Genomic DNA, 288,358 nt, shown 5'->3' on the forward strand with positions numbered 1-288,358 from the left:
GGGAGCGCCGCACTGTGGGAGGGGCAGTACTGAGGGAGTGCCGCACTGTCGGAGGGGCAGTACTGAGGGAGTGCCGCACTGTCGGAGGGGCAGTACTGAGGGAGTGCCGCACTGTCGGAGGGGCAGTACTGAGGGAGTGCCGCACTGTCGGAGGGGCAGTACTGAGGGAGCGCCGCACTGTCGGAGGGGCAGTACTGAGGGAGCGCCGCACTGTGGGAGGGGCAGTACTGAGGGAGCGCCGCACTGTGGGAGGGGCAGTACTGAGGGAGTGCCGCACTGTAGGAGGGACAGTACTGAGGGAGCGCCGCACTGTCGGAGGGGCAGTACTGAGGGAGCGCCGCACTGTGGGAGGGGCAGTACTGAGGGAGCGCCGCACTGTGGGAGGGGCAGTACTGAGGGAGTGCCGCACTGTCGGAGGGGCAGTACTGAGGGAGTGCCGCACTGTTGGAGGTGCCGTCTTTCGAATGAGCCGTTAAACCGAGGCCCTCCTCTGCTCTCTCAGGTGGACATAAAAGATCCCACGGAGCTATTCGAAGAACAACAGGGGAGTTCTCCCCGGTGTCCTGGGGCCAATATTTATCCCTCAACCAACATAACAAAAACAGATGATCTGGTCATTATCACATTGCTGTTTGTGGGATCTTGCTGTGCGCAGATTGGCTGCTGTGTTTCCCACATTTCAACAGTGACTACACTCCAAAAAGTACTTCATTGGCTGTAAAGCGCTTTGGGACGTCCGGTGGTTGTGAAAGGCGCTATAGAAATGCAGGTCTGTCTTTTTCTTTCAGACAATGGTGACCCTTACTCTTACCAGGCAGATGAGCATCTCGCGCAGCGGAAGATTTCCCCAGCCAGCCTCTGTGCGGCTTGCGCTCATCGTAGCACGCTGCTGAAGTTAGCCTTGACATGAGGAACGTGTTGTGCTGCTCCCTTCTGTTGTGTGTTGTGATGGGTATGATCATGAGCGAGAGTGAGGACTGTTTCCACGAGTCAATCATCGACCTGAAGAATCTCCGGAATATGGTGGTAAGATCCGTCGGAGGTTCCCGATCAGTTGTGTTTTGAAACGGTATCGGTTCATTTTATTCATCGGCAGTACAGCAATTCTCTGTGGAAATTCATGCTAACACTCAGACAGCAGATCTTGGGCTGTAAGCACTATATTGTATGGATTGCCTTGTAACTTAGCACCAGTAGTAATTTAACTCATTGAATTGTCACTGAATAAAATTAATCAGCCGTGGCTCAGTGGGCAGCACCCTCACCTCTGAGTCAGAAGGTCGTGGGTTCAAGTCCCGCTCCAGAGACTTGAGCAAAAAAATGCAGGCTGACACTCACAGTGCGGTACTGAGGGAGCGCCGCACTGTCAGAGGGGCAGTACTGAGGGAGCGCCACGCCGTTGATGGGGCAGTACTGAGGGAGCGCCATGCTGTCAGAGGGGCAGTACTGAGGGAATGCTGCACTGTCGGAGGGGCAGTACTGAGGGAGCGCCGCACTGTCGGAGCGGCAGTACTGAGGGAGCGCCGCACTGTCGGAGGGGCAGTACTGAGGGAGCGCCGCACTGTCGGAGCGGCAGTACTGAGGGAGCGCCGCACTGTCGGAGGGGCAGTACTGAGGGAGCGCCGCACTGTCGGAGCGGCAGTACTGAGGGAGCGCCGCACTGTCGGAGGGGCAGTACTGAGGGAGCGCCGCACTGTCGGAGGTGTGGTACTGAGGGAGTGCCGCACTGTCGGAAGGGCAATACTGAGAGAGCCCTGCACTGTCGGAGGAGAAACGGAGTTAACGTTTCAGGTCGATGACCTTTCGTCAGAACTGGAAAAAGTTAGAGATGTAACGGATTTTAAGCAAGTGCAGGGACAGAGTGATAGGGCGGAAGGCAGGAGTGATTAATTGACAAAAGGGATGATGGTGCAAGGCAAAAGGAGATGGTAATGGGAAAAGTAAAGAAACAAAAGATGAGTCTAGAAAAGATGTAAATGGGGATGGCAGAATCATCAACAGCTGCCTTGTGAAAAAATAGGGGCCAAAGTTAGGGTCTGAAATAGTTGAACTCGATGTTGAGTCCGGCAGGCTGCAAAGTGCCTAATCGAAAGATGAGGTGCTGTTCCTTGAGCTTCATTGGATCAGTGTAAGAGGACGAGGAAAGAGAGGTCAGAGTGGGAGTGGAGCGGAGAATTAAAGTGACAGGCGACCGGAAGCTCGGGGTCACCCTTACGGACTGAACGGAGGTGTTCCGCAAAGCGGTCACCCAACCTACGTTTGGTCTCCCCAATGTAGAGGAGACCGCATAGTGAGCTGTGAATACAGTATACTAGATTGCAAGAGGTACAAGTAAATCGCTGTTTCACCTGGAAGGGGTGTTTGGGACCCTGGACGGTGGGAAGGGGGGAGGTAAAAGGGCATGTGTTGCATCTCCTGCGCTTGCACGGGAAGGGGTGTTGGGGGTGATAGATGAGTGGACCAGGGTGTCGCGGAGGGAGCGGTCCCTACGGAATGCTGAAAGGGGAGGCGAGGGGAAGATGCGTTTGGTGATGGGATCACGCTGGAGGTGGTGGAAATGGCGGAGGCTGGTGGGGTGAAAGGTGAGGACAAGGGGAACTCTATCGTGGTTCCGGGAGGGAGGAGAAGGGGTGAGGGCTGAAGTGCAGGAAATGGAACGGACACAGTCGAGGGTCTTGTCAACCACAGTAGAGGTGAATCCTCGGTTGAGGAAAAAGGCAGACATATCGACAGCACTGGTATGGAAGGTGGCATCATCAGAGCAGATGCGGCGGAGACTGAACAACTGGGAGAATGGAATAGAGTCCTTACAGGAGATGGGGTGGGAGGAGTGTAGTCCGGGTAGCTGTGGGAATCAGTGGGCTTGTAGTGAATGTTTGTCAATAGCTTATCCCCAGAGATGGAGACAGAGAATCCGAGGAAGGGAAGGGAAGAGTCGGAGATGGACCATGTGAAGGCGAGGGAAGGGTGGAAATTAGAAGCAACGTGAATTAAATTTTCTACTTCAAGGCAAGAGCAGGAAACAGCACCGATACAGTCATCAATGTACCGGAAAAAGAGGTGAGGGAGGGGACCCGAGTAGGACTGCAACAAAGAATATTCCACATATCCCACGAAAAGGCAGGCATAGCTAGGACCCATGCGGGTTCCCATAGCAACACCTTTAATTTGGAGGAAGTGAGTGGAGTCAAAGGAGAAGTTGTTCAATGTGAGAACAGGTTCAGCCAGGCGGAGGAGGGAGGTGGTGGATGGGGACTGGTTGGGCCTCTGTTCAAGGAAGAAGCGGAACGCCCTCAGGCCATCCTGGTGGGGGATGGAGGTGTAGAGGGATTGTACGTCCATGGTGAAAAAGAGACGGTTGGAGCCATTTTAGTGGTGTTGGTTGAGGGATAAATATTGGACAAGACATCTGGGACAATTCCCCTGCTCTTCTTCAGAATAGTGGACCTTTTATGTCGCATCTGACAGATGGCACCTCCGACAGTACAGCGCTCCCTCAGTACTGCCCCTCCGACAGTGCGGCGCTCCCTCAGTACTGCCCCTCCGACAGTACAGCGCTCCCTCAGTACTGCCCCTCCGACAGCGCTCCCTCAGTACTGCCCCTCTGACAGTACAGCGCTCCCTCAGTACTGCCCCTCCGACAGTACGGCGCTCCCTCAGTACTGCCCCTCCGACAGTGCGGCGCTCCCTCAGTACTGCCCCTCCGACAGTGCGGCCAGATTCCCACCGTCTGATTGCACTTTGGAGCTGACTGGATGCTATTGAACCTTGGTTGAGGGTAGGACCAGATCTAGCTCTAATTGAATGGCCTGCCAACACTCACTTCATAGGCTCATATCTGAGGACTGGTCACGGCAGCAAGCTCCTCGAGGGCACTTTGTGTTCACCTTCCGTGCGAACCCAGCCCAGGTGTAAATACTTCCCCTGCCCGTGTAGACCATCACCTCCCCCCGTCCCACCTCCAGTGTAAACCCTTCCACCCCCTTCCCCCTTCCCCGGTGTAAGTCACCCACTTTGGATCAATGGGAGCTTAATTTTTTTTCTCCGATTAGTTCACATTTGCTGCCCTGAAACACAGCCAATCAGATAAGAGAGAGAAATTATTCTGCCCAATTTAACGAATCATTCAGCTCTGAGAGTTCCTTAGTTGTTTCAGCATTCACCACTTTTGGCATTACCTATCTAAGTGATGGCCAATCTAGCGAAAGTAATGAGCCTATATTTCATATCAACACATTAATTTGTCATTAAGATTGCATGATATCATTTGAATGAGTTGATACCTAGCCAGCAGCCTTTCATCTCCATGTACTGAAGGATTGCAAGAGATCAACGGATATTTCAGAAATTAAACAACTACCACCCTCCATAAACTTGAGCACATCCAAAACTCTGTCGCCCCGTGTCCTAACTCGCACCAAGTCCCGTTCACCCATCACCCCCTGTGCTCACTGCCCCGTGTCGTAACTCACACCCAGTCCCGTTCACCCATCACCCCCTGTGCTCACTGCCCCGTGTCCTAACTCGCACCGAGTCCCGTTCACCTGTCACCCCCTGTGCTCACTGACCTACATTGGCTCCCGGTCTGTCAACGCCTCAAGTTTAAAATTCTCATCCTTCTTTTCAAATCCCTCCATGGCCTTGCCCCTTCCTATCTCTGTAACCTCCTCCAGCCCCACAACCCGCCGAGATCTCTGAGCTCCTCCAATTCTGGCTTCTTGACCATCCCCCGATTCCCATCGCTCCACCATTGGCGGCCGTGCCTTCAGCTGCCTGGGCCCTGAGCTCTGGAATTCCCTCCCTAAACCTCTCCGCCTCTCTCTCCTCCTTTAAGACGCTTTCTATAATCTACCTCTCTGACCAAGCTTTTGGTCACCTGCCTTAATATCTCCTTATGTGGCTCGGTGTCAAATTTTGTTTGATAATCGCTCCTGTGAAGCGCCTTTTCAAACAACGTTTAAATGTTGCTGGCTCTTTTCAGAATGTTACTGTTGAGATGGAATTTCCATCATGGAATGCTGTCCTGCAGGTTCTACAGAGTCCAGTGGTTTTCCTTCTCGTTTACATATTTGCAATATGAATGGTGATGATACTTGGGGAACTGATTCGTAGTTAGTGGGAACAACCGTGGAAGGGAACTGAATTAGCACCACTATTCCAATCCCATCAGTTTGGCGAAGAGTCACCCATGAGAGGGGTTGGTTTCACCCTGGCGTACCTCCAGGCAGCTGGATTTCCTGCCTGTCCACTTTGACAGGCTTGGGAGTGCTGAGATAGTGCCAAGGTGCTCGATTTTCCAAGCCCGAGGAGGCGGGCATGGAGACGGGACAGCACGTAAAATCGGAGAAAGTGGGGGCGGATGGCAAACCCGCCTCCAGGCCCTTTTTTACAATGTTTTTTCAGTCCTCACCACAAAAACCAATCAAACTAAAGAGAATGTCAGTGTTTGACAGCTTCACAGAGCTGTCAAACGCTGTCATTTCTTCTTTCAAGAAGTCTTGACAGATAGCACGTCTGACGTTGACATGATCTGTCAGTGACTTCTTCCCTAATTGGCCTGCTGAGCCCGCCGGGCGGGCTTCACAAGCTCAATCAGGGGAAAATCCCTCTGAATGGTCAGGTGAGGATGGAGGCAGGACATTGACACGACAAGCAGCAGTCTCCAAATCGCCTCCATTGACAAATTCCAGCCCATAGAGTTATACAGCACAGAAAGAGGCCCTTCGGCCCATCATGTCCGCACCGGCCATCAGGCCCTGTCTATTCTAATCCCATTTTCCAGCACTTGGTCCGTAGCCTTGTATGCTATGGCGTTTCAAGTGCTCATCTAAATACTTCTTGAATGTTGTGAGGGTTCCTGCCTCTACCACCCTTTCAGGCAGTGAGTTCCAGATTCCAACCACCCTCTGGGTGAAAAGGTTTTTCCCCAAATCCCCTCTAAACCTCCTGCTACTTACCTTGAAACTATGCCTCCTGGTTATTGACCCCTCTACTAAGGGGTAAAGTTCCTTTCTATCTACCCTATCTATGCCCCTCATAATTTTGTACACCTCAATCAGGTCCCCCCTCAGCCTTCTCTGCTCTAAGGAAAACAACCCCAGCCTGTCCAGTCTCTCTTCATAGCTGAAGTGCTCCAGCCCAGGTAACATCCTGGTGAATCTCCTCTGCACCCTCTCCAATGCAATCACATCCTTCCTATAGTGTGGCGACCAGAACTGCACACAGTATTCCAGCTGTGGCCTAGCTAGCGTTTTGTACAGCTCCATCATAACCTCCCTGCTCTTATATTCTATGCCTCAGCTAATGAAGGCAAGTATCCCATATACCTTTTTAACCACCTTATCTACCTGTCCTGCTGCCTTCTGGGATCTATGTACATGCACACCAAGGTCCCTCTGATCCTCTGTCCTTCCTAGAATCCTACCATTCATTGTGTATTCCCTTGCCTTGTTAGTCCTCCCAAAATGCATCACCTCACACTTTTCAGGGTTAAATTCCATTTGCCACTGTTCTGACCATCTGACCAACCCGTTTATATCGTCCTGTAGCCTGAGGCTTCCCTCCTCGCTATTTACCACTCCACCAATTTTCGTGTCATCTGCGAACTTAATGATCATACCTCCTACATTCATTTCTAAATCATTAATGTGCACTACAAACAGCAAGGGATCCAGCACCGATCCCTGCGGTACCCCACTGGACACAGGCTTCCAGTCACAAAAACAGCCTTCGACCGAGATCATAGGGTCATAGAGTTATACAGCACAGAAAGAGGCCCTTCGGCCCATCGTGTCTGCGCCGTCCATCAAGCCCTGTCTAATCTAATCCCATTTTCCAGCATTTGGTCCATAGCCTTGTATGCAATGGCATTTCAAGTGCTCATCCAAATGCTTCTTGAATGTTGTGAGGGTTCCTGCCTCTACCACCCTTTCAGGCAGTGAGTTCCAGACTCCAACCACCCTCTGGGTGAAAAAGTTCCTCCTCAAATCCCCTCTAAACCTCCTGCCCCTTACCTTGAATCTATGCCCCCTTGTTATTGACCCCCCTACTAAGGGGAAAAGTTCCTCTTTATCTACCCTATCTATGCCCCTCATCATTTTGTACACCTCAATCAGGTCCCCCCTCAGCCTTCTTTGCTCCAAGGAAAACAACCCCAGCCTGTTTAGTCTTTCTTCATAGCTGAGGCGCTCCATCCCAGGTAACATCCTGGTGAATCTTCTCTGCACCCTCTCCAAAGCAATCACATCCTTCCTATAGTGAGGCGACCAGAACTGCACACAGTACTCCAGCTGTGGCCTTACCAACATTTTGTACAGCTCCATCATAACCTCCCTGCTCTTATATTCTATGCCTCGGCTAATGAAGGCAAGTATCCCATATGCCTTTTTAACCACCTTATCTACCTGATCTGCTGCCTTCAGGGAGCTATGTACATGCACACCAAGGTCCCTCTGTGCTTCCTAGGGCCCTACCACTCATTGTGTATTCCCTTGCCTTATTTGTCCGTCCAAAATGCATCACCTCGCACTTTTCAGGGTTAAATTCCATTTGCCACTTTTCCGCCCATCTGACCAACCCGTTTATATCGTCCTGTAGCCTGAGGCTTTCCTCCTCGCAATTTACCACCCCACCAATTTTCGTGTCATCTGCGAACTTGGCAGAGCACAGCGAAAGTAAAGATTACAAGAAAGAAATAATGATTTTTTTTAAATATTCATGTCTTTTAGGGAAATGGAGGTGACATCAAGCTGTACTGTCCTGATCCAGTTGTCACTGAAGTAAGTTGAATGTGTTTGGTAATGAACTTGTATATAATCTAACTATTCTTCCTCTGATCTAGTACATGCTGCTTGCTGGTTTCAGTGTGATCTTCTCTGCATTGGGAAGACCAATGATCTAACTCCTCGCTCCTATCATCAAGTGTGATCGTGACCGTTCCTCTGGATCACCGCCTCCAACTCCCCCCTCCCATTCCCACACCAAGCTTCCCATCTTCATCCTGCCACGCGATTCCACTTTAACAAGCTTTAGGAACAATGGGGGCAAGATTCACCAATCCTGCACTGGCAGTGGGGGAGCTGTGTTCGAGGGGAGCACAGGCCAGAGAATTGGAACTTCAGTGTCATCGACCCAAGCGCTATTGAACACCGGGACAGGAGGAGGCCATTTTGCCCCTCAAGCCTTTTCCGCCATTCAATGAGATCGTGGCTGATCTGTGACCTAACTCCATTTACCCGCCTTTGGCTCATATCCCTTAATACCTTTGGTTAACAGAAATCTATCAATCTCAGGTTTAAAATTAACAATTGATCTAGCATCAGTTGCAGAAGAGAATTCCAAACTTCGACCACCATTTGTGTGTAGAAATGTTTCCTAATTTCACTCCTGAAAGGTCTGGCTCTAATTTTTAGATTATGCCCCCTAGTCCTAGACTCCCCAACCAGCGGAAATAGTTTCGCTCTCTCTACCCTATCAGTTCCCCTTAATATCTACCTTCCATTTGACTTCATTTGCCTGGACTTTGGTTAGATTTTTTGTGCTTCTTTCCCATGCCGTTGTGTAGCTATTTTTTCCCTCTTTAAAAAAAAAAGCAAAGCACTGCGGAAGCTGGAAATCTGAAATAACAGCAGAAAAGTGCTAAAAACACTCAGCAGGTCGGGCAGCATCCGTGGAGAGAGAGAGAAACAGAGTTAACGTTTCAGGTCGAAGACCCTTCGTCAGAACTGAGAAAATGTTAGAGATTTTTAAGCAAGTGTACAGGCAGGGAGTGGGGGGAGGGGAGGAAAGAACAAAAGGGACGGTCTGTGATAGGGTGGAAGGTAGGAGAGATTAAAAGGTAAAAGAGATGATGGTGCGAGGCGAAAGGAGATGGTAATAGGACAAGTCAAGAAACAAAAGATGATTTCTGCCATTGCCATTTACACCTCATCTAGAGTCATCTAAGTTGTGTCGCAGCGAGTACATGTGGACTTCGCCACTTTGTTGTGTCGGTACCTTTCTACCTAGACACAGTTCGAACTCAGAACCCAGAGATTCAAACATGAAGTGCTTTATTCAGGAAGGAAAGGGAAGTTCTGGAGAGTTCCGAACAAAGAGAGCTAAACTTAACCAAGAGAACACCCAACCATGTATCTGCTGTGACAGCGCCACCACAGGTGGGAGGAGAACACACAATACATAACAATCTATTGTTTCTTAACTTGTCTCATTACTATCTCCTTTTGCCTCACACCATCATCCCTTAAAAACCTGCTCCATCTCTAACTTTTTCCCAGTTCTGACGAAGGGTCATCGACCTGAAACATTAACTCTGTTTCTCTCTCCGCAGATGCTGCTGGACCCGCTGAGTGTTTCCAGCATTTTCTGTTTTAATTTTTTTCCTCTTTTTGTTCTTTTAATACCTTTTTCTATTTCACATCTTTCGCCAAATTTTGTCGCTTTAACCAAGTTTTCACAAAACAATTAGCAGCCCATCCCTGCCCCTCTGTGACATGAGTCAGCTGGTCCGACCCAGGCTCGAGATACAGACAGACCACCTTGTGTATTTCCAACATTTTCTGCTGCTTCAGATTTCCAGTTTTCTCTCTTTTTAAAAAAAAGTAAACTTAATTTTCCTAAATTCTAAGTAAAGCTTGTTAAGTCCGTGAATAATTGAGACACGGACCAGCAGGAGTGAAAACAAACAAGTCTTTACTGGTGGAAGTCAATTAGTGAAAACTAACAAACAGAGGCTCTCTAGCGCCTTTTATACAGGGGTGGTCACTGCCGGTACTGCAGTCTGAGACCAGTTATTCTCTTAAAGGTACATACACAACAATTCCTCCCCTTTTAGATAAACAGTATATAACATTCATTTAACAACTAAATGATAACGAATTACAATCACAATTACTGTTGCTAGATACATTGGTTAAGTTTAAGCAATTATAAGTTCAGTCTTTGAGGAGGCTTCCTGATTCTGTCTGGATAACGCCTCTTTGGGGTATCAGGTTCTTCTGGCAATGTTGCGTCGGGATCAATGTCTTTGTTTGGTTCATCTGCTTCCCATATTACCGGTTCTGCGGTAGCTGCAATTGGAACGTCAATTTCATTACCAGGTGTATCAGATCGTGGTGTGGAGTTGACGTTTTCCAGTGACTCTAGAATCTGGTCAGCATGGCGTCTTACAATGCTCTCCCCAACGTCCACGGTATACATGAGAGGTCCTTGTCGTGTACAAATCGTTCCTGGCTGCCATTTCTCAGTGCGGTAGTCCCGGGCCAAAACTGGTTGACCTATCTTAAAACTCCTGGTCGGCCTTTCATTCATATTCTGAAACTGCCTGTTCTCCACATCTCTTCGGACGTTTGGCTTAACCAAATCCAAGCGGCATCGTAGTCTTTGATTGAAGAACATCATGGCTGGAGTTTGGTTGGTAACCGCATGTGTCGCATTCCGGTAGGCAAACAAGAAGTTGTCCACCTTGTGTTGTAGGGGTATATCTTCATTACACATTGCCTTGATAGCCTTCTTGAAAGTTTGGACAAACCTCTCGGCCAATCCATTAGTGGCTGGATGATATGGGGCAGATGTGTAATGCTTAACGCCATTGTTCTTTAAGAACCTCCGGAACTCTTCAGACACAAACTGTGGTCCATTGTCAGAGCAAATCTGTTCAGGCAGCCCATTCCTGGCGAATATGGTTCGCAAAACTGTGATAGTTTTTTCCGTGGTGGTTGAGGACATTTTCATTACCTCTGGCCACTTTGTGCATCCACCGCAATTAAAAACATCGAGTCCATGATTTGTTGGGGTGAAAATAAATTCACATCTAAATCATGTAAAAGTAAAAAGATGCAGTTTATTATCAGAGCTCTGGGAGAAGCGCCTTAGACCCCGCGGTCTGTGCGAGCACCTTCTCGTTCTCTCTTGGTTGGTACAGCTTTTTATTCTATTTTCATCCAATCACATTGTATTACAATAATCACCTGATCACATTGTATTACAATAATCACCTGATCATATATGGATTCTTTTCAGTATTAATAAAGGTTAGTTACATCTTGCTATGCCTTTGGTCACAGGTCAAATTCCCATGACCCCTATATTCTGCTGTGTCTACAATTTTTAGCTAAAGCAGCATATTCCTTATCACTTACGCAAAACACACATATTCTGTCTGGTCCCACAACTGCGTCTTATCTTGGTTTTTCGAAGCTTCTCACATTGTTCTTTGTTTAGTTTCGCCTCTTTACGTAAGTCAATTTTTATTGTGATATTTCTTATCTTATTCACTTTCACATGACCCCACTCCTTTGTTCTGAGTTTAATTTTGCTGGCATCACTTAATTAGTGGTCACCTCGGCTGTCCGAATTCTGAGGGGGTTCAATTTAACCCCTTCAATACAATAGCTAATTAATCCTCCCCTGCAATGATTCTGGCGGTTAGGCCATCGTGACCCTTCTTGGTCTGCAATACTGGGCTGCAGGTCATAGGCTACAGTATCAACAACTCGTTTGTAACTGAGCCCATTCTTTCTGTTCTGTTCCTTATCTCTGCCACCTGTGTTATGACGTCTGGTTCTACAGTTGCTAGGCTGAGGTTTCTTTAATAATCTACGCAAGCCATTTTGTTTCTTTATGTTACTACTTTAAGTTTAGCTGATTTTATTAAATCTTTCTCACAGTTCAGCATTAGCTGTGTGTAGCTTGGTGGCTATGCCTTATCTTATTCTTGTAAGGCTCCATTTTTTAAAGTCCTTGAGCTGGGCAGACATTTTATCTAGCCACCTGGCTTCTCCTCAGCTCTTAGTGATTTTGCACATAATCCCTTTCTCTTTCCTTTGTAATTTGTTTGCTTTGCATTTTAAACACTTTCAAGTCCATGAAGGGACCAGCAAAATCAATGTGCACCCGTTGCCATGGAGATGAGGGCCATTCCCATGGATGCAGAGGAGCTTGTGGTGGGGCGTTTTGGACCTTCTGGCATCCTGCACAGCTCTTGGTCATCTCTTCGATTTCTCTATCGATTCCCGGCCACCACACAAACGCTCTGGCTAAGTTCTTCATTTTTACCCCACCCAGATGACCCTCATGAAGCTCATTGAGTACTCTATCCGTCAACTTAGGTGGAATTACTACTCTGGATCCACACATCAAGGTCCCTCTGCACATCTGTTCTCTTCTCGGCGAGAATGCTGGCAGCAGTGGTTCGCCATGTGCTGGCCATCCCTTCACCGTTAAATCATAGACCCGTGATAGTGTCGGGTCATTCCGTGTTTCGTTTTCTATGTTTGCATTCGTCACAGGGGGACATTCGACTATGGTCGAGTGGAATAACTCCATTGGATCCACTGCAAGGTCTTCTTCTTCCACCGTCGGTAACGGTAGGCGTGACAATCCATCAGCATTTCCATGCTGTTTAGTTCCTTTGTACTCGATGTCATATTGGTGTGCCCCTAGGAAAAGGGACCATCTCTGCAGCCGTTGTGCCGTCATTATCGGTACGCCCTTCTGAGGGTTGAAAATGGAGACAAGAGGTTGATGATCGGTTAGTAGAGTAAACTTTTGACCGTGCAGGTAGTGATTGAACTTCTTCACCCCCCACACTAGGCTGAGGGCCTCTCTGTCAATCTGAGCGTAGTTACGCTCGGCAGAAGTTACGAGCGTGACGCAAAAGCTATCGGCCTCTCTAACCCATCAAGGAACTTATGTGACAGTACCGCCCCAATGCCGTAGGGAGACGCATCACACGCCAGTCTGATCGGCAGTGCTGGGTTGTAGTGAGCCAATACTTCCCTTGAAGTGATTAAGTCCTTACTCTTCTGAAAAGCACGCTTACAATCATCGCTCCATTTCCATGCTACCCCCGTTCGTAGCAGGGCGTTCAGTGGGTGCAAAATTGTCGACAAATTCGGCAAAAACTTATGATAGTAATTCACCAATCCGAGGAATGACCTCAGTTGCGACACATATGTAACCCCTCTTCATCAATCACGTGGCCACAATACGATATCTGTTTCTTAAAAAATTTGCACTTGGGGCGGTTGGCTCGCAGCCCATGTTCCCGTAGTCTAGTGAGCACCTGTTCTAGGTTGTTAAGGTGTTCACTGTCATCTTCACCTGTCACAAGGATGTCGTCCAAGTAACACTGAGTCCCCGGAATCCCTTGCAGGACTTGTTCCATCGCTCTTTGCCATATCGCCGGAGCCGATGATACTGGTAAAGACCTTTGTGAGTGTTTATCGTGAGATACTTCCTAGAGGACTCTTCAACCTCCAGCTGCAAATATGCTTGTGCTAGGTCAATTTTTGTAAAACGCTTCCCTCCAGACAGTGAGGCGAAGATGTCTTCTATCCTTGGAAGAGGATATTGTACTGTGTGAAGGACAGGGTTCACCGTCACCTTGAAATCCCCACAGATGCGAATCTTCCTTGGCTCTCCGGACTTATTGCTTAACGTTTTCTTCATGACAGGAACGATGGGTGTCGCCCACTCGCTCCAGTCGACCTTAGACAACACGCCCGCCTTCTCCAGATTCTCCAGCTCTGCTTCGACGGCTGGGCGAATTGCATATGGTACCGGTCTTGCTTTGAAAAACTTGGGAACTGCATTCTCTTCTATTTTTATCGAGGCGGTTACGCCTTTAAGCGTGCCCAGTTCTTGTTGAAATACCTCTTTGGCGTTAGCTAAGATTGTTGACAATCGCCCAGGAGTGACGTCTTCATCTTTTTTACCGTCCACCGTCATTGCATGAATGGAATGCCAATCCAAGTTTATCTTCCTGATCCATTCCCGTCCCAATAACGGTGGTCCACCATTTGGCAGTATGTAGAGATACAATTTCCGTATTTTCTTGCCATTGTATTCGACAGGCACCCTTATTTTTCCTCTGGGGTATACTTTTTGCCCCATATACGTCGTCAAGACGATGGATGTCTCTCTCAAGGGTATGTGTGAAAATAGCCGCTCGTAGTCTCGTCGATTCATGACGGTTAGCGCTGATCCTGTATCCAATTCCATTTTAACTTGGGACCCTGCTATCGTGAGGGTGACCCAAATGGTTCGGTGATCCTCTTTTGCGATTACATTGTGAAGTTTGAGACAGCTTAGTCTCCTGTTCTCGGATTCACTATCGCTCATCTGGTCTTCGGGACTACTGTCCGTCATCTTTTGTACTTTCTTGTACGGTTCCTTAGTAGCCTTTTTGTTGTCGCTGGTCTTCTTCCCAGACCTGCAAACTCGTGCAATGTGTCCAATCTTCCCTCATTGTCTGCATATTTTGTCTTTGGACCAGCAGCCCTTCTGGTCATGGTTAGTTCTGCCGCAGCGATAACATTTTGCAAATCCCCGTGTCATTTCGTGGGTGCCGTATTCCTGTGGTTTTTGTTGAATTTCTGCAGCTCCCCTGGCTGCTGCTTCATACGATACTGCCACGCTGAAAGCCTTATCTAGCGTCAGCTCTTTCACTGAGAGTAACTTCTTCTGTGTTCCTTCACTCAGGAGTCCACAGACAAATTTGTCCCGTAGGGTATCTGCCAGTCCTGCTCCGAACTGGCAGTGCTTTGATAGCTTGCGTAGTTCTGTAAGATACTCAGCATTGCTCTCATCTTTGTGCTGAGTTCTCCTGTGGAATTTAAATCTTTCTGCTATCAACAGCGGTGCAGGGTTTAAGTGTTCCTGTAGGACAGCAACAATTTCGTTAAAACTCTTCGCCTTCGGTTTGGCTGGAGTAATCAGGTCCCGCAATAGGCCGTACGTTCTAGCGCCCATTAAGTTTAGCAATATCGATGCCTTTTTCCCCTCCGCTATTTCGTTTGCCTCGAAATATACCTCGACTCTTTCCACATACGTGGTCCAGTCCTCTAATGTATTATCAAAAGCAGTGATACAGCCAGTCTTCGGCATCTTGCAAATCTAAAATGGCGCCTCCCGCGCTTTGCCTTCTTCCCCGATTTAACAAAATGGCACCTCCCGCGCTTTGCCTTCTTCCCTGCTGTTGTTAGCGCTGCTTTCCACGGTTTCTTGCGCGTTAAATATTGATTCTTTTTCTTTTATTATTTTCCCGTCGTGGAGCGGACCCTCTGGGACACTTCCCTCCCTCTTCTTAGGTCCGAACGCTGCCCGGCTTCGAAGCACCGGCCGCGCCCTGTGTGCTCCACCCTCTCTCTCTCTCTTTGCCTCCCGACTCGCTGCCCGGCCCCGTTGAAAAGCCACCCGATCGAGCTTCAGCCCGCCGCAGCCCAGGAAGGATCAGAGCACCACCTGCCACCAGCTCGACTAGCTGGGAAACCACAGACTGGTGAACCGAACCTGGCTCTTGACAGTCTCTCCTGCAAGTTTTCAAACCGATGATTGACGGTTGACGCCCGTTTCTCGAGTTCCTTTGGACTCAATTTTTTTTTTTTTTTCTTCTGGCTCCGACCTTCAACAACGTCGTCTGAGGTGCTGCCGAGTTGCAGGTAAGTTTGTTTCTTACTCGTCGCCAGTGTTAAGTCCGTGAATAATTGAGACACGGACCAGCAGGAGTGAAAACAAACAAGTTTTTACTGGTGGAAGTCAATAGTGAAAACTAACAAACAGAGGCTCTATAGCGCCTTTTATACAGGGGTGGTCACTGCCAGTACTGCAGTCTGAGACCAGTTATTCTCTTAAAGGTACATACACAACAAAGCTGAGAGTGCTTACTCCCCACCCACAGGGTCTATCCCCAGTAACCAATGTTTAACCAGACTTGTCTTGTAGTAGCCTTTCCCATTCACCCTTCCCCTAACCCGCCCTTTTCCCCTCCCAAATATAAACTCTCTGATATTTATTTTGTCACAGAACTGTCAGAAAGAGACACTGGAATGTTTTAAGACCGAACTGTGTGTCTTGGAGTTTGAATATGACGGGACTAGGAAGAAGGATGTGACTCGTCTCATCTACAAACTAAATTATACTTTTAATTACTTTCTCTCTTATTTGGTAAGTTCTCCATTTTGTCTATGTAAACATTTGTTGAGATGTTGAAATCATCACAGCAGAGGCTGATTGCAATTTTAGTACTTTCTTCTATGGAAAGAAAACAAACATGGTGGCCTATCACCAAATGAGACGTGAGTCATAACGGCACAGAAGGAGGCCATTCAGCCCATCGAGTCCGTGCCGGCTCTCTGTAGAGCAATCCAGTCAGTCCCATTCCCCCGCTCTATCCCCGTAGCCCTGCAAGTTTATTTCCCTCAAGTGCCTATCCAGTCTCCCCTTGAAAACATCGAGTGTCTCCGCTTCCACCACTTCCGTCGGCAGCGAGTTCCAGGTCTTCGCTACTCGCTGCGTAAAAAAGTTTTCCCTCACGTCCCCCCCCTGTATCTCTTGCCCAAAACCTTAAATCTGTGTCCCCTAGTCCTTGTACCATCAACTAGTGGGAACAGCCGTTCCCCGTCTAGCCTATCCAAACCCGTCATAATCTTGTACACCTCTATCAAATCACCCCTCAACCTCCTTTGCTCTAATGAAAACAAATCCAGCTTCTCCAAGCTGTTCTTGTAGCTAAGTTCCCCCCATCCCCGGAACCATTCTGGTAAATCTCCTCTGCACCCTCTCAAGGGCCTTCACATCCTTCCTAAAGTGTGGTGACCAGAACTGGACGCAATTATCCAGTTGTGGCCTAACCAGTGCTTTATAAAGGTTCAGCATATCTTCTCTACTTTTGTACTCAATACCTCTATTTATGAAGCCCAAGATCCCATATGCTTTGCTAACCACTCTCTCAATATGTCCTGCCACCTTCAGGGACTGATGCACATTAACTCTCAGGTCCCTCTGTCCCTGCACACTCTTTAAAACTGTGCCATTAAGTGTATATTGTCTCTCCCTGTTCCTCCCTCCAAAATGCATCACCTCACACTTCTCTGTATTAAATTCCATCTGCCACTTGTCTGCCCATTCGACTAGCCTTTCTATGTCCATTCGATTGGTATCATCTTTACTGTTTGCCACACCCCCAAGTTTGGTGTCATCGGCAAATTTCGAAATTCTGTATTCCAATATCCAGGTCATTTATATATATCAAAAAAAGCAGTGGCCCCAGCACTGACCCTTGGGGAACACCACTGTCTACCATCCTCCAGTCTGAAAAACAGCCATTTACCACAACTCGCTGTTTTCTGTCCTTAAGCCAATTCCTCATCTAAGCTGCCACTGACCCACCTATTCCATGAGCCTCAATTTTGTTAACCAGCCTTCTATGTGGTACTTTGTCAAACGCCTTCCTAAAATCCATGTAGACAACATCCATTGCATTCCCTTCATCAATCCTCTCTGTTACTTCATCAGAAAATTCAATTAGATTAGTCAAACACGATCTGCCTTTTATAAATCCGTATTGGCTCTCCTTAATTAGCTTAAACCTCTCCAAGTGCCCGTTAATTTTTTCCTTGATTATTGTTTCCAAAACTTTACCCACCACTGATGTTAAACTGACCGGCCTGCAGTTACTAGGATTGTCCTTACACCCTTTCTTGAACAATGAGGAAAACATATTTTACGCAGTGAGTGGTTAGGATCTGGAATGCGCTGCCTGAAAGGGTGGTGGAGGCAGATTCAATCACAGCTTTCAAAAGGGAGTTGGATAAGTATCTGAAGGGGAAAAATGTTGTGGGCTACGGGGAAAGGGCGGGGGAGTGGGACTAGTTGAAGTGCTCTTGCAGAGAGCCGGGATGGGCTGAATGGCCTCCTTCTGTGCTGTAACCATTCTATGATTCTATGATCTTTAACTTTTTAAAAACGTTATTTTAATGGAGATATTAAGGATTTAACACTGCCATTAAAATAGCAAAGGAACTTCATGTTGAGCATTGTTTCATTATATTGGCTGATCACAACTTCATTCAGTATCTTCAGCAAGTTCCTCCCCTCTCTAGAATCCAATATCAAGTTCCAAGGCATTGTTCTATTTCCCCGATAGTTAATAAATGTTCAGTTTCAGTATCCGTTTCACTGCCCCCATCCTCTCCTTCACTGCTGAAGATGATCTTATAGAGATGTGCACGATTCATAAGAACATAAGAAATAGGATCAGGAATAGGCCACTTGGCCCCTCGAGCCTGCTCCGCCATTCAATAAGATCACGGCTGATCTTGGGCTCAAAGCCACTTCCCCGCCCGCTCCCCATAACCCTTCACTCCCTTATCTTGCAAAAATCTGCCTATCTCCACCTTAAATGTATTTAATGACCCAGCCTCCACGGCTCTCTGGGGCAGAGAATTCCACAGATTTACGACCCTCTGAGAGAAGAAATTCCTCCTCATCTCAGTTTTAAATGGGTGCCCCCTTTATTCTGAAACTGTGCCCCTGAGTTCTAGATTTCCCCACGAGGGGAAACATCCTCTCTGCATCTACCTTGTCGAGCCCCCTCAGTATCTTATATGTTTCAATAAGATCCCCTCTCATTCTTCTAAATTCCAATGAGTATAGGCCCAACCTGCTCAACCTTTCTTCATAAGACAACCCCTTCATCTCAGGAATCAACCTCGTGAACCTTCTCTGAACTGCCTCCAATGCAAGTATATCCTTCCTTAAATAAGGAGACCAAAACTGTACGCAGTACTCCAGGTGTGGTCTCACCAATAACCTGTACAGTTGGAGCAGGACTTCCCTGTTTTTATACTCTAACCCTCTTGCAATAAAGGCCAACATTCCATTTGCCTTTTTGATTACTTGCTGAACCTGCATGCTAACTTTTTGTGTTTCATGCACAAGGTCCCTCTGAACTGTAGCATTTTGTAATTCAATAGAATAACGTGCAGAAAAAAAAGTACTTCAGAATATCGAGCAATCCAAATTACAGGCTCACTTCACTATCATAGAGTCATAGAGTTATACAGCACAGAAAGAGGCCCTTCGGCCTATCGTGTCCGCGCCAGCCATCAAGCCCTGTCTATTCTAATCCCATTTTCCTGCACTCGGAATCTGAAGGTGCAGGTTTGGTCCGAACATAACTAATGAAGACACAATAGTTAAGGGTTATAGAAAAAGTCCATCTAGAATAGTACTTTAAATTGAGATAAGTTCACAGGTTGAAGCTAGTAAGAGACAAATTTAGGACTGATATCCAGAGATGATTCTTCACAGAGACTGATCTGCACTTGGATTGGACACCCCAAGTACAGCAGTGGAGGTGAAAGCCCTGGAATCATTTAAGGAACAATTGGACCCTGTAATAACAACAACAACAACTTGTATTTATAGAGCGCCTTTAACGTAGTAAAACGTCCCAAGGTGCTGCACAGGAGTAGTAAAAGACAAAAAATGTTGACCCCGAGCCACATAAGGAGAAATTAGGACAGGTGACCAAAAGCTGGGTTTTAAGGAGCGTCTTAAAGGAGGAAAGAGAGGTAGTGAGGCGGAGAGGTTTAGGCAGGGAATTCCAGAGCTTAGGGCCCAGGCAACAGAAGGCACGGCCACCAATGGTGGAGCGATTATAATCATGGATGTTCAAGAGGGCAGAATTTGAGGAGCGCAGATATCTGGGGGGGGGGGGGGGGGAGGTTGTGGGGCTGGAGGAGATTACAGAGATGGGGAGGGGCGAGGCCATGGAGGGATTTGAAAACAAGGATGAGAAATTTGAAATCGAGGCGCTGCTTAACCGGGAGCCAATGTAGGTCAGTGAGCACAGGGGTGATGGGCGAACGGGACTTGGTGCGAGTTAGGACACGGGCAGCCGAGTTTTGGATGACCTCAGGTTTACGTAGGGAATGAGAGGTCTTTCTGAATGGATGAATTAAGACGGGCTGAATGGCCTTACTGGTCTGTAATTATCTTGTGCATTCCGCCTTCAATGTCTGCTGGCTGTTGATTTCTAAATTCTGGGAGCAGCGATGTGGGCACTAATGGAGGAAAGAAAACTGAAGGAGGGAGGGGAGATCTGATCCAGGGGCTGAAAGGTGGTGGGCGGGATTCTGTACATATGAGCAACTTTCTTTGACTTGGAATGGGATGCTCAGATCTAGAGGGCACGGAATGAAAATAAATAAGGTTCAAGCGAGACTAGAGGTTAAACGACAGACTAGACTTGCCCTCCCTCATAATGGAGAGGTACAACAGAACCCGTACTGAGCAGAACTGGGTAAAATCCTAAAATTAAAAAAACCCAAAATGACCTGAGCTACTAAGTTGAACATTAATAAATCCAATAGGGAATGTCGGAGAAATCTCTACCAGAGAATGGTAAGAATGTGGAGCTTGCTACCACAGGGAGTGGTTGAGGCGATTAGTACAGAGGCATTTAAGGGGAAACTGGATAAACACAGGAGGGGGAAAGGAATAGAGGGTTATGCTGATGGGGTGAGATGAAGAGGGGGTGGGAGGAGGCTCATGTGGAACATAAACACCGGCACGGACCAGTTGGGCCGAATGGCCTGTGATGTAAGAAAACTACTAGGCACTTGGTCTAAGCGTTAAACAAAGCTTTAATCAACTGTTTTACAACATGGAGGTCTAGTTGTGTCCTTCACTAGTTCCTGTTAAGAATGTCCTGCGCAAGCTGGGCCCGTGCCTGAGTATTTATACTCTCCCTGGACAGCGCCACCCGCAGGCCGCTCAGCATCACTTCACAAGTCTTTCTTTTATGAATGACTGAGTCATGTCTGCCTGTTTCTGTGCTGTACGCTCGATGTAACCATAGACACTTCTGAATGAACAAGACCAACTAATGGACTCTGGGAGAGGGCATGGGATTCAATGTAAGACCACACCTGGAGTACTATGTGCAGTTTTGGTCTCCTTACCTAAGAAAGGATATACTTGCCATAGAGGGAGTGCAGCGAAGGTTCACCAGACTGATTCCTGGGCTGGCAGGACTGTCGTATGAGGAGAGATTGGGTCGACTAGGCCTGTATTCACTAGAGTTTAGAAGAATGAGAGGGGATCTCATTGAAACGTACAAAATTCTGACAGGGCTAGACAGACTGGATGCAGGGAGGATGTTTCCCTTGGCTGGGGGGTCCAGAACGAGGGGTCACAGTCTCAGGATACGGGGTAGGACATTTAGGACTGAGATGAGGAGAAATTTCTTCACTCAGAGGGTGGGGAACCTGTGGAATTCTCTACCACAGAAGGCTGTGGAGGCCAAGTCACTGAATATATTTAAGAAGGAGATAGATAGATTTCTAGACACAAAAGGCATCAAGGGGTGTGGGGAGAGAGCGGGAATATGGTATTGAGATAGAGGATCAGCCATGAGCATATTGAATGGCCAAGCAGGCTCGAGGGGCCGAATGGCCGACTCCTGCTCCTATTTTTCTCTGTTTCTAAGACCAACTAATGGACTCTGGGAGAGGGCACGGGATTCAATGTAATTAGCGTTTGACTGTGTCTTCTCACAGAATGCGTCCAAAGGCTGCCAACATTGTGAGATCTATGAAGAGGAGCCTGCGAAGGATTTTCTAACAAACCTGGACACATTTCTGCAGTATCACAACCGTAATATATGTCCTTGAATACAACAGTGACTGACATTTCAAAAAGTACTTCATTGGCTGCAAAGAGCTTTGAGACGTCCGGTGGTCATGAACGGTGCTGGAGAAACGCCAATTCGTTCTTTCTATAATATGTGAATGGATTTAAGCAAGAGGATGGATTCTCCGGCGGACTGGGTGTCCAATAAAGAGAAGAACCGTTCTGGAAAGGAGAGGTTGTTATGGACTGCGACCCCTGCACATGTGTGCTGAGTAAGTGTGGACTTTCTCCAGTATTCGCATGAAAAATTAAGAGTTACTAATTCTAGAATCAAATGCCACTCCCCTGTGCGTTGGGGTATCCGCTTACACTGTGGATGTAACATTTGCTGCCCATTTCTGTATAGAACTTATCAAGGATATAAGAACATAAGAATTAGGAACAGGAGTAGGCCATTCGGCCCCTCGAGCCTGCTCCGCCATTCAATGAGATCATGGCTGCTCTTCAACCTCAACTCCACGTTCCCACCCCATCCCCATATCCCTCGATTCCCCTAGAGTTCAAAAATCTATCAGTCTCGGCCTTGAATATACTCAATGATTAATTTTACAGACCTCTATTAGGTCACTCCATAGCCTTTTCAAGAGAAAAGAGACCCAGCCTGTTCATGCTAAGTGAGACCGGAGGAGGTACAGCCATGGGATTGGGATGAGATGGAGACATAAGACCATAAGAATTAGGAGCAGGAGTCGGCCATACGGCCCCTCGAGCCTGCTCTGCCATTCAATAAAATCTTGGCTGATCTTCGACCTCAACTCCACTTTCCCGCCCGATCCCCATATCCCTTGATTCCCTTACAAACCGCACAGTATGTGGCGGCCTATTTAACCCTCATTGGGAGTCGGCTGAGGCTGGTCTCCGAGTAAAGAACAGTTGGCGAGTCCTATGGCAGGAACCTGTGTGGAAGCAGCTTGTTTTGACTGTACTAGCGGGCGCGCCCTGCGCTCGCGTTGTCAGCAGATCCTTGCGGTGTGTGGCGTGAGCTGTTTCGTGCTGAGGAAAGGTTTAATATTTCGGGGCCTGATGCGATTGAAGTGGATAACTAACTACCCATTGTACCTCGGGTGTTGCTGCCAAGCCACTAGTAGGCAGCCTGTGGCTTGGCCCACGGTCAGTTACTGAATACAAGATGGGAATGGAGTTGGGAGAGAGACATTGGAAAGTCTGTCGCAGAGTCATACCGGCACAGAAGGCGGCCATTCGGCCCATCGAGTCCGTGCCAGCTCTCTGTAGAGCAATCCAGTCAGTCCCATTCCCCCGCTCTCTCCCCGTAGCCCTGCAAGTTTATTTCCCTCAAGTGCCTATCCAGTCTCCCCTTGAAAACACTGAGTGTCTCCGCTTCCACCACTTCCGTCGGCAGCGAGTTCCAGGTCCTCACCACTCGCTGCGTAAAAAAGTTTTTCCTCACGTCCCCCCTGTATCTCTTGCCCAAAATCTTAAATCTATGTCCCCTAGTCCTTGTATCATCAACTGGTGGGAACAGCCTTTCCCCGTCTAGCCTATCCAAACCCGTCATAATCTTGTACACCTCTATCAAATCACCCCGCAACCTCCTTTGCTCTAATGAAAACAAATCCAGCTTCTCCAACCTGTCCTTGTAGCTAAGATCCCCCATCCCCAGAACCATTCTGGTAAATCTCCTCGGCACCCTCTCCAGGGCCTTCACATCCTTCCTAAAGTGTGGTGACCAGAACTGGACGCAATACTCCAGTTGTGGCCTAACCAGCGCTTTATAAAGGTTCAGCATAACTTCACTACCTTTGTACTCAATACCTCTATTTATGAAGCCCAAGATCCCATATGCTTTGCTAACCACTCTCTCAATATGTCCCGCCACCTTCACGGACCGATGCACATTAACTCCCAGGTCCCTCTGTCCCTGCACACTCCTCAGAGCATGCACCCACATTGTGATAGTTGACCTAAAATTGGATAGGAAATGTTGACATAGTAATTTACAATGGGAAATATTGACATAAAAGCACGATTAAAAATCGTGACAACAGGAGGTAAGATTTTTCGGAACAGGAGGAGGTCATTCAGCCCCTCGAGCCTGTTCCGCCATTCAATGAGATCACGGCTGATCTGTGTCCTAACTCCATCCACCCACCTTGGTTCCATATCCCTTAATACTCTTGGCTAGCAAAAATCTATCGATCTCAGATTTAAAGTGATTAATCGAGCTGGCGTCTACTGCTTTGTGCGAGAGAGAGTTCCACACTTCTACCACCCTTTGCCTGAAGAAGCGTTTCCCAACTTCTCTCCTGAACGGCCTGGCTCTGATTTTAAGGTCATGTCCCACTTGTCCTAGACTCGCCCCACCGTCAGAAAAAAAAGTTTCTCTCTCTCTACCTGATCAAAATCTTAAAAACCTCAATCAAATCGCCCCTTTAACTTTCTATATTATGCAGCAGGATATGCAAGATTTTTAAGAATTCATATAAATCTAAGTATGCGCTTCAAGTGTGCAAAGACACCAAGTACAGTTGGGAGGTTGCATAGTCCGTCCACCTAAACAAGGGTTGTATTTGAAAAGGTGAGATTGTGTCTTGCTGGTCACAAGCCAGTCACTGGTGCATATATAGGCTTTGTATTTGACGTGTATTGGCTCAAGTATATACTTGCCCTCTAACATTGGGCCTAACCAGTGCTTTATAAAGGTTCAGCATATCTTCTCTACTTTTGTACTCAATACCTCTATTTATGAAGCCCAAGATCCCATATGCTTTGCTAACCACTCTCTCAATATGTCCCGCCACCTTCAGGGACTGATGCACATTAACCCCCAGGTCCCTCTGTCCCTGCACACTCTTTAAAACTGTGCCATTAAGTGTATATTGTCTCTCCCTATTCCTCCCTCCAAAATGCATCACCTCACACTTCTCTGTATTAAATTCCATCTGCCACTTGTCTGCCCATTCGACTAGCCTTTCTATGTCCATTCGATTGGTATCATCTTTACTGTTTGCCACACCCCCAAGTTTGGTGTCATCGGCAAATTTAGAAATTCTGTATTCCAATATCCAGGTCATTTATATATATCAAAAAAAGCAGTGGCCCCAGCACTGACCCTTGGGGAACACCACTGTCTACCATCCTCCAGTCTGAAAAACAGCCATTTACCACAACTCGCTGTTTTCTGTCCTTAAGCCAATTCCTCATCTAAGCTGCCACTGACCCACCTATTCCATGAGCCTCAATTTTGTTAACCAGCCTTCTATGTGGTACTTTGTCAAACGCCTTCCTAAAATCCATGTAGACAACATCCATTGCATTCCCTTCATCAATCCTCTCTGTTACTTCATCAGAAAATTCAATTAGATTAGTCAAACACGATCTGCCTTTATAAATCCGTATTGGCTCTCCTTAATTAGCTTAAACCTCTCCAAGTGCCCGTTAATTTTTTCCTTGATTATTGTTTCCAAAACTTTACCCACCACTGATGTTAAACTGACCGGCCTGCAGTTACTAGGATTGTCCTTACACCCTTTCTTGAACAATGAGGAAAACATATTTTACGCAGTGAGTGGTTAGGATCTGGAATGCGCTGCCTGAAAGGGTGGTGGAGGCAGATTCAATCACAGCTTTCAAAAGGGAGTTGGATAAGTATCTGAAGGGGAAAAATGTTGTGGGCTACGGGGAAAGGGCGGGGGAGTGGGACTAGTTGAAGTGCTCTTGCAGAGAGCCGGGATGGGCTGAATGGCCTCCTTCTGTGCTGTAACCATTCTATGATTCTATGATCTTTAACTTTTTAAAAACGTTATTTTAATGGAGATATTAAGGATTTAACACTGCCATTAAAATAGCAAAGGAACTTCATGTTGAGCATTGTTTCATTATATTGGCTGATCACAACTTCATTCAGTATCTTCAGCAAGTTCCTCCCCTCTCTAGAATCCAATATCAAGTTCCAAGGCATTGTTCTATTTCCCCGATAGTTAATAAATGTTCAGTTTCAGTATCCGTTTCACTGCCCCCATCCTCTCCTTCACTGCTGAAGATGATCTTATAGAGATGTGCACGATTCATAAGAACATAAGAAATAGGATCAGGAATAGGCCACTTGGCCCCTCGAGCCTGCTCCGCCATTCAATAAGATCACGGCTGATCTTGGGCTCAAAGCCACTTCCCCGCCCGCTCCCCATAACCCTTCACTCCCTTATCTTGCAAAAATCTGCCTATCTCCACCTTAAATGTATTTAATGACCCAGCCTCCACGGCTCTCTGGGGCAGAGAATTCCACAGATTTACGACCCTCTGAGAGAAGAAATTCCTCCTCATCTCAGTTTTAAATGGGTGCCCCCTTTATTCTGAAACTGTGCCCCTGAGTTCTAGATTTCCCCACGAGGGGAAACATCCTCTCTGCATCTACCTTGTCGAGCCCCCTCAGTATCTTATATGTTTCAATAAGATCCCCTCTCATTCTTCTAAATTCCAATGAGTATAGGCCCAACCTGCTCAACCTTTCTTCATAAGACAACCCCTTCATCTCAGGAATCAACCTCGTGAACCTTCTCTGAACTGCCTCCAATGCAAGTATATCCTTCCTTAAATAAGGAGACCAAAACTGTACGCAGTACTCCAGGTGTGGTCTCACCAATAACCTGTACAGTTGGAGCAGGACTTCCCTGTTTTTATACTCTAACCCTCTTGCAATAAAGGCCAACATTCCATTTGCCTTTTTGATTACTTGCTGAACCTGCATGCTAACTTTTTGTGTTTCATGCACAAGGTCCCTCTGAACTGTAGCATTTTGTAATTCAATAGAATAACGTGCAGGAAAAAAAAGTACTTCAGAATATCGAGCAATCCAAATTACAGGCTCACTTCACTATCATAGAGTCATAGAGTTATACAGCACAGAAAGAGGCCCTTCGGCCTATCGTGTCCGCGCCAGCCATCAAGCCCTGTCTATTCTAATCCCATTTTCCTGCACTCGGAATCTGAAGGTGCAGGTTTGGTCCGAACATAACTAATGAAGACACAATAGTTAAGGGTTATAGAAAAAGTCCATCTAGAATAGTACTTTAAATTGAGATAAGTTCACAGGTTGAAGCTAGTAAGAGACAAATTTAGGACTGATATCCAGAGATGATTCTTCACAGAGACTGATCTGCACTTGGATTGGACACCCCAAGTACAGCAGTGGAGGTGAAAGCCCTGGAATCATTTAAGGAACAATTGGACCCTGTAATAACAACAACAACAACTTGTATTTATAGAGCGCCTTTAACGTAGTAAAACGTCCCAAGGTGCTGCACAGGAGTAGTAAAAGACAAAAAATGTTGACCCCGAGCCACATAAGGAGAAATTAGGACAGGTGACCAAAAGCTGGGTTTTAAGGAGCGTCTTAAAGGAGGAAAGAGAGGTAGTGAGGCGGAGAGGTTTAGGCAGGGAATTCCAGAGCTTAGGGCCCAGGCAACAGAAGGCACGGCCACCAATGGTGGAGCGATTATAATCATGGATGTTCAAGAGGGCAGAATTTGAGGAGCGCAGATATCTGGGGGAGGGGGGGGGGGGAGGTTGTGGGGCTGGAGGAGATTACAGAGATGGGGAGGGGCGAGGCCATGGAGGGATTTGAAAACAAGGATGAGAAATTTGAAATCGAGGCGCTGCTTAACCGGGAGCCAATGTAGGTCAGTGAGCACAGGGGTGATGGGCGAACGGGACTTGGTGCGAGTTAGGACACGGGCAGCCGAGTTTTGGATGACCTCAGGTTTACGTAGGGAATGAGAGGTCTTTCTGAATGGATGAATTAAGACGGGCTGAATGGCCTTACTGGTCTGTAATTATCTTGTGCATTCCGCCTTCAATGTCTGCTGGCTGTTGATTTCTAAATTCTGGGAGCAGCGATGTGGGCACTAATGGAGGAAAGAAAACTGAAGGAGGGAGGGGAGATCTGATCCAGGGGCTGAAAGGTGGTGGGCGGGATTCTGTACATATGAGCAACTTTCTTTGACTTGGAATGGGATGCTCAGATCTAGAGGGCACGGAATGAAAATAAATAAGGTTCAAGCGAGACTAGAGGTTAAACGACAGACTAGACTTGCCCTCCCTCATAATGGAGAGGTACAACAGAACCCGTACTGAGCAGAACTGGGTAAAATCCTAAAATTAAAAAAACCCAAAATGACCTGAGCTACTAAGTTGAACATTAATAAATCCAATAGGGAATGTCGGAGAAATCTCTACCAGAGAATGGTAAGAATGTGGAGCTTGCTACCACAGGGAGTGGTTGAGGCGATTAGTACAGAGGCATTTAAGGGGAAACTGGATAAACACAGGAGGGGGAAAGGAATAGAGGGTTATGCTGATGGGGTGAGATGAAGAGGGGGTGGGAGGAGGCTCATGTGGAACATAAACACCGGCACGGACCAGTTGGGCCGAATGGCCTGTGATGTAAGAAAACTACTAGGCACTTGGTCTAAGCGTTAAACAAAGCTTTAATCAACTGTTTTACAACATGGAGGTCTAGTTGTGTCCTTCACTAGTTCCTGTTAAGAATGTCCTGCGCAAGCTGGGCCCGTGCCTGAGTATTTATACTCTCCCTGGACAGCGCCACCCGCAGGCCGCTCAGCATCACTTCACAAGTCTTTCTTTTATGAATGACTGAGTCATGTCTGCCTGTTTCTGTGCTGTACGCTCGATGTAACCATAGACACTTCTGAATGAACAAGACCAACTAATGGACTCTGGGAGAGGGCATGGGATTCAATGTAAGACCACACCTGGAGTACTATGTGCAGTTTTGGTCTCCTTACCTAAGAAAGGATATACTTGCCATAGAGGGAGTGCAGCGAAGGTTCACCAGACTGATTCCTGGGCTGGCAGGACTGTCGTATGAGGAGAGATTGGGTCGACTAGGCCTGTATTCACTAGAGTTTAGAAGAATGAGAGGGGATCTCATTGAAACGTACAAAATTCTGACAGGGCTAGACAGACTGGATGCAGGGAGGATGTTTCCCTTGGCTGGGGGGTCCAGAACGAGGGGTCACAGTCTCAGGATACGGGGTAGGACATTTAGGACTGAGATGAGGAGAAATTTCTTCACTCAGAGGGTGGGGAACCTGTGGAATTCTCTACCACAGAAGGCTGTGGAGGCCAAGTCACTGAATATATTTAAGAAGGAGATAGATAGATTTCTAGACACAAAAGGCATCAAGGGGTGTGGGGAGAGAGCGGGAATATGGTATTGAGATAGAGGATCAGCCATGAGCATATTGAATGGCCAAGCAGGCTCGAGGGGCCGAATGGCCGACTCCTGCTCCTATTTTTCTCTGTTTCTAAGACCAACTAATGGACTCTGGGAGAGGGCACGGGATTCAATGTAATTAGCGTTTGACTGTGTCTTCTCACAGAATGCGTCCAAAGGCTGCCAACATTGTGAGATCTATGAAGAGGAGCCTGCGAAGGATTTTCTAACAAACCTGGACACATTTCTGCAGTATCACAACCGTAATATATGTCCTTGAATACAACAGTGACTGACATTTCAAAAAGTACTTCATTGGCTGCAAAGAGCTTTGAGACGTCCGGTGGTCATGAACGGTGCTGGAGAAATGCCAATTCGTTCTTTCTATAATATGTGAATGGATTTAAGCAAGAGGATGGATTCTCCGGCGGACTGGGTGTCCAATAAAGAGAAGAACCGTTCTGGAAAGGAGAGGTTGTTATGGACTGCGACCCCTGCACATGTGTGCTGAGTAAGTGTGGACTTTCTCCAGTATTCGCATGAAAAATTAAGAGTTACTAATTCTAGAATCAAATGCCACTCCCCTGTGCGTTGGGGTATCCGCTTACACTGTGGATGTAACATTTGCTGCCCATTTCTGTATAGAACTTATCAAGGATATAAGAACATAAGAATTAGGAACAGGAGTAGGCCATTCGGCCCCTCGAGCCTGCTCCGCCATTCAATGAGATCATGGCTGCTCTTCAACCTCAACTCCACGTTCCCACCCCATCCCCATATCCCTCGATTCCCCTAGAGTTCAAAAATCTATCAGTCTCGGCCTTGAATATACTCAATGATTAATTTTACAGACCTCTATTAGGTCACTCCATAGCCTTTTCAAGAGAAAAGAGACCCAGCCTGTTCATGCTAAGTGAGACCGGAGGAGGTACAGCCATGGGATTGGGATGAGATGGAGACATAAGACCATAAGAATTAGGAGCAGGAGTCGGCCATACGGCCCCTCGAGCCTGCTCTGCCATTCAATAAAATCTTGGCTGATCTTCGACCTCAACTCCACTTTCCCGCCCGATCCCCATATCCCTTGATTCCCTTACAAACCGCACAGTATGTGGCGGCCTATTTAACCCTCATTGGGAGTCGGCTGAGGCTGGTCTCCGAGTAAAGAACAGTTGGCGAGTCCTATGGCAGGAACCTGTGTGGAAGCAGCTTGTTTTGACTGTACTAGCGGGCGCGCCCTGCGCTCGCGTTGTCAGCAGATCCTTGCGGTGTGTGGCGTGAGCTGTTTCGTGCTGAGGAAAGGTTTAATATTTCGGGGCCTGATGCGATTGAAGTGGATAACTAACTACCCATTGTACCTCGGGTGTTGCTGCCAAGCCACTAGTAGGCAGCCTGTGGCTTGGCCCACGGTCAGTTACTGAATACAAGATGGGAATGGAGTTGGGAGAGAGACATTGGAAAGTCTGTCGCAGAGTCATACCGGCACAGAAGGCGGCCATTCGGCCCATCGAGTCCGTGCCAGCTCTCTGTAGAGCAATCCAGTCAGTCCCATTCCCCCGCTCTCTCCCCGTAGCCCTGCAAGTTTATTTCCCTCAAGTGCCTATCCAGTCTCCCCTTGAAAACACTGAGTGTCTCCGCTTCCACCACTTCCGTCGGCAGCGAGTTCCAGGTCCTCACCACTCGCTGCGTAAAAAAGTTTTTCCTCACGTCCCCCCTGTATCTCTTGCCCAAAATCTTAAATCTATGTCCCCTAGTCCTTGTATCATCAACTGGTGGGAACAGCCTTTCCCCGTCTAGCCTATCCAAACCCGTCATAATCTTGTACACCTCTATCAAATCACCCCGCAACCTCCTTTGCTCTAATGAAAACAAATCCAGCTTCTCCAACCTGTCCTTGTAGCTAAGATCCCCCATCCCCAGAACCATTCTGGTAAATCTCCTCGGCACCCTCTCCAGGGCCTTCACATCCTTCCTAAAGTGTGGTGACCAGAACTGGACGCAATACTCCAGTTGTGGCCTAACCAGCGCTTTATAAAGGTTCAGCATAACTTCACTACCTTTGTACTCAATACCTCTATTTATGAAGCCCAAGATCCCATATGCTTTGCTAACCACTCTCTCAATATGTCCCGCCACCTTCACGGACCGATGCACATTAACTCCCAGGTCCCTCTGTCCCTGCACACTCCTCAGAGCATGCACCCACATTGTGATAGTTGACCTAAAATTGGATAGGAAATGTTGACATAGTAATTTACAATGGGAAATATTGACATAAAAGCACGATTAAAAATCGTGACAACAGGAGGTAAGATTTTTCGGAACAGGAGGAGGTCATTCAGCCCCTCGAGCCTGTTCCGCCATTCAATGAGATCACGGCTGATCTGTGTCCTAACTCCATCCACCCGCCTTGGTTCCATATCCCTTAATACTCTTGGCTAGCAAAAATCTATCGATCTCAGATTTAAAGTGATTAATCGAGCTGGCGTCTACTGCTTTGTGCGAGAGAGAGTTCCACACTTCTACCACCCTTTGCCTGAAGAAGCGTTTCCCAACTTCTCTCCTGAACGGCCTGGCTCTGATTTTAAGGTCATGTCCCACTTATCCTAGACTCGCCCCACCGTCAGAAAAAAAAGTTTCTCTCTCTCTACCTGATCAAAATCTTAAAAACCTCAATCAAATCGCCCCTTTAACTTTCTATATTATGCAGCAGGATATGCAAGATTTTTAAGAATTCATATAAATCTAAGTATGCGCTTCAAGTGTGCAAAGACACCAAGTACAGTTGGGAGGTTGCATAGTCCGTCCACCTAAACAAGGGTTGTATTTGAAAAGGTGAGATTGTGTCTTGCTGGTCACAAGCCAGTCACTGGTGCATATATAGGCTTTGTATTTGACGTGTATTGGCTCAAGTATATACTTGCCCTCTAACATTGGGCAAATAAAATGCCACCAACTGGCCATACTGCGGCAAGAGTTTCTCTGGTTATATAACGATGTTGCGACAGGGATCAAAGTAATTCCTCTTGCTGAGTGACTGTGAGGGCGATTTTGTTAATGGGGCACGTTGGAAGCAGGACTGCTGCTTGTCGGGTCGATGTCCCGCCTCCATCGATTTGTGGCCAACCCACGCTATTTTCCCTTGATTGACCAGCGGCCTCAGCGGGCCAATTAAGGGAAAGCCGGTTGCAGAGAACATCAACGTACGATGTTTCATCTGTCGAAGATGTTTGACAGATGGATTGTCATCGTTTGACAGCTCTGTGAAGCTGTCAAACACTGACATTCTCTGTAGTTTGATGAGGTCTTGAATTCAAGACCTCATCAAACTTCTTTCTTTTACAGAAATGAGATGGTTGTTGCATCTGAGAACGCAACGGCCATCTTGTCATCTGCAACACGGAGATCGGAGGCTCTCCGCATACCCACCGACTGAAGCCTGCAGGAAGAAACAAAGGTAAGTACACTTTTACTAACACTTTGCACTTACCTCAGATACTCACCTCGCCACTCTTACACCCATCACTTACCTTCACAGTGCACTTTTGCACCGACCCCCGCAGACTCAGTACTCGCCTCGCTGACCTGGCGGGTTTTGGAGCCTTCGGGAAGCCCGCACTTGTGAGGGCAAAAAGGGGATAATCCTAGTTTCTGCCTGTTAACTACCTGTGAACAGGCGGTTAATGGGCTTTAATCCCTTCCCGCCTCCAAGGAGACGGGACCCGGCGCGGGACGGCTACCCACCTCCTGGCAAGATGGCATGGAGGTGAGTTGGGCACCCGCCCCCAAATTCTACCATTTTCCCGGCAGTCCCGCCTCCAGTCCCGCCTCCAAACCCGCCTCCCCAGGGCTGGCCAGATTGCCCCCTGTGACTTTCACATCAAGCTGCTGCTGTTGAAGATCGAGACCAGTTAATGAGTAGAAAATTGGCTGTTTGGGTTTGGACTGTGCCTTGGAAACCAGCGAGTAATCAGGTCAGCAGATTAATTTGTGGTTAACGGCGGTTGATCGATTTTTCTGGTTTATTTCCCCCTATTTTTGTTGTTTTTTGCCTGGCGTGTGTGGTCCTCCGTGAGTGTTTAGTCTGTAATTCTTGGAAGGATAAGTGGATGGCGCTGCGACTGGTCAGAGGTGAGTGGGGAGGGGTCGTAGGGTTGGGTTAGCAGCCTGGAGTTCGGTTTGATTACCTGTGGGTCGTGCAGGTTATGCCGCGGTTTATCAATTACACATGGAGGGAAATAACTTGATCTCCTTTTACTCATTAAATACTTCACATTTAGTTGTAACTTCCCCAATGTTATCCACCTGGTTTGGTGTTTCCATTGCCAATGCGAGGGGATGAGGGCGTGCGGCCCGTTCCCAAAGCATCACCAACATCCCCTTGCTGTGAGCAGGAACGAGTGGCAGGCCAAGCAGGGCCTCCCTCTCGCTATTATTTCTGCTGCCATAGGTTAGGAGGTGCTACAGTCTCCTTGGAGACCAACCGTTCAGTGCGGTACAGAGAAACTGAGTAAAGTCGGGGGATTTATCTTGTGTCTTGCCATTACTGCTCCACACTCCCGGTATTCCTCATGCTGTATCACATGAGTGGAAACCTCCCTTTTTTTTAACCTGCTCCCAAGATTCTGCTTGTAATGCAACAATGACTAGCTTTTATTGAGGTACCTTCAATGCAGAGGAACACCCCAAGGGACTTGATAGAGGTGTAGCTTCTAGGCTCTGAGTTAGAAGGTTCTGGGTTCAAGCCCACCTTCTGGGACTTGAGCCTACAATCTCGGCCAACACTCCAGTGCAGGCATTGCATTGGCTGAGGTGCTGACTTTCAGATAAGAGGCCAAACTGCGGTCCTGTCTGCCTATTCCACTGGGTTCCAAACATCCCCTGGTGGCTGTTTGTAGGAGGGCAGGGGGGTGGGGTGGTTCTCCTGGTGCTGTGACCAACATTCCACCTCCCCTCAACACCCAAAGCAGATGAACGAGACACTGATCTCCTTGCCGTTTGTGGGAGCGTGCTGTGCATAAATGGCTGCCGTGTTGGCCTAACCAACGACAGCCACCGCATTTCTCGGTAAGGAATGGGGGATGTGATCAGCTGCTGCAGAAATGCAAGTCTCGTTCTTTCTGGGAGCTTTTTTGTTGACCTCCAATGCAATGCATGACCTTCAACCCAAAAGGCTTGAAAGTTGACCCTCGTATGACCATCAGCAGGCGGTTGTTGAGTCAGAGATGTAGAGGTGGTTAACCGAATATTCTGTGCGAGTGTGCGCGTGTACACGTACAGAGAGGCTCAAAGGAGAAGTGGCTGACCAGATATCGGGTCAGAACTTTCTGCAGCAGGACATCTCACAGCGTACCTATCGACTTTTTTGCATCCTTCAGCCCAAAGTTTTGCCCGTAACTTGCTGGAGGTGCGTGCAGATAACGGCAATGGGGCATCTGGGACCTTTAGTGAACGAAGGCACCGTCAGTCCATCCCCTTAACTAACGCGATTTAAGGATTAAGAAATAAGCAGAGGAATGACTGAGAAGGACGGTGAATGAGAGTCAAATTGGTTACATTAAAGAGAGAGAAAGAAAGATTGGATTAAGAGAGAGAAAAAAGAGACAGAGGACAAGTAAGAAAAATAAAATTTTAATTTGACATTTCTTTTAAATCTCCACCAACTATTCAGTACCTGAAGGAATGAGACTCCACAATTTAAATTGTTTACTTTCTAGGCCAGAGAGTTTGATTGGCCGTCATGAACAATTATCCTGTCATTAAAAGGCTACTTACGCTCTTAATTCAAAAGGCAAAATACTGCGGATGCTGGAAATCTGAGATATAAGCAGAAAATCTTCTAAACTCAAGAACAGATGGAAATCAAGCTGGCTGTAACATGCATAGGAAGGAAATGCCATTTGCACTTTATTTTAGTAGTTTGGGGCAAATCTACCATCCTTGACCTCACCTTTTGAAGACGTTGACTTGCATATAATGGAGATACAGTCCGTCTAGTAGGAACTTGCTACTCTGTAATATGATGCCAAGTCCAATTCCCATGTCACTTGATTCCTAATTATATCATTCCTAAGGTGTGATGCCCAGAACTGCTCACAGTACTCCAGGTGTGGTATAACCAGGTGTGGTCTAACCAGAGTTTTATACAGCTGTAGCATGTCTTCTACTCCTTTGTATTCTAGTCCTCTAGCTATAAAGACCAGCATCCCATTAGCCTTTTTTGATTATTTTCCGTACCTGTCCATGACATGTTGACGATCTATGTACTGCATTCTATAATCAGACTTCTGCATAGTTCACTTTCTCTCTCTCTCTCTCTCTCTCCACCCTTTCCACTAACTGAATATTCCTACAGATGAGCAGTTTCTAGCCCTTGGTAATTATTTTATCTGCCCCACACTTAATCAGCGTCGACTTTAATGAGCAAACATCAGGGGCTGGATTTTGTCAATGGGGACGTGATGGAGGCGGGACTCCCACTTTTTGGGTTGTAGTCCTGCCTCCATCGATTTGTGGCCAACCCATGCTATTTTCCCTTGATTGACCTTGTTAAGCCTGCCCAGCGGACTCAGCAGGCCAATTAAGGGACACTCGGTTACAGGTGATGTCAGGGATTGACATTTCATCTGTCAAGAGCTTTTGACAGATGAAATATCAGCGTTTGACAGCTCTGTGAAGCTGTCAAACACTGACAATCTGACTTCTAACTTGAGTCCTTCTCCACAGACTCAGTTAGAAATCTCTCCAGAACAGAAAGCAGAGGCTGCAACTTTTGACAGCTTGCGGCCATTCTGCTTTCTGTGCCGGTGAGATGAGGGACTCCGAGACCTGAAGGAAGGAAGCCTGCATTAGTAAGTAAAGGTAAGTAAAACTTCTTTAAATACTTTACACACACCAAACACACTTACCTCTGCATTCATGCACCCATCACTCACCTGAACACCAGACATCTCGAGCCCTTCAGCCCGACGGTCCGCCACGCTAACTTGATGTGGTTTGGAGCCGTCGGGAATCCCACACTTCAGGGCTAAAAATAGGGATTAGGCCAAAAACAATTAACAGGCAGTTAATTGGCACTAATCCCCTTCCTGCCTCGGGGAGGCGGCTCCCAGCACAGGTCGGGTACCCGCCTCCTGGGAAACGGGCATGGAGGCGGGTTGGGGGCGGGAAGGGTTCCTGCCCCCCGATTCTGCAATTTTCCCCCCACACGCCTCCAAACCCGCCTCCACAGGGCTTGGCAATTCGAGCCCCAGGTCTCTCATAGTCTTACTTACAGTGATCAGAGGGTATACCGTTTGAGAACAATAGTGGTGTTATTGACAAGGATGTGACGGGCAAGTGTGACAGGAACCAGGTATGACAGGGGCAGGAAGTGCGTGTTATACCCAGACTTTGAATGTATTAGCCGGATGTGATGGTTTAAGCGTGCACGTCCGACACAGCTGCTCTCTTCCTCCACCTCCCACTTCTCCAGTATTTCTCCTGCTTGAGTGACATGTTCTGGGGATCTACTGGATGTTAAAAGCTGGACCACGATCGTTCAAAGGCTTTGACCAGATTAGGGCAAACTTGCACACAAAGGAACAGGAGGCGTTGGACATTCAGCCCACTGTACCTGTTAACCCTGGTAGTTTTAGCTCTTTAATCCCCACCCTTAATATCCTAACTTCCCAAGTAATTAACTGTCCCCGCCCACCCCCACCCATGCACACTTTTAAACACCTCAGTTGATGCTCCATAGTTCTGCACCCACTGATTCTGTATATGAGCCTTTCCACCATCTACAAGGCACAAGTCAGGAGTGTGATGGAATACTCTCCACTTGCCTGGATGAGTTGCAGCTCCAACAACACTCGAGAAGCTCGACACCATCCAGGACAAAGCGGCCCGCTTGACTGGCACCCCATCCACCATCTTAAACATTCACTCCCTCCGCCACTGGCGCACCGTGGCTGCAGTGTGTACCATCTACAAGATGCACTGCAGCAACTCGCCAAGGCTTCATCGGCAGAACCTCCGAAACCCGCGACCTCTTCCACCTAGAAGGACAAGGGCAGCAGGCACATGGGAACACCGCCACCTCCAAGTTCTCCTCCGAGTCACACACCATCCCGACTTGGAAATATATCAGACGTTCCTTCATCGTCACTGGGTCAAAATCCTGGAACTCCCTCCCTAACAGCACTGTGGGAGCACCTTCACCGCACGGACTGCAGCGGTTCAAGAAGGCGGCTCACCACCACCTTCTCAGGGGTAATTAGGGATGGGCAATAAATGCCGGCCTTGCCAGCGACGCCCACATCCCATAAGGCTGGGAATTTCCTTGGAGATGCTCTCACTCCACCAGTGTAACTTCAAGAGAGCACAAGCGGAGGGGGGGGAAGGGGCGGGGGGGGGGCGTCCGCCATATTTCCAGCGCAGTCACGGCAGCAGCTGCGGGGGAATTTCCAGCCCTGGTCAGGGGTTCCCCGGTGCTTCCTTGCTTCTTTGATTTGAGGAGGAATTTTCCAGAATCTTGGCTGAAATCCCTGTGGGTTTTTTAAAATGTATTTGACCTTCCTGTGGTTTGTGATGCTAATTGTTGGCCTTAGTGTTCACCTGGTGGCCTTGTCTTGCTCTTTCTTGCTGGCTGTGCTTTCTGGCCTTAACTCACTCTTGAGTTGTAATACCGCATGTGGCAACTCGAGACATGTTGTCAAAGCCTCAAAGATAAGCAATTACGTGGAAAGAAGTGAAGTGGGTTTTGGCGCAGGCGACTAAAGCTGCAGATGTAAAAGCTCTGGACTCATTTGTGGAAACACAGATGTCCCAATTTTTTGGAATTGCTTGTGGAAATTGCTCGGTCTGCGTTGTTGTTCCGAGTCGCTGTTTACATTTACTCGGCGCTTCCTGTGATTAGTGGAACGATCAGGAAATTTTTTTTGCAAAACACAACTGTTTTAAAAAAACAAAACAGTTTTTGAGAAGAGGGGATTTAGTCGAGGCGTTCAAAATCCTGAGGGGTTTTGATCGAGTAAATACGGAGAAACTGTTTCCAGTGGCAGGAGGGTCGGTAACCAGAGGACACAGATTGAAGGTAATTGGCAAAAGAACCGGAGTGGGGAGATGAGGAGACATTTTACGCGGCGAGTTGTTGTGATCTGGAACGCCCTGCCTGAAAGGGCGGTGGGAGCAGATTCAATAGTAACTTTCAAAAGGGGAATTGGGTAAATACTTGAAGGGGAAAAATTCACAGGGCTGTGGGGAAAGAGCGAGGGGGGAGTGGGACTAATTGGAGAGCTCTTTCAAAGAGCTGGCACAGGCACGATGGGCCGGATGGCCTCCCTCTGTGCTGTGATGCTATAAGAACGGGAGCAAAAAATATGGGAAACTGTATTTTTGGCCAACACTTGCGGCGGTGTGTGGGAGATAAATAAAGACGTAACTCAAGCTAGGATTGAATTTCTGCCAAAATGAGACTAAAATTCAACAGAACAAACCTGTAATTCCCCTTGCTGGAGATTTGTCCCGTGTCCAACGCAATATGGCAGAACAGTCGTTGGCTCATGCGGATCTCTTACAAAGCCAAGGCAGTGATTTATAAGGACACGAAGGTCTCGGGCCAGCTACAGAGGCAGCGTTTCCTGGATCTCCCCCGGGCCGGGTCTGGAGTGGCTCTGGCATCGGTCCAATGTAATGACTGTCCATCCCACACCCCTCCATCTGTTTCCTATTGGACTTGCCCTGGGAGATGCAGGGGAGGGGGGCAGCTGTATACCCTGCTGTCACCATAGGGCGGCTCCCCAGAGACCGTCGGCCTGGCCACTGGCACTTTCCTACAACTCCGAGGATTGATATTGTATACAACACCCATCAAACTTCCCCGAGTTCTATTTTTCTCTACAAAACAAAAATGATTTATTTTCCCCTCCCCTTTTTAATGTCTTCCATCATGTCTCACTCAAACTGTGAGCAGTGATCTCTCACAGGAACTATTAATTTGCAGGCATTTCTCTGTTTTCACCAGTAAATCACGGAGTAAATGACCGATGGGCGATTCCAGGAAAGGTCCTGGATCACAGGGCGGGGCGAGCTGCATCTCCTTTCATCATTCCTATCTTATCTTTCTAATGCAATAAATGCAAGTCTTTCTACAGCGCCTTTCACGACCACCGGACGTCTCAAAGCGCTTTACAGCCAATGAAGTACTTTTTGAAGTGGAGTCACTGTTGTAATATAAAAAAAAGGCGGCAGGCAATCTGCGCATAGCAAGCTCCCACAAACAGCAATGTGATAATGACCAGATCATCTGCTTTAGTCATTTTGGTTGAGGGATAACTATTGGCCCCAGGACACCGGGGAGAACTCCCCCCTGCTCTTCTTCGAAATACTGGCCATGGAATTTTTTACCCCCACCTGAGAGGGCAGACGGGGCCTCGGTTTAACGTCTCATCTGAAAGACGGCACCTCTGACAGTGCAGCACTCCCTCAGTACTAGCTTTATGTGCTCAAGTCCCTGGAGTGGGACTATGAACCCACAACCTTCTGACTCCGAGGCGAGAGTGCTGCCCACTAAGCCACAGCCGACACTGACACGTTTCTGCGTTTTTAGCGAGACAGAACTCCTTCCTGGCCCAGTGACATTTTGGTTTATTAATGTCATTCTTGAAATGATTATTTGCGCGATTCAGATATCGAGATGAATCCAATAGGCATGTGCTGGGTTGGTGGCTCCATGAGTGACTGCCCGGCCCAATGTGATGCCGAGCCACATTGAGCGGGAAGATCCCAGGTTCCATCCTCCGTCTGACCAGCGAGAGATGATCTCGGCCAAGGTGGTGTTCGGGCGGCCTAGGCATCCTTGGGGGAAACTTCAGCCAGGGCTCCTGCTCCTGCTCACTACGAGTGACCCCTGCGGGGAAGGGTGGGGTGGGGCGGGGGGGGGGGGGTGGTGAGGACATTGGGGTGTGGACAGGAAACGAGTTATACATGATGGAGAAGCAAAATGCACAGCAAGGCTTTTGCAAGAGTCTGTCACAATAGGGCAGGAGAGAGAAAGAGACTCGGCTGTCGAAGTGTTTAAAATCACAAAGGATTTAGATCGAGTAAATAAAGAGAAACTGTTTCCAATGGCTGAAGGGTCGATAACCAGAGGACACAGATTTAAGGTGATTGGCAAAAGAACCAGAGGCGACATGAGGACAAACTTTTTTACACAACGAGGTTAGGATTTGGAATGCGCTGCCTGATAGGGCGGTGGAAACAGATTCAATAGTCGCCTTCAAAAGGGAATTGGATAAATACTTGAAGAAGAAAATATTGCAGGGATATGGGGCTTGCTCTTCGAAAGGGCCGGCGCAGACGCGATGGACCGAATGGCCTCATTCTGTGCTGCACTATTCTAGGATTCTATGAACCTTGAACTGCTTTGTGGTGCTCAATGTGAGCTACATTTATCTGAGATGGTTTTTTTCCCCTCCTTTATTGCAGCCCCTTCGTTATTACCGGCACAGTTGACGGGGATTTGGTGCATTCTGCAGGGAGCTGGAGAGGAACGTTCAGTGGACAAGGTGAGGAACCAACGTCACAAAATAATTAAGAAGAATAAGGGGTCGGCCATTTAGGACTGAGGTGAGGAGAAATGTCTTCACTCAGAGGGTTGTGAATCTTTGGAATTCTCTACCCCAGAGGGCTGTGGAGGCTCAGTCGTTGAGTATATTCAAGGCCGAGATCGATAGATTTTTGGATATTAAGGGAATCAAGGGATATGGGGATCGTGCAGGAAAGTGGAGATGAGGTAGAAAATCAGCCATGATCTTACTGAATGACGGAGCAGGTTCGAGGGGCCGAATGGCCAACTCCCGCTCCTATTTCTTATGTAGAAGCTCGACACCATCCAGGACAAAGCAACCCGTTTGATCGGCTCCCCATCCACCACCTTAAACATTCACTCCCTCCACCACCGGCACACCGTGACTGCAGTGTGTACCATCTACAGGATGCACTGCAGCAACTCGCCAAGGCTTCTTCGGCAGCACCTCCCAAACCCGTGACCTCCTCCACCTAGAAGGACAAGGGCAGCAGGCGCATTGGGCCTAGCCTCGCGCATGAAGTATTGCCACTCGGACAAAGTTAAAAGGGCTGGAACATCAGCCAAGTCCGAGTCAACTCCTTCAGGAGGGGACGGAGTGAGTGACCCGAGTCTGACTGTTGGGTCGAGTACTTTAACATCAGGGGCCTTCTGAGTCGGTTCAAACCTTTTGGAAAAAGCCTTAAAAGTAATTAAAATTGGCCTTTTGTTGATTATCTTCACAGCTTGTGACTCGAGCTCATTCACTTCTTGTGGGGAAAAAATTGGTCCAGTGAGTTTTGATTCTGTGAAAAGTGTCGGGCTCCACGAATCCACCGGGAAAAACCAATCGTTGATGTCTTGTCGCCAACGGGAATCTTCACTTCGATTCACTCCTGTCCCAGTGAGCAGGAATAGCGCCCGACCCACTTCAGCCACTGTGATATCGGGAATGATTCAAGACAACGTCAGACTGAAGTCTTAAACCTTTTCCATCCGTTGGGTCAAGAAAATCCCGTCTGGGATCAGCTCAAACCTTCCCGTCGACCCGGAGGATCCGCACTGCCTGAGCAGGAAGGGTTTTATTCATCACTACATCGGTTTAGTGAGAATCCTGGCTTAATTTCTTCAAAGTTGCACTTTCGGATTTAAAGAGGAATTAATATGACCAATAGAGGTTTGCATGTTCAAAATCGTGAAGGGTTTTGCTCGAGTAAAATAAAGAGAAACTGTTTCCAGTAAGGCAGGAGGACCAGTAACCAGAGGACACAGATTTAAGGTGATTGGGAAAAGAACCAGAGGCAACATGAAGAAAATCTTTTTTCTTTACGCAGCGAGTTGTTGTGATCTGGAATGCGCTGCCTGAAAGGGCGGTGGAAGCAGATTCAATAGCAACTTTCACAAAGGGAATTGGAGAAATACTTGAAAATTTGCAGGGCTGTGGGGAAAGAGCAGGGGGGAGTGGGACTAATTGGAGAGCTCGTTTAAAGAGCCGGCACAGGCACGATGGGCCGAATGGCCTCCTACTGTGCTGTATCATCCAGAATCATAAACTGTTCCATCGCAGAAACAGACGTTTGATCAACTCTATACTGATGTTTCTCTGTCCACGTGTCACCGTCACTCTCTCCTGCTCTCTGCCTATACATTACAATACTCCCCTAGTTCAAGCAAATTGCCCAACTCTCTTTTTAAAATTATTTCCCTCTCATCTATTGATGGGGTTTATTGGCAAAAGGAGAAAATATCACAGCACTCACTGACCAGGGATTGTGAGATAGTTCAGCGCAGAGGGCCTCACAGTTTCTCCAGCCATCAGTTGATTTCCGTTCACCTCATTTGAGAAATTAAGCTGGTCACACGGAGGGAGAAATTCTGTCTGGTGGTAACTTTATCGAAAAAGTGTGAGGGAAAATAATGACGTCTACCGTAGGTCTGACTGTTTGCTGAAATGATCAACGGGAGGAATTTCAGCCCCCTCCACTCGAGGGGGGAGGGGGTGCAGTGGGTGACGGTGGGTGCGGGGAGAGATTACACAGACACATCCCCATCTCTAACTCTGAGCCATGGCAAGCCACGCCAGTTGGAGAAGCGAGCACAGAATGCTTTCCTCTTGTGCTGTTGAGGATTTGGTGCGTTGCGCTGCTTAATTGGTTTGAGTTTTACAATCTGACCCAGGGCAGTCGGCTGATTCTGTGATGGGCCTGAAGTCGATTGATGGATTTGTTCAAGTTACGGGTGAGTCCTTGTACACTATACCAATTGCTGTTAAAGGCACCTGTGCTAAATATTCAAGAAGGAGTTAGATATATTTCTTAAGGCTAAAGGGATCAAGGGATATGGGGAGAAGGCAGGGACAGGGTACTGAGTTTGGATGATCAGCCATGATCGCATTGAATGGCGGAGCGGGCTTGAGGGGCCGAATGGCCAACTCCTGCTCCTATCTTCTATGTTCTATGTTACTAAAGCACTGCTTTCATAAGTCATTGCGTAAGCGAGGCACGGGGGGGGAATCCTGTTGTATAGAATGGGATTGGATAGACCTGTGTGTAACTGCAAAGCCTATAGTGGTACTGACTCTGTCTCAGGAATAAACTCAGACTGTAAAGGGAACATAACAAATAGGAGCAGGAGAAAGTAAGAACATAATAATAAGGAGGAGCAGGAGTAGGCCATACGGCCCGTCGGGCCTGCTCCGCCATGCAATAGGATCATGGCTGATCCGAACCTAGACTCACGTCCACTTCCCTGCCCGCTCCCCGTAACCCCTAATTCCCTTATCAGCTAGGAAACTGTCTATCTCCGTTTTAAATTTATTTAATGTCGCAGCTTCCACAGCTCTCTCAGGTAGCAAATTCCATAGATTTACTACCCACTGAGTGAAGAAGTTTCTCCTCATCTCAGTTTTGAAAGGGCAGCCCCTTATTCTAAGATTATGCCCCCTAGTTCTAGTCTCACCCATCAGTGGAAACATCCTCCCTGCATCCACCCGCCATAGGAGTCGGCCATACGGCCCCTCGAGCCTGCTCCGCCATTCAATAGGATCAGGGCTGATCTTCAACCTCAGCTTTGGTCTCCTTACCTAAGAAAGGATATACTTGCCATAGAGGGAGTGCAGCGAAGGTTCACCAGACTGATTCCTGGGATGGCAGGACTGTCGTATGAGGAGAGATTGGGTCGACTAGGCCTGTATTCACTAGAGTTTAGAAGAATGAGAGGGGATCTCATTGAAACGTATAAAATTCTGACAGGGCTAGACAGACTGGATGCAGGGAGGATGTTTCCCCTGGCTGGGGGGGGGGTCTAGAACGAGGGGTCACAGTCTCAGGATACGGGGTAGGACATTTAGGACAGAGATGAGGAGAAATTTCTTCACTCAGAGGGTGGGGAACCTGTGGAATTCTCTACCACAGAAGGCTGTGGAGGCCAAGTCACTGAATATATTTAAGAAGGAGATCAATAGATTTCTAGATGCAAAAGGCATCAAGGGGTTTGGGGAGAGAGCGGGAATATAGTATTGAGATGGAGGATCAGCCATGATCATATTGAATGGCGGAGCAGGCTCGAAGTGCCGAATGGCCGACTCCTGCTCCTGTTTTTCTATGTTTCAACTCCACTTTCCCGCCCGATCCCCATATCCATTGATTCCCCTAGAGACCAAAAATCTATCGATCTCAGCCTTGAATATACTCAACGACTGAGCATCCACAGCCCTCTGGGGTAGAGAATTCCAAAGATTCACCACCCTCTGAGTGAAGAAATTCCTCCTCATCTCAGTCCTAAATAGCCGACCCCTTATTCTGAGACTGAGGTTCAATTATGTTAACAATTTGCTTGTATTTGATTTTTAAGAGTCGGTCTAATTGTAACTTTGTTTAAAAATAGTTTTGTATTCCTAATAAAGACATTTTTTAAATTTAAAAAAAAAGTGTTTGTTTTATTGCCCGTGAAGGTCACGGCCGTCCAAAAGTGACTGATTTTGTTAGTATGAGTTGAGGCGTTTTTAGTGACATGTTCATGCTGTATGTAAACATGTTTCCCGTCCTTTCCGAGGCAGGAGAGCAATGGAATAATACGAAGAGATGGTACAGCTGTGGGCTCTAACTGGGGAGATGAGTCCTCACTGTACGAGGCAGCTGCAGGAATGGGGGAGGATCGTAGGCCAAACAAAGTGCTTGAGAAGGCAGAAGAAACGGTTATCCATCCACGCACAATATGGCCTTGCACAAATCTGTAACAGACCAGAATGGTCCTGGGATTAAGGCACTTTACAGCCTTCCGGACTCAATATCGAGTTCAACAATTTCAGATCATAACCTCGGCCCCTATCAAATTTTTATATACTTTTTATCCACACTTTTAGTTTGTGCCTTTTCCTTTTTTCTCTCTCTCCCACATGGCAGCTGTCTCTCACTCTGCCAGTGCATTTCACACTTCATCTAGAGCCGTCTTTTGTCTCTTTACCTGTCCTATTACCATCTCGTCTCACCTTGAATATCTCTTAATGTCTCCTCACCCCTCACAGCCCTTCCATAGAAACATAGAAGATAGGAGCAGGAGTAGGCCATTCGGCCCCTCGAGCCTGCTCCGCCATTTAATGAGATCATGGCTGATCATCCAAACTCAGTACCCTGTCCCTGCCTTCTCCCCATATCCCTTGATCCCTTTAGCCTTAAGAAATATATCTAACTCCTTCTTGAATATATTTAATAAGTTGGCCTCAACTGCCTTCTGTGGTAGAGAATTCCACAGGTTCACCACTCTCTGGGTGAAGAAATTCCTCATCTCAGTCCTAAATGGCTTACCCCTTATCTTTAGACTGTGACCCCTGGTTCTGGATTCCCCCGCCATCGGGAACATCCTTCCTGCATCTAGTCTGTCTAGTCCTGTTAGAATTTTATAAGTTTCAATGAGATCCTCTCTCATTCTTCTAAACTCTAGCGAATGTAAGCCTAGTCGACTCAATCTCTCTTCATACGTCATTCCTGCCATCCCAGGTATCAGCCTGGTGAATCTTCGCTGCACTCCCTCCATGGCAAGAACGTCCTTCCTCAGATAAGGCGACCACAACTGCACCCTTTTGTTCTTTCATCCCCTCCCCCATTTCCCAGCCCCCAAACTTGCCTTTTAATCTGTTTCATTTCCTGCCTTTTTTTCTCAGTCCTGACGAAGGGTCTTTGACCCGAAACGTTGACTCTGTTTCTCTCTCCACGGATGTTGCCGGGCCTGCTGAGTATTTCCAGCGTTTTCTGTTGTTATCTGGGATTAAGTCAGCTTATTTCAGCTACGGATGCTGATGGCGCACTATCGATGGGAAGGAAAATTGGCCAGGGCTCGCACTGCTGAACCTGCGACCCCCCTCCTCCCTTTTTTGCGCAAGTGTGTGTGTGTGACGCACTCCATGGTCGAATGGCCCGCCAGCGCTCACTCCACCTCCTCTGACCCGTGCGTGAAGAACGTGAATAAATCAAAGCTGGGAATAAACTTGGAAGCAACGCTGGAAGAGGCTTCTTCGGGCAAAGGGCCACAAACTGCCTGGAACAAGGGAAGAGCCGGGGTGAATTTCCGCGGAGTTACTCCCGCCCCGTCCGACAAAGTTACGGAGCGGGAGCATCTCCGAGAAAAAAACCGCCCAGCTAGAGAGGCAGGCTTCGGGTCTGCCTCTGGCACACCATTTTGTTCCGACCATCCGAAATGTGCAGTTGATGTCGTTTGGTCTTTCTGGGCCTCCTGCCTTTATCGGGGAAGGTCCATGCGAGAATGTTCTGCTGTGGGGTGCCTCGCCAGCACTAATAAATAGGGGCAGGAGCAAAACACTGCGGACGCTGGAGATCTGAAATAGAAACAGAAAATGCAGGAAACGCTCAGCGGGTCAGGCAGCGTCTGTGGAGAGAGAGAAACAGAGTTAACGTTTCAGGGCGATGACCCTTCGTCAGAACTGGAAAAAGTTGGAGATGTAACAGGTGACGTAAGAAAACTACTAGGCACTTGGTGTGAGTGTTAAACAAGGCTTTAATCAACTGTTTTACAACATGGAGATCTAGTTGTGCCCTTCACTAGTTCCTGTTAAAGAATGTCCTGAGCAAGATGGGCCTGTGCCCGAGTAGTTATACTCTCCCTGGACAGTGCCACCAGCAGGCCACCCAGTATTATTTCATAAGTTATTTCCACATGACTGACAAGATTCATGTCAACAGGTTTTTAAGCAAGTGCAAGGGGAGGGAAAGGAGGGAGGGGAGGAAAGAACAAAAGGGAAGGTCTGTGATAGGCTGGAAGGCAGGAGCGATTAAATGACAAAAGGGGTGATGGTAATGGGACAAGTTAGGAAACAAAGAATGGGTCCAGAGGAGGTGTAAATGGCAACGACAGAATCATCAGCAGCAGCTCCCGTCTGAAAAAATGGGGGCAGAGGTTATGATCTGAGGTTCTGATAAATAGGCAACACCGCAGCTACTTCTGGAGGCTTGCACGGCACAGATCCTCACTGCCTCCCGATAGCAAAACCCCCTCCCAGGAGGACCAGCATAGCAACCGTTACACGCCCACAGAGCGGCAAGGACATAAGAAGATAAGAAATAGGAGCAGGAGTCGGCCATTCGGCCCCTCGAGCCTGCTCCGCCATTCAATAAGATCTTGGCTGATCTGATCTTAGCCTCAACTCCACTTTTCTGCCTGTTCCCCATAACCCTTACTCCTCTACCTGTCTATCTCCACCTTAAATATATTCACTGACTCCGCCTCCACAGCTCTCTGGGGAAGAGAATTCCAAAGATTCACAACCCTCTGAGAGAAGAAATTCCTCCTCATCTCCGTCTTAAATGGGCGACTCCTTATTCTGAAATTATGCCCCCTAGTTCTAGATTCCCCCACAAGGGGAAACATCCTCTCTGCATCTACCCTGTCAATCCCCCTCAGAATCTTATATGTTTCAATAAGATCACCTCTCATTCTTCTAAACTCCAATGAGTATAGGCCCAACCTGCTCAACCTTACCTCATAAGACAACCTCTTCATCCCAGGAATCAACCTCGTGAACCTTCTCTGAACTGCCTCCAATGCAAGTATATCCTTCCTTAAATATGGAGACCAGAACTGTACGCAGTACTCCAGGTGTGGTCTCACCAGCGCCCTGTACAGTTGTAGCAGGACTTCCCTACTTTTATACTCCATCCCCCGTGCAATAAAGACCAACATTCCATTTGCCTTCCTAATTACTTGCTGTGCCTGCATACTAACTGTTTGTGTTTCATGTACGAGGACCCTCAGATCCCTCTGGACCGCCGCATTCTGTAGTCTCTCTCCATTTAAATAATAATTTGCTTTTTTATTCTTCCTACCAAAGTGGATAACCTCACATTTTCCCACATTATACTCCGTCTGCCAAATTTTTGCCCATCCACTTAGTCTGTCGATATCCCTTTGCAGATTCTTTGTGTCCAGTTCACAACTTGCTTTCCCACCTATCTTTGTATCATCAGCAAATGTGGCTACATTACACTCCGTCCCTTCATCCAAGTCATTAATATAGATTGTAAATAGTTGAGGCCCCAGCACTGATCCCTGCAGCACCCCACTAGTTACAGTTTGCCAACCTGAAAATGACCCATTTATCCCGACTCTTTGTTTTCTGTTAGTTAGCCAATCCTCTATCCATGCTAATATATTACCCCCAACCCTGTGAACTCTTATCTTGTGCAATAACCTTTTATGTGGCACCTTATCAAATGCTTCCTGGACATCCAAATACACTACCTCTACTGGTTCCCCTTTATCCACCCTGCTCATTACATCCTCAAAGAACTCTAGCAAATTTGTCAAACATGATTTTCCTTTCATAAAACCAAGCTGACAGCAACCCCCAACCAACAGAAGCACTGGTAGGCAGAACCCCTTTGCTCCCCTCACTCATCTAAACACCAGGAACGTAGAACAAACTGTTTCAACGCTCGTATTGACATGACTGCAAGTGCAAGGGCAATGGCAAGAGATCTAAAGGTTCAAAAGGGAGCTGGAGACATTGCTGGAGAAGGCAAATGCAAAAGGTATGCGGGATGTTGGCTGATGTGCCTCGTGATCACTGTTCCTGGAACTCATCCAGTTCTGGTCACCACACTTTAGGAAGGATGTGAAGGCCCTTGAGAGGGTGCAGAGATTTACCAGAATGGTTCCGGGGATGGGGGATCTTAGCTACAAGGACAGGTTGGAGAAACTGGATTTGCTTTCAATAGAACAAAGGAGGTTGAGGGGAGATTTGATAGAGGTGTACAAGATTATGACGGGTTTGGATAGGCTAGACGGGGAAAGGCTGTTCCCACTAGTTGATGGTACAAGGACTAGGGGACACAGATTTAAGATTTTGGGCAAGAGATACAGGGGGGGATGTGAGGAAAAACTTTTTACGCAGCGAGTGGTGAGGACCTGGAACTCGCTGCCGATGGAAGTGGTGGAAGCGGAGACACTCAGTGTTTTCAAGGGGAGACTGGATAGGCACTTGAGGGAAATAAACTTGCAGGGCTACAGGGATAGAGCGGGGGAATGGGACTGACTGGATTGCTCTACAGAGAGAGCCGGCACGGACTCGATGGGCCGAATGGCCTCCTGTGCCGTTATGACTCTAAGGGGGAAACATTCGGTTGCTTTGCACCTCCCGTTGGGCGCAAAGCAACTCGCGCCCGGTCGCGGCGCTGCCAATGCCTCCCACGAAATTCAACCGTTGGCGCCCCACGACGCTGCGCCGGCGGCGATCACGTCATCGCCGTGTGCCGCGCCCCAGCCGCAATCTTCAATAACGCCCCCTGACGTACCGCTGGACGCTATGTCCGACAGGGTCAGGGGGGTCTGCCTGCGGCCAGGGCGGCGCTATCTAAAGGCGAAGTGCTGGGCGGCCATTTTTGTTGCTGACCACCTGCCAGCACCTGCTTTCACTCCCGTCCCCGGCCTCCTGACCCGCCCCGCCACCCCCGCGGAGTGCCGGCTGCACTCCATGCGCCCAGCACTTCTCTTGAGTGCCGGGCTCTTTTGCCGGTACTCCCGATCCCCGGGGGCCCAGCTGGGCCCCGGGTCGCGCTGCGCAACGCCCCTCCCCTTTAAGAAGGGGAGGAAGGCCTGCAATACCGCGGCACGTAGCGCCACGATATTCCCTCGCAGTGCCCCAAGAGGGAGGCGGGGCGCTTCTAGTAGCACCCCGCTTCCCTCTTGGGGCGCTACCACTCAATTTTTGGTCGCGGGGTCACTATTCAATTTTTCGCCCTAAGCCTCTATGACTCATTCTTGATCGCCTTCTGGATTCGGAGAGTAAACCCCAGAATTATTTTTTCTCCCAGGAGATTAGGGGTGGGTGGGGAGTGATTGAGGGCCACATTGCCGAGGGGTAACACGGATGACTCAATGAACAAGCTGGTCTTTATCTGTCCATCTTTCTGGTGTGTCCCAAGACGGATGTGGTAAAGAAGACCCTTTGGCCCATTTGCTTGGTCTCGCCACACTCTGCCACCTTCCCATTGTAGCATCCAGATGTTTCTTAAAACGTCCAGCGTCCTGTCCTGTGACATTCACCGGCTTCTGCAATATAAATAGTGATTTATTTGTGCTCGCCAAGGCATCTTCGGCAGCACCTCCCAAACCCGCGACCTCTTCCACCTCAAAGGACAAGGGCAACAGGCGCATGGGAACACCACCACCTCCAAGTCCCCCTCCAAGTCACACACCATCCTGACTTGGGAAATATATCGGCCGATCCTTCATCGTCGCTGGGTCAAACTCCTGGAACTCCCTCCCTAACAGCACTGTGGGCGCACCTTCACCACACGGACTGCAGCGGTTCAAGAAGGCAGCTCACCACCACCTTCTCAAGGGCAACTAGGGATGGGCAATAAATGCCGGCCTTGCCAGCGACGCCAGGAACGAATAAAAATAAACAATTCCGTCAGAATTTAATGTGAAGTGTATTTCTGCAAAAGGGTGTATGAAGGGTTAAATCTGCCCACATCAATGGATAAATTGTTTGAAGAACTCATTTGAAATGTCGGGACAAGTGAAAATCCATTTGCTAATGACTGCCCCAGTGAGTTTAGTGCTGGATGAATGGAACCTCAGCTGACGAAAGCACTCAGCAGTCTCCTGATTTAATCTGTTCCCTTATCTCCATACCAGCATATAACAAGCGACAGCATTCACTCGAGTCCTATTACTTACTATAGGTTAAAGCAACAAATCAATCTGATTATCCAGTAGGGTGTGAACCATACGCCTCTAGGAACCTGAAATCTTAGAACCAGTTTCGTCAATCGGAAGCGGGTGGCCTTATCATCGCTGAGCACCTGTGGAGCGACGTGTTCCACGCTGCAGATTATAAAACGTTCTTTGTTTTGACGTATTTTATTAGTAAGCACTCGCATTTCTACAGCGCCTTTCATGACCTCAGGACGTCCTTCACAGGCGACGAAGTACTAGAAACATAGAAACATAGAAGATAGGAGCAGGAGTAGGCCATTCGGCCCTTCGAGCCTGCTCCGCCATTCAACGAGATCATGGCTGATCATCCAAACCCTAGCACCCGGTCCCTACACCGACAGCCATCCCACCCAAGCCCTATCCCCGTAACCCCATGTATTTAATCCCCCCTAACACTAAGGGTCAATTTTTATCATGGCCAATCAACCTAACCCGCACATCTTTGGACTGTGGGAGGAAACCGGAGCACCTGGAGGAAACCCACGCAAACACAGGGAGAATGTGCAAACTCCACACAGACAGTCGCCCGAGGCCGGATTTGAACCCGGGTCCCTGGCGCTGTGAGGCAACAGTGCTAACCACTATGCCACCGTGCTGCCCTTGAAGTGGAGTCGCTGCTGTAATGTAGGAAAGGCGGCAGCCAATTTGCGCACAGCAAGCTCCCACAAACAGCGATGTGATGATGACCAGATCATCTGTTTTTAGTGATGTTGATTGAGGGATAAATATTGGGCCCCAGGACACCGGGGAGAACTCCCCCCCCCTCTGTTCTTCCTCAAAATAGTGGCCGCGGGATCTTTTACCCCCACCTGAGAGGGCAGACGGGGCCTCAGTTTGACGTCTCTCACGTCAATATTTCAGGCTTTTGGGAGTCAGGAGGGGAGACACTCGCCGCAGAATAGCCAGCCTCTGACCTGCTCTTGTAGCCCCGGTATTTAAGCAGCTGGTCCAGTTAAGTTTCCGGTCAATTATCCAATAAAAAGCTAACCACAATAGAGAGCCTGTACAATGCCCAAAACGGGGGGTGGATCGCGGCCTTGTCTGAGGGGACAATCTTTGACTTCTTCCCGTACGATGGACTCGATTCCCGCCGCCTGCAGACATTTCTCCTCCTCATTTACAGGGTCCTTCTTTATACCCTGGCTGTGGGCAAAACCAAACGTCTCGGTAACTTTCCCTCCCCTTCTCTCTCTCTCTCTCTCTGAGGCAAAAGCGGTTTTCTAATGTAAAATAAAAACAGAGACTGCTGGAAACACTCAGCAGGTCGGGCAGCCTCTGTGGAGTGAGAGGAAACAGTCAACGTTTCAGGTCGTTAGCCCGTCGGCAGAACAATATATTCTGCAAATTAAAATGAGGACCCGTCGGAGGTGCCGTCTTTCGGATGAGACGTTAAACCGAGGCCCCCTTCTGCCCTCCGAGGTGCAGGTAAAAGATCCCACGGCCACTAATCCGAAGAAGAGCAGAGGAGATCTCTCCCCGGTGTCCAACAGGTGTAACCTCCAACTCGTTGCTCGTCCCGATTCGAATGGTCATCGACATGAAACGTTAACTCTGTTTCTCTCTCCACAGACGCTGCCTGACCCGCTGAGTGTTTCCAGCATTCTCTGCTTTTATTTCAGATTTCCAGCCTCCGCAGTATTTTGCTTTTATATCAGTTTTCTAATGTTTTCTCTCTCAAGGTTAAGCTGGGCAGCTGTCGTCTTCAACCTCATCCCTTTATCTCCGCAGAAGTCCATCTTCTCGGTTAGCATTCTAAGCCGCCAGGTTAACAATTCCGTGTTCTACCTGTTTTTTGAGCAATCCAGGGTTCCTTTTTAGGTTCCTTAAAACTGGTATTTAGAAAGTCCATAATCCTTCTAGTGTCAGCTATGGCTCAGTGGGCAGCACTCTCTCTCGCCTCTGAGTCAGAAGTTTGTGGGTTCAAGTCCCCACTCCAGAGACTTGAGCAGATAAATCTAGGCCGACGCTCCCAGTGCAGTGCTGAGGGGGTGCCGCACTGTTGGAGGGGCAGTACTGAGGGAGCGCCGCACTGTCGGAAGGGCAGTACTGAGGGAGCGCCGCACTGTCGGAGGGGCAGTACTGAGGGAGCGCCGCACTGTCGGAGGGGCAGTACTGAGGGAGCGCCGCACTGTCGGAGGGGCAGTACTGAGGGAGCGCCGCACTGTATCGGAGGGGCAGTATTGAGGGAGCGCCGCACTGTCGGAAGGGCAGTACTGAGGGAGCACCGCTCTGTCAGAGGGGCAGTACTGAGGGAGCGCCGCACTGTCGGAAGGGCAGTACTGAGGGAGCGCCGCACTGTCGGAGGGGCAGTACTGAGGGAGTGCCGCACTGTCGGAAGGGCAGTACTGAGGGAGTGCCGCACTGTCGGAGGGGCAGTACTGAGGGAGCGCCGCTCTGTCGGAGGGGCAGTACTGAGGGAGCGCTGCACTGTCGGAGGGGCAGTACTGAGGGAGCACTGCACTGTCGGAGGGGCAGTACTGAGGGAGCGCTGCACTGTCGGAGGGGCAGTACTGAGGGATCGCTGCACTGTCGGAGCGAGATGTTAAAACCGAGGCCCAGTCTGCTCTCTCAGATGGACGTAAAAGATCCCACTGCACTATTCCGAAGAAGAGCAAGGGAGCTATTCCCAGTGTTCTGGCCAATATTTATCCCTCAACTAACATCACAAAAACAGATGATCCGGTCATTATCACATTGCTGTTTGTGGGAGCTTGCTGTGCGCAAACTGACTGCCGCGTTTCCTACATTACAACAGTGACTACACTTCAAAAAGTACTTCATTGGCTGTAAAGCGCTTTGGGACGTCCGGTGGTCGTGAAAGGCGCTTTTTAAATACATAAATATTATTGTTGCCTATTATAGTTTAACATAATTTTTCTTAGTTCTATCTGAGGCACACTTTACAAAACTGTGTGCCTAACTTTAACTGTTCCAAATTTTAGAAAGCGTTACAAAATATAGTTCACAAAAATTAAACAAAGGCAGATTTTCAGAGTGCAAAGTTTAATTTGTTGTAAAAACAAATGTATTTGCTAAATAAGCAATCCCTGGAGTGTAGTAACGCACATTGTTCCCCCCCCCCACCGCCCCCAGAAAGTTATCTCAAAAAGAAAGATTCAAAAGTTTATATTCTAATATTCTGATTACGTTCACTGCTCCTGAAAATGCTTTCTCTGGTTATTTGTGCTGTCAGTTATTCTGCACTTGTAGCAGTGATACCCGCCCTGCTGTATGCCTCAGAGACATGGACCATGAACAGCAGGCACCTCAAAGCACTGGAGAGGTACCACCAACGCTGCCTCCGCAAGATCCTGCAAATCCATTGGCAGGGGAGGCGCACCAACGTCAGTGTACTTGCTCAGGCCAACATCCCCAGCATCGAAGCTTTGACCACGCTCAATCAGCTCCGATGGACGGGTCACATTGTCCGCATGCCCGATACGAGGCTCCCAAAACAAGCGCTCTACTCGGAGCTCCGACACGGCAAGAGAGCCCCAGGTGGGCGGAGGAAACGCTTCAAGGACACCCTCAAAGCCTCCTTGAAAAAGTGCAACATCCCCATCGACACCTGGGAATCCCTGGCCCAAGACCGGACAAAGTGGAGGAGAAGCATCCGGGAAGGCGCCGAACACCTCGAGTCTCTTCGCCGGGAGCAAGCGGAAGCCAAGCGCACGTCAAACCAAGCACCCCACCCACCCGCCCCTTCAACCACCGTCTGCCCCATCTGTGACAGAGACTGTAGGTCCCGCATTGGACTCATCAGTCACCTGAGAACTCATTTTTAATGTGGAAGCAAGTCATCCTCGGTTCCGAGGGACTGCCTAAGAAGCACTTGGGGGGGGGGGGGGGGAATACGAGGGAGAACAGAAAGCGCAAACTCTGCTAAACATCCCTTGGGGGTCCTACTGGTCCTCAGTTCCCTGTCAGCGTGGGCCGACCCATTCACCGCATGCTCAACATCTCAAGGATTCTGGACTCCACTTTAGTTTAGTATTGGTCAGAAACTCCTGCTAATTATCACGATGCTTTCTCGCACGGTAGCAGCACAGCTTTTCACGCAACAGTGCAACAGTGACTCCACTTCAAAAAACACTTCTTTGGCTGCAAAGCGCTTTTGAGACGTCCGGCGGGTCGTGAAAGGCGCCGTAGAAATAGCAAGAGCTTTCTTCCTTTTCTACCTGGTGCTCGATGTTGGGGAAACTCCACAATCAATCCTCGCTTAAGGGTTTGGAACGGGGATTTTTCCACGCTGGCTCATTTGGCATCAATCCAGCGAGCTTCGTGGGTCGAAAATCAGGCTGGCTGCCAATCCGCCGGCTCCTGCAGGCTCCGCCACTTCCAGAACCTTCTGCAAGGAAACATACTACATCGGACACGATACAGGTGGGCATGTACAAACGGCGTGCAAATGATAAGGGTGTGGCGCAGGACATGTTTTACCTTCAGCGGTGACTGCTGGAAATACAAGATCCTGCATCCTGGGGTTGCGGAAATGGCGGAGGATGATCCGTTGAATGTGGAGGCTGGTGGGGTGATAGGTGAGGACAAGGGGAACCCTATCGTGGTTCCGGGAGGGAGGGCGAAGGGGTGATAGCAGAAGTGCAGGAAATAGAACGGACACGGTCAAGGGCCGTGTCAACCACGGCAGGGGGGAATCCTCGGTTGAGGAAAAAGGAAGACATATCGGAAGCACTGGTGTAGAAGGTGGCATCGACAGAACAGATGCGACAGAGATGGAGAAACTGGGAGAATGGAACAGAGTCCTTACAGGAAGGGGGTGGGAGGAAATGTAGTCCAGGTAGCTGTGGGAGTCAGTGGGCTTATCGTAGACTGTATAGTCGATTTAATCTTCCCATTAGTTATGGTGGTGTGTGTGGCCCTCTTGTGGAGCACAGATGAATAGCAACACACGCATTTATTTTCCACCTGCATTGACCAGCTGGAGAATATCGGAACAGGAGGAGGCCGTTCAGCCCCTCGAGCCTGTTCCGCCATTCCATTGCATCATGGCTGATCTGCGGCCTAACTCCATCTACCTGCCTTGGCTCTATAATCCCTTAATACCTTTGGCGAGCAAAAATCTATCGATCGCAGATTCAAAATTATTAACTGCTTCTTGTGGGAGAGAGTGCCGACCTTTGCATGAAGAATTCCATCCGTGATTCCAAGGGTTTCCTAACTTCTCTCCTGAATGGCCTGGCTATGCCTTTAAGGTAATTGTCCCCTTGTCCCAGACAGCCCCACCAGCGGAAAAAGTATGGGGGAGAAATTCGGTGTCGCCCTGTTCGGGGCACTAAAACTTTGAAAGTTGAAAAAAATCAACGCCAGGCATTAATCGGTCCGGCCTCCCGCGAGATTCAGTTATCGCGCTCCAAGAGGGAAGTGGAGCGCTAACCGCTTCTCTTAGGGCGCAAAAGTCCAAGAGCGGGGCGATACGCTGAACAATTTTGAGCGTTTTGTAAACGGCGCTTTTTCATCACAGAAGCTGCTTCCCTCGCTTAAAGGGGAGGACCATTGATGCTGCACAAGCCGGTTGTCGTCAGTTCTGTTTTGCAAGGCGACCCGGGCGACTGCCGTTACAGCCCCAAACACTCCCACAAAGTGGAGAGCTTGGACATCCCGCACCAATGAAACATTACAAACTTTGCGCAGGCACCAGACCGGTGCAAATAATAAAGGTTGCACGAGCTGGAAAAGCATTTCCTTTGATTAGCGCTCCCGAAGCGGCCCAGCTGAGTTCGCAACGCCTCCTCTTGCTGGCGATGTCGGCGCGAGGCGATGAAGCTGGGGGCGCGCGAGTCAATTTTCCATCCGGGGCGGTAACGGGGCGCCACGCGCTTTATGACATCACGATCGGCGAGGCGGGAGAGGCCCAGGCGCCGCATTCAACGGATCATCCGCCGCCATATCCGCCACCCCCAGCGTGATCCCACCACCAAACACATCCATCCCCTCCCCTTCCAGCATTCCGAAGGGACCGCTCCCTCCGCGACACCCTGGTCCACTCCTCGATCACCCCCTTCTGTTGCCTGGGCCCTAAGCTCTGGAATTCCCTCCCTAAACCTCTCCGCCTCTCTCTCCTATTTTAAGACACTCCTAAAAACCTGCCTCTTTGACCAAGCTTTTAGTCACCTGCCCTAATTTCTCCTTATGTGGCTCAGGGTCAAATTTTTTTTAGAATCATAGGGCTAAAAACTGAGTAGCGCCCCTTTTGGGACGCTAACTTCGCTGGGGTGCTACTTTTAGCGCCCCAGAGAGATTAGCGTCCCCGCGACGGAAGTTGAGTGGTAGCGCCCCAAGAGGGAAGCGGGGTGCTACTGGAAGTGCCCCGCCTCCCTCTTGGGGCGCTGCGAGGGAATATCGTGGCGCTACGTGCCGCAGTACTGCAGGCCTTCCTCCCCTTCTTAAAGGGGAGGGGCGTTGCGCAGCACGACCTGGGGCCCAGCTGGGCCCCCAGGGATCGGGAGTACCGGCAAAAGCGCCCGGCACCCAAGAGAAGTGTCTGGCACTCCGTGGCGGGGGGGGGGGGGGGGCGGTCAGGAGGCCGGTGGCCAGCAACAAAAATGGCCTCCCCGCACCTCGCCTTTAAATAGCGCCGCCCCGGCCGCAGGTACGCCCCCCTGACCCCGTCGGACATAGCGTCCGGCGGTAAGTCAGGAGGCGCTCCCGAAGATCGCGGCCGGGGCGCTGCACACGGCGATGACGACATCGCTGGCAGCGCAGCGACACGTGGCGCTACCGGTTACTGTCGTCACTAACCTCATGCTGAATTTCGCGGGAGGCGTTGGTGGCGCTGCGCCCGGACGCCAGTTGCTTTGCGCCCCGTTAGTGCCCCCATAGAGCCATAACGGCACAGAAGGAGGCCATTCGGCCCATCGAGTCCGTGCCGGCTCCCTGCAGAGCAATCCAGTCAGTCCCATTCCCCCGCTCTATCCCCGTAGCCCTGCAAGTTTATTTCCCTCAAGTGCCTATCCAGTCTCTCCTTGAAAACATTGAGTGTCTCCGCTTCCACCACTTCCGTCGGCAGCAAGTTCCAGGTCCTCGCCACTCGCTGCGTAAAAGTTTCCCCTCACATCCCCCCTGTATCTCTTGCCCAAAACCTTAAATCTGTGTCCGCTAGTCCTTGTACCATCAACTAGTAGGAACAGCCTTTCCCCGTCTAGCCTATCCAAACCCGTCATAATCTTGTACACCTCTATCGAATCACCCCTCAACCTCCTTTGCTCTAATGAAAACAAATCCAGCTTCTCCAACCTGTCCTTGTAGCTAAGATCCCCCATCTCCGGAACCATTCTGGTAAATCTCCTCTGCACCCTCTCAAGGGCCTTCACATCCTTCCTAAAGTGTGGTGACCAGAACTGGATACAATACTCCAGTTGTGGCCTAACCAGCGCTTTATAAAGGTTCAGCATAACTTCTCTACTTTTGTACTCAATACCTCTATTTATGAAGCCCAAGATCCCATTTGCTTTGCTAACCACTCTCTCAATATGTCCCGCCACCTTCAGGGACCGATGCACATTAACTCCCAGGTCCCTCCGGCCCTGTCTTTTAATGCTCCTGTGAAGGGCCTTGGGACGTTTTACTACTTTAAAGCACTATATAAATGCAAGTAGTTGTTGTTGTCCTTCAGCCACGTGATCAGGGCCGCCTACTCCCTGTCTGGCTTCAGGTGGGAGCACGTGATGGGTTCCGGAGCCGGCCGTGTGGTGACGTCATCGCGTCGGGAGCCAGTCGTGTCGTGACGTCATCGCGTCGTGAGCGCAGGTTGTGTCGACGTCAGCGGCGGAGTGCGGAGCGGGCGACGGTGCCATGGTGGAGAAGGAGGAGGCAGTGATCAGCGAGGAGGAGGCGGCTCAGTACGACCGGCAGATCCGCCTGTGGGGGCTGGAGGCCCAGAAACGGTAAGTACAGAGCCGGGGGTGGGGTGTGAGTCTGGCTCAGGTCGCCGGGGTAGCGCCGCCAGGCCGCTCGCTGAAGGCCCACTTAAAGGGGCAGGCCCCGCGACCTCCCGTTAAAAGAGAACGCTATAAAAGTAGACACTGTTAAGTAGGTCAGCAGATGTCTACATGGAGAGGGAAGATTTTACTCAGTATTTACAGCACAGAAACAGGCCATTCGGCCCAACTGGTCCGGTGTTTCTGCTCCACACGAGCCTCCTCCCACCCCTCTTCATCTCACCCCATCAGCATATCCTTCTATTCCTTTCTCCCTCATGTGTTTATCGAGCTTCCCCTTAAATGCATCGATACTATTCACCTCAACCACTCCCTGTGGTAGCGAGTTCCACATTCTCAGCACTCTCTGGGTAAAGAAGTTTCTCCTGAATTCCCAATTGGGTTTATTAGTGACTGTCTTATATTTATGGCCGCTAGTTCTGTTCTCCCCACAAGTGGAAACATCATCTCTATCGAATCTTTTCATAACGTTATTCTATCAGGTCACCCCTCAGTCCTCTCTTTTCTTGATAAAGGAGCCCCAGCCTGTTCAATCTTTCCTGATGGGTATAAACTCTCAGTCCTGGTATTATTTTAGTTAAAACTTTTTTTTGCACCTTTTCCAGTGCCCCGATATCCTCTTTATTTCTTACATTACAACAGCGACTACACTTCAAAAAGTGCTTCATTGGCTGTAAAGCGCTTTGAGACGTCCTGAGGTCTAAGGATAAGGGGTAAGCCATTTAGGACTGAGATGAGGAATTTCTTCACCCAGAGAGTGGTGAACCTGTGGAATTCTCTACCACAGAAGGCGGTTGAGGCCAAGTCTTTAAATATATTCAAGAAGGAGTTAGATATATTTCTTAGAGCTAAAGGTATCAAGGGATATGGGGAAAAGGCAGGGACAGGGTACTGAATTTTGATGATCAGCCATGATCTCATTGAATGGCGGAGCAGGCTCGAGGGGCCGAATGGCCTACTCCTGCTCCTATCTTCTATGCTTCTAAATGCAAGTCTTTTCTTCTAATATGGAGAACTGTGCACAGTGCTCGAAGTGTGGGCTAAGCATTTTGACAGATATGGTGAACAAGAGCACAAGTGGTGATGATCTCTGAAAAGACGATTAGCCTCGTGGACCTTCGCGTAAGACGTGCTTTGTTGCAGCCGCATGTAGTTGATGAGCTGTTGCTGTTTTTCAGGTTGCGTGGCTCCCGTGTGCTGCTGGTGGGGTTGAAGGGCCTTGGAGCGGAAGTGGCCAAAAATCTTATTCTGTCAGGTGTCAAAGCACTGACTCTACTGGATCATCAGCAGGTATTCCAGTGACCCTCTGGGGCTTAACGTTTCGTTTCTGTCCAGCATCACACACTGATTTTAAGACATTGAAGTTTTGTGACTGTTGTGTTGGTTTTGCCAAATTTCCACATTAATTCTTCTTAAATAACTTGATGTCTTGGACTGTTGCAGATTTTTAAAAATTTATTCGTTTATGGGATGTGGGCGTCGCCAGCAAGGCCAGCATTTATTGCCCATCCCTAATTGCCCTCGAGAAGGTGGTGGTGATGAGCCGCCTTCTTGAACCACTGCAGTCCGTATTGCGTTTCGTAGCGGTTTTGTTACAACTGTGGGGCTTGCTGGGCCATTTCAGAGGGGCAGTTAAGAGTCAACCACATTGCTGTGGGCCCAGATTCACATATCGGCCAGACCGGGTAAGGGTGGCAGATTTCCTTCCCTAACAGGCATTAGTGAACCAGATGGGTTTTTACGACAATCCCATAGTTTAATGGTTTTATTCCAGATTTATTTAACTAACTGAATTCAAATCTCCCAGCTGCCGTGGTGGGATTTGAACTTGGGCCCCTGGATCATTAGTCCCAGGCCCCAGTAACATTACCACGCTGCTACCGTTTCTGTTTGCAGTAATGTCTAGCATTTTTCCAACATTTTGGTTACGTTCTTATTATAGCTTTGATTCTGATTAGTTTTTGTTAGTAATATTTCCAACAACAATAACGTGCATTTACACAGCACATTTAACGTAGTAAGATGTACCAAGGCGCTTCACAGGAACGTAATCGGACAACATTTGACACTGAGCCACAGCAGAAAGGAAAAGAAAGACTTGCATTTCTATAGCGCCTTTCACCACCTCAGGACGTCTCAAAGCGCTTTACAGCCAACAAAGTACTTCTTGAAGTGTAGTCACTATTGTCATGTGGGAAACGCGGCAGCCAATTTGCGCACAGCAAGCTCCCACAAACAGCAATGTGATAATGATCAGATCATCTGTTTTATTTATTGACGTAATAAAACTCACTACACACTTGGTTTGAGTATAAAGCAAGGCTTTAATCAACTTGTTTCAGAACATGGAGGTCTAGTTGTACTTCACTAGTTCCTGTCTTACAAAATGTCCCTGGCAAGCTGGGCCCACGCCCGAGTATTTATACTCCTTGGACGGCGCCACCAGCTGGCCGTCCAGCGTTATTTCATCATGAGTAGTTTCTTTGAGGATGAGATTTATGACAGTTATGTTGATTGAGGGATAAATATTGGCCCCAGGACACCTCCCCCTGCTCTTCTTCGGAATAGTGGCCATGGGATCTTTTATGTCCACTTGAGAGAGCAGGCTTGGTTTAACATCTCATCTGAAAGACGGCACCTCCGACAGCGCAGCACCCCCTCAGCACTGCACTGGGAGTGTCAGCCTAGCTTCATGTGCTCAAGTCTCTGGAGTGGCACTTGACCCCACAACCTTCTGACTCAGAGGCGAGTGTGCTACCCACTGAGCCACGACTGACACAGCAGGAGATATTAGGACAGGTGACCAAAAGCTTGGTCAAAGAGGTCGGTTTTAAGGAGCGTCTTAAAGGAGGAGAGAGAGGTGGAGAGGTTTAGGGAGGGAATTCCAGATCTCAGGGTCCAGGCAGCTGAAGGTGGGGGTGAAGGATGTGGGGTTGCACAAGAGGCCAGAGTGGAGAAACGGAGAGTTCTCGGAGGGTCATAGGGCTGGAGAAGGTTGCAGCAATAGGGAGGGGTGAGGCCATGTTGGATTTGAAATGTAGGAATACAGTTTATTTTCATTATTGTATCTTAGAATGATACAGCACAGAAGGAGGCCATTCGGCTCATCGTGCCTGGGTTTTATAGACCACAAGAGTGTTGTAAATTTCCTGCCGTGGTTCATTGAACATCAAGTGTATTTTAGAACTTGTATTCCGTTAGTTGTGTGTCTGTTTGTGCAGTGTGGTTTCACAGAAATTGCAAATTGTACGGTTGCTCCAAGTTTATTGGCGATGACCGAGTCTGTCGCCTGTACTGTCACAATGACCATGATGAGGTCTCCTTCAGGAGAAAATCTACACTGAACTCTTAATGTCTCTAACGTGGAGTGACCAGATGCAAATAGGTATCTGAAGTACCATGCACTGTTGGTAGACCAGAGTTATACTGCTGTGCGTGCACAAAGAGGCTCTTTGCATGTTCGGGTGGATGTGTGAGTAAAGGCTCTACCAACCTGTGCCGAAACGCTCTGGATTTAAGTGGGTTGTGTCCCGATGGGAAGAGTGTGTGCATGTCTTGCTGGAAAAGAAGGACTATCTGGATTGCACTTTGAAAGAGCCGGTGCAGACTCGATGGGCCGAATGGCCTCCTTCAGCGCTGGACTATTCTATGATTCTATCTACCCGAAGGACGGGCAGATAGAGAGAAACTATTTCCGCTGGTTGGGGAGTCTGGGACTAGGGGGCATAGTCTAAAAATTAGAGCCAGACCTTTCAGGAGTGGAGTTAGGAAACACTTCTACACACAAAGGGTGATAAAAGAAAGAAAGACTTGCATTTCTATAGCGCCTTTCACGACCACCGGACGTCCCAAAGCGTTTTACAGTCAATGAAGTACTTTTGAAGTGTAGTCACTGTTGTAATGTGGGAAACGCGGCAGCCAATTTGCGCACAGCAAGCTCCCACAAACAGCAATGTGATAATGACCAGATCATCTGTTTTCGTTATGTTGATTGAGGGATAAATATTGGCCCCAGGACATCGGGGAGAACTCCCCCAATCTTATTCGAAATAGTGCCTTGGGATCTTTTACGTCCACCTGAGAGAGCAGACGGGGCCTCGGTTTAACGTCTGTTCTGAAAGACGGCCCCTCCGACAGTGCAGCACTCCCTCAGCACTGCACTGGAGTGTCCGCCTAGCTTTATGTGCTCAAGTCCCTGGAGTGGGACTCGAACCCACAACCTCCTGACTCCGAGGCGAGGGTGCTACCCACTGAGACACAGCTGACATTCCAAAGGTTTGGAACTCTCTTCCGCAAACAACAATTGATGAAGGGACAGTTGTTAATTTTAAAGCTGAGATTAATGGGGTTGTGTTAACCGACAGTATTAAGGGATATGGGGCAAAGGTGGGTTATATGGAGTTAGGGCACAGATCAGCCATGATCTCATTGAATGGCAGAACAGGTTCGAGGGGCTGAATGGCCTCCTCCTGTTCCTGTGTTGAGTGAGGATTTCCGAGTAGTTTTGTTCACTGACTCTGAAACACGGTGCTAGGTTCTCGCACATGTCAGGTGCCCCGCTGACCAAACATGATGCCAAGAATAAAAACATTTGTAATCCTCTGATATGGTCTACCTGAGCTTAATGATTTCCTGCATTTCTAACCTTGTGTTTTTAAATTCTCTCTCTCTCTCTCTCTCTCAATAAATCTGGTGGTGACTTCAGACTGCACCAGAGGATGCAAGATCTCAGTTCCTCATCCCCACCGGCGCTCTGGGAAGAAATCGGGCTGAAGCGTCTCTGGAGCGCGCACAGAACCTGAACCCAATGGTCGAAGTGAAGTTCGACACTGAGAACATCAAAGACAAGTCGCACGAGTTCCTCGCCCAGTTTGATGCAGTGAGTAACCTTTAATCTCCTTATTTAAGGAAGGATATACTTGCATTGGAGGCAGTTCAGAGAAGGTTCACTGGGTTGATTCCGGAGATGAAGGGGTTGACGTATGACAAAAGGTTGAGCAGGTTGGGCCTATACTCATTGGAGTTTAGAAGAATGAGAGGTGATCTTATTGAAGCATATAAGATTCTGAGGGGGATTGACAGGGTCGATGCTGAGAGGATGTTTCCCCTTGTGGGGGAATCTAGAACTAGTGGGTATAGTTTCAGAATAAGGGGAAACCCTTTTAAAACGGAGATGAGAAGGAATTTCTTCTCTCAAAGGGTCGTGAATCTTTGGAATTCTCTTCCCCAGAGAGCTGTGGAGGCGGAGTCATTGAATATATTCAAGGCGGAGATAGACAGGCATTTGAAAGGTAAGGGAGTTGAGGGTTATGGGGAGTGGGCAGGGAAGTGGAGTTGAGGCCAAGATCAGATCAGCCATGATCTCATTGAATGGTGGAGCAGGCTTGAGGGGCCGAATGGCCGACTCCTGCTCCTAGTTCGTATGTTCTTATGCTGCGTGTGGCGGCCATTTTACCTCAATCTGTCCTGTTGTAGCGTTCTAATTTAACTCTGCCTTGTTTTGCAATTCAGGTGTGTGGTCAGAACATTAGCTGCAAAGCCACTAGCCATCCCGAATTTAGTTCCCAACTTGGCATTGTATTCCTTAAAGGAGGAGGTCATTTAAACTTTTTCTCACCCCCCCCCCCCCTGCCCCCACCAATCTTATCCCCCACCCCTCCTTTCCTGAACCCATTAAGGTTTTGTTGGAATAGGGCTTCATGGTGCAGCTCCCACTCTCGTATCGTACCCAAGCGGCCTTTCTTCCTGTGCGAGTGGTGGCGTGCAATTCCTCTGCAGTGGCATCGCGCACAAACCTGACCCTATCCTCACCGGATGTCCACACAAGCACACATGCCTCGGGGGGTGGGGGGGTGGTCACTGTATCAGATGTAGATGAGGTTTTAAATGAATATTTTGCATCTGTGTTCACTATGGAGATGGACGATGTAGGCATAGAAATCAGGCAGGGGGATTGTGATATACTTGAACAAATTAGTATTGAGAGGGAGGAGGTACTAGCGGATTTAGCAGTCTTAAAAGTGGATAAATCCCCAAACCCAGACAAGATGTATCCCAGGCTGCTGTGTGAGGCAAGGGAGGAGATTGCAGGGGCTCTGACACAAATTTTCAGAACCTCTCTGGCCACAGGGGAGGTGCCAGAGGACTGGAGAACAGCTAATGTAGTACCATTATTCAAGAAGGGTAGTAGGGATAAACCAGGGAATTACAGGCCAGTGAGCCTAACATCAGTGGTAGGGAAATTATTGGAAAAAATTCTGAGGGACAGAATTAGCCTCCACTTGGAGAGGCAAGGATTAATCAAGGATAGTCAGCATGGCTTTTGTCAGGGGGAGATCATGTCTAACCAATTTGATTGAATTTTTCGAGGGGGTGACTAGGTGTGTGGATGAGGGTAGTGCAGTTGATGTAGTCTACATGGACTTCAGTAAGGCTTTTGACAAAGTCCCGCATGGGAGACTGGTCAAGAAGGTGAGAGCCCATGGGATCCAGGGCAATTTGGCACATTGGATCCAAAATTGGCTTAGTGGCAGGAGGCAGAGGGTCGAAGGTTGTTTTTGTGACTGGAAGCCTGTGTCCAGCGGTGTACCGCAGGGATCGGTGCTGGGTCCTTTGCTGTTTGTAGTGTACATTAATGATTTAGAAATGAATGTAGGAGGTATGATCAGTAAGTTCACAGACACGAAAATTGGTGGAGTGGTAAATAGCGAGGAGGGAAGCCTCAGGCTACAGGATGATATAGACAGGTTGGTCAGATGGGCAGAACAGTGGCAAATGGAATTTAACCCTGGAAAGTGTGAGGTGATGCATTTTGGGAGGACTAACAAGGCAAGGGAATACACAATGAATGGTAGGACCCTAGGAAGGACAGAGGATCAGAGGGACCTTGGTGTGCAGGTACATAGATCCCTGAAGGCAGCAGGACAGGTAGATAAGGTTGTTAAAAAGGCATATGGGATACTTGCCTTCATTAGCCGAGGCATAGAATATAAGAGCAGGGAGGTTATGATGGAGCTGTACAAAACGCTAGTTAGGCCACAGCTGGAATACTGTGTGCAGTTCTGGTCGCCACACTATAGGAAGGATGTGATTGCATTGGAGAGGGTGCAGAGGAGATTCACCAGGATGTTACCTGGGCTGGAGCGCTTCAGCTATGAAGAGAGACTGGACAGGCTGGGGTTGTTTTCCTTCGAGCAGAGAAGGCTGAGGGGGGACCTGATTGAGGTGTACAAAATTATGAGGGGCATAAATAGGGTAGATAGAAAGGAACTTTTCCCCTTAGTAGAGGGGTCAATAACCAGGGGGCATAGATTCAAGGTAAGGGGCAGGAGGTTTAGAGGGGATTTGAGGAAAAACTTTTTCCACCCAGAGGGTGGTTGGAGTCTGGAACTCACTGCCTGAAAGGGTGGTAGAGGCAGGAACCCTCACAACATTCAAGAAGCATTTAGATGAGCACTTGAAACGCCATAGCATACAAGGCTACGGACCAAGTGCTGGAAAATGGGATTAGAATAGACAGGGCTTGATGGCCGGTGAGGACACGGTGGGCCGAAGGGCCTCTTTCTGTGTTGTATAACTCTATGACTCTTATCAGTCAGGACTGGCTTGGGGTGGGGGGTGGAAACTGGCTGATTTTCTTTAACTAGAGCAGGGGAAGTGAGACTAATTGGAGAGCTCTTTCAAAGAGATAGCACAGGCATGATGGGCCAAATGGCGGCCTCCTGTGCTGTGCCATTCTAGGCCATGGGGCTCTGAGGCCAATTGTAGAGCCTTCCTACCGCTCACAGTGAAATCAGCAGACTGGGGTACAAAGATTGGGACCTTGCTGATCCATCCATTAACCAGCTGAGCTATTGGGTGTGCACAGAAGAAAATACTGAATTGGAGTGGATTGTGCAAAGAACAGTATATGTGCTCGGTGTCTCGTCGGTCTTTACTTGTTCCCATGTGCTTTTCTTGTGTAAAGCATGCAAAACTGCAGTGTTGCTGTGAATGAAAAATGCTGAATGATCATTCCAAATGTTTGCATTTTACGTACTCCGTGCCTGAGGATCCCAGGTGGTATGTATTGAGTGTCTGGAGCACCTCAGGTACTTGGCTAACAATCAGATAGTTTATTCATATGGAGCAACATGTCTCTGAAATGACAGCGCTCTCTCCAGCGCTCTCACCGCCGAGATTCTGCAAACGCAAACATGTTTGATTTACCTGCTGCTTTTCGATGGGTGTGACTGGAATATAGGATGAGGAGTACATAGGAACAGGAGGAGGCCATTCAATCCGGTCAGGGCTGATCTATATCTTAATTAACTCCCTCCACCTGCCTTGGCTCCATATCCTTTTATACCCTTGTCTAGCGAAAATCTATCGGTCTGAGATTTAAAATGATGAACTGCTTTTTGTGGGTGAGAGTTCCGCTCTTCTACAACCCTTTGCGAGAAGAAGTGTTTCCTAACGCCTTTCCTCAATGGCCTGGCTCTGATTTTAAGGTTCTGCCCCCTTGTTCTGGACTCCCCCCCCCCCCCCCCCCCCCCCCCCCCAACCAGCGGAACAAGTTTCTCTCGAGCTACCCCATCGATTCCTTTCAATATCCTAAAAACCTCACTTAAATCGCCCCTTAACCTTCTATAATCCAGGGAATACAAGCCTGGTTTATGTAATCTCGCCTCACAATTTAACCCTTGGAGCCCTGGTAACATTCTGGTGAATCTGCGCTGCACTCCTTCCAAGGACAGTAGATCGTTCCTACAGTGCGGGGCCCAGAACTGTACACAGTGCTCCAGCTGTGGTCCAACCAGGGCTTCGTACAGCTGTGGCAAATCTTCCTCCCCTTTATATTCTAGCTCTCTAGTTAGAACATTTCATTAGCCTTTTTGATTATTTTTCGTACACAAAGCGCAGACGTTGTATTCTGGCTGTTGAAGCCTGTTTATTATAGCGGGTCGCTCCTGCAAGTTCTTACTAAGCGTAGAAGCAGAGTTCCCGCACGTGCGGCCGCGCGATGGTTTGAGAGGTTCCCGCGCAGGCCGCTCGCCGGCTTTTACATTGCAGATACCCCCCGCACGTGCAAAAATTTGAATGGGCAGTGCATCGGGGGAGACGGGCAGCGCATCGGGGGAGTCGGGCAGCGCATCGGGGGAGTCGGGCAGCGCATCGGGGGAGTCGGGCAGCGCATCGGGGGAGTCGGGCAGCGCATCGGGGGAGTCGGGCAGCGCATCGGGGGAGTCGGGGCAGCGCATCGGGGGAGTCGGGCAGCGCATCGGGGGAGGGGGCAGCGCATCGGGGGAGTCGGGCAGCGCATCGGGGGAGTCGGGCAGCGCATCGGGGGAGTCGGGCAGCGCATCGGGGGAGTCGGGCAGCGCATCGGGGGAGTCGGGCAGCGCATCGGGGGAGTCGGGCAGCGCATCGGGGCAGTCGGGCAGCGCATCGGGGCAGTCGGGCAGCGCATCGGGGCAGTCGGGCAGCGCATCGGGGCAGTCGGGCAGCGCATCGGGGCAGTCGGGCAGCGCATCGGGGCAGTCGGGCAGCGCATCGGGGCAGTCGGGCAGCGCATCGGGGCAGTCGGGCAGCGCATCGGGGGAGTCGGGCAGCGCATCGGGGGAGTCGGGCAGCGCATCGGGGGAGTCGGGCAGCGCATCGGGGGAGGGGGCAGCGCATCGGGGGAGGGGGCAGCGCATCGGGGGAGGGGGGCAGCGCATCGGGGGAGGGGGCATCGCACATCGGGGGAGGCGGGCATCGCACATCGGGGGAGGGGGGCATCGCACATCGGGGGAGGGGGGCATCGCACATCGGGGGAGGGGGGCATCGCACATCGGGGGAGGGGGGGCATCGCACATCGGGGGAGGGGGGGCATCGCACATCGGGGGAGGGGGCATCGCACATCGGGGGAGGGGGCATCGCACATCGGGGGAGGGGGGCATCGCACCGGGGGAGGGGGCATCGCACAGCGGGGGAGGGGGGCATCGCACATCGGGGGAGGGGGCATCGCACAGCGGGGGAGGGGGCATCGCACAGCGGGGGAGGGGGGCATCGCACATCGGGGGAGGGGGGGCATCGCACATCGGGGGAGGGGGGCATCGCACATCGGGGAGGGGGGCATCGCACATCGGGGGAGGGGGGCATCGCACATCGGGGGAGGCGGGCATCGCATGGGGGAGGCGGGCATCGCAGTGGGGGAGGCGGACATCGCAGCTTATGGAGGACATTGCGTAGAAGTTAACATTTATTCTTACGGTATCCAAGCGAAGTGCATCAGTAATTGTCGCTAGGATTTCAGTAAGATGTAATGGCGGGCATACTCAGTCACTGCGGTTCAAAGCACTTCACGCTAATGCCGATTTTCTTTGCTCCACCATTGCCAGCCGTGCCTTCAGCTGTCTAGACCCTAAGAACATAAGAAATAGGAGCAGGAGTCGGCCATATGGCCCCTCGAGCCTGCTCCGCCATTCAGTAATCATCGACCTCAACTCCACTTTCCCACCCGCTCCCCATGTCCTCTTGACTCCCTCAGGGCCCTGAATGGATTTCTACTGCACTCAAGCTGTTGATGCAGGGCTCGAGTCTGGCCACTAGATGCTGCAATTGCTCCACAACACTCCCGTGACATTAAGTGGCAGACTGTGCGCTACTTACACATAACAACACTGGTCCTTTAGATTGCAGAGTTGTTGTCTAGTACAAACCAGCAGCGTAGATTGTAGACGCTGGAATATAACGTGTATGTTTCCGTCTGATTTATTGCACAGAGAAATAAAAGCTAAATACACTTTAAGTTAATGCCATTCTGAAATCCTATTCGAGGCTGTGGATGGGTTTATGAAAGTGTGCAGAAAGACCATTAGCAGGGTCACACATTTCTGGTAACATTGAGGTATTCAGTTAAAGGATAAATCTAGCTTTACAGTAATGTTCCATTAAATCAGAAGCATGTTGCACGCTTTCCGTTCCATCTAAGTTTCAGTAATCGGGTTACAGATTCTAAACAGGGCCCTACTGTATATATATTTTTTAAGGACCACGTGTACTTGTTGGATTAGCAGTAATTTTCTAACTGACGGAACCCGTGCGCTTTCACTCTGTGCCCTGTTGTGGTTCTATTTTTGACAATCCGCTCCGCGGCAGGCGTTCCTTTTGCCGGCGGCTCTCGTCGGATCTTATGGCCCGAGTGGTTGATACGGCTTCCATCCTGCAGCACGCTTGAGCTGACTGCGCCCCTGAAAATTCCACTTATGGCATGTTTTCAGGGGCAGTTGCGGCGCTCTGCTGTTGCAAACTTGTGCTCACATCAGAGTTTTAGACATGGGATTTCTGGAGACGTGTTAACATTTTGGTTGTCAAGTTGGCAATGCAAGGATTAAAGAAATGTTTTAGTTGTGCTGGAGTCTGAAAGAATTGGGGTACACAGTGTTGAAGGCGAGTGATTTTTCTAATTGTTAAAACAGTTGGTATCGGAAACAGTGATTGAGAAAGCATTGAGAAGGAATTCTCTACCACAGAAGGCAGTTGAGGCCAATTCATTAAATATATTCAAGAAGGAGTTAGATATATTTCTTAAGGCTAAAGGGATCAAGGGATATGGGGAGAAAGCAGGGACAGGGTACTGAATTTGGATGATCAGCCATGATCTCATTGAATGACGGAGCAGGCTGGAGGGGCCGAATGGGCTCCTATCTTCTATGTTTCTATGCAAGTAGACAGATTTAATTAACACACAGATCTCCTTGCCCGTCCCTCTAAATTCTAATCGTACTGGTGCCTGAGCCAGCCTGCACTGCATCTGGCGGAGAAGGATTGACTCATGTCACGGAATAATTATTCAGTTTGGCATTTTGTCAGCGAGACAGGAGGATTCCGTGCTGGGTTTATCCAGTTAGCTACTCCCGAGTCAGATTATACCACAGCCAGACACCGAGCGAAGCTTTCCTCCTGAAGCTGGGTCCCGACTAACGGTTATAAACCCCAAACCCTCAGTTCATGGCAATTTTGAATTTCAGGGGCCCGGCTGTGGCGGCGGAAGATTTGCAAGCGCTCGTGCTGAGGGTTGTTTTCCACCTTGCAGTGCAAAGTGTTGGCAGTCTTCCCGTTGTGTGTTCTTTGAGATTTCGGCCATTGTGTAAACAGTGCAGCCAGAGGAACAAAGCATCTTGTCCCAGAAGTGATCGGAGACTGTCAAATTTTCATTAGCAAGATTTTTTAAAATGTTAACCCATTGAGCGCTGATTTTATTTTTTGCGTATGTTTTTGCGCCTTTCAAATGGCACTAATCTTTCTGCTGCTGTCTTGGGTCACCACCTTGATACCTACTGCTGGGCAATGCTCCCTGTAATTTTGTTTGGCGTCGCGCGGCCCCTTTAAGGGGCTGTGGGGCCCATTCAAAATACTGCCCATGTGCGGTTTTTGCATTGAAAAGCTGTCTGCGCGGGGTCCCTGGAGCGCTGAGCGGCTAACGGGGAACATTGCTGCTGGGTGTCAATCCAAGGAAGAAACCAATTTGTTCTCGTCCGCCTTTAGTTTGAGACAGAGACCATTACACCCTGGTAAGGGAAGAGTAGATAGACTTTTGAAACCGAGGAAAGTACAGAGCTATGGGGAGCGAGTAGGGCAGTGGGAAGAGTTTGGGATTGCTTTCGCAAACGGGTGGCTCATTCGCAATGTTGAATGCCCTCCTCCCGTGCTGCCAATGTTCAGGGTCTCTCCTGATTGAATGTGGGAGATTGGCATTGTGCTTTGTGGGGGGTGCGATATGGGGCACCGTGCATCAATGACAGTCGGGCAAGAGTTTGCCAAAATGGTATTCGACCTGGAATCCTGCATGTTTCACAACGTGCCACAGGACAGCAGCACACCTCGAGATGATGTCATTGCAACCCATCGGCCTCACTCCCTTGTACCAGGAATATTTTAGTGAAAAATGCTGTCAAATTGCACCGCGTAAATAAGTATCATTTAAAAAAAAATGAAATTAAAACTGCTCCTGATTAAATATTGTGTGATTACATCTCTAAGTGCGCTAAATATCTCCAACTGTTGCCATATGCTTCACTGATGGATCAATAGGTCTAAACCCGGGGTGCCTGAGCTGTGAACCCTGGCTGTCCGGCTGTATGGCCGGTGATGCCCTGGTGAAATGGTTCCTATTTTGTGTTTGTTTCTTACTCCGCTGGTTTTGTGGCCACGGCATTTTGGAAAGGTCTGTTCTCGCTCAAAGGCTGGGTATTCTGCGGCGAGTGTCTCGCCTCCCGACTCCCCAAAGCCTTTCCACCATCTACAAGGCACGTCAGGAGTGTGATGGAATACTCTCCACTTGTCTGGATGAGTGCAGCTCCAACAACACTCAAAGCTCGACACCATCCAGGACAAAGCAGCCCGCTTGATTGGCACCCCATCCACCACCTTAAACATTCACTCCCTCCACCACCGGCGCACCGTGGCTGCAGTGTGTACCATCTACAAGATGCACTGCAGCAACTCGCCAAGGCTTCTTCAGCAGCACCTCCCAAACCCGCGACCTCGTCCACCTAAAAGGACAAGGGCAGCAGGCGCATGGGAACACCACCACCTCCAAGTCACACATCACCCTGACTTAGAAATATATCGGCCGTTCCTTCATCGTTGCTGGGTCAAAATCCTGGAACTCCCTCCCTAACAGCACTGTGGGAGCCCCTTCACCACACGGACTGCAGCGGTTCAAGAAGGCGGCTCACCACCTCCTTCTCAAGGGCAACTAGGGATGGGCAATAAATGCCACTGATATAAAACCCGAATCCATCTGCAACTTAACTTGGGGGGCCAGCGCTTTCCACATGGACTTAATTGCATTCCTGATCTAAACTAAAATGAAATAGAATTTTGTTAAATTAAAAGTAGAATTTCTGGGGAACAGATATAGAAGTTATAATTCAACCGTGAGACCAAAGCCGCTCTCGGCTTGTAAAACGCTGCACAGCTTTAAGTGTGCATGTGTAATCACCAGTGCCGTGACCAACTGTTTACTGTTTTGACATTGTTTGTCAGCCGCTGTGTTATAATCAGCCGCGCACGACTGCTTCCTTCGAGCAAATTGCGTGACTTGAGGTTGTATCATTTTAAAAATAATACCCTGGAGCAATGGCAAGACTGCAATGTTACGCTTCAGTTGACTATTTAGAAACTACACGATTTACTCTTGGGGGTTGCCATTATCTGAACACCTTGATGAGAATGCTGTTTGTAATTGCTCACGTTTATGAAATATATTCTTTCTCTAAGATGGTGATTTTTCCCCTTCTCGACCATGTGATAACTTTCTGATCTCGAGTCGGCTACAGGGAGAGATCAGGCTGGGCTGCGTTGCCCTCCGAGGTTGAATAGCCCATTCCATTCATTCCGGACACCCGCATGAACAGCGGCCAGTTGGGTGAGGTGCTCTAAGAGTGTCTGCCTGTGGTGCTGTGCCCCTGCTGGAGTGATTGTCTTCACTGGCCCTTCCCATCACATAGGATGGTTTGCCTGATCTTACCACCGCTGCTATTGTACCCATATATATCCTGTTCTGTGGTGTCAGCCATGGCTCAGTGGGCAGCACCCTCTCTCCCCTCTTGAGTCAGAAGGTTGTGGGTTCAAGTCCCACTCCAGAGACTTGAGCACTAATTCCAGGCCGACACTCCCAGTGCAGTGCTGAGGGAGTGCTGCACTGTCGGAGGAACAGTACTGAGGGAGTGCTACACTGTCGGAGGGGCAGTGCTGAGGGAGCGCCACACTGTCGGAGGGACAGTGCTGAGGGAGCGCCGCACTGTCGGAGGAGCTGTACTGAGGGAGCGCCGCACTGTCGGAGGGGCAGTACTAAGGGAGCGCTGCACTGTCGGAGGGGCAGTACTGAGGGAGTGCTGCACTGTCGGAGGAACAGTACTGAGGGAGTGCTACACTGTCGGAGGGGCAGTACTGAGGGAGCGCTGCACTGTCGGAGGGGCAGTACTAAGGGAGCGCTGCACTGTCGGAGGGGCAAGTCGGAGGGTGTGCTGCACTGTCGGAGGGGCAGTACTGAGGGAGCGCTGCACTGTCGGAGGGGCAGTGCTGAGGGAGCGCCGCACTGTCGGAGGGGCAGTACTAAGGGAGCGCTGCACTGTCGGAGGGGCAGTGCTGAGGGAGTGCTGCACTGTCGGAGGGGCAGTGCTGAGGGAGCGCTGCACCGTCGGTGGTGCCATGCTCAAGTTAAACCGAGGCCCCAACTGCTCCCTCAGGTGGACGTGAAAGACCCCATGGCACTATTTCGAAGAAGAGCAGGGGAGTTCTCCCTGGTGTCCTGGCCAATATTTATCCCTCAATCAGTGTCACAGATGAACTGCTCATTATCACATTGCTGTTTGTGGGAGCTTGCTGTGCGCAAATTGGCTACCGCGTTTCCTACATTACAACAGTGACCACGCTTCAAAAAGTACTTCATTGTCTGTAAAGCGCTTTGGGACGTCTGATGGTTGTGAAAGGCGCTATAGAAATGCAAGTCTGTCTTTCTATAAATGTGAATCTTTTTGCAATGGGTGGCTACTTCAGCTACACAAATTGGGACTTTTTTAATATAAAGTACAATGTAAAAAAAAAAAAGCACTAGAGTTTTATAAACCAGGGATTGGATCGAGTTACACTTGTAACATATCTGGGTTCGGATTGCTGGGGTAAAGCAGGTCCCCCAGAAGAAAAGTGAGAAGTAATCCACGGGCTAATTGTTCCATTTTAATAGGTGGCCTTTCACCTGCAGTGTGGAAGCTGCGATAACCCACCCTTCCAGTAACAGTTCCTCACTGCCAATTACTGGAGAGCGAGGAGTAAAAACTTAATCTCAGCATTGCAGTCAGGCAAGCGTAGAATTTGGAGCCAAAGGTACACGGAGCTACAAGTCTGAGAGCCACGGGTGGACTAGAAGCCCTGGCGTAGGACGCTATCTTATCCTTTGACCTGTGTTGCTTTTTGTACTGTACTGCAGTGCCGCGGTTATATAATTAGTCTATTCACGTCTGCCTTTGAGAGGTGTAATTATTGTAATGTGGTGATCTGTGCTCTAGCTGCACTGTGAAGACAGTCTGCTTCAAGCCCTCCAGGCAATCATTTAACAGTAAAAGCTACATTTTAATGATACTCCATTAGTTACGGCAAGTGGCGAGGTATAAATCTCGGTTTATTAGTCTTGCACTAAAGTAGGGTTGTTATGCAGTGCGTATTTCTCCTCCGCCCGTCTCCCCCAAGGCTCTGTAATTGATTTACAAGTCCACTTTTAAACTGCCAGTTGTTTAAGTCAGATTGTGGGCAACTTGCTTTTTGTGGTATATTATCAGTGATTTAGACTTGAATGTAGGGGGTATGATTTAGAAGTTTGCAGATGATACTAAAATCGGCTGTGTGGTCGATACTGAAGAAGAAAGCTGCAGACTGCAGGAAGATATCAATGAACTGGTCAGGTGGGCAGAACAGCGGCAAATGGAATTCAATCCGGAGAAGTGTGAGGTAATGCATTTGGGGAGGGCTAACAAGGCAAGGGAATACACAATAGTAGGACACTGAGAAGTGTAGAGGAACAAAGGGACCTTGGAGTGCATGTCCACAGATCCCTGAAGGTAGCAGGCCAAGTAGATAAGGTGGTTAAGAAGGCATACGGGATACTTGCCTTTATTAGCCGAGGCATAGAATACAAGAGCAGGGAGGTTATGCTTGAACTGTATAAAACACTAGTTAGGCCGCAGCTAGAATACTGCGTGCAGTTCTGGTCACCACATTACAGGAAAGATGTGATTGCACTAGAGAGGGTGCAGAGGAGATTTACCAGGATGTTGCCTGGACTGGGGAATTTTAGCTACGAGGAAAGATTGGAGAGGCTGGGGTTGTTTTCTTTGGAACAGAGGAGGCTGAGAGGAGACCTTATTGAGGTGTATAAAATTATGAGGGGCCTAGATAGAGTGGCGAGGAAGGACCTATTTCTCTTAGCAGAGGGGTCAACAACCAGGGGGCAGAGATTTAAAGTAATTGGTCAGAGGTTTAGAGGAGATTTTGAGGGAAAATTTCTTCACCCAGAGGGTGGTGGGGGTCTGGAACTCACTGCCTGAAAGGGTGGTCGAGGCAGAAACCCTCATCACATTTAAAAAGTGCTTGGGTGTGCACTTGAAGTGCTGTAACCCACAGGGCTATGGACCAAGAGCTGGAAAGTGGGATTAGGCTGGAGAGCTCTTTGTCGGCCGGCACGGACACGATGGGCCGAAATGGCCTCCTTCCGTGCTGTAAATTTCTGTGATTCTATAAATGTGGCCCGTGTGTTGTCTCCCAGCCTTTACACTGCGCCGTTCCTGCAGGAGGAGGATTATAGACCCGTGAAAACCTGGGTCTGCGGTTCTGCCGCGGGGACAAGGGAGTCAGATGTATTAGTCTGAATGCCTGTCTCCCAGAATTCAGCCTGAATTAGCATTGGTAGCAATGCAGCTTCTGTGAGCGGGCAGGGGGAGCGTTCCCCCTGCTGAAGAAATCTGATTCCTGCGACCTTTCGGTGCCAACCCGCTGCACGCTTTGAAGGATCGGTGAATATTGAGCATGTTTTTGCACATGTACAGGATGGGGCCACAAAGGGCAGCGACAGCTATCTGTGGCCTGGGAGACGCTTTGAAAAGGGACAGCTTGCAGTTTCCTGTTTATTTAGACTTTTTATGAAGCTAACAATACTGGGAAAAAGTGGAGTGAAGTTGAACTGGCTCGGGAACCAGCTTGTGTGGGGGGCCGAGGAGAAGTTATGGGGTTGGTAAGAAGGCTTGGGAAATGGGTTAAGGGGAAAGCTGGCATGTCGTCCTTGACCAGTTCAGGCCTGCGAGGGGGGGGGGGGGGGGGGGGGGGTGCGCATGAGATTAAAGACTATGGGGTCGATTTTCAGTGTGCCGTGAGGCGTGCGGGGGGCTAAAATCCCGAATTCGGGGGTCCTGACACCATCCCGCCCAAAACCCGCCTCCACGTAAGTTTCAAAGGAGGCCCCGCACTGGGACCCGCCAACCCAAGGCGGGAAGGGATTAGAGCCAATTAACTGCCTGTTAACAGGTAGTCAACAGGCAGTTTTTAGCCTAATCCCTATTTTGAGGGGTGTCGTGTGGGATTTCCGACGGCTCCAAACCACGCCAGGTTAGAGCAGGCGGGTTGAAGGGCTTGGAGGGGTCGCGATGTCGGTGTTCAGGTGAGTGATGGGTGCATGAGTGCAAAGGTAAGTGTGTTTGGTGTGTCTAAAGTGTGGAAAGAAGTTTAAATTACCTGTACTTACCTTTACAGCCTTTCTTCCTCTCGGTTTTGGGAGTCCGTCACTCAGCCGGCACTGAAAGCAAAATGGCTGCGAGCTGTCAAAAGTGACAGCCTTCAGCTTTCAGTACCGGTGAGACTTCTAACTGAGTCTGTGTAGAAGGACTCAGGTTAGAAGTAAGACTGTCAGTGTTTGACAGCTTCAAAGAGCTGTGAAACGCTTCAAGACATCTTGACAGATGAAATTTCAGTCTGTGACGTCACCTGTTGCCAGGTGGCCCTTAATTGGCCTGCTGAGCCTGATGGGCGGGCTCAACAAGGTCAATCAAGGGAAAATCGCATGGATTGGCCGAACGTCAATGTAGGCGGGACTAAAACCCGAAAGTTGTAGTCCCGCCTCCTTCCCGACTGCTGAATGAAAATCGACCCCTACGTGTCTACAAATTCTGTAAGTCATTCTTTCTAGCTGTATTGTTGTACAGTATAACCAATTTCTATCACTAGATATGATGATTTTTGTTTTTTAAGTGTCTTGTAAGCCAGTTCCTCCCATGAATTGAAATTTCCTGTCAAGGATTGAACATCTTTATGATTTTATTTTTTTTCAAAACCAGAGTAAGTTCCTAGCCACTTATTTTTGTTCTAGTTGAGCACTTTCAACAAATGGGGTTCGAATTGGGAGGTATCGGGCAAGCCCTGCCAGAGTGATTGGTAGGCTACGGTAGACATGATAACGGAGACCTGGCTCAAAAAAGGGCAGGATTGGGTACTAAATGTTCCTGGATATAAGGTCATAGAGTCATAACGGCACAGAAGGAGGCCATTCGGCCCATCGAGTCCGTGCCGGCTCTCTGTAGAGCAATCCAGTCAGTCCCATTCCCCCGCTCTATCCCCGTAGCCCTGCAAGTTTATTTCCCTCAAGTGCCTATCCAGTCTCCCCTTGAAAACACTGAGTGTCTCCGCTTCCACCACTTCCGTCGGCAGCGAGTTCCAGGTCCTCGCCACTCGCTGCGTAAAAAAGTTTTTCCTCACTTCCCCCCTGTATCTCTTGCCCAAAACCTTAATCTGTGTCCCCGAGTCCTTGTACCATCAACTAGTGGGAACAGCCTTTCCCCGTCTAGCCTATCCAAACCCGTCATAACCTTGTACACCTCTATCAAATCACCCCTCAACCTCCTTTGCTCTAATGAAAACAAATCCAGCTTCTCCAACCTGTCCTTATAGCTAAGATCCCCCATCCCCGGAACCATTCTGGTAAATCTCCTCTGCACCCTCTCCAGGGCCTTCACATCCTTCCAAAAGTGTGGTGACCAGAACTGGATGCAGTACACCAGTTGAGGCCTAACCAGCGCTTTATATTTGCCACTTTCCAATCCTCAGGCACCTCCCCCACATCTAAGGAAGATTGGAAAATTATGGCAAGCCCTTCCGCTATCTCCTCCCCCAATTCCCTTAGCAACCTGGGATGCAAGCCATCTGGACCAGGCGACTTATCCACTCTAAGCATACCCAGTCTTTCTAGTACATCCTGTCAATCAATTTTCACCCCTTCCATTGCTTCTACCTTTTCCACTTCTACCGATATTTTGTGAGCATCCACCTCCTTCGTAAACACCGATACAAAGTACTCATTGAATATTCTAGCCTTGCCCTGCACCTCTAAACATATATCACCTTCTTTGTCCCTAATAGGCCCCACCCCGCCTCTTACGACCCGCTTACTGTTTACATGCCGGTAGAAGATTTTTGGGTTCCCTTTTATGTTAACTGCCATTCTACTCTCATATTCTCTCTTTGCCAATCTTATTTTCATCTTCACTTCCCCACTCAACTTACTGTATTTGGTCTGGTTCTCCCTTGAAGAATTCACCTGACATGCATCATACACCCTCTTTTTTTGTTTCATCATCTTCTCTATCTCCCTCGTCATCCAAGGAGCCCTTGCTTTGGTTCCCTTACCCTTCCCTGGAGTTCAGGAAAGATGGGGAAGGAAAGAAAGGAGGTGGGGTGGCAGTATTGATTAAGGAGAATATTACTTTGCTGGAGAGAGAGAGGATGTCCCGGAAGGGTCAAGGACAGAATCTATTTGGATAGAGTTGAGAAACAATAGAGATGCCATTACACTACTAGGTGTATTCTATAGGCCGCCAACTAGTGGGAAGGATATAGAGGAGCAAATTTGCAGGGAAATTACAGAGATGCAAGGACTAAATTACAGGAGGATAGTGATAGACTTTAAGAAGACATAGACAGGCTGGTGAAATGGGCGGACACGTGGCAGATGAAATTTAACGCAGAAAAGTGCGAAGTGATACATTTTGATAGTAAGAATGAGGAGAGGCAATATAAACTAAAGGGTACAATCCTAAAGGGGGTGCAGGAACAGAGCGACCTGGGGGTATATGTGCACAAATTGTTGAAGGTGACAGGGCAGGTTGAGATAGCAGTCAAAAAAGCTTACGGGATCCTGGGCTTCATGAATAGAGGCATAGAGTACAAAAGCGTGGAAATTATGATGAACCTGTATAAAACACTGGTTCGGCTTCAACTGGAGTATTGTGTCCAATTCTGGACACTGTACTTTAGGAAGGATGTGAAGGCCTTAGAGAGGGTGTAAAAAAGATTTACGAGAATGATTCCAGGGGTGAGGGACTTCAGTTATGTGGATAGACTGGAGAAGCTGGGGTTGTTCTCCTTGGAGCAGAGAAGATTGAGAGGAGATTTGATCGAGGTGCTCAAAATCATGAGGGGTCTGGACAGAGTAGATAAAGAGAAACTGTTCCCATTGGCGGAAGGGTCGGGAACCAGAGGACACAGATTTAAGGTGATTGGCAGAAGAACCAAAGGCGACATGAGGAAAACTTTTTTACACAGCGAGTGGTTAGGATCGGGAATTCACTGCCTGAGAGGGTGGTGGAGGCAGACTCAATCACGGCTTTCAAAAGGGAATTGGATAAGTACCTGAAGGAGAAAAATTTGCAGGGCTACGGTGAAAGGGCGGGGGAGTGGGACTAGCTGAAGTGCTCTTGCAGAGAGCCAGCACGGGCTCGATGGGCCGAACGGCCTCCTTCTGTGCTGTAACCATTCTATGATTCTATGTCGCCTCTGGTTCTTTTGCCAATCACCTGAAATCTGTGTCCTCTGGTTACCGACCCTTCTGCCACTGGAAACAGTTTCTCCTTATTTACTCGATCAAAACCCTTCATGATTTTGAACACCTCAAATCGCCTCTTAACCTTCTCTGCTCTACGGAGAACAACCCCAGCATCTCCAGTCTCTAAACATAACTGAAGTCCCTCATGCCTGGTACCATTCTAGTAAATCTCCTCCGCACCCTCTCCAAGGCCTTGACATCCTTCCTACCATCATGTACGAGAACTGGTTGTTTTTTCCTGTGTAAGCTTGGACAGTCAATGTTGATGGGCTATTTAATTGCAGGGGTGTCACAGCTGAGCACAGTTCGGTTCTTGCCCAACATCCGTACAGTTATTGCGGTTTCCATCAGCAGGAACCAGGCTGGTTTTCTCATCCCTGGCATGGCAGCCATTTTGCGCAAGAGCTCACAAACAGCAACGAGAAAAATGACCCGTTAATCTGTTTTTGGTGGTTCATTTTTTTTCATTCTCGGGATGAGGGCGTCGCTGGCAAGGCCAGCATTTATTGCCCATCCCTAATTGCCCTCGAGAAGGTGGCGGTGAGCCGCCGCCTTGAACTGTTGCAGTCCGTGTGGTGAAGGTGCTCCCATTCTTCTTCTTGGGCAGTCCCTCGGAACCGAGGATGACTTGCTTCCACGTTAAAAATGAGTTCTCAGGTGACTGATGAGTCCAATGCGGGACCTACAGTCTCTGTCACAGGTGGGCAGACGGTGGTTGAAGGGGCGGGTGGGTGGGGTGCTTGGGTTGACGTGCGCTGCTTGCGCTTGGCTTCCGCTTGCTCCCGGTGAAGAGACTCAAGGTGTTCGGCGCCTTCTTTGTGTGGTCTTGGGCCAGGGATTCCCAGGTGTCGGTGGGGATGTTGCATTTTTTCAAGGAGGCTTTGAGGATGTCCTTGAAGCGTTTCCTCTGCCCACCTGGGGGGCTCTTGCCGTGCCGGAGCTCCGAGTAGAGCGCTTGTCTTGGGAGTCTCGTATCGGGCATGCGGACAATGTGACCCGTCCATCGGAGCTGATCGAGCGTGGTCAATGCTTCAGTGCTGGGGATGTTGGCCTGAGCGAAACACTGATGTTGGTGCGCCTATCCTGCCAATGGATTTGCAGGATCTTGCAGAGGCAGTGTTGGTACCTCTCCAGTGCTTTGAGGTGCCTGCTGTACATGGCCCATGTCTCTGAGGCATACAGGAGGGCGGGTATAGCTACGGTCCTGGTCTTCAAACACTCTCTTCCTCAGGCAACCAAAGGCTGCACTGGCACACTGAAGGCAGTGTTGGATTTTGTCATCGACGTCTGCCCTTGTTGACAGTAGGCTCCCGAGGTATGGAAAGTGGTCCACGTTGTCCAAGGCCTTGTCGTGGATTTTGATAATCGAGGGGCAGTACTGTGTGGCGGGGGCAGGTTGGTAGAGGACCTTTGTCTTACGGATGTTTAGTGTAAGGCCCATGCTCTCGTACGCTTCGGTGAAGCTGGTAGAGGTCGCGTGTTTGGGAGGTGCTGTCAAAGAAGCCTTGGCGAGTTGCTGCAGTGCATCTTGTAGATGGTGCAGTACTCCCCACCTGTCTACTGGGGCGCTGAAATAGATTGCACTCAAACTCCTGTTATGGGACCTCAACCCGCACAACCTTCAGACCCAGAGGTGAAACTCCTACTAAATGTATTGGCCAACGAGGGAACAATCCTGTGATCTCCAATACTGAGAGGGGGCAAACTTGTGACGACTCTCTCACCCACCCAAAGGGAAAGTCTTACTCATGAGAAGAGATTGAGTAAACTAGGCCTGTATTCTCTTGAATTCAGAAGAATGAGAGGGGATCTCATTGAAGCATACAAAATTATTATAGGGTGGATGCTGGGAGAATGTTTCCCTTGGCTGGGGAGTCTAGAACCAGGGGCCACAGCCTCAGGATAAAGGGTAGGCCATTCAGGACTGAGATGAGGAGAAATTTCTTCACACAGAGGGTGGTGAATCTTTGGAATTCTCTGCCCCAGAGGGCTGTGGAGGCTCAGTCATTGGGTATATTCAAAACAGAAGTCGATAGATTTCTGATTAGTAAAGGCATCAAGGGATATGGCAATAGGGCCGGCGAATGGAGTTGAGGCAGAAGATCAGCCGTGATCTCATTGAATGGCGGAGCAGGCTCGAAGGGCCGAATGGCCGACTCCTGCTCCTATTTCTTATGTTCTTGTTCAAGCTTGACGTCAGCAGGTGCCAGGAGCTATAAAGAATGGATACAGGTCATAGAATTGCTTTCCCAAGGATCCGTCAGAGACTTTACTGTTTTAGTTCTTGTATTGTGGCACTCCACTGCCTGAAGTAACTGTCTGCTTCCACATGTTTCTGTCTGGCAGGAAGTCTTTTTTGCTCATAACAGGAACTTTCAAATCCATTCACTAAAGATCCACTGGGCTTTCGTTTGAGGAAAGGAGAAAGGACTGCGAGACGGAGGCATCTCTCGTCCAAGAACAATGCAGCTGAGGTGCTGGGCATAAACACGCGACTAAATAACAGGATTATTAACTGTCTGGGTGCATTGTCTCCGTGTGAATGGAGGGTCACGGTCCCATCACCCCTGCAGGTTGTGGAGAGCGCAGATAAGAGTTCAGTGGATCAAAGGAGAAAAAATAACAGCAGCAGTTCCACGCCGGTGAGCTGGGGGCATTTGTTCAGATTAGAAATAACACGGCGGCTCCCGAACTGCTGAGCTAGCTGATCTCAGTCGGGGCGATTTTACACTCTGCGCCTGGGTTAGGGAGGAGGAGAATACCGGCAGCGAATCCGCACCTGGTCGCTGGCCGCGATCTCTTTCTGTTTGTGCTCAGGATGTGGGCATCGCTGGCAGGCCTGCATTCATTGCCCGTGGCTACTGACCCTGAGCCGGTGATGGTGGATCTTCCCCTTGAACCACTGCAGCTCTTGTGTTAGGTAGGGAATTCCAGGATTTTAACCCAGGGACCGTGAAAGAACAGTAATAGACGTCCAAGTCGGAATGGTGCAGGACTTGAAGATGCTCATTCCCATGATTTTTGCGGCCGTCCTTCTCAGTGGTAGAGGTCACGGGGCTGTCGACATAAGCTTGGCTAGTTGTTCCAGTGCATGTTGTAGATGGTACATACTCCAGCCACGGTGCGGCGGTGGTTGAGGGGGTATTTATTGAGTTCGGTGACGGGTAAGTATCCCATCATGCTCCTGACTTAAACTTTGTAGATGGTGGAGAGCTAACTGGAGAGAAGCAACCTGCTCCATGGTACCCAGCCCCTGCCCTGCTGTTGCAGCCACCGTGTTGATGTGGTTAGTCCAGTTAAGATTCTGGTGATTGGTGACTCCCCCAGGTTGTTGATGGCGGAGGAGACGGTGATGGTGGTGCCGGTGAAGATCGGAGAGAGTTGTTTGGGTCTCCTCCTGTTGGAGACTGTCCATTGCTGGCACTTGGGTGGCGTCAATGTTTCCTGCCCAAGCCCAGATGCCGGGGCTCAGTGGGTAGCACCCTCGCCTCTGAGTCAGAAGGTTGTGGGTTCAAGTCCCACTTGAGCAGAAAAGTCTCGGATGACACTCCCAGTGCAGTGCTGAGGGAGTGCTGCACTGTCGGAGGTGCCGTCTTTCGGATGAGACGTTAAACCGAGGCCCCGTCTGCCCTCTCAGGTGGACGTAAAAGATCCCATGGCCACTATTTCGATGAAGAGGAGCAGGGGAGATGTGTCCTGGGCCAATATTTATCCCTCAATCAACATCATGAAAACAGATGATCTGGTCGTTATCACATTGCTGTTTGTGGGAGCTTGCTGTGCGCAAATTGGTTGCCGCATTTCTTACGTTACAACAGTGACCACACTTCAAAAAGTACTTCGTTGGCTGTAAAGTGCTTTGGGATGTCCAGTGGTCGTGAAAGGCGCTGTAGAAATGCAAGTCTTCCTTTGTAGGTTAGCATGGGTTGCTTCATTATCAGTGGATCTATGAATGGAGTTGCACCCTTCAGAATCATTAGTAAATAGCCCCACTCCTGACCTTTGACAGAAGGTTATTGATGAAGCAGCTGAAGATGGTTGGGCCCTGGATGCTGTCCTGATGAACTCTCGACAGCTGTGCCCTGGAGCTGCGATGATTGTCCTCCGACAACCTGTGTGACTCCAACCCCTGGGGTGTTTTCCCCTTGACACCACATTCGCCTCGGTTTTGCTAGAACCCCTTGGTGCCACACTCGGCCAAATGAAGCTCCTCTCGCTGCTTCTGTGGCATTCAGCTCTTGCCCCCGTGCCTGGAGCCGAGTGGTTCTGGCAGAACCCAAACACGTAGGTTGTTCGTGAGTAGATGTTGTTTGGTGGCACTATTGATGACTTCCTCCACTGCTGTACTGATGACTAGGAGGAGGGTGATAGGGCAGTACAGGAAACTTTTTTTTTTATCCGGGACCGGCTTATCAAAAAGTCCGGATTACAGAGAGTTATTGTAAAAGGTACGAGAGCCACAGATCCAGGCGTCCCTGTTGCTATGCAACAGGTGCAGGAACCCCGGCCACAAGATCCAGGCGTCCCTGTTGCTATGCAACAGGTGCAGGAACCCCGGCCACAGACTAAGCGTCCCTGTTGCTTAGCAACATGAGCAGGAACCCCGATTGCACAGCCACAGATCCAGGAATGGCCACTGATATGAAGTAAAACTTACCTGAACCTACTCCTGAATTTTGCCGGTTAACAGAGATTTCCGGTTATTTAGGTGCCGGTAAATCGAGAGTTTCCTGTAATTGTCCTAGTTTTTGTGGATGTGACATACCTGAGCAATTTTCGTCATTGCCGCTCTGGAATAACTCGGCTAGGAGGCCGGCTAGTCCTGGTATGAAGCTCTTCAGCTCTACCACCAGGATTTAATCGGGGCTCGTAGCTTTTGCTGTGTCTGCTGTATTCAGCTACTGCATAATGTAACTTGGAGTGAACCCAATCGGCTGGGCAATAGCCTCTATACTGTTGGGGACCTCGGGAGGAGGCTCAGCAGGCGTGTCGTCTCATCGAACACTGCAGTATCTCCCCACACCACAGCACCTAACTACCTCTTAAAGGACGCCAGAGATTTTACTGCCTCGTTCTGTTTGCTTTGGTCTTAGCTGACCATTATATGGAAGAGAAACCTTATAGTCTCTGCAAAGCTAACCCTGAGAATCTGCCCGTATGGTGGTCACGTCAAAGCTGACGAGGCTCCATCTCAATTCAATTCAATTCAATTTTATTTGTCATATATGCAGCAGACGTGTGTACTGCACAATGAAATGTTGATTTTTACGAGTCCTCCCAACATTGGAATAAATATGGCATAACAATGATAAAAGTACTAATAGAAATACAGTAATAATAAATAAAACAACAGTAATAAATTACTCGTTCATGAGTCTTATGGCCTGGGGGTAGAAGCTGTTTTGAAACCTGTTGGTACGAGACCGTATGCTTCGGTATCTCTTACCGGACGGGAGCAGGGCGAAGAGGTTGTGGCTGGGGTGACTCGCGTCTTTGATGATTCTCAGGGCATTCCCCCGGCACCTCTCGGGGTAGATATCCTGCACAGCAGGTAGTTTAATTCCAATAGTGTGTTGTGCAGCTTTCACCACCATCTGTAGAGCCTTGCGGTCTGTGGCGGTTTGTGCGGTCTCCCGTTTGTATTGATGGCAGGGCCAGCTAGTTCACTTCACCACACGGACTGCAGCGGTTCAAGAAGGCGGCTCACCGGCTCAAGGGCAGCTCGGGATGGGCAATCAATGCCGGCCTTGCCAGCGACGCCCACATCACAGGAACCTATTTTTTAAAATATAGAGCCTGTTGATCCCTTCGCAGTCACTTACATCTGTGTACACTGCTTTTCGAGCATTCTTGTTGCTTTTGGGTGTGGGAAGCACTCTCGACTCCGAGTCAGAAAGTTGTGGGTTCAAGCCTCATGGCAGGATTTGAGCATATAATCCCGGTTGGCACCTAAGTGTGATCTTGACAGAGTGCTACACTGTTGGAAGTGCCATCTATTAGATCAGACGTTAAACCCGAGATGCCTGCTCTTTCCCCCCCCCCCCCCCCCCAGTGCAATTAAAAGATCCCATCACACTATTCGAAGACGAGCAGGGGAGTGCTCCCAATGTCCAGGCCTGGCATTTATCTCACAAACAACACAAGAAAAATATTGACTGGTGCCTTCTCTCATTTGCTGTTTGTGGGAGCTTGCTGTGCACAAATTGGCTGCCGCATTTCCTACATTACAACAGTGACTGCTTTTGAAAAGTAATTAATTGAGATGTCCTGAAGATCTTGAGGGTGCTATATAACTACACGTTCTTTCTTTACTCCACCGACTGAGCATTTGGGATCTGTAGGTTCAAACTACCGACTCCTGGGAGCTGCGATCTCTTTAGCCCGTTCACACCAGAGGTTATTCTCAGTCAATTTGATCCAAGTCTTAAAAGTTAATCCCTGAAAAGAATACTAGAGAAGCTAGGGTTGTTCTCCTTAGAGCAGAGAAGGCTAAGAGGAGATTTGACAGAGGTATTTAAAATCATGAAGGGCTTAGATAGTTTCTCTTTATTTACTCTTTCCAATGACTGATGAGTCAATAACCAGAGGGCACAGATTTAAGATTTTATCTCTGTGATCTCCTCCAGCACTATCCTCTCCCAAGATCTCTGCGCTTTGCAGATTCTGGCCTCTTGAACATCCCCGATTTTAATCGCTCCACCATTGGCGGCCGTGCCTTCAGCTGCCTGGGCCCCAAGCTCCGGAATTACCTCCCTAAACCTCTCCGCCTCGCTCTCCTCCTTTAAGACGCTCCTTAATAAATAATAATAATAATTAACTTTATTGTCATTGTTAGTGCACAAGTGCAGTACAACGAAATGTAAGCTTGCGGCTCCCGAGAGTGTACATTTTGATTAAGACATTTAACATACATTTGGCTTGTAACATAAACATAAACATCATAAAGTGCATGACAGATGTGCAGGCTTTAGAGTTTATTAGCAGAGTTCAGTAGGATGACAGCCCTGGGAAAGAAGCTGTTCCTAAATCTGGTCGTGCGGGTGCGAATGCATCTGTAGCGTCTCCCAGATGGCAGGGGGGCGACCTCTTTGACCGGGCATTTGGTCACCTGTCCTAATATCTCCTTATGTGGCTCGGTGTTAAAATTTTGTTTGATAATCGCTCCTGCGAAGCGCCTTGGGACGTTTTACCGCGCTAAAGGTGCTATATAAATACAAGTTGTTGTTGTGATTGGCAAAAGAACCAGAGGCGACATGAGGGAAAAAAATTTACACAATGAGTGGTTAGGATTTGGAACGCGCTGCCTGATAGGGCGGTTGATACAGATTCAATAGTAGCCTCCAAAAGGAAATTGGATAAATACTTGAAGGAGAAAAAATTGCAGGGATCTGGGGGAAGAGCGGGGGAGTGGGACTAACTGGATTGCTCTTCCAAAGAGCCGGTGCAGACTGGATGGGCCGAATGGCCTCCTTCTGTGCTGCGCGATTCTCTGATTCTGTGTTGTGGCAAAAAACATTGTGGTATTAGGATCGTTCACCTGGTCTGTCCAGGTGTTGGTCGGAATCCACCAGTCTCCAGTATTGCAAGAGAAATCTTGTTCAGGGCTTTATTGCAACTGTCTTTTCAACAAGGATCCTGTGCCGCTCTCTGTGAACGCAGTCTAAATGTGACGGGTCTGATCCTTATCTGCAGTGTCGTGAAATTTGGAGTAGAGCTCAAACCGCCGGTTAATCCATTGACTTGCTGAGCTCATAAGAAGTTGGATGGTTTCCTACGTGCTATCCTGTCAGCGTGCTCCATCTGTTTCCTCAAAGCTCTAAAATGTGCTCATTTCTCTCGGCGAGTTGCAGGCTCCTTCAGATGTTGTTTTCCCCCCCTCCACCCCCCCCCCTCCCCCCACAAGTGTGCGCATTTGAACTAAAAATAAAACATGCCCCCAGAATGCGGTCAGAGACATAACACAACAATTCTGGTGAATTCTAATGTAAGACAAAGTTGTAATTTACTTATTTCCAACGGTCTCTCAAAGTTCCTTTGTTTGAGATTCTTAATTTTGGCCGAACGGCGACAAAAAGAAACTGTGGACGAAATGCAGACAAAAAATTCGAATGAAGTATGGGAAGGGAGAAAAAGTGATGGACCAAAAATTTCAGTCAGAAAAATCGGTAAAACACAGGACAAAATCAACTAACTTAAAAGGGGTCAAACTGTCAAGATAAAAATGTTGAGGACGCTTTGGAAAGTCCCTGAATTCTTCTGCTCTTGTTATCAGAGTGCTCATTCATGTATGTGATGACTTTTATGCTGTGTATATACCAGGGAGAAGAGAGAGAGAGAGAAATAATGTACATTGAGCAATCAAGACCACTGGGTTGTGGATGGAATCGGAAAATATATTCACCGAAACGCTGGTTTAAATCCCCGAATCTCACGTAATAAAAACCAAGTGGTCACTGCAATGATGCAGCCTTGCGCAGTTTCTGTTCTCTGTTGCCCTTCTCCTCCTTCCCTCCCCCACTGCCCCACAAGGAACAACTTTCAAAGTTTCTGGTTGACTGAATCCTAGAGGTCTGAAGCAATATTTCACACTGTGACACTTCCTTTGTTCCTGAAGGTCCTGCGTGGTTCAGTTTGGAAATCCCCCTCGCTCAAATAGTTGGAGCTTTACACTAGAACAGATGTTGGGCAAAATAAACTGGTTGAATTTCAGGCAGCCGGACCCCCAGGTGTTAATGTCATCCGGGTGTTGATGTATGGCTCTGGGATGCTTGCTGTATTGTGCCAGGCCCGACCGAAGGCAAGAATGGGCTGCCTGGGACAAGAGCAAGAACACCGGTCCTTCACGTACTGAAATCCCTTTTTCAATTGCCCAGTTATACTGCTTCAAACTCAACTGGTCTCCCACAGCAGTGAACAAAGCCACACGTGCAATGTGCAAGGAGGTGCGCCTCCCAAAGTCGCCCTTCTTTCCACCCCCCCCCCCCCCCCCCCCATGTAGTAAATTTCGTAATCCTTTGTCTAGAAAAGATCCACCTAAAGCAGATTGCTTGCCGTTGCGAATGTTCCTACTTTTTATAAGAACATAAGAAATAGGAGCAGGAGGAGGCCATTCGGCCCCTCGAGCCATTCAGTGCGATCATGGCTGATCTTCTACCTCATCTCCACTTTCCTGCACTATCCCCATATCCTTTGATTCCCGTAATATTCAAAAATCTATCGATCTCTGTCTTGAATATACTGAACGACTGAGCCTCCACAGCCCTCTGGGGCAGAGAATTCCAAAGATTCACCACCCTCTGAGTGAAGAAATTTCTCCTCATCTCAGTCCTAAATGGCCGACCCCTTATTCTGAGACTGTGACCCCTTGTTCTAGACTCCCCAGCCAGGGGAAACAACCTCCCTGCATCTACCCTGTCAAGCCCTGTAAGAATTTTGGATGTTCCAATGAGATCACCTCTCATTCTAAACTCTAGAGAGTATAGGCCTAGTCTACTCAATCTCTCCTCATAGGACAATCCCCCCATCCCAGGAACCAGTCTAGTGAACCTTCGTTGCACTCCCTCTATGGCAAGTATATCCTTCCTTAGGTAAGGAGACCAAAACTCTACACAATACTCCAGGTGTGGTCTGACCAGGGCCCTATATAATTACAAGTAAGACGTCTTTACTCTTATACTCAAATCCTCTTGTAATAAAGGCCAACATACCATTTGCTTTCCTAATTGCTTACTGTACCTGCATGTTAACTTTCAGTGATTCGTGTACAAGGACACCCAGGTCCCTCTGAACACCAACATTTCCCAATCTCTCACCATTTAAAAAACACTCTGCTTTTCTATTTTTCCTACCAAAGTGGATAACTTCACATTGTTCCACATTATATTCCATTTGCCATGTTCTTGCCCACTCACTTAACCTGTCTGTATCCCCTTGAAGCCTCCTTGCATCCTCCTCACAACTCACATTCCCACCCAGCTTTGTATCAGTAGCAAACTTGGATATATTACATTTGGTCCCCTCTTCAACCGCATGAAGAGGTTTTTGATGATATTAAACATGAGTTTCTGATAATGTGTATTATTAAAGTCTAAAAATGTGTTCACTTGCCAAATGTTGAAGTGGATGTTGTTTGGTTCTTTCTGTGCCCCTTTTTTTGTGAGGGGTTCCGAGCTTGAAACTCTGACGCTGCTGGCGTTTCTACAATCCCCGCCATTTTGTCTGGGGGAGCTCCGTACGTTATTTTTTTCTGTTGCCGTTGCCTCAATTGTCAGATGTGTCGGTAGGCGTGACGTATCCAAGAGCCAGGTAGGAAAGTGCCTGTTCCAAGCATCCAGTTTGTTGCAAGGAAAAACTGGAGGAGAGAGAGCAGAAGATAATCAGCAACTAACTCACAATGCTGAGCCTGGGTGGAGGGAGAAGATGGGGCCGGAAGAGATCCAGTGTAGGCCAAGAGTCCCAGTTTCCAGAATGCTGGAATTACACAGCAAGTCAGTTATCACTCGCAGTGCGAGCTTGTAACGCTGGGGGCGCGTCCCCTCATCAGAATCCCGATGGCGGGCACGGGGCTGAGGTATTTTCTCTTTACAGCTGCTTGACTGGCTGTGTGTTTCCAGCATTACCTGATTTTATTTGAGACTTCTAGCATTTCCTCTTTGACTTTGGAAGCTAAAATATTCACATTCTGGATTTTGTGGCCCTAAGTTAGTGCGGTGAGGGCCGAAAGATGCCCTATTTGGAAGAAGCTCGTGTTTCTTCTGTGATGGGGAGGATACAGGGTCGGGAGCTCCGCTCAGGAGCTGTATTTTTCGCGGGCTCCTGCACCGTGACCAATGCTCCCCGTAAGATGTGCGGCCGCGCGGTAATCTCCACGGTCCCGAGCGGGGCGCTCGGCGGCTTTTACAGTGTAAATATCGCACAAGTGCAGAAATTCAAAGAAAACATGCCGCAAGGAGCAAAACGCAGCTTCCAGAGGACGTTGGTCATGACTTTTGGTCACGCGCTATTGCATGGCTACCATCTATGTAGGACGATCTCTACTTGCTGTAATCTGCTTTTTTAAAATCATTTGCCCTTTCACCCCTACCCCCCCCGCCCGCCCCCAAGCACAAATTCCCAGTTTTATCTTCTAAACACTAGACTAGGCTCAGTGACATCAGCCTGGACTAATATATTTAGGATGGTGTCTGACGTAAGAGAACTACTAGGCACTTGGTCTAAGTGTTAAACAAAGCTTTAATCAACTGTTTTACAACATGGAGGTCTAGTCGTGTCCTTCACTAGTCCCTGTTAAGAATGTCCTGCGCAAGCTGGGCCCGTGCCCGAGTATTTATACTCTCCCTGGACAGCGCCACCCGCGTGCCGCTCAGTATTAGTTCATAAGTCTTTCTTTCATGAATGACTGATTCATGTCAATGTCCATCGCTAATTAATAATTATGATGTGTTCACTCTTCCAGGTCTGCCTGACTTGCTGCCCGCGTGATGTGATGGTCCGGATTGATCAGTTCTGCCGAACACGCGGCATAAAGTTTTTTGCTGGTGATGTCTTCGGTTACCACGGTTATATGTTTGCCGATTTGGGAGAGCACGAGTTTGTGGAGTAAGTTTAAATGATTAAAATGCTTCTTCCACAAATGTATCTCGAACGTGGTCGCGACTGATTTTTCCCGGGTACAAAGAATTACCGGTGAAGTACTTTCTTTCCCCCCTTCCCCATTGCAAGTACGACTTGTAGCTAAAGTCACAGTGACATCCCCCCTGCGACTGTTGTATGTTACCCTGGGCTTCCTCCTCCACCTCTCTGCAGCCACTGACATGGCGGACCGCGCCATCGACCACTGCCGTTCACAATTTACACTAATGATTTAGACTTTGGAATCAAAAACACAATTTCTAAATTTGCGGATGACACCAAATTGTGCGGGGGAGGATAATCAATACTGAGGAGGGCTGCAACAAATTACAGGAGGACATTAATAAACTTGCAGAATAGGCATATAATTTGCAAATGAAGATTAACACAGATTAATGTGAGGTATTACATTTTGGTAGGAAGAATCGGGAGGTCACTTATCACTTGGAAGGTGCGAGTCTGGGTGGGGTAGAGGAACAAAGGGATCTCGGAGTACAAATACACAAATCACTAAAAGTTGCGACACAGGTTAGCAAGGCCATAAAAAAAAGCAAACCAAGCACTAGGGTTTATTTCTAGAGGGATAGAATTGAAAAGTAGGGAAGTTATGCTAAACCTGTATCGAACCTTGGTTAGACCACACTTGGAGTACTACGTACAGTTCTGGTCTCCATATTATAAAAAGGATATAGAGGCACTGGAGAGAGTGCAGAGAAGATTTACAAGGATGATACCAGAAATGCGAGGGTATAAATATCGGGAAAGGATGAACAGGCTGGGTCTCTTTCACTTGAAAAAATAAGGCTGAGGGGTGACCTAATAGAGGTCTTTAAAATTATGAAAGGTTTTGATAGAGTGGATACAGAGAGAGTGTTTCCAGTTGTGGGGAAGAGCATAACTAGAGGCCGTCAATATAAGATCGTCACCAAGAAATTCAATAGGGAATTCAGAAGAAACCTCTTTACCCAGAGAGTGGTGAGAATGTGGAACTCGCTACCACAGGGAGTGGTTGATGCATTTAAGGAGAGGCTAGACAAGCATATGAGGGAGAAGGGAATAGAGGGTTATGCTGATAGATTTAGATGAGGAAAGACGGGAGGAGGCTCGAGTGGAGCATGGACTGGGTGGGCCGAATGGCCTCTTTTTCTGTGCCGTATGTCCTGTGTAATCCTAAGTCCTCCAAAGCCTCTCCTCCATCGTCCAGCTCAATGCGATTGCCCGCTCTTGGTTCCACTCTTGCCTATCTGATCGTAGCCAGAGTATGTCCAGCAATGGGGTCTCTCCCTGCCCCCCCCCCCCCCCAGGACGAGGTTCAGTTGTTTTGTAATAGCTTTTAACCAGGACCATTCACAAGAGGACGGCCAGTCGGAGACATAAACCAGTATTCCCCGGGCAATATCCAATCGGTTTTGTACAATGAAGCGATGAGTGTCTTGTAGAAGATGGAAATACGTTATTGCAGCAGCACATGGAAAATGTAACCAGCAGCCGATTTAAATCTCCATTGAAATCTTCTGCAGAGAGAAGCAAAAGGTGGTTAAAGTTGGACTGAATGATGAAGATGGGCCTAAAGCTAAAAAAGTGAAGATTGATCCGAATGAAACAACCATGATCAAAAAGGTACGTAAATCGCACGATTGTATCTGTTTCCGCCCCCCCCCCCTTTCAGGCCGTGACTTCCAGATCGTAATTTGCTGTGTGAAACAAATTCCTTTCATCTTTCCCCCCCCACCCCGGGTTTTTTTTTGCCAATTAACTTAAATCTGCGTCAAATGCAAACCACTGGAAATCTGACGTAATAACAGAAAGCGCTGGAAACACTCCGCAGGTCAGGCGGCGTCTGTGGAGCGAGGAACAGAGTTCACGTTTCAGGTCGATGGCCTTTCCTCAGAAGGTCCGTCGCTTAAAGCATTGCTGCAATTTTGACTCCTGGGAATAATTAATGGTGGGCGAGGCACCCAATTATTTAGCCAGATTTGGAAGGAGTAGAGTTAAGACGCTTCTGATTATTTTGTTTGATGTATTGATTCGTACAGCAGTCTGGAGATTCATCCATCACTTCAGGCATCGCATGTCAAAAAAAATCTGTGCTGCGCTTTTTTTAAAGTATATTTAAAAAATAATTTCCAACCTACAGGGCAACTTTCCTGAAGTCGGACTTCTTTTTTTAAAGTAAGGAGAAAATCGGTCATTTCCTCTGACCTCTAGTTGACTTCAGGATCAACTGAAGAGCAGTTAACTTCGAATTGACCGCGAGAAGGCACAGCGGTGAGACCGTTGCACCCTTAACTGGACTCCCGAGGTTGCACACAGCTGCACTTTACCGACAGAATAACTCATTGTGCCTGGTGGCGTGCTCCTGTCCTGAAATAGTGCGCCCCTCACTTGCCATGAGCAAAGCCGCGAGCGATCAGCTAGAATAGATGAGAAAGACTTGCATTTCTCCAGCGCCTTTCACCACCTCGGGACGTCCCAAAGCGCTTCACGGCCAATGAAGTACTTTTTGAAGTGTAGTCGCTGCTGTAATGTAGGAAACGGCAATTTGCGCACAGCAAGCTCCCACAATGTGATAATGACCAAGATCATCTGTTTTTAGTGATGTTGATTGAGGGATAAATATTGGCCCCAGGACACCGGGGAGAACTCCCCTGGGCTGCTCTTCGAAATAGTGGCCACGAGATCTTTTACGTCCACCCGAGAGAGCAGACGGGGCCTCGGTTTAACGTCTCATCCGAAAGACAGCACCTCTGACAGTGCAGCACTCCCTCAGCACTGCGCTGGAGTACCAGCCTGGATTTTTGTGCTCAAGTCTCTGGAGTGGGACTTGAACCCACGACCTTCTGACTCAGGCGAGGGTGCTGAGCCACGGCCGACACGCAGAATATATAAATTTGTAAAAAATGCTATTCCATTGTAACGTGGGTGAAACACTCGTTTTCCCACTGTCTAATTTGCCCCTAATCTACGCACGGCAATTTGACACGGACAGTAGTTGACTCAAGATTTGTAATATAAAAGCAGCGTAAATCTTTGAAAGCGGGCTTAGTTCACGGAGGTGCTTGAGATAATTAATAAACATCTCTCGTCGACCTTTTATCTGTTACTGCCTTGTCACAACATGCTGCACACTGCAGTACTTGGCTGAAGCTGCCGATCTGCAAGCTGCTGATCTCTCGATCAGCATCCAGGACAGGAAAGGCTGCTGATGCACATTATTTCCTATGAGGCAGCTTGCTGTGGCCAGAGCTGTCACTGGTCCAACCTGACAAGAGGCTCCCTGTTGCGTTTTGAAGACTGAAACGGTGGGAGAGTATTACAGTACCTCCTGCAAGCGAGGAGTTTGTGATACACCTTCCGAAATACCGGAAACATTGTACATTTAAAGTGCTCTCCTCCTCCCCCTCCCAGACACACAAATAGACACACCTCCTTATCTTCAACTTTAACAGCACAAAGTGTTCACCAGAAAGGTGACGTTTGGACCCTTCAGATCCCTTCACAAAACATTCTGATTTAAGTGCAGTGCAAATGGATTTCTCTGTCCTGGAGATCATTACATTTTCATTTAAAACAGCCATAGCTCAGTGGGTAGCACTCTCGCCTCGGAGTCAGAAGGTTGTGGGTTCAAGTCCCACTCCAGAGTCTTGAGTTCTCCCTGGTGTCCTGGGGCCAATATTTATCCCTCAACCAACATCACTAAAAAAACACATGATCTGACCATTATCACATTGCTCTTTGTGGGAGCTTGCTGTGCGCAAATTGGCTGCTGCCTTTCCTACATTACAACAATGACTACACTTCAGAAAGTACTTCATTGGCTGTAAAGCGCTTTGGGACGTCCGGTGGTTGTGAAAGGCGCTATAGAAAGGCAAGTCTGTTTTTATATAAATTTAAGTCCTTTCCTTTAATGTTAAAGTGTCACACCTGTACCACTGTACTTTTTTCTCTCTCTTGTTTGTTTCCTGTATCTGTTTAAAACCACCAGTGTGCTGTTTTTCTGTCCATAAAATAATTGCCTGTTTTTGCCTCACTGGCACCACTAATAAGCTGAATGAAGGGAGGTAACCGCTTTCTATGGCTGGTCACTGAAACTTGCGCGCACAGTATTGCCATTCCTTCCGGGATTTAGAGATTGATGCAACATTTATCGGTTGCAAATATTAAAATGCAAAACTTTATTTCGAAGAAATTAATTTTGGCCCGGTATCTCTTAAATTTATTCCGTCAGTATACGGAGTATGTCGTACTCTTTAAACAGCAATGACGTTTTTTTTTGTGAAATGTATATCAACGGTTGTGGTAAATTATTAGGCTGGTTTCTAATCCAGGTCCGCTCTTTACATAAGAGGACCGTGTTGCTTCATTACTGGTCAAGATCATCACAGTGCGCTGTGGTCCTTGAATTTCGAAACCCTTCTTTGATTATAACAACAGTTCAAGCTGTAAAGATGGCCAGAATCGCTGCTGTTTGTACTGCAGTAGGTTTCCAGAAAAGTACAAGTACGGCACAGTTGTTTCAAAAGCACAGTGAAGAGAGATTTGGGCACTTGGGGGAATCGAGGGATATGGGGATCGGACGGGAAAAGTGTTGAGGTAGAAGATCGACCATGAGCAGGCTCGAGGGGCCGAATGGACAACTCCTGCTCCTCGTTCTTACGTCCTTATATTAGAATTGAGGGGTTGGCGTTGAACCAAACCAACAGAGGACAGCTTTGCTTTAAAATCCTGTCTGTCGGCCTGCAGAAGCTGGGCCTTGACAATTGAATTATTAGAGGTAGCGTTCCCCAGAACGTGACCCTGAAAAGTTGAAAATTTTAATGCCTATTTAATAAGTGCTTACTGTAATCTCGCAATGCACGGTGATTAGATTTGTATTTGACTGGCGGGATTGAGAGCAGCGGAGATAAAGAGCGATTGTGTTCAACTTAATTATTTGTCTGAAGATCAAGTCTGTGTTGCTTCTGATCTCTGTAGGTGCAGTTGCTCAAAAGCAGCGACTGTGACTTTGCTTCTGGCTGTAGGCTATCCTCTCCTCACAAACCGAGCTCGGATAAATTGTTAGCTGGAGACTTCCCTGCACGTTTGGCAGTCAGAGGCACTTCCACAGTAGAAAGAGGGAATACTCACTCTGTGACGGCTGTGCAGAGGTTTCTGATTCTTTGTCTCTTTGATGCTGAGAGGTTGTTTTCCCCCCTGGCTAGAGAGTCTAGAACTCGGGGCCACAACCTCAGGATAAGGGGCCGGCCATTTAGGACTGAGACGAGGAATTTCTTCACTCAGCGGGTTGTGAATCTTTAGAATTCTCTACCCCAGAGGGCTGTGGATGCTGAATCGTCGAGTATATTCGAGGCTGAGAGTGATAGATTTTTGGGCTCTAGGGGAATCAAGGGAATGGGGATCGGGCGGGAAAGTGGAGTTGAGGTCGAAGATCAGCCATGATCTTATTGAATGGCACAGCAGGCTCGAGGGGCCGAATGGCCGACTCCTGCTCCTAATTCTTATGTTCTTTGGCTTGGATGTTTTTAAGTAAATGTGAATTAAAAGGTGACTGTAGACTCCAGGCATTTTCATATTGTGCCAGTGTCTCCCAAGTAGCCAACTGTAAACTAAATATCAAACCGCTGGCACTGTCTGGCTGTTGGTTTTTCGAGGGACTTGGACCACGGATCTTGATGAGTTCCAGAAATTCTGTATTTGGCTTGTGGCTGGTTATAAGACACTTGCTTGTGGGGAGACCAGTGCGGCATAACAGCGCCTTAAGTTGCAAAACTTGATTCAAAACTTCTCCAGGTTGTCGGGGAGAGGGGCAGTGTAGAAATTTCGGATGAAAGGCAGTGTTCTCTCTTAAAGTAACTGCTGTTAATGAGGGCTGATGGGATAAGTGCCGGCATCATAAAGGACCGCTGTGCAACGGCATTCAACAGTAACGAGCACTTGGGGGAAATCCCATCTCTTTGTGCGCTGTGTGAGATTAATAGGATCTCGGGGACCTGGCGTCTTTTGTCAAGGAATTCTGAATGCACTCTGGAATTCCCCTACTGACCGCCCCCTGCTCTCGTGATTAACACCAGCTGAATGCAGATTTTGTTACAACTGCAGTCCAAGTTAAGGATGCATAAATCTTGCAAGCACTGAGAATTCCCAAATTTTGTAAAACAGGATTCTTCAAATTTCACATCTTTTGCCCTGCATAATTGTGTGCAAAATCTTTCACTGCAGCTCCTCCCCCAAGTCTACAACAAATATTAATTGGTTTTTTTTGGGGGGGGGGGGGGGGTGGTGGTTTATGCTCCCGCAACTGTGAGTGTTGATTCACGCACAGGTCGCTTGCCAAACCCCACGTGGCCTCCTTTTCTGAACTCAGTATTTTAGTATTTAACTTTATTGTCTGAAGAAAATTGAACTTTTTTGTAAAAAAGTGTCTGTGTGAGCTGTTTGCACTTTCACATCATCGCATCATTGCTTCACACAGAGATGGTGCTGCACAATTGCCCAGTAACTGGGTAAGCGGTTGAATGCCAACCTATAGATCACAAGTGAGTGAGTGTGGGGCCGAGCTTATTGCACTCGCTTCGTGTCAACGTGGCCAATTATCTGATGCTCAGTGGAGCACGGTATGAAAGCAAGGATCCCTTTCTCTTCGGGGCTGATGAATAGGAGGCTAATGCCAATGATTTAGTTAATAAGAACATACGAAATAGGAAGAGGAGTAGGCCATACGACCCCTCGAGCCTGCTCCGCCATTCAATAAGATCATGGCTGATCTTCGACCTCAACTCCACTTCCCTGCCCAATCTCCATATCCCTCGATGAGTCCAAAAATCTATCGATCTCAGCCTTGAATATACTCAAAGACTCGGCCTCCACAGCCCTCTGGGGCAGAGAATTCCAAAGATTCACAACCCTCTGAGTGAAGAAATTCCTCCTCATCTCAGTCTTAAATGGCCGACCCCTTATCCTGAACCCCTAGGTCTAGACTCTCCAGCCAGGGGGGAAACAGCCTCTCAGCATCGACCCTGTCAATCCCCCTCAGAATCTTTCATGTCTCAATGAGATCACCTCTCATTCTTCTAAACTCCAGAGAGTTTAGGCCCATTCTGCTCAATCTCTACTGATAGGACAGCCCTCTCATCCCAGGGATCAATCTAGTGAACCTTCGTTGCACCGCCTCCAAGGCCAGTAGATCCTTCCTCAGATAAGGAGACCAAAACTGTGCCCAGTACTCCAGGTGTGGCCTCACCAAGGCCCTGTACAATTGCAGCAAGTTGTCCCTGCTTTTCGCGTCCTTATCTCTGCCGTGCCGAGTTCCTCTGTCGGCGGGGTTTCTCCGCTATCAAAGGCTGTCCACTCGATCCCGATACCCTCTTGTTTTGTGAACTATTTATTGACTTCCCTTTTTGAAAGCTATTATGGATTCTGCTTCTAACGCTATTTCTGATGGGGCATTCCATGGCCTATCAACCCTCTGCCTAAATGCCTCCAATCGTTCCCCTTTTTCACGGTGTGCTCCAGCCAAGAGGCGAGCTGTGACATTGCCTTCCTTCCCATTAGTGATTTCCCCTGTCAGGAAAACCAGTGACCTCTCCTCCCCATTTGAGCTGTGGGATTTGCTGTTGCAATAAATTGGAGCCATCCTGGCTAATAGCCCCGAGACTTGGGCAATTGGACATGCACTTGAAGAGGACGCGTTTGCAGGGCTATGGGGAAAAGGCTGGGGAGTGGGACTAATTGGCGAGCGCTTTCAAAGAGCCGGCACAGGGTTTCATTCTGTGCTGTAAGATTGTATGACTGGACAACTGACCTTCATTGAAATTAGTTTGGAATAGATTGGTTTGCGACATACTGGCTCAGACGGCTTCTCTACGCATTTATTCAATCCCTGCAGCTTGAGGCATTTCTTTGCGAACCAGCACAAATTCACTTTGTTTTACAAAAGCATAACTCAATTTGAAAACCCTTTCAGTGGTTGACCTGCCCAGTCCTGACCTGTAGCTCCACTTAACCTCGAGGTTTGATGATGTCCTGCTTTGTCTGAACTAATGTCTTCAATTCAGCACCCTGGAATGACTCCTCAATAAACCTTTTTTTAAACACGCTCTCCACCTTTCCTGAAGGCATTGACTCCTTGTGGGTCACAGGTCCAAGGTCAGCAAGGCCGCCGGTGACTGAATTAAGTCAAATTCTGCTGTTAGTGCACGGGACCTCAGAATTTGTACTGGTGTTTTGTGGATAGCTTTAAAATGGGATGCTGTAATGTACAAAGGGAGCCTCCTGGTTTACGGTGACTGAATAAGTCAAATCTGTTTGTATTGCGTGGGGTTCCCGAACATTCCTGCCTTGTTTTGGGAATTGTATTCCACCTGTGGAAAAAACACTGGGCTCGCCAGCGCCTCGCTTGAGCGAGCCATATAAAAGCGGGCATTCGGCCATGGGGGGGGCATCACAGTTGAGCCCGAGCCTGTAGCCGCCTGCAGAATCTGAAGCCAGAAAGCTGGCTGTATCTTCCCTCCGCCACCCTGTCTCCTCAAAGAAAGGGGTGTTGAAACCAGTCGTGCTGCCCCGGCTGAGGTAAGCTAAAACAGTAGGGATTGTGAATCCAACCTGGGGCCTTCCTTGTCTGTGTGGCTCAGCTACTCGCTGGACAGACCAGAGGGAGCTGAATTTCATTATTTTAACACTGAACCACTGGCCGTGTTAGCACTAGGATGTCAGTGGAGTGTAATAGAGGCAGAATCACATTTTCATGCCATGTTCCAGTGGTTATGTTACTGAGCTAGTAATCCAGAGGCCTGGGCTAATAATTCCGAGACCGTGAGTTCAAATCCTGCCATGGCCATGAGAATTTAAATGCAGGGAATGAAACCGGATGTCCTATCCCAGTCTGGGTCATATGTGACTTCAGTCCCACACAATGACCCCTCTAATTTTTTTTTGGGTGTGCAGCCCCTTTAAGGGGCCACGTGGCCCATTCAAACTTCCGCGCATGTGCGGTTTCTCCATTTAAAAGCCGATGAGCCGGCTGCGCGGGTGCTCCAGAGATCTGCGCGGCCGCGCAGCTTAAAGGGGCTTTAACCACACAAACATGGTTCAATCTTAAATAACAACAGAAAATGCTGGAAGCACTCAGCAGGCCAGGCAGCATCCGTGGAGAGAGAAACAGAGTTAACGTTTCAGGTCTGGGACCCTTCATCAGAACTGGAAAAGGTTAGAGATGTAACAGGTTTTAAGCCGGTGCAGAGGCAGCGAAAGGGGGAGCAATTCACTGCCACCTCTCTTCTAGGAATGCCCACCTTGAAGAAGTTCTGCCCTTCTCTCCGACGGGATTTCCGTTTGTCTCTTCAACCTTGTTCACCTTCATTGCTTCCCCCTTTCGCTGCCTCTGCCCCTGCTTAAAACCTGTTACATCTCTAACCTTTTCCAGTTCTGACGAAGGGTCCCAGACCTGAAACGTTAACTCTGTTTCTCTCTCCACGGATGCTGCCTGACCTGCTTGAGTGTTTCCAGCGTTTCTGTTGTTATTTCAGATTTCCAGCACCCGCAGTATTTTGCTGCTGTATTAGTGCATGGTTCATGCTTACCCGCCCTCTGACGTGGCCTAGTAAGCCACTCAAATGTATCAAACCTCTTAACAGCGGTGTTGGTGCAAATTCACCACACGGACTGCAGCAATTTAAGAAGGTGGTCCACCGCCTTCTCAGGGCAGCTAGGGATGGGCAATAAATACTGACCGTACCGGCGGTGCCCACATCCCGAGGATGAATTTGTAAAAAAAAACTATGATGAAAGATGAGTAATAAATGTTGTCCTTTCAAATCTAAAGAAAGAACTTGAGTTTATATCACACGTTTCACATTTTCAGCATCTCAAAGCATTCTACAGCTAATTAATTACTTTTGACATGTGGTTGTTGTATAGGCAAATGCAGCGGCCAGTTTGTACAAGAGCAAAGCCCCACAAACAGCAATGAGATAAACTCACCCCCCCCCCCCCGCTCCTCTTCAAATAGTGGCCGTGGGATCTGCCTGGGGGGAGGGGGGGGCGCGGTTTAACGTCTCATCCAAAAGTCGGCACCTCCGACAGTGCCGCACTCCCTCAGCGCTGCACCGAGAGTGTCAGCCTAGATTGCAAGGCTGTTTTGAGCTTTTGAACTCCAGGGTGAAATACTGGTAGTTACAAGTCTGCCGCTGAATGTGGTAATAATTCAGGATGATGCTCACCGTGTTGCACAAGAAGTCGATTTGCCCAGATTGATTTTTCCTGGTGGTTTATTACTCCCAACGTTCTAAACAAGCCGTGGCAGCGTTATGACCATTCTCCATTTATTCTGCCGCGACCGGCGGCGGCATTGAAGTTTTTTGTTCTGTATCTGCCTTGACTGCAGACTGGGGCGTGCGTCAAGTCTGCTGCCCCCACAAGATCTCGTTAACGCATCAGACCTGCTCAGTGCTGCCGGGTGAGAGGAACTGGGTATCTTGAATAACAACAGAAAATGCTGGTACCACTCAGCAGGCCAGCTTTTTCCAGTTCTGATGGAGGGTCCCAGAGCCGAAACGTTAACTCTGTTTCTCTCTCCGCCGGTGCTGCCTGGCCTGCTGAGTGTTGCCAGCATTTTCTGTTGTTTCAGATTTCCAGCATCCGCAGTATTTTGCGATTGTATGTGGGTATCTTGGAGCTGATTCAGAGTCCTCCTGGCTGGAAATAAACAAACGGACAACAACAAAAAAATCTAAAGTTTACTCGTTTTCACCTCCCCCCACCCCCCCCATGTTCCCTGTAAGCTGCACATTGTTCTGCGTGACCTGTTCTTTTTACTGCGCGGTCCCTTTAAATTTCTGCACCTGCGGGGTATTTACAGCCGGTGAGCGGCTGCGTGGGACGTTTCCCATTGCTGCGCTGCCGGGCAGCTTCGTGGGAACATTTCCCCCACTCCCTTGTTCACTCTCAGGTAGAGGTTGATACGATAGTGCAGCAGAATCCTCTTCTGCTCCGGCAGTGGTAATGATACCTGACGCAGCCCACACACAGGAAATGACTTCAATTAACTTGAACTACGGGCTGCTATTGATGTTGCTGGTCTCTGACTTGCAGAACACAGCAAGTAAAAGCTGACCTTGCACTCGCATCAGGGTCTGGGTTTAATATTTCAGAACACGTGATCCACTGATAAAAGACGACTGAGCTATTTCCTTCCACAGAGCAGATGATGTGCGAGCTGAGGTGAATTTTACCATTTACCCGACCTGCCTCTGCACCCCAAACAAGTAACTCCAGTAAGACTTGAGGATCAATAGCTTTTACCCCAGCAGCAAAGTGATGAAGCTACCGCCCAGTGTAGTGCTAAGCCAGACAGACCATAATGTCCCAGATCCCAACCCTACTACTGTCTGTCAGCTGTGGTTCAGTGGGCAGCACCCTCGCCTCTGAGTCAGAAGGTCGTGGGTTCACAGTCCCACTCCAGGGAATTGAGCACAAAAATCTAGGCTGACTCTCCCAGTGCCGGTACTGAGGGAGTGCTGCACTGTCGGAGGTGCCGTCTTTCAGATGAGATGTTAAACTGAGGCCCCGTCTGCTCTCTCAGGTGGATCGTAAAAGATTCCATGGCACCATTTCGAAGAAGAGCAGGGGAGTTTTCCCCGGTGTCCTGGGGCCAATATTTATCCCTCAATCAACATCACTAAAAACAGATGATCTGGTCATTATCGCATTGCTGTTTGTGGGAGCTTGCTGTGCACAAATTGGCTGCTGCGTTTCCTACATTACAACAGTGACCACACTTCAAAAAGTACTTCACTGGCTGTGAAGTGCTTTGGGACGTCCGGTGGTCGTGAAAGGCGCTACAGAAATGCAAGTCAGTCTGTCTTCCTTTCTTTCCGCTCTGTGCTGCGTTAGGAGGCCACCGCAAGGAGAAACAACTCTGCTTCGCTCCGGTTCTCTGGCCCGATCCCCTGCTGGGAAATGTGTATATGACCAGGTTCGGCAGTGACGCTCTTCACAGTCGGAATGATAAAAGAGGAGAGAAAATGGTGGGCGAGTGGACGGAACTTGAAAATAACTCTTTAATCTCACATCTTAAACTATGTGCACCCTGACTAGCTGCCTCCCTTCAACATGGCCTTTTATATTCAAATTGAATATTGAACACTGCAGAAGGAGTATTTATTGATGAGCTGAAGTGGGGAATCGGCAGAAACGCTTGGTAATTATATGTTAAGGATGCCGTGGCCCCTTTACCCAAATCGTAACCGGGACATAAGAGTCAGAGATGAGGCAAGGCCATTGATGCTCATACTTCTAGTACTTTAACTTTTCCTGCAAGTTAATCAGTCTACTGCCTTGCCCCAGTTTAGCGCTGTTTGCTAATTTTGATGCGTCGCCAATATATTTCACAATCCAGGTGATTTGTCTCGGGGAGGATAATGAAGATGAGTCAAAAAGGACCCTGCAAAAACTGGCGATTGTTTTTCTTGAATTTGTTCACAGTTCTCTGAACTCGAGTCCGTGGCTGGTTTCTGCAGTGTTATTGTCTCACCTGACTTGCCTTTCAGAGTGAAGTGATGAGGCTCAGCAAGCTAAGAAAAGTTCTGTGTGGTTTAGATTATTTTTGTAATTCTGTAATCTAGCCTTGACAGACCAATCACAGCAATGCTGAAGCATGGAGTGGAATATCTTGTGGTGTTGGTGTAAAGACCATTATTAGGTGTGTCCGCAAGTGGGTACATTTTCCAGGAAATGTGTTTTTTGTGGATCATTCTCCTTTCAGAGAAGGCTATGCTGCTTATCTGAGGATCTGGAGAACTATATCCTCTCCAGCAATCTTCATTTCATGTCACTTTATGTATTCTTAAGTAAGCCTTGTCAACCTTGTTTACTTGGACTGATTTAGTAATATTAAATATGTTGAAGTAATGATGCCTATAAGTAGAGCTCCCCGGTAATACTGTGGGTAAATACGCCACCGAGCCTGGTACTGAATGGTATAGGCTGGAGGGCCCCTGCTCGAATGCTGCACTTGCGGCAAGATTCCTGGGGTAAGGAGCAAGGGAATCTGCTCTGGCCGTGGCCTTAATTCACTATCTACTGATTTCCGCTCGATGAAGTGCCTGTGTGGCGATTTACTTGTACTTCTTGCAATCTAGTATACTGTATTCGCTGCTCACGATGTGGTCTCCTCTACGCTGGGGAGACCAAACGCAGATTGGGCGACCGCTTTGCGGAACACCTCCGTTCAGTCCGTAAGGGTGACCCCCGAGCTTCCGGTCGCCTGTCACTTTAATTCTCCGCTCCACTCCCACTCTGACCTCTCTGTCCTCGGCCTCTTACACTGTTCCAACAAAGCTCAACGTAAGCTCGAGGAACAGCACCTCCTTTCGATTAGGCACTTTACAGCCTTCTGGACTCAACATAGAGTTCAACAATTTCAGACTATAATCTCGGCCCCTATATTTTTTTTCCTCTCACATAGCAGCTGTTGATGATTCTGCCATCGCCATTCACACCTCATCTAGAGTAGTCTTTTGTTTCTTAACCTGTCCCAGTACCATCTCCTTTTGCCTTGCACCATCATCCCTTTTGTCTTTTAATCTCTCCTGCCTTCCACCCTATCACAGACCTTCCCTTTTGTTCTTTCCTCCCCTCCTCCCTTTCCCTGCCCCCACACTTGCTTAAAAATCTGTTACTTCTCCAACCTTTTCCAGTTCTGACGAAGGGTCATCGACCTGAAACGGTAACTCTGTTTCTCGCTCCACGGATGCTGCCTGACCTGCTGAGTGTTTCCAGCATTTTCCGTTGTTATTTCTGATTTCCAGCCGCCGCAGTATTTTGCCATTGTCTGTGTGGATGTTTGCTAAGACTGCCGTAACCATCCCACAATCGAATAAAGGCTTGCACTTGGGAGGGCTATGGTTTTGGAAGAAAGCCCACTTGGCTGATATACATGGAGAAATTCTGGCTCTTTTGGAACCGTACCACATCAGTAGTTGATACTTTCACAGAATCATAGAACAGTACAGCACAGAAGGAGGCCATTTGGCCCATCGAGTCTGCGCCGGCTCTTTCGAAGACCAATCCAGTTAGTCCCACTCTCCCGCTCTTCCCCCATATCTCTGCAATTTTTTCTCCTTCAAGTATTTCTTCAATTCCCTTTCGAAGGCTACTATTGAATCTGTGTCCACCACCCTTCCAGGCAGCGCATTCCAAATCCCAACCACTCGCTGCATAAAAAAGTTTTTCCTCATGTCGCCTCTGGTTCTTTTGCTAATCACCTTAAATCTGTGCCCTCTGATTATCGACCCCTCATAAAAGGGGTAATTGAGTTTGGGGTGGGTGAGGAACACTTTAAATAACATCTGTATAATAAAACATCTGTATAATTTGTCACATAAAGCTAGGCTGACACTCCAGTGCAGTGCTGAGGGAGTGCTGCACTGTCGGAGGTGCCGTCTTAAACCGAGGCCCCGTCTGCTCTCTCAGGTGGATGTAAAAGATCCCAGGGCACTATTTTGAAGAAGAGCAGGGGGAGTTCTCACCGGTGTCCTGGGGCCAATATTTATCCCTCAACCAACATAACAAAAACAGATTATCTGGTCATTTTCACATTGCTGTTTGTGGGAGCTTGCTGTGTGCAAATTGGCGGTCGTGTTTCCCACATTACAACAGTGACTACACGTCAAAAAGTACTTCATTGGCTGTAAAGGGGCTTTGAGACGTCCGGTGGTCGTGAAAGGCGCTGTAGAAATGCAAGTCTTTCTTCTGTATATAAATATACACTAACTATAGAATTCCTGGTAATCAGCTGAAGGTTGTGGGTATTATTATTTTTTGTTACCCCTGCGGCCGTGTCCATGCCACCTTAACTCCAGGGATCACAGAAGAATCACAGAAACCCCACAGTGCAGATAGAGGCCATTTCGGCCCATCGAGCCTGCACCGACACATATCCCACCCGATCCCCGTAACCCCACGTATTTAATCCCCCTAACACTAAGGGTCAATTTATCATAGCCAATCAACCTAACCCGCACATCTTTGGACTGTGGGAGGAAACCGGAACACCCGGAGGAAACCCAAGCAAACACGGGGAGAATGTGCAAACTCCACACAGACAGTCGCCCGAGGCCGGATTCGAACCCGGGTCCCTGGCGCTGTGAGGCAACAGTGCTAACCACTATGCCACCGTGCTATGTGGGGTAGACGGACCGTCCGTGGCAACGCACCACCGCTGATGTTAGAAACCGACCCAAGTGGAAGGAAAGCTGACATGGGATGTTTATAAGCCACTGTCTTTGCTGTTGTGCTGCATGACAGCCATTTGGACCACTTAGTTGAATTAAATTGCCTTGTGGATACTATTACCGGCCCCTCCTTTTATCCCTATTTTTCTTTCACAAAGAGAACAGCGAGCAATTTGTTATTGAATAGATTTTGAAATAAAGCGAGGACAGGCGATTCTGCTGCTTCAAGTGCAGGACACTAATATTTTAAGAAGTAGGAACTTAAGTCAAAGTGTCCAAATACTTTGAAACTAAACTCTGGATATCTGCCCACTTGTGAAATCATGAGTGGAGAAGCGCACTTGAATACAAATGCTCATTTTATCCCTGTTCAGCACTGTTGCTGCTCGCTTGACATGAGCGTCGATCAATGTCTGTTTTGAAGGACTCAAATTAGATGGGTTTTACTGCAGTGTATGTAAATTCGCATTTTAAATGCTGCAGTGGTGAATTGTCTCCAAATTGACTGCCACAAGCTGGATGGTCACCACACTTTAGGAAGGATGTGAAGGCCCTGGAGAGGGTGCCGAGGAGATTTACCAGAATGGTTCCGGGGATGGGGGATCTTAGCTACAAGGACAGGTTGGAGAAGCTGGATTTGGTTTCATTAGAACAAAGGAGGTTGAGGGGTGATTTGATAGAGGTGTACAAGATTATGACGGGTTTGGATAGGCTAGACGGGGCAAGGCTGTTCCCACTAGTTGATGGTACAAGGACTAGGGGACACAGATTTAAGGTTTTGAGCAAGAGATACAGGGGGGATGTGAGGGAAAACTTTTTTACGCAGCGAGTGGCGAGGACCTGGAACTCGCTGCCGACGGAAGTGGTGGAGGCGGAGACACTCAATGTTTTCAAGGGGAGACTGGATAGGCACTTGAGGGAAATAAACTTGCGGGGCTACGGGGATAGAGCGGGGGAATGGGACTGACTGGATTGCTCTACAGAGAGCCGGCACGGACTCGATGGGCCGAATGGCCTCCTTCTGTGCCGTTGTGACTCTCTGACACTATTGTGGCTCTTGCCGAGTTCAGTGAATCTTTTCACTTGTGCACAGGCTGGAAACGGATGTGTAAATGAGTGAACTCTGATCAGTCGGATACGCACACATGCTGCCTCTGTGGTGACGGAAGGTGAGGGCTACTGTGGAAAATAATGGGTTCAGTCGTGGGAGGTATGGTTTCGGAGTGACCAGTCTGAATGGCCGCCACACTGGGTCTCATGTTAGATAGTGGCTTGTTTGATGTGGCCATTTCAAACTGAATGCTGGCGGCATAGACTCTCTTCTTGTGCAGGGCAAGTTTGCATTAGTAATAATGTTGCACTAGTGGAAAGATGCTGGTTAATCGTGGACTGCTTTCTTACCATTTTTTCTTCACATCATAGAACGATACAGCACAGGAGGAGGTCATTTGGTCCATCGTGTCTGTGCCGGCTCTTTGAACGAGCTCTCCAATTAGTCCCACTCCCCCCTGCTCTTTCCCCACAGCCCTGCAGATTTTGCCCTTTCAAATATTTATCCAATTCCCTTTTGAAAGTTAAAACTGAATCTGCTTCCACCGCCCTTTCAGGCAGTGCATTCCCGATCACAACAATTCGCTGTGTAAAAATTATTCTCATCTCGCCTCTTTTATTTTGTTGCCAAATATCTTAAATCTGTGCCCTCTGGTTACCGACCCACCCTCCTGCCACTGGAAACAGTTTCTCCTTATTTACTCTAACAAAACCCCTCATGATTTTGAACACCTCTATTAAATCTCCCCTTAACCTTCTCTGCTCTAAGGAGAACGATCCCAGCTTCTCCAGTCTCTCCACATCACTGAAGTTTCTCGTCCCTGGTAAATCTAAGCCGCTCCTCTCCCACAAGATGTTGATTTGTGCTGGGATACGATTCCATAGATAAAGAAAGAAAGACTTGCATTTATATAGCGCCTTTTGGGACATGCTTTACAGCCAATGAAGTACTTTTGAAGTGTAGTCACTGTTGCAGCGTAGATGCTGGCAGCCCTCCAGTAGCTCGCCCAAGCCGCCATTTCTCATGTCTGGCCTCCGACATTGAATGTTGGCGAGCTATTCGACTAGGGAGGCCATCGCCACTGAGCCCGACCCTGACCTCACCTGACCTCGTACGCTTGCAGCTTCCAGCAGCAGTCCCTAGTGAGCAGCCTGGCCAATTGCAGCACCCTCGTTGCTGGCTTAACGAGGAGCAGTTACCTCAGCGCAGACCGGGATCCGCCGCGGGGCCTTCTGCTCTTGTTTGCGAGCGGCTGCTGCGTATGTGTCAGTAGCGCAGCATGTAGTACATTTATCCAGCGAAGACTGCTTGTTTCTCAGTTTTAATGTGGGAAATCTGGGCTGATGGTTGTGGCGTTCCAGTTAAATGTGAATGTTAAATAAAGATCCACTGTTTCCCAGTATGAGAGAATCTCCTTTTAATGGAGATTTATGAACTCGTGATTTTTCTTTCTTGTACCAACCCCAAATTTAACACTTAATTTACAAGCCGACACTCTGCGGAGCAGGGTTGTTTCCAGTCCTGTTTGGGACATACAAAACGACAGAATTGAAATGTGCGTGCGATGAATGCGAGTCTTGTTCCTCCTTCGTGCCGTGTATTCTGGAAAGGATAACCTAGTTACCATCCAGTGCCCTGTTCTATTTATCTAACTGCTGTGGAAAGTTTTTTTTAATTAAGTGGAAGTGCACTTGTCGAGCAGAACCCCTCCCGAGGTATGGGAGGAGCTCCCACACACAATTCACTGCAGGATTATGAAGGGTTTCGCACCTCCCCGAGTTGGTGCAGTGTTGCACATTCTAGCTTCAGAACACAGCACATATTTCAGAACAAAAACAGTGTGGTGTAAATGCAACAAGTCAGTCAGCATTAACACTCTCTCTCACCCCCTCTCTCTCTCTCTCTCTCTCTCTCTCTCTCTCATAAGAAATAGGAGCAGGAGTCAGCCATTCGGCCCCTTGAGCCTGCTCCGCCATTCAATAAGATCATGGCTGATCTTCTTCATCGACTCCACTTTCTCGCCCGATTCCTTTAGTGCCCAAAAATCTATCGATCTCCGCCTTGAATATACTCAACGACTGAGCATCCACAGCCCTCAGGGGTCGAGAATTCCAAAGATTCACAACCCTCTGAGTGAAGAAATTCCTCCTCATCTCAGTCCTAAATGGCCGACCCCTTATTCTGAGACTGTGACCCTTGGTTCTAGACTCCCCAGCCAGGGGGAAACAGCCTCAGCATCTACCCTGTCAAGCCCTGTAAGAATGTTATTTGTTTTTCTTCCTTTTCTTGTTCTCTTTTTACAGTACCTCCCTTATAGTTGAACAAAGGCAGTGAGACTTGTTTTGGGGCCAAGATAATTACAGTACTTCCATTTAAAAATTTTTTTTTAAATATACAGTCCCACTGGGAGAAGCTTTCTGCGTGGGTCTGTAGTTTGGATTTTGGAAGCGTTTCAGAACTGGCCACATTGTTTCTTTTTCTGATTCTGCCACTAGTCGGTGCTGTTGTTTGGGACCTGGTTTTGCTGTTTGTAGTTAGTCAAACGAAGCTCTTTCCTTAACCAACTGTTTCAACATTTTAATGAAAAGTAAGTAATTATATTGTGAAAGACACAGTTGATGTCTTGAATACTTCCAGATTGATTTTTTTATTTTTATTTTGGTTCATAGTTGAAGGAGAAAAAATTGCAGGGATGTGGGGAAAGAGCGGGGGAGTGCGACTAACTGGATTGGTCTTCGAAAGAGGCGGTTCAGACTCGATGGGCCGAATGGCCTCCTTCTATGCTGCACGATTCTCTGATTCTATGATAATGCATTTATTTCTGAGTTGAGATCTCCACTTCATTGCATAGTGCACGTAAAAAAGAAAGGATTTGCCTTTCTATAGCGCCTTTCGTGACCTCGGAACATCCCAAAGCGTTTCACAGTCAATGAAGTACTTTTGAAGTGTGATCACTGTAACGTTACATATCCAGATACTGCTCCAGAATGCGTTTAATCGCTGCAGTTACTAAGCGGAATACAGGGTCTGTGACACCCTTAAGTCATTGGCCTCCACTACTATATAGCGGATGGCAGCCGTCTATCTCGAAAGCCGATGGTGGAAGCGCCAAAGTTGCCTTGCTGCAACAGTGAGCAGCTGATGGGTCCGGTTCTCGAGTGACGGTACTTGATGCAGGCGTAACTCACAGGGCCAAGGGATGAAGCCCGCGCCGTATTAACGCTAGGAAGCCTGACACACGTTCCCCTTTGCTCTCTTCTCTTTCCTCTCTCTCGGCCACCTCTCTTCAGCCTCTTCGGCTGTCCAATGCAGGCCAGCCCCCTCCAGTGTGGCCTATTGTTAGCCACGTCGCCCCAGCTTGTGGTATTGATGTTAAAAGATTTTCAACTCCCTCTTGCAAACCTGAGCCTAGGTCTACCCAGCCGCCTTGAAGCATCGGCAAGCTCTTCATACAAAAGACCCTTTGGATTCCGCCCATATTCCACCCATCACTCCGTGTTCGCTGACCTACATTGGCTCCCGATCCTGCAGCAACTCTATTTTTAAATTCTCATCCTTATTTTCAAATCCCTCCACGGCCTCGCCCCCTCTCTATCCCTGTAACCTCCACCAGCCCCCCACAGCCCTCTGAGATCTCTGCGCTCCTCCAATTCTGGCCTCTTGCTCATCCCTGGGATTTCCATCGCCCCATCATTGATGGCTGCGCCTTCAGCTGCCTGGGCCCCAAGCTCTGGAATTCCCTCCCTGAACACCTCCACCTCTCTCCTCCTTTAAGACGCTCCTTAAAACTTAACTCTATGACCAAGCTTTTGGTCACCTGTCCTAATATCTCCTTAACTGGCTCAGTGTCAAATGTCTGATAACACTCCTGTGAAGCACCTTGGGATGTTTACTACATTAAAGGCGCTATATAAATGCAAATTGTTGTTGTTGACATAGATAACCAATCCACAGGAGGCATCCGTTTGAGAAAAGTTATTAAACTTGGCAACTTGGCTTCCTGGTACCAGGAGCTTTGTTTTCCCACTTGATATATAGAATATGGACCATATGGAATATATAGACCAAGCTTTGACTACGCTCGATCAGCTCCGATGGACGGGTCACACGTCTGCTTGCCCAATACGAAACTCCCAAAAACAAGCGCTCTACTCGGAGCTCCGACACGGCGAGAGAGCCCCAGGTGGGCAGAGGAAACGCTTCAAGGACACCCTCAAAGCCTCCTTGGAAAAAGTGCAACATCCCCCGCCGACACCTGGGAATCCCTGGCCTAAGACCGCACAAAGTGGAGGAGAAGCATCCGGGAAGGCGCTGAACACCTCGAGTCTTTTCGCCGGGAGCAAGCAGAAGCCAAGCGCAGGCAGCACAAGGAGCGCACTTAAACCCAAGCACCCCACCCACCGCCCCTTCAACCACCGTCTGCCCCACCTGTGACCGAGACTGTAGGTCCCGCATTGGACTCATCAGTCACCTGAGAACTCATTTTTAGTGTGGAAGCAAGTCATCCTCGGTCCCGAGGGACTGCCTAAGAAGAAGAATGTGGAGAAGGCAGTGGGTGGCAAGCATTTACTCTTCCCTCAGGCCTGCTGTAGGTGCTCCAGGTCTCACTGCCGTACAGCAGTGTGCTTGGAACGCACGTTTGGCAGACCCGTATCTTGCTGGTCAATGTAAATTCCCTATTGTTCCGCTCGCACTTAGTCAGTTAACCGGATGTGGTTGCAGCCTTATTCCGCTGCAAGACCTTAGCCCATCATCTGGAGAATATTAGCTCTATAATAAAAGCATTCAGTATCTTGCGTTGCACTTGACCAATGCGCCAGCGTCAACCTAGTGATGAAGAGAAACGGCCTGTGCTGGAATTCTGGAATAAGAGAAAGTTCTGCAAATGGACATCAGGGCCGTCGGCATCGGAAACCAAAGGTAGGTAGCAGCCGCCATCAGAATTCAACGACATTGCGCTTTTGTACCTCTAAGTGTTAGTGGTTAAATATTGTGTATAATGTAAAACTCTATGTGACTGCTGTAGAGTGTCCATCGGGTACGGTAGCATAGTGGTAAAGTCACTGGACGAGTAGTCCAGTGGCCTGGACTAATGATCCGGAGACACAAGTTCAAATCCCACCACGGCAGCTGGGGAATTTAAATTCCGTTAATTAAATAAATCTGAAACAAAAAGCTAGCATCAGTAATGGAGGAGACCATGAAACTAAATGGATTGTCGTGGAAACCCATCTGGTTCACTGATGTCCTTCAGGGAAGGAAATCTGCCGCCCCTGCCCGGTCTGGCCAATATGTGACTCCAGACCCACAGCAATGTGGTTGACTCGTAACTGCTCCTCTGTTGTGTAAGGCGGCTCACCTCCACCTTCTCGAGGGCAATTAGGAATGGGCAATAAATGCTGGCCTTGCCGGCGACGCCCATATCCAATAAATAAAAAAAACACGAGGAGCTTTTCTGAATGCTCTCTCTACTAGAGTTGCACAGGTATAAATGGTGCCCGTATTTAAAGGTTTGACAATTCCATTTATTTTGTGTTAATCTATGCTGAGCAATAAGACTCATTCAAGCATCCATGTGCATGGACGATAGTCAGCCTTGAATGAGCTTCCTCCACTGTGGGCCAACTTGTGTACGATAATTGGGGCAATTTGCACATGGAAATTGGTATTAAATGATTTTTAAAAGCGGTGTTCGGGAGAAAATAACTCCCAAAATTCAAACTGAAGGCGAAAGGGCTGCGGAGTTGAATGATACACAACAATGGTTACGACACAACATCTGATTGAGGGATTAAGACGTTGACCTAAATAGCAAACAGCAAAGCTCATAACAGCCATGTGAGCTCAGATTAGGTTACGGGCTGGTAGCCACACCCTGGTGTTCTATTTACCACAGATGCTGACTTTAAATTTGAGAGAGGGAATTCAGTCCCTAGTCTGTGTTTGTACTGGCAGTGGCTGTTAGTGCAGGTGTTCACTACCTGTGTTCTCCATATCTTTAGTACGTAACCATTTTCACAGAAAGATCGACAATCATTGCCGTAAATTTCGGCTGCAGTCGATCTGGATGTTTTCCCAACTTCTAAGTTGTGCAGTGAATAAGGAATCTCATTGAGGGGTTCAGGTAATGTCCTAAACACGAGAGAAGCTCAGGGCTCAGATGAGATTATAGGCCTAAAATTAATCCCGTGCATTTTATTTTTATTTTGGTGTTTGTTTTTTGCTGATAGTCATAGAATCCATAGAATTTTACGGCACAGAGGCAGGCCATTCGGTCCATCGTGTCTGTGCCGGCAGTGTTGTGGGAGATGCCAATAGCCAGTGCTCTAGAGTTAATTACCAAAACCAAGAGCGGTCGGGTAACTAATGTATTCGTAGTGCATGCAGGTTGGTGGAAAAATTGATTTTAGGAGGTCAAGGACCTGTCTAAGGATGTCTGGTGAGGTTTCTGTTTTCTTCTTGCCTCCCGGTGCCATCTGACAAGTGCTGACCCCTGCAGCAGCCTGCTTCCATGGGTCGTGGCCACCTTCCAGTACGATTCATCATGCGTGAGCCAAGATAGTATTGGTAACCAGGAGTAGGAACCCAGGCGCTCCCTCGTACAGCTCCCGCCACCACCCCCAATTGTAACAGCCTGACTGTCCCTCGTCTCTGTGCAGATCCGTTAACTCAGCAGAAGGCTGGGATGTTCCTAGTCTCTGTGGTTCAGTTACCCACTGGGCAGGATTTTCATTGGGCCGTGGAGGCGGGATTGGAGACGTGTGGGGGGTTAAAATTCCGAAATCGGGGGGGCACGGACCCATCCCGCCCCAACCCGCCTCCATGCCAGTTTCAAAGGAGGCGGGTACCCGCCCCGCACTGGGACCCGCCTCCCCGAGGCGGGAAGGGGATTAGTGAGTTTTTAGCCTAATCCCTATTTTTAATGTTGAAGTGTGGGATTCCCGACGGCTCCAAACCACGCCAGGTTAGAGAAGGCGGACCGTCGGGATGAAGGGCTTGGAGGGGTCGAGATGTCCAGTGTTCAGCTGAGTGATGAGTGCAAAGGTAAGTGTGTTTGGTGTGTGTAATGTGTTTAAAGAAGTTCTACATACCTTTACTTACCTTTACAGCCTTCCTTCCTTCAGCTCTCGGGAGTCCCTCATCTCACCGGCACAGAAAGCAGAATGGCCGCGAGCTGTCGAAAATTGCAGTGTTCAGCTTTCTGTTCCGGGGAGATCTCTAAATCATCCTGAGAGGAAGGAATTAACTTAGAATAGATTCAGTGTTTGACAGCTTCAAACAGCTGTGAAACGCTGATATTTCATCTGTCAAAAACTCTTGACAGATGAAATTTCAGTCTGTGATGTCACCTGTTGCCGGGTGGCCCTTAATTGGCCTGCTGAGCCCGCTGGGTGGGCTCAACAAGGTCAATCAAGTCAAAATCGCGTGGGTTGGCTAGAACTCGATGGAGGCGGGACTACAACCCCGAAAGTTGTAGTCCCGCCTCCTACCCGACTCCTCACTGAAAATCCAGCCCACTGTCTCTACCAGCTGAGCTTCTGAATCGTTTCCTTTTGGGATGTTACATAGAAACATAGAAGATAGGAGCAGGAGTAGGCTTTTCGGCCCATCGAGCCTGCTCCGCCATTCATTGAGATTTTTTTTTTATTCATTGATGGGATGTGGGCGTCACTGGCTAGGCCTGCATTTAGTGCCCATCCCTAATTGCCCTTGAGAAGATGGTGGTGAGCTGCCTTCTTGAACCGCTGCAGTCCATATGGTGTAGGTACACTCACAATGCTGTTAGGAAGGGAGTTCCAGGATTTTGGCCCAGCGACAGTGAAGGAATGGCGATACAGGTCCAAGTCAGGATGGTGTGTGGCTTGGAGGGGAACTTGTAGGTGGTGATGTTCCCATGCGTCTGCTGCCCTTGTCCTTCTAAGTGGTAGAGGTCGCGGGTTTGGAAGGTGCTGTTGGAGCTTTGGCGAGTTGCTGCAGTGCATCTTGTAGATGGTACACACTGCAGCCACAGTGCGCCGGTGGTGGAGGGAGTGAATGTTGAAGGTGGTGGATGGAGTGCCAATCAAGCGGGCTGCTTTATCCTGAATGGTGTCGAGCTTCTTGAGTGTTGTTGGAGCTGCACTCATCCAGGCAAGTGGAGAGTATTCCATCACACTCCTGACTTGTGCCTTGTAGATGGTGGAAAGGCTTTGGGGAGTCAGGAGGTGAGACACTCGCCGCAGAATTCCCAGCCTCTGGCCTGCTCTTGTAGCCACAGTATTTATATGGCTGGTTCAGTTCAGTTTCTGATCAATGGTAACCCCCCAGGATGTTGATAGTGGGGGATTCAGCGATGGTAATGCCATTGAATGTCAAGGGGAGGTGGTTAGAGTCTCGCTTGTTGGAGATAGTCATTGCCTGGCACTTGTGTGGTGCGAATGTTACTTGCCACTTGTCAGCCCAAGTCTGAATGTTGCCCAGGTCTTGCTGCATATCGACACGGACTGATCATCCAAATTCAGTACCCTGTCCCTGCTTTCTCCCCATATCCCTTGATCCCTTTAGCCTTAAGAAATATATCCAACTCCTTCTTGAATATATTTAATGAATTGGCCTCTACTGCCTTCTATGGTAGAGAATTCCACAGGTTCACCACTCTCTGGGTGAAGAAATTCCTCCTCATTTCTGTCCTAAATTGCATACCCTTTATCCTTAGACTGTGACCCCTGGTTCTGAACTCCCCGACCATCGGGAACATCCTTCCTGCATCTAGTCTGTCCAGTCCTGTCAGAATTTTATAAGTTTCAATGAGATCCCCTTTCATTCTTCTAAACTCCAGCGAGTATAAGCCCAATCGACCCAATCTCTCCTCATATGTCATTCCTGCCATCCCAGGTATCAGCCTGGTGAATCTTCGCTGCACTCCCTCCATGGCAAGAACATCCTTCCTCAGATAAGGTGACCAAAACTGCACACAATACTCAAGGTGTGGTCTCACCAAGGCCCTGTACAACTGCAGCAAGACACCCTTGTTCCTGTACTCGAATCCTCTCGCTACGAAGGCCAACATACCATTTGCCTTCTTAACCGCCTGCTGCACCTGCATGCTTACCTTCACCGACTGGTGCACAAGAACACCCAGGTCTCGTTGCACTTCCCCTTCTCCCAATCTATTGCCATTCAGATAATAATCTGCCTTCCTGTTTTTGACACCAAAGTGGATAACCTTGCATTTATCCATGTTATATTGCATCTGTCATGCATCTGCCCAATCGCCCAACCTGCCCATGTATTGAGATTGCAGGACGATGCGGGTGCTGGCTGAGCTATCACATTGTGACGTCTGGATTGATGGGAGGTGTAGGTTTAACCCTGGGTGGGAATATTGCCTCTTCACTTGTGGGACCTTGGTTTCCGTGCACTGCACACTGATGAGAGGAAATCAAAACATGAAAACACTCAGCAGGTCAGGCAGCATCTGTGGCGAGAGAAACAAGAGTTAACGTTTCAGCTCGATGACCTTTCATCAGGACTGAAAAAAGTTAGAGATGTAACAGGTTTTAAGCACGTGCGGGGGCAGGGAAAGCGAAGAGGGAAGGAAAGAACAAAAGAGAAGGTATGTGATAGGGTGGAAGGCAGGAGAGATTAAATAACAAAAGGGATGATGATGCAAGGCAAAAGGAGATAGTAATGGGACAAGTAAAAAAGCAAAGGATGGGGCTAGAAGAGGTGTAAATGGGGATGGCAGAATCATCAACAGCTGCCATCCGAAAAAATGGGGGCCGAGGTTATGATCTGAAATTGTTGAATTCGATGTCGAGTCCAGAAGGCTGTAAAGTGCCCAATCGAAAGATGAGGTGCTGTTCCTCGAGCTTACGTTGAGCTTCATTGGAACAGTGTAGGAGGCCGAGAACAGAGAGGTTAGAGTGGGAGTGGGGCGGAGAATTAAAGTGACAGGCGACCGGAAGCTCGGGGTCACGCTTCCGGACTGAACAAAGGTGTTCCACAAAGCGGTCACCCAATCTGCGTTTGGTCTCTCCAATGTAGAAATGATGAAAGTGTCTCCTGAAGTGCAGGAGTTTGGGTTGTCTGATGTCAGTTCCTGCTGGGTGCAAATGCACAGTGCAAAAACTGCTCAGAATTCATTACCATTTAGCAACATATAAATAGATTAGATAAAATGATTGCAAAATGTTAGCCATGCAGAAAAGGTCGAACTTTCTTCTGCTTAAGCTGCTTCTAGAGAAGAGAGCCGAACTGTCTGAATGATCACGATAGTAAGGACCACAAAACAATTAAAATTTGCTATCGCGCCGTTAATGTAATAAAAACATCCCAAGGCGCTTCCCTGGAGCATTATCAAACAATGTTTGACACCGTGCCACATGAGAAGATATTAGGACAGGTAACCAAAAGCTTGGTCAAGAAGAGTCTTAAAGGAGGAGAGAGAGGCGGACAGGTTTAGGCAGGGAATTCCAGAGCTTAGGGCCCAGGCAGCTGAAGGCACGGCCGCCAATGGTGGAGCGATTAAAATCGGGGGATGCGCAAGAGCCCATAATTGGAGGAGCGCAGAGATCTTGGAGGGTTGTGGGGCTGCAGGAAGTTACAGAGAATAGATGGGGCGAGGCCATGGAGGGATTTGAAAACAAGGATGAGCATTTTAAAATCGAGGTGTTGGTGAACCGGGACCCAATGTAGGTCACTTTTCCCAAGTGTCGATGGGAACTTCTCCAGTCCTGTATTGGCAGTGCAAGTGTTTCCTCTTTGTCTCATCATTATCGTCATCCTGATTTTCTGGGCTGGATTTTGCAGGGCGGTGGGGGGGGGCGGTCAGCGGGCGCGATCGGTGGCGGATCGGGTGGGAAAGTGTTTTTTTCCCCAGCGGGTCGGGACCCCGCTGTGAACCTGCCACCATGCATCTTTACTAAATGTTGGGTCTGTCAGTGCTGAGCAGACCCGACCGGCAGCGGTCGGGATGCAATTAAAATCATTAGTGGCTTGTTTACAGCCAATTATCAATGTTTTTTCCCAGCTTTTTGGATTTGACAGGTCGCCCACCAGTTTCCCGCTGTGCCTAGACCTCGTCTGTGAAGCTGAGGCAGGAGGTCATTGAGTCAGCTGATGAATTGACAGCTTCAAATGTCAAGTCAAAGTTCTCAGCTGATTGAGAAATGTTCCCTTAACCACTAGCTTCTCTAAACTGCATTTCCACTATCGATTCAGGATAATTACACAACTCTCCATCCAGTCTGACCTTGTTACCTCTCCCACCATTGACGGATCGCTTCTGTCATCTCTACTTCACCTGACATCTATTCCATCAGCATGGGTGCCCTTAAAACTCTCTCACCTTGGACCTCAGAATCCCACTACGATCAGCCCCAACACCAGCATCACCAACAACACCAACCTTCTCCGCAATCAACTGATGCTGCAGAGGGCATCAGCACCCGACCACATTGCTGTCTGGGAGGCCTGGGATGGCCAGATTGGCTTCACTTGATGCTGTACACCCTGGCTGCCACATGATGCGCCAGGTTAACACCACCCCACACCAACACCATAAAGCATCCCTACAATGCCCAAGCCATTCCTTTCAGACTCATCACCATTGTGGGGGGTACCGTTATGTCTCACCATTCACTGCAACTCACTAAGCCACTTCCAAAGGTGCACACACATCTGTCCAAGAACGCAAAGTGTTGAAAATAAAGGTTTCAATGCTTAACACCACATTAACAGAAACTTTACATGAACATTGCATGAAACACCCAAGTGCCTACCCTTGTGTGTTGTTGGTATGATTGCACGAGGATGAGTGTGAATGTGAAGGGTGGCTAATGAGATGGAGATGTGATAATGTAGATAGAGAGGGGTGGGTGGAGCTGCAAGGTATGTTGGTGTGAGTAAGGATGTGCAGGAGCAGGGTAGGGAAATCAGAGTGATGGGGATGTGATGAGAGGCACAGCAGGATGAGGTTGAGTGTTGCTTTGTGCTAACGTTTTCTGATCAACTGAGAGCATTGCAACTTTTGCAGCACTGCACCCAGGTCCTCCTGACCGCGTCCCTGCTCGTACCCTCCTCTGCAATGTGCAACCAGGCTGTGTTGATCTCCTGGAGAGGTCTCTTCTGTCCATGGGAAGGGAAGAGAACCTCCTTGCGTGCTGTGACTCCGGGAGTCATGGGAGAGCCTGGGTGTAGCCCTGTGCCTCTGCGCAGTGTTCGTCAGTGTTTGCAGCACCTCAATGCTGTAGAACACTGACAGCACAAATGTCAAAAGAAAGTTGGCCGTGGTCCCTTTAAGGAAACCGGCAGATGATGTGTCATCAAATGACCTCACCAGACCTGCTTCCTCTAATTGGCCGGGAAACCCACTGGGCGGGTTTAACAAATCAGGGTAAATTTATTTCAGAGGCAGGGATGGAGCCGGCAGCAGGGTCAGGGCCTTCCACCGACGTCGCCCGCCTCAGACCCGCTGACGTTCCTAAAACCCAGCCCGTTGTCTTTTCATTAATGTTTGAGTCCAGAAATTGACACGTAATGCTGTGCGGGGCGTGTTGTTCAAGTTCAATGTAAAAGACACTCCACACACATTCGCTAGGCTGATTTTCTTCACTAAGCAGATTAATCCAGATCTAATTGGCATTCTCGTGGACTGTAAAAATCCTGCCGGTGAAAAATCAATGGAAATCCGTTGCAAAATTTGATCCCTACAACCAAATGCCTGCTCATCATCGCAAGTAAGAGAAAAGACACCAGAAAACTATCGGAGAAGATTTGAGCTTTGCAGACGAATGATTATTGAAATGGAATAAAACAAATTGTACACTTTTATGCCAAAGAAGCCTGTCCCCCAACCCTTTACTCATAGAAAACCCTGCTGCCTATATCCTAATCAGCACTAAGTCCTGCTCCCTCCTCTTGCCCCCCACGCCCTGCTCTTGCTGACCTGCTTTGGATCCTGGTCCCCATAAATTAAAAATTCGTGTCCTTGTCTTTGAATCCCTCTGACGCCTTGCCCCTCTCCATCTCTCTAACCTCCTTTAGCCGTACAACTCCCCAAACTCTCTGTTCCTCTGACTTTAGCCTCTCGTGGATCGCCCCTCCCTGCACCCTATCACTGGAAGTCATGCCTTCAGCCGCCTCGGACCCACTCTCTGGAATATCCTCCCTAATCACCTCTGCCTCTCCACCTCCCTCTCCTTGTTTAAAGACCTCCTTAAAACCCACCTCACCGCTCCTCATCTTTCCTTGCTCGGTGTCCATTTTCCTCATGACTCGGTGAGGCGCCTTGGGACATTTTTCTGTGTTTAAGTTTCTATATATGGTGGTGCCAGAGGACTGGAGAATTGCAAATGTTACACCCTTATTCAAAAAAGGGTGTAAAGATAAACTCAGCAACTATAGGCCGCTCAGTTTAACCTCGGCAGTGGGGTAGCATTTAGAAACAATATTCAGGGACAAAATTAACAGTCACTTGGACAAGTGTGGATTAATTAAGGAAAGCCAGCACAGATTTGTTAAAGGCAAATCGTGTTTAACCAACTTGATCGAGTTTTTTGATGAGGTAACAGAGAGGGTTGATAAGGGCAATGCGGTTGATGTAGTGTACATGGATTTCCAAAAGGTGTTTGACAAAGTGCCACATAATAGGCTTACCAGCAAAGTTGAAGCCCATGGAATAAAGGGGACAGTGGCAGCAGGGATATGAAATTGGCTAAGTGACAGGAAACAGAGAGTAGTGGTGAATGGTTGTTTTTCGGACTGGAGGAAGGTGTACAGTGTTCCCCAGGGGTCGGTTCTAGGACCACTGCTTTTCTTGATATATATTAATGACTTGGATGTGGGTGTACAAACCACAATTTCAAAATTTGCAGATGACACAAAACTTGGAAGTATAGTGAACAGTGAGGAGGAGAGTGATAGACTTCAAGAGGACATAGACAGGCTGGTGAAATGGGCGGACACGTGGCAGCTGAAATTTAACGCAGAAAAATGTGAAGTGAGACATTTTGGTAGAAAGAATGAGGAGGCAATATAAACTAACGGGTACAATCCTGAAGGGGGTGCATGAACAGAGAGACCTGGGGGTATATGTGCACAAATCGTTGAAGGTGGCAGGGCAGGTTGAGAAAGCGGTTAAAAAAGCATACGGGATCCTGGGCTTCATGAATAGAGGCATAGAGTACAAAAGCAAGGAAGTTATGATGAACCTTTATAAAACACTGGTTCGGCCTCAACTGAAGTAGTGTTTGTCCAGCTTTTATATATTTTTTTCTTCCAACAAAGTTAAGATTTTCACTGTGGAAACACTGCCATTATCTTGCAATTAAATCCCCTCCCTGAATTGTTAAAGCATTTGAACAGCCTACTCTGATCAGATAATCGTGAGTTCCTGATAACTATAGAGATGTTAGATAATGGTTTGCCATTTCAGCTTCTCGTTACTGAAGGTCCCAGCCAGAGATAATATCGAATACCCAATCCGGTGACACAAATGTGACGCTTATTGTAGATGTTGGTCGATACTGTGGTAATTAGGCTGCGATAAGAATATTCGAGTTCGTTCAAAGGAGGTTAACCAGTGATCAAGTGGCTCAATTGTTAAAGGTGGAATGTCGCCACGTGGACCATTTACAATCGACTGATTCTTGCTGTGTTAGCTCATCTCATCCTGCATTTGGTTTCAATGTGAGGGGGCTTGATCGGGTGGATGCGGGGAGGATGTTTCCACTGATGGGCAAGACTAGAACTAGGGGGCACAATCTAAGAATAAGGGGCTGCGCTTTCAAAACTGAGATGAGGAGAAACTTCTTCACTCAGAGGGTAGTAAATCTATGGAATTTGCTACCCCAGAGAGCTGTGGAAGCTGCAACATTAAATAAATTTAAAATGGAGATAGACAGTTTCCTAGCAGATAAGGGAATTAGGGGTTACGGGGAGAGGGCAGGGAAGTGGACGTGAGTCTAGATTCGGATCAGCCAAGATCCTATTGAATGGCGGAGCAGGCCCAAGGGGCCGTATGGCCTACTCCTGCTCCTACTTCTTATGTTCTTATGTCCCCGGGGTAGGAAGGTCACACCAGTGACAGTTCCCACTTGTCTTTGGATATTGGGCGAGGAGATTGAGTAGATTGGGCCGCTACTCTGTGGAGTTTAGAAGAATGAGAGGTGATCTCATTGAAACATGTAAGATTCTGAGGGGGATTGACAGGGTAGATGCTGAGAGGTTGTTTCCCCTGGCTGGGGAGTCTAGAACTAGGGGGCACAGTCTCAGGATAAGGGGTTGGCTTTTTAAGACTGAGAAGAGGAGGAATTTCTTCACTGTTGTGAATCTTTGGAATTCTCTACCTGTGGATGCTGAATCGTTGAGTATATTCAAGGCTGAGATCGATAGATTTTTGGACTCTCGGGGAATCGAGGGATATGGAGATTGGGCGGGAAAGTGGAGTTGAGGTTGAAGATCAGCCATAATCTTGTTGATTGGCGGAGCAGGCTCGAGGGGCCGTACGGCCTACTCCTGCCCCTATTTCTTATGTTCTTAGATTCGATCAGACGAAACCCGGAATAGCAACAAAAAAAAAGCAACCCGTCACAGTCAGATTAAAGACGCCATTGATTTCTTGAGGGATTTATCCGGACAGTTTAGGCATGAAGATGAAGATATGGCCGGTGAGCTAAATAGATACTTGGCATCAATTATTACTTCTGAAGATGCTTGATATGAGCATTATGGTACCAGCCTTGAGTTCGTGCTGCCTTCAGCTTCACTCCCCCTCCCGCCCCAAGCCTGTGACTTCCAGGGTGAGCTCCCTGAAAGGGGATTTGAAACGTTTGAGTCCGGTCCTGCCAATTGTACACCATCTTGTCATGCAAGCAGAAGAATAGCGCAGAGATATTGAAGCATTTGGAGAACTGCTGCCCTACAGCATCACAGGCATATACTGCATGCTTGGACATTAAGATGTGTATTTCTTGTGTGAAGCCCCTTTATGAATTGTAGCGACTTAAACAACAGCAACTTGTATTTATATAGCGCCTTTAATGTAGTAAAACGTCCCAAGGCGCTGCACAGGAGTATTCTAAGACAAAAAATTTGACACTGAGCCACATAAGGAGAAATTAGGACAGGTGACCAAAAGCTTGGTCAAAGAGGTCGGTTTTAAGGGGCGTCTTAAAGGAGGAGAGAGAGGTAGCGAGGCGGAGAGGTTTAGGCAGGGAATTCCAGAGCTTAGGGCCCAGGCAACAGAAAGCACGGCCACCAATGGTGGAGCGATTTATAATCAGGGATGCTCAAGAGGGCAGAATTAGAGGAGCGCAGATATCTCGGGGGGGGGGGGGGGGTTGTGGGGTAGGAGGAGATTACAGAGATAGGGAGGGGCGAGGCCATGGAGGGATTGGAAAACAAGGATGAAAGTTTTGAAATTGAGGCGTTGCTTAACCGGGAGCCAATGTAGGTCAGCGAGCACAGGGGAGATGGATGAACGGGACTGGGTGCGAGTTAGGACACGGGGCAGTGAGCACAGGGGGTGATGGGTGAACGGGACTTGGTGCGAGTTAGGACACGGGGCAGTGAGCACAGGGGGTGCTGGGTGAACGGGACTTGGTGCGAGTTAGGACACGGGGCAGTGAGCACAGGGGGTGATGGGCAAACGGGACTTGGTGCGAGTTAGGACACGAGGCAGCCGAGTTTTGGATGAGCGCAAGTTTACGTAGGGTGGAATGTGGGAGGCCAGCCAGGAGTGCGTTGGAATAGTCAAGTCTAGAGGTAACAAAGGCATGGATGAGGGTTTGGTAGTTGTTTGTAGGCCAAGTTTCCTCATTGGTGCATAGTATTCCTTCAGCTGCTTCCATTATCTCATTATTTCAAGCAGGGTTTTACAAAGCCTCACCTGTTTATCCTGACCTCCCTGTACTTTGATGACTGCTTTTTTCAGCAAGGTGTCCGTGGTGACAGCTGGCCTGGGCTCTTCTGTGCAGTTACAGAAGTTTCACGACCACGTTGTTGCGTTTAACCTGTGTTAAACTCTGTTAATTAATGCAGCGCAGCCGTTAGTGACTTGGCACACCTGCTGAAATCCGTAAGATCAGAAATTAATGAGCTTTCTTTGTCTTGCTCAGAAACCTCTCGTAACGTCAAGTTAATTCTTGGCTAGTGCACCAACGCCGACTATTGGGTGGTAGTGTGTGTTCGATATACAGCAGTCGTGAAAGGCTACTAGATTTTAGGGGGAACTGGCAAAATATTATGGGGAACTGAGAGAGAGAAACTGTTTCCGCTTGTTGGGGAGTCTAGGACTAGGGGACATAGCCTAAAGGTTAGAGCCAGGCCTTTCGGGAGTGAAGCTAGGAAACACTTCACACAAAGAGTGGTAGAAGTTTGGAACTCTCTTCCGCAAACGGCAATTAATGCGTGATCAGTTGTTAACTTTGAATCTGAGATTAATAGATTTTTGTTAACCAAAGGTATTAAGGGATATGGGCCAGTGGCGGGTATATGGAGTTAGGTCGCAGATCAGCCATGATCTCATTGATTGGCGGAGCAGGCTCGAGGGGCTGAATGGCCGCCTCCTGTTCCTGTGTCCTTCGTATAAGCTACTTATCTGATGTTTTGGGACCTCCTCGCCAACCAGGCCTATTGTTTAACTGCAGTTACTACAAGTAGGAAAGTGTTTGAGAAAATTCCGTTTGTTGAGTGCTGATTTCTACATTCCTGCTTTTTCTTGATTCAGTCGGTGAATTTTTGCCACCTTAAGGAGGCGCTGGAAGTGGACTGGAGCAGCGAGAAGGCAAAGACGTGCCTGAAACGAACGCCAAGTGATTATTTTCTTCTGCAAGGTAAAGGAAGCACCTGGGTGTGTGTGTGTGTGTGTGTGGGCAGAGGGTGGGCTGGGCTTTTATACCACTGGTGCTTTGAGTTGAAAGCAAATACTGCAGTTTGAAATGCCGCCCCCTAACTTTCTTCCCTCCCTGTGCCTTATAGTGTGACTCCTGGCCCCACCTGCTCCAGCTGTACTTTATCTTTATTTTTAAGCTTGTGTTTGGGATGTGGACGGCCCTGGCAAAGCTGTAGTTGTTGTCCTGGTGCTTGTTGTTAACGACTGAGCGGCTTCAGAGGTCATTAAGAGTCAACCACTTAACGTAGGATTGAAGTCACGTGTAGCATGCATTCTCGCTCAGGCCAACATCCCCAGCATCGAAGCTTTGACCATGCTCGATCAGCTCCGATGGACAGGCCACATTGTCCGCACGCCCGATACGAGACTCCCAAAACAATCGCTCTACTCGGGGCTCCGACACGGCAAGAGAGCCCCAGGTGGGCAGAGGAAATGCTTCAAGGACACCCTGAAAGCCTCCTTGAAAAAATGCAACATCCCCACCGACACCTGGGAATCCCTGGCCCAAGACCGCACAAAGTGGAGGAGAAGCATCCAGGAAGGCGCCGAACACCTCGAGTCTCTTTGCCGGGAGCAAGCGGAAGCCAAGCGCAGGCAGCACAAGGAGCGCACGTCAACCCAAGCACCCGCCCCTTCAACCACCGTCTACCCCACCTGTGACAGAGACTGTAGGTCCCGCATTGGACTCATCAGTCACCTGAGAACTAATTTTTAGTGTGGAAGCAAGTCATCCTCGATTCCAAGGGACTGCCTAAGAAGAAGGAGGATGCATTGGTATCCAGTGACCCTCCTGCTTGGAAGTGTCTGAGACACTGGGTGAGGGCAATATCAGGCTTGGCTGTGACCACCTCCGCGATGGGATAACAGGTCGACATAAAACATGGGCATGGTATTGGAGGCATCCACCGCAATGTTCCCTCTAAGCTGCACTTTGTTCTGCGCGGCCTGTTTCTTTTAACGCACTGTCCCTTTAAATTTCTGCGCATGCGCGGTATTTACAGTGTAACGGCCAGCGAGCGGCCTGCGCGGGACCTTTCAGATTACTGCGCGGCCACGCACGTGCGCCTTAGTGGGAACATTGATCCACCACCTGTGTAGTCATATTTCGGAAACTAAGTTAGTGGCTTCAGCACAGGAGGGAGAGAAAATATATTGTTGATTTTGAACACTGATTTTAAAAGGATAATACCTGTACCTCACTTAAAACATAGACAAACATCCAGTTCCATTAACTGCTGGATAATTCTATCCAGAGTAACCAGTAACGGTAGGGAACAGTAGCGCAGTGGTTATGTTACTGGACTAATGATCCAGAGACACGAGTTAAATTTAAATTAAGTTAATTGAATAAATCTGGAATAAAAAGCTAGTATCGGTAATGGTGACCATGTAACTACTGGATTGTCATAAAAACCTACCTGGTTCACTAATGTCCTTTAGGGAAGGAAATCTGTCGCCCTTACCCGGTCTGGCCGAAATGTGACTCCAGACTCACAGCAATGTGGTTGACTCTTAACTGCTCCTCTGAAATGGCCCAGCGTGACCCTCAGTTGTACCAAAACGCTACGACTCACCACACGGGCTGCAGTGGTTCAAGAAGGCGGCTCACCACCACTTTCTCGAGGGCAATTAGGGATGGGCAATAAATGCTGGCCTTGCCAGCGACGCCCACATCCCGTGAATTAATGAATTTTTAAAAAAAAGGTAACGGGAGCTGAAGATAGATTTTTTCATAGTTGCCAGTTATGCAATTGGTCGCATTGCTGTGGACGATGTGACTAAGCTAATGTTCTCTCTACCACATTCTCACTTTCTAAAATTGTTCCAGTTTGTGGCTTTTAGGCTGTCATCACGAACAGAAAGACACAACCACTGTTAGCGACTGAAACGCTGCACTTATATTAGAATGGAAATTGTCGCCTTGTTTCTTTGAGCCTTGTGCTGGTTAATGGGCTGAATGGCCACCACCTACGCTGTAAACCTCTGCTTCTGTAGTGAGGTGCCTTTATGCATCTGTCTCTCCCTAATTTCTTCTCATCAAGTATTTCATAGAATCATAGAAATTTACGGCACAGAAGGAGGCCATTCGGCCCATCGTGTCTGTGCTGGCCCAAAAAGAGCTCTCCAGCCTAATTCCACTTTCCCGCTCTTGGTCCGTAGCCCTGTGGGTTGCGGCACTTCAATGGAACATATCCAAGTACTTTTTAAATGTGATGAGGGTTCCTGCCTTTAGCACCCTTTCAGGCAGTGAGTTCCAGACCCCCACCACCCTCTGGGTGAAAAAAGTTCTCCTCAACTCCCCTCTAATCCTTCGACCAATTACTTTAAATCTAAGCCCCCTGGTTATTGACCTCTCTGCTGAGGGAAATAGGTCCTTCCTATCCACTCTATCTTGGCCCCTCTTAATCTTATACATTTGTATCAAAAGTAATTAATTTCCACAATATTTTGTCAAAATGTGTTGGTTTATTTCCAGTACTGGGTGTAAGAATTCATCATAATTAACTGAAGTGCGGTATCCTGCTGCAGTATTTAGTATCCCCATTGTCTGTGCTGCCTGGTTGCTCAGCTGTACAGAGGCTGCAGACCGCCATCCCGCCATCCCACCTGCTTCAGCACGACATCGCTGCTTCCTCTGGAACAAGTACTTCCAAATCAATTCGCCCAAAACACCACCTGTGCTAAAACTAAAAAGCCGCTGACGTTTTTACCAAAACAGCATTTAACAAGACTTCAGGCTTTGTTTTTTTGTTGAGTTTACACAGCTGCCTTCCTTGTTGAGAGACTTGGCGTAATGGGTCAGTGGACATTGCACTGTCCCTGGGTGTGTGCCCTTAATAACTTCCACAGAGCCAAATTGCTTGCTCCACCGTGCACACAGTAATCCATGTGGTTATCAGAGTCTCGTGCGGTTGACTGAAAATTGTTCTTTTTTTTTCTCTTTCGCTCTCTGGTCTTTTTAGAACTATAGTAAGATGTAGCAAAGTCAGAAGTTTGTAGGTTCAAGTCGCACTCCAGAGACTTGAGCACAAAAAACTGGGCTGACAATCCAGTACCGTGCTGAGGGAGCGCCTCACTGCCGGAGGTGCCGTCTTTGGGATGAGACGTGAAACCGCCTGCTCTCTCAGGTGGACGTAAAAGATCCCACGGCACTATTTTGAAGAAGAGCAGGGGAGATCTCCCCGGTGTCCTGGGGCCAATATTTATCCCTCAGTCAGCATCACTAAAATCAGACGCTCTGGTCATTATCACATTGCTGTTTGTGGGAGCTTGCTGTGCGCAAATTGGCTGCCGCGTTTCCTACATTACAGCAGTGACTACACTTCGAAAGTTACTTCATTGGCTGTAAAGCGCTTTGGGACATCCTGAGGTGGTGAAAGGCGCGCTAGAAATGCAAGTCTTTCTTTATTCAAAGTAAAACGAAAGACTAGAACAAGATAAATAAAGTGTCTCAGCGGGGCGTAGGGTGATAGTGTAATAAGCAGCACAGGAACGGAGTGTTGGTCTGCTAATGCAACGTGGCACAGGGATGTTAGAGAGCCCTGCACTTTCTAACATCTCTCCGAAACCTCTGTGCTTCAGAATAAATTGTTTAGAAATGCAGTGAGTGTCATTATGTAGGCAAACAAAGCAGCTCTTTACACACACAGCAACAGTCTACAACTAAAGAGATGAATGACGAGTCACTTTGTTTCTGGTGGCATTGAGGGAGGAAAATGGCCACGACTCCCGGTAAGGCTCATTGTTCTTCACAACAGTGCCGTGGGATCTCTATTGTGTGCCTGAAACACCAGAGCCGGGAGATGGAGCCTCGGGTTTAACATTTCACCTGGAGCCCAGCACCTCCACAGTGCAGCGCTCCCTCAGTACTGCATTGGACTGTTCAACTATGTAGTCAGATCCAGCAGTGGGTCTTGAATCCACGTCTTCCTGAACCAAAGGCGAGAGTAACGTGAGCCAAACTGAGCAGCATTGCTTGGAAATCAAATACAAGTCCCTCTGTTTGAGCCATTGTCGAGTAAAATTAATCTAATTCAAGTTGTAAGTGATTTAAATATATCAAGTATATTGATCTCGGGCATTGTGTGTGCCACCAGTGCACAAAGAGCGTTCTGTCATCCATCGGGACTCTAGTATTTTCGAAGTGGTCTTATTGCCAGCATCCTGACTGAATAAAGAAACACAACAATGGTTCAGCCACATCAGGCTGTCACAAGAGTACTTGCCCAGACATGTGAGGCAGAGAAGCAGCCAGGAGCGAGGAGATGGGTAGGAGTACAGAAGAGCAGATGGACTGACTATTGAAAGAGACTGAGTGTCACGATGTGGGCAGAAGCAAAAATAATGGCTTTGGGCCAAGCCACATGGGCAAGACTTGTATTGATAGCCTGCTCTGTTGTATTCTGTGCGAATATACAGACTACTACAAAAACACTTTTTTTAAACAAGCTATGCAAAAAGTGCCACTTCTAAATAGTTTCTTTTGAGAGGAAGGCATAAACAATGTAGGTTGTGTTTCAGCGATTGTAGTTTGAGAACGTGTTTGTTAATTGTAATTTTTAAAAATAAGTTGTAGCGCTGAGCCGTGATGAGCAGAAGGTGGCAGGTTTGACTCCCGGCCTATGCTGAGTTTGCTGATCTTTGGTCAGGTCAGCTGTGGCTGCAGTCGGTCTTCGTGTCCCTGGACTTAATTACTGTCCACTGACCTCTGCTGCAAAGTGCATGTCGGATGATGACAGAAACAGGATTTGTTGTAGCGCCCTTTGTAATCAATTAGCCTACTGACCCTTGCAGTCTCGGGTCACATGAAGAATGGACAAGGTGCTGCACACGAGCATAAGTCATTGCCTTCAGGAGAGGAGGATTTTTTAAAATTCCTATATGTTGTAAAAGATCCTGTGGTATTATTCGAAGAGGTGCAGGGAAGTTCTCCCCAGTGTCCTGGGCCAATATTTATCCCCTCAACCAATATCTCTTTTTTTTAAAAAAAAAATAGATGATCCGGTCATTTAGCACATTGCTGTTTGTGGGAGCTTGCTGTGCACAAATTGGCTGCCGCGTTTCCCACATTACAGCAGTGACTGCACTTCAAAAAGTACTTCATTGGCTGTGAAGCACATTGGGACGTCCTGAGGTCGTGAAAGGCGCTGTAAAAATGCAAGTCTTTTTTTTATTGATGCTTTCGAGGCACCTGTAGGCTATTGGCCAATTGGTTGAGGTATTTAAGGACAGATGACAGTGATGGAACTGTACCCCAGCAAGGAATTGGAAGATAGAGGATAAAATGGGGAGGTGGGGGCTGGGGGCAGGTTAGGTTTTTATTTCCAGTCTAAAATCTTTATTCCAATGCACACGAGATACCTGAGCTTTGTGTAATGTACAGTATAAACTTTAACAGTGAGATACAGCCTTTTTTTTGTTGTTAACTGAGAGCATTTGAAGCACTGATAACGGCTATGCTGATACCATCAGTCCTATTATTAACGGTATTGGGTGAATAATAATTGTGTGCAGGCTGTCCTGTGGAAAATGCCGTGGGTGTTGCAGCTCACAGCTTCAAGGTTGACGTGTAGAGCCAGCAAGCAGCCTGCAGGAAACCAGGCTGGGTTAGGTGATGTAATTAGGAAGCTGATGGGGCAGAGAAATAGTGTGATTGGCATCTAAACATAACTCTCTGGCAACTCGTGCCATTGTTCCGTGATGTTACCATTTAACCCCGTGAGTGCCAAATGCCGGCGTATCTTGCAACAACAAAAAAAGAAGGGTGTGGAATTGTGCGAAGAGATTCTAGAGCGTACGCTCAATGCTGCTTAGGTAGATGCAGGGAGGGTGTTGCCCCCTGGCTGGGGAGTCCAGAACCAGGTGGTCACAGTCTCAGAATAAGGGGGTCGGCCATTCAGGACTGAGATGAGGAGGAATTTCTTCACTCAGAGGGTGGTGAATCTTTGGAATTCTCTGCCCCAGAGGGCTGTGGAGGCTCAGTCATTGAGTAGATTCAAGACTGAGATCGATAGATTTTTGGATATTAAGGGAATCGAGGGATATGGAGATAGTGTGGGAAAGTGGAGATGGGGTAGAAGATCAGCCATGATCTTATTGAATGGCGGAGCAGGCTCGAGGGGCCCAATGGCCGACTCCTGCTCCTATTTCTTATGTTTCCCATTCCACCCATAGGTGAAATGCAAAGGGCCTAATTATTGTTCAGACTTCAGCTGCAGCACCAGAAGACATGCAGAAGGAATTGCTTTTTTTTCCCGGAAAGTACCAAAGACTCAGCTCCCCTGTTCCCACTGAGACCTTCGCTTGAGAGCACGCCATGGGGGCGATTTTGCCGACGCTTGGGTCAGGTTTTGGAGGCGGGACTGCTGACAAAATCAAAAAGATTGGCAGCGGGTCCCGAACCCGCCTCCAATCAGTCTTCCCGGGAGTCGGGTCCCCGATTTGCGCAGGAACCCGACTCCTAGCGGCGGGAAGAGGATTATAGCCACTTAACTGCTTGTTAACAGGCAGTTAAAGAGGCTCTTTCCAATTTGCCTGGTCGACTGCGGGCTTCCCGACATCTGGACACCACGCCAGGGTAAGTGTGGCATGTTGTGGGTCTACTGTAATGTTTCTTCATTGATGACAGCTGCAGAAGTGGTGTGAAGGATCCAATGGTGCACTGGTGATTTTCAGAGGTAAGGAAATGCTGGGGAAATCATTTTTAATGTAATTAGACTTTTCTGTAGGTAATAAGGTTTGAAGTGTTTGTGCAGTCCGCTCATTGGGAGAACCTCTCTCACCAGTGACAGATCGTTTCTGTAACCTCACCTGCAGTTGCCATCCGTTCTAGCCTAAGGAGGGAGTCACTGGAGAACCTGGGTGCAAGGGCTCACCGTAGTACAGTGATTGGCAGTGTTTGCAGCACCTCAATGCTGTCAAACACTGAAAAAATCATCTGTCGTCAAAACAAAAATGAGCATGTCGTCATCTGACACCGACTTTCTCTTAATTGCCCGGCAAGCCCACAGGGCGGGCTTAACCAGGCCAATTGACGCAAAATAGCGCCTGTGCATCGGGCGTCGTTGGGGGCGGGATCAGAACCCGCAAGTTAGCTGACCCGCTCCCAACTCGCCTCTTCAGGTAAGATCGCAGCCGATGCATTATACCAGCATCAGGCAACAACTTGCATTTAAATAGCGCTTCACAAATATACGGAAAATAGGCAGCATTGGTCCTGACTTAGAAGTATATCGGCCGATCCTTCATTGTCGCTGGGCCAAAATCCTGGAACTCCCTCCCTAACAGCACTGTGGGAATACCTTCACCACAGGGACTGCAGCGGTTCACCACCACCTTCTCGAGGGCAATTAGGGATGGGTAATAAATGCCGGCCTTGCCAGCGACGCCCACATCCCATAAAAAACAAATTTAAAAAAAAACTACCCTAGCAAAGGGAGGAGGAATTGGTGCCAAAGGCTGCGACTTCAGCCCTGCTTCATCCAAGATTTAATGTTGGCAGCAGTCTGACGGTGCAGAGGCATGCTTTAAAGCTCTAAAGTATTGGAACAGTGCCGTTTAAGTGGTACCGAAGGGCTTTTTATGAATATTAAATTTGAAGTGTGTTTATACTGTGTATCAAGTAGTACAAAAATAAGCTGGGATCATAAGAGCTTCTGTCATTCCACTAGTGGGATGGAATCTGTGCTAAAGGCCATTTTCAGCTTAATGTATAGGTGGAGAAATGTACATAACCTGTCACTAGTTCACTGTATTTGAGTAATAACATCACTTTATTATTTCTATGCAGTAAGAGAAAGACTTGCATTTCTACAGCGCCTTGCATGACCACCGGACGTCCCAACGCGCTTTACAGCCAATTAAGTAATATTTTTTTTGAAGTGTAGTCATGGTTGCAATGTAGGAAATGCGGCAGCCAATTTGCGCACAGCAAGCTCCCACAAACAGCAATATGCTAATGACCAGATAAATTTTTTAAGTGATGTTGGTTGAGGGATAAATATTGGCCCCAGGACACTGGGGATAACTCCCCTGCTCTTCTTCGAAATAGTGCCATGGGATCTTTTACACCCACCTGAGAGAGCAGACAGAGCCTCGGTTTAACGTCTCACCCGAAAGACGGCACCTCCGACAGTGCAGCGCTCCCTCAGTACTGCACTGGGAGTGTCAGCCTGGATTTTTGTGCTCAAGTCTCTAGGGTGGGACTTGGACCCACAACCTTCTGACTCAGAGGCGAGAGAGAGTGCTGCCCACTGAGCCACTGGCTGACACCAATAATGACCTCATGGGTTTAAATATTAAGCCTGTTCTTTACAATGGCTAGACTGATACTAAATGTAAGTTCTTCTTTCTTAAATAATGAATGAAATTTTGTGTCAGCGGGCATTGTTTGCATGTATCCTTGGTGTACAATATATACAGGGCGTGCTGTGACCTGTAACAGGCAGGGAAGTGAAACTTGATTCGTTTAGTTCCAATATCCATGACAGTTCATCAGCAGTCCCGCTCTTACAGTGGCTGGTGGCATTTTTACCACCCTGGGACTTCATACACAGAATACACTGAATATATTTAAGGTGGTGATAGACAGAATTTCGAGCGATAAGGGAGTCGAGGGTTGTGGGGAGGGGGCAGGGAAGTGGAGTTGAGGCCAAGATCAGATCAGCCATGATCTCATTGAATGGTGGCGCAGGCTCGAGGGGCCAAATGACCACCTCCTGCTCCTACATCTTATATTCTTATGAATTGGCAACGCTAGCAATTAATCATGTTGCACATGGCAAGTGTAGCAATGTGTTGGATTTGTTATGATCAATGTTCCCCTTAAGCTGTGCGGTCACGCAGCGGTCTGGAGCTCCCGCGCAGGCTGCTCGCCGGCTTTTAATTGGAGAAACCGCGCATGCGCGGAGATCTGAATGAGCTGCGCAGCCCCTTAAAGAGGCCGCGCACCCAAAAAAAACTCGAGGGGACGTTGGTCATGATATGTCACACCATGTCAAATTGCTCGCCCCTACCTGTGGCTCAGTGAGTCTTAGCAAGTGCTATACAGACGAGCAAGGCCCCACGTTCAGTCTCTGCTCTGTGCTAAATTAACTTAGCTGGGCCGGAGCAATGGTACGTGTGCTTCAATTGTTTTTTATTCGATTATGAGATGTGGACGTCACTGGCAAGGCCCGTCCCTAATTGCCCTTGAGAAGGTGGTGGTGAGCCGCCGCCTTGAACCGCTGCAGTCCGTGTGGTGAAGGTGCTCCCACAGTGCTGTTAGGGAGGGAGTTCCAGGATTTTGACCCAGCGACGATGAAGGAACGGCCGATATATTTCCAAGTCAGGATGGTGTGTGACTTGGAGGGGAACTTGGAGGTGGTGGTGTTCCCATGCGCCTGCTGCCCTTGTCCTTCTAGGTGGTAGAGGTCACGGGTTTGGGAGGTGCCTAAATGCGCCACGTATTGTCTGTACCCTGCACCGCACGTGATTGGTTTTTGTGCCCCTCGGGTTAGAGATGGGATCCGTTCTGGAAGTCTGCAATTGTGGATTTGGGGGAACGCCGGGTTAGAGAAGTGTCGGGTCTTCTACTTTGGATCCGAGAAAGACCAATTGAATCAGCCATGATCTTATTGAATGGTGGAACAGGATCGGGGGGGCGAATGACCTGCTCCTGTTCCTAGGAATTGTTGAGAAAGGCGGGGGGGAGTGGAAGAAGAAGCTTTCAAAACTCGAAACAAATACAGGAAACTCTCGTTTAAACGGCACCTAAATATCCGGAATGCTCTATTAACCGGCAAAATTCATATTCCGAAAACAACACCTCAATAACCGGCAATGTTGCTGAGTCCGGTGGCCGAGTTAGTCAGTGGGGGTAGTTCTCCAAACTGCGGCTACTCGGCTTCTTGGCGCTGTCGGAAGACATTAAAGAGTTATGGATTACCCTCAACTGCCATTACTGTACTTAATCAAGCATCTTCCACCATCCATTTAACACAACATTCTGTAGGCGAGTACCCAATTACTGTATACTGCACATTTCTTGATTTTTTTATTTTTGTTTGTTAAAAATAGCCTCGGTAGATAACCCTCTCCGTCATCCGGAATTTTTAATCAACTGGCACCATCCCGGTCCCGTCGCTGCCGGATACCGAAGAGTTTCCTGTACTCGGAACTATTTAGCACAGTGAGCAGAGCGCTAGAGATTTTATTCTGACTTAAGTGAATGTGCATTCTCCTCATTTCTGACTCGATCATTAAATCTCCCTATGATTTAATGAGATCTTAAAGCAACCTGTTGTGATGAATGAAAGGAGAGTGTGAATGTAATCTCTCGTCGCCCATCACGTGCGGTGCAGTGTACAGACAGTACGTGGTGCATTTAGGTACTGAGCTGTCTAAGCAGTTCAGATTGCGACTGAAACAACATTGGAAAAACGGCAGCAGTGGTTGGCTATAGTGCACTGTTGTTAAGTTGCAGATTTAAATCCCAGGCTCAAATGACACGTGAATGCACGGGGCTGAGAGACCTTTTTGAAAGCAGCTGAGTTGGTCCCATGAAAGCACACTTTGTTTAAAGCATCGCGAAACGTATTACTGTCATCGCGGAGAATACGCAAGCTCCTCACCCTGTAGCGGTGCTAAGAGAGAGGAACTGGTGGGAAGCTGTCTGTGGCAGCAGAGGTGTGTGTGCCATTCAACTTCCACTTCCTAAAATAAAGTGAGCGTTCAATTAACCAAATATATCAGCAAGTACTGAATAAACTTCATGGAATCATAGCACAGGAGGAGGCCATTCGGCCCATCGAGTCCGCGCCGGCTCTTTCGAAGAGCAATCCAGTTAGTCCCACTCAATTCAATTCAATTCAATTCAAATCGCTTTATTGGCATGACAAGTTACATCTTATGTTGCCAAAGCATCGGAAAACATTCATGTTTGTTCACAAAAATACAGATCTATCCATACAGTGTATAAACAGATATATCCCTGAGTGTATAAATATACTTTCAGATAATTTATATATACTCTTATCTTATCTTTAGTGGTTGTCCCTCTGTTTATGGCAAGCTGTAACATAGTGTGCCGCCAGTGTTATGCAACTTCTCTCTTCCCCTAGTAGGTATGGGAGTTTTTGGTCGTCATTCAATTTTCTGAATTCCGGGCATATTTTTGTAAATTTTGGGTAGAAATTCTCCCTTATGCCCTGATATTTTCTACAAGCTGTGAGGAAGTGCATCTCTGTCTCCACCACTCCCTGACTGCAGTGAGAGCATATCCTGTCCTCCCTTGGTAGCCGGGTCTGCCTGTGTCTACCTTTTTCGATCGCCAGGCTATGTTCACTAAGTCTGTACATTGTCAGGATTTTTCTCAGTTTGCTGTCCTTTACCATGGTCAGGTAATCAGCTATGTTGTATTGTCTGTTTAGGGCCAAGTAGCAATTGAGTTTGCTTTGGGTTTTTGTTGTTTCTGCCCAATATGTCAGATATTTTTCCTTTTGCTTAGCGACGATTGTGTTGGGTCGAATTCTTTGTGTTACGCTGTCACTGTCCCCACCACCACCCCCCCCCCCCCCCCCCCCCGCTCTTTCCCCATATCCCTGAAAAAAATTTCTCCTTCAAGTATTTATCCAATTCCCTTTTGAAGACGACTATTGAATCTGTATCCACCGCCCTATCAGGCAGCGCATTCCAAATCCTAACCAATCGTTGTGTAAAAAATAATTTCCTCATGTCGCCTCTGGTTCTTTTGCCAAAATCAATTTGGTAGGAAGGTTAAGGAGGCCACATGCTCCTTGTAAAATAAGTGCCTAATTGGGGTTAGAGGAACAGAGGGATCTGGGGCTACAGATAACTAAAAGTAGCGACACGGGTTAATAAGGCCAGAAAAAAAAACTAACAAAGAACTGGGTTCATTTCTAGAGGGCTCTGTTTATATTGGGTTTGTGCTGCTGGCTGCCACCTTGTGGGTCTGCACAGTCAGTAGCAACATCAAAGTAACCTAATCACCGGAAAGAACCTTTTTTTTCCATTTGCTCTTTCCGCTGGGTAGTATTAGCAAATCGTTAATGTTTACTTTCAGGTTGCCACTAGCTGCGTGAGACTTGAGTGGCAAGAGCACGTGTGTGGCACGATATACACGCAGCTTAAGTGAAAACACTTACCCAAGGGAGAAACAAAGTCAGCATCTTAAAAAAAAAAACGAATGAACTCGATTACAACAGTGACTCCACTTCAAAAATACTTCATTGGCTTTAAAGCGCTTTGAGATGTCCAGTGGTCGTGAAAGGCGCTCTATAAATGCAAGTCTTTATTTTTTTTCTTTCAATCCAGGCTGAACTCGTGGACCCTCTAGCTGGTTCCCGGTGTCATTGGCAACCTTGGGAATGGGTTTCCACTCGTGATTGGAGAGTGGCAATTAGTGTGAGGCAGCCTTAAAGCACAAGTCAAGTTGCTTGGAGGGAAGAGGTTTAATGGCCAGAGGGACATTGACAAGGTCTTGGAAGAGCTCCACATATATAGGGAATGGAAGTTCTTTAAGAATAAAAAGAACAGCAACACGTGCGCCTTTATTGACCTCAGGATGTCCCAAAGCGCTTTATAACTAACTTTTTGAAGTATAGTCACTGTTGTCATGTACGGAAACCTGGCAGCCAATTTGCTCCCATAAACAGCAATGTGGTAATGACCAGATAATAATTTTTTTTAGTAATGTTGATTGAGAGCTAAATAATGACCAGGACACCAGGGGAGAACCTGCCTGCTCTTCTTCAAATTAGTGGCCATGGCATCTTTTACGTCTACCTGAGAGGGCAGACGGGGCCTCGGTTTAACGTCTCGTCCGAAAGACGGCACCTCCGACAGTGCAGCACTCCCTCAGTACTGCACTGGAGAGTGTCAGCCTAGATTTTGTGCTCAAGTCTCTGGAGTGGGACTTGAACCCACGACCTTCTGACTCAGAGGCGAGAGTGCTGCCCACTGAGTCACAGCTGACACCTCCGGCTCAACTCGTACTTAGAAAGCGAGGGTAATTAATTCCTCATTACTGCAGATCCGCTCACAATAATGAACATATTATTTATGGTTTACTGGGACCAAAACTAGAGACAATTTTTGCATAGCGAGCTATACTATTTATCTGCAGTTTGTTAGATTGTTAATGTAATTAGCAGTTGATTTGTGATTTTTTTGATGTAAGTGGGTCCCACTGGATAAGGAAATATTTTGTCGACGAGCTGAATAGATACGTAGACGTCTTGAACTTTCAAGTGACTAAATCCTGACCACAGCTTTTTAAAAATACTCTTTTCAAAGTGCTCGACACCTAAAAGCCACAGATCTTGCGATCTGTGGCTGGGCTCGAATGGCTGATCTGCGCACTCGCTGCGCCTTGCTGCAACCGCAGACGTTTGCGAAAGGAAGAGCTTACATCCGAGCAGAGAGGAAAAAACAAGGATGACAAAGCAAGCTTTTGGGGCACATGAAAACACGCTTGTTCTTTTCGCTTCATATTACTAATGCCCAAGGGCTCCGTTTACCCCCCCCCCCCCCCCCCCCACTCCAAAACGACACTGAACTTGCCTTTTCACCCCAGGCATGAATTGAGGTTGTATAGGATCCTTTTTTTATCTGATCGTTGGGGCAAAACAATTCTTCAGATATTTAGCCAGGACAGCTTGATCTGCTGAAAGCTGAACCTCAAACTGTGATTGCCAGCTCTTGCTTAACACTGTTGTTTCACTTTGAATAGCCTGGTGGTGGGGAGACCTTCTGAACTGCTGGTGCCTGCTAAATAGGCTTGTTTCTTTTCTTTTTATTTAAAAAGAAGCAACTATTCAAATTGAATCCAATGAATCTTTCCCCGTTTCCATTTCATGCCTTGTACATGGAGTGAGATCGCAGATCAGCCAAAATCCCGTTGAATGGCAGAGTAGGCTCAAGGGGCTAAATGGCCTCCTCCTGTTCTTCTGTTCAAGGTTTGGATTATCAATTGTAGAACCATTCGGCAGTTTGAAGAACTTCATTTTTGTATTCTCCCCCCCCCCAAAGTTTTTATTTTAATTATATGGGACCACTGGATTTCTGCGTTTTTTGTGATCGCAGAAGATCAGTGGCCTTGCCTACAATATCTCTCTTCTCTTGAGCAGTCCCTCGGAACCGAGGATGACTTGCTTCCACACTAAAAATGAGTTCTCAGGTGACTGATGAGTCCAATGCCGGGACCTACAGTCTCTGTCACAGGGTGGGGCAGACGGTGGTTGAAGGGGGCGGGTGGGTGGGGTGCTTGGGTTGACGTGCGCTCCTTGCGCTGTTTGCGCTTGGCTTCCGCTTGCTCCCGGCGAAGAGACTCGAGGTGTTCGGCGCCTTCCCGGATGCTTCTCCTCCACTTTGTGCAGTCTTGGGCCAGGGATTCCCAGGTGTCGGTGGGGATGTTGCACTTTTTCAAGGCGGCTTTGAGGGTGTCCTTGAAGCAATATACAGCGACTACTGTAGGACTATTTCCTATAGTTGGGATCACTGGTTTATGGTGACTGAATTAGTCAAATGCCATTGTTATTGCTTGGGGTTCTGAGATTTCTAACTACGTTTTGGAGATTGTGTTCTGTGAAAACCAGTACTCTTCAGTCGATTGGACTCCCACTTCCAGTGAGCAATGAACGCGCCCAGGTCACGTACTTCCCCAAGACACTGGGCACTTCGCCCTCATTTTGTAACCACTTGCATTGGGAGAAGTCATTAGTCCATCATATACTTCCTGATTAACCTTGGTTGCTTTTCTGTGTCTTAATTTTCAAACCATGCGCTTTGCCCCTGCAGTCAGTAACACACCAGTGCTCGACCTGCATTCCTGCCCAGTTTTTGACTGTCAGCTCAAATATGAATGGAAAGATCCAAAAAGTAAAGCAGACAGCAAAATCCTGGTTATTTTTATATATATATTTATCTTATCTTGGATGCTGTCTGATATTTAGACTTGGCAAAGGTGACAATGGACTCCAAAAATAAACCCCAACAGCTCCTGATCGTACAGCTTGCGCGCAATGATGTGAGTAATCTGGTAGCTATTTGTGCTCAAGTCCCACTCCAGAGACTTGAACTCAAGAATCTAGGCTGACACTCCAGTGCAGTGTTGAGGGAGTGCTGCACTGTCGGAGGTGCCGTCTTTCAAATTAAATGTTAAACCAGGGCCCCGTCTGCTCTCTCGGGTGGACATAAAAGATCCCATGTCCACTATTTCGAAGAAGAGCAGGGGAGTTCTGGGCCAATATTTATCCCTCCATCAACATCACTAAAAACAGATTATCTGGCCATTGTCGCATTGCTTTTGTGGGAGCTCGCTGCACTCCCTCCATGGCAAGAACATCCTTCCTCAGATAAGGCGACCAAAACTGCACACAATATACGGCTGGTACAACTGTGGCTAGTTTTCTGCAGGCTATTTTTCATCATTTTATAAAGAGCAACAGTGCTGTCATCAATACCAATACGTTTGTTGGGAATAACTGCGCTCAGGCCTGTTCGGCGTTGTGCCACCCTGCTGTTTGTTTGACAGCGGTCTGGAGTTCATCACCTCAAACAGCTCCAACCACTGCTACCATCAGTTGCAAACCTGTAACCACCAGCACTTCACCCAGTTATTCTACAGCTCATAAACGTTGCCTCTCGACACCACTTGCCCAGGTTTGGGCTTGTTGTATTGCTGGGTGTTTTTCTTGGTTGGAGTGGATGTAACATGCCTGGGACAGATGTCTTCATAACTGGCCAGTTTTACAGAACTCCGTCGAGAATCAATAAAGACCACAGCGATTGAGCGGGAGTTTCCTCCATGTTTACTTTCTCCCGTTCGCTTCAGTGGGAATCAGAATCTTGAGCAGTTCTCGTTGATTCAAGTGCTCGAGGGTCCCTTTCCATTGAAGTTCGGCAAGTGTGATGGTAAAAATGCTCAGATATACGGAGGTGTCTAACTGCTAACTGATGGATATAGCTGCGGTTTTTTGGTTTCTATGTTGCCCCAAGCACGCTATAGGAAAATTACACTAAAGCCAAAAAGCTTTAATGTGTGTGATGTGTTTCTGGTGTGAGGAGCTCGATTCATCACCTCAGTTTGCATGCCCTTATTTATGACAGACCTATAACCACCACGACTGCAACTAATCTCTAGAAGCAACCCAAATTTGGGAGACAGAATCTATAATTGTATTTCACAGTTCAGGTTGCCAGAGTATGAAAGTTTCACACGCCCACCATCACACACAGGTATATAAAAAGGAAGAGAGTAGCTAAAGTAAATGTTGGTCCCTTAGAGAATGAGACTGGGGAATTAATAATGGGAAATAGGGAAATGGCAGAGACTCTAAACAATTATTTTGGATCGGTCTTCACGGTAGAAGACACTAAAAACATCCCAATAATAATAGATAACCAAGGGGCTATAGGGAGGGAGGAACTTAAAACAATCTCCATCACTAGAGAAAAAGTACTAGGCAAAAGTCCCCTGGACCTGATGGCCTGCATCCTAGGGTCTTAAAAGAAGTGGCTACAGAGATAGTGGATGCGTTGGTTGTAATCTACCAAAATTCCCTGGATTCTGGAAAACCCCAAATGTAACACCACTATTCAAGAAAGGAGGGAGACAGAAAGCAGGAAACTATAGGCCAGTTAGCCTAACATTTGTTATTGGGAAAATGCTGGAATCCATTATTAAGGAGGTAATAGCAGGACATTTAGAAAATCATAAGACAATCAAGCAGAGTCAGCATGGTTTTATGAAAGAGAAATCGTGTTTGACAAATTTGCTAGAGTTCTTTGAGGATGTAACAGGGTGGATAAAGGGGAACCAGTAGATGTAGTGTATTTGGATTTCCAGAAGGCATTCGATAAGGTGCCACGTAAAAGGTTACTGCACAAGATAAGAGCTCACTGGGTTGGGGGTAATATATTAGCATGGATAGGGGATTGGCTAACTAACAGAAAACAGAGAGTCGGGTTAAATGGGTCATTTTCCGGTTAGCAGTCAGTAACTAGTGGGGTGCCACAGGGATCAGTGCTGGGGCCTCAACTATTTACAATCTATATTAATGACTTGGATGAAGGGACCGAGTGTACTGTAGCCAAATTTGCTGATGATACAAAGATAGGTGGGTTAGCAAGTTGTGTGGAGGACACAAAGAATCTGCAAAGGGATATAGATAGGTTAAGTGGGTGGGCAAAAATTTGGCAGATGGAGTATAATGTGGGAAAATGTGAGGTTATCCACTTTGGAAGGAAGAATGAAAAAGCAAATTATTATTTAAATGGAGTGAGACTGCGGTACAAAGGGATCTGGGGGTCCTAGTACATGAATCACAAAAAGTTAGCATGCAGGTACAGCAAGTAATTAGGAAGGTGAATGGAATGTTGGCCTTTATTGCACGGGGGATGGAGTATAAAAGTAGGGAAGTCTTGCTACAACTGTACAGGGCGTTGGTGGGACCACACCTAGAGTACTGCGTACAGTTTTGGTCACCATATTTAAGGAGGGATATACTTGCATTGGAGGCAGTTCAGAGAAGGTTCACGAGGATGATTCCTGGGATGAAGGGGTTGTCTTATGAGGAAAGGTTGAGCAGGTTGGGCCTATACTCATTGGAGTTAGAAGAATGAGAGGGGATCTTATTGAAATATATAAGATTCTGAGGGGGATTGACAGGGTGGATGCAGAGAGGATGTTTCCCCTCGTGGGGGAATCTAGAACTAGGGGGCATAGTTTCAGAATAAGGGGTCGCCCATTTAAGACGGAGATGAGGAGGAATTTCTTCTCTGAGGGTCGTGAATCTTTGGAATTCTCTTCCCCAGAGAGCTGTGGAGGCGGAGTCACTGAATATATTCAAGGCGGAGATTGACAAACATTTGAACTACAGGGGAGTCGAGGGGTATGGAGAGAGAGCGGGAAAGTGGTGTTGAGACCAAGATTGGATCAGCCATGATCTTATTGAATGGCGGAGCAGGCTCGAGGGGCCGATTGGCCCACTCCTGCTCCTGTTTCTTATGTTCTTATCACACCTTGCTGAAACCCCAGCAGTGGCACTGGGTGTCTCCTGTTTTGGGAGCCCATGGTTTGCAAGAGAAGTATCCAATCCAGGAGGGGTATTGTCATGTTTCTGGGTTTTTGCTCAGAGCCAGAATCGCTGACCACTCCTGTAAGTGAACCTCAAGTCCCCTACGATCCAGAACGTGTCCGATGGTGAGACGCAGGGATAAAGCCATGCCACTTTACAGGAGTGTACTATGTACCTCCATCAACGTTCCCTCTAAGCTGGGCGGCCCCACAGCACAGCCCGGGACCGGCTTTTCCACTGTTAAATTTCACGCATGCGCGAAACTGTGAATGGCCCCTTAAAGGGGCCGCGCACCCAAAAAAAACATTAGGGTGAACATTGACCACCATGTGCTTCTCCTCGTCTGAGATGGGTGGACTGAATCTGCATTCTATTGGTCTGGGACTTGGGCGTTAAACTGACATTGTTAATTTAAATAAAGCAGGCAAATGAACAATATGCAGTATATTTCCCGCACTTTACACTCCAGCCTCCACACTCACCAGATCAACCTTCACCACTTCTGCCACCTCCAGCGTGATGCCACCACCAAAAACATCTTCCCCTCCCCTTTCAACATCTTCCACTGCTAACGAAAGGTCATCGATCTGAAACGTCAACTCTGTTTCTCTCTCTGCAGATGCTGCCTTACTGGCCTAGTGTTTTCCAGCCGTTTCAGTTTTTACTTCAGGTTGCCTTCCAAATCCGCGCCCATCTTTCCCGCAGCTCCGTGTTTGAATCTCTCTGATCAGGAGTCTGCCCCACTTCAGCACAATGGCCCAGAAATTCAGTTCGCAGCCCTCCCGGGAGGCGCAGAATTCCGTTGCTGTGCCTCTTCAAACTGCCGGTGTGCAGGGCACGCGTACCCCAGGGGCGCAGGTAGTTCGCAACGTCCCTGGGATCACGTGGGCCATGGGGAGCCAATCAGAGCAGGGAATCTCCATTCCTAGATTTGACAGGAAGACCTGTCAAATCTATGAATAGAGATCAGCCCCAAAGCATAAGTGATGCGCTATCAATAACTCAAAAGACTGAGATTAAGCGAGTAACTAACGGGCTTTTATTAACAAGAGAATGAAGGTGTGCCTCGAGTGGTCGACCGGTCCAGAATACAGAGGGACTGTGGAGCAGTCACCTTTATACCTGGACTCGTGGGAGGAGTCAGCCGAGGCATGTACAGGCATGTACACAGTGGAATACAAACAGTGGTTTACCACAATAAGTAAAACTTCAAGTAAATTAAAAAAAAAAAAAAAAATCATATTTTTAAAATGACTATAAATTACATAAATTAACTATTTTAAACAAAAATTTTAATTTTTGAAAAATAATTAAAGTTTTTAACGGGGCTAAAAAATAAACTTACCTTTAAAGTATTTTAAAAAGATAAATCAGTGGGGGAAAAAAAATTATTTTTACTTTCTTCAACTCTTAGCCTGGTAAAAGCCGGCCTTACGCCGAGGAGCTGCCGGCCTTACGCCTGCTTTTCCAGGCGCAACTGTGTCTGACTTAGCTGTACTGAAGCAACTGTGAAAAATACGGAAGTTTCAGCCGTCCGCGCTGCCTCTCCGGCGCAGGCGTTTGACCGGTCGAGCCCTTTCTTCACAGAACGGAAGTTCCGGCTTCCAGCGCATGCGCAGTGCATGCCTAAAACCGGCACTTCCATTGGCCCTACGGGTGAGTACACAGCACGTACACACCCGTAGGGAACGAAATTTCTGGGCTGTTATTTTCCTACTTTGATCCATCATTCCCAGAATTGTCTCTGTTCTCATTGCCCTTTCTCTCCTCTCCCAATCCCGGATGGTTATCCCCACTCTGCCCTACCGATCCTGCTCTGGTCTCCCCTCTTGTCCAAATCCACACCATGGTCCCCCTGTGTCTACCCTACTTGCCACCTTCAAAATACAGGAAGTGACTCTTTTAATTACAAACAGTTGCATTTTAAAATACTGCAAATTTGCGATTTCTTCTGCTTAAATCTTTTAAAACAAATTAGGAATCTGTGACAGGATGCCCACCTCTGTGTACAGACCAAAAGCTTCAACACCTTCTCTTTAGTGGGTTAGTTGATCTCGGCCAGGGCAGTAGCAAGGGCTTTACTTGGCTTCAATCTCCATCAGCCGGGATTCCCACTAAAATTCCCTGTCCAGTGACACCTGCTGGAAAGAACATTGATGTAGCTGTCAGGTGAGGAAAGCGGTAGGCCTCGGCCGTGGAGCCACTTGTGGTCAAAGAGCCTGTCGATTCTCGCTTTCTGGGTTCAGTGGCCAGCCGGGCGGAATGCTAGACGGTGCCCAGAACCCCAGCAACACGAGCCAAGGTGAGTTTGAGAAGTGGAGAGACTTGGCAAGAAATGGGCCATTAACAATGCTTTGGGACAGCAGAGTTAAGTCTGTGTTAGTGGAGCAGTGTGTGCATTTATAAAGTGCTGATTCAGCACGGTATCCCATTCATCATTCAAGTGTGTATGACAAATCTGGCATAAATATCATTAAGTGCATGCACTCAGCGAAGGCTAGGAGCCAAGACTGTCATTGAAACCCTATATTGCTGACTTGTGCTTCCAAACCAAAGCTCTTCCAACGATCGTACGTTTTTCTGGCACGGTCCTGACTTAATATCAGCAGTTGTAGGCAGCGTGATGAAAATTAGCTGTGTATCGTGAAGTTAAAAGTTGACCAGCTGATAATAAGGCAGAGCCTGTTGTAAAATTGTTCCTCTTGCATAGGAACAGGAGCAGGCCATTCAGCCCCTCGAGCCTGCTCCACCATTCAGTGAGATCATGGCTAATCTGTACCTCAGCTCCATATTTTTGCCCAACAAAATCGATCTCAGTCTTGAAAGTTCCAGTTGATCCACAGCCTTTCAGCAGAGAGAATTCCATATTTTTATTACCCTTTGTGTGGGAAAAGTGCTTCCTGATTTCCCTCCTAAACTGCCTAGTTCTCATTTTAAGATTGTATCTCCCCTTGTTCTTCATTCCCCACCAGAGGAAATAGTTTCTCTGTATCTACCCTATCGGATCCGTTTAACAGTTTTAAACACCTCGAACGGATCACAGAATCAGAGAATGGTTACAGCAGGGAAGAAGGCCATTCGGCCCATCGAGCCCATGCCGGCTCTCTGCAAGAGCACCTCCGCTAGTCCCGCTCCCCTGCCCTTTCCCCGTAACCCTGCAAATTTCTTTCCTTCAGGTACTTATCCAACTCCCTTTTGAAAGCTGTGATTGAATCTGCCTCCATCATCCTTTCAGGCAGTGCATTCCAGATCCTAACCACTCGCTGAGTAAAAATTTTTTTCCTCATGTCGCCTTTGGTTCTTCTGCCAATCACCTTAAATCTGTGTCCTCTGGTTCTCGACCCTTCTGCCAATGGGAACAGTTTCTCTCTATCTACTCTGTCTAGACCCCTCGTGATTTTGAACACCTCTATCAAACCTCCTCTCAATCTTCTCTGCTCCAAGGAGAACAACCCCAGCTTCTCCAGCCTATCCACGTAACTGAAGTCCCTCATTCCTAGAATCATTCTCGTAAATCTTTTCTGCACCCTCTCTAAGGCCTTCACATCCTTCCCAAAGTGCGGTGTCCAGAATTGGGCACAGTACTCCACTTGAGGCCGAACCAGTGTTTTATAAAGGTTCATCATAATTTCCCCGCATTTGTACTCTATACCTCTATTCATGAAACCCAGGATCCCGTAAGCTTTTTTAACTGCTTTCTCAACCTGCCCTGCCACCTTCAATGATTTGTGCGCAAATACAAGAGTATAAGAGTAAAGACGTCTTACTGTAATTATATAGGGCCCTGGTGAGACCACACCTGGAGTATTGTGGACAGTTTTGGTCTCCTTACCTAAGGAAGGATATACTTGCCATAGAAGGAGTGCAACGAAGGTTCACCAGACTGGTTCCTGGGATGGGGGGGATTGTCCTATGAGGAGAGATTGAGTAGACTAGGCCTATATTCTCTAGAGTTTAGAAGAATGAGAGGTGATCTAATTGAAACATACAAAATTCTTACAGGGCTTGACAGGGTAGATGCAGGGAGGATGTTTCCCCTGGCTGGGGAGTTTAGAACCAGGGATCACAGTCTCAGAATAAGGGGACGGCCATTTAGGACTGAGATGAGGAGGAATTTCTTCACTCAGAGGGTGGTGAATCTTTGGAATTCTCTACCCCAGAGGGCTGTGGAGGCTCAGTCGTTGAGTATATTCAAGACTGAGATCGATAGATTTTTGGATATTAAGGGAATGAAGGGATATGGGGATAGTGCAGGAAAGTGGAGTTGAGGTAGAAGATCAGCCATGATCTTATTGGATCGAGGGACCGAATGGCAGACTCCTGCTCCTATTTCTTATGGTCTTGTGTTCTCATGTACCCTCTCTAGGATTGTACCCTTTCGTTTATATTATCTCTTCTCATTCTTTCTACCAAAATGTGTCACTTCGCACTTTTCTACATTAAATTTCATCTGCCACATGTCCGCCCATTCCACCAGCCTGTCTATGTCCTCTTGAAGTCTATCACTCTCCTCCTCACTGTTCACTATACTTCCAAGTTTTGTGTCATCTGCAAGTTTTTACCCACATCCAAGTCATTAATATATATCAAGAAAAGCAGTGGTCCTAGTACCGACCCCTGGGGAACACCACTTATACCTTCCTCCAGTCTGGAAAAACAACCGTTCACCACTACTCTCTGTTTCCTGTCACTTAGCCAATTTTGTATCCATGCTGCCACTGTCCCTTTTATTCCATGGGCTTCAACTTTGCTGGCAAGCCTATTATGTGGCACTTTGTCAAACGCCTTTTGGAAATCCATGTACACCATGTCAAATACATTGCCCTCGTCAACCCTCTCTGTTACCTCATCAAAAAACTCACTCAAGTTGGTTAAACACTATTTGCCTTTAACAAATCCGTGCTGGCTTTCCTTAATTAATCCACACATGTCCAAGTGACTGTTAATTTTGTCCCTGATTATTGTTTCTAAAAGCTTCCCCACTACCGAGGTTAAACTGACTGGCCTGTAGTTGCTGGGTTTATCTTTACACTTTTTTTAACAAGGGTGAAACATTTGCAATCCTCCAGTCCTCTGGCACCAGCACTGTTTCTAAGGCAGATGGGAAGATTATGGCCAGTACCTCCGCAATTTCTTCCTTCACTTCCCTCGGCATCCTAGGATGCATCCCATCTGGTCCTGGTGACTTATCTACTTTAAGTACAGACAGCCTTTCTAGTACCTCCTCTTTATCAATTTTTATCCCTTCCAGTATCTCCTCCTTCACTATGTCTGTGGCAGCATCTTCCTTGGTGAAGACCGATGCAAAGTCCTGATTTAGCACCTCAGCCATGCTCTCTGCCTCCATGCGTAGGTCTCCTTTTTGGTCCTAGTTGGCCCCACCCCTCCTCTTACTACCCGTTTACCATTTATATGCCTATAGAAGACTTTTGGATTACCTTTTATGTTAGCTGCCAATCTATTCTCATGCTCTCTTTGCCCCTCTTATTTTCTTTTTCACTTCCCCTCTGAACTTTTTATATTTAGCCTGATTCTCAGATGTATTTGCAACCTGACATCTGTCATACGCACTCTTTTTCTGCCTCATCTTACACTCATCTCTTTCGTCATCCAGGGAGCTCTGACTTTAGTTGCCCCACCTTACCCCCTAGTGGGAATGTACCTCAACTGTACCCAAACAATTTCCTCTTTAAAGGCAGCCCATTGTTCCATTATAGTTTTGCCTGCTAATTTACCCGGACCAGATCCGTTCTCATCCCACTGAAATTGACCTTCCTCCAGTTAAGTATTTTTACTCTGGATTGCTCCCTGTCCTTTTCCATAGCTAATCTAAACCTTATGATACTATGGTCACTGTTCCCTAAATGTTCACCTACTGACACTTGCTCCACTTGACCCACCTCATTCCCCAGAACCAGATCCAGCAATGCCTCCTTCCTTGTTGGGCTGGAAACAGACTGATCAAGAAAGTTCTCCTGAACACACTTCAGCAATTCTTCCCCCTCTCTGCCCTTTACACTATTACTATCCCAGTCTATATTAGGATAGTTGAAGACCCCATTATCACTACTCTATAGTTCTTGCCTCTCTGTAATTTCCCTGCAAATTTGCTCTTCCATATTTTTCGCACTAGTTGGTGGCCTATAGAATACACCTAGTAGTGTAATGGCACCTCTATTATTTCTTAACTCTAGCCATATAGATTCTGTCCTTGACCCCTCCAGGACATCCTCCCTCTCCAGCACTGTAACATTCTCCTTAACCAATACTGCCAAACCTCCTCCTATGTTTCTTTCCCTATCTTTCCTGAACACCTTATATCCAGGAATATTTAGTACCCAATCCTGCCCTTTTTTGAGCCAGGTCTCAGTTATTGCCACAACATCATATTCCCATGTGGCTATTTGTGCCTGCAGCTCACTGACCTTGTTTACTACGCTTCGTGCGTTCACATACATTCACTGTAAAACCTATCTTGGACCATCCTGTGTTCCCTCTTAGTCTGACCCCACCTAATACCTTACTATTTCTTACTTTAGTGCTCTTCGTCTCTCCCAATCCCCTGCGCCCTTTGTTTCTCCTTTCTAATGCTACATCCTGGTGCCCATCCCCCTGCCAACTTAGTTTAAACCCTCCCCAACAGCACTAGCAAACCTCCCCGCGAGGATATTGGTACCGGCTCTGTTGAGGTCCCACCTCCCCCAGAACTGGCCCAATGCCCCAGGAATCTGAAGCCCTCCCTCCTGCACCATCTCTCCAGCCACGTATTCATCTACTCTATCTTCCTATTTCTATACTCATTCGCGCATAGTACCAGGAATAATCCGGAGATTACTACCTTTGAGATCCTGCTTTTTAATCTCTTTCCTAGCTCCCTGAAATCTGCCCATAGGACCTCATCCCTCTTTCTACCTATGTCATTGGTACTGATATGGACCATAACCTCTGGCTGTTCACCCTCTCTCCTCAGAATGTTCTGTAGCCGCTCGCTGACATCCTTGACCCTGGCACCAGGGAGGCAACATACCATCCTGGAGTCACATCTGTGGTCGCAGAAACGCCTGTCTGCTCCCCAAACTATCGAATCCCCTACCACTATTGCTTTCCCACCCTTCTTCCTCCCCCGCCCCCCTGTACAGCTGAGCCACCAGTGGTGCCGCAGACTTGGCTCTGGCTGTACTCCCCAGAGGAGCCATTGCCCTCACCAGTACTCAGGACAGAATACTGGTTGCATAGCGAGATGCACTCAGGGGACTCCTGCACTACGTGCTTGGTCCTCCTCTTCTGTCTGGTGGTCACCCATTCCCTCTCTGCCTGCACACTCCTTAGCTGCGGGGTGACCACCTCCTGAAACGTGCTATCCACGAAATTCTCAGCCTCGCAGATGCACCGCAGCGACGCCAGCTGCTGCTCAAGTTCCGAAACCCGGTGCTCAAGTTCCGAAACCCGGAGCTCGAGCTCCTCCAGCTGACAATTCCTGCACATGTGGTTGTCCAGGACATGGGAAGTGTCCTGGAGTCCCCACATGGCACAGGATGCGCATTCCGCGGGACTGAGCTGCCCTGCCACGCCTTTATTTATTCCACTATTAACTAACTTTACAGAAACTTAAGACTAAGATGTACCTAATTCAAGTTATTAATACAATATATTAACAGTTGGTAATTTAATATAGCATTAACAGTTGCTAATCTCCAAGCTCCTGCTTTATCCATAACCAGCTATTTAATCCCGGCCCCTAACTTGAAGAGCCCCTCTCCGACCGCGAACTTAGCAGAAATAAACTTAAAACTAAAAAAAACACCTACCAGCTACTCACCAATCAGCTCCTTCCCTTGTGCTGACATCGGGTTTTTTACTCTGACGTCACTCTTTCAAATTCTGCCTGTGTTGAGCTGCTCCGCTCGCGCCGCGCTCTTTATCCCCGCTCCGCTCGCGCCGTGCTCTTTATCCCCGCTCCGCTCGCGCCGCGCTCTTTATCCCCGCTCCGCTCGCGCCGCGCTCTTTATCCCCGCTCCGCTCGCGCCGCGCTCTTTATCCCCGCTCCGCTCGCGCCGCGCTCTTTATCCCCGCTCCGCTCGCGCCGCGCTCTTTATCCCCGCTCCGCTCGCGCCGCGCTCTTTATCCCCGCTCCGCTCGCGCCGCGCTCTTTATCCCCGCTCCGCTCGCGCCGCGCTCTTTATCCCCGCTCCGCTCGCGCCGCGCTCTTTATCCCCGCTCCGCTCGCGCCGCGCTCTTTATCCCCGCTCCGCTCGCGCCGCGCTCTTTATCCCCGCTCCGCTCGCGCCGCGCTCTTTATCCCCGCTCCGCTCGCGCCGCGCTCTTTATCCCCGCTCCGCTCGCGCCGCGCTCTTTATCCCCGCTCCGCTCGCGCCGCGCTCTTTATCCCCGCTCCGCTCGCGCCGCGCTCTTTATCCCCGCTCCGCTCGCGCCGCGCTCTTTATCCCCGCTCCGCTCGCGCCGCGCTCTTTATCCCCGCTCGCGCCGCGCTCTTTATCCCCGCTCGCGCCGCGCTCTTTATCCCCGCTCGCGCCGCGCTCTTTATCCCCGCTCGCGCCGCGCTCTTTATCCCCGCTCGCGCCGCGCTCTTTATCCCCGCTCCGCTCGCGCCGCGCTCTTTATCCCCGCTCCGCTCGCGCCGCGCTCTTTATCCCCGCTCCGCTCGCGCCGCGCTCTTTATCCCCGCTCGCGCCGCGCTCTTTATCCCCGCTCGCGCCGCGCTCTTTATCCCCGCTCGCGCCGCGCTCTTTATCCCCGCTCGCGCCGCGCTCTTTATCCCCGCTCGCGCCGCGCTCTTTATCCCCGCTCCGCTCGCGCCGCGCTCTTTATCCCCGCTCCGCTCGCGCCGCGCTCTTTATCCCCGCTCCGCTCGCGCCGCGCTCTTTATCCCCGCTCCGCTCGCGCCGCGCTCTTTATCCCCGCTCCGCTCGCGCCGCGCTCTTTATCCCCGCTCCGCTCGCGCCGCGCTCTTTATCCCCGCTCCGCTCGCGTCGCGCTCTTTATCCCCGCTCCCACCGCGCTCTTTATCCCCGCTCCGCTCCCGCACAGGTCTGCTGCTTCTAGATCATCCCCGCAACCTTCTGTACTCGGGGGAATACAAGCCAAGTTTATGCAACCTGTCCTCCTAATTTAACCCTCTAAGCCCCGATTCTGGTGAACCTGCGCTGCAGATCCTTCTCGAGGTGCGGTGCCCAAAACCGAACACTGTTCTCCAGATAGAGCCTGACCAAGGCTCTGTACAATTGGAGCATGACTTCCTCTTTGTAATCTAGTGCCTTGCAATAAAGGCCAAAATTCCCTTAGCCTTTTTGTACCTGTCCACTAGCTTTTAATGATTTGTGTACTTGGGACTCCCAAGTCTCTCAGCTCCTCTGCAGTTACTAGTTTCTCAGCACCTTAGAAAAAAACTCCAATTTATCTTTCTTGGGTCCAAAATGGATGACTTCACACTTGCCCACATTGAACTCCATCTGCCATAGTTTTGCCCACTCACTTAATCTGCCTGTGTCAGCTAGCTTCAAACATTTATTTTAAAACTGCAGAGATTTCCTTGTTTTAAACTTCAATTACTTTTTAGTTAACATAAGACATAGGAGCAGGAGTAGGTCATTTGGCCCCTCGAACCTGCTCTGCCATTCAATAAGATTATGGCTGATCTGATCTTGGCCTCAACTCCACTTCCCTGCCCACTCCCCATAACCCTCGACTCCCTTATCGTTCAAAAATCTGTCTATCTCCACCTTAAATATATTCAATGACCCAGCCTCCACAGCTCTCTGGGGAAGAGAATTCCAAAGAGTCACAACCCTCTTATTCTGAAATTATGCCCCCTAGTTCTAGATACCCCCACCGGAGGAAACATCTTCTCTGCATCTACCCTGTCGAGCCCCTTCAGAATCTTATATGTTTCAATAAGATCCTCTCTCATTCTTCTAAACTCCAATGAGTATAGGCCCAACCTGCTCAACCTTTCCTCATAAGACAACCCCTTCATCTCCGCAGTCAACCTCGTGAACCTTCTCTGAACTGCCTCCAATGCAAGTATATCCTTCCTTAACTCAGCAAGGAAAGGGAAACACAGATAGATGTCCATTGTGGAAATTTGGATCACAACACCTCGAGCTGCTGAAACAGTGTGTGATATACGATGGTGCAAAGTGTACCAGGAAAGAGTGAGCAATGACTGGAAACTCTGCTGTTCGAAGGCTGCAATTGGTCTTTGTGGCCCTGGGGTAGGGAAGGGGGCGATGAGCCAAGGTTCTCGCTACTTGGCTGTCCAATAACCTGTCCTGGGAAGCCCACAATTAAGTAGCCTTCCTACATCAGCGCTGTCACCACATGACGAATGACTGCCGAACCCTGTGGAACTGTACCCCAGCGTGAATGCAGAACTTTGGAAGTAAAAGAAAGACTTGCATTTATATAGCACCTTTCATGGCCACCTGGACGCTTTACAGCCAATGAAGTACTTTTTTGAAGTGTAGTCACTGTTGTAATGTAGGAAACTCAGCAGCCAATTTGCGCACAGCAAGCTCCCACAAACAGCGATGTGATAAATGACCAGATCATCTATTTTTAGTGATGTTGATTGAGGGATAAAGATTGGCCCCAGGACACCAGAGAGAACTCCCCTGCTCTTCTTTGAAATAATGCCATGGGATCTTTTACGTCCACCTGAGGGGGCAGACAGGGCCTCGGTTTAACAACTCATCCGAAAGACGGCACCTCCGACAGTGCAGCACTCCCTCAGTACTGCACTGGGAGTGTCAGCCTAGATTTACGCGCTCAAGTCCCTGGAGTGGGACTTGAACTCACAACCTTCTGACTCAGAGGTGAGGGTGCTGCCCACTGAGCCACGGCTAACACTTAAGTTATTTGGGCGAGGTTCACAAGTGGGATCAACAGTTGACCGGGGAGGGGGAGAGAAACTTTGATTCCTTTCAGCTCCGTGGGGATAGGAAAGCGAAAACAGAGACTGATTGACTGACTGATGGGCAATGTGATGTTGTAAGATACTAATCTCGAACAGTACATCATTGTTTTGTGATGGTGGATAGATAGTGCAGCAGCAAAATGATGAACAATGCTGTAATTTTATTTTCCCCAAACCAGGTTTTTTCAATTCTTAATGACTTATTTGCAATTTAAAGAAGATGCAAATGAGATTGTGGATCTCATTTACACGTGATGGTGCTCCACACTCAGCTAACAATTGACAATTCGTCAATGTCTCCATTTGCATTTGGTGTCCTTGCAAAGAACGCAGTTTGAAAAATTCTATTGCTGTTCTCAGTCTCCAAATCTACTCGTTGGGCCTCTGCAGCGCACAGGGGTTTTTTTATTCATTGGCAAGGCTAGCATTGCCCACCCCTAGTTGCCCGCTAAGAGTCAACCAGTGGAGTCACATATAGGCCAGACCGGGTAAGGGTGGCAGATTTCCTTCCCGAAAGGACATTAGTGAACCAGGTGGGTTTATACGACAATCCGGTAGTTTCACGGTCACCATCACTGAGACTAGCTTTTTATTCCTGATTTATTCAATTAAATTTAAATTCCCTGGTGGGATTTGAACTTGTGTCTCCAGATCATTAGGCCAGGCCTCCTGATTACTAGTCCAGTAACATTACCGCCATGCTACGGCTCCCGTGTCAGGGTCTCCTTTTTCCATTCCTCGTTGTCTGATAACTTTGCAGTTTGATCAAATTCCCACACCAACTGTATTTCACTGCCTTGTTGGGTAGAATCACAGAATGATGCAGCACAGAAGGAGGCCGTTCGGCCCATCATGCCTGCGCCGGCCACATCATTATTGCCCCATTTATTTTGCCAAGTAGCGTTGCCATCAGGTGTTAAAGACCACAGTGATTGAGACAGCAAAAACTTCCTTGGGGAGGGGTTTTAATGCATTTGCACAGCTGGCTGTTTCTGGCAGCCCCTACCTCCCAACCTTCTGTGTGCGTGTCTGGTGTGAAGGAGCTGGGGATCTGGGCTGCATTATGGAACCTGTCTTTCACCGATACCGACACTGTGCATTTTCTGTTTTTATTTCACTCAACGGTTTCCTGCACTAAACAGATCTTTGAAGTTTTAAGAACTGTCTGCAGTCCCCTCTCGCCGCTTTTAAGTTCCATCGATTGTACCTCTTGATGAGACTTGCAAAACCTCAGAGGAAAAGATAGTTTATGAATTCAAAAATGATATGTCTCCGTTTTGAGAAAAGTAGTGAAAGTTATATCGCTAAAATGGTAAGTGCGGCTCTGAGATAGCAGCACAGACAAGACCTGTGGCTTGCACCACTCTCACTAGCTCCTTTATCTCAGATTGCCTGTGACAACAACAACTTGTATTTATATAGCGCCTTTAATGTACTAAAACGTCCCAAGGCGCTTCACAGGAGTGTTACAAGACAAATCATTTGACACCGAGCCACGTAAGGAGAAATTAGGGCAGGTGACAGAGGTAGGTTTTAAGGAGCGTCTTAAAGGAGGAGAGAGAGGTTTAGGTAGGGAATTCCAGAGCTTAGGGCCCAGGCAGCTGAAGGCACGGCCGCCAATGGTTGAGCGATTTATAATCAGGGATGCTCAAGAGGGCAGAATTAGAGGAGCGCAGGTATCTCGGGGGGTGGAGGACAGGGGTTGTGGGGCTGGAGGAGATTACAGAGATAGGAAGGGGAGAGGCCATGGAGAGATTTGAAAACAAGGATGAGAATTTTGAAATCGAGGCACTGCTTAACCAGGAGCCAGTGTAGGTCAGCGAGCACAGGACTGATGGGCGAACGGGACTTGGTGTGAGTTAGGACACGGGCAGCCGAGTTTTGGATGACCTCAAGTTTACATAGGGTGGAATGTGGGAGGCCAGCCAAGAGTGCGTTGGAATAGTCAAGTCTAGAGGTAACAGAGGCATGGATGAGGGTTTCAGCAGCAGATGAGCTGAGGCAAGGGCGGAGACGGGCAATGTTACAGAGGTGGAAGTAGGCGGTCTTAGTTATGCTGCGGATATGTGGTCGGAAGCTCATTTCAGGGTCAAATACACCACCAGGGTTGTGAACAGTGTGGTTCAGCCTCAGACAGATGTTGGGGAGAGGGATGGAGTCGGTGGCTGGGGAACGGAGTTTGTGACGGGGACCAAAAACAATGGCTTCCGTCTTCCCAATATTTAATTGGAGAAAATTTCTGCTCCTCAAGAACTGGATGCTGGACAAGCAGTCTGACGTTTTAGTGACGGCAAGGCTATGCTGTAAAATAAATCGCTAGTTCGGTCACCCCATTGAAATCAAAGTCACTTTTTTTGCTCAGAACCTTTCTTCAGATTATCCAGTGGTGCGAGTTAAGCAAATGTAACTTTCAAGAAACACACAACAGACATTTGTTTCTGCACAATTTCAATTTGGATCAACAGATCATTTGAGTGGACTGTGATGTTATCTGGTAAAGTAGTGACTTACAGTTGGGGTGGAAATATAATTTGATTTAATGTTTTATTGTAACTGTGCTGCCCTCCACCGCCCCTCCGCTGGAGAGCCAGTAGGAAGGGGGCTTCCTTGCCGCGCCTCTGCTCTCCCTCCCTTGCAGAGGCACAGGGTCCAGCTGCCTTATTTTATAGATTGGCCATGGGTGCACCGTGCTCCTGCTGTCAATGTGGGTGTACAGGAACCTGAACTCTACATTACAAAATAGAAGTTGAGAGACTGAAAGAAGTGGGTGCAATTGTGCAAGAGAAAGGGAGAGTACCTGTTTATCCACTGTACTGAGATTGCAGAAATGCTCAATTTCCGGAGAATAGACTTTTGTTAACGGATCATTAATTATGGGGGGGGGATCTTTATTCTCCCATTAATTATCGCTTGAAGCATTGCACTCACTGAGATTCCACTTTCCCGATTTTAAAATATTTTAACTTTTATTCTGCGCTTTACAGCCACTGAAGTACTTTTTGAAGTGGAGTTGCTGTTGTAATGTGGGAAACGCGGCAGACAATTTGCGCACAGCAAGCTCCCATAAACAGCAATGTGATAATGACTAGATAATCTGTTTTTGTGATGTTGGTTGAGGGATAAATATTGGCCCCAGGACAACGCTCCTGCTCTTCTTTGAAATAGTGGCCGTGGGATCTTTTATGTCCACCTGAGAGAGCAGACGGGGCCTCGGTTTAACGTCTCATCTGAAAGACGGCACCTCTGACAGTGCGGCGCTCCCTCAGTACTGCATTAGAGTATCAGCCTAGACTTTTGCGCTCAAGTCCCTGGAGTGGGACTAGAACCCACAACCTCCCGACTCAGAGGCGAGAGTGCTGCCCACTGAGCCACAGCTGACACTGTTTATGGCGTCAAGTTGTAAGTATTAATTTAAACCAAGGAGCTGTGATCCTGAACTGCATCCCTCAAAAAAAAAATGAAACAAGTTATGCGTACTCTGTGGCGTGCTTAATGTTTGAAAGAAAGGAACGAACTGATTTTAACTTGTATATGTAGTGCCTTTCATGTCCTCAGGACATCCTAAAGCTCTTCACAGCCAATTAATTACTTTTGAAGAGCAGTCACTCTTGTTACATAGGCAAGTGCTGCAGCCAATTTGCATCTGTTCTTTGGGCAAGAATGGTGGCCGGGACACTGGGAGAACGCCCTGCACCTCCTCTCTGAGATCCACCTGAATAAGCACATGAAGAGCTAGGTTTTAAGGAGGGTCTTAAAGGAGGAGAGGGAGGTGGAGAGGCAAAGGAGTTCAGGGACAGAATCCCAGCATGGGAATAGAGAGGCCACGTGAGATCACAAGGTCCAGGGGGTGGCTATGAATTTCTCCTCTTCTTGAGCAGTCCCTCGGAACTGAGGATGACTTGCTTCCACACTACAAATGAGTTCTCAGGTGACTGATGAGCCCAATGCGGGACCGACAGTCTCTGTCACAGGTGAGGCAGACGGTGGTTGAAGGGGCGGGTGGGTGGGGTGCTTGGGTTGACGTGCGCTCGTTGCGCTGCCTGCGCTTGGCTTCCGCTTGCTCCCGGCGAAGAGACTCGAGGTGTTCGGCGCCTTCCCGGATGCTTCTCCTCCACTTTGTGCGGTCTTGGGCCAGGGATTCCCAGGTGTCGGTGGGGATGTTGCACTTTTTCAAGGAGGCTTTGAGGGTGTCCTTGAAGCGTTTCCTCTGCCCACCTGGGGCTCTCTTGCCATGCCGGAGCACCAAGTAGAGCGCTTGTTTTGGAAGTCTCGTATCGGGCATGCGGACAATGTGACCCATCCATCAGAGCTGATCGAGCGTGGTCAAGGCTTCGATGCTGGGGATGTTAGCCTGAGCGAGAACACTGACATTGGTGCGCCTATCCTGCCATTGGATTTGCAGGATCTTGCGGAGGCAGCGTTGGTGGTACCTCTCCAGTGCTTTGAGGTGCCTGCTGTACATGGTCCATGTATCTGAGGCATACAGGCTAAGAATACAGGTAGGAGAATTTACATGGTGGGAAAGGCTTCGCGAAGACATGAGGACAGTGAATTCCGTGGAGAGAGGGCTTGAGGAGTGGAGATGAAGATTGAAATCATTGAGGAGTCGCCACTCAGTGCGGTGGCTGAGGGAGGCTATCTTGGGTAAGGGGTCGGGGGCGGTTGACAGCGAGACTATTACATGTCAATAGTGGGCCTTGAACCCAAAGGCATTTGGACTCGGGCAAGAGTGCCACCACTCAGCCACATTGACACTTTAGATTCATTGCATGTTTCCCCCTCCAGAATACTGTACCAAATCCAGTAATTGCCAAATAAATACTGATACAATATAGAGCATAAACGTGGGGGTTGGCTCCCTTAACCCAGTTCTCTGCACCTGAAGGCAGCAGAAGAAAGGCTGACGAGCTGAAATGCTGATTGTCTATGTGTGCCCTACAACCCTCTGAGATCTCTGCAATCTCCTCCGGCCCTACAACCCTCCGAGATCTCTGCAATCTCCTCCGGCCCTACAACCCTCCGAGATCTCTGCAATCTCCTCCGGCCCTACAACCCTCCGAGATCTCTGCAATCTCCTCCGGCCCTACAACCCTCCGAGATCTCTGCAATCTCCTCCGGCCCTACAACCCTCCGAGATCTCTGCAATCTCCTCCGGCCCTACAACCCTCCGAGATCTCTGCAATCTCCTCCGGCCCTACAACCCTCCGAGATCTCTGCAATCTCCTCCGGCCCTACAACCCTCCGAGATCTCTGCAATCTCCTCCGGCCCTACAACCCTCCGAGATCTCTGCAATCTCCTCCGGCCCTACAACCCTCCGAGATCTCTGCGCTCCTCCAGTTCTGGTCTCTTGCACATCCCCGATTTCTTCACTCCACCATTGGCGGCCGTGCTGGGCCCTAAGCTCTGGAATTCCCTCCCTGAACCTCTCCGCCCCTCCCCTTTTCTTAAGACGCTCCTTAAAACCCACCTCAAACAAGCTTTTTGGTCACCTGCCCTAATATCTCCTTATGTGGCTCGGGGTCAAATTTTGTCTGATAATCGCCCCTGTGAAGCGCCTTGGGACGTTTTACTGCGTTAAGGGCGCTATATAAATGCAAGTTGTAGTCAGTGATGACACCAATTTATTAAATATGCTAATGTAATTGAGACAGTTGTATGGGGCCCCGGGATCACCCAAAAAAAACACTAACCATTTGAGGTTACGGTATTACAAAGATCACTTGGCGAGCAGCTCAAAGACTTGGTTCATTAACAGAAGTTTACAGAAAATGTCCTTGAATCCTGATTCAGTACAAAGGGAACAGTTCATATCCCCAAATATTTACTCAACCTCGGCCAGCATAATTGTTTGCTTTAGTATGATTCACTACTGTATAGTACTTGGACTTTGCCACTTGTTTTTTTTAACCTCCATACTCTCGTATTTTTAAATGCACAGTGTGGTGCGGCACTGAGCCAGAAGGAGCAGGAAGGTTTAAGGTCCAGTCCGCAGCGGCCCGAGCAACGCTGGTGTTGAGACTCCGCAATTGGTGGCGGGGTCCCTGAGCTAAGGAGAGGAAAATCAGTCAGGGTTCCCTTTCCTGGTTGACCTCCAGTGCCCCCTATTTGGAGAAAGCACGTGCGAATATTAGGTAAAGACTGGATCGAGTTTGGCTTCGATCAGTAAGAGCCTCCTGATTCACGCACATGAAAAGATAGAAAGGGCCGGCTGGCTCAGTTTAGAATCATAGAACGATACAGCACAGATGGAGGCCATTCGACCCATCGTGCCTTTGATAAGCTCTCCAATTAGTCTCACTCTCCTCTGCTCTTTCCCCACAGCCCTGCAAATGTTTCCCCTTCAAGTATTTATCCAATTCCCTTTTGAAAGTTACTATTGAATCTGCTTCCATCGCCCTTTCAGGCAGCGCATTCCAGTCTCCTTTGCAGCCTCTCCAAGGCCTTCACATCCTTCCTAAAGTGTGGTGCCCGGAATTGGACACAATACTCCAGCTGAGGTCTAACCAGTGTTTTGTAAAGGTTTGGGACCTCTGAATAGTTTCAGATTTGAGATCCATTAGCGGTCTTTTACTTTCATGTGTCTGTTAAGTCTGTGAATTATTTAGTTAATTAAGACACAGACTAATGAGTAACAATAAAAACAGGTCTTTACTGGTTGGAGGTAGGGACTATACTGAATACAAGATTACTGCACAGTGCTTATATACCGGTGTGTTCACCCCCGGTATTACGTCTACAGCAGCCTGAGAAAGTAGTACATCTCTTAAGGTGGAACAGGCTTAAGCTCTCTTAAGGTGGAACAGGTTACATACACAACACTCCTCCCTTCTTAGCTTTATAGTCATCCCCCCATTTAACATAACGTAATAACATATATACATATATAACTTCATGTTTAACGTAACATATCACAGATTCAGTCTCTGCGGAAAACAGTTCACAGATTCAATCTCTGTGGTGTAGTCGGTTCACGTTACTCATTCAATAGTCCTTTCATGGATTTAACAGCTTGAACTTCCGAACTGATTTGGCTCCGTTCGGAGGGACCACGTGTGTGATCTGGTAGAGGTGATAATGGTTCAGATGGGTCATCTTCTGTTTTTACTTTTCCTTTTCTGCTTCTTGGAGACTCTCTGGGCTCCATTGTCAGCTGCCACAGCTGCCAGCTGCATGCGCAGTTCCTCCTTCTCTTCCTCCTGTTTCCGTCGTAGAGCCAGCTTCTCCCGATGTTCCGTAGACTTTTGGTGCTCCTCCATGATTTCTGCACTTTGGGAGTCGAAGTTACAAGCTGGGCAGGACAGGACATCGTAATATTCGGTGTCGTCCACCAGGTCATGGTAATATTCGGTGTCGTCCTGAGCTAGACCAGTGAGAGGGTCGTCTATTTCCTCCATACCCAGCTGGACGTTAGCCAGCTCTTGTTCCAAATCCAGACATCTTTCCTGAAGAGACTTCTTCATGTGCACCTCTGCATCCAGCTTTTTCTGGGCTTTCAGCAAGTCGTTTACTAGTGACCTCATTTGTGATTTTAATACTTCAACTTCCTTTGGAGATTGATTGATCGGACTATGCAATCCCTCTACCGGAGCAGCTGTTTCAGCGGTCTGTTGTTCTACATTGACGTGAGTCAGCGTACTTTTGGCATCCAATGGCTGCTCTGTTGCAGTCGTTTCAGTCTGTGTCGTCACATCAGCCATCTCAATGACTTTTGAGAGCTCCGAACCCTTTTCCTTTGAAGATCGCAGCTCGTGTTCAAGTTTTTCCCATTTCAGAGTCTTGTCCCTCAGCATATGAAGGAGTTGGCTGACCGTTAACTCTTCTGACACCAGATTATGGCACGCACCTTCAGAACCTGAATCAGCTTTGATTCGTTCGGCCTCCTCGCGCAGATGGTTGGTGTGCTCCTGCTCCATTTTCTCCATCAGTTGCTTCTGTTGCCTTTCCAGATTCTCCCACTCTGTAACAAAGAACTTTTTTATTTCATTCATCTCTTGCTCAAAACGGCGAATCATTTGTTCTAATTGCTGTTGTAGTTTGAAATGGAGTTGAGTTCGAGCCCAGTGTCCCTCAAAAATGTGCATATCAGTAGACTTGACAGACTCAGAATTCTCTGTTAAACTATGTTGTTGTTGCTCAGTGGAATTCTGTGCTGAAACTTTGTCTTTTGCACATGGGCTGGTCTTACCATCATCAGTTCTAGAGTCTGGGCTGATTATCTGCACCGAGTTCTCACTCTTTATGGCTTTTAGCGAATGCCAGTCCATATTTATGTTTCTAAACCACTCCCGGCCTAGTAGTGCTGGACCTCCCTCCGGTAGCACATATAAGTCCATTATTTGACTTCCTTCGCCCTTGTTGGCCACTGCAACCTTTATTGTCCCGATGGGGTACACTCTCTGCCCCGTGTAGGTTGTCAATATAATCTCCGTATCCTGTAGGGGAATATGTTGGAATAACCTTCTGTAATCTTTCTTATTCATGACCGACAATGCCGATCCAGTGTCCAATTCCATTTTTACTTGGACTCCTTCTATCTGAAGAGTAACCCAAATTGTCTGGAGGTCTGCACCCTTACCAACGTTGAGTACCCTTAAGCTAGCCAGTTCAATACTGCTTAAGCCAGCCAGTTCATTACTGCTAGCGTCTGAATCGGACTCCTGTTCGGCCACCTTGTGTACCTTTGCGTATTTCCCTTGCGGTGACTTCTTGTTGCTGGTCTTCTTCCCTGACCTGCATACTCTAGCTATATGCCCAAGCCTACCACATGTTCTGCATTCTTGGTTTTTAAACCAACACTGGTTCTGATCATGCGTTGTCTTTCCACAACGATAACATTTAACAGAACTCACACCCAATTTGTGTGCACTGAGCTCCGGTGACCGTAGCTGCATTACTGCCATGCCTCTCGCTGCGGCTTCGTGTGCTGCTGCCATAGTGACCGCCTTCTCAAGCGTCAGCTCATTCTCCTCGAGCAGTCACTTTTGTGTATCTTGTTTAAATAAACCACACACAAATTTGTCTCGTAGTGCATCTGTCAGTCCCGTTCCAAACTGACAATATTTCGCTAATTTACGCAATTCCAGCAAATATTCAGCATTGCTTTCATTCTGTAGTTGCCTTCTGTCGTAAAATTTAAATCGTTCCGCTAGCATCAGCGGCGTGGGGTTTAGATGATCTTTCAGGACAGTAACAATCTCATCGAACGTCTTATCCGCCGGTTCATCTGGTGATAACAGGTGTTTCAATTGCCCGTATGTCTTCGCACCCATTAAATTTAATAATGTTAGTGCTTTATCTTGCTCACGAATTTTATTGGCCTTACAATAATTTTTTACTCGTTCTACATATATGGCCCAATCCTCGATGTCACTATCAAAGGTGCCAATATTCCCGTGTTTAGGCATTGTTACAATTTTGTTGGAATTTTATGTTACACAAGATGGCGGCTTCCCGCTCTTTGTCGTCGTCCTCCGCTCCCAAGATGGCGGTTTTCCCGCGTTTGGCGGTCTTCACCCGTCCCCCGACGCTGTCTGTAAGCCCGAGTGCGGCCCTTATCTTTTATGCGATCGCTGATCGCGAAGCGGCTCCCGACCGAAGCGGCTCTCGGCCCTTATCTGGAGTGCGATCGCTGGCTTGAAACGCCTCCCGCTCGAAGCGGCTCTCGCGCCCTTATCGCAGATGCGATCGATTTGAAAGCGGCCCGGCCCTTATCTGCCGATCGCTATCGCCCTGTACCTCTGTCTTCCCCAGCCCTGTCTTCTACTCCGGTTCACAAGCTGATGGAGGCTTCAGGGTCCTAATGCCTGTCGCTTCCAGTGGGGTGGTGAGGTTTGAAACCTCTCTTCAACCGCCGTGGAATAACTGCCGCAGGGTAAGAACCTGACTCGTCGCCAGTGTTAAGTCTGTGAATTATTTAGTTAATTAAGACACAGACTAATGAGTAACAATAAAAACAGGTCTTTACTGGTTGGAGGTAGGGACTATACTGAATACAATATTACTGCACAGTGCTTATATACCGGTGTGTTCACCCCCGGTATTACGTCTACAGCAGCCTGAGAAAGTAGTACATCTCTTAAGGTGGAACAGGCTTAAGCTCTCTTAAGGTGGAACAGGTTACATACACAACAGTGTCGATCCCAGTTGTACTATTTATTTTAAAGCCAAATCCAGAGCTGTCTGACGCCTCAGTCACTGGAGCTGTATTGAGTAGGAAGATCCCATGTTCTGTTTCCATCTGTACTGGAGGAGTGCTACAGTTAACCTCAGCATTTCTGGTTCCTAACCAGTGACCCCTGCTGGAAAGTGCATGTGCCTGCAGCCATCAACTCTTTAAAGAAGAAAGACAGACTTGCATTTCTATAGCGCCTTTCACAACCACCGGACATCCCAACGTGCTTTACAGCCAACGAAGTGCTTTTTGGAGTGGGGTCACTGTTGTAATGTAGGAAATGCAGCAGCCAATTTGCACACAGCAAGCTCCCACAAACAGCAATGCGATAATGACCAGATCATCTGTTTTTTTTAGATGTTGGTTGAGGGATAAATATTGGTTAGAACACCGGGGATATCTCCGCTGCTTTTCTTCAAAATAGTGCCCTGACATCCACCTGAGAGAGCAGACAGGGCCTCGGTTTAACGTCTCATCCGAAAGACGGCACTTCTGACAGTGCGGCACTCCCTCAGTACTGCCCCTCCGACAGTGCGGCACTCCCTCAGTACTGCCCCTCCGACAGTGTGGCGCTCCCTCAGTACTGCCCCTCCGACACTCCCTCAGTACTGCTCCTCCGACAGTGCGGCGCTCCCTCAGTACTGCCCCTCCGACTGTGCGGCACTCCCTCAGTACTGCCCCTCCGACAGTGCGGCGCTCCCTCAGTACTGCCCCTCCGACAGTGCAGCGCTCCCTCAGTACTGCCCCTCCGACTGTGCGGCACTCCCTCAGTACTGCCCCTCCGACTGTGCGGCACTCCCTCAGTACTGCCCCTCCGACAGTGCAGCGCTCCCTCAGTACTGCCCCTCCGACTGTGCGGCACTCCCTCAGTACTGCACTGGGAGTGTCAGCCGAGATTTTTGTGCTCGAGTCCCTGGAGTGGGACTTGAACCCACAACCTTCTGACTCAGAGGTGAGAGAGTGGTACCCACTGAGCCACGGCTCAGAGACGTGAGAAGGGGCAACAATATAGTGGGTTCTGCAAGGATGCTGTAAAACCGGTTCTGGATTTAAAATCAAGTTCAGTACCAATTATCAGTCTTGTATTAATTCCTTGTATTTTATTCATTTTAAAACACGATGCCCAGGATGAGTTATTAGGTGATAACCTGATTGAGAAATTGAGATGATTCTGACCTAAATTCTGTTTCTAAGCATAAGTTCCTTCAGCGGTATCTATTATTACAATAAATATTGTGTAAAGCAATGTATATTTTTGGGGGGGAGAGGGCGTTTGCGTCCGCCGGGTGGTGCGCCTGAGCTTCAGTGAGGTAGATTTTCCAGACTCTCTGTATTCTACAGTGTTTTTGTTTTTAAGGATTAAAAATTATACTTTAAAAAAAATCACTGATCTTTTGAGCTCTGTAGAAGTCTCCCTGTCACGTGACCTTTAACAGTCAGTAAAGGTCGCTGTTTGCAGAAGTAGCTTAGCTCTGAGAGCTTAGAACTGCTTAATCTGCAGAATAAACGGGCACAACAAAGACTGAATTCGGCTGGAAACATTGCAGAATAATTTTCCATTCTGTGTAATGCGCGTCAGTTGGTGGTTCACCAATCACAGACTAAATCACTGCAGCGCACACGTTAACAGTTGTATCACAACAAATATCGTAGCTGTTTTTTGGAGGAGGGCGTTTGAAGATCCTAAGGATAGACATGTATTTCGTCTGTTACTTTAGTCCCCGTTGCCTGTTGCCGGGCGGAGCAGTAGCAAATAGGACGACGCGTAATTTCACATCCCACCCTGCACGCCTATCCCTCCTCTCTCTATCCTTGGCATCCAGCCATGGCCTCGCCCCCTAACCTATCTCTGTAACCCTCCTCCATCTCCGACAGCCCTCTGAGATCTCTGCGCTCCTCCAATTCCGGCCTCGTGTGCATCCCCGATTTCCATCGCTCCACCATTGGCAGCCACGCCTTCCGCTGCCTGGGCCCCGAGCTCTGGAATTCCCTCCCCAAACCTCTCCGCCTCGCTCCTCTCCTTTTAAGATGCTCCTTTAAACCGACCTCTTGTCCTTGTATCTCCTCGTGTGGCTCGGCGTCAAATTTTGTCCGATAACGCTCCCGTGCAGCGCCTTGGGACGTTTTACTACATTAAAGGCGCTGTGTAAAGGCAAGTTGTTGTTGGACTTCAACCCACTGCCTGTAAATGTAATTCATTCTCTCCCAAGACCTCAAAACTACAGCATTCTTTCCATCCATTCATCTTCCCATTCTTCCTACAACCTCTTAAAATCCAAACCTAGCATCGCGCAATAATTTCTCGATTCACCGCGTCGTCTTTCTTACTGTTTGCAGCTGTTGGTCGTGTTTTCCTCTATGGGACGTGGCTCTTGAGTATCTTGATTTATTTTTTTTAAATGCCTGTTACTCCATTTTGTCATCTAGCCACTCGGGTTGTGGATGTGGGATGATGTGGGATAATGCTCACGCTGAAATCCAATCTTCTAGGAGAAAAATCACTTCCCTTTCAGAGAGTATTAGCCAGGGAACGATTCACTTCAGTACAAGCTTATACTTGTACAGGGCAGTTTTTTCAGATGGCTGGAAGCAGTATTACCTACCTGCTGCTGTTTTAGGCCAGGTGCTTGATGTGGAAGGACTGAAGTAAGAGCATCTTGAGAATGAACCTGATGTAAAACGACTACTAAGAGCTTGGTTTGAGTATATAACAAGGCTTTAATCAACTGTTTCAAAACCATGAGATTTCTAGTTACAATCACTAGTTCCTGGTTACAGAAACATCCCTGAGCAAGCTGGGCCCATGCCCGAGTATTTATACTCCTTGGACGGCGCCACCAGCTGGCCGCCCAGTGTTACTTCATGAGTCATGATAAAATTCCTGACAGAACCCGTATATTTTGGTCTTGAGGTTTGATTTTTGCTGGTTATGTTGACCAGCTTGACCCCAGTGTTGACATTTTATATTAAAATAAATTTTCCTTTCAAGACTGCAGGAGATGAACATTTGAAATCAATTCTTAACATTTTTTTCCTGTTGCTTTCCTTCTGTCTCCAAGCCACACATGATCTTCAGCCAAGAGCACTGACTGGGGGAATGGTTGCCACCCCTTTGCCTAATCCAGAACCAAGCAGGAGCACCATAGGGCCAGGATCATGGCTTGAATTCTGTTTTCTGCAATTGAAAATCCTAATACCCATTGTACATTGGGAGTCCAGTCAAGCAGGATTAGAGGGTGAGGGGATAATTGGACCCAGGTGGGGGTGGGGGAAGGTGAGAGATGAGGAAGAAGATGAGAGGAGGGAGGGAGGAAGCAGCAGTGGGGATGTCACATAACATTATGTGACCCTATCTACATAATTGGTCACACTGGCCCACACAGTGCTACCAACCAGGTCAAAACCTCAAATTGTTGCAACCACTCACCCTTTTTTAATGGTATATTAGATATAGGAATAAGTACAAAACAGACTTCTAACTGAAATGAATCTTGCCATTCATGTGAAAATGACTTATGAAGTAATACTGGGCGGCCTGCTGGCGGCACTGTCCAGGGAGAGTATAAATAGTCGGGCATGGGCCCAGCTTGCTCAGGACATTCTTTAACAGGAACTAGTGAAGGACACAACTAGACCTCCATGTTGAAAACCAGTTGATTAAAGCCTTGTTTAATACTCAGACTAAGTGCCTCGTAGTTTTCTTACTTAAAATTTTATGTAGCTAGTGACGTAATAATGAGCACAGTGCAGCCATTTAACTGGAACAGGGTACAATGCATGAACAGCAAAGAACAGAAGTGCTGAAGCTTGTCAACAGCTGTGGGACAATGAGAACCAAAGACAATGGTGGCATAGTGGTTAGCACTGTTGCCTCACAGCGCCAGGGACCCGGGTTCAAATCCGGCCTCGGGTGACTGTCTGTGTGGAGTTTGCACATTCTCCCCGTGTTTGCGTGGGTTTCCTCCGGGTGCTCCGGTTTCCTCCCACAGTCCAAAGATGTGCGGGTTAGGTTGATTGGCCATGATAAAAATTGACCCTTAGTGTTAGGGGGGATTAAATACGTGGGGTTACGGGGATAGGGCTTGGGTGGGATGGCTGTCGGTGTAGGGACCGGGTGCTAGGGTATGGATGATCAGCCATGATCTCGTTGAATGGCGGAGCAGGCTCGAAGGGCTGAATGGCCTACTCCTGCTCCTATCTTCTATGTTTCTATGTACAAGGATGAGATGAGGATCCATAAGCCCCCGTGGAAGATGTCTACAAGCTGGAGGTAATGACCTCTAAAAATCCACTGTTCTCAAAGCTTGTCTGGTTGAATAGCATGGAATGGTAGCACGGGCCGCAGAAGGCAAATGGGAGTCCTAATTTCCTATTTCTTTCCACCTAGAGACAATTGTCCAAAGTCTCTAAGTCCAATCACCAATTGGTTGAAGCTGAGCAGTTGGGGAAAGGCATTTACAAAGCGTACTACAAAAGCTTTAAATCTGATGTGAGATTAGAGATGATACAGAATCAACCCTTCAGGATCACTTTGTCTTCCTAAAGTCAGACGTCACATGGACCCAAGTCCTACATTCTGTTCTCTCTCAACTACTTTTTTTTATTCGTTCATGGGATATGGGCATTGCTGGCAAGGCCAGCATTTATTGCCCATCCCTAGTTGCCCTTGAGAAGGTGGTGGTGAGCCGCCGCCTTGAACCGCAGCAGTCCGTGTGGAGAAGGTGCTCCCACAGTGCTGTTAGGGAGGGAGTTCCAGGATTTTGACCCAGCGACGATGAAGGAACGGCCGATATGCTTCCAAGTCAGGACGGTGTGCGACAGAGGGGAACTTGGAGGTGGTGGTGTTCCCATGCGCCTGCTGCCCTTGTCCTTCTAGGTGGTAGAGGTCTGGTTAGGAAGAAGAGTCGCGGATGTAGGTGGGAAGAGACTGGACAAGGGGAGCAAAGATAGAGTCGAGATAGGAAGAGATAAGCTCCGTGGCGCAAGAACAGGCTGAAACAATGGGTCTAGCAGGGCAGTCCTGTTTGTGGATCTTGGGAAGGAGGTAGAAGCGGGCTGTGCGGGGTTGGGGGACTATGAGGTTGGTGGCCGTGGGGGGAAGATCTCCAGGGGAGATGAGGTCAGTGACAGTCTTGGAAACGGTGGTTTGATGTTCGGTAGTGGGGTCATGGTCCAGGTGGAGGTAGGAGGAGGTGTCGGAGAGTTGGCGTTCAGCTTCCGCACGGTAGAGGTCGGTTCGCCAAACAACAACAGCACCACCCTTGTCAGCAGGTTTAATGACAATGTTGGGGTTGGATCTGAGAGAATGGAGTGCTGCAAGTTCAGAGGGAGGTAGGTTGGAGTGAGTGAGGGGAGCAGAGAAGTGGAGACGGCCGATGTCGCGGTGGCAGTTAGCGATGAAAAGATCTAGAGAGGTTAAGAGGCCAGAGGGAGGGGTCCAGGTAGAACGGGAATTCTGAAAGCGGGAGAAAGGGTCCGCAGTGAGGGGGGCAGACTCCTGGCCAAAGAAGTGGGCACGGAGACGAAGGCGGCGGAAAAAGAGCTCAACATCGTGCTGAGCTCAATTCATTGCGGTGGAGGCGTAAGGGTAAGCTCAGGCTGGTCAGAGGGGGGCAGGTCAGAGGGGATAGTGAAAACGTGGCAGGGGGTGAGATTGGGTGAAGGGGGGTCAGAGGAAGGTGAAGGGGAAGAAGGTTCCGGAGGGGCGTTGGTGTCCACGAGTTGATGAAGCTTGCGATCCTTGACATCGGAAAGGAAGAAAAAAAGTTTCTTGTTGAAGCGTCGGATGAGTCGAAGGATGAAATGGAACTGTGGACCCAGACAGCTTTGAGATAAAGTGCGTCGGTGCTGCTGAAGAGAGAGGTCGAGAGTGTTCATATGGCACCGCATGGCCTTGAGCGTGGATCTCAAGATATGGCGAGAGCAGTAGTTCGAGGAACGATGAATATCTTGGAGATTAAAGTCCGAATGTCTGTTTTATTCCTTGCAAGCACAAGAAGCATAATACTTGATAAAGTGGAAAATATTTTTGTTATTTACCACACCGTTATTAAGATCTTTTGAACTCATCTCTGTAGACTTTGCTAAAAAGGTCAACCTTTAACCAGAGGAAATCGAATAAAATGCACTTTTGCTGTTATTAGGAACTTGAATCAGTGGAGTGAGAAACTGCACAGGCTGCAGGATACTGTAAATCACAAAGAAACAACAACTTGGCATTTGTGTTGCACCTGTAATGTACAAAATGTCCCACGGCACTTTACAAAATAGCAGCAAAAGGAACAAATACATTTTTTTTTGTATTCGTTCCTGGGATGTGGGCGTCGCTGGCAAGGCCAGCATTTGTTGCCCATTCCTAGTTCCCCTTGAGAAGGCACAGACTCGTTGGGCCGAACGGCCTCCTTCTGTGCCGTTATGACCACGTGAGGTGAAAGAGTTTACGAGAGGTTAATGAAGGCTTGGGAGAAGAGGTGGGATTTGAGAAGGCTTTTAAAGGAGTAGAGAGAGAGAGAGAGGTGGTGGATCTCGGGTGGAGATCCAGAAAGCAGGGCCTAGGCAGCTGAAAGCTCTGCTACCAGTGGCAGGATAGTGGGAAACACGGGGCTAGAGCCAGAACACTGGTTGGTACAGGAAGAAAATTAGGTCTGGAGGAGATTGCAGCAGTAAAGTGGAGCAAGGCCATGGACGCACTCGAGGATGAAGCTTCGAAGTAAACAGCGAGACGGTATAAATCCAACAAGAAGAGAGTGAAGCTTGAGAGGGGCTTGGTCCGAGATAGAATGTGAGCAGTTGCATGTTGATCAAATTGGAGCTTACGGGGCCTAGGTGAAGCGAGGCCAGCATGAAGAACATGGGAATAATCAAGTCTGGGTGCGACAAAAGCTTTGGTCTACGGCAGAGGCAGAAGCGGGCAATATTGTGGCGATGGAAATAATTGCTGTTGTTGATGGCGAGAGTTTAGGTTTTGAAACATAGCTCGGGGTCGAGCAGGAAACCAGGGTTTCACATGGTTTTGTTGAACCTGTTTGAGAGGCTCGGGGGGTGGGGGCGCAAGGTAGTGGAGTCAATATCCCTGGAGCTGAGGCTGTGGCAGGGACCAAGTGCCATTGTTACAGTCTTAGAAACATAGAAGATAGGAGCAGGAGTAGGCCATTCGGCCCCTCGAGCCTGTTCCGCCATTTAATGAGATCATGGCTGATCATCCAAATTCAGTACCCTGTCCCTGCTTTCTCCCCATATCCCTTGATCCTTTTAGCCTTAAGAAATATATCTAACTCCTTCTTGAATATATTTAATGAATTGGCCTCAACTGCCTTCTGTGGTAGAGAATTCCACAGGTTCACCACTCTCTGGGTGAAGAAATTCCTCCTCTTCTCAGTCCTAAATGGCTTACCCCTTATCCTTAGACTGTGACCCCTGGTTCTGGACTCCCCCGCCATCGGGAACATCCTTCCTGCATCTAGTCTGTCTAGTCCTGTTAGAATTTTATAAGTTTCAATGAGATCCCCTCTCATTCTCCTAAACTCTAGCGAATATAAGCCCAATCTCCCCAATCTCTCCTCATACGTCATTCCTGCCATCCCAGGTATCAGTCTGGTGAATCTTCGCTGCACTCCCTCCATGGCAAGAACATCCTTCTCAGATAAGGCGACCAAAACTGCACACAATACTCAAGGTGTGGTCTCACCAAGGCCCTGTACAACTGCAGCAAAACATCCTTGCTCCTGTACTCGAATCCTCTTGCTACGAAGGCCAACATACCATTTGACTTCTTAACCTGCAGCTGCATGCTTACCTCCTGCAACACTGTCTTCCCAGTGTTTCGCTGAATAAAGATGTAACTCAACCAGGACCGACAGTCCAGCAGTAATGTTGTGATTGTGGGATCGAGAGGTGGAACTGGGTATCATCAGTATACATCTAAAAGCTGACGCCACTTATGATCTCACCAAGAGTAGATACTTGGGGGACTCCTGAAGCGACGGCATAGGGAAACTAGAGTTACACTGGCCTCGTTCAGAATGATGGGAGAGGAAACACACAAGGACACGGAGCTGGGAAACTGAGGATAGGTGATGGAGAAGGACAGCTATGTCAGACTCTGCAGAAAGCCCATGGGGGTTAATGTGGTCAATGACTGTGGGCACAGGCAAGCAATCCAATGCAGGAGGCGTGCTGCAACCGTACGAGGTCAGTGTCACCGCAGAGAGGAGGTGCTGGAGAGGAATGGTGTGGTCAACCATATGAAAGGCTACAGGGGCAGGAGAAAGAAGCGCACAGTCATGCACAAATGTCATTAGTCACTTTGACCAGGTTGGTCTCAGCGCTGTGGGCGAGACCGCAGCCACATTTGAAGGGATTCAAAGAAGAAGCTGTGAGAGAGGTGGGCACGGACTTGGATCGTGATGATACGTTAAACAACTTCTGCTACAGGCTCAGCTTTCTGCACCAGCGTTTTCTGTAGTCTTTGAAATAGAGTCTTAGATTTATACAGCACAGAAATCGGCCCATCGTGTCTGCGCCGGCCATCAAGCCCTGTCTATTCTAATCCCATTTTCCAGCACTTGGTCCATAGCCTTGTATGCTATGACGTTTCAAGTGCTCATCTAACTGCTTCTTGAATGTTGTGAGGGTTCCTGCCTCTACCACCCTTTCAGGCAGTGAGTTCCAGATTCCAACCACCCTCTGGGTGAAAAAGTTTTTCCTCAAATCCCCTCTAAACCTCCTGCCCCTTACCTTAAAACTATGCCCCCTGGTTATTGACCCCTCTACTAAGGGGAAAAGTTCCTTTCTATCTACCCTATCTATGCCCCTCATAATTTTGTACACCTCAATCAGGTCCCCCCTCAGCCTTCTCTGCTCGAAGGAAAACAACCCCAGCCTGTCCAGTCTCTCTTCATAGCTGAAGCATTCCAGCCCAGGTAATATCCTGGTGAATCTCCTCTGCACCCTCTCCAATGCAATCACATCCTTCCTATAGTGTGGCGACCAGAACTACACACAGTATTCCATCTGTGGCCTAACTAGCATTTTGTACTGTTCCATCATAACCTCCCTGCTCTTATATTCTATACCTCGGCTAATGAAGGCAAGTATCCCATATTGGAAAATGTTGGCACAGCTTGCTCCTGCCTCTAACGCTGCTACATGCGCACTCAAAATTATCAATATTGCAATACTGGAATAACCAATACACGGTGAGTGTTTAACCTCATTGCCGAGCATAGTGGAAATCGGAAACGCTCTCCCCCAAAAAAGCTGTTGAGACTCGGGCCCAGCTTCAAACTTCAAATCTGAGATTGGTAGATTTTTGTTGGGCAAGGTTGTTAAGGGATACGGAACCAAGGCGGGTGGATGGAATTAAGATACTGATCAGCCATGATGTCATTGAATGGCGGGACAGGCTCGAAGGGCTGAATGGCCTCCTCCTGTTCCTAATACTGCACCTGCTGAGACCGCGTATGTAGAAAGATTAGCCGTGGCCTTGTTCAGAAGTTGTTGATCATTATAGATGGCTTTCACTAATGGTATCTTTTACAGATAAAGTCCTTTGTATTTCTGTCCGTTTCCACCACCCCCTCCCCCATTCTGCCTGGGCTGTCTTCGCATCTCCTGCAGCTAGTATAGCTCATGGCCTTACAGCTACCAGTAGTCAGTCACCCGGGAACACTGACCCTCCTCCTCCGAGCTCCAGGTATATTTCTATTGAATTGTGTAAAGTTTAAGCTCACGTACACCAAGGATCCCATGTTGGACACCACTCTGCGTGGACCAAGTCGAGGTCGTTAGGTGGACATTTAAGACTGAGCAAGGAAGGTGAGACAGCAGGCTGATTGGGCACAGGGTGTGGCTGAATTTTGGTAGGCATTTGGTCATTGCACCGGAACTTAGAGCACCGTCCCGCGTAAGAGATTGGCGTGCAAAGTTAAAGCACATGGGATTGAGGGTAAGGTACTGACTTGGATAGAGAACTGGTTGGCAGACAGGAAGCAAAGAGTTGGAATAAACGGGTCTTTTTCCGAGTGGCAGGCAGTGACTAGTGGGGTACCGCAGGGATTGGTGCTAGGACCCCAGCTATTCACAATATATATTAATGATCTAGACGAGAGAACTAGATGTAATATCTCCAAGTTTGCAGTCGACACAAAGCTGGGTGGGCATGTGTGCTGTGCAGAGAAACTCCAATATGATTTGGTTGGGTGATTGGGCAGATGCATGGCAGATGCAGTATATAATGTAGATAAATGCGAGGTTATCCACTTTGGTGGCAAAAACAGGAAGACAGATTATTATCTGAACGGCAATAGATTGGGAAAAGGGGAAGTGCAACGAGACCTGGGTGTCCTTGTGCACCAGTCGCTGAAGGTAAGCATGCAGGTGCAGCAGGCGGTTAAGAAGGCAAATGGTATGTTGGCCTTCATAGCGAGAGGATTCGAGTACAGGAGCAAGGATGTCTTGCTGCAGTTGTACAGGGCCTTGGTGAGACCACACCTTGAGTATTGTGTGCAGTTTTGGTCGCCTTATCTGAGGAAGGATGTTCTTGCCATGGAGGGAGTGCAGCGAAGATTCACCAGACTGATACCTGGGATGGCAGGAATGACGTATGAGGAGAGATTGGGTCGATTAGGCTTATATTCGCTAGAGTTTAGAAGAATGAGAGGGGATCTCATTGAAACTTATAAAATTCTAACAGGACTAGACAGAGTGGATGCAGGAAGGATGTTCCCAATGGCGGGGGAGTCCAGAACCAGGGGTCACAGTCTAAAGATAAGGGGTAAGCCATTTAGGACTGAGATGAGGAGGAATTTCTTCACCCAGAGAGTGGTGAACCTGTGGAATTCTCTACCACAGGAGGCAGTGGAGGCCAATTCATTAAATATATTCAAGAAGGAGTTAGATATATTTCTTCTAAAGGGATATGGGGAGAAAGCAGGGACAGGGTACTGAATTTGGATGATCAGCCATGATCTCATTGAATGGGGGAGCAGGCTCGAGGGGCCGAATGGCCTACTCCTGCTCCTATCTTCTATGTAACGCACCACGTGACATTGTGAATAAATCAGTCTGAGTTTGTGCATTGTATTGGTAGCAGCCCGTATGAAAGCCCTGTGTGTGGAATGCTTTAGTGTTTGATTTAGGTGCACTCACACGCTGGAAGCTCAGTGAGTTGCTCACCAACACTCCTACTGGATAAATACCCACAAACCGGGGCGCTTTCTTGAGACAACTGAACAAATATTCTGTGGTTAGTAATCCGCTTAAGTAGTTCAACCAGAAGAAAGTGTATTATGGGTTCTTGTTTTAAATATTATTTCAAACCTATTTGTAAAATTGGGGACTCAGTCCTCTTTTTTTCCCCCTCCATAATTTACTGTTTTGTAAGCTGGGTTTTCCCCTAGTCATCAACTTGCAACCTTTTTGTATTTATATTGCTTGCGGGCCTCGGTTTATTTTCGTGAATTTTTACCAACTGCATTCGAGCCGTTTTTTTTTCTATAATTTCACTGAATCATGACTCGGGCTGCAGTTTGTTTCTGATAAACTGCAAGAGGCTGCAGTTTATCTCAGCACCCCTGGGCTTAAGGTCCAATTCATCAACAGCCATGTACTTTTATTCAACACGTAGCTTAATTTTCATTTGCATAGACAGAAGAATATATATTAAATGCAAAGAGCAAGTTATTTGAACTCCTGCTGGCCTGTTGCTACCTCAGTGATCTCTGCGACTGCTTTTATTCCAGCGCAGTTTGAATTCAGCTCCCTGTAATTACACCGTTGGATCCAGCTCCCTTATTCTAGCAGCAGTCCCATAGGCCCACAATAAACTGGGTCCACTAGTCTGTCCCAGAATAAGGTCGCTGGATTTGGTGGTGTAAATGTGTGGAGCTGGCTCACCGAGTCTCTCGGAATCCAAATTACAACATAGAATTTCATCGGCTATATATCCGGCACAGAAACAGGCCATTCGGTCCAACCAGTCCTCGCCGGTGTTTATGCTCCACTCGAACCTCTTCCCATCCATCCTCATCTCACCCTATCAGCATAATCCTCTATTCCTTTCTCCCTCATGTGTTTATCTAGCCTCCCCTTAAATGCCTCCATACTATTCGCTTCAACCACTCCCTGTGGTAGCGAGTTCCACATTCTCACCACTCTCTGGGTAAAGAAGTTTCTCCTGAATTCCCTATTGGATTTTTAGTGACTATCTTATATTTATAGCCCCCAGTTCTGGTTGCCCCCCACAAGTGGAAACATCTCTGCGTCTACCCTATCGAACCCTTTCATAATTTTAAAGGCCTCTATCAGGTCACCCCTCAGCCTTCTCTTTTCTAGAGTAAAGAGCCCCAGCCTGTTCAGTCTTTCCTGATAGTTCTAACCGCTCAGTTCTGGTATCATCCCAGTAAATCTTTTTTGCACCTTTGCCAGTTCCCAGTTTAATCACTGATCCATTGGGGAGATACGATTGACCCAAGCCATCCCTGTGCTAAGGAGGGGAAAGATCAGTCAAGGTTCCTGTTTCTGATTATTGCTGTGCAGTGACCCCCCCCCCACCCCTCAAGGTGTACGTATGCAAGGCCTGGAGAGGACAAGATTGGGCCAGGTTGATGTGCTAACAACAACTTGCATTTATGTAGCGCCTTTAATGTAAAACGTCTCCAGTCGTTTCACAGGAGCGATTATCAGACAAAACTTGACACCGAGCCACGTGAGATATTAGGACAGGTGACCAAAAGCTTGGTCAAAGATGTAGGTTTTAAGGAGCGTCTTAAAGGAGATGTTAAACCTGAATACCTTATTGGATTCATTAGTGACTATCTTATATTGATGGCCTCCAGTTATGCTCTTCCCCACAAGTGGAAACATTCTCTCTCTATCCATTCTATCAAAACCTTCATGATTTTAAAGACCTCTATCAGGTCACCCCTCAGCCTTCTCTTTTTAAAGAGAAAAGAGGCCCGGCCTGTTCGTCCTTTGCTGATGGGTATACCCTCGCAGTGCTGATATGAAAGTCTAAGCCATGGCCTAACGCACGCAGAGATGATATTAACTGAGCCATTGGCAAGTCATGGTCGCAGCTTTGCCCGAGGGAGAGAGAAGACAAAACCTGTTGCTGAAGACGGATGAAGTGTCAGTGATTTGAGTTTTCGGTGTGCACGGTGCCTCCAAGGAAACCCTATTCAGTTAATTACTATATATGGAAATAACTTGCTGCTGGCAATGGAAAAACTACATTAACAAAAGACAGACACTAGTAGTAAGTAGAACAGATCCTTCTGATTGGTGGCATTGAATACCCTGTACAGGAAATTAATAATGACAAAGCTGCTGTGTGAAACTTTCCTAGGCCTTGCTGCTGATTCGACTGATAAACATTTTTTTTCCATAATTGAAAAGTGTGAGAAAAGATTAACCAACGAAACACAGGAAATGGTTGCAGTAAATATACTTGTCAAGTCTGTACTGGGGCGTCTTTCGTGCTGACCAGCAGGGCTAGCTGGCTACAGAGCAACCAGGCGTGAGTGGCTGATCGTGCCTTGTAATACATGGTTTATTGCTGGAGAGGAATGGTAAATCTAGAAATCGTGAGCTAGATTTTTGAAAGAAAGAGAAGACTTGCTTTTCTACAGCGCCTTTCACGACCATCGGACGTCCCAAAAGTGCTTTACAGCCAATGTGAAGTGGAGTCACTGTTGTAATGTAGGGAACGCGGCAGCCAATTTGTGCACAGCAAGCTCCAACAAACAGCAACGTGATCATGACCAGACCATCCGTTTTTTAGTGAATGTTGATTGAGGGATAAATATTGGCCAGGATATCGAGGAGAATTGCCCATCTCTTCTTCAGAATAATGCCATGGGATCTTTTACGTCCACCTGAGAAGGCAGGCGGGGCCTCGGTTTAACGTCTCATCTGAAAGATGGCACCTCTGACAGTGCAGCACCCCCTCAGCACTGCACTGGGAGTGTCGGCCTAGATTTTTGTGCTCAAGTCTCTGGAGCCTGACTTGAACCCACGACCTTCCGACTCCGAGGCGGAGGGAGCGACCCACTGAGACGCGGCTGAAAGGTTCTGTCCTACGTTGACATGAGAATCTATACATGGATGTCGCATCGAAATCTTACCTGTGATCCGCAGCCAGGGAGAAGGGGAAGTGGCCAGAGCTCTTGCATTGATAGCTGCCCCAGTTGCCTCCGTTGCGAAGTCTGCTTGCAATTGATGTTGAGTGAAAAGAAAGAAAGACTTGCATTTCTATAGCGCCTTTCACCACCTCAGGATGTCCCAAAGCACTTTACAGCCAATGAAGTACTTTTTGAAGTGTAGTCACTGTTGCAATGTAGGAAACGCGACAGCCAATTTGCGCACAGCAAGCTCCCACAAACAGCAATGTGATAATGACCAGATAGATAATCTGTGTTTTAGTGATGTTGATTGAGGGATAAATATTGTCCCAGGACACCGGGGAGAACTCTCCTGCTCTTCTTCGAAATAGTGGCCGTGGGATCTTTTACGTCCACCTGAGAGAGCAGACGGGCCCTGGGTTTAACGTTTCATCCAAAAGACGGCACCTCCGACAGTGCAGCACTCCCTCAGCACTGGCACTGGGAGTGCCTAGCTTTATGTGCACAAGTCTCTGGAGTGGGACTTGAACCCACAACCTTCTGACTCAGAGGCGAGAGTGCTGCCCACTGAGCCACGGCTGACACAGTGAGATTAGAACCAGGCACACCTATGCTAACACACCAGTTGACACTGGGTCTCGGCTCACACATAAAGTCCTGCAAATTGGGCGGTGGGGGGCGGCGCAGGGCTCGCCTGGATCAGTACCCCTGCAGGGGACGCAGTGTGGCGTGAGAAGTGGAGGTGGGGGGAGATCGTGGAAGCCCAAGCTTCCTGTTTTTTTAAAAAAAGCAGTTCAAACTTTTCATGCAACCTTTGGGATCCTTAGCGAGAAAACACTCGCGTTTTAGATTAAGATAATCACCGTTTGCCCGGTGCAAAGCCAGGTGGGGGCAAACAAACTTGCCAAACAGGCCTGTTCCCACATGCACACTGCAAATTTTTAAAAGATGGCCATGGAAAACTGGACTGTGCCGTTCAAAACCGGGGCAGGTGGTCACCCAGGGCTGGGTTTGCCGATAATGCGGCCCTGATATGGGCAGGCTGAGCCGAGGCTGCTCGCTATCAAGGTAGGGCCACTCTGGGGTGGGGGGGGGCGCGGGTGTGGACAATGTAAAGCGAGATTAAAACTCAGTTCAAACCATTTCTTTTCTTTGGCAAAATCGGAGGCTTCTGTAGCACCTGGTGGCATTGGCAGCAGTGAGTGATTCTATTTACGGGGAAGGAGTTACGTCGGCTATTAAAAGAAGCGTTGCAGCACATTTCTGCGAGTCATTCTTGTGTGGCAGGACAGGAAGAAGCCCTCGCTCTTCCCACCTTCCAACCCCAGCAAGCTACCAATTGTGAGACGCGCTAAGATTCTCGCCGCCCCGTTGACATTCACTCCGGACAGCCGCCGGCCTCTGCTGCAGTAAATCTATCGCCCGAAATACACAGACACTGTCTGTGGGCAGGGCAGCTCGAAGCAGCTGACCGAGAGCAGGAGAGTCAGGAGGACGCAGGCATCAGCTCCCGGGGGTCATCGCAGCGCAGCCCTCGGAGCCAGCAACGCTGTCACTGCTTTTGTACTGCTCCAGTGCAGCTGGCTCCCAGCGTGCGAGTCTCGTGTAGTCGACAACAAAGTAAACTTGGCAGATTCATTGAGGTTGTTAGCAGATTAACTCTGGCGTTGCCGCTGGCTGCAGCAGACCCATGTATTGGGAGTGGCCGGCCCTCACAATACTATACATGCAGCTGTTGAAACACTTTTTAAATATTTTACAACCAACAAATTTACCTTGTGAGCTGGTGTTTTCCCCCCTTTCTATTTAAAGGATTTAAATGTCCGTTTTGGTATTTGCTGCTTTTATTATCTACAGTCTCCCCATTTTGTAATTCTAGGTGCTTTTACACGACATAAGAACATAAGAAATAGGAGCAGGAATAGGCCACTTGGCCCCTCGAGCCTGCTCCGCCATTCAATAAGATCATGGCTGATCTTGGGCTCAAAGCCACTTCCCTGCCCACTCCCCATAACCCTTCACTCCCCTATCTTGCAAAAATCTGTCTATCGCCACCTTAAATGTATTTAATGACCCAGCCTCCACAGATTTACGACCCTCTGAGAGAAGAAATTCCTCCTCATCTCAGTTCTAAAAGGGCGACCCTTTATTCTGAGACTGTGCCCCCGAGTTCTAGATTTCCCCACGAGGGGAAACATCCTCTCTGCATCTACCTTGTCGAGCCCCCTCAATATCTTATGTTTCAATAAGATCACCTCTCATTCTTCTAAATTCCAATGAGTAGAGGCCCAGCCTGCTCAACCTTTCCTCATAAGTCAACCCCCTCATCTCAGGAATCAACCTAGTGAATCGTCTCTGAACTGCCTCCAATGCAAGTATATCCTTTCTTAAATAAGGAGACCAAAACTGTGTGCCGTGCTCCAGGTGTGGTCTTACCAACGCCCTGTACCCTGACAGAAATGCAACTAACTGCACAGGGTCACATGCCATTGGCTACGCGACTTAGCTTTTATAAACCCAGTGTCGCGAGCCAGTGTGTCCTGTGTACTTGCTGCGTGGGCAGTGTCCGCATTAAAGGACTACAAATTCTAAATGAATGCTGTTATTGAGAGTTCATCCATTGTTAAGTGCCGTGGCCATGGGTGGGCGTGTATACTGCAGCAATCTCCTGGAAGTCTTCAACCCTCAAAGGTCCAGTCTGTTTAATTGCCCTCTGAACTCCAGAACGAGATATCTGTCTGCAAATCGCTCCCTTCTTTCTGCTGTTGTGCGTAAGATGCTGTGCAGGAGGTGGGAGCTGTTCCGCTTTCGTTCCTTTCTTGTTTGCCTTTGTTGGTGTTGTCTGGCAGCCCGTGTCTGCCATCTCATGCAGTCGGTGTGTAATGAAAAACTCATTGAAGGATTAACTATTGTGTAATGATGAGTATCTGACATGTATTGTCTGCGTAATCCTTACATGGAGAAACCTCGACAGAGATTAATCTTTTGTTGTGTTATTGCAAAAATGACCTTGGGTGGTTTCATTATCCTTTCTCCTCCTGGCTAAAAGGTATAATGGTCAATGTTATCTCGGCCAGGGGTGCCAATAGGGTGCTCTGCAACCGGTCTTTGTACCCTTGCCCTGGTGAGGAGGGACATTGGCATGGGTTCATGATCCTGATCAATATCCAGCAACACCCTGCTGAACAGTTGTCAAGTGAGGATGAGGTCAAACTTGGCATTGTCCTCTCCATTCCTCGTTCTCTATACGCCCCCCCACCCCGCCTTGAGTTCAGTAGGGTGCCAGCACTCTGCAAACTTGTGAAAAACGGACATCAGAGGGCAGCTGATGCCCATGGGGCTGCAGCCTAACGTGAATCAGTAGGTGCAAGAGAGGAAGGAAAGTGGGGGGAGAAGGAGGGAGAGATACGAAAGGATATATATGCCTTGAGCAATAGTGGGATGGGTAAATATCGGAAGCTTGTTACTGCCAGTCCTGATCCAACCCCTGTAACAATCATTCCGTGCCCTATTTTCTCTTTTGGGCTGGTTATAAAGAAAGACTTGCATTTCTCCAGCGCCTTTCACAACCTCAGGACGTCCCAAAGCACTTTACAGCCAATGAAGTACTTTTTGAAGTGTAGTCACTGTTGTAATGTGGGAAATGTGGCAGCCAAATTGCGCACAGCAAGCTCCCACAAATAGCGATGTGATAATGACCAGATCATCTGGTGTAGTGATGTTGGTTGAGGGATAAATATTGGCCCCAGGGCACCGGGGAGAACTCCCCCTGCCCTTCTTCAAAATAGCGCCATGGGATCTTTTACGTCCACCTGATTGAGCAGACGGGGCCTCGGTTTAACGTCTCATCCAAAAGACAGTGCAGCTCTCCCTCAGCCCGACACTGGAGTGTCAGCCTAGATTATGGGCCCAAAGTCTCTGGAGTGGGGCTCACTGAGCCGCGGCTGACACCCGATTTCCTGCTGGAGTATAATTGCACAGGTACTGGCACCTCACTAAAGTTGCTGTCCTTCATTCCTTACCATCCACGCACATGCCCTTCCCAGCAAGGGTTGCCAGATAGCAATCATTATCTGTGAAGTGGCTGATTTTTTTTTTACCACAGCTGAGATAAACAAACTGGGCACAGGTTGGACATCGATCCCGGGAGCTACTGGTCTGTTTGCCGTGATGCTAAACCATGCTGTACATTTACTTACTAAATGATGCCCCCCGCCCCTGCCATACCACCACCCTACAAGATCATAATTACAGGAAACTCTTTTTTTTACCCGGCAACAACGGAACTGACGTGGTGCTGGTTTATCAAAAAGTCCAGATTACAGAGAGGTATAGCAAAAGGTACGAGAGCCCCGTACACGGCCACAGTTCCAGGCGCCCCTGTTGCATAGCAACAAGTGCAGGAACCCCGGTTACACGGCCACAGATCCAGGAACAGCCACTAATATGAAGTAAAACTTACCTGAACCTACTCCTGAATTTTGCCGGTTAACAGAGATTCCTGGTTATTTAGGAGCCGGTAAATCGAGAGTTTCCTGTACTTCATCGTCAGCCTTAATTAAGACATTGGAAGTTAATGAATGTTGGGGTTGAGAAGGCTGTAATTTTATGTTTTGAGTCTTTCACTATAATTGGTCAACAAAGCATTGCTCTGTAGTTGGATTTGTAATCCGCCTAGTTATGGTTACCTGTTAGACTTGCCCCCTTAACTCGCAGACAAATCTGGTGCCAGTCGCTTTGTGCTTGAAGTGAACTCTCGCTCTATTATCTGAAGTGACTTGATTACTCCCACAGCGTAGAGAAGATGGACTGCCCAGATAAACTGCAGCAAGAGACGCAGCTGTCTGGAGCAGTGCCAACGAGAGACTGTCACTTTTTCATGCTGTTTATGCTGCCTTATCAACTAGTCCCGTCCAAGTGTCGGCAGCAGTGCGAGCACCTCCTACACATATAGCATGCACTTGGAGTGTTGGAGATTATTTTTAACATTAACAGTCAAACAAATTTCTGAAGAGGAAGTAACTGGCCCGTGTGCGTTACGAAAGGCTGTTAATGGATCACAGAAGCAGCAGATAATTCTAGTCTCGCACACTGGGAGCTTGTTAAACATGCTGAGCACAGAGCCGAGAGACTGGATTTGAGTGGAAGCACAGAGAATGAGAGTCCTTTCACATGTGGGAGCTGTGTTAGGATCTAGCCCAGCCTGGTGGGTCGTGTCTCCTGGCTGCTGGGGTGCGTGGTAAATGAATTTGGATAGTTTCGGCTACATTCCAAATTGATGCAAATCCATGGGGCAGGACTTACGAAAATGACGGTCAGGAAAAGACCAGCTGGTCCATCAGGCCTGCCCACACCACGATGGCGAGACCATCATGGCCAAACACTTCTTCTCCCCCGCCCCCCGACCTTCTCCCACTCTACCTCACACCCACCCCTGTAGCCGTGTAATCTCCTGGGAGAGGCCACAAAAAACCCAGGACCAATAAGAGAGAAAATATTCTGCGAAATTCCTCCCCGACCATCTCAGGCGATCCGTCCAGGAGCTCAGATGGACCAAGTGTCATTTATAAAGACACTGACCTTCTCTATGATGGGATCTCTGCCCCAGTCAGGAACGTCGGTGTTCTTGCTCAGGCCAACATCCCCAGCATCGAAGCTTTGACCACGCTCGATCAGCTCCGATGGACGGGTCACATCGTCCGCATGCCCGATACGAGACTCCCAAAACAAGCGCTCTACTCAGAGCTCCGACACAGCAAGAGAGCCCCAGGTGAGCAAAGGAAACGCTTCAAGGACACCCTTAAAGCCTCCTTGAAAAAGTGCAACATCCCCACCAACACCTGGGAATCCCTGGCCCAAGACCGCACAAAGTGGAGGAGAAGCATCCGGGAAGGCGCCGAACACCTCAAGTCTCTTCGCCGGGAGCAAGCGGAAGCCAAGCGGAAGGAGCGCACGTCAACCCAAGCACCCCACCCACCCGCCCCTTCAACCACCGTCTGCCCCACCTGTGACAGAGACTGTAGGTCCCGCATTGGACTCGATCAGTCACCTGAGAACTCATTTTTAGTGTGGAAGCAAGTCATCCTCGGTTCCGAGGGATTGCCTAAGAGAGAGAGTCAGGAACCGGTCTAGCTCCCTCTCGAAGGCTGAGAGTCAGCACCCACCACACCAGCCGACGACACATTCCAGGGAGGTTGGGGTTCACAGTGACGTAGCCCTATACAATCTCACTTTGCTTCAACCGTTGTGCTGAGTTCCTGACAGCAGAGTAGCCAGCTGGTGGTGATGGCGGGCTGTCAGCAGAGTCCGGGGGGGGGAGGGGCACAGGATGTAGAGCTAACCCCCCCAGCCTTGGGTTGGGGGGCTTCATTCCAGGAGTATGTTGCTGATTCCCCCATAGCAAGCTGACCAATTCCAAACCTTGACTTGGGTTTTATCCCTGGAAATATAAGGATCCCAATTCCCCCTCCAGTGACTGGTCATTCTTTCCCACAATAAAAAACCTACACCTATTGGAATCACTCAAGCGATCAAACTGTTTTCTTTCGCAATGTTATATGTTATACGCAAAGTGCGCACGCTGCATTGTATTGGTGTGTGAGCTTTACGAAGTGTGTTGGGTTGTGCACTCATTTGAATGCTAATTCCAGGAGGTATGCGTGTAGTCTTCAACAAAACATTTTGTGGGGCGGCGGGGGTGGAATGGAAGAGGGTGACGGTCAATGTTCCCTCTAAAAAAAAAAGTTTGTGGGGCCGCACATAAAAACATAAGAAATAGGAGCAGGAGTCGGCCATTCGGCCCTTCGAGCCTGCTCCGCCATTCAATGAGATCATGGCTGATTATCTGCCTCAACTCCATTCACCGGCCCTATCGCCATATCCCTTGATGCCCTTACTAGTCAGAAATCTGTTGCCTTCTGTTTTGAGTATTCCCAATGACTGAGCCTCCACAGCCCTCTGGGGTAGAGAATTCCAAAGATTCACCACCCTCTGTGTGAAGAAATTTCTTCTCATCTCGACCCTGAATGGCCTACCCTTTATCCTGAGGCTGTGGCCCCTGGTTCTAGACTCCCCAGCCAAGGGAAACATCCTCCCAGGAACCACCCTATCAAGCCCTGTAATAATTTTGTATGCTTCAATGAGATCCCCTCTCATTCTTCTGAATTCAAGAGAATACAGGCCTAGTTTACTCAATCTCTTCTCATACGACAGTCCCGCCATCCCAGGAATCAGTCTGGTGAACCTTCGTTGCACTCCCTCTATGGCAAGTATATCCTTCCTTGGGTAAGGAGACCAAAATTGAGCATATCCCCTTTAACGGGCTGCGCGGCCCATTCAAAAATCTGTGTGCGCGGTTTTTGCATTTAAAAGCTGGTGAGCCGGCTGCGCGGGAGCTGCAGAGTGCTACGCCCCCCACGTCGCTGAAAGAGAACATTGGTAACACTGTTCAAAATCCTCTTCCCTTCCCTCCGCCTTTCTCATAAGAACATAAGAAATAGGAGCAGGAGGAGGCTACTCAGCCCCTCGAGCCTGCTCCGCCATTCAATAGGATCATGGCTAATCTTCAACCTCATCTCCAATTTCCTGCCCGATCTCCATATCCCTCGATTCTCCGAGAGTCCAAAATTCTATCGATCAGAAAGAAAATAAGAAGCGCACCATGAAACTTTTTGAAATTTTAATGAGGACTTTTTATTGCTCCCCATGATGCCCCCAAGTAGGGAATCCTTGCCCCGTGAGGCTGCTCCAGTGTCATCCTGCATGGCGCGAGGGTCCCCCGTGTATCTGGGAGCGCTTTGTAGCAGCCGGTGCGCTATGGCACAGCGTCAACCCAGCCTGACCACGGTGAGCACTGGGAAGGTGCAGCAACTTCAAACCAGCCGTTGAGTTGCTCTGGAGCTGCCTCGTGTGGGGGAGCCACACTACTGGCTCGGGGAATTAGCATTCCCAGCTTATAGGATGGTTTCATAGGGTCGCTCTCTTGCCTGTTTGAAGTTGAATCCACCAGAGTTTTGTGATGGATGCAGAAGGAGACCATTCGGCCCGTCGTGTCTGTGCCGGCTCTTTGAAAGAGCTCTCCAATTAGTCCCACTCCCACCAACTCTTTCCCCACAGCCCTGCAAATTATTCCTTTTCAATTCCTCTTTTGAAAGTTGATGTAAGAAAACTACTAGGCACTTGGTCTGAGTATTAAACAAGGCTTTAATCAACTGTTTTTCAACATGGAGATCTAGTTGTGTCCTTCACTAGTTCCTGTTAAAGAATGTCCTGAGCAAGCTGGGCCCGTGCCCGAGTATTTATACTCTCCCTGGACAGCGCCACCAGCAGGCCGCCCAGTATCATTTCATAAGTCATTTCCACATGAATGACAAGATTCATGTCAAAAGTTACTATTGAATCTGCTTCCACCGTCCTTTCAGGCAGCGTATTCCAGATCACAACAACTCGCTGTGTAAAATAAGTTCTCCGCTCTGGGTAATTTTGCCAGTGACCTTAAATGTGCCAGGGATAAAATGCCCCATGTGATTCCCTTTTGAAGAAATGATGGTTCATGTCCTGTTGCCTTCAATGTTCCTATTATTTTCTCTGGCAGTTCTGTTGAAGTTCCGAACTGACAAGGCCCGCGACCCATTGCCCGAGAGCTATGGGGACGATTCGGACCTTCTGCTGAAGCTGAAGAATGACGTGCTGGATTCTTTGGGGGTGAAAACCGACCTGCTTTCCGACGAGTTTATCAGGTAAACTGCTTGCCTCTTTGTTCATGCCAGAGAGGTAAAGTGCAACAATAACAACTTGTATTTATATAGCGCCTTTAACGTAGTAAAACGTCCCAAGGCGTTTCACAGGAGTGTTTTAAGACAAAAAATTTGACCCCGAGCCACGTAAGGATAAATTAGGACAAGTGACCAAAAGCTTGGTCAGAGGGGTCGGTTTTAAGCAGCGTCTTATAGGAGGAGAGGTAGTGAGGCGGAGAGGTTTAGGGAGGGAATTCCAGAGCTTAGGGCCCCGGCAACAGAAGGCACGGCCACCGATGGTGGAGCGATTATAATCAGGGACGCTCAAGAGGGCAGAATTAGAGGAGCGCAGATATCTCGGGAGGTTTGTGGGGCTGAAGGAGATTACAGAGATAGGGAGGGGCGAGGCCATGGAGGGATTTGAAAACAAGGATGAGAATTTTGAAATCGAGGCGCTGCTTAACCGGGAGCCAGTGTAGGTCAGCGAGCACAGGGGGTGATGGGCGAACGGGACTTGGTGCGAGTTAGGACACGGGCAGCCGAGTTTTGGATGACCTCAAGTTTACGTAGGGTGGAATGTGGGAGGCCAGCCAGGAGTGCGTTGGAATAGTCAAGTCTAGAGGTAACAAAGGCATGGATGAGGGTTTCAGTAGCGGATGAGTTGAGGCAAGGGCGGGGACGGGCGATGTTACGGAGGTGGAAGTAGGCGGTCTTTGTTATGCTGCGGATATGTGGTTGGAAGCTCATTTCAGGGTCAAATATGACACCAAGGTGGCGAACAGTGTGGATACACGTGAATATCTCACTGACCTCATCCAGGAGAAAACCCAGTGCTTCAGCAGCCCACTCCTACCCGTTTCTTACGACCTCCCCTTCTCTTCTGGAGGGACTGATTCTGACTGTTGTAAGCGCACTAGCTGCTCTCCGCTACCTCGCCAAAGTGACCACCCTTCACGTGTGGACCCAGATAATGATGTCCGCACTGTGTAACCACGAGGGAGGCAGAGATTAGCCCGTAGCCTGATCCTGAGCTCGCACGTAGACCGTCCGGTGCGGGAGTCACTGGTTGGTGAGCAGGCGCACTGTCATCTCACGCCCCACTCCCACTCTCTCCCCATCCCAGGCCTCTCTTTTCCTTCTCCCCCCACCCCACCCCCCTCCCAAAAACGTCGGAATAGCACCATACAGGCTTCGATGTAAACAAATCGGTTTCCCTGCTGGAGGAATGCGAGATTAACAGAAAGGATTACTTGGTGTGTACAGTGAATGCTGATAGTCTTGACAGATGGTAAGATAAGACCAAGGAGGAAATCGTTTGCACCATGAAAGGCAGGTGTCTGTTTAATGTCGCCGGCGGCTCGACGTGCCCTCTTCCTCTAACTTGCTGAATAATCCAAATCGTTGTGGAAAAAAATTCACAATGTACAAGATTTTCAATCTTTTGAACATAACTGCAGATTCTTCTTTTCTTCATTTATTTCCGTTCATAAAATGGGAATGGAATACTTCAATATTTTCTTTTTGTGCCAGACTTCATTGAGAGAAGCTCTGGGGTCAGGTGAGACTCTGTGGGGGAGACACTCCCCTCGAGCCCCGTTTGGGGCGCTGAATCGGAAAAGCTGGAAAAGTTAGCGTAACCTCTCCCCAGCCTCTCTGAAATCCCCCAATTGTTGCTCCAAGGGGGCAGTGGAGCGCTAAATCAAGCCAAGCGCGCCACTTCTTTCTCGGAGCGCAAGAGGAAGGGAAGTTCATGACCTGCGGAAGGGTCGAAGGGGAATTTTTGTGCCAGGGCGATGCCCCCGGAGGTGACGAACGATCTCCAGGCGCATGAGATCGGGGCGCGATCCGGTAGCGCCGCCGCGCCCAGACGTAAAGGCCTTTGCGCCCCCTGCGGGAGGGGGGCAATTTCTCCCCCTGTGTCCCTGAGACAGAGAGAGGAACGCCCAGGGTTACTGCTACCGCCTGCTATACCGTCATCCAACGTTCCCTCCTATTTTTTTTAGGGGGGTGCGTGGCCCCTTTAAGGCATAACTTTGAATGGGCTGCGCAGCCAAAAAAAAATTAAGGGGAACATTTGCTGCGCTGTCAGTGTGGCCTCTGGATAAAGGCAAGTCCAGGTTTGGCTGCGGCAATCGCCCCGCCCCCCCTCTGCAGGGAGCAGCCTGCGAACACTCGATGTTCAGGCTCACCCGCGAAGAACGATTATTGGGTGGGGTGCCCGTGCTCTCGAAACCAGACCCCACATTCCGGAGAGGGAGCAGAGACAACTGGCGAGAAGAAAAAAATTAAATAAGCTTAACTTTTTTTTTAAAAAATGAAACAAAATTGGTTCTGATTTCAGTGTAATCCAACCTAACTTCTTAGTTGTAAGATTATAAGCTCTGTCTTTCCTTCCCCCAGCTCCTGTTTCTCCGAGTTGGCGCCGGTGTGTGCTGTTGTGGGCGGAGTGCTGAGTCAGGAAATTGTAAAGGTAAGACCGTCTCGTTGACATGAAATAATACTGAGCGGCCTGCGGGTGGCGCTGTCCAGGGAGAGTATAAATACTCGGGCACGGGCCCAGCTTGCGCAGGACATTCTTAACAGGAACTAGTGAAGGACACAACTAGACCTCAATGTTGTAAAACAGTGGATTAAAGCTTTGTTTAACGCTTAGACCAAGTGCCTAGTAGTTTTCTTAGACACTCGTCACCAAATATTTCACCCATTCAACATGCCGCAGTGTTCTCCTGGTGGCGGAGCTATGACTGAGAGTGGTCCCAAGGCACCGCTACTATCAGCTCGTACATCAATGCAACGCGGGCATAGAGGCATTTAAGGGGAAGCTGGATAAGCACGGGAGGGAGAAAGGAGTAGAAGGCGATGCTGATGGGGTGAGATGAAGAGGGGTGAGAGGAGGCTGGTGTGGAGCATAAAGACCGGGCACTGACCAGTTGGGCCGAATGGCCTGTTTGTGTGCTGCACACTCGATGTAAGGTGCTCCTCTTTATCTGGCTTGCTCTCGCCCGGTGACTGAAGCGTGCGGTAGTAGCTGTGCGCTTGCCTGGGCGGAACGTGTGCTGCCATGCGGGGGTTACGGCGCTAGGTTAGTAATCCAGAACCTGTGAGTTCACAATCCACCACTGCAAGTTGTGAAATTGAATCTGGTATGTTCTGGGCTGGGAACAGAATAAATGACCATGAAAGCTGCCGGATTGTTGTAAAAAAAAACAACCTCTACCTGTGACTGGCCAGCACCTGACTCCTTATCTAAGGAAGGATATACTTGCATTGGAGGCAATTCAGAGACGATTCACTCGGTTGATTCCTGAGATGAGGGGGTTGACTTATGAGGAAAGGTTGAGCAGGTTGGGCCTATACTCATTGGAATTTAGAAGAATGAGAGGTGATCTTATTGAAACATATAAGATACTGAGGGGGCTCGACAAGGTAGATGCAGAGAGGATGTTTCCCCTCGTGGGGAAATCTAGAACTCGGGGGCACAGTCTCAGAATAAAGGGTCGTCCTTTTAGAACTGAGATGAGGAGGAATTTCTTCTCTCAGAGGGTCGTAAATCTGTGGAATTCTCTGCCCCAGAGAGCCGTGGAGGCTGGGTCATTAAATACATTTAAGGTGGAGATAGACAGATTTTTGCAAGATAAGGGAGTGAAGGGTTATGGGGAGCGGGCGGGGAAGTGGCTTTGAGCCCAAGATCAGCCATGATCTTATTGAATGGCGGAGCAGACTCGAGGGGCCAAGTGGCTGACTCCTGCTCCTATTTCCTATGTTCTTATGTTCCAATCCCATTCATGGTGTGTTTGACTCTCGAGCCCCCTTTGAAGTGGCCTATTCTGCAAAGCCAGTGTGGACTGGGTCAGAAGTTCCGAAGTACAGCACTGGGACCTTGAAGTTCATTTCACACCAGGCCGATCTGCCCAGTTGTTTCCAGGCTCTGTTGGGTTGAGAGCTCGGCCAGGGAGCGGGGGGGGGGGGGCCTCTTCTCAGTCCTGAATGCCGATTCTTTCCTTCCCTCGGTCCTTTCTCCAAGCAGTACTCTCCATTCTTTCAGTTATATCCGTGCTCTCCCTGCATCACACACACAGTGCGGCTCTGCATGCCCGTGCCGCCTTGAATATAGGCAGGCGGGTAAGAAAGGTTTGGGAAGAGAAGCAGCTAACTGCCGCATTTAGACACCAGATGGAATGGATGCACCGAGTTCTGAGATGAGGCAGAGTTCTTCCCGCACCAGGTATGGTGTGTAGCTGTGAAACTGATTTAATACACAAGCTGCTCTTCCCTTCAATACGGTATTACTGTTGCGATCCATTGTAATTCTGGGATTGGACTCCAAAATCCGTGTCCTCCAAGTCTTCAGCTGCTTCATCAATGACCTTCCCTCCAACATAAGGTCACAAATGGGGATGTTCGCTGATGACTTCGCAATGTTCAGCGCCATTTGCAACTCCTCCGATAATGAAGCAGTCCATGCCCGCATGCAACAAGACCTGGACAACGTTCAGGCTTGGGCTGATAAGTGGCAGGTAACATTCGCGCCACAGAAGTGCCAGGCAATGACTATCTCCAACAAGCGAGAGTCTAACCACCGCCCCATGACATTCAATGGCATTACCATCGCTGAATCCCCCACCATCAACATCCTGGGGGTCACCATTGACCAGAAACTTAACTGGACCAGCCACATAAATACTGTGACAACAAGAGCAGGTCAGAGGCTGGGTATTCTGCAGCGAGTGTCTCACCTCCTGACTCCCCAAAGCCTTTCCACCATCCACAAGGCACAAGTAAGGAGTGTGATGGAATACTCTCCACTTGCCTGGATGAGTGCAGCTCCAACAACACTCAAGAAGCTCGACACCATCCAGGACAAAGCAGCCCGCTTGATTGGCACCCCATCCACCACCTTAAAAAAACATTCACTCCCTCCACCACCGGCGCACCGTGTCTGCAGTGTGTACCATCTACAAGATGCACTGCAGCAACTCGCCAAGGCTTCTTCGGCAGCACCTCCCAAACCCGCGACCTCTTCCACCTAGAAGGACAAGGGCAGCAGGCACATGGGAACACCACCACCTCCAAGCTCCCCTCTTAAGTCACACACACCATCCTGACTTAGAAGTATATCGGCCGATCCTTCATAGTCGCTGGGTCAAAATCCTGGAACTCTCTCCCTAACAGCACTGTGGGAGCACCTTCACCACACGGACTGCAGCGGTTCAAGAAGGCGGCTCACCACCACCTTCTCAAGGGGCAATTAGGGATGGGCAATAAATGCTGGCCTTGCCAGCGACGCCTACATCCCATAAACAAATTTAAAAAAAAGTCATAATAACAGAAGTAGAACAGCAGGTCCTAATATGTGATACAAAAAGTATGTCTTGTCGAGACTGGTGATCCATTTTATAGCAATAGGAGGTTTGGGGTATCTCACTAGCTACCTTAAGGTGGTTGTTAAGAATTTGGGTCTGTCATAGATGCCTTCTCCGGCCCGGTGGAATCGGTCACTCCTGTAAGCGGTCTGAGTGCTTTGCTTCTATCGCAGTTGACTCGCACTGCCCTGTATCTACTTGTACCATAGCGGGCACCAGGCGTGTAGCGGTGAAAGGCCCCTGTGATCGGAGTTGTGCACTGGATCTTTGTGTCTATGGCGTGTGTACTCCTTTAACCCCCCCACCCCTGAAGGCGGAACCAGTTAACACGAGATGAGGCAAAGTATTCTCCAAAAGCAAGTTGTTTGGCTCCACAGTAAACATACAGAACAACAGGTGTGATCAGAGTAGCTTGGTTCAATTGGTGCAATTTGTGTAATAACAAAATAAAGAGAGTGCAACACCAGCCTTGGAAATTGGAGCTCTGTACGGAACCCAGCTAGATTTTAATGCTAGAACTGACTTGTCCGCCACCTTCTCACTAACATTAAGAAGATTAAAAGTTAAGATTTGGAATGGTGCTCCCGGTTGCAACTGTTGTTGAGAAAAGCTTTTTGAGGTGGTCCCTTATTGCCAGCGTTAATTCAACACGGTGACCTCCAGCCTGACTCATGCTGCACAGTTTGCATTGAGATGAAACCACTTTGCACCACAAGATGTGCTGTGTCGCTGGCTTCTTATTAGTGTCGTTAAAAGTCTTTATCGCAACGGTGGAGCCATGACGGTGCTGCCCAGCAATTGTGTGTAAAGCAGTAATTCTACAAACCATTCTCCCCATCAGGAACCGGTGCCTAATTATCACCTTTAATGCTGTCATTTGCATGACCAGACCGCATTAACTAACTTGTGCATGTATGTTTTGGCAGTATGCCATCGAAACATTTGATGCTATTGTTGCCAACCGATTTACATAGCCCATAATGTGGTGGTGCGCGGTTTCTGGCAAATATTTTCAATTCACGACTTGAGAATCTTTGGGTGGAAAAAAGAGTTGTATATCTATAGCGCCATTCACGACATTAGGACCCCCCCCCCCCCCCCAAAGCACTTTACAACAACAACAACTTGTATTTATAAAGCGCCTTTAACGTAGTAAAATGTCCCATGGTGCTGCATAGGAGTATTTTAACATAGAAACATAGAAGCTAGGAGCAGGAGTAGGCCCCTCGAGCCTGCTCCACCATTCAATGCGATCATGGTTGATGTTCCAAATTCAGTATCCGGTCCCTGCTTTCTCCCCATACCCCTTGATCTCTTTAGCCTTAAGAAATATATCCAACTCCTTCTTGAATAATTGGCCTCTACTGCCTTCTGTGGTAGAGAATTCCACAGGTTCACCACTCTCTGGGTGAAGAAATTCCTCCTCATTTCTGTCCTAAATGGCCTACCCCTTATCCTTAGACTGTGACCCCTGGTTCTGGACTCCCCGACCATCGGAACATCCTTCCTGCATCTAGTCTGTCCAGTCCTGTCAGAATTTTATAAGTTTCAATGAGATCCCCTCTCATTCTTCTAAACTCCAGCGAGTACAAGCCCAATCGACCCAATCTCTCCTCATACGTCATTCCTGCCATCCCAGGTATCAGCCTGGTGAATCTTCGCTGAACTCCTTCCATGGCAAGAACATCCTTCCTCAGATAAGGTGACCAAAACTGCACACAATACTCAAGATGTGGTCTCACCAAGGCCCTGTACAACTGCAGCAAGACATCCTTGCTCCTGTACTCAAACCCTCTCACTACGAAGGTCAACATGCCATTTGCCTTCTTAACCGCCTGCTGCACCTGCATGCTTACCTTCAGCGACTGGTGCACAAGGACACCCAGGTCTCATTGCACTTCCCCTTCTCACAATCTATTGCCATTCAGATAATAATCTGCCTTCCTGTTTTTGCCACCAAAGTGGATAACCTCACATTTATCCACGTTATATTGCATCTGCCATGCTTTTGCCCAATCACCCAACCTGTCCAAATCATCCTGGAGTTTCTCGGCATCCTCCTCACAGCACACACGCCCACCCAACTTTGTGTCTGAAATGAAGAATAGCTTTTCCTTTCTAATCTAGGCTTTATTAACTTAAAAATCCGGTAGCACATCTTCAACACCCAGTCCCAACTAAAGGCTGGAAAGAACTGAATTTAAGATGGCCACCACAAATCACATGACATCAACTACCAATGAGATTACAGCATATATCCCAAGGCAGGAAACAAACGACCAATCACAATACTTCTTACTAAACATAAAGAATAATCACCACATTCACCCCTCCTTTTAAAATATACTCCAACCTAAATAACCTTTACAATTTATAATTAATTATTTACAACTAAAACTATGCACAGACAAAATAAAACTATTCAACATGACACAATACTAAGTGAGCAACAACAAATAGTAACATTGCACATAAGTATTAAGTATCTCTCAACTAAAACAATATAATATAATATTTCAACAATTTTAAAACATTACTATCAATTTAAAAGTCCATTTTCAATCGGTCGACCGGATATCTTGTTCGTGTCGACCTTCTTAACCTTGGTGAAATTCCTTGCCCTCCCACACCAGGAGACACAGAAGTATCTTCTGCAGGAAGGCTATCCATATCCCGATTTTCAACGGTTTCCGGATTAGAAATCCCATCAGGAGGTAAACTGGGGCGGTCATGAACATCCATCGAGGGCTGACTAATAGAAGTATAATTATCTGCAGTCGGATTGGAAATATTCGTAGTATCTGTAACAGCATCCACATTATCTGAATCATGACTATTGTTAATATCCTCAGAAGAGGGCTGGCCACCACAAGGAGCCAAGTCTTTAATTGAAACGGTACTTTCTTTCCCATCTTGGAATCGAATATGAGCATATTGGGAATTTGCCTCCAACAGCTCCACCTCCTCCACTAAAGGATCATATTTTGACAATCTAACATGGCGTCGAAGCAGCACAGGTCCCTGCATAGTAAGCCATGAAGGTACCGAATATCCTGTAGTAAATCTCCGCGGATAGTTAAAGAGCCTTTCATGGGGGGTCACATTAGTAGCCGTTGAAAGCAATGATCTAATGGAATGCAGGGCATCAGGCAGTACCATTTCCCACTGTGTATTCTTAAGGTTCCGGGATGTCAAAGCCAACATAACTGCCTTCCAGATCACCCCATTGTATCGTTCGCACTGTCCATTACCCTGGGGATTATACGGGGTAGTTCTGCTGGTAGAAATTCCCCGACTCTGAAGGTATTCCTTCAACTGGGAAGACATAAAAGAACTTCCCTGATCCGAATGGATATACGCAGGCATCCCAAAGATGACAAAAAGTTGAGTCAGACATTTGATAACTGTAGCAGCTGATACATCTGCGCAAGGAAAAGCAAAAGGGAACCTTGAAAACTCATCCACAACAGTAAATATATATCGGTTTTGAGTAGTTGAAGGAAGAGGCCCCTTAAAATCGACACTCAAAAGGAGAAGTAGCCTTTATAAGATGAGCTCGTTGAGGCTTAAAGAAATTCGGTTTACACCGAGCACAGATAGAACATGATGAAGTCATCCGCTTGACGTCTTCAACTGAAAAGGGCAAATTCTTACTGCGTACGAAGTGTATCATCCTCGTAACCCCAGGATGGCATAAGGCATTGTGAAGATTAATAAGCGTATCTCCGTGAATCACAGAACAATAAGCCCTCGACAGCGCATCAGCAGCAACATTATCCTTCCCCGGACGATAAACTATATCAAAATGGTAACATGCCAACTCAATCCTCCACCTCATTATTTTATCATTCTTAATCTTTCCAAAATGTTTGACATCAAACATAAAGGACACAGACTTTTGATCAGTTACCAACGTAAAATGTCGCCCCGATAAATAATGTCTCCATTTACGCAGTGCTTCTACTATTGCATACGCCTCTTTCTCTATTGAAGAATGCCTTTTTTCACTATTGTTCAAGGTACGTGAGAAAAAGGCCACAGGTCTTCCATTTTGGTTCAGAGTAGCCCCAATTGCAAAATCAGAAGCGTCCGTCTCAATCACAAAAGGAACCTGCTCATCAATAGAATGCACAACTGCTCCAAGGATATCCTTTTTAAAATGATCAAAACACGTCCTGGCCTCCCATGATAGAGGATATGTCGTAACCCGAATAAGAGGCCGGATCTTCTGTGAAAAATTTGCAATCCAATTAGAATAGTAAGAAAACAGTCCAACAACTCGTTGCAAAGCCTTAGAATTAGTAGGACAAGGTAAATCAATCAATGGTCGCAAACGTTCTGGGTCTGGTTTAATCTTGTTTCCCGAGATAATGTACCCCAGTAGATTTACCTCAGTGGTCGAAAAGGTACACTTCTCTTTATTGAAAGTTAAACCAACTTTTTCCGCAGCTTGAAGGAATCTTTCTAAATTAGAATCATGCTCCACCCTTGATTTGCCACACACCTTGATGTCATCTAAATATGAAAAGGTGTCAGAGAGAGAGTTATCACTTATAAAAGCATCCATTGCCCGTTGAAAACAAGCAACACCATTAGTAACACCAAATGGTATTCGGCAAAACTGATACAGCTTTCCACCAGCCTCAAAGGCCGTATATGGTTGATCCTTCTTAACAATAGGAATCTGATGATAAGCACTCTTTAGGTCAATAGTGCTAAAAACGTTATACTGAGATACTTTATTGATAAGCTCATCAATCTTAGGCAAAGGGTACGCATCTAATTGAGTATACCTATTAATAGTTTGGGAATAGTCTATCACCATTCGTTTCTTATGTCTCTCGTTAGTCGTGACAACTACCTGTGCCCACCAAGGCGAACAACTAGGTTCAATGATTCCTTCCAATAAGAGACGTTGAATTTCAGAATTAATAAATTCTCTATCCTGACTGCTATACCTTCTTGACTTGGTAGCAATTGGCTTACAATCCGGCATCAAATTGGAAAAAAGTGATAATGGAGAAATGGATAAAGAGGTTAATCCACAAATAGATAAAGGTGGCTTAGTCCCTCCAAATGAAAGACTGAGACTCTCGTGTAACTGAAGCACATCATGACCAATCAAAATATCCGCAGAGATTAGGCAAAACAGATAGGCGTATATCAGCATACGTATTACCTAGAAGAATCAATTTCACAAGGCAACAACCAGCTGCTTGTGAAGTGAGAGTCGCCTGAGCCATACACACCTGATAGGCGAAATTTTCAAATGCTTCTCCTTTGCAAACTGAAGACTTATAAAACTCTCGGTACTGCCCGTATCTATAAGGGCCTTCACTTCCAACCCATTAACTTGGGCCGTAACTATAGCTTTGTTTAGGCCATGAGCAAATGCAGCAGAAATTGATGCAATAAACGCCCTATCTAAAGGCTGAATAGTCACAGAGGAGGTAATTGAACCTGATGATTTACACACACGTGCGTAATGACCTCTCTTGCCGCATTTACTACACACAGCCTCCCGAGCAGGACACTTCAGACGAGGGTGCCGGACGTTCCCACAAAAATAACACTTCTGAATCCTAGAGGCAACAGCCGCTGAAGTAGAAACTGTTTCAGAATCTAGTAAACCACTCCTATTAAGTCCACATAATTCCTTTTCATCCGGAACTGCCGAAACCACAGTCACAGGCTGATTAAAAAGAGCATAAGAATCCGAACTTCTCTGAGCCACATCCAATGTAGAAGCTTGCTCAAAAGCACTTTTAAGATCCAAAGTCTTATTTTCTAACAACCGCTGACGAATTGATCTAGACAGTAATCCATTAATGAAAGCATCCCGTACCGATTCTTCCTTATATTCTTCAGCCGTCACGGCCTTATAATTACAGTTAACACTAAGGCACCGAAGTGCTTGTAAATAAGTATCCAAAGATTCTCCCACCTGCTGCCTACGGGCAGATAGAAGGTGACGTGCAAATACCTCATTCTTTGGTTTAACAAAAATCTTTTCCAATGTAGAAATAGCCACTTCGTAAGTTTTACAGTCCAAAATATACTTATACACATCCGGAGCAATGTAGTTGATCAGCATATTCAGCTTATTTAGAGACTCTTGATCCAACACGCCCAAAAAGTTTTTAAATGTACAATACCAATGTTTCCATTTATCATCCACTCCTGCAGAATTAGGGTCAGCATTGAATCGTTCTGGTTGAAGATATCGCTCCATTCTGACAAAGTTAATAAATTGAAATGAAGAATAGATTTGCCTTTCTAATCTAGGCTTTATTAATTCAAAAATCCAGTAGCACATCTTCAACACCCAGTCCCAACTAAAGGCTGGAAAGAACTGAATTTAAGATGGCCACCACAAATCACATGACATCAACTACCAATGAGATTACAGCATATATCCCAAGGCAGGAAACAAACAACCAATCACAATACTTCTTACTAAACATAAAGAATAATCACCACAGTGTCATCTGCAAATTTGGAGATATTACAGCTAGTTCCCTTGTCTAGATCATTAATATATATTGTGAATAGCTGGGGTCCAAGGACCGATCCCTGCGGTACCCCACTAGTCACTGCCTGCCACTTGGAAAAAGACCCGTTTATTCCAACTCTTTGCTTTCTGTCTGCCAACCAGTTCTCTATCCAAGTCAATACCTTGCCCTCAATCCCATGTGCCTTAACTTTACACGCTAATCTCTTATGCGGGACCTTATCGAAAGCCTTCTGAAAGTCCAAATACACCACATCCACTGGTTCTCCCTTATCTATTTTACCAGTTACATCCTCAAAAAATTCCAGTAGATTAGTCAAGCACGATTTACCTTTTGTAAATCCATGTTGACTTTGTCCAATCCTGTCACTGTTTTCCAAGTGCTCTGCTATTACATCTTTTATAATGGACTCTAGCATTTTCCCCACTACCGATGTCAGGTCTGTAATTCCCCGTTTTCTCTCTACCACCTTTTTTGAATAGTGGGGTAACATTAGCTACCCTCCAATCCATGGGTACTGTTCCAGATTCCATCGAATGCTGGAAGATGATCAGCAAAGCATCAACTATTTCTAGGGCCACTTCCTTAAGTACCCTAGGATGTAGATTATCAGGCCCTGGGGATTTATCGGCCTTCAATCCCATCAATTTCCCTAACACCATTTCCCTACAAATACTGATTTCTTTCAGTTCCTCCCTTTCATCAGACCCTATGTTCCCCGACATCTCTGGGAGGTTATTTGTGTCCTCCTTTGTGAAGACAGAACCAAAATTGGTCTGCCATTTCTTTGTTCCCCATTATAAATTCCCCTGATTCCTCTGACTGCAAGGGACTTCACCAATCTTTTTCTCTTTACATATCTATAAAAGCTTTTACAGTCAGTTTTTATGTTCCCTGCAAGCTTACTCTCATTCTATTTTCCCTTTCTTAATTAATTCCTTTGTCCTCCTTTGTTGAATCCTAAACTGCTCCCAATCCTCGAGTTTAGTGCTTTTTCTGGCCAATTTATATGTCCTCTCCTTGGATCTTATGCTATCCCTAATTTCCCTTGTTAGCCATGGTTGAGTCACCTTTTTTGTTTTATTTTTATGCCAAACTGGGATGAACAAATTCTGTAGTTCATCCATGCGGTCTTTGAATGTTTGCCATTGCCTATCCACCGTCAACCCTTTGAGTGACATTCCCCAATCAATCCTACCCAACTCGCGCTTCAGACCATCGTAGTTTCCTTTATTTAAATTTAGGACCCTAATCTCTGAGTCGACTACTTCATTCTCCATCTTAATGAAGAATTCGATCATATCATGATCGCTCCGACCCAAGGGGCCTCATACAACAAGATTGCTAATTAATCCTTTCTCGTTACATAATACCCAGTCTAAGACAACAAATTTGATACCGAGGCACATAAGGATAAATTAGGGCAGATTGGTCAAGGAGGTAGGTTTTAAGGAGCGTCTTAAAGGAGGGAAGAGAGGTAGAGAGGCAGAGAGGTTTAGGCAGGGAATTCCAGAGCTTAGGGCCTAGACAGCAGAAGGCACGGCCACCAATGGTTGAGCGATTATAATCAGGGATTCTCAAGAGGGCAGAATTAGAGGAGCGCAGTTATCTCGGGGGTTGGGGGGGTGGGGAGGAGATTACAGAGATGGGATGGGGCGAGGCCATGGAGGGATTTGAAAACAAGGATGAGAATTTTGAAATTGAGGCACTGCTTAACCGGGAGCCAATGTAGGTCAGCGAGCACAGGGGTGATGGGCAAACGGGACTTAATGCGAGTTAGGACATGGGCAGCCGAGTTTTGGATGACCTCAAGTTTACGGAGGGTAGAATGTGGGAGGCCAGCCAGGAGTGCGTTGGAACAGTCAAGTCTAGAGATAACAAAGGCATGGATGAGAGTTTCAGCAGCGGATGAGCTGAGGCAGGGGCGGAGACGGGCGATATTACTGAGGTGGAAGTAGGCGGTCTTAGTTATGCTGCAGATATGTGGTCGGAAGCTCATTTCAGGGTCAGATATGACACCAAGGTTGCAAACAGTGTGGTTCCGCCTCAGACAGATGTTAGGGAGAGGGGTGGAGTCAGTGGCTAGGGAACAGAGTTTACAGCCAATGAATGTACTTTTTGAAGTGTAGTCGCTGTTGTAATGTAGGAAACGGGGCAGCCAATTTGCACACAGCAAGCCCCCACAAACAGCAATGTGATAATGACCAGATAATCTGCTTTAGTGATGTTGATTGAGGGATAAATATTGGCCCCAGGACACCGGGGAGAACTCCCCTGCTCTTCTTCGAAATAGTGGCCGTGGGATCTTTTACGTCCACCTGAGAGGGCAGACGGTGACTCGGTTTAACGTCTCATCTGAAAGACGGCACCTCCAACAATGCAGCACTCCCTCAGCACTGCGCTGGGAGTGTCAGCCTAGAGTATGTGCGTAAGTCTCTGGAGTGGGATTTGAACCCACAGCCTTCTGACTCAGAGGCGAGAGTGCTACCCACTGGCTGACTCAAAACGTACAACTAGAGTGTTTCACAGCATTAGATTTTTTTAATGGATTGAAATTCAGGCCTAATATTGTTCGTTATATAACTGGTTCTGATTATGCTGAACCTGTTGCAGTCAAGAATGCGATAATTAACCTTGTCCTGGGCAAGAGGGAGAGATAAAAAATTAGGAAGGGCTCCTGATCGCTGCTTAGTGAGCCAGCTTGCAGAGCGTGACTTAGGGACATAGGAACAGGAGGAGGCCATTGAGCCCCTCGAGCCTGTTCTGCCATTCAGTGAGATCATGGCTAATCTGTGACCTGACTCCATATCACTTAATACCTTTGGTTAACCAAAATCTATCAATCTCTGATTTAAAATTAACAACTGATCTAGCCTCAATGGCCGTTTGCGGAAGAGAGTTCCAAACTTCTCCCACCCTTTGTGTGTAGAAGTGTTTCCTAATTTCACTCCTGAAAGGTCTGGCTCTAATTTTTAGACTATGTCCCCTAGTCCTAGACTCCCCAACCAGCGGAAATAGTTTCTGTCTATCTACCCTATCGGTTCCCCTTAATATCCTGAAAACTTCGATCAGATCACCCCTTAGCCTTCTGCAAGGCGAGGACATAACAGGCTTGGTTGTAATGTTCTGCACAGTTGAATAGCCTGATAGCACTCACTCACTAAGCTTAACCATGAAGAGTGGATACACGGGTGAGGTAGTGGAGAGTGTCTGTGCACCCACACTGCAGCAAGAATTAGCGCCTTTAGAAAAGGATGGCGGCAAAAAGTGTCGGGCCAAGTTGTTGCTATCTCTGCTGGTTTTATAACCAACTCTCAGAATGGATTGGCTGCTGCTGACACTGTGTGTGGAATGTGTGTTCTTCACAGGCCTTGTCCCAGCGAGACCCTCCACACAACAACTTCTTCTTCTTTGATGGAATAAAAAGTAACGGGATCGTCGACTGCATTGGGTCCAAATGAAGAAAGTCCGCGGAAGATTGGAAATGGCTATCGTGTCCTGAACGCACATCTACCCAACAATCTCCACAGCCTGTAACCAGACTGGTAACGAATAGCAAGACTTAAAATATCCGGACAATGTTAACAATAGAATCCAAATTATTTTGTAAGAAACTTGAGGAATTGGATTTGACAACATCAACAGGCAGCGGTGAAGAAATCGCTGTTTGAAGTCTCCAAATTGCAAATAAATGCCGTTAAAACCACTCGCATGCAAATTACCGGCAATGCTGATGCCGATTTTGTCTTCTGCAGGTCTGGTTCTGAGCAGTCTATCTTGTCCTGTTGCATGCAACCAGATTGTTTGTATATTTCAGTGTTGGTCACTGCTGTATTTATGGACATGTCTGTTCTTCCCCCCCGCTCCCATCCCCCCACTTTCAGACATGCACGTGTACACCCACTCACATCACTGAGGTCTTTATAGACAGCTCAAGTTCAATAACAAGCTTAAGCGTTCAGTCCACCCACCATAGCACTGAAACACTAATATTACAGTCATAATGCCATTCAAATGCCAGAACAGTTTTATGACTGTAATATTTTTATTAACACTGAACAAAAACATTAATTTAAACAATTCTTGCCCTTTCCCTTGTTCTCTCCCTGTCTTCATTCTCCGCTGAACTGCGCTCCAGCCTCTCTGGCTTCTGACTCCTATTGGTATTTGGTTGAAAACCAGCCAGTAGCGTCAGCCAACCAAATGCTCGAGATGTGACGATTGGCGTGGCTGCATCATGGGTGCAACCACGTCCCCCTTTCCATAAAGATCCATCAACCTGAGGAACCGCCAAATTGGGAAACGCATCTGTCGTTCCTGAGTGTGATGATATCTGGTGAGCGAATGGATCTGTGCTGCTGAAAATTAGATGCGTTGAAGGCTCTTTGGTCCATTTGACCTCACCCTCCCAGAGTACCAAACCTCAGTATCTTCCTGTTGGAGCTTTAACATTCACCTGAATGGCGCCTCCTGGCAGTGCAGCACTCCCGTGGTACTGCACTGGGCTGTTGACAGCTCACACACACGGGTGTGGGTCAAGAATTACCAGCTTGGAAAGTCTGGGGAAATCCCGGCCACAACACTTTCTTTATTTCTTGCTGGCGCTACAGAAGTGAACAATTATTGACAGCAGACAGATCATTCATATACTGTAGTCCATTTGAATTCAATAAAGGTTGTTCACAGTCTTGAGGACCTGCGAATAGTTGGGATAATTTAGCTTCCCCACCCCTACATTGCATTGTATTAATCCATTCACACTAGACGGTTGCATCACACAGTATTTACAGCACAGAAACAGGCCATTCGGCCCCACTGCTCCGCGCCGGTGTTTATGCTCCACACGAGCCTCCTCCCACCCCCTCTTCATCTCACACCATCAACATATCCGTCCATTCCTTTCTCCCTCATGTGTTTATCCAGCTTCCCCTTAAATGCCTCTCTGCTATTTGCCTCAACCACTCCCTGTGGTAGCGAGTTCCACATTCTCACCACTCTCTGGATAAAGAAGTTTCTCCTGAATTTCCTATTGGATTTATTAGTGACTATCTTATTTATGGCCCCTAGTCCTGGTCTCCCCCACAAGGGGAAACATCTCTACGTCTACCCTATCGAACCCTTTCATCATTTTAAAGGCCTCTATCAGGTCACCCCTCAGCCTTTTCTAGAGAAAAGAGCCCCAGCCTGTTCAATCCTTCCTGATAGTTCTAACCTCTCAGTTCTGGTATCATCCCAGTAAATCTTTTTTGCATCTTTGCCAGTTCCCAGTTTAATCACTGATCCATTGGGGAGAGACGATTGGCCCAAGCCATCCCTGTGCTAAGGAGGGGAAAGATCAGTCAAGGTTCCTGTTCGGGACTGGTAATGTGCTCCAGCAGGAGCCAGCACCTTTGGCGGGAGGGGGGAGTTATTTCTACTCTGTTGTTAGTCTGCTAACGAACGGGCTGCATTTCCAGCAGGAGAACCAGGAATTTCTCGTGGGCCTGAGCCTATTGAGGACAGGATCCCTCGATGCAATCGGAAGCGGGATTGTCGGAAGGAACACAATAGTGGTTGTACAGATATAGGCAAGGCTTTCATATAAATAATAGTGCTAATGCACTGAATTTTCCAGGAAACGATTAGTTAGTTAACTCGGGAAGCCAGACGCGAAAGGCTGCATCAGCAAGCAAGCTGGTCAGCCTTGGCAAACCCTATAGAGACCGCCAGGGACTTGGGCCAGAAAAAGTGACAATATTTGTTTACTGTTAAACAATTCGCGATTCTGTGGGAAGCTAAAGATGATGTCATCTGTGGTCGTGCGCCAATAATTAACAAGCCAGCGCGCCACTACCAGAAGAAATCTCTGCCTCTTCACTCACATTAATCCTCTGTGTCATCTTTTTAAAACAGGAGGTTGAGAGTATTGGTGAATCAAAAGTTGGTTGAACTTTGTTTCTATAGAAACAGTTCTGCACCCCAGTACTGTACAACTGTGTCATGATTTTGTATTTTTTTTTTTTTTTTAAAGGGTCTGGAAGTGACTGTCCAGGATGTTAGCGTTCAAACACTTGGCTCTGCTATTTTAATAGAGGTGTTAACCCTTTACTTTTAACTAGATTAACACTCTCTGCTAAAATAGCACAGAGGGGCTTTGATGCGAGCATTTTAAAACACTCGCCCGATAGTGTAATTTGCTGACATTTCCAGCCTTGTAGTCCTTTCCGTTTGATGCAGTTGATTGCAGGTTAAATGCGTTTGTTACTCCTTTAGTTACTCCTCGCAAGCTATTAGAATTCACCGTGTGCGTTCTAATTATAGACAAGCAGGTGCGCTTCGAGAACCAGCGCGGGGTCGTGTTGCGTTACCCCGCCTGTTCTACACGGTTTCGGGGATCAGTTGGAGAAGGGTTTTCTGAGCGATCCGTGACTCTTCACTACCACAGAGATCTCTTCACAGCCAAGCTCCTCCTTCAGTCGGGTTTGACTTCAATCATTTCGTAAAAGCCTCTTGGTGTTTTACTTGGTTCCTCAAAAGTTTTGTACTTGTGCAGGGCAGCCTTTATGTTCTGTGAATAAAGTTGGCCTCTTTATTAAACACGCACCATTTCTGGCCTTGAGCTGTATTTGTTTGAGCCTAAATGAAGAGTTTGGGCCGTGCGGGAGTGAATCTCTCTGAGGTAACTGCAGTTTCTACTTCCCTTCGAGCACCTTTAGTGCTTTAATGAGCCACATGGACAAAGCAGCCCGTTTGATTGGCACCCCATCACTCCCTCCACCACCGGCGTACTGTGGCTGCAGTGTGCACCATCTACAAGATGCACTGCAGCAACTCGCCAAGGCATCTTCGGCAGCACCTCCCAAACCCGCGACCTCTTCCACCTAGAAGGACAAGGGCAGCAGGCGCATGGGAACACCACCACCTCCAAGTTCCCCTCCAAGTCACACAACATCCTGACTTGGAAATATATCGGCCGTTCCTTCATAGTCGCTGGGTCAAAATCCTGGAACTCCCTCCCTAACAGCACTGTGGGAGCACCTTCACCACATGGACTGCAGCGGCTCAAGAAGGCGGCTCACCACCACCTTCTCGAGGGCAACTAGGGATGGGCAATAAATGCTAGCCTTGCCAGTGACGCCCAGATCCCATGAATGAATTTTTTTAAAGTCTTATGCAGAGGATTGGCAAGTCACATGGTCCCATCGTCCTGCCCAACTAGGATAGTTGTGAGGGACAGAGCTCCAAACCCAATCGAACTTGCTTTCAGAGAAGATTGATGCAAAATGGACCTCTATTTTTGCTAAATTGTGACAATATTTTTTTAATGTTCCCCTACGGTTATTGGCATTGACTCGTTGGTTGAAATACAGGGTCAGCTGTGGCTCAGTGAGCAGCACTTTCACCTCTTGAGTCAGAAGGTTGTGGGTTCAAGTCCCACTCCAGAGACTCGAGCACAAAAATCCAGGCTGACAGTCCCAGTGCAATGCTGAGGGAGTGCCGCACTGTCAGAGGGGCCGTCTTTTGAATGAGACGTTAAACCGAGGCCCCGTCTGCCCCCTCAGGCCACTATTGGAAGACGAGCAGGGAAATTCTCCCCGGTGTCCTGGGGCCAATGTTTATCCCTCAACATCAGTAAAGAAAATTATCTGATCATATCCCATTGCTGCTTGCGGAACCTTGCTGTGCGCAAATTGGCGGGTTTTCCTACATTACCACACTTCACAATGTGCTTCATTGGCTGTAAAGAGCTGTAGGACATCCTGAGGTTGTGAAAGGCGCTGTAGAAATAAAGTCCTTTATGGTTTCACAGGCTTCTGGTGTCTCACTGTAGTGCCGGGTGTAGGAGCCTCAGTAGATCTTGTTCTATTTTTATCTCACACTGCACTTCCTTATAAGAATTTTTTTTTATTACTGGCTTTGTTTTTGCTGATGGCTTCTCTTTCCCCCCCCGCCCTCCATACCCTGTTTTCACTCCAGAATGTGACGTCACTGCTATTGCCGTGAGACTGCCCAGAGTGGCAGTGTGCCATATCAGTTCATGCATGCCGGTGTTTATGCTCCACACGAGCCTCCTCCCACCCCTCCTTCATCTCACCCCATCAGCATAACCTTCTATTCCTCATGTGTTTATCTAGCTTCCCCTTAAATGCAGCTATGCTATTTGCATCAGTCGTTCAGATGAGACGTTAAACCGAGGCCCCGTCTGCTCTCTCAGGTGGATGTAAAAGATCCCACGGCCACCAACATAACAAAAACAGATTATCTGATCATTATCACATTGCTGTTTGTGGGAGCTTGCTGTGCACAAATTGGCTGCCGCGTTTCCCACATTACAACAGTGACTACACTTCAAAAAGTACTTCATTGGCTGTAAAGCGCTTTGGGACGTCCTGAGGTCATGAAAGGCGCTATAGAAATGCAGGTCTATCTTTTCAATTGAGACAGGCACCTATATTCTCCTCCCCCCGGCAGAGGCGGGTCAGGCTGGGACTTCCGCCTGCCCACGGGGGCTCCCAACCTTCCAGGATTGGCCTGGAGTCTCCAGGAATTGAAGATTAATCTCCCGGACACGGCAGCGAGCAACACCCGGGAGAAAAATCATAGGGGGCGTTTTGTTTTTTTAACTCTGCGTTTCTGTTCATTTTCTTCAAACACTTTTTGTTTAATAGTTGTAAAATTTTTTGGAAAAGGCTATTCGACTGGGTGGGGCGGTTAGAGGCGGGATGTCACATGATGAAGCCACCAGGAATACATCCAATCAGGGTTGGCAACCACAGGCCACCGCCGTGACCTATGTTCCAGTTCGGCAGCGCAGAAATACTTGAAAAGGAAAAATTGACAGGGCTTTGGGGCAAGAGCAGGGGGAAGTGGGACTAATTGGAGAGCTCTTTCAAAGAGCTGGCACAGGCACGATGGGCCAAATGGCGGCCTCCTGTGCTGTAAGATGCTAGATCTGCTGGAAGCTGTGGAGCTGTACTCCTGGGAAGAGGCAGTGGCTTCAGGAGATGAGGCATGGCAAGTTAAACTTTAAACCATCTGAACCATTTTGGAGTGTGAATTAATCATCTTTGGTTAAATAAGCCCTGTTTAGTGGCAGTTCAGTGAGGTGCGGTTGACCATCGAACAGGCAGATGGGGCAATATTACAAATGGTTCTCCTTTGTACGAAAGCTGTAGAAATCCTGATTCAGTCATGAGGTTTCTTGGCAAGTGTGTTTGTTTTCATGCCCAGCTTTTGGCCTCCAGCCTTGTTGAATAGTTTTTTTTTGGCACTGTGTTAGTACCATATAAGTAGTTATGACTGCAAAATTAAATAGACTAAATAATGGAAACAGACCAGCCCAGTGCCACTTCCTACCTGTACTTTTGGATTAACACGCCCTCTGTCACACACACAGACAACACCGGCTGTGTCACCAGGGCATGGCAGAAATTGTTCTGACCTTTGCTGTACCTGCATAAAAACATCCCGCCCCCCTCGCCTATTGTTAAACATGTGTAGGTTCCACCGCCCGTCCCCCCCTCCGCCCATGATCTAGTTAAAAGATAGTTTTTAAACTCAGGACGTCCTGAAGCGCTTCACAGCCAGTGAAGTATTTTTTGAAGTGGAGCCACTGTTGTAATGTGGGAAACGCGGCAGCCAATTTGCGCAGAGCAAGCTCCCACAAACAGCAATGTGATAATGACCAGAGAATCTGCTTTAGTGATGTTGATTGAGGGATAAATATTGGTCCACCGGGGAGAACTCCGCCCTGCTCTTCTTCGAAATGGTGCCGTGGGATCTTTTGCATCCACCTGAGAGAGCAGGCGGGGCCTCGGTTTAACGTCTCATCCGAAAGATGGCACCTCCCACAGTGCAGCGCTCCCTCCGACAGTGCGGCACTCCCTCAGTACTGCTCCTCCGACAGTGTGGCACTCCCTCAGTACTGCCCCTCCGACAGTGCGGCGCTCCCTCAGTACTACCCCTCCGACAGTGCGGCGCTCCCTCAGTACTGGCCCTCCGACAGTGCGGCGCTCCCTCAGTACTACCCCTCCGACAGTGCGGCGCTCCCTCAGTACTGGCCCTCCAACAGTGCGGCGCTCCCTCAGTACTGCCCCTCCGACAGGGCGGCGCTCCCTCAGTACTGCCCCTCCGACAGTGCAGCGCTCCCTCAGTACTGCCCCTCCGACAGTGCAGCGCTCCCTCACTACTGCCCCTCCGACTGTGCAGCACTCCCTCAGTACTGCCCCTCCGACAGTGCGGCGCTCCCTCAGTACTGCCCCTCCAACAGTGCGGCACTCCCTCAGTACTGTTCCTCCAACAGTGCAGCGCTCCCTCAGTACTACCCCTCTGACAGTGCGATGCTCCCTCAGTACTGCACTGGGAGTGTCAGCCTAGATTTTTGTGCTCAAGTCTCTGGAGTGGGACTTGAACCCACAACCTTCTGACTCAGAGGCGAGAGCGCTGCCCACTGAGCCACGGCTGACACGTATGAGGCTCAGCTGTGATAGCTCCAGAGTTGAATAGCTTAGCGACATGTAATCTCAACAAATGAAGAATGGTTGGGGAGAGGTGGGGAGAGTTGCTGTCTTCCTGGGTTCTGGAGCTCTATGAGTGTCCTGGGCGGATGGGGAATTGGAGCAGGATGGGATCCCTCTCAACTGCAATAATTATAAATCTGGAGCCAGTGGAACAAGTATCAGAATATGTGGTCTTAAGTCGGGTAAATTCGTGTCCAGCCAGACTCTTGCCGTTGGGTGCTAAGATTAGAGATCCTCCCGATTGTTCCCCCAAAATTGCTATTTTTGGCAAAATCTCCTTTCCTTTTTTGGAGCCCACTGCAGCTTTCAGTCCAGGGTCTGCAGTCGCTGGGAGCCTCGCAGCACCTCACCTGAGCACATGTTCAAGTGCGAGCGTCGCCGGCTATTCGCCAGCAGCAGGCATCGCCACAGAATCCCGCCCTGTCCACCAGTGTCCCTTCCAGCGGCATCTCAGCACTCCCGCTGATGCCTCCCAGCACGGACTGAACCCAGGGTGAGCTGGTGGTTGAGCATTCCTCAGTTGACACATCCTCCAACTTGGTAACCGAATAGATTGAAGAACCGGTTTGGATAAGGTGGGGAAACTTGCTGGCCCACATGGGATGATGGATCCTCAGGCTCTTACCATGGTTCAATGAACGATTCATCTGTTCATTTCGTACCAGACCGGAAAATATAATCCCTGATTTCTTTCATAAAAGTGCACCCACACTTTTTTTTGACCCTTTCGCAAGGCCATGTTTGTGTTATTTTTTTGCCACTTTCTCTCCCTAGGGTATTGACTCCCGGTTGGGCACAGTTCCACGGACACCAGATACCCGCTGGTCCCTTGCCAAGGTGGCCATAATTCATGTGAGCTTTCACTGCGACTGCCAGCGTTTCCACGGTTACGGGAGGGATTGCGTCTCGCGTGTCACTATCCCGATTAATTCTTTCTGTTGTCTTTGTATTGTCTAATAAATTTTGAGGATTTTGCCATCTCTCTGATTCCAAACGTAGTCTTGGACGGGCAATAATCTCTTGAAATAAGGGCACCTTACTCCTCAAGCACTTCAGCAACCCTTGATTCAATCATTTATTGGGATATCAATCAAGTTCTCTTCAGCTCTTCATGTAACTCAGTCTTTCGTTCCTCCTACAATCTCCAGCTTTTGAAATCCAAGCTTGATGTTACCTAATCGTGGCTTCCTGACTTAACTGATTTTTTTTTTTAATTCATTGTCGGGACGTGGGCGTCGCTGGCAAGGCCGGCATTTATTGCCCATCCCTAATTGCCCCTTGAGAAGGTGGTGTAGGGCCCCACTGCTCCCTTGGCTGAGATCCTCTAACCCAGTACAGACCCGGGCTTGAAGCTGGGACACCCTGGTCCACCTGACTCGCTACCACACCAAGTGAGACATCTCCCAACCTCGCCAATTGGGCGGCCGGAGTTCACCATTTATATTCAGGACATTATTTCAATGTCATATCCAGTTGGGTTGGTATTGAGTTTGAGAGATGAAACATTTGACATCGTTGGACCTCCATCTGCTTAACTGTATTTAAAAAAATATTTATTTATTCATTCCCAGGATGTAGGCGTCGCTGGCAAGACCAGCATTTATTGCCCATCCCTCATTGCCCTCGAGAAGGTGGTGGTGAGCCGCCTTCTTGAACCGCTGCAGTCCGTGTGGTGAAGATGCTCCCACAGTGCTGTTAGGGAGGGAGTTCCAGGATTTTGACCCAGCGACGAAGGAACGGCCGATATATTTCCAAGTCAGGATTGTGTGTGACTTGGAGGGGAACTTGGAGGTGGTGGTGTTCCCATGCGCCTGCTGCCCTTGTCCTTCTAGGTGGCAGAGGTCGCGGGTTCGGGAGGTCCCAGTGTTTTGCGCTCTGGACCTAGGCCCTTCACCTAGGATTTTCGAAATTTAAAAAAAAGCACCGGCAAAGTTTTTGAATCTGTTATGATCTGAGACGGGGCCCACATCTGAAACGTTAACGACTCTGTTCTCTCCGCGGCTGCTAAATGACCTACTGAGTGTTTCCAGCATTATCTGTTTTTGTGTTCACTGACCGACACTGGCTCCCGGTCCGGCAACACCTAAATTTTAAAATTCACATCCTTGTTTTCAAATCCCTCCATGGCCCTCGGTCCCTCCCTATCTCTGGAACCTCCTCCAGCCCCACAACCCCTCCGAGATCTCTGTGCTCCTCTAATTGGCTGCTGCGTTTCCTACATTACTACAGTGACTACACTTCAAAAAAAAGTAAATAATTGCTTGTAAAGCGCTTTGGGACGTCCTGATATTGTGAAAGGTGCTATATAAATGCAAGTCTGTCTTTCTATGAAAGCATTCACGGGGTCACGTATACTCAGTGCACTCCGGCCCTCACTGAGACTACTTTATGACACAGAGTAGAAATCAAAGCTGCACCATCCCAATCTGTATAGTTTAGTATAATACGGGGTGAGTGGGGCATTTAATCACTGAGTCGTCAGGGGAATTCCTTCAATTTCATTCAGCGTCTTATTCACATCATCCCTCGTTTTAATTCTGGCCTCTTGAGCATCCCCGATCTCCTTCGCTCCACCATTGGCGGCCGTGCCTTCAGCTGCCTGGGCCCCGAGCTCTGGAATTCCCTCCCTAAACCTCTCCGCCTCTCTCTCCTCCTTCAAGACGCTCCATAAACCCTACCTCTGTGACCAAGCTTTTGGTCACCTGTCCCAATATCTCCTTATAAAAACATAGAAGATAGGAGCAGGAGTAGGCCATTCAGCCCTTCGAGCCTGCTCCGCCATTCAATGCGATCATGGCTGATCAGCCAAACCCTAACACCCGGTCCCTACACCGACAGCCATCCCACCCAAGCCCTATCCCCGTAACCCCACGTATTAATCCCCCCTAACACTAAGGGCCAATTTTGGTTTTTATCATGGCCAATCAACCTAACCCGCACATCTTTGGACTGTGGGAGGAAACCGGAGCACCCGGAGGAAACCCACGCAAACACGGGGAGAATGTGCAAACTCCACACAGACAGTCACCTGAGGCCGGATTTGAACCCGGGTCCCTGGCGCTGTGAGGCAACAGTGCTAACCACTATGCCACCAAACTCGGGGTCATGTTTTGACTGATAGTCGCTCCTGTGAAGCGCCTTGGGGCGTTTGACTAATCTAAATGCAAGTTGTTGTTGAGGGTGGATGGCTGTGGGAGAGATATTCACTGAAGTGAATCTGCCTGTTGCGTGTGAGCGTACCTGTTCCGTGCTGTAATAGGGGACAGAGATCAGTGCAGATTAACCAAATCAACTACCGTCTTGTAATGCGATGAGCTGCAGGGTCCCCCCTATGGCAGCAGATTCAGTCACACTAACTATTAGGAGCTTGCTGTTTGCTGTACGTGCTTTTAACATCTGATACACTTTTGATAGCGTGTGGCGTGGTTAGATCTGGGCTGGGACTTTACCAGGGGCAGGACAACCCTTAGCCATGAAGGGAGAGGAGCGAGCCAATCTTCTCATGATCGCTATCTATTGACCCCCGCTGGTAGTGCTGGTGGATATTAGACAAGAATACGGTGAAGCACGGCCCTGATACCTAAAGAAATATGAAGACTTGCATTTCTATAGCACCTTTCACAACCTCAGGACGTCCCAAAGCGCTTTACAGCCAATGAAGTACTTTTTGAAGTGGAGTCACTGTTGTAATGTGGGAAACGCGGCAGCCAATTTGCGCACAGCAAGCTCCCACAAACAGCAATGTGATAAATGACCAGATCATCTGTTTTTAGTGATGTTGGTTGAGGGATAAATATTGGCCCAGGACACCGGGGAGAACTCCCCCCTGCTCTTCTTTGAAATAGTGGCGCGGGATCTTTTACGTCCACCCGAGAGAGCAGACGGGGCCTCATCTGGTTTAACGTCTCATCCGAAAGACGGCACCTCCGACAGTGCGGCACTCCCTCAGCACCGCACTGTGAGTGTCGGCCTGGACAATGTGCCAAAGTCTCTGGAGTGGGGACTTGATCCACACAGAAACCTTCAGACCCGGAGGCGGGAGTGTCACGATACAGGAACACACACACACACACACACACACACACACGTGCTCGGGCTGAGCGAGCGGGATCACTGGGATAGGGATTGCTGTCTGGCTGGGGATTGATCTGTGTCTCCCAACAAGAGTCATTGACCTCAGGACAGGAGCAGCTCAAGCTATTTTTAAACCAGCTCTTCCCTTATTGGGTATTGATTGAAGTGAAATCGACTTTATTATCTGGGTAATGATGTGACATCTGGTAACGTTAAACCACAGCACCTTGATGACAATGAGTGTCTGGCGCCTTGCTGCCTATTTCAAGGTATTTAAACAGATTCTTTTCCAGATGACAGCTTTTGATAAGCACTGACTGCACCTCTCAGGGCCGAGTGAATATATAATCTCGTCCGTATGTCAATAAACCAGGCCTCGGCCCTTACTGTTGCCAGGCAGTTCCACGCTGCCTCCAATAAACTCATTTAACAGGATGTGTGTGGTTTAGAAGTGGGAGCTTGCGTGCGCAAAGCAGGGCTGTTAATTGTAAATACAGCTCGCTCCCCGCAAGCGACTCGGGCCCGTAAGTGAATGGGGAAACTGAGACATGCAACAACAGAGGGGCAGCAACACCTGCAGCGGGCACAGTGCCAGGACCGAGGAGTCTTACAGGTGACATTGAGTTTAAAGGACTTCCTCGCCGGCTCGCCCAGGGCTGGGTGCATTGTTCCACTAATTAACCAGCTCAACCTGGGGAACATGAAGAATCCTGCCAGAAAGTGGCCTTCCCAGGAAGCCCCTGAGCTGCTGCAGGTGTCCAGGCTGTTTGTCTTCCTGTGGTGGGCGGGGGGGGGTGCGGGGCCCACGTGCAGTTTAAATCCAGGTCCCATTAACACTGCAGGCGGCGGAGAACAACAGGCCTGTGTTCTGATTGCGGATTTATCCCCGTGAGGCAACAGCACGAGAACAGTGCGTTCGTGCTCGTCTCTCTCTCCCACCCCTCTCACTGCTCTCTCTTTCTCATGTCTCTCTCCCTCCCCCCTCTCTCCCTTCCCTTCTCTCCCCACTCTCTCTCTCCCTCCCTCCCCTCTCTCTCCCTCCCTCCCCTCTCTCTCTCCCTCCCCTCTCTCCCGCCCCCTCTCTCCCTCCCCCCTCTCTCCCTCCCCCCCTCTCCCTCCCCCTCTCTCCCTCCTCTCTCTCTCTCCCTCCCCTCTCTCCCACCACCTCCCCCTCTCTCCCTCCCTTCCTTTCTCCCCCCTCTCTCCCGCCCCCTCTCTCTCTCCCCCCCTCTCCCTCCCCCTCTCTCCCTCCCCCCTCTCTCCCTCCTTTCCCTTCTCACCCCCTCTCTCCCTCCCTCCCATCTCTCCCCCCTTCACTTCTCTCCCCCCTCTCTCTCCCTCCCCCTCTCTCTCCCTCCCCTCTCTCTCTCCCTCCCCTCTCTCCCACCCCCTCCCTCTACTCTCTCTCCCTCCTCTATCTCCCCCCACAGAGTGATTACCTCTCTCCCCCCGCCCCAGAAAGGATTAACTCGCTGTCAGGGACGGTTCCATGCCTGGCGATTACCTGCCCTCTGAGCGGCTCCGATCAGTGAGGCTATTCTAGAGGAGGGGGGGAAGGGGCCGAACCCGCTCCAGACCTCACCCAGTGCCCACACGGCACACACGCAGGATTGGGAACCTTGGTTGATTTTTTTTCTTCCCCTAACTTGAGTACTGAGCCCAGTGCTGGCCACCCAGGCTGAGCCGAGCTAACCCGGGAGAGACCACGTCACTGACTCTCCTGTCTGGGCAGATCCGAGACGGGACACTTACCCTCCGAGCTCCTGAAAGAAGCCACAAACTAATTCTTTTTAACTAATATTTCAACTGCCAGTTCCTGTGTTAGCCCAGATTACATTGCGTACCTTGTTTACTGTCCCTATTACACATTCTCGTGTGCTCTTCTGAGTGTTATGTGGTTAGTGTGGTTTATTGGACTTTGAATAGAACAGGCCTCCCATGCTGCTGATTACCTCAGGCTGAGTCCTTTCTAATAATGTTCTTCCTCATTCTCCTGCCCCCTTATAGAATAGAATTCACGGCGTAGAAGGACATTCAGCCCATTGAGCCCGTCTCCCAACTTGATGACTCATTCTGGGGCAGGACTCCAGAGGCGTCCTTGTCTAAGCGGCCGTTCTTCATCTGTGAGCCTTAGCAGTGTTATCAGGCTCTTCCACCACAGAATGCATCACAACTGAGCCCAACCCTCCCCTAATTACACAGAATGTACCGCACAGAAACAGGCCATTCGGCCCAACTGGTCTGTGCCGGTGTTTATGCTCCACACCAGCCTCCTCCCACCCCTCTTCATCTCACCCTATCACCATATCCTTCTATTCCTTTCTCCCTCATGTGTTTATCCAGCTTCCCCTTAAATGCATCGACACTATTCACCTCAACCACTCCCTGTGGGAGCGAGTTCCACATTCTCACCACTCTCTGGGTAAAGAAGTTTCTCCTGAATTCCCTATTGGATTTATTAGTGACTATCTTATATTGATGGCCCCTAGTTCTGGTCTCCCCCACAAGTGGAAACATCTTCTCTACGTCTACCCTATCGAACCCCTTCATAATTTTAAAGACCGCTATCAGGTCACCCCTCAACCTTCCCTTTTCTGGAGAAAAGTGCCCCAGCCTATTCACCCTTTCCTGATAGTTCTAAACCTCTCAGTTCTGATATCATCATCTGATCCACACACTTTTCTGTACGCGGTCACTGGATAGTAATCATGAGCTGTTACACTCGCCCCACCACATAGAAACATAGAAGATAGGAGCAGGAGGAGCCATTCGGCCCCTCGAGCCTGTTCCGCCATTCAATGAGATCATGGCTGATCATCCAAATTCAGTACCCTGTCCCTGCCTTCTCCCCATATCCCTTGATCCCTTTAGCCTTAAGAAATATATCCAACACCTTCTTGAATATATTTAATGAATTGGCCTCAACTGCCTTCTGTGATAGAGACCATCCCCTCTCTGTGGTGGTGCCAGCCCCTCTCTGTATGGCAGAGTCATTGATCCCGATTGTAGGGCCCCACTGCTCCCTTGGCTGAGATCCTCTAACCCAGTACAGATCCTGGCTTGAAGCTGGGCCACCCTGGTCCACCTGACTCGCTACCACACCAAGTGAGACATCTCCCAACCTCGCCAATTGGGCGGCCGGAGTTCACCATTATATTCAGGACATTATTTCAATGTCATATCCAGTTGGGTTGGTATTGAGTTTGAGAGATGGAACATTTGACATCGTTGGACCTCCATCTGCTTGACTGTGTGTATTTTTTTTTTAATGTATTTATTCGTTCTCGGGATGTGGGCGTCGCTGGCAAGGCCGGCATTTATTGCCCATCCCTAGTTGCCCTTGAGAAGGTGGTGGTGAGCCGCCTTCTTGAACCGCTGCAGTCCGTGTGGTGAAGGTGCTCCCACAGTGCTGTTAGGGAGGGAGTTCCAGGATTTTGACCCAGCGACAATGAAGGAACGGCCGATATATTTCCAAGTCAGGATGGTGTGTGACTTGGAGGGGAACTTGGCCCCCTCTCTCCCCCTCCCCCTCTCCCTCCCCTCCCCTCCCCTGTCACCCTCCCCATCGCCCTCGCTCTCCCCATCCCCTCTCCCTCCCCTCCCCCCTCCCTCTCCTCCTGCCTCTCCACCCCTCCCCTGCCACCCTCACCCCTCCCCATCCCCCTCACTCTCCCCATTCCCCTCCCTCCCCCTCTCTCCCACCTCAGCCACACAATCTCTTGGAAGAGGCATAAATATCAGAGAAAGCCCCTTCGGCTAATCTCGGCGAACACCGTAGCCATCCTTAAAAAGCCAATTCTACTTAAATTACTCCCCTCCCAACAAACCCATTTAATTTAACTGGCAGCCGCCCAAAGGCCCACCTACACAAATTAGCGACCGCCCCAAGCCCGGTTACTTCACCGAGCAAGGTCAAAAATAACAAGGCATTGTTTACTGGGCTGCTAATAAGGAAGGTCTGATCCCAGCTGGTTTCTTTATGGTAATCGTTGCTCTGCCTGACCGCGAGTCCTGGGTCAAGGTTGTTTCGAGAGGCAGAACACACTGACTGGTGACATCAACACAACTCGGAAACGTCTGTCTGCAGGCCGTGCCCGCCTTGCCAAGCAGCATTAGGTCACTGGATTGCCTAATGGGTTATAACGGATTGGGAGGAGGCTTTTAATCTTGATGTTCTTTCTGCCTGACCGTGTTTCACCCTTTCCAACCCAAAAGGTTTCTTAATAAAAAATAAGACCTGCTACAACGGCAAAGTAGGGATGGTTACATGGGGCCACCATGGGTCCTGGGACAATCACACAGAGCCTCAGCAATCACAACCAGCTGCCTGTGGGCTGGGCGGCCCCATGGGACCAACACCAGAGAATGGGGCCACACCTACAGTTCCGTGCCGATCTCCTTCTGGCCACCGGTCAAGCCCCGCACGTTCCCAGTTGGTTGGACCTCTGTTAGCGTGAAACTAAACCACGTCGTCCAGGAAGATCCCAAGTTCAATCGCTGCTCTGTGCTCAGCTAGACTGTCCCAGGCAGGGCAGTGTTAGGAATCCGCTCATGCCCCTGGAGTAGGGAGGAGAAAATCCACCATAGATTCTAGTCCCAATCACAGTCCAGTGACTCCTATTGGAAAGCATGCGTGCACTTGTGTGCGAGAGAGTGTGTGAGTGTGTGTGTGCGAGTGTGAGTGTGTGTGTGTGAGAGTACGTGAACGTGTGTGAGTGTGAGTGAATGTGTGAACGTGTGTGTGTGAGTGAGTGAACGTGTGTGTGTGAACATGTGAGTGTGTGAACGTGTGTGTGAGTGTGAGTGTGTGTGTGTGTGAGTGAGTGTGTGTAAATGTGTGAGTGTGTGTGTGAATGTGTAAGTGTGTGTGTGTGTGAATGTGTGAGTGTGTGTGTGAGTGTGTGTGAATGTGTGAGTGTGTGTGAACGTGTGAGTGTGTGTGTGTGTGTGTGAATGTGTAAGTGTGTGTGAGTGTGTGTGTGAGTGTGTGTGAATGTGTAAGTGTGAGTGTGTGTGAACGTGTGTGTGTGAGTGTGTGTGTGTGAATGTGTAAGTGTGAGTGTGTGTGTGAGTGTGTGTGAACGTGTGTGTGTGTGAGTGTGTGTGTGTGTGAGTGTGTGAACGTGTGAGTGTGTGTGAACGTGTGAGTGTGTGTGTGAGTGTGTGTGTGTGAATGTGTAAGTGTGAGTGTGTGTGTGTGTGTGAACGTGTGAGTGTGTGTGTGTGAATGTGTAAGTGTGTGTGTGAGTGTGTGTGTGTGTGTGTGAATGTGTAAGTGTGAGTGTGTGTGTGTGTGTGTGTGTGTGTGTGAGTGTGTGTGTGAATGTGAGAGTGAGCCGGGGACGTAGCCCGCTGCTGAAGTGGGGAGGTGGTTTAAAGCTACAATTAAGATTAGACCGGGTGTCTGATCCACGGCACTCATCCTGAGCAGCCTCGATGCTGATCATAAGTAATGAATTTGCATTTATATATCCCTCTCCCCACCCACCTGTGCGATGATAACCCTCCAGTATCTTTACCCACTGGCCTGTGACTCTAGACCAGTGAATGGCAGCCAACTATTCCACCGAGGGGTGCATCACAGCTGAGCCTGATTCTGCCTGCTCTCGCACTGGATTGTGAGCAGGAGGTCAAAGCCCTGTCTGATTCTGCCCCCACACCGCCCCCACACCACCCCCCCCCCCCACTCCCTCTTTAGCCAAAGGTTGCTGAGCTGAATTGCAACCCCCGCACTACAGACCCCCCTCCTGAGATTGACAACTCTGCACTCACCAGGGAGTTGAATCTGGCACCTTGGGGACATCCTGAGGACACAGGGCACTGTTTAAATACAAGTCCTTGCTTTGTTTCGTAGTTCTAATATTTAAATGATATCCTCTAAGATGGTGTGACAAATGTAGATTGACTTTATCATATCATAATTAACACATTATAGGAAGAAAGAAAGACTTGCATTTATGTAGCACCTTTCACAACCACCGGACGTCCCAAAACATTTTACAGCCACTGTTGTAATGTGGGAAACGTGGCAGCCAATTTGCACACAGCAAGCTCCCACAAACAGCAATATGATAATGACCAGATAATCTGTTTTTAGTGATGTTAATTGAGGGATAGCTATTGGGCCCGGGGATAACTCCCCTGCTGTTCTTAGAAATAGTGGCCGTGGGATCTTTTACATCCACCCGAGAGAGCAGACGGGGCTTTGGTTTAACGTCTCATCCGAAAGACGGCACCTCCAACAGTGCAGCACTCTCTCAGCACTGACACTGGAGTGTCAGCCTGGATTTATGGGCTCGTGTCTCTGGAGTGGGACTTGAACCCACGACCTTCTGACTCAGAGGCGAGAGTGCTGCCCACTGTGCCACGGGTGACACTACAATGCTGTTATAATAAAGACGCATGCTGCAGCATTAAAAGGCTTCCCGACACACAACAATAAATTAATCTGTGACCCTTTGAAACAGTAATAAAGCACAACTCGGAACAGCGCACTTTATGTAGGTCCAGCAAGTCTCCTATCCCTGATCACAATGTTCCTTCAGCTGGGAACGGACAAGGTTTGTTACTAACCTCTGCACTTTGAACTGGCCTGGTTCAGAAATAACCGACGGTTCTCGAGAAAGTTATGGGAGGTTTCTAGAACGTGTTGGGGGTTTTATTTTGGAAGCTATAATTTTGATGGTGCAGCGACCTGGTAATCATTGCGAATGGGTTTCTCTTGTCACTGTGGGGAGTGGCGTGGCTAGCGAGCGTGGGAAAATGTCCCTTGTGTCAGCTTGGCTCAGTCAGTGCCACGCTCAGTCAGTGCCACTCCGAGATAGAAGGTTGTGGCTGTTAATCTGAGCTGGTACTTCAGTGTCATCTTCCGGATGAGACCCTGGACCGAGTCCTCATCTGTCTTTTCCAGGTGAATGTAAAAGTTCCCACGGCACTGGCTAAAGTAAGAGCGAGCATTTATATAGCTCCTGTCATGACCCCAGGGCGCCCTAAAGGGCTTTTGAAGTGTAGTCATTGTTTCAATGAAGGGAAACGGGGCAGCTTATTTGCGCACAGCAAGGTCCCATAAACAGGCCAGATGATCTGTTTTAATGATGTTGGCTGGAGGGCAGATGTTGTCCCAGCACTCCCCTGCCCTTCTTTGAATTTTTTATGTGCAGCTGGGGACCAGACGGAGCTTTGCTTTAACTCCTCATCTGACAGTGCAGTGCTCCCTCAGTACTGCCCCTCCGACAGTGCGGCGCTCCCTCAGTACTGCCCCTCCGACAGTGCGGCGCTCCCTCAGTACTGCCCCTCCGACAGTGCGGCGCTCCCTCAGTACTGCCCCTCCGACAGTACGGCGCTCCCTCAGTACTGTCCCTCCGACAGTGCAGCGCTCCCTCAGTACTGCCCCTCCGACAGTGCGGCGCTCCCTCAGTACTGCCCCTCCGACAGTACGGCGCTCCCTCAGTACTGTCCCTCCGACAGTGCAGCGCTCCCTCAGTACTGCCCCTCCGACAGTGCAGCACTCCCTCAGTACTGCCCCTCCGACAGTGCGGCGCTCCCTCAGTACTGCCCCTCCGACAGTGCGGCGCTCCCTCAGTACTGTCCCTCCGACAGTGCAGCGCTCCCTCAGTACTGCCCCTCTGACAGTGCGGCGCTCCCTCAGTACTGCCCCTCCGACAGTGCGGCGCTCCCTCAGTACTGCCCCTCCGACAGTGCGGCGCTCCCTCAGTACTGCCCCTCCGACAGTGCGGCGCTCCCTCAGTACTGTCCCTCCGACAGTGCGGCGCTCCCTCAGTACTGCCCCTCCGACAGTGCGGCGCTCCCTAAGTACTGCCCCTCCGACAGTGCGGCGCTCCCTAAGTACTGCCCCTCCGACAGTGCAGCGCTCCCTCAGTACTGCCCCTCCGACAGTGCAGCGCTCCCTCAGTACTGCCCCTCCGACAGTGCGGCGCTCCCTCAGTACTGCCCCTCCGACAATGCGGCGCTCCCTCAGTACTGCCCCTCCGACAGTCGGCATTCCCTCAGTACTGCCCCTCCGACAGTGCGGCACTCCCTCAGTACTGCCCATCCGACAGTGCAGCACTCCCTCAGCACGAGACAGGGGCAGCAGAGTTTTGGGTGAGGTGAAGTTTATGGACGGTGGAGGATGGGAGGCCCTGGATCCTGTCTCCACCCGACATCCGCCTCTTACAGCGGGAATCTGATGCCCCTGTGGTTGAATAGCAGGCAACCTATCACCTCTAAAAGCCACAGATGAGGGCAAGGGCTGCACCCCAGCAAGAGGCAATGCCTTCAGAAGGCAGAGAGGGGCGAACAACATCCGCCGACAGTATCGTTGCAAACTGATAGTTGGGATGACCAGTGTGATTGAGGATGGAGCAGAGGCCCCAGCGAGACCGGGAAATGGTTTACCAGATCGATTTGCTGACAGTCTCGGCCTCATAAATACGGCAGAGTATGAGTGCAGTGGTTAAGGTTCAGTAAGCCAGGCCAAGTCCAATCCCCAGGCTGCAGCAGTCTCATTAATGATATACTCAGCCCGAGACTTCATTTAAGGTGTTGTGTGTGTGCGTTTGGAAGGAGAGGGAGTGGGCGATAGTTTCTGATTGGAGACCGTCAGGATGGCGCCCGGGCCCATTGCACCTCGCAGGTTACTCTGGATTTCTCTGTTGACAGAAGGTCTACAGAAACTGAGTCATTTCAGCCCCTTTCCCACCCTGTCTGTTACTACGGGAAGTCCCGCAGGTCGGAACAGTGAAGGGAGGTCTAGAAGCACCGCAACAGTGGATTTAAGTGTCAGGAAGGAGGTCACCGTGCTCCACTGCACCGTAGACATGACTTGTTGGTGTCTCTGTTCCGCGGTTTGAAGCCAGACTTGGCTCCAGTCGACTGTTCCTGATCACCGCACCCGGGAGCTTATTGTTCTGTGCTGGCACTTTCGTTCTTCCATTTTCCTCCCTCGCTCTTGTCAATGTTCCTGACTCCAGCTGGGGTTCGGTTTGGCTTGGCCCCCGGGGGAGGTGCGGTTGGGAGGGTGGGGGAGGTGTGGTCCTCACCACTTGGCCCATTCTCCGTGCGCGAGCTTTGGCGGCGGGCAATCCGAGAGTCGCAGATCCCGGGCGAACCCAATCCCGACATCCAACAGCGCTTTTCAAAAGACGTCACGGGATAACGATCTGGAGTGGGGGGGGAGCGTGGCCGATGCATTCCGTTCTCCTCCCTAATCCAGTGGGGGCAGCGAGGTCCCAATTACTGCCCTGCCTGCGACCAGCTGACTCCGCACAGACCAGGGATCAAACCTGGAAATTGCTTCCTGGCTTTATACCACCTGGAGGCCAGTGAGGTTCAACTCTTCCACGCGGGACTGGCTGCAGCAGCAGACTTTGCCCAGCATCCAGTTTTTCCTGCTCCACTCCTCAAAGTCATAACCTTCCACAGGCAGCAGTCAGTCTCTGGTAACTCACCCAGCTTAGGCAGCGAGTGCTATTCGACTATGGAAGCATCACAGTTGAACCCAATCATTCTCACCCGACATGTATATGCGCGTGCGCACAGTCACTCCAGCAGAAATCATTGCGCTGAGGCTAATTGTAGCTCTCCTTTAGATAAGACCAGTGAACCGAACAGAGATCAGACGTAGAACCTGGTTGGATTAGCTCAGTGCCTCACTGCGCCATGCAATTTTCCAACTGAGCCACTGGGGGAGCTCTCTTTATTGCAGATGCAGCATGGCCACAGAATGCAGTGAAGGATGTGAATACTGGGGCTCAGTCGTAAGCTGAACTTGTGCAATGGGTCAGAATCCCACACAGTGCTGGGCCCACAGTCAGTCTTTTATGTATGTTTCAGCCGTGGTTCAGTGGGTCGCACTCTCTCGCCTCTGAGCCAGAAGGTTGTGGGTTCAAGTCCCACTCCATGAGTCTTGAGCTAGGCTGACACTCACAGTGCAGTGCTGAGCGAGTGCCGCACTGTCGGAGGTGCCGTCTTTCGGATGAGACATTAAACCGAGGCCCCGTCTGCTCCTCTCAGGTGGACTAAAAGATCCCACGGTACTATTTTGAAGAGCAGCGGGGAGTTCTCCCCGGTGTCCAGGGGCCAATATTTACCCCTCAGTCATCTACACTAAAAACAGATGATCTGGTCATTATCACATTGCTGTTTGTGGGAGCTTGCTGTGCGCAAATTGACACATTTTCTACATTACAACAGTGACTACACTTCAAAAAAGTAATTAATTGGCTGTAAAGCGCTTTGGGACGTCCTGAGGTGGTGAAAGGCGCTGGAGAAATGCCAAATAAAACAGAAAATGCTGGAAAAACTCAGCAGGCCAGGCAACATCCGTGGAGAGAAATGAGAGTCGACGTTTCGGGTCGAAACCCTTTTTCAAAACTGGAAAGGAAATGAAATAGATCGAAAGGCAGGGCTGGGAGAGAACAAAAGAAGTGAAGAGACATTAAGAGGTATTCAAAACGAGACGAGATGGTGATAGGACTAGTGGAGACAAAAGACGGCTCTAGATTAGGTGTGAAATGTTCTGGCAGAGTGGGAGACAGCTGCCGTGTGGGAGAGAGAAAAAAAAGGAAAGGGGGGGAGGGAAAAACCAAAACAAAGGGGTGGATAAAAAATATAATAAGTAAAAATGTAATAGGGGCCGAGGTTATGATCTGAAATTGTTGAACTCGATATTGAGTCCGGAAGGCTGCAAAGTGCCTAATCGGAAGATGAGGTGCTGTTCCTCGAGTTTACGCTGAGCTTCCATGGAACAATGCAAGAGCCCGAGGACGGTGAGGTCTGAGTGGGAATGGAGCGGAGAATTAAAATGACAGGTGACCGGAAGCTCGGGGTCACCCTTACGGACTGAACGGAGGTGTTCCGCAAAGCGGTCACCCAATCTGCGTTTGGGCTCCCCAATGTAGAGGAGACCACATCGTGAGCAGCGAATACAGTATACTAGATTGCAAGAAGTACAAGTAAATCGCTGTTTCACCTGGAAGGGGTGTTTGGGGCCCTGGACAGTGGGAAGGGGGGAGGTATAGGGGCAGGTGTTACATCTCCTGCGCTTGCACGGGAAGGTGCCGGGCGAAGGGGAAGGAAATGCCAGTCTTTTATTAGTAGGCCTCCGGTGACGTTGTTCCTGGCAGGTCAGAGGTTACGCTGCTTCTACAATGACTGGGGCACCATACCATGTATTATTCTGCTGTTAAGGTGCGGCGTTAGAGGTTTTTTAAAATTTGTTTATGGGATGTGTGCGTCGCTGGCAAGGCCGGCATTTATTGCCCATCCCTAGTTGCCCTTGAGAAGGTGGTGGTGAGCCGCCTTCTTGAACCGCTGCAGTCCGTGTGGTGAAGGGGCTCCCACAGTGCTGTTAGGGAGGGAGTTCCAGGATTTTGATCCAGCGACGATGAAGGAACGGCCGATATATTTCCAAGTCAGGATGGTGTATGACTTGGAGGGGAACTTGGAGGTGGTGGTGTTCCCCGTGTGCCTGCTGCCCTTGTCCTTCCAGGTGGTGGAGATCGCGGGTTTGGGAGGTGCTGCCGAAGAAGCCTTGGCGAGTTGCTGCAGTGCATCTTGTAGATGGTACACACTGCAGCCACGGTGCGCCGGTGGTGGAGGGAGTGAATGTTTAAGGTGGTGGATGGGGTGCCAATCAGGTGGGCTGCTTTGTCCTGGATGGTGTCGAGCTTCTTGAGTGTTGTTGGAGCTGCACTCATCCAGGCAAGTGGTGGGTATTCCATCACACTCCTTACTTGTGCCTTGTAGATGGTGGAAAGGCTTTGGGGAGTCAGGAGGTGAGACACTCACCGCAGAATACCCAGCCTCTGACTTGCTCTTGTTGCCACAGTATTTATGTGGCTGGTCCAGTTAAGTTTCTGGTCAATGGTGACCCCCCAGGATGTTGATAGTGGGGGATTCGACGATGGTAATGCCATTGACTGTCAAGGGGCGGTGGTTAGACTCTCGCTTGTTGGAGATAGTCATTGCCTGGCACTTCTGTGGCGCGAATGTTACCTGCCACTTATCAGCCCAAGCCTGAACGTCGTCCAGGTCTTGTTGCATGCGGGCATGGACTGTTTCATTATCGGAGGAGTTGTGAATGGCGCTGAACACTGTGCAGTCATCAGCGAACATCCCCATTTCTGACCTTATGTTGGAGGGAAGGTCATTGATGAAGCAGCTGAAGATGGTTGGGCCTAGGACACTGAGTTTAATTCGGCCTGCCCCTTTAATGTTACAAAGTGTAACTTTTTTTTTTAAGTGATATCCTTGGGTCAATTACAAGTTCATTGCAGGTTACGGGTTCAGCGAAGTTTTATGATTGGCTGATGCGTCGCAAATGTTTCAGCTCCGGGTCAGAAGAAACCAGCATGAAACAACTGGCTTTCTGCCCCTTTAGTTTTTAAATAGCTTTGACCCGTAAAGACGAGCGCTGACGCATTTGAGACGGTGCGTTTACATGTTGCGGCGGGCGAGAGACTATTGTAAAAAAAAAATCAAGGTGATTCATTCATTTAAACCATCTCGGTTTGACGTTGAAAGTGTTTTTTTTTAAAGTGCAAACACTCGAAGTTTGATCAGCTGGGGGTCGGATGTGTGTCGGATCTCCTGCGCTTGTACTTTCCAAGGCCAGACCACCACCAACAGTGAGATTTTATGGGGAAAACAGATTGGACGCTCACTGACACACAGGGGGCCATGTTTACTCTTCACAATGAGCCTTGTTGTTCCACCAAAATCACTCCACCTCACTAAAAATAAACGAGACTCAACTAGTTTGTCAGCATTTTCTGAATTGCGTTTCTCGCAGTAGGGACTACTGCAGGTGCTGGGTGAATTTAGATTCCCTTCCTCCCCGCCACCCACCCCCCCCCCACCCCCACACTTCCCCTTGATTCTGTTTAATCTGGAAACTCCCTAAAATGTCAACCTTCCACAACTACAGCCCCTTTCCAAATTATTTGTCGCTTTGAAGTTCTAAGGACAGCAGCACCTGCCCACAGTGGCTCAGCTGGCAAAGGCGGTCAGCAGGTGAGGCGTGCGGGAGTCAGCGGTGCCTGAGGTTCGATCCCCGCCTTGGTCGCGCACACTCGGTTCTCAGTATTAGGTCAGGGAGTGGAACGTTGTCCTGGGTTCCCTCTCCCGGTCACTGACTCCTGCTGAAACTGGGCGTCAAGTGAGGCTGTATTACTACGCGAGGTTGTGACACACGTGAGGGAGTGCCGCACTGTCGGAGGTGCCGTTCGGATGAGACGTTAAACTGAGGCCCCGTCTGCTCTCACAGGTGGACGTAAAAGATCCCACGGCCACTATTTCGAAGAAGAGCAGGGGAGTTCTTCCCGGTGTCCCGGGGCCAATATTTATCCCTCAATCAACATCACTAAAACAGATGATCTGGTCGTTATCACATTGCTGTTTGTGGGATCTTGCTGTGTGCATATTGTGCGCTGCCACGTTTCCCACATTACAACAGTGACTACACTTCAAAAGTACTTCATTGGCTGTAAAGCGCTTTGAGACGTCCGGTGGTCGTGAAAGGCGCTGTAGAAATGTGAGTCTTTCTTCAACAATGAACAGTGACAAAATTCACAAGATCGCTGGAGATAAGGACCCATCACGTGACCCATCTTCGCTCCTCCATACAGAAAGACCCTACAGTTTACCCTCGTCATCTTGAATAATTCATGAACAACTTGCCTTGATACAGCGCCTTTAACCTAGCAAGGCATTTCACAGGAGCGTTATCAGACAATATTTGACACCGAGCCACATAGCGGTGGTCAAAGAGGTCGGTTTTAAGGAGCAGGAGAGAGAGGGGGGCGGAGAGGTTTAGGGAGGGAATTCCAGAGCTCAGGACCCAGGCAGCTGAAGGCACGGCCGCCAATGGTGGAGCGAGGGAAAGTGGGGATGCGCAAGAGGCCAGAATTGGAGAAGTGCAGTAGATCTCGGAGGGTTGTGGGGCTGGAGGAGGTTACAGAGATAGGGAGGGTTGTAGGGCTGGAGGAGGTTACAGAGAGAGGGAGGGTTGTAGGGCTGGAGGAGGTTACAGAGATAGGGAGGGTTGTAGGTGCTGGAGGATGTTACAGAGATAGGGAGGGTTGTAGGGGGCTGGAGGAGGTTACAGGGAGAGGGAGGGTTGTAGGGCTGGAGGAGGTTACAGAGATAGGGAGGTTTGTGGGGCTGGAAGAGATTACAGAGATAGGGCGGGTTGTAGGGGCTGGAGGAGGTTACAGAGATAGGGCGGGTTGTAGGGGCTGGAGGAGGTTACAGAGATGGGGCTGGAGGAGGTTACAGAGATAGGGAGGGTTGTGGGGCTGGAGGAGGTGATGGAGATAGGGAGGATTGTGGGGCTGGAGGAGGTTACAGAGATAGGGAGGGTTGTAGGGGGCTGGAGGAGGTTACAGAGAGAGGGAGGGTTGTAGGGCTGGAGGAGGTTACAGAGATAAGGAGGTTTGTGGGGCTGGAAGAGATTACAGAGATAGGGAGGGTTGTAGGGGGCTGGAGGAGGTTACAGAGATAGGGCGGGTTGTAGGGGCTGGAGGAGGTTACAGAGATAGGGCGGGTTGTAGGGGCTGGAGGAGGTTACAGAGATTGGGAGGGTTGTGGGGCTGGAGGAGGTTACGGAGATAGGGAGGGTTGTGGGGCTGGAGGAGGTTACAGAAATAGGGAGGGTTGTAGGGGGCTGGAGGAGGTTACAGAGATAGGGAGGGTTGTAGGGGCTGGAGGATGTTACAGAGATAGGGCTGGAGGAGGTTACAGAGATAGGGAGGGTTGTGGGGCTGGAGGAGGTTACAGAGATAGGGAGGGTTGTGGGGCTGGAGGAGGTTACAGAGATAGGGAGGGTTGTAGGGCTGGAGGAGGTTACAGAGATAGGGAGGGTTGTTGGGCTGTAGGAGATTACAGAGATAGGGAGGGTTGTGGGGCTGGAGGATGTTACAGAGATAGGGAGGGTTGTAGGGCTGGAGGAGGTTACAGAGATAGGGAGGGTTGTGGGGCTGGAGGAGGTTACAGAGATGGGGAGGGTTGTAGGGCTGGAGGAGGTTACAGAGATAGGGAGGGTTGTGGGGCTGGAGGAGGTTACAGAGATAGGGAGGGCTGTGGGGCTGGAGGAGGTTACAGAGATAGGGAGGGTTGTGGGGCTGGAGGAGGTTACAGAGATAGGGAGGGTTGTAGGGGCTGGAGGAGGTTACAGAGATAGGGAGGGTTGTAGGGCTGGAGGAGGTTACAGAGATAGGGAGGGGCGTGGCCATGGAGTGATTCGAACACAAGTGAAGAACTGCTATCAGTCCTAAATTTGCCTTTTACTAGTTTGATTCTGTATCCTCTTCACTGACTCTCCTGGATTCAGGCTTCCTGTACCATTGACCATCATAAACTCCTCTAAAGATTGGCACTGTTATGAGGGGAGTGCAAGAACAGAGAGATTCACAAATCTTTGAAGGTGGCTGGGCAAGTTGATAAGGTGGCTAAGGAAGCAAATGGGATACTTGTAAATGGGGGCATTGAATACAAAAACAAAGTCATGCTGAGCCTTCACAAATCACTGGTTAGACCCCAGCTGGAGTATGGTGTGCAATTCTGGGCACCACACTTTAGGAAGGATGTCAAGCCTCTGGTGAGTGTTACCAGGATGATACCAGGGGATGAGGGAGTTCAGTGATGTGGAGAGATTGGAGAAGCTGGGATTGTTCTCCTTGGAGCACAGAAGGTTAAGGGGAGATTTAATAGAGGTGTTCAAAATCATGAAGGGTTTGGATAGAGTAGACAGGGAGAAACTGTTTCCACTGGCAGGAGGGTCGGTAACCAGAGGACACAGATTTAAAATAATTGGGTTGTTATAATTTGGAACGCACTATCTGAACGGGCGGTGGAATCACATTCCACAGGAACTTTCAAAAGGCAGAGCGGGGGGGTTATGCTTGAACTGTATAAAACACTAGTTAGGCCGCAGCTAGAGTACTGCGTGCAGTTCTGGTCACCACATTACAGGAAAGATGTGATTGCACTAGAGAGGGTGCAGAGGAGATTTACGAGGATGTTGCCTGGGCTGGGGAATTTTAGCTATGAGGAAAAATTGGAGAGGCTGGGGTTGTTTTCTTTGGAGCAGAGGAGGCTGAGGGGAGATTGAATTGAGGTGTATAAAATTATGAGGGGCCTAGATAGAGTGGATAGGAAGGACCTATTTCCCTTAGCAGCGAGGTCAATAACCGGGGGTATAGATTTAAAGTAATTGGTCGAAGGATTAGAGGAGAAATTGTTTCACCCAGAGGGTGGTGGGGGTCTGGAACTCACTGCCTGAAAGGGTGGTAGAGGCAGAAACCCTCATCACATTTAAAAAGTACTTGGATGTGCACTCGAAGTGCTGTAACCTACAGGGCTACGGACCAAGAGCTGGAAAGTGGGATTAGGCTGGAGAGCTCTTTGTCGGCCGGTGTGGACACGATGGGCCGAATGGCCTCCTTCTGTGCCGTAAATTTCTATGATTCTATGATGGACATGTACGTGCAGAGGGCTAATTTGCTGGGTTAGTGCGGGGGGGGGAAGGCTGGGGAGTGGGACTAAATTGGACAGCTCTCTTAAAGAGCCAGTACAGTCAAGACAGGCCGAATGGCCTCCTCCTGTGCTGTAAGATCCTGTTCTATAGAATCGCCTCTTAGTCTCCACCTGTCTAGACTGAAACCCAAGTTCCTCCTGCCTTTCCTTCCAACTCCAGCCTCTGACAGTCGCTATCAGTCTTTGTGGTTCTTTGAAATATCTCAGGGGTTTGAAAGTCTCGATGACCAGGTGTAGACACAGTGCTTAAGAGTCAACATCTTCAGGAAGAGAGGAAATTGGCAGATAAAGGCGGAGAGAAAGGTTTCCTTTGTGCTCGTTGAGGTGAGGTTGTCAGTATTGGGGAAAGGCTCATTTTTCTACTTTTTGCAACCAGCGTCGGCATCACGGGCTCCCGGCTGGGTGTGTCAAACTGGATCGGAGTCATGAAAACTGTGCGTTCAAAAAACCTTAGCCCGGCTCTCGGAACATTTAATCTGGGCGGCGAGCCAGTCAGGTGGACGCTAAAGGTCCCGAGGCACTAATTTGAAGAGGTGTCCCTCCCTCAGCCAACATCGCCAAAAACAGCTTAACTGGTCCTGTATAATCACTGCCGCTTGTGGGATCTTGCTGTGCGCACCGTGTCTACTGCATTTGCCTGCATGTGAAGTGCTTTGGGCCACTTCTGAGCGATGTGATCGCGCACTAGCTGTTTCTTTCTTTCAGTGCCAGGTTGTGTATAACAACAACAACAACTTACATTGATATAGCACCTTTAACATAGTAAAACATCCCAAGGCTTCGCAGGAGCGATTGTCAAACAAAATTTGACACCGAGCCACACGAGTAGATATTAGGGCAGGTGACCAAATGCTTGGTCAAAGAGTTAGGTTTTAAAGGAGGAGAGAGAGGCGGAGAGGTTTAGGGAGGGAATTCCAGAGCTTGGGGCCCAGGCAGCTGAAGGCACGGCCGCTAATGGTGGAGCGAAGGAAATCGGAGATTCGCAAGAGGCCAGAATTGGAGGAGCACAGAGATCTTGGGAGAGTTGTAGGGCTGGAGGAGGTGACAGAGATGGGGGGGGGGGCGCGAGGCTGTGGAGAGGTTTGATAACAAGAATGAGAATTTTAAAATCGAGGCGTTGCCGGACCAGGAGGAAGCACAATATCTGCTAATCTGTTAACATTTACCAAGTATCCCATGGCACTATTTCGAAGAAGAGCAGGGGGGAGTTCTCCCTGGTGTCCAGGGGCCAATATTTATCCCTCAATCAACATCACTAAAAACAGATGATCTGGTCAATATCACATTGCTGTTTGTGGGAGCTTGCTGTGCGCAATTTGGCTGCTGCGTTTCCTACATTACAACAGTGACCGCACTTCAAAAAGTACTTGATTGGCTGTAAAGTGCTTTGGGACGTCCTGAGGCTGTGAAAGGCGCTATAGAAATGCAAAGTCCTTTCCTCTCTCCTAGTGCTGGCTCCTCTAGTGTGTAAATGCTCCGTAGAGTGTCCGCAAGCAACTTCCGCCGACTCCCACGAGCGCACAAAACAAAACGACGCTAAGTTTCTTTGCTTGAACTTTTATTGGAAAATTATTTTACAAAAATGAATCTTCCAAAAACAACAATAAAAAAGGAAGTCTAAGCAAAAATCTACAAAAACCAAGTAATTTATATACAAAAGGTGACTGACTGTACAAGGCCCCCCGAAAGCCCCTCCTGACCACCCCCCCGCGCCGTGGGCAGGCTGTCCTCACTCCCGAGGGGCCAATAGCTTGCAGGAGCCACGGGCTATCTCGGGGAGGCGCAGGTCTCGGTATTTGTGGAGCTGAACTTGGTCTCGAGTGAAAGGGCAAAATGGGCGAATAAACTCCACGGAAAAGGAAAGCGGGCAGGGTGTAAAAACAGGCGGCTGGTTCGCTGCCGCAAGTACAAACGGTCTTGTGCCCTTTCTCCCTTTAAAAGGGCAACACCTTCACTGAAAACACCAGCGGTTGGCTCCCCTAGTGGCTCAGTCAGTAACAGCACCTCCTAGTGTTGGAGCTGCACGGATCTGTAAGGTCGCACGTTCGAAACCCGGGCGCCCCCCCACTGTCGGCTCACTTCAGTCAGATCGGTAATCCGCGGTTGGGTTGGGTTGGGTGGGGGGAAGTTGCAGTTATCGATGTCGGTGCCCCCCCACCGAGGCAGGCGGGGGTCAGGGTGAGGGAGTGAGAGAGGAAACCGATCAGGATTCCCCCCCCGCTCCTGATCCCCAGCTTCGGGCAGGTTTCGGCTAAGGATGGAATGGGGCTCGGCCAGCGGCGCAACCCGTGGCCGAACAGCCGGCAGTCACTCGCCTCCCCCCCCCCCGGGCTCACACAGGCGTGAGGATTGGCCACTCGCTGCCCCCCCCCCCCGTCGGATTGTTTGCGAGCGACACCATTGTCTTCTCGCTCGCCAAACACTGCTTTTTGAAGATGGCGCCCCCTTAAAGGGGCAGAGACGTATCAGACCACAGGATCTCCGTCACAACTACTGGCCCAGTTTTTAAACACAGGAGGGTTTTTTTTTTCCTGTTTTGCTCAAATCTGGTCTTTTGAGCGCAGAACTATACAAGGACTCAAACTGAAAAATCACACGGAAATAAATACAAAATAAACATCAAACACTTGGCTTTCTTTCAGGCGTCACAGAATAATAAAAGTCAGAGAATAGGAAGGAGCGGAATCCACTGTATTTCATCCCTGAGGTGGATTTGAGTGGCCCGCTCTATAGCTCATCAATTGCTGCTGTTTTACAGCTGTTGCTACATTTTCCTCTTTAAAAAAAAAGTTGCTCGTCGTAACTGGGCTTCTAAATATTACAGGGCCGGTTTTACAAAGGTGTGCTGCAGATGGGGCGGGGGGGGGGATGGTGGAAGAAATTAATTGCCACTCACCCCTGGGCTTTCCTGACACGTGCACCCCATCAGTAGCGTGCGCCTGTAAAACCGTCCTGGCTCAGTGCCTGTTTTAATGGGGCGCGGTAACCTTAACCACCGCCCCCCTTCCACAAAGCTGCAAAATAATCTCGCGAAACTCGCGGCTTCAAGGGAGAACATCGAGCGATGGTGAGCCCGACATCTTCAGTCACTCATTCCAGTTTCGGTATCTTTTCTCACCATCTTCGGACAAAATTTTAGGAATTGTTTTTTTGAGGTACTAAGGAAGGATTGGGGGACGGTGGTGGGGGGGTGGTGGTGGGGGCATCAACAGAAATCGGTGAGGCAAAGTCGTGGAAAGTGTTTCCTCTCAGGAAGTCATTCTTGGCCGCGCTGGTGGAATGGGTTCCCGAGGGAGATGTTTTCCACCAACGGAGAAATGTGGGTCCCAAACCTCCGAGATACCAACTTCTGATGGATGGTCTAAGTTAATGTCCTCCCCAAGGAGAGTTGCTATGCCTACACGTGCACTGGAAAAGTGGTTATACCCCTGCATTGTCCCTCCACAGAACCCCATTGTACAGTACTCGATGATGTAAGTGCAAGGCCACGGGCCATCATTATGTAGCCTCGATTATCGGCCACTGGAGGAAGATTCTCCTCTGGCTGAAGACCCAGAGCTCCACACATAATGGGCCGTGCTATGACCAGCTAGTGACCTCCTAATCCCTCCCTCCCTCCCCACCAAACCAACCTCCAAGACCCCCAAGATTCACGTCTCAGCGGAATCTGATCCTCCTGAATCCAAGGACAACGGTGAAATTGCAGCCTGCGTTGGCTCCGATCTTGGATTGCTTTGTACTGCTCTGCGGAGATGCCATGGTGCTCGAGGTTATTTCAAATCAAGGAAGCATAGGGAGAGCTTGCTACAGAACGGCCAACCTCCTGTAGAAGGGTGGGGGGGGGGGTGGGTTACAGTATCGACGGCCTCTACACGCTGGTCACTCCCAACAAAAACAATCTCTATCTCAGTCCTCAAAAGACAAGTCGGTTTTTCTTCCTCTCTCTCTTTTCTCTCGTCGTGTTCCGTCCAGCGGAGTCGAAGTTTTTAGAAGAGCGTTCCAAAGTCCCAACGTTCCCCCTCGGGGATTGGCTAGCTGGTCTCCCGTCGCCCCCCCCCCCGCCCCCCCCGCCCCTCCCCACCCCCGAGAGTTTCACCGCCATCGAGGCATGCGGAAGATGGCCATGGTGTGCATGAAGAAATTGAGAAATGTCCAGTACCAGACTGGCCAGCGCCTCCGATCCCACGCCACAACCTGCCAACATCAAGGAGAAGAGCAAAGGTAGTTAGTTAAAGAGAACAGTAACACCTCTATCCTCACCAAATCTCTCACCGGGACACAAGAAAGAGAATTCCAGATTGTCACATCAATTGCCAATTTCCAGTTATTAGTCTATATACATTATCAAAAATCTTGCTGTCCCCAAACCTTGCTGCCAGTTGTCAAAATTGTTGCTCACACTTTTCTGTCAAAAATTACCATAGTTGTTGCTATGGTCAATAATTTCCTATTCAATTTGCTATGTCAACGGTCACGGTGTATTTGCAGGCCCTGGCCACTAGGTGGCTCTGTGGAGCGCGTTTCCTGATATCGTTCTCCCAATTTCATCATTTTCAATATAATTTTTTTATTTATACAGGAAACTTTTTTTTATCCGGCACCGACGGGACCGACGTGGTGCTGGTTCATCAAAAATTCCGGATAACCAAAAGTTATAGTAAAAGATACGGAGCTGAGGGCTCCGTATAAAGCAACAAACCTTGTTGCTTAGCAACAGGTTCAAAACAATGGCCACAAGTTCCAAGCGTCTCTGTAGCTTAGCAACAGCTGCAGCCACACCCTTGCACAGCAACACATGGAGGAAGGCAAGTAATAAAAGTTACCTGAACCTACTCCTGAATTTTGCTGGTTAACCGAGATTTCCGGTTATTTAGGTGCCGGTAAATCAAAAGTTTCCTGTACATCAACTGTTTCTCCAGGACACGTTGATGGTCCCATACTCCCGGCAAGTAGCGATAAATGTTACATTGCCAGCAGGCCAACACTGTAAATACGAGCCGGCTGCTGGACTGCACCAAGTGGCTCAGTGAGCTGGCCAGTGTGGAGCGTCTGTGAGCCTGACCTAGGGAGGTGTGAGAGGGGGCAAATCTGGCAATGTCCAGAAACACAAAGAGGAAAGAAAATGAAGACTTTCACGGCCTCACGACGTCCGAAAGCGCTTTACAGCCAATGAAGTACTTTCTGAAGTGCAGTCACTGTTGTAATGTAGGAAACGCGGCAAGCCAATTTGCGCACAGCAAGCTCCCACAAACACCAATGTGATAATGGCCAGATAATCTGTTTTAGGTGTTAGTTTGGGGATAAATATTGACCAGGACACCGGGGAGAATTCCCCTGCTCTTTTTTGCAATAGTGGCCAGGGAATCTTTTACGTCCACCTGAGAGAGCGGAAGGGGCCTCGGTTTAAAGTCTCATCCGAAAGACGGCACCTCTGACAGTGCGGCGCTCCCTCAGCACTGCACTGGGAGTGTCAGCCTGAATTTTTGTGCTCAAGTTTCTGGAGTGGGACTTGAACCCACGACCTTCTGACTCAGAGTGCTGCCCACTGAGCCACGGCTGGAAACACTCAGCAGGTCAGGCAGCATCCGTCAGGGAGCGCCGGCACCAAGCAGCCAGGTTTAGGTGGCTACTAGGACAAGGTATCATATCAGACGGTAGTGAGGGCTGGTGGATCCCCATTCCCCCATTCCCCCTCTCCCTATTGCCTGCGCTCCCCCCCCCCGTATGTGAGTGATTGAAGGAGAACACTTCCAAGACAAAAAGACATCCTGTTTAATTTGTTGTGTTTGACACAGCGCAACCGGAGGGACTGTGCCTTTAAAGATCCTTGATTTACACAGAGGCCTGGGCGTGTTGGCAGTGGAGGGGGAAGGGCCAGGCAGCTCCTGAACCGCAGAAGCCTGCAGCCCAGTTCTGGCGAAGACAATCAATTTGTTTATGAGCAAAAGGCTGGGGCTGGATTGGGCCGGTGCCCAGAGGCAGGCAAGTGGAGAGGGAGTCACGAGACACGCAAGGCAGCTGCCTCGTGAGTCAGACACTAAAAATAACGCAGTGTATATAGAGAGTTTACACGGAGAACCAGGACTACAGCGGTGAGAGTAGTGAAACCACCGCTCGGAGTAGAGCGGAGACAGCGGGGGAGGGAGAGCTCACACACAATGTGCATTTATATAGCGCCACGTCCCCAAGGCGCTTCACAGGAGCGTTAATCAAACGTAACAGGACACCGAGCCACAGAAGGAGATATTAGGGCAGGTCAAAGAGGTCAGTTTTAAGGAGTCTTAAAGGAGGAGAGAGAGGCGGAGAGGTTTAGGGGGGGAATTCCAGAGCTCGGGGTCCAGGCAGCTGAAGGCACGGCCGCCAATGGTGGAGCGATGGGAATCGGGGATGGGCAAGAGGCCAGAATTGGAGGAACGCAGAGATCTCGGTTGGGTTGCAAGGCTGGAGGAGGTTACAGAGATAGGGGGGGGGGGCGCGAGGCCCCTCGGGGCGTGTTCCCAAGTATTGATATCGCAGAAAGTATCAAGGGCGAAGCAAGAAAGCCTTCGAGGCAAGCTCTGCTCACGGCTTGCACGAGTACACGTGTCAGCCGTGGCTCAGTGGGCAGCACCCTCGCCTCTGAAGGTCGTGGGTTCAAGTCCCACCCCAGAGACCGGAGCACAAAAATCTAGTGTCTCTGTCTGCTCTCTCAAGTACATGTGAAAGATCCCAAGGCACTATATCAAAGAGCAGGGGGGAGTTCTCCCCGGTGTCCTGGGGCCAATATTTATCTCTCAATCAACATCACAAAAAACAGATGATCTGGTCATCATCACATTGCTGTTTGTGGGAGCTTGCTGTGCACAGATTGGCTGTTGCATTTCCCACATTACAACAGTGACTACACTTCAAAAGCATTTAATTGGCTGTAAAGTGCTTTGAGATGTCCTGAGGTCGTGTAAGGTGCTGTAGAAATACAAGTCTTTCTTATTTTGTAGTCTTCTGCTGTTTAGCCTAGGGGTTAACAGTGACTTTACAGCTAGTTTATCATCACACCCCGGCTTTATCAGATTTTTTTGTGAAAGGACAGAGCCACAGGCACTGTGCGCGCTCAATCAACAACCTGTTCCGCTTCAGTTAAGGCTCTACATTTAATTGTTGTGCCAGGGTCTACATAATGGCAGCGACTTGGTCCTGGGGAATTCTATGCTGCATTTGGAATTTTGTTCGGGTAGGGCTTGCATTCCGTGGAGCAAAACGTACCGGGTTTTACAAGGAAGTTTTGTCAAATGATCTTTTCCGATTTCGCCCATTTCATTCCGCGATACAGTGAACGGAGGTAACGCTCCCACAAGCAGCAGTGAGATCATTTCCCGTTCCATTCCGCAATATAATCCGGCTCCGCGTTTTCTGTTTTACGCTCTTAAAGGGGGGGGGGGCTCGGGAGTCAAGGATTCGAGCGCCTGATCCAGGCCAACATTCCAGCGCAGGGAAATGCTACATTGTCGCGAGGCGCCAATATTTCGGTTAAACCTAAAGACCCCCTCCCCCCTGTGTGCTCGTGTCCGGGTGACCGCGAAAAGATCCCACGACATTATTTTGGAGAGAATAAAAAGAGTAGCGCGTTCTCTCCAGTGTCCCGGCCCACATTCATCCCTCAACCAACATCATCACCAACAACAAAAATCCACCTCACTGATGTTCGTGAGATCTTGCTGTGTCTAGGCAAAGCTTTGAAGTAAAAAAAAAACAAAGACTTTGCATTTCTATAGCGCCTTTCACGACCACCGGACGTCCCAAAGTGCTTTACAGCTAATGAAGTACTTTTTGGAGTGCAGTCACTGTGGTAATGCAGGAAAACGCGGCAGCCAATTTGCGCACAGCAAGCTCCCACAAACAGCAATAGTGATAATGGCCCAGATCATCTGTTTTTTGTTATGTTGAGTGAAGGATAGCTCCACAGGCCATGTTCCCGCCTGCCAATATGGCAGAAAACCGATGTCGGCCGAGGACAGGGTCTGGGTACTTGGCGGCGATGCCCCTCGCAGTCGAATAGCCGGCCAATGTAAGTTCGCACAAACACAAAGAGTGCTGACGTGGGTGGGCTGTTCTGGAGGGCAGCCACACTCTGCATCGGTGCTTTTGAAGGCGGGGGTGGGGGGGAGGGAGGGGTGAGAAATTGGAGGGAAAGGAACACCGAGTACCAAGAACCGGGCTCAGCAAGGGTTACGTGTGGTTTTTTTTATATATAAAGAAAACATCACGACCCAACAATTTTCTTTAATCCTAAACCACATCCCAAAATAACCCAACTTGTTGTTTTGGTACATCTGTTTTTTTTAAAAAAAGTTAAGGCTGAGATCGCGTAAAGTTGGAAGGTTCTTGTTTACGTTCTCGGTCCTGTCAATCAGCTGTGTGGGCGTGGCCAGGACCATATTGAACAACGGGCTGTTCTCAGGCCCCACTGCCTGGCAATACCTCAGGTGACGGAGGAGCAGTGACGTTCTCCTGATGTACCTGCAGCGAGTGTAGAGGGGACTATTCCAATAGCCGAAAAATCAGCAGAGGCTGGACCGTCAATTCCACCGCCCCCCCGCACAATTTTCCTCCCCTTCTCCCCTACGATGGTCCTGTCCATTCCCGGGATACCGTTACTGGTTAACAACTGGCCGTATGGTTGTGGGGGAAAGGGGCCAAATCTGCCAGGCATAATCTTATCTGCACCCGACATAGTAACATCGTAAAACGTCCCAAGGCGCTAACAAACAAAATTTGACACCGAGCCACAGAAGGAGATATCAGGGACAGGTGACCAAAAGCTTGGTCCAACAGGTTGGTTTTAAGGAGCGTCTTAAAGAAGGAGAGAGAGGCGGAGAGGTTTAGGGAGGGAATTCCAGAGCTCAGGGCCTAGGCAGCTGAAGGCACGGCCACCAATGGTTGAGCGATTATAATCAGGGATGCGCAAGAGGGCAGGATTGGAGGAGCGCTGAGATCTGGGAGGGTTGTAGGGCTGGAAGGGGTTACAGTGACAGGGGAGAGGGGCGAGGCAACAAGGACGAGAATTTTTTAATTGTAACGGGTGACAGCGGCAGGAATCGAGAGGCAGCGATTGGCCACCGGCGCACGCTGTCGGAAAATCCCGAGTGTGTTGCTAGCGAGGCCCCGTCTGCCCCCTCAGGTGGACGTAAAAAGATCCCACGGCCACTGTTTCGAAGAAGAGCAGGGGAGTTCTCCCCGGTGTCCTGGGGCCAATATTTATCCCTCAACCAACATCACTAAAAAAACAGATGATCTGGTCGTTATCATATTGCTGTTTGTGGGAGCTGGCTGTGTGCAAATTGGATGCTGCGTTTCCCACATTACAACAGCGACTGGACTTCAAAAAGAACATAAGAAATAGGAGCAGGAGTCGGCCATTCAGCCCCTCGAGCCTGCTCCACCACACGGCCCCTCGAGCCTGCTCCGCCATTCAATAAGATCATGGCTGATCTTCTACCGCATCTCCACTTTCCTGCACTATCTCCATATCCCTTGATTCCCTTAATATTCAAAAATCTATCGATCTCTGTCTTGAATATACTCAACGACTGAGCCTCCACAGCCCTCTGTGGTAGAGAATTCCAAAGATTCACAACCCTCTGAGTGAAGAAATTTCTCCTCATCTCAGTCCTAAATGGCCGACCCCTTATTCTGAGACTGTGACCCCTGGTTCTAGACTCCCCAGCCAGGGGAAACAACCTCCCTGCATCCAGTCTGTCGAGCCCTGTCAGAATTTTATATGTTTCAATGAGATCCCCTCTCATTCTTCTAAACTCTAGAGAATATAGGCCTAGTCGACCCAATCTCTCCTCATAGGACAATCCCCCCCATCCCAGGAACCAGTCTGGTGAACCTTCGCTGCACTCCCTCTATGGCAAGTATATCCTTCCTTAGGTAAGGAGACCAAAACTGCACACAGTACTCCAGGTGTGGTCTCACCAGGGCCCCTGTATAATTGCAGTAAGATCTCTTACTTCATTGGCTGTAAAGCGCTTTGGGACGTCCTGAGGCCATGAAAGGCGCTATAGAAATGCAAGTTTTTTGTTTCTTTATAAGATCAAAGGAAGCTTAGAATAATCTTGCCACTAATGTCCACTATACACTCCAGTCTCGGATTTCTGTGGTATTTTCCCAGGTTTTGTCCCTCCCAATTCCCTCTTCAAAAACCTGAAGCCCCCCTCGTCCCTCAGGCAAGTCATCGCTCGTCTAGTGGGCAGGTCGAGAGAGCCGTCACCGAGCTACCTGAACATTTCCTCACGCAAGGGGGCAGCTAGATTGTGTAGGTCACTGTCGCAAACAGTTACTGGATCAGAGTCCGTAATCCCATGAAAGGGGAGTCAGAGAGACATAACAGCACAGAAGGAGGCCATTCGGCCCATCGAGTCCGTGCCGGCTCTCTGTAGAGCAATCCAGTCAGTCCCATTCCCCCGCTCTATCCCCGTAGCCCCGCAAGTTTATTTCCCTCAAGTGCCTATCCAGTCTCCCCTTGAAAACATTGAGTGTCTCCGCTTCCACCACTTCCGTCGGCAGCGAGTTCCAGGTCCTCACCACTCGCTGTGTAAAAAAGTTTTCCCTCACACCCCCCCCGTATCTCTTGCCCAAAACCTTAAATCTGCGTCCCCTAGTCCTTGTACCATCAACTAGTGGGAACAGCCTTTCCCCATCAAGCCTATCCAAACCCATCATAATCTTGTACACCTCTATCAAATCGCCTCTCAACCTCCTTTGCTCTAATGAAAACAAATCCAGCTTCTCCAACCTGTCCTTGTGGCTAAGATCCCCCATCCCCGGAACCATTCTGGTAAATCTCCTCTGCACCTTCTCAAGGGCCTTCACATCCTTCCTAAAGTGTGATGACCAGAACTGGACGCAATACTCCAGTTGTGGCCTAACCAGCGCTTTCTAAAGTTGGGAGTTTGGATTGTTGCTGGAAAAATATTATGGCAAGAACTAGCATCCATTCAGCACTTTCAAATCCTCAGAACATCCTCAGTGCTCAACAGTCAATAAATTACTTTTGAAGTGTAGCCACTGTTCTTATGACGGGTACGGCAGTGCAGTGGTTATGTCACTGGACTAGTATTCCAGTGGCCTGAACTAGTAATCCAAAGAAGGGGAATTGATTTTCAGTTTTTTTGAAGCTGGTCTCAGTAGAAGTAACCGTGAAACTATCGGATTGTCGTAAAAACCCAACTGGTTCATTAATGCTCCTTTAGCGAAGGAAATCTGCCACGTCTTACCCGGTCTGGCCGATACGGGACTCCAGTCCCACACCAACGGGGTTGGCCCAGCAAGCCACTCAGTCGTATCAAGGAGAAGGCCCACCACCTTCTCAGGGCAACTAGAGGATGGGCAATATATGCCAGCCGTGCCAGCGATGCCCACACCCCAAACATGAAGAGAGAGAATCCAGCAGCCAACTTTGCAAGGTGCCAAAGCAACAAATGGGACGAGTGACCAGTTAATCTGATTTTGGTGATGTTGGTTGAGGGAATGAATGTTGTCCGAGACACCGGGGAGAGCTCCCCTGCTCGTCTTCAAGTGGTGATCCACCTGAACAGGCAAACAAGGCCTCGGTTTGACGTTTCAACCAAAAGCCGGCACCTCCGACACTGCAGCACTCCCCGAGTGTCAGCCTAGGTGATGTGCTCAAGTCCTGGAGCTGATCTTCGGCCCGCAATCTTCGATTAAAGGGGTAAGGGGAGCGGGCAGGAGAGTGGGACGGGACGAGGTCGCTCATGCTACCCGATGGGCCAAATGCTGGAACGTTCAATGATTCACTGGAGGGAGGACTATCTTGACCCTGTTCTCGCCCAATGTCCAGAATTGAGCTCTCTGAGTTACAGGGGCCATTCAATTGTGCGCAGGGTACCCACCAGTCGCAGTGCTACTGGCGTGAGGACAGAGACCCGGGAAAGTCAGCCCCAGTGCCTTAGAGTTCACAGGTGCGGTACTGAGACGCACAGACCACAGCAAAGGTCCCCAGATCTGATCCTTGCTCTGTGCTAGGGAGCCAGGGTGGCAACTGTCATTGGGTGCAGTCACTGCCCTCGGAAGAGATGGGGTAATGGGGACCGATCTTAAAGGGAAGCTCTCTAAAATAAGGGGGACTCACCCTTTCCATGTGGTAGGTGTGCAGCTGATCTCCCATCTGTCGCAGTTGGATTCCAATCTGTCTGATGATGGCCTCGTCATCCCCCATCTGTTGTAAGACCCTGCCTTGGGTGGTAAGCGGAGAGTCGATGCCCCCATCCAACATGGCCGGCTGAATCCGCCGCGGCTCACCTGGAAATATTCGGACAAGAGCGTCAGAGCAGCAGCAAACCGCGTCGTCCAACAACCAACGTCCGCGATCCGCATATTGTTCCCCCCGATCCTTTGACTGTCCCTTTTAAGAGATGGTACATTTCAACAACAACAACAACTTGCATTTATATAGCGCCTTTAACGTAGTGAAACGTCCCAAGGTGCTTCACAGGAGCGATTATCAGACAAAAATTGACACCGAGCCACATAAGGAGATATTAGGACAGGTGACCAAAAGCTGGGTCAAAGAGGTCGGTTTTAAGGAGCGTCTTAAAGGAGGAGAGAGAGAGGCGGAGAGGTTGATGGAGGGAATTCCAGAGCTCGGGGCACAGACAGCTGAAGGCACAGCCGCCAATGGTGAAGCGATGGAAATCGGGGGATGCGCAAGAGGCCAGAATTGGAGGAGCGCAGAGATCTCGGAGGGTTGTGGGGCTGGAGGAGGTTACAGAGATAGGGAGGGGCGAGGCCATGGAGGGGTTTGAACACACAGGTGAGAATTTTAAATTCAAGGCCCGTGATATTGTTCCCCACAATTCTTTAAGAGTTACTTTAAGAGATGGTACAATCAGACATCACGTTTCAGAACACATTGATTGGCCCTGGAAACAAGCAGTGTGGCACAGGGGAGTTGCAAAGATTGCAAAATATATCACGTGACTCAAGTACATATGTTGGTAACACTCTCGCCTGAGTCAGAAGGTTGTGGGTTCGAGTCCCACTCCAGAGACTTGAGCACAAAACTCTAGGCCGACACTCCAGTGCAGTACTGAGGGAGCGCCGCACTGTCGGCGGTGCCGTCTTTCGGATGAGACGTTAAACCGAAGCCTCGTCTCCCCTCTCAGGTGGACGTAAAAGATCCCACGGCCGCTATTCGAAGCAGGGTAGTTCTCCCGGGTGTCCTGGCCAATATTTATCCCTCAACCAATACCTCAAACAGATTATCTGGTCATTTTTAAAGCGCTCTGGGACGTCCTGAGGTTGTGAAAGGCGGCGTATAAATACAAGTGATTGAGATAACCAGGATAAATGGACCGAATTGTTATCTCAATGATTGTCCTAAGGAAGCCCCTTGTTATTTCCACACTCATGTCGAGGCAGCCACGACAGATAGGTGGTTACGACAGCCTTCTGTGTGTCACATCATCCATCCCTGACCCGAGAGTCAAGACTGATCACATGCGGCGTCCTATTTACCGACTCATTTCATAACCCATTGCTCGGTTGGTCACAGACTTCCCCTCCATCTGTGGGAATTGTTCTTTCATTTCCTGTTGACAGAGGCTGGGACTGGTCAAGGCGGCTCAGTATCAGAGTGCATCCTGTCCCAGAACACCCTGGGACAGCGGCCAGGGGGGCGAGACCCACGCACCAGCCCCAGCCTCTGATCAGCAACCTGCCTTTTTCTGAAATTACGCCAATCCCTTTTCCCCTTTGGCCTCCAAACAACCGACTTGATTTCTTTTGTCGACCATATGCCTTTCACTAAAGTTCCTATTCACTGTTTCCGAGTCTTTCTCTTGTGGGTAAGTTTGACTGGCAGAATAGCACTAGGGTGGACACTTATTTTTAATGACCACAAAACTAACCAGAGGGCAGGATACTGGGCAAGAACCTGATGTTTGATTTCAGCCTGATGAAAATTCATTAACAACCCTTATAGTCTGAGCATCACGAGACACAATTAAAAATGTTAATATTACAGCTAAGAAAGACTTGTATTTCTATAGCGCCTTTCACAACCTCAGGACGTCCCAAAGCACTTTACAGCCAATGAAGTACTTTTTGAAGTGTAGTCACTGTTGTAATGTAGGAAACGCGGCAGCCACTTTGCGCACAGCAAGATCCCACAAACAGCAATGTGATAATAACCAGATCATCTGTTTTAGTGATGTTGGTTGAGGGATAAAACTGGGGGTAGAACTCCCCTGCTTCGAATAGTGGCCGGGGGATCTTTTACGTCCACCTGAGAGGGGAGGCGAGGCTTCAGATTAACGTCTCATCCGAAAGACGGCACCACCGACAGTGCGGCGCTCCCTCAGTACTGCACTGGGAGTGCCGGCCTGGATTTTTGTGCTCAAGTCTCTGGAGTGGGACTTGAACCCACGACCTTCTGACTCAGAGGCGAGAGAGCGTGCGACCAACAAATGGGGATCGGTACTTGAGGCACATACAGATCTTCTGGAATAACAACAGAAAATGCTGGAAAAACTCAGCAGGTCGGGCAGCATCGGTGGAGAGAGAAACCGAGTTAACGTTTTAGGTCGATGACCCTTCGTCAGAACTGGAAAAAAGCAGCAAATGGAACAGGTTTAGGGGCTGGGAAAAGGGGGAGGGGATGCAAGAACAAAAGGGAAGGTCAGAGATAGGATAGAAAGCGGGAGAGATTAAGAGACATTGAGAGACATTAAGAGATAGGATCTTCTGGGTTGGGGGGAGGAGGTGGGCGAGGAGGAGGAGGGTCCCTGGTGCGCACGGGTGCCGGATGATGAAGGATCAGACCGGGCTGTGTTGCAACTCACTCTCTGGACTCGCACTTTAAAGACTGGCCACTTGGGAAAGATGCTGGAGGTGAGCCAGTGCCCATGGAACTCGACCCCGGCAGCTGCCGACTTCAAACGCAAGGGTCTCCCGCTGTTTATAGCGAGTATGTTTTTGCAGGGAAATATAAAAAGTACCAAGTGACTCAGCTCCTGTGGCAGCAGAGATAGACCTTCCCAAGGGACTTGTAAACTGCCGTCAGATATACTCTACATCTCCTCTCTCCTGTGATACCAGAACTGAGAGTGTAACTATCAGCAAAGGCTGAACAGGCCGGGGCTCTTTTCTCTAGAAAGAGAGAAGGCCGAGGGGTGACCTGATCGAGGCCGTTCAAATTTCCAAAGGGGTTCGATAGGGTAGACGTGGAGAAGTTTCCACTTGTGGGGGAGACCAGAACTGGGGGCTATAAATATAAGACAGTCACTAATAAATCCAATCGGGAATTCAGGAGAAACTTCTTTACCCAGTGAGTGGCGAGAATGTGGAACTCGCTACCACAGGGAGTGGTTGAGGTGAATAGTATAGAGGCATTTAAGCTGGATAAACACACGAGGGAGAAAGGAATAGAAGGATATGGTGATAGGGTGAGATGGAGAGGGGTGGGAGGAGGCTGGTGTGGAGCAGGAACACCGGCACGGACCAGTCGGGCCGAATGGCCTGTTTCTGTGCCGTACATTCTGTGTAATTCGATGGCACGTGGAGAAGACAAGGCGGGAGTGTTGCCGGGGGCCCCAGACCCCAGCACTTCCTCAAAAATCAACGCGGTGACCCTTAAACGACCTTGTTACCCAGCCCCTTCAGGGAGGGGAAGTTCGGCGAGGTCCGTGTAGCCCAAGCTATGCTGATGGACCCCCTGGTGAAAGGCGATCCCGAGATTCCTGTTTACTGTCACTAAATATTGATGCTGGCAGAGTCCCTTTAAGAATGTTTGTCACCGGCTGAGTATATAAAGTGAAACTCCGGGTAGAACAATTAGCCCTCCCCCCCACCTCAAACCCAAACACAGGAGCTCATTACTGACGGGACTTTTACACACAGGCCCCGCACTGGAGGCAAAGATTGCAAAACACACGAGTGTCTCGGCCATGGAGGATCCTCACGCTCCCTAATACTGTCACCCCTCACTCCCCCGAATACTGTCACCCTCACTCCCCCCAATACTGTCACCCTCACTCCCCCCAATACTGTCACCCTCACTCCCCCCAATACTGTCACCCTCACTCCCCCCAATACTGTCACCCTCACTCCCCCAATACTGTCACCCTCACTCCCCCCAATACTGTCACCCTCACTCCCCCCAATACTGTCACCCTCACTCCCCCCAATACTGTCACCCTCACTCCCCCAATACTGTCACCCTCACTCCCCCCAATACTGTCACCCTCACTCCCCCCAATACTGTCACCCTCACTCCCCCCAATACTGTCACCCTCACTCCCCCCAATACTGTCACCCTCACTCCCCCGAATACTGTCACCCTCACTCCCCCCAATACTGTCACCCTCACTCCCCCCAATACTGTCACCCTCACTCCCCCCAATACTGTCACCCTCACTCCCCCCGATACTGTCACCCTCACTCTCCCCGATACTGCCACTCTCACTCCCCCCAATACTGTCACCCCTCACTCCCCCCAATACTGTCACCCTCACTCCCCCGAATACTGTCACCCTCACTCCCCCCAATACTGTCACCCTCACTCCCCCAATACTGTCACCCTCACTCTCCCCGATACTGTCACCCTCACTCTCCCCGATACTGTCACCCTCACTCCCCCCGATACTGTCACCCTCACTCTCCCCGATACTGTCACCCTCACTCTCCCCGATACTGTCACCCTCACTCCCCCCGATACTGTCACCCTCACTGACATGAATAATACTGAGCGGCCTGCGGGTGGCGCTGTCCAGGGAGAGTATAAATACTCGGGCACGGGCCCAGCTTGCGCAGGACATTCTTAACAGGAACTAGTGAAGGACACAACTAGACCTCCATGTTGTAAAACAGTTGATTAAAGCTTTGTTTAACGCTTAGACCAAGTGCCTAGTAGTTTTCTTATGTCACTCACTCTCCCCAATACTGTCACCCTCACTCCCCCCAATACTGTCACCCTCACTCCCCCCAATACTGTCACTCTGCACTGTCATTTGTCAGTTTTAGACAGTGGAAAATGGAATCAGTGAATGTTGGTGGTTTGATCAACCATGGGGGGCATCACAGTTGAGCCGGATCCTGTCCTCCCCTGACGTGCAATCACTGCATCCAGCACGGGTCACTCGACAGGGTTCAGGAGGGCCCGCCCTACTCCTGGGCAATGTGGACAATCTGAGCTGTCTCTCAGTCCCAGCTGAGGTCTGCTGACTTGCTACGCATGAAGAACAGTCACTTGGACAGTCTACTGGAGGCCAGCTAGCGCCCATGGAACCCTACCCCAGCTAGCCCCCTACCCCCAGCTAGCCCCCTACCCCCATCTAGCCCCCTATCCCCAGCCAGCCCCCTAGCCCCAGCCAGCCCCCTAGCCCCAGCTAGCCCCCTAACCCCTAGCTAGTCCCAACCCCCAGCTAGTCCCCTAACCCCCAGCTAGCCCCCTAACCCCAGCTAGCCCCCCAACCCCTAGCTAGTCCCAACCCCCAGCTAGCCCCCTAACCCCCAGCTAGCCCCCTAACCCAGCCAGCTAGTCCCCTACCCCCAGCTAGCCCCCTATCCCCATGCTAGTCCCAACCCCCAGCTATGCCCCTAACCCCCAGCTAGCCCCCTAACCCCAGCTAGTCCCAACCCCTAGCTAGTCCCAACCCCCAGCCAGTCCCTTAACCCCAGCTAGCCCCCTAACCCCAGCTAGCCCCCTAACCCCAGCGAGCCCCCTACCCCCAGCGAGCCCCCTAACCCCAGCTAGCCCCTTAACCCCAGCGAGCCCCCTACCCCCAGCTAGCCCCCTAACCCCAGCTAGCCCCTTAACCCCAGCCAGCCCCCAACCCCAGCTAGTCCCCTAACCCCAGCTAGTCCCCTAACCCCAGCTAGCCCCCTAACCCCCAGCTAGCCCCCTAAACCCCAGCTAGCCCCCTAACCCCAGCTAGCCCCCTAACCCCCAGCTAGCCCCCTAACCCCAGCTAGCCCCCTAACCCCAGCTAGCCCCCTAACCCCAGCTAGCCCCCTAACCCCAGCGAGCCCCCTAACCCCAGCTAGCCCCCTAACCCCAGCTAGCCCCCTAATCCCAGCACGAGCTAGTGCCTAGAAGAGGGAGGAAAGAAGGGAGCAAAGACCTTAATCTCTGGAAATCCCTCCCTAAACCTCTCCGCCTCTCTCCTCCTCCTTTAAGACGCTCCTTAAAACCTCCCTCTTTGACCAGGCTTTTGATCACCTGTCCTAATATCTCCACATGTGGCTCGGTGTTAAATTGTTTGTCTGATAATCGCTCCTGTGAAGCGCCGTGGGACGTTTTACTACGTTAGAGGTGCTGTATAAATACAAGCTGTCTTTGAAAGCAACAGTCCAAATCAGCGACAAATCTAAAGAAAAAGTGAAATTTCACAGTCTACGCGTCTGAAAGAAAAAGCTCCGCTTAGGTATCGGAAATAATGATATATAAAAATAAACCACCTTTAAAGGTGGCAGATTCTCTAAGATTTATCTATTTTTGTTGTTTAAAAAAACTTTCCAAATAATGTAGATAAAGGTCACCCTTGACTGAGGGTGACAGCATAACTCGAATCGGATTTCTCACATCCCCATCCCCAAGCGATGACTCGATCTGGAGTCAGCCCAGCAAGGGTTCCAGTAAACACACAAGCTAGCACAGAATATTCTGCCTTAATATCACGCTGTTGAGACACTCGCTGTCCCAATCTGCTTACCTTAAATGCCACAGCTAAAAATGCTGCATTTTCGCTGCAGCTTGTTGTATTAACTGATATTCAGGAAGGAGAGAGGGGCATGTCTCAACTTGTCTGTCAGGGTACACAACAGCCAGGAGCCCACAGACCAATCGACAGCCACCTCTCAAATTCGGTGAAATTCATTTTTAATCTTCTCTCTCTCTCCCCCTCCTCCTCCTCCTGAAGGTGCTCAGCTTGTGCCGGGGAACGGACTCGCCCGAGCGGCCACCGTTCAGGTGCGAGCCCAGGCCTTGAGTGCTTGCGGCTGTTTGGCCATGGGAGGCATTACGGCCGGAAGAGCACGAAGGGGCGGTTGCCTCTCCCCGGGTTGGTGCTCGAGGGCGGAAACCTTACGGCAGGTGATGTGCCCGCTTCACCCATCCAGTGTAGCACGGGGCCACACAGACCGCAGGTTCGATCCCTGGTCTATCCTGAGCTGGCTGATCTGAGCAGTGAGGCCACTAAAGTTGGGATGGGAAGGAAGACGATCAGCCAGGGTAGCTTCACACTGCCCAGTGACTTCTGCTAGAAAAGTGTGGGAGTGCAGACATAGGTCAAGGGTCGGATTTGGCTAATCTGTGATGCCCGTCATGGTGGAATAGCTGGCCACCACTGACGAGAAATTTCGGAGAAATTCTGTGTATTTTTCTTTGCTCTCCTCCTCCTCTCTGGAAGGGGCTCAGCTCGCGCTGGTGTACAGAACGCAGGCACCGCCGCCCCCCTGAAAAGTTTGAGGTGATGCATTTTGGGAGGACTAACAAGGCAAGGGAATACACAATGAATGGTAGGACCCTAGGAAGGACAGAAGATCAGAGGGACCTTGGTGTGCATGTACATAGATCCCTGAAGGCAGCAGGACAGGTAGATAAGGTGGTTAAAAAGGCATATGGGATACTTGCCTTCATTAGCTGAGGCATAGAATATAAGAGCAGGGAGGTGATGATGGAGCTGTAGAAAACGCTAGTTAGGCCACAGCTGGAATACTGTGTGCAGTTCTGGTCATCGCACTATAGGAGGGATGTGATTGCATTGGAGAGGGTGCAGAGGAGATTCGCCAGGATGTTACCTGGGCTGGAGCGCTTCAGCTATGAGGAGAGACTGGACAGGCTGGGGTTGTTTTCTTTAGAGCAGGGAAGACTGAGGGGGGACCTGATTGAGGTGTACAAAATTATGAGGGGCATAGATAGGGTAGATAGAAAGGAACTTTTCCCCTTAGTAGAGGGGTCAATAACCAGGGGGCATAGTTTCAAGGTAAGGGGCAGGAGGTTTAGAGGGGATTTGAGGAAAAGCTTTTTCACCCAGAGGGTGGTTGGAATCTCGAACTCACTGCCTGAAAGGGTGGTAGAGGCAGGAACCCTCACAACATTCAAGAAGCATTTAGATGAGCACTTGAAACGCCATAGCATACAAGGCTACGGACCAAGTGCTGGAAAATGGGATTAGAATAGACAGGGCTTGATGGCCGGCGCAGACACGATGGGCTGAAGGGCCTCTTTCTGTGCGGTATGACTCTATAACTCTATAATCTGAAGTCTTACCAGGAAGCGGGCTGTTGGTGGTGGCGTTCATCCCACACGTGAGCAGTCCTCTGCAGCCTGGAGCTTGTGCGGAGCGATTGCAGAATTCTCCCTGGCGCCTGAAGGAATGGGCATGAGCGAGGGACTGAGGTGAATATTGATCGGAGGCCGTGGCAGTGCAGTTGGCGAGACTCGATAGGACTTCTCTCGGGATGTTTTCCTGGGCGTGTGGCTCAGACGAGTTTCCGTCATCAAATGGTTTGGCCATGCTGTTTACCACCTGCTGGGAAATGAACGGCTCGGATTAATGTCGGGCATGTTGGAAAGAGAGACTTGCATGTCTATAACGCTTTTCACAACCTCAGGACGTCCCAAAGCTCTTTAATTAATTATTATTTTGAAGTGTTGTAATATAGGAAAAGTGGCAACCAAATTGCTCAAAGCAATGTGATAATTGACATGAATCAGTCATTCACGAAAGAAAGACTTATGAAATAATACTGAGCGGCCTGCGGGTGGCGCTGTCCAGGGAGAGTATAAATACTTGGGCACGGGCCCAGCTTGCGCAGGACATTCTTAACAGGAACTAGTGAAGGATACAACTAGACCTCCATGTTGTAAAACAGTTGATTAAAGCTTTGTTTAATGCTTAGACCGAGTGCCTAGTAGTTTTCTTACATCAATAAAGACCAGATCATCTGTTTTAGTGATGTTGGTTGAGGGATAAACATTGGCCGCAGGACACCGGGGAGAACTCCCCCCTGCTCACTTTCTAATAGTGGCCGCGGGATCTTTTACGCCCACCCGAGAGAGCAGGCGGGGCCTCGGTTTAACGTCTCATCCAAAAGACGGCACCTCCGACAGTGCAGCACTCCCTCAGCACTGCACTGGGAGAGTCAGCCTAGATTAAGTGCTCAAGTCTCTAGAGTGGGCCTTGAACCCACTCTGTTCCAATCCTCTCTGGCTACAGGTGTGGTGCCGGAGGACTGGAGGACTGCTAACGTGGTACCGTTGTTTAAAAAGGGAGAAAGGGATAGACCGAGTAATTACAGGCTAGTCAGTCTCACCTCGGTGGTGAGAAAATTATTGGAAAAAATTCTGAGGGACAGGATAAATCTTCATTTAGAAAGGCACGGATTAATCAGCAACAGTCAGCATGGATTTGTTAAGGGAAGGTCGTGTCTGACTAACTTGATTGAATTTTTTGAGGAGGTAACAAGGAGGGTCGATGAGGGTAGTGCGTTTGATGTAGTCTTTATGGATTTTAGCAAGGCTTTTGATAAGGTCCCGCATGGCAGACTGGTCACGAAAGTAAAAGCCCGTGGGATCCAGGACAAAGTGGCAAGTTGGATCCAAAATTGGCTCAGAGACAGTTAACAAAGGGTAATGGTCGAAGGGTGTTTTTGTGACTGGAAGGCTGTTTCCAGTGGGGTTCCGCAGGGCTCAGTACTGGGTCCTTTGTTTTTTGTGGTATATATCAATGATTTGGACTTGAATGTAGGAAGTATGATTAAGAAGTTTGCAGATGATACAAAAATTGGCCGCGTGGTTGATAATGAAGAAGAAAGCTGCAGACTGCAGGAAGATATCAATGGACTGGTCAGGTGGGCAGAACAGTGGCAAATGGAATTCACTACAGAGAAGTGTGAGGTAATGCATTTGGGGAGGGCTAACAAGGCAAGGGAATACACATTAAATGGTAGGACACTGAAGTGTAGAGGAACAAAGGGATCTTGGAGTGCATGTCCACAGATCCCTGAACGTAGCAGGCCAGGTTAAGAAGGCATACGGGATACTTGCCTTTATTAGCCGAGGCATAGAATATAAGAGCAGGGGGGTTATGCTTGAACTGTATAAAACACTAGTTAGGTCACAGCTAGAATACTGCGTGCAGTTCTGGTCACCACATTACAGGAAAGATGTGATTGCACTAGAGAGGGTGCAGAGGAGATTTACCAGGATGTTGCCTGGGCTGGGGAATTTTAGCTATGAGGAAAGATTGGATAGGCTGGGGTTGTTTTCTTTGGAACAGAGGAGGCTGAGGGGAGATTAATTGAGGTGTATAAAATTATGAGGGGCCTCGATAGAGTGGAGAGGAAGGACCTATTTCCCTTAGCAGAGAGGTCAATAACCAGGGGGCAGAGATTTAAAGTTATTGGTCGGAGGATTAGAGGGGAGTTGAGAAGAAATGTTTTCACCCAGAGGGTGGTGGGGGTCTGGAACTCACTGCCTGAAAGGGTGGTCGAGGCAGGAACCCTCATCACATTTAAAAAGTACTTGGATATTCACTTGAAGTGCCGTAACCTACAGGGCTACGGACCAAGAGCTGGAAAGTGGGATTAGGCTGGAGAGCTCTTTGTCGGCCGGTGTGGACACGATGGGCCGAATGGCCTCCTTCTGTGCGGTAAAATTTTTATGATTCTAAGAACTCTGTTGGCTCTGCCGAGGGCTCATTTGTTGAGGCATTTCCTGCCAGAGTTTACACAGAAATCTTCAGGAATACTTTGGGTCTACAGAGGGGGGAATATCAACCAGTGCTGGCCCCCTTCTAAACACTATCCAGTGACTGTGATGCCCCCACAGTCGAATAGCCGGCTGAGAATGACTGTCTAGACACACATGAAGAATGACCGCTTAGGGAGGGAGGGGACGGTATCAGCAGCCACTGAGCAGAGAACTGAGGCCAAGCAAGAGTCAGTGCTTTTCGAAGTGGGAGGGAGAAAAACTAGAGAATTTAAACTTACGAAAAAATAAAGACTTGCATTTCTATAGCGCCTTTCACAAGGACATGCCAAAGCGCTTCACAACCAATGAAGTACTTTTTTTCTAAGTGTAGTCGCTGTTGTAATGTAGGAAACGCAACAGCCAATTTGCGCACAGCAAGCTCCCACAAACAGCAGTGTGATAACGACCAGATCATCTGTTTTAATGATGTTGATTGAGGGATAAATATTGGATAACTCCCCTGCTCTTCTTTGAAATAGTGGCCATGGGATCTTTTACGTCGACGGGGCCTCGGTTTAACCTCTCATCTGAAAGACGGCCCCTCCAACAGTGCAGCGCTCCCTCAGCACTGCAGTCGTGGCTTTCAAAAGTGAATTGGATAAGCACCTGAAGAGCAATAAAATTTGCGGGGCTACGGGGAAAGGGCAGGGGGAGTGTGGGACCAGCTGCAGTGTCAGCTGTGGCTCAGTGGGCAGCACCCTCACCTCTGAGTCAGGAGGTTGTGGGTTCAAGTCCCACTCCAGAGACTTGAGCACGTTAAAGCTAGGCTGACACTCCCAGTGCAGTGCTGAGGGTGGGCGTAAAAGATCCCACGGGCACTATTCGAAGAAGAGCAGGGGGAGTTCTCCCCAGTGTCCTGGGGCCAATATTTATCCCTCAACCAACATAACAAAAACAGATGATCTGGTCATTGTCACAGTGCTGTTTGTGGGAGCTTGCTGTGCGCAAATTGGCTGCCGCGTTTCCCACATTACAACAGTGACTCCACTTCATTGGCTGTAAAGCGCTTTGAGACGTCCGGTGGTCATGAAAGGTGCTATAGAAATGCAAGTCTTTCTTTCTTGCAGAGAGCTGGCGCGGGCGGAATGGCCTCCTTCCCTGCTGTAACCATTCTGCAACGAAAGATAGGAGCAGGAGTAGGCCATTCGGCCCCTCGAGCCTGCTCCGCCATTCACTGAGATCATGGCTGATCATCCAAATTCAGTACCCTGTCCCTGCTTTCTCCCCATATCCCTTGATCCCTTTAGCCTTAAGAAATATATCCAACGCCTTCTTGAATATATTTAATGAATTGGCCTCAACTGCCTTCTGTGGTAGAGAATTCCACAGGTTCTGGGTGAAGAAATTCCTCCTCATCTCTGTCCTAAATGGCTTACCCCTTTTATCCTTAGACTGTGACCCCCCTGGTTCTGGACTCCCCGACCATCCTTCCTGCATCTAGTCTGTCTAGCGAGTCGGCTTAGATTTTGCTGGTGCTCCAGTCTCTGGAGTGGGGCTCGGAGGCGAAGGTGCCACCCAGTCGTGGGGCTCAGGAGCCTTTAAGGGACTGTGAGCCAAGGCGCTGCAGATCCTCACTCTCCCACACGGAGCCGCTATTGCGCACTCTCCGGCTGCGGATTGTTTGCAAACAAACGCCCACATGTTTCCAGCAAGTGTGAGGAACACTTAAAGCGACACTGCCTTCAAACATCAGCACACATTTCATTAAAAATGCCAACACCTTTACTCTAGATGTCAAACCGTGATCTTTCCACTACGCTTCCGCCCGATTTTGCTGTTCAAATCGCACGAAGCAATGGAAAAAGAGATAGGAGACTCAGTGCGGTGACGAAATGGAACAATTATTTAAAGGCAACTTTTAAATGTGAAAAACCCTCGAGTAAGAAGGCGCGCGTGGAAAGCACACGCAAGGCTGGATGAAATTCCGCAATGAATGGATCGTGATGTTTGGTCACAAAAAATATCTAGCATTTAAAGGTGCAGTAAATTAAACAGGAGCGGAAAAAGGAGGACATCCTCGCTTTAAAATCCAGATTCTCGCGCGGAGACTTGGCACACACATTAATATATAAAATAAAAAGTCAACATTTCGGGAGCAAAATCATTGCATTCGGCTTAAAAGCTGGCGCTGTCCATAAATGGGCTCCCACACACTGTCGTTATCTTATTGTGACTCAGGTGCATTAACTTATCGCAACTAAGTTCAGTGTACGGTGCAACTTAAATCAGCAACACGCAATCTCTCCACAAAAATCAATAAAAATCAGACTGCACCCCCATCAAAAATAATCAGATGTAAACACAGACAAACCTGAGAACATCTTAAATAGCAACTTTGTGCCAATTTTAGCATTTTTCATTCATTTCACTCCTTTATTTAAAAAATCCCAGTTGTTTGGAAGTCAGATATCAAGTTGCGATTTTCCAATCGATTAGAATATATTAATCGGCAATAAATCGATCCGCGTCGAAGCCCCTGATCTTGGGATAATTTCAGACTTACAATCGGAGTCTGCAAAGGAGGAGGAGGGGGGGAAACAAACCTCCAGATTGTGTTACATTTCGAGTCTTTTTTTAAAAAAAATGAAACTCACTTGTAATCGGTTTGACTTTTTTTTAAGATGCCATCCGTCAGCGGGTCCTTCACCAGTCACTCGGCACCTTTCACAGAGAGAGAGGGGGGAGGGAAGAGAGAGAGAGAGAAAGATGCACATTTAGAATATCCCTTTTTGAAAAGAAGCATTATTCACACTCGCTGCTGTTACCAGGAGTCGCCAGTTCACTGTGAAACTTACCAAAAGTCAATGCGGCAAGCCAAGAAAAAGGACCTCTGTTTTTGAGCACTTTCTGGGGATTGTGTATATTTGTGTTAATCCTCTTTAGCTCTGCTGAGATGGAGTGAGTCATTCGGAGTCCAGGAGAGGCAGACTGAGGTCCCAGCCACTCTCTCTCTCTCTCTTTCTCTCTCCAATGTCACACTGCGCGCCTGACGTCGCCAGCTCCTGTCTGACAAGTCGGGGCTTGTTACAATGTGGAGATTCCCCTCTTAAAGGGGCCGCGTTCGCACCGCCTGCCAGTCCCCCTTCTGTTGCGGTTTTCCGCTCCCTGTAAACTCTGCCCAGCCTAAAAAATTCAATTCCTCCGATCTCAGCAAGATAAAATCTCTCCCTTCCCCTCTGCTGGTGTGTGTTACCACCTCCCCCCCTCACCCACACCACTTCCTATTGTTAAACCAATGCCTTGTGGCACGAATTAATCTTGCTCAAGAAATAAATGGCCATTTCATTTTTTTAAAACAAAATTGGGGCTGTTTTAACGGCAGTAGCGTTCGCTAAATTAAGGCAGAGCTCCATCTGCAATCAGCTTAACCCCACAAATGTCACAAGGACAGTGGGTGGAACCATGTGTAGACAACTTTTGGTATTTGCATGTGATGTGATTGTTGGGCCAGTGTGTGTGTGTGTGTGTGCGCACCACCTTATTGCCTCATCGCCAGTGAAAGTTACACTGACAAACACTGACAATCTACAGTGAGGACATCAGCTCTTGCCTGGTTATACCAGGAGCTCGATCAGATCTCCAGCAGGGGCTATTGACGTTGTTCCCTTTCCCCTTTGCAATTCCCCCCCGCCCCCCTTTCCCTCTGCTGAAGGTGCTGACTCCTTGCTGGGACACGAAATGTTGCCCACCCTCTAGCATCGCACCCACTTCTTTTCACACGTCAGTCTAGACAGTGACTGCTGACGAGCTATTTGACTGCAGAGGGCATCGTCGCCAAGCCCAATCCTTGTCACCCCTGGCATACCTGCGCACGCACACACACACACTCTCCTGCAGGAGTCACTAGGAAGGCTTGACCCTGGTTTATTTCCCCCCTTCCCTCACCCAGAGTCCACAACTGATCAGCAGAAACCAGGGGCCAAGTTTATTCAGTGATGGGTTGAACCAGAAAGCCATATGGGAGGGCGGGAGGGGCTGGCTCGGGTTATAGCAGGGAGATGGGACCTCTCTTAAACATCCGATCTGAATGTTGGTACCTCTGACGGGGAGAATGCTCGCTACCGCCTTGCCCCTGAGGTTCCAGGCGGAGTCCAGTGGTACATGGACCTGAGCATAGTCCTTCAATAATCGGGGCAGCCTTCTGCGCAGTATGATTCTCGTGCGAACCGATGCAATCTCTTATCCCTGTTACTCTAATCCAAAGTGGGTTCATTTTTGTAAATGGGAATTTCTAACTTGCAAGACAACAAATAACGATGAGATACTGATGTGACTTGCCGAGTAATCACACTTCTAATCTGGGCAAGGCTTTTTCTCCCCCGGGTTTTTTCCCCTCCTCTGCAGATGGCACTGACTCATGACCAGGTGTGCTGGCAACTCAGCCAAGTGCCCATTGTAAACAAGCGTGGCTGTTCGGCTACAGGTGGCAGCACAGCTGAGTCCGACCCCGCTCTCGCTCGATTCCGACACGGGTGCACTTTCTAACAGGGGGTCACTGGATGGCAATCAGGGTGGGGGGGTGGTCGGGTGGAGGGGGTAACATAGAAACATAGAAGACAGGAGCAGGAGTAGACCATTCGGCCCCTCGAGCCTGCTCCGCCATTTAATGAGATCATGGCTGATCATCCAAATTCAGTACCCTGTCCCTGCTTTCTCCCCATATCCCGTGATTCCTTTAGCCTTAAGAAATATATCTAACTCCTTCTTGAATATATTTAATGAATTGGCCTCAACTGCCTTCTGTGATAGAAAATTCCACAGGGTCACCACTCTCTGGGTGAAGAAATTCCTCCTCATCTCAGTCCTAAATGGTTTACCCCTTATCCTTAGACTGTGACCCCTGGTTCTGGACACCCCCGCCATCGGAAACATCCTTCCTACATCTAGTCAGTCTAGTCCTGTTAGAATTTTATAAGTTTCAACGAGATCCCCTCTCATTCTTCTAAACTCCAGCGAATATAAGCCCAATTGACCCAATCTCTCCTCATACATCATTCCTGCCATCCCAGGTATCAGTCTGGTGAATCTTCACTGCACTCCCTCCATGGCAAGACCATCCTTCCTCAGATAAGGCGACCAAAACTGCACACAGTACTCAAGGTGTGGTCTCACCAAGGCCCTGTACAACTGCAGCAAGACATCCTTGTTCCTGTACTCGAACCCTCTCGCTACGAAGGCCAACATACCATTTGCCTTCTTAACCACCTGCTGCACCTGCATGCTTACCTTCAGCGACTGGTGCACAAGGACACCCAGGTCTCGTTGCACTTCCCCTTCTCCCAATCTATTGCCATTCAGATAATAATCTGCCTTCCTGTTTTTGCCACCAAAGTGGATAACCTTGCATTTATCCACATTATACTGCATCTGCCATGCTTCTGCCCAATCACCCAACCTGTCCAAATCACACTGGAGTTTCTCTGCAACCCTGTCGCTGTTTGATTCCCATCTTTAGCCCAAGGGGCACTGAGGCTACTTGAAGCTCGCGCTGCCCTCCTCAAGGTGCAAATGGCGAAAACGCATCACACCAGCAATGGAATCTGGGACCATGCCATTCTCTCTCTGACCCAGCACCACGCCAAGCAGTTTATTCAGCCAGCGTGCCACGAAAGATTGCTCATCTTAATTTTTATTATCTGATTCGTGCAACTTATAAAAACAAATGAGAGTCTGTTATATCCATCCGCTGAAACTTCAGCCACACTAACAATTTGTGGCCTCATTAAAGTGTCAGACAGTCTGTAATCCTGTGGCAATCCTTCAAACACAGTCCGCCCATTAGTGAGAATAAATCTGAACTGCCGATTACTGCTTAGTGTGGAGTTTTCAGTCTCTGTAGCGATTGTTATCCAGCTCAGTGACTAAGATAGGGTTGTTCCAGGAGAGTTAGCTTCTGCAACAAGCAATCTTAACTCTTAATCAGTCACTTGGCTAAAGCCCTGTTCAGCCATGGCTCAGTGTGTATCTCTCTCTCTCTCTCTCACCTCTGAGTCAGAAGATTGTGGGTCCCACTGCAGAGACTTGAGCACAAAGTCTAGGCTGACACTCCAGTGCTGCGCTGTCGGAGGTGCCGTCTTTCGGGTGAGATGTTAAACCGAGGCCCCGTCTGCTCTCTCAGGTGGATGTACTATTTCGAAGAAGAGCAGGGGGGAGTTCTCCCCGGTGTCCTGGGCCAATGTTTATCCCTCAACCAACATCGCTAAAAACAGATTATCTGGTCATTTATCACATTGCTGTTTGTGGGAGCTTGCTGTGCGCAAATTGGCTGCCGCGTTTCCCACATTACAACAGTGACTCCACTTCAAGAAGTACTTCATTGGCTGTGAAGCGCTCTGGGACATCCGGTTGTTGTGACAGGCGCTATAGAAATGCAAGTCTTTCTTTTTTTTTTAGAGCCCTGCTCAGTGTAGAGGTGAGAGGTCAGGTCACAGCTTTGATTCCTGGTCTGTGTCGGGGGGTTAGCGGATCCCAGCCGGGGCCAGAGGTCGATGCTCACTGTCCACCGACCCCCTTTTGCAAAGTGCTTGCGTGTGGCCATCGGAAAAAGGATGGGATCGGGCACACCCTGACGATGATCCCCGTGGTCGAATGGCCTGTTGCCACTCGTGGGCCAGGGGGAGGCGGGGGGTGGGGGTTCATGCCTGAAGAACGCCCACTTTGGTGGTGACATGAATCTTGTCATTCATGTGAAAATGACTTATGAAAAGACACTGGGCGGCCTGCTGGTGGCGCTGTCCAGGGAGAGTATAACTACTCGGGCATGGGCCCAGCTTGCTCAGGACATTCGTTAACAGGAACTAGTGAAGGACACAACTAGATCTCCATGTTGAAAAACAGTTGATTAAAGCCTTGTTTAATACTCACACCAAGTGCCTAGTAGTTTTCTTACGTCTGGTGGCATGCTAGGGTACGCCCGGCATATGAGTCAGGAGGGGCAGCGAGAAAGTCAGAGGGCAAAAATCCGAACGGACTGACAGGGCAGGGCAGTGCTGCACTGTGCCAGTCTAATATTCGAACCGGGGTCCAGGCCCATGGTTCCTCGTATGGCCAGTTCCCCCACTGGTGAGCGCGCCACAGGGCAAGTGTAGACTGGAGCCTTGGGAACGTTTTCCGACATAGCAGCTCATCCCAGCCCGCCCTCACACCGCTGACAGAGGGGGTCCAAACTGGCACCCACTCTCGCCAGGGCAACGGTGGGAGGACGAGGCAGTGATAAAAATCGATAATTTTTTTTATCAAGCATTAAAAATATATTTAAAAATAGAAAATGTAGCAGGTCGCAAAACCCCACCCCCCCCAACAAAACCAGTAAATACAACCGAGTTTTTTCTCAGGTCAGTTGTGCCTCAGTTGGTAGCACTCTCGCCTCCTAGCCTAGAAGGTTAGAAGGTTCAAATCCCAATCCAGGGATTTAAGTACATAATCCAGGCTGACACTCCAGGGCAGTACTGAGGGAGCGCCGTACTGTCGGAGGGGCAGTACTGAGGGAGCGCCGCACTGTCGGAGGGGCAGTACTGGGGGAGCGCCGCATTGTCGGAGGGGCAGTACTGAGGGAGCGCCGCACTGTCGGAGGGGCAGTACTGGGGGAGTGCCGCACTGTCGGAGGGGCAGTACTGAGGGAGCGCCGCACTGTCGGAGGGGCAGTACTGGGGGAGTGCCGCACTGTCGGAGGGGCAGTACTGAGGGAGCGCCGCACTGTCGGAGGGGCAGTACTGAGGGAGCGCCGCACTGTCGGATGTGCCGTCTTTTGGATGAGATGTTAAATCGAGGCCCCGTCTGCCCTCTCAGGTGGGGAATAGGGTGGGAGGGGGTGGTGCTTTTCCCCTTCTCTCAATCGGACAGAGCCCCTGGGACTAATTGTTACCCCTCTTCCACAACTGCTCCGGTTTGAGAATCGGCAAAGTCTGAGGGATTACATCTCAGTCCCTTCTGATCTAAATAAACTAGACAAACTTTGACACCGAGCCATGTAAGGAGATATTAGGACAAAGAACTTGAAAGCTTGGTCAAAGAGATAGGTTTTAAAGAAAGAGAGAGGTTTATGGTCGGAATTCCTGACTGCGCATTTACAACACTGAGTTCTCCTGGGAGCGAAATGACTTTTTTTTTTACACACAATACGATTTCACTGCCAAAGTGTCTTGGCTTTTATTGCAGGCTGGAGAGGTTTATAGAAGGCAATTCAAAAAACTGGATCTCTACCAGAAGAGATGCGTGTCAGCATCAGCCACAGCGATCGTAATGTACTCACCACAGAGATGGAGCAGGTACTTGCAGGCAAGGTGCCTGGAGATCAGCAGTGTGCAGGAAGTGAGTGGATTGAATGAGATAACAACTGCGATGCGCGATTCTGACACCGCCCCCTTTTCTCTGAAGTAAAAGTCTTGAGTCATTTCCTTTAGGCCACAAGTCGCACTGTTAAACCCAGTCACATTCCAGCCTAGTCTAATGCCAGCTGTTGCCTCCCTCACCCACCCGACCCCCGATCCATTCCTAACTGCTTCCCCTGCTAAGATAAAGAACATAAGAACATAAGAAATAGGAGCAGGAGTCAGCCATTCGGCCCCTCGAGCCTGCTCCGCCATTCAATAAGATCATGGCTGATCTTCTACCTCATCTCCACTTTCCTGTGCTATCCCCATATCCCTTAATTCCCTTAATATTAAAAAATCTATCGACCTCTGCCTTGAATATACTCACGACTGAGCCTCCACAGTCCCCTGGGGCAGAGAATTCCAAAGATTCACCACCCTCTGAGTGAAGAAATTCCTCCTCATCTCAGTCCTAAATGGCCGACCCCTTATTCTGAGACTGTGACCCCTGGTTCTAGACTCTCCAGCCAGGGGAAACATCCTCCCTGCATCTACCCTGTCAAGCCCTGTAAGAATTTTGTATGTTTCAATGAGATCACCTCTCATTCTTCTAAACTCTAGGGAATACAGACCAATCTACTCAATCTCCCCTCATAGGATATCTGCTTGTCTTCAAATCCTTCCACGGCCTCCTCGCCCCTCCCTATCTCTGTAACCTCCTCCAGCCCCACAACCCTCCGAGATCTCTGCGCTCCTCCAATTCCGGCCTCTTGCGCATCTCCTATTTTCTTCGCTCCACCATTGGCGGCCGTGCCTTCAGCTGCCTGGGCCCTAAGCTCTGGAATTCCCTCCCTAAACCTCTCCACCTCTCTCTCTCCTCCTTTAAGTCACTCCTTAAAACCTACATCTTTGACAAAGCTTTTGGTCACCTGTCCTAATATATCCTTATGTGGCTCGGTGTCAAAGTTTGTCTAGTTTATCTAGTCTCGACAGTACCTCTCCCAAGTGACCATTGTAATGTTGTGAGCTTCAACAGTGAGTGCTAGCAGACTATTTAACCGAGGGGGGCTTGCAGTTTTCACCCAGTATGCATGTATTTTCCAGCAAGGACCTCAGGCTGGTAATTCACCCCACCCCCCCTTACCCTGGCTTCTCCAGGGCCGTTCCTTCCTCATGTGAGGACTCTTGTAGTCGAAATGCCGCTGTGACCGGGTGACGGATATGCATAAGGTAACTGGGTGGGATCAACTCACTCAACAAAGACCCAGGGATTAAATCTGAGACTTTACTGATCAGCACAGAGCACAGTGCACCGACCCATCAGACCTCTGACAAGCCTTAAACATATTTATTCACATTCAAGTGATTATTCATACAGTATATATACTGCCATTGAAAGCTGTGCCCTGATAAATTCCCCTGCACTCTTTACCAGATGTTAACTGTTTATAATTCAATTTCAGTTTTAGAAAACTAGTCCAGTAAACGCACTCTCTGTTCAGCTTCAGCCCGTGGCTCAGTGGGTACCACTCTCTCACCTCTGAGTCAGAAGGTTGTGGATTCAAACCTCACTCCAGAGACTTTACGTAATCTAGGCTGACACTCCCAGTGTAGTACTGAGGGAGCGCTGCACTGTCGGAGGGGCAGTACTGAAGGAGCGCTGCACTGTCAGAGGGGCAGTACTGAGGGAGCGCCGCACTGTCGGAGGGGCAGTACTGAGGGAGCGCCGCACTGTCGGAGGGGCAGTACTGAGGGAGCGCCGCACTGTCGGTGGGGCAGTACTGAGGGAGCGCCGCACTGTCGGAGGGGCAGTACTGAGGGAGCGTTGTACTGTCGGAGGGGCAGTACTGAGGGAGCGTTGTACTGTCGGAGGGGCAGTACTGAGGGAGCGCCGCACTGTCGGATGGGCAGTACTGAGGGAGCGCCGCACTGTCGGAGGGGCAGTACTGAGGGAGCGCCGCACTGTCGGAGAGGCAGTACTGAGGGAGCGCTGTACTGTCGGAGGGGCAGTACCGAGGGAGCGCTGCACTGTCGGAGGTGCCGTCTTTCGGATGAGACGTTAAACCGAGGCCCCGTCTGCTCTCTCAGGTGGCTGTAAAAGATCCCAGGGCCACTATTTCGAAGAAGAGCAGGGGGAGTTCTCCCCGGTGTCCTGGGGCCAGTATTTATCCCTCAACCAACATCACTAAAACGGATGATCCGGTCATTTATCACATTGCTGTTTGTGGGATCTTGCTGTGCGCAAATTGGCTGCCGCGTTTCCTACATTACAACAGTGACTACTCTTCAAAAAGTACTTCATTGGCTGTAAAGCGCTTTGGGACGTCCTGAGGTTGTGAAAGGCGCTAGAGAAATGCAAGTCTCTCTTACTTTTCTTTATATTGGTCACTAAAATCCCATCTTCCTATCTTGCTGCAAAGCAACTGCCTTATAACACCAGTTTACGTGTATTTTTAGTCAGCAGAGTGCGTAACCTCGGGATTGAGATACATAACTTGCTGCCGGCTGTCTTATGTTTCTCTGTTTCTACAGCTGGGGTCTTGCGAAGGAGCGGGAATGTTTTTTGCTGGTAGTCCAGTTTACACAGGCTTAGGATTGGCCCGTGAGAAAGGGAGACTCGGAGTGTCACCGGCTCTGCCAGGATGGCAGTGGCTCCTGGGAGCTGCTGACGACCCTTTGAGCGCCACCTCCACCTGGCATCCCTCGGAGGTCGGAATAGGTCGGGATCTGTGGACGGAGAAGGTCGTCACAGCACCACGCTCTCGGAACTGGCGCTGTACAGTACGATATCTTTTGTGTTGGCATTCTCAACCCTCCGTTTCTCAATGCACCGCCTCCTCTACCCTGGGAGAAAGATAGAAAGACAGACTTGCATTTCTATAGCACCTCAGGATGTCCCAAAGCATCTTACAGACAATTAAGTACTTTTTGGAGTATAGTCACTGTTGTAATGTAGGAAGCGCGGATAAATATTGGCCAGGAGTCCCCAGCTTTTCTTCCAGTAGTGGCCATGGGATCTTTTACGTCCACCTGAGAGAGCAGATGGAACCTCGGTTTAACCTCTCATCCGAAAGACGGCACCTCTGACAGTGCAGCACTCCCTCAGCACTGCGTTGGGAGTGTCGGCCTGGATAATGTGCCAAAGTCGCTGGAGTGGGGACTTGAACCCACGACCTTCTGATTCAGGAATTGTTAGGGGTTATTCCGTGATCCTGTGATTCCCGGGTCAGAGATAGCTGCGATATTGCCACCCTGATTCCCAGAATCACAATCCCTGGGAGTGCAGCTCCTGATTGGGAGCACGGGATTACCCCTATTGCCTTTGAAAGGTACCTGAGAGCTAAGGCAATAGGAAGCAAGCAATGGCTAACCGTGCACACATTACAGTAAATGTGACGCCTTACATTAAGTTTGCAAGTGATAGCTCTTTTCACAGGAAGGTTAGGAAATGCACAATCTGGGTATTTATCAGGTGAGAAAGGAAAATTAATGTCATGAATCCGATACTGATAGTCCGTACAAATAAGTTGCCAACTTGCATGAGTCACATGGTGAGTTCATGTCAAATGATGGGTACAGATGAGTAAGGCCTTTCAGCCCATCCGTCCAGAAAATCCCTAGAGTTCCTTGCTGCCGTCCAGCTGTTTCTCAAGGATTTCATATTTGGCGATTCAAGAGCTGGAGTCCGGGGAGATTGGCGCCCTACGTTTAGGCAGGAAGAGCAAACTTGTGTTTATACAGAACCTGAGCACATCCCAAAACATGTCACAACCAACGACTTTGGTGGAAAGAAAGACTTGCATTTCTATAGCGCCTTTCACGACCACCGGACATCCCAAAGCGCTTTACAGCCAATTAAAGTACTTTTGAAATAACAACAGAAAACGCTGGAAAAACTCTTAACCTCTCCTGCTTTCTATCCGGTCGCTGACCTTCCCTTTTTGTGCTTTCATCCCCTCCCCCTTTTCCCAGCCCCCACTTGCTTTAAAATCTATCCCTTTTCCTGCTTTTTTTCCAGTTCTGAAACCTGAAACATTAACTCTGTTTCTCTCTCCACAGATGTTGCCTGGCCTGCTGAGTTTTTCCAGCGTTTTCTGTTGTTTTTTCGGATTTCCAGCATCCGCAGTATTTTGCTATCGTAAAGCACTTTTGAAGCGTAGTCACTGTTGTAATGTGAGAAACGCGGCAGCCAATTTGCGCACAGCAAGCTCCCACAAACAGCAACGTGATAATGACCAGATCATCTGTTTTTAGTGATGTTGGTTGAGGGATAAATATTGTCCAGGACACTGGGGAGAACTCCCCCCTGCTCTTCTTCGAAATAGTGGCCATGGGATCTTTTACATCCACCTGAGAGAGCAGACGGGGCCTCGGTTTAATGTCTCATCTGAAAGACGGCACCTCTGACAGTGCAGCACTCCCTCAGCACTGCGCTGGGAGTGTCAGCCTGGATTACGGGCTCAAGTCTCTGGAGCGGGACGTGAACCCTCGACCTGCTGCCTCAGAGGTGAGCGAGAGAGTGCTACCCACTGAGCCACACTGTTGATAGCTTCGTATCACAATTGGCCTCAGTGCTTCCTGATCCCTGCTGGGACACGAACCTGCAGTGGAAATCAATGGACGCCGCTCGTGGTGTGAGGCTTCCCACAGTCGGATAGCTTGCCAGTACTCAAGACTCACAGCCGCAGAACGGTGACTTAATATCAAGGCGCTGCTCGCACCCTGGGGCCGAGCTCCCAATCAGGCGCTCCCGGAGCGATGTGGAGCTTGCAGGGAGGGCTGGTTGGGAAATCAAGGGGGCTGCAGGCCTGTGTGACAGCAGACTTCTCTCTGGGAAACCCCACTCAGTTACATCTGTCCTCACGTCCGTGGAAGGCTCAGGTTAGAAGGGGGTGGGGGGGGAGGTGAGAAAACGCATTACCGGCACCCGGCTACCGACCATAGAGCACATATACCAGAAACGCTGTTTACAGAGGTCACGGTCCATCATCAAAGACCCTACCCACCCCAGCCACAGTCTGTTCGCCCCCCCTGCCATCTGGGAGACGCTACAGATGCATTCGCACCCGTACGACCAGATTTAGGAACAGCTTCTTTCCCAGGGCTGTCATCCTACTGAACTCTACAAATAAACTCTAAAGCCTGCACATCTGCCAATGCACTTTATTATGTTTATGTTAATGTATTACAGGCCAAATGAATGTTGAATGTTTAAATGTCTTAATCTAAATGTACACTCTCGGGAGCCGCAAGCCTACATTTTGTTGTACTGCACTTGTATACTAACAATGACAATAAAGTTGATTATGATTATGAAAATGAACCAAAAGATTCATCATCCAGGGAAAATTTCCTTCCCCCCTCTTCAAAACATCGCTAAGAACATCGTGAGCACAAATCTTTGATGCCCTTGAGGCAGCAGCCAGCAAAATGGCCCAGAAAACATCTTGACGATGTATGCGTCATGTTGAGATGATTCACACATGAAAACTATTTGCCTAAAGTCCCCCAATGTGGGCGGCTCCTGGTCGAACTCTGCAGTGAGGTGGTGGAAATGGTATTTGCCTGAGCATTGTTTCTGATTGGTCTCCTCGGAGGCACGGGCACTTTGCACCGTCCCATTCACATTTAAATCTTCCTCCTCAACCAATCAGAAGCAGGTCACGCTGCATTCTTCTACAGCATTGATTTTCCACTGCTGATGTGATAGAATTGAGGCACATTACATCACTAGTAGCCAATGAAAGGCCAACAGAGAGAAGGTTACATCATCCCATCCCTTGTGTACCTAGTCAGCAGACTAAACACACAAACAAAGGTATGAATTGTCTCCGGTCTCCTCCCTTTCCTGTCAACCAGCCAACTCACCCTTTTACTTCTCCCCACTTGGGTACTTTGTTCCCCCCCCGCCGCCCGCCATTCCCTGCCCCAATCCATCTCTACTCCTCTGCTTTCCTGCTTTCTTGCCACCGTTCCAAGCTTGAATCACCACGGGATCAATTTCCATGTGCACGCCGATGACCCCCAGCGCTACCTCTCCGCCACCCCTCTCACCCATCCCTACCCCCCCCACTGCCGCTGCGCTTTCCGATTTATGTTGTCCGACATCCAGTCTTGGATGAGCTGCACTTTCCGCCGGCTGAGCATTGGTAAAACTAAAACCATCGTCTTCAACACCCCCCCCGCCCCTGCCCCCGATTCCAATCCCCCACTCGACCACTGTCTCAGACTGTTTGCAACCTGATCGATCCTGAGCTGAGAGAGAGAGAGAGAGAGTGAAGGAATGAAGGAAAGAAAGAAAGAAGGAAAGAAAGAGAGGAAGAAAGAAAGAGAGAAAGACAGACAGACAGACTTGCATTTCTCCAGCACCTTTCACGATCTCAAGACATTCCAAAGTGCTTTACAGCCAATGAAGTACTTTATGAAGTGGAGTCATTGCTGTTTGTGGGATCTTGCTGTGCGCAAATGGGCTGCCGCGTTTCCTACATTACAACAGTGACTCCACTTCAAAAAGTACTTCGTTGGCTGTAAAGCCCTTTGGGATGTCCTGAGGATGTGAACGGTGCGGTAGAAATACAAGTCGGTCTTTCTTTCTCAACTGACAGAAAAACGTGTCGCCGGATACAGGACCTGAGCACATTGAATAAAACAGAAAAACAAACCATTGCGTGCGTGTCTGTGTGTCTGTGCGTGCGTGTCTGTCTGTGTGTCTGCGTGCGTGTCTGTGCGTGTGCGTGCGTGTCTGTGTGTCTGTGCGTGCGTGTCTATGTGTGTGTCTGCGTGCGTGTCTGTGTGTGTGTGCGTGCGTGTCTGTCTGTGTGTGTCTGTGTGTGCGTGTCTGTCTGTGTGTGTCTGTGTGTGCGTGTCTGTCTGTGTGTCTGTGCGTACATTTTTCCTTTTTTAAGTAGCGAATCTGTTTACATAATAAGTTGGTTCAACTCCGCTTCTGTTTGCAGTATCTCTGGTAGATGTTTCCACTTGTCTCGCCCAGTCTCTGGTCAGGTAAAAACCTCACACCCGTTGACATCAGCCCCTGGTGAGCGTGCTACGGCAATCTCTTTAATTCTGTACAACAGGGTCGTGTTGTGTATAGAAACTATTCTCTGTCCCTGTCAAGGTGAGGGGATTGGGCAATGGAACAGTGGTTTCACCTTGACGGCAGTAGAGAGCTCGGAGAATGGTCTGGATCAATAGCAAGCTCTTTGTGTTGTCCTCCTTTTGTGAGGTTTGAGTGCCTGCAGCTCTCAGTAGCTGTGGCTCAGTGGGCAGCACTCTTGCCTCTGAGTCAGAAGGTTGTGGGTTCATAGTCCCACTCCAGAGACTCGAGCACAAAATCCAGGCTGACACTCCAGTGTATTACTGAGGGAGTGCTGCACTGTCAGAGGTGCCGTCTTTCGGATGAGACATTAAACTGAGACCCCGTCTGCTCCCTCGAGCCTGCTCCGCCATTCAATAAGATCATAATAATAATAATAATTCAACTTTATTGTCATTGCACAAGTACATGAACAACGAAATGTGATCTTGCAAGCTCCCATGACTGGGAGAAGCAAAGCCGCTGCGTCGGTGCGCGCCGCCATTCCATTTCCACCATTCCTCCTGTCCGACAATCTTCAGCCCACCGCCCGGGCCTGCTCACCAGCCGCTCCTCCCGTGGCTCCTTCCGTGACCTTCTCACCAACCGCCCCTCCTCGGGGCTCCTTCCGTGACCTTCTGCACCTGGTCTTCCCTGATGGTCACCCCTCCAGGTACTAACCAGGCCTGGCTCTGCTTAGCTTCCAAGCCTTGCCAGTGACCCTGTCCCTAGTCGGCTGATCTTCGACCTCAACTCCACTTTCCTGCCTGATTTCCATATCACTTGATTCCCCTAGAGTCCAAAAATCTATCGATCTCGGCCTTGAATATATTCAACGACTCAGCATTCACAGCCCTCTGGGGCAGAGAATTCCAAAGATTCACCACCCTCCGAGTGAAGAAATTCCTCCTCATCTCAGTCCTAAATGGCCGACCCGTTATCCTGAGACTATGACCCCCTAGTTCTAGACACTCCAGCCAGGGGAAACAACCTCTCAGCATTTACCCTGTCAAGCCCCTTCAGAATCTTATATGTTTCAAAAAACTTTGTAGACGAGGGGATGTGAGGCTGTGAAATGGACTAAATGATTCCAGCCAGGCTCACTGGATGGGCCGAACTTTCAGTCCCAGTTCATCTGAGGCCAGGCTTAGAACGACACAGCACAGCCTGACAATCAAGCTTGGGGCCTCCTCCGTGCATGGCTCTAGTCACACAACGCCTTAACCCGTTAATCTCACAGGGGGAGCTTTCCCATCTTAATATTCACAATAATCCCTCCTTCTAGGGGTTGCAAGCTCCTGGAGGTGTCATCACATGACCTCCAACCGCCTCCCGTCATTGGTCACCGACACGGCCAATCCCGCGGTGCCCTGCCTCCCCACCTATCGGTAAGCAAACAGACTCTTCATTACCCGATTGGCTGATTTTTGATTGCCAGTCAAACTGCCCTTTTTCCCCATCTCAGGTATTTTTTTATCACACTTGAATTTCTGTAGCGCCTGTCACGACCTCAGGATGTCTCAAAAACACTTTACAGCCAATGAAGTACTTTTTAAAGTGTAGTCACTGTTGTAATGTGGGAAACGAGGCAGCCCATTTGCGCACAGCAAGCTCCCACAAACAGCAATGTGATAAATGACCAGATCATCTGTTTTTTGTGATGTTGGTTGAGAGATAAATATTGGCCCCAGGACACCGGAGGCGAACTCCCCCCTGCTCTTCTTCAAAATAGTGGCCGTGGGATCTTTTACGTCCACCTGAGAGAAGCAGACGGGGCCTCGGTTTAACGTCTCAGCCAAAAAACAGCACCTCTGACAGTGCAGCACTCCCTCAGCACTGCACTGGGAGTGTCCGCCTCTGGAGTGGGGCCGGAACCCACGAGCTTCTAACTCAGAGGCTACCCACTGAGCCACGGCCGACACCGAAGCCTCCAAAGAAATTATTTTATTTTAGGAGCAGAATTTTTTTGTTTTAATGCCCTAAGGTTTTCCTCCTGGGTTTGCAGGCAGCACTGTCCTGGACATTAGTTCTTAACTCCCGGAGACCCCAGGGCAATCCTGGAGGGTTGGAAATTCTACCTCCTACCCTCTAACGCAAAAAGCCTGTAAATTCTCCGTGGGAAATATTGTCCGCAGTTGGTTAACTTCAGGGGAAAACCAGGTGCAAGTACTGTATGAAGTGGGTTTTCGGTGCGGCTATATTTAAACTAAAATGAGCAAATGACCGAAAACATAAATCTCCTTTTGGTTTCTTAAAACATTGAAACAAAAGTTCGCAGCACCTCAGACAGGAGAGTGTAAACTTTAGAAGGAAGTGAAATATGAGTGTAACACTGCAACAAGTTACTAGGAGACCAGGTTTCATTTTCACTGTTTGTGCCATCTGAATGGTTATTAAAGGGGAGGTGTATCATGAACTGTCACATGATCCTATAAGGCAGCTGGTCAGTGACATTTATAAGCCCATGGAAAAAGTTGGTAACCTTTGACCCGAATCTTATTCTTCATACACTGACGTTGGTGCGCCTATCCTGCCAATGGATTTGCAGGATCTTGCGGAGGCAGCGTTGGTGCTACCTCTCCATTGGCAGGATAGGCGCACCAACGGCAGTGTTCTTGCTCAGGCCAACATCCCCAGCATCGAAGCTTTGACCACGCTCGATCAGCTCCGATGGACGGGTCACATTGTCCGCATGCCCGATACGAGACTCCCAAAACAAGCGCTCTACTCGGAGCTCCGGCACGGCAAGAGAGCCCCAGGTGGGCAGAGGAAACGCTTCAAGGGCACCCTCAAAGCCTCCTTGAAAAAGTGCAACATCCCCACCGACACCTGGGAATCCCTGGCCCAAGACCGCACAAAGTGGAGGAGAAGCATCCGGGAAGGCGCCGAACACCTCGAGTCTCTTCGCCGGGAGCAAGCGGAAGCCAAGCGCAGGCAGCGCAAGGAGCGCACGTCAACCCAAGCACCCCACACCCACCCGCCCCTTCAACCACCGTCTGCCCCACCTGTGACAGAGACTGTAGGTCCCGCATTGGACTCATCAGTCACCTGAGAACTCATTTTTAATGTGGAAGCAAGTCATCCTCGGTTCCGAGGGACTGCCTAAGAAGAAGAAGAAGAGATTCATCATAATTCCCTGTTGGATTTATTAGTGACTGTCTTGTATTTATAGCCCCCAGTTCTGGTCTCCCCCACAAGGGGAAACATCTTCTCTACGTCTACCCTATCGAAGCCCATCATAATTTTAAAGACCTCTATCAGGTCACCCCCCTCAGCCTTCCCTTTTCTAGAGAAAAGAGCCCCGGCCTGTTCAAAGGCAAAATACTGTGGATGCTGGAAATCTAAAATAAAAACAGAAAATGCTGGAAATGCTCAGCAGGTCAGGCAGCGTCTGTGGAGAGAGAAACAGAGTTAACGTTTCAGGTCAATGACCCTCCGTCAGAACTGGAGAAAGCTGGAGATGGAGCAGGTTTTTAAGCAGGTGTCGGGGCAGGGAGAGGGGGGGAGGGGAGAACAAAAGGGAAGGTCTTGCACCATCATCCCTTTTGTCTCTTAATCTCTCCTGCCTTCCATCCTATCACAGACCTTCCCTTTTGTTCTTTCCTCCCCTCCCCCCTTCCCCGGCTCTTGCTTAATAACCTGTTCCATCTCCAGCTTTTTCCAGTTCTGACGAAGGGTCATCGACCTGAAACGTTAACTCTGTTTCTCTCTGCACAGATGCTGCCCGACCTGTTCAGTCTTTCCTGATAGCTATAACCGCTCAGTTCTGTTATCATCCTTGTAAATCTTTATTGCACCTTCTCCAGTGTCTCGATCGCATTTTTGTAATATGGAGACCAGAACCGTTCACAGTGCTCCAAGTGTGACCAAGGTTCGATGCAAGTTTAACATAACTTCTCTGCTTTTCAATTCTGTCCCTCTAGAAATGAACCCCAGTGCTCGGTTTACTTTTCTTATGGCCTGATTAACCTGCGTCGCTACTTTTAGACCTTGAATTTCTCAACGGAGGCTTCGGGCTCGATTTTAATAGCCCTGAGGAGGCGGGTTTGGAGGCGGGTCAGCTGCGAAAATCGGAAAAAATGGCTTCAGGCACCCAACCCCCCTCCATCCCGCCCCCACGCGATTTTCGTGAGTGTCTGTTCAGCTGCTCCCAAACTGACCCGACTCCAACTCGTGGGACAGGTAGTTAAGGCAGTTAAGAGCCTGTTAACTGCCTTGCTAATCCTATTTTGACAGAGGTTTCCCATTTTCCTGCCTCTGTCTCCTGTTTCCCGTCTTGTCAGAAACAGTCCTGCTGCAAGGAGACGAGTTGGTGGAGGACATGGTCTGTCGTCATTATTGGTGCAGAACTTTAAAAGCGCTCCTGTAACATGGCTGGCATTCAAATGCAACAACTTTGTTGGCGTTTTGGGATAAGATTTTGCAAATCTGCTGACCTTGTGACTGGTCAAGCTGACACACATCTGCTGTTTGAACTGATTGGGAATAATTTCAGGCCACTTTGAGTGTGCGCTGGCAAGCTTCTTGCTTCAACTGAAAGCTATAACAACGGGATGGGAACCATTTACATCCTCTCATCCTGGTCGTCAGATTCGGAGGAAGAGCAGCGCAGCTTAGTGCTGCCGAATGAACAGGTGGCTCAGCACACAGCCCCCTTGGAGGAAGATGAAGAGGACGAGGAAGAGGATGAGGAGGAGGATGAGTAGGAGGATGGGGAGTGATGCCTTGCGGGGCCGGATGTGGCCAATCCAGTAGCAGGCGACCACATTGCTGGCCATCAGGCAAGGGATGCACTCAGCCAGGCCAGATTCACATAAGCTAACGCTTCAATCACAGGTGGCTGGCACATGGAGATGAATATAAGTCTGACAGTTTCAAACCCCAGGCATCATCTGTCCAATAAACGGTGGTCAGTGTCACCACCATCACTCTATATGGAAATCGCCCTGAGCCCTCACTCTTGAACTTCCATGTCCCAGAAAACAGAGGCCACACTTTAGATGATCTCAGCAGATCATTAAACCTTTTTCCACACTAAACCCATGTGCGTCTGCACACAGACCTCGAGCTCACTTCCTCAGCAATTTGCAGCCAAGCTGCCTTGGTTTGCTGAGGTGGCCTCTGTATTGATTTCTTTGTGGGTTCAATGATGAGACATTTATGAAAGAGAATGAGTTTTAATCTAAAGTCTGTTCAACTCTTTATACAGCATTTACAGGAGACAACAAGCTTGTGATGCATCTAGAACGAAACTGAAACTAAACTAAACTGCCTTGCTTGTCTCGGTCAAATGACCTCTGCTGGTCAGGCACAAGCAATCAATCAGGCAACTATGCTGGTAAGACATGATAATCAAACAGGCAAATAACATCACTATTTGCTGATATCATTACATCTCCTTTTCTTAAAACAAAAGTATTTTACTTTTAACTAACAACATGTTTTCTTTGTATTAATCTGCATTTTAACTGTAACACTTAATGAACTTACATTATCATTATCATGATCAAGGTTTTTTAACCTTGCTTTGTGTGTTCACATGAAATATGTCAATACACTAGAACTTGAAGAAAGAATAAGATAACATTACTTCCTTCTATAACAATAGTCCTTAAATTTGCTCAATGAGTCTCTCAGGAAGCTTCACATCTCTTGAGGATTTTCTGATTGATTGTCCTTGAATCTGAGTTGTTGCCTCAGATGATTGGTTCTCAACTGTGTGATCAGGTTGTTCAACAGTATCAGTCTCTTGACCTGCTGTGGCTGGTCCCATGAGAAGATCTCGACGATTTCTTCTCAGAACAGCACCCTCATCTGTCTGAATGGTGTATGATCTTGGTTGAACTTCACTCAGGACAGTTCCCTTCTGAGTCCATGTGTTTGTTTTGTCTTTGAACCTTACTTGGTCACCAGTGTGGAGTTCAGGTAGGTTTTGTGTTCCTCTGTCATAGTAGTACTTTTGCTTTTCTTTCTGTTGCTCTTTGAACTTCCTCACTTTCTCCCCCTCTTTTGTTTTCAGGAGGTTCTCCGGGATGGGTAGGTTTGACCTTAGCCGACGTCCCATCAGGAGTTGGGCTGGTGACTTACCACACTCGAGCGGCGTTGTGCGGTATACAAGCATGCTCTGGTAGAAGTCAGTTCCACTGTCTTTTGCCTTGTTCTTCAGTCTTTTCACTGTGTTTGCGGGCTCTCCTGGGTCAACAGCTCTGGACAACGTGTCTGCTGTATACATCAGCTTACCCAGTGTGTACGCAACATTCAGTTCATCATAGACTGTCTCTCCTTCGCTTTCCACAACGAGGACTCTCTTTACCAGGTTCAGTCTCTCACAGGCTTTTAAACCTAGTATGGCTTGCACATCCTTTGGCACCACGATTAATGCTAGCGTGTGCTCTCTGTCCTTGTGTGTTACTTTGACAATGCATCTTCCTTTCACTGGTATATCAGTACCTGAGTATCCTGTCACTTTCACTTTGATTCCATGTATCTTTGGTCTGGGTCTAATTTTCTTAAAATCAGTCTCTGATATCACATTAACTTGTGCTCCAGTATCCAATTTAAATGGAATGTGTATGTCATTCACTTTTAGTGTCAACATCCAGTCTCTTTCTTCTTTTTTGTTTTCAGACACAACATCTACATTGAACTCCTCTATGTCGCTTTCATCTACTGCATGGACCTTGCTTTGTTGCGCTTGGTTCTTGCAGCAACGGGCATAATGGTTGTTTTTGTTGCAACTATTGCATTTTTTACCATATGCTGGACACTTTCTTGGTGTATGCTGTGTACCGCATCGACTACATGTCTTTCGATTGTCCCTTTCATTTTTGTTCGCTGGCCACGCCTCTTTTTTCACATTGGCGCTCTTTTTGTTAAACGGTTTGTATCCGTTCTTTCTCACTGCATCCACGTTGCAGCTTTTGTCACTGAATAGCTCCTTTGCCTGCAACTTCACAGTCTCTGTAGCCCTACACAGTGCTATGGCTTTTCCCAGGTCTAGATCTTGCTCTCTTAGCAGTCTTTCCCTTAGACCATTATTCGGAATACCACACACCAGTCTGTCTTTTATCAGCGAGTCTGTCAGTCCCCCAAATTCACACGATTTGCTTCTGTTTCTCAGTTCAGTCACATACTGATAAATAGTCTCACCCGTTTTCTGTACACATGTGAAAAATCTGTGCCTCTCAAACGTCACGTTACGTTTAGGTATGCAGCAGGCCTCAAACTGTTCCATTATTTTATCTAGCTTCATTTTGTCTCCATCAACAGCGAATGTGAAGTTATTATACACCTCCAGCACTTCATCACCCACGACATGTAAGAACAGTGACGATTTCTTATTATCACTTTTCTCGTCAGCTCCGATTGCTGATAAATACAACCCCACACGTTGTTTGAACCTTCTCCAATTTTCAGCCACATTACCTGTCATCTGAAGCATCGCCGGTGGGTGTAAACCTTCCCTTTTTTCACTTCGTTAGCTATTCTCCAATGGTAAGCAACGATGTTCACTTTTGGCTTGCTAATTTGTGGAGAGCTGATTTCACTTTAGATTTTTTCTCTTCATCTCTTTCAGCCACTTCTGACACCATGTATTGATTTCTTTGTGGGTTCAATGATGAGACATTTATGAAAGAGAATGAGTTTTAATCTAAAGTCTGTTCAACTCTTTATACAGCATTTACAGGAGACAACAAGCTTGTGATGCATCTAGAACGAAACTGAAACTAAACTAAACTGCCTTGCTTGTCTCGGTCACATGACCTCTGCTGGTCAGGCACAAGCAATCAATCAGGCAACTATGCTGGTAAGACATGATAATCAAACAGGCAAATAACATCACTATTTGCTGATATCATTACAGCCTCCTCCTTCCATTTCCAGGGAAGAGGAGCTCCTGACGTCCTCTAGCTCCCTCAACAAGAGCATGGAGAGAGCCCTCATTGAACCTGGGTGCAGCCTTAGTTTTTGGGGCTGCCATTCCTGCAGCACCTTTAAGAGAAAAAAGCATTAATATTACTAAGCAAATGATTGGAACACATCTGACATCTTTTTCATTTCATAGTCAGATAATAAAGTCATATGTCAAAAAATCATGAATCTCTTTCTGGAATAACATGACCAGCAATATCATTCATTAAACTTTGCTCAAGTCCCCTTTACAAGATAATACAGCACCAAGCCACCCCAATGACATTTGTATGCAAAGGGGACATGGTCCCTTTAAACTTTCAAACAAACAACGCGTCATCCGACGCGAGAAACTGACATCCTGCAAGCAATCGCCTATCCTGCCAATCCATTGGCAAGATAGGCGCACCAACGTCAGTGTTCTTGCTCAGGCCAACATCCCCAGCATCGAAGCTTTGACCACGCTCGATCAGCTCTGATGGACGGGCCACATCGTCCGCATGCCCGATACAAGACTCCCAAAACAAGCTCTCTACTCGGAGCTCTGACACGGCAAGAGAGCCCCAGGTGGGCAGAGGAAACACTTCAAGGACACCCTCAAAGCCTCCTTGAAAAAGTGCATCCCCACCGACACCTGGGAATCCCTGGCCCAAGACTGCACAAAGTGGAGGAGAAGCATCCGGGAAGGCGCCGAACACCGAGTCTCTTCGCCAGGAGCAAGCGGAATCCAAGCGCAGGCAGCGGAAGGAGCGCACTTCAACCCAAGCACCCCACCCACCCGTCCCTTCAACCACCGTCTGCCCCACCTGTGACAGAGACTGTAGGTCCCGCATTGGACTCATCAGTCACCTGAGAACTCATTCTTAGTGTGGAAGCAAGTCATCCTCGGTTCCGAGGGGCTGCCTAAGAGGAAGGAGGGACCCGCACGCCGGCCGTAACGAGGCCAATGAAGCCAAAATCGGAAGTGGCTGGCAGCCGGCAGCCAGGAGCGGGTCCGAAAGCTGCCGAGCAGTAGGCCTGCCCTCAACCCGCCTCCGTTAATAAAATCGAGCCCTTCGTGTGGGCGGATGCCTCCGATCGGAAAAAAAAAAATCTACACACTCACCTGCTGGTTCCGTAGATACCAAGCTTCTGATCCTGGGCTTCCCCTGTTGGAAATGCACAGAGGCCCAAGTATCCATGGGGCGCGTGTGGTTCGCTAGTGCCCCCCAGGATCACGTGGGCCATGGCGAACCAATGGAACAAGGGAATCCCCCCATCACACTTTCGACAGGTCCGTACCCGCAGAACTGACAAAAGTATGAACAGGGTTGACTGTAAAAATTCACCAACACACCGAAATAAATTTAAAAAACATTACATATATAAAATAAATTAAAATGCCATTTGATTAAATATTTTAAACAAAACTTTAATTTTTTGAAAAATAAATTTAAATGTTTTAAAGGGGCTAAAAAATAACCTTACCTTATTGCACAGGCGTAAGAATTTTAAGGCCTTTCAGCGGGCGGAAGTTGGGCAGAAAGTGCAACTCTCCACCTGCAGAGGCCCATCTCCCGGGGATGCGGAGGATCGGTCGAGAAGATTCCTGACAGATCGCAAGCAGCGGATTTTAGCGCACGCCCCTATGGGCGCGTACCCACCTCATAAGCACCCGTGTGGGTCACAAAATACAGCCCATTGTGATTTGTGTATCTGTACCCCCCGGATCCCTTCGCTCCTCTACCCCGTTCAGAGAAGGAGTGTGCGGCCTCCTTATTGCTCCGACCAAACTGCACCACCTCACACTCATCTATATTGAAATTTATTTGGCAATTCCTGTACAATTAATCCAAATATCCTGCTGACGCTTTGGGGTGAAATTGGTCTTCTCCGGTCGTGTGAGACGGGCTCGTGGAGAATCGGCATTGTGTTCCACACCGCGCCCCAACTGAGGAAGAGAAGAGCGCACGGGCTGCCGATTCGCTACACGGCCATTTGGCGCTATGGGCGGAGACCCAGCGCTGCCGAGATCCATGTTAGGGCGAGGGCCACCGCCTGCTGACCTTGACAGCACATCCCGCAAAGAGATAGGGCTGGATTTTATCAATGGAGGCGAGTAGGACACGGGACTACAACTTTTGGGGTTGTAGTCCCGCCTCCATCAAGTTGTGGCCAACCCACGCGATTTTCCCCTGATTGACCTTGTTGAGTCCGCCCAGCGGGCAGAGCAGGCCAATTAAGGGCCACCCGGCAACAGGTGACGTCACAGATTGACATTTCATCTGTCAAGAGCTTTTGACAGATGAAATATCAGCGTTTGACAGCTCTTTGAAGCTGTCAAACACTGACAATCTGTACTCTAAGTTAATTCCTTCCTCTCAGGCTGATTTAGAGATCTCTCCAGAACAGAAAGCTGAATGCTGCAACTTTTGACAGCTCGCGGCCATTCTGCTTTCTGTGCCGGTGAGATGAGGGACTCCCGAGACCTGAAGGAAGGAAGCCTGCATTAGTAAGTAAAGGTAAGTAAAACTTCTTTAAACACTTTACAGACACCAAACACACTTACCTCTGCACTCATGCACCCATCACTCAACTGAACACTGGACATCTCGAACCCTCCAAGTCCTTCAGCCCGACGGTCCGCCTCGCTAACTTGGCGTGGTTTGGCGCCGTCGGGAATCCCACACTTCAGGACTAAAAATAGGGATTAGGCTAAAAACTGCCTGTTAACAGGCAGTTAATTGGCACTAATCCCCTTCCCGCCTCGGGGAGGCGGCTCCCAGCACAGGTCGGGTACCCGCCTCCTGGGAAATGGGCACAGAGGCGGGTTGGGGGCGGGATGGGTTCGTGCCCCCCGATTTCATGATTTTAAACCCCCACACACCTCCATTCCCGCCTCCACGGCCCTGGGAAATTCTAGCCTTCAATGCCTGTAGGGCCAGCAAGGGAAAACAATTGGAAGGTCATATATATAGTGGCACTGAGATAGTACAGAAGGGAGACTTGCATTTATATACCGCCTTTCTCATCCTTAGGACACCTCACAGACAATGAAGCGTAGACGCTGTTGTTTTGTAGACAAGCGCGGCAGCCAATCTGTGCACAGCAAGCTCCCACAAACAACAATGAGACAAGTGGCCAGATAACTGTGCTGTGTTTTAGTGATGTTGGTTGAGGGATAAATATCGGCCCCAGGACACCGGGGAGAACTCCCCCCCCCCTGCTCTCCTTCGAAATAGTGGTCGTGGGATCTTTTACATCCACTTGAACAGGCAGATGGAGCCTCTGTTTTAAGGTCTACATCTGAAATATGACTGGGTTTTCTCAGTGCTGCATGGCAGTGCCAGCCCAGGGAAGGATTGACTTTGTTTCCCTACCTTCAGGCCTGGATATGACAGGAATTATGATTTCCCATCATTCCTCGTGTGTTGGCAGGGAAAGTCACTAATGAGGTAAACAGAGAACAATATAGCAACACGTGCTGACAACCTGTGGTTTTATAACAGAGAGAAGGAGGAGACTTAGCCGATCTCTGCCCCGCTCCTCACAGAGAAAAAAAAGGTTGACTCATTCTTTGAAAGAACCTCAATGACATCACTCAGTTTTTAATCTGTGTGTGTGAAGCAAAAACAATAACAGCCCCTGACAAACACACTGAGATCATCGTTTAATTTAAACTGTTACTTAGTGCTGTCAATGTGAGGTAATTCTTTATCCAGGTGATTGGACGAGCGATTAACTTCTGCTGTATCCATGGCCTGACTGGAGTCATTGATGTTTCAGTGTGAGAGAGAGAGAGTGAGAGAGAGAGAGAGAGAGATATAGAGAGAGAGAGTGAGTGAGAGAGGCAGAGAGAGAGACCGAGCGAGAGAGGCAGAGAGAGAGAGAGAGATATAGAGAGACAGAGACAGAGATAGAGAGAGAGAGAGAGAGAGCGAGAGAGAGAGAGACAGAGACAGAGAGACAGAGATAGAGAGAGAGATAGAGAGAGAGACAGAGAGAGGCAGAGAGAGACAGAGACAGAGCGAGAGAGAGAGACAGAGATAGAGAGCGAGAGAGACAGAGAGAGCGAGAGACAGATAGAGACAGAGAGAGAGAGCGAGAGAGACAGAGATCGAGACAGAGAGAGAGAGAGAGAGCCAAAGAGACAGAGATAGAGACAGAGAGAGAGACAGAGAGAGAGAGAGAGACAGAGAGAGAGGCAGAGACAGAGAGAGAAAGACAGAGACAGACAGAGAGAGACAGAGATAGAGACAGAGAGAGAGACAGAGAGAGAGAGACAGAGAGAGAGGCAGAGAGAGAGAGAGAGAGGCAGAGAGAGCGAGAGACAGAGAGAGAGAGAGAGAGAGAGCGACAGAGTGAGAGATAGAGAGAGATAGATAGACAGAGAGAGCGAGAGACAGAGAGCGAGAGACAGAGACAGAGAGAGTGAGACAGAGAGCGAGAGAGAGACAGAGTGAGAGATAGAGAGAGAGAGAGAGACAGAAAGAGCAAGAGAGAGAGACAGAGAGAGCAAGAGAGAGGCACACAGAGAGAGAAGACAGAGAGAAAGAATGACTGAGAGACAAAGAGAGACAGAGAAAGCAAAAGAACGACAGAGAGAAGGAGAGAGAGAGAGAGACAGACAGAGAAAGCGAGAGAACGACAGAGAGAAGGGGAGAGAGAGCTTTGAATGGTGTAAATCTGAAAGACAGACAGTGTTTTTCTGTCGAATGGTTCTACCAGAAACAGTCACCAGTTTTTGCTGCCCCAACACTCGGCCCTCTTCTCTCCTGAAAGCCTTCTCTCCCTGGTACCTCCCTGAGTGACCATTACCATGTGGGAGTCGCGACTGGGAGGGGTGGTGGTGGGCTATTCAGCTGTGGGATGCATTGTAACTGAGTCCAAATCCCTCTTCAACATCCGGTGCACGGACTTTCCAACTGTGCGGAGGGAGGAGGGGGAGGTGCTGGACAGCGGTCAGGAGCAGGAATCCGGCTTGATTTCCCCCTCCTGCCTCAGGACAGCTAAAGCCAATTCTGTGGCTCCAGTTGTCGCCCTGACTGAGATTGGCTAACCGGCCTTGGCTGAACCTGAGGCAGTGCCCCAGCGCAGGGTGGATTCACCCAGTAGGACACGGGGCGAGCAAGCGTGCAGTTTTAAAGAGTGTTTTACTCTGGTTTTGGTCTCAGGGTAGAACCTATCAGTGCGACTGACTGGCTCCCACTCCAGGGACTTGACCACATCAATCGAGGCCGACACTCCCAGCGCGGTGCTGAGGGGGCGCCGCACTGTCGGAGGTGCCGTCTTTCAGATGAGACGTTAAACCGAGGCCCCGTCTGGCCTCTCAGGTGGACGTAAAAGATCCCACGGCACTATTTCGAAGAAGAGCAGGGGAGTTCTCCCCGGTGTCCTGGACAATATTTATCCCTCAATCAACATCACTAAAACAGATGAGAAGGTCATTTTCACGTTGCTGTTTGTGGGAGCTTGCTGTGCGCAAATAGGCTGCCTACATGACAACAGTGACTACACTTCAAAAGTAAGGAAGTGCTTTGGGACGTGAACGGTGCTATATAAATGCTAGTTCTTTCTTTCTTTCAATGTCTTGACATTCTGATTCTCCATTCCCCAGCCCTCACCACCTCGGGGGAAACATCTGGCCTCCATTTGCTGTCACCCCATAACCGCATGGCGGATATCAGCACAGGCCCTACGTGGGAGCAGTGGGCGGCAGCCCTTTAAAGAAGAGTCTCTCGGGGATAGGGTGATGCAACCTGCCTAGACACTGACCTTTCCTCTCTCGAGCCTGGCATCAAACCCAGCACTTGGCTGAGGAGGTGAACAAGATGTGAGTTTGGGGGGTCCCAGCCAGCCAGGCTCCCTGTGGGTGATTTGTGGCCACAGTATTAAACTGGAATTCTCACTTGGGAAGTCCACGGGATGGCAGGGGTATGGGAAACGGGAAATGGGAAAAGACATAGAAACATAGAAGATAGGAGCAGGAGTAGGCCATTCGGCCCCTCGAGCCTGCTCCGCCATTTAATGAGATCATGGCTGATCATCCAAATTCAGTACCCTGTCCCTGCTTTCTCCCCATATCCCTTGATCCCTTTAGCTTTAAGAAATATATCCAACTCTTTCTTGAATATATTTAATGAATTGGCCTCAACTGCCTTGTGTGGTAGAGAATTCCACAGGTTCACCACAGTCTGGGTGAAGAAATTCCTCCTCATCTCAGTCCTAAATGGCTTACCCCTTATCCTTAGACTGTGACCTGTGGTTCTGGACTTCCCCGCCATCGGGAACATCCTTCCTGCATCTAGTCTGTCTAGTCCTGTTAGAATTTTATAAGTTTCAATGAGATCCCCTCTCATTCTTCTAAACTCCAGCGAATATAAGCCCAATCGACCCAATCTCTCCTCATACGTCATTCCTGCCATCCCAGGTATCGGTCTGGTGAATCTTCGCTGCACTCCCTCCACGGCAAGAACATGCACACTGCAACAACAGCATCTTGCATTTATGTAGCGCCTTAAAATAGTAAAACGTTCCAAGGAGCTTCACAGGAGCGTTACCAGTCAAAAATTGACACTCCGAGCCACATAAGGAGATATCAGGGACAGGTGAGCAAAAGCTTGGCCAAAGAGGTTGGTTTTTAAGGAGCGTCTTAAAGGAGGAGAGAGAGGCGGAGAGGTTTAGGGAGGGAATTCCAGAGCTCGGGGCTCAGGCAGCTGAAGGCACGGCCGCCAATGGTGGAGCGATGGAAATCGGGGAATGGGCAAGAGGCCAGAATTGGAGGAGCGCAGAGATCTCGGAGGCTTGTCGGCAACGTTCCCGCTAAACTGCGCGGCCGTGCAAAAAAAATTTAACGGGGCCGCGCATTGAAAAACTGGCCGCACACAACAACGAAATTTGAGAGGAACCGTCGGTTGTAGGGCTGGAGGAAGTTACGGAAATTAGAGAGAGGCGCGGCCACGGAGGGAATTGGCGCCAGTTAGGATGCGGGCAGCAACGTTCATGGATGAACTCAAAGTTTATGGAGGGTGGGAGATGAGAGGCCGGCCAGGAGAGCAAATATGGCAACGACCGTCTTTAATTTACAGGAAACTTTTGATTTACCGGCACCTAAATAACCGGAAATCTCGGTTAACCGGCAAAATTCAGGAGTAGGTTCAGGTAAGTTTTATTACTTGCCTTCCTCGATGTGTTGCTGTGCAAGGGTGTGGCTGCAGCTGTTGCTAAGCTGCAGAGATGCTTGGAACTTGTACCCATTGTTCTGAACCTGTTGCTAAGCAACAGGGTTTGTTGCTTTATATGGAGCTCTCAGCTCCGTATCTTTTACTATAGCTTTCGGTTATCCAGAATTTTTGATAAACCGGCACCACGTCGGTCCCGTCGGTGCCGGATAAAAAAAAGTTTCTGTAATTTGCCTGCGTCCGCCCACGGGCATGTTTTAGGGCAGTGGGTTCACATGCTGAGAAAGAGGGGGAGGTGCGACCGCGGCCACATTCCACAGTTGCCCCACCCGGATATACCGAAGCGTCAGAGGCAGCGGGTGGAAAATCTAGGCCAAAATAAAAACAGAGAATGCTGGAGACACTCAGCAGGTCGGGCAGCGTCTGTGAAGAGAGAAACAGAGTTAACGTTTCAGGTCGATGACCTTTCGTCAGAACTGGAAAAAAGCAGGAAATGGAACAGAGTTTTAAGCAAGTGTAGGGGCTGGGAAAGGGGGGAGGGGAGGAAAGAACAAAAGGGAAGGTCTGTGATAGGATAGAAGGCAGGAGAGGTTAAGAGACGTTGAGAGACATTAGGAGAAAATCTAGGACGTTGGCTGTTGCTGGACAACCTCCGGTAGCCCACCTGTTATTCAAGTGTTTTATTTTAATTTATTTATGGGATGTGGGCGTCGCTGGCAAGGCCGGCATTTATTGCCCATCCCTAGTTGCCCTTGAGAGGGTGGTGGTGAGCTGCCTTCTTGAACCGCTGCAGTCCGTGTGGTGAAGGTGCTCCCACAGTGCTGTTAGGGAGGGAGTTCCAGGATTTTGACCCAGCGATGAAGGATCGGCCGATATACTTCCAAGTCAGGATGGTGTGTGACTTGGAGGGGAACTTGGAGGTGGTGGTGTTCCCAGGCGCCTGCTGCCCTTGTCCTTCTAGTCGGTAGAGGTCGCGGGTTTGGGAGGTGCTGCCGAAGAAACCTTGGCGAGTTGCTGCAGTGCATCTTGTAGAAGGTGCACACTGCAGCCACGGTGTGCCGGTGGTGGAGGGAGTGAATGTTTAAGGTGTGAGAATCTGGACAGGTTGTGGGGAGCATCACAACCAAGCCTGCTCCTGATCAGCAGCAGGAACCCTGGCTGATTTCCCCTTCTCAAACTCGATACCAAGGACAATGTTGTTCCCCCTCCCACAGTTTCGCTCGAGATCAGGAAACCTATCACAGAGCAGGAAGCGATATTGAGACCTTCTCTAACCGTGTCGCACACCTACTGCTTTGGATAAACCAACTAAGCCATCCCATCAGAGGAGGGAGCCATGGAAATAAAAAAAAATGTTCGAACACATCCCGGCTGTGTTAGTGTCAGCTGTGGCTCAGTGGGGCAGCACACTCGCCTCTGAGCCAGAAGGTTGTGGGTTCAAGTCCCACTCCAGAGACTTGAGCACAAAAATCTAGGCTGACACTCCAGTGCAGTACTGAGGGAGCGCTGCACTGTCGGAGGGGCAGTACTGAGGGAGCGCCGCACTGTCGGAGGGGCAGTACTGAGGGAGCGCCGCACTGTCGGAGGGGCAGTACTGAGGGAGTGCCGCACTGTCGGAGGGGCAGGACTGAGGGAGCGCCGCACTGTCGGAGGGGCAGTACTGAGGGAGCGCCGCAATGTCGGAGGGGCAATACTGAGGGAGCGCTGCACTGTCGGAGGGGCAGTACTGAGGGAGTGCCGCACTGTCGGAGGGGCAGTACTGAGGGAGTGCCGCACTGTCGGAGGGGCAGTACTGAGGGAGCGCCGCACTGTCGGAGAGGCAGTACTGAGGGAGCGCTGCACTGTCGGAGGGGCAGTACTGAGGGAGCGCCGCACTGTCAGAGGGGCAGTACTGAGGGAGCGCCGCACTGTCGGAGGAGCAGTACTGAGGGAGCGCCGCACTGTCGGAGGGGCAATACTGAGGGAGTGCTGCACTGTCAGACGGGCAGTACTGAGGGAGTGCTGCACTGTCAGAGGGGCAGTACTGAGGGAGCGCTGCACTCTCGGAGGTGCCGTCTTTTGGGTGAGACATTAAACCAAGGCCTTGTCTGCTCTCACAGGTGGGCGTAAAAGATCCCATGGCACTATTTCGAAGAAGAGCAGGGGAGTTTTCCCCGGTGTCCTGGCCAATATTTATCCCTCAATCAACATCACTGAAACAGATTATCTGGCCATTATCACATTGCTATTTGTGGGAGCTTGCTGTGTGCAAATTGGCTGCCGCATTTCCTACATTACTACAGTGACTACACTTAAAAAAAAAGTAAATAATTGCTTGTAAAGCGCTTTGGGACGTCCTGATGTTGTGAAAGGTGGTATATAAGTGCAAGTCTGTCTTTCTATGAAAGCATTCACGGGGTCACCTATACTCAGTGCACCCCAGTCCTCACTGAGACTACTTTATGACACAGTGTAGAAATCAAAGCTGCACCATCCCGATCTGTATAGTTTAGTATAATACGGGGTGAGTGGGGCATTTCATCACTGAGTCATCAGGGGAATTCCTTCAATTTCATTCAGCGTCTTATTCGCATCATCCCTCGTTTTAATTCTGGCCTCTTGAGCATCCCCCAATTTCCACCGCTCCACCATTGGCGGCCGTGCCTTCAGCTGCCTGGGCCCCGAGCTCTGGAATTCCCTCCCTAAACCTCTCCGCCTCTCTCTCCTCCTTTAAGACACTCCTTAAAACCGACCTCTATGGCCAAGCTTTCGGTCACCTGTCCTAATATCTCCTTATGTGGCTCGGTGTCAAATTTTGTTTCATAATCGCCTCTGTGAAGCGCCTTGGGACGTTTTACTGCATTAAAGGTGCTATATAAATGCAAGTTGTTGTTGTTGTTCCACTCCCTTTACACAGTATTTACAACAGAAACCCAGGCCATTCGGCTCAACTGCTCCGTGCCGGTGTTTATGCTCCACACGAGCCTCCTCCGACCCCTCTTCATCTCACCCCATCACCGTATCCCTCTATTCCTTTCTCCCTCCTGTGTTTATCCAGCTTCCCCTTAAATGCCTCTACACTATTCACCTCAACCACTCCCTGTGGGAGCGAGTTCCACATTCTCACCACTCTCTGGGTAAAGAAGTTTCTCCTGAATTCCCGATTGGATTTATTAGTGACTGTCTTATATTGATGGCCCCTAGTTCTGGTCCCCCCCACAAGTGGAAACAGTCTCTACATCCCCCCACCCTTGTTCTCTTTGCGTTCAGATTTTCTTTTAATGTGGAGAGAGTGGGCTTTGAAGGAGAAACAGTGGAAGTGAGAGATATGGGCCCGGGGGCTGCGCTGCAGCGTCAATGTTATTTACTTGTTAAGGGCCAAACTTTGTTTTCTAACTCAGGAGCACCTGGGTACCACGAGGCTATAACAGGAACGAGCGACTGCAGCGTGGGCTGGAGGGTCGGTGTTTTTTGAGCTGCTCTCAGGCGGGGAACCGTTAGACCGTTTCCTCAAATAGGGACAGGCAACGTGGCTGACCTGTGACCCTTGTGGTCGCGGCTGATTCCTGGTTAGGAGGCATGACTCACAGCGAGTGATATCACCCTGCGGTTTGAGTGTGTGTGTGTGTGAGACGGGGAATTATATGATCTCACAAGAGAGGTGAACGTTTTAAAAGAAATATATATATATATAAACGCGAACAAAAATTCACTCATTTTTTATTTGGGATGTGTGTGACAGATGTTTCCCCTCTGAGATATAAATAAATCATGCACTATAATGGACAACGGCCAGAGGAAGAACTTTAACTTGTGCCTTTTCCTATCGCAGCGCTATTTTGCAGCCACTGAATTCGTTTTTGAAATGCAGTATCTCTTGTTGTGTTGGCAAACAGAACTCGCACACAGTGAAATCTCATAAACAGGAAATGAAGACACAATTAGATAATCTGTTTTGGTTGAGGGAGGAATCTTGGTCATGACACTGGGAGAACTCCCCTGTCCTTCAAAAGAAATGCCCTGGGATCTTTTCGCAATCCACCTGAGCAGGCAGATGAGGCCTCGGTTTAACGTATGAAATAGGAGCAGGAGTCGGCCATACGGCCCCCCCGAGCCTGCTCCGCCATTCAATGAGATCATGGCTGATCTTCGACCTCAACTCCACTTTCCCGCCCGATCCCCATATCCCTTGAATCCCTTAGAGTCCAACAATCTACCAATCTCAGCCTTGAATATACTCAACGACTGAGCCTCCACAGCCCTCTGGGGCAGAGAATTCCAAAGATTCACCACCCTCTGAGTGAAGAAATTTCTCCTCATCTCAGTCCTAAATGGCCGACCCCTTTATTCTGAGACTATGACCCCTGGTTCTAGACTCCCCAGCCAGGGGAAACATCCTCCCTGCATCTACCCTGTCAAGCCCCGTAAGAATTTTATATGTTTCAATGAGATCACCTCTCATTCTTCTAAACTCTAAGGAATATAGGCCTAGTCTACTCAATCTCTCCTCATAGGACAATCCCCCCCATCCCAGGAACCAGTCTAGTGAACCTTCGTT

General features: G+C 48.8%; 3 protein-coding genes across 5 annotated transcripts; 2 read left to right on the forward strand and 1 right to left on the reverse strand.

Moving 5' to 3' along the window:
• The first annotated feature begins 460 nt into the window (after window positions 1–460).
• il15l (interleukin 15, like) lies at window positions 461–44,145 on the forward strand. 2 transcript variants are annotated; one of them, XR_015074531.1, is made up of 7 exons: window positions 461–1,026; window positions 7,728–7,778; window positions 15,805–15,945; window positions 21,345–21,689; window positions 28,836–29,180; window positions 40,139–40,218; window positions 40,964–44,145. XR_015074531.1 is itself a non-coding variant. In XM_085973218.1 (4 exons), the coding sequence occupies exons 1-4, from the start codon at window positions 907–909 to the stop codon at window positions 21,456–21,458; spliced, it is 426 nt and encodes a 141-aa protein (XP_085829344.1). In that variant the 5' UTR covers window positions 461–906; the 3' UTR covers window positions 21,459–25,085. The 2 variants fall into 2 exon arrangements, 1 of the variants encoding a protein (XP_085829344.1); XM_085973218.1 differs by lacking the exons at window positions 28,836–29,180; window positions 40,139–40,218; window positions 40,964–44,145 and having other exon boundaries at window positions 21,345–25,085.
• A 14,059-nt stretch (window positions 44,146–58,204) lies between these two features.
• Window positions 58,205–206,091, forward strand: sae1 (SUMO1 activating enzyme subunit 1). Its single transcript, XM_085973214.1, has 9 exons — window positions 58,205–58,354; window positions 59,587–59,698; window positions 63,114–63,287; window positions 91,255–91,397; window positions 92,951–93,050; window positions 125,422–125,527; window positions 187,482–187,626; window positions 190,024–190,093; window positions 202,867–206,091. Exons 1-9 carry the CDS (start codon window positions 58,263–58,265, stop codon window positions 202,957–202,959), a joined length of 1,035 nt encoding a protein of 344 aa, XP_085829340.1. The 5' UTR covers window positions 58,205–58,262; the 3' UTR covers window positions 202,960–206,091.
• Window positions 206,092–234,669: 28,578 nt separating this feature from the next.
• LOC147096664 (uncharacterized) lies at window positions 234,670–256,747 on the reverse strand. Of its 2 annotated transcripts, none has more exons than XM_085973217.1 (5): window positions 256,159–256,747; window positions 255,958–256,024; window positions 250,880–251,138; window positions 242,741–242,910; window positions 234,670–234,801 (listed from the first exon to the last, which is right to left on the reverse strand). In XM_085973217.1, the coding sequence occupies exons 3-5, from the start codon at window positions 251,124–251,126 to the stop codon at window positions 234,700–234,702; spliced, it is 519 nt and encodes a 172-aa protein (XP_085829343.1). In that variant the 5' UTR covers window positions 251,127–251,138; window positions 255,958–256,024; window positions 256,159–256,747; the 3' UTR covers window positions 234,670–234,699. The 2 variants fall into 2 exon arrangements, with proteins under 2 accessions (XP_085829343.1, XP_085829342.1); XM_085973216.1 differs by having other exon boundaries at window positions 250,880–251,141.
• Window positions 256,748–288,358: the final 31,611 nt, after the last annotated feature.

Source organism: Somniosus microcephalus, chromosome 34, assembly GCF_052327205.1.
Source record: "Somniosus microcephalus isolate GS21.2 chromosome 34, FLI_Smic_1.0, whole genome shotgun sequence".
NCBI classification, from domain to species: domain Eukaryota; kingdom Metazoa; phylum Chordata; class Chondrichthyes; order Squaliformes; family Somniosidae; genus Somniosus; species Somniosus microcephalus.

Coding starts and splice junctions, on each gene's coding strand:
- il15l (XM_085973218.1), top strand. CDS start 907: ATGAGGAACGTGTTGTGCTGCTCCCTTCTGTTGTGTGTTGTGATGGGT. Junction 1,027..7,727: donor AGAATCTCCGGAATATGGTG/GTAAGATCCGTC, acceptor CATGTCTTTTAG/GGAAATGGAGGTGACATCAA. Junction 15,946..21,344: donor ATTACTTTCTCTCTTATTTG/GTAAGTTCTCCA, acceptor GTCTTCTCACAG/AATGCGTCCAAAGGCTGCCA.
- sae1 (XM_085973214.1), top strand. CDS start 58,263: ATGGTGGAGAAGGAGGAGGCAGTGATCAGCGAGGAGGAGGCGGCTCAG. Junction 58,355..59,586: donor GGGCTGGAGGCCCAGAAACG/GTAAGTACAGAG, acceptor GCTGTTTTTCAG/GTTGCGTGGCTCCCGTGTGC. Junction 91,398..92,950: donor GGAGAGCACGAGTTTGTGGA/GTAAGTTTAAAT, acceptor AATCTTCTGCAG/AGAGAAGCAAAAGGTGGTTA.
- LOC147096664 (XM_085973217.1), bottom strand. CDS start 251,126: ATGGCCAAACCATTTGATGACGGAAACTCGTCTGAGCCACACGCCCAG. Junction 242,911..250,879: donor CACCAACAGCCCGCTTCCTG/GTAAGACTTCAG, acceptor GAATATTTCCAG/GTGAGCCGCGGCGGATTCAG. Junction 234,802..242,740: donor ACACCTACCACATGGAAAGG/GTGAGTCCCCCT, acceptor TGATGTTGGCAG/GTTGTGGCGTGGGATCGGAG.